This window comes from Desmodus rotundus, chromosome 13 (assembly GCF_022682495.2).
Source record: "Desmodus rotundus isolate HL8 chromosome 13, HLdesRot8A.1, whole genome shotgun sequence".
Taxonomy (NCBI): Eukaryota; Metazoa; Chordata; class Mammalia; order Chiroptera; family Phyllostomidae; genus Desmodus; species Desmodus rotundus.
Window position 1 is genome coordinate 86,461,171 of NC_071399.1, and position 288,358 is coordinate 86,749,528.

Below are 288,358 nucleotides of genomic sequence, written 5' to 3' on the forward strand. Positions count from 1 at the left end.
AATTGAGTGACTTTCTTTGCTTTGGAGTTTCTATAATATGAGGAGTTTGTTTTCTTCCTGTTGTCAATGAGCATTTGGACTATTTCCAGTTTGGGGCTATTAGAAATTATGTTTCTAGGAACACCCTTGAACACAACATCTCTTGGAGCACATGCGTATGTACGCATTTGGAGTAGAATTAATGGATCATAGGGTGTGTAGCTTGAGTCAATGTTCTCCAACTGTTTTCCAAAGTCATTTTCTTCAAATACACATTTTAATACACACAGTAGTTGCAAGGAAAATGGAGGCAGTCAGGCTCCCTCACCCTGATGTCTGGGCGACTGTGACTGAGCAGTATTCATGTAAGCTTGAGCATGGGCCCCCATGCGCAAAATCAAACTCTGTTATGTAATATTTCGTCATCCTGCTGGCTTTGTATGCATTTAGTACATAAGGCAGTTGGGACTTCCTGCGGCGTGACTTGTGGCTTGCAGCGTGTGTCTTTCCCCACCCCAGAATTAAGTCATTGCAGATATCCTGACGGCTCCGCAAATTTTATTCGTCTGTTCGAGTCCTGTGTGAATCTGCCTGGCCTTGACCACTTGCAGGACAGTAGTGCCTGAGAGTCCCCCCTGCTCCATTGGCCCCTGACTGGTATGCTCAGCCATTCTAGTGGTTGTCTAGTGGTATCTCATTGTGGTTTTAATTTGCATTTTCCTCAAGAGTAAGCACTTTTCCAGTTATTGGCCATTTGGATATTCTCTTTTGTGAAATACCTATTCAAGTCTGACTTTATTTTTCTAACCGGGCTTTCTGTGTTTTAATGAATGCTAGGAGTTCCTTGGGTTGTAAGTACTGGTTCTCAGACTTCAGTCTGCATCAGAATCACCCCTTTTGGGCTTATTAAGACACAGATCACTGGTCCCCACCCCCAGAGGTTATTATTCAGTAGGTAAAGGGTGAGAAACAAGAATCAGTACTTCTAACAAGTTCCTAGGTGATGCTAAAGCTGCTGGTCCAGGGACTATACTTTGAGATCCCAGTTCTGCAGTGTTTTAAATGGAGCAGCGACAGATGATTCTTGTTAGTCTAGGACAAAGCCACCTTTCAAAAAACAAAAACCTCAACAATTTAATAGTTGTTCAAGCATAGGGCATAAGCTAATACTCTCTCCTTGTTCCTGCAAGTGGTGCAACTGGGTTTGCTTCAATAGCAACTATGTTAACCTGCCTGAAAACAACCTATCTGCTGAGAACATTCGGTCCGCCTCCTGAATGCATCAAGGGAACCCGTCAGTCATGGAAGGTATCTCGGGAAAACTCAGTGACTTTCAACCCAGCAGGGACACGAGCCGACAATCCCGCTAAGAACAGCAGCACAGAACTCTACATGGAGATGACAACTGTCGTTTATTTCAAGGGGATTTTGGTTCATTAAAAACTCTATGATGACAGTAAAAATCAAACAGAAACATTTTTAAACTGCCTTTAACCTCTAAAAACAAACTAAACACAAATTTCCAATATGTCCACAGTTTCAACAAACCTCATGGTTACCATCGCTGTCGTCCTAGTCTCCTGAAATACTAGCTTTGACTATTCAACAGCTGACTGCTTCACTGGAGTAGACATTGACCATAATATTGCTAAACAGAAAATGTTCTGCAGCTCCCGCCCTCAAGGTATTTTGGTAGTTAGCTCTGTCTGTGTGTGTGTGTGTGTGTGTGTGTTTTAAGGCTTGATTCTATAAAACATTTGTTTCTGTTGAAGAGTCCAAAAACCTGCTCTGTGAAGGCATAGAGGTTAACATACGCAACTTGAGGGTGGCTATACCTTATTCTGAGAGGTTATGAGAGTCCACTTCAAACCATGCCAGTCAAATCTTCAGTAACTTGACCTCTAGATACTATAGCCATCCCCACCAAGAAAAACTAAAGACCCACAGTTCAAGGAGAGCACAGAAGGCTCTGGGATGTGGTGTGACTTGTTCATTTACTAATCAGAAAGGCCTAAACAAGCTGCTGCTTGTGGTCGAAAGGAGACTACCGTAACCCGGGTAGGCTCATACCCGGGAACCTTCTGGATGCATCCCGAGAGCACATGGTGTGACTACAGTCAATTTAGAAGGAGGTTCAGCGAAGTCTGCACCACGAGGTTTACAGTCAGCCGAAGGCCAGCCGGCAGAACCCAAGTAAGAGTAGTACTACCCGTTCGGGAATCACCGTGGGCGGTTTGCCTTTTCTCATCAACATTGGCACGCTGAGTCTGAAACTGCAACGGCGACCACAAAGTCAAATTCAAAGATGGTCGGCGACCACACCTGTGTCCTTCATTATGACGTCATCTACACGCGCTTCTGTTTTGAGAAAGCTTTACTTTTCTCTTCCTTTGCTTTTGGAACATGTAATTAAATACTGCCTTTCTGTATTTTAGTGATATACATTTTTTTGGGGGGAGAATATACTCTCCCCACTACAATGCCACTCATACTGAAGCATATGTTTTGTTTTTCCTATTAGTTTTATCTGTGCTATTGGAGCCAGAGGCCTGTGGGGGGGGGTGTGTGAATAACGGGTCCTAGGTATGTTAAAGAAAGTGGTAAGACAACGTGGTGACGTCACAGTTTTCAAGGAAACAGAATCCCTGATAGAACTGGGAAGTACTATGTACTTTGGTGGGGGGGGGGGGGTATCTCTTCCAGTGTTGTCTCGCACTTCACAAAATGAGATTTGGCCCTGAGTCTCTTAAGGCACGGAACCTGGTAGGAAGCTTTTATTGGTGGCCTGCACTTCTGATTTGGATAAGAAAAAAAAAATACTATAACATATAAATATAAATATAAATAATAAGTAACTCTGACAGAGCTTGAAACCACTGGATGAAGTTGGAGGAAAAATCCGAATAAACTGACATCTTGTACACGTAAGTATTTGGTGCTAGTGTAAAAAAAAAAAAAGTTTAGTGTAGTTCAGACAGTGCAAAAACTATTGGAAAAATGTCTTCAGAATAGGCTTGACATCGTGGTAGCATCACAGGGCTGTCTCAAAAATAGTGAAGGCTGAGGGCTGTCCATTGGACGTGTTCGTAACCACAGGGCCATTCTGGGTAATATCTGGGTAATTCCTTTTGAAGTACACCTGTAATTAAAAAAAGAAAGAGACAGGCATAAAAAGAACATGCTTAAAGTTTTGAAGTCCTTCTCCCTAAGGCAATGCATTTCTATGTCCACTTCTTCCTGTAAAGCAAGCTCCTATCACTCATAGAAGCACAATTAAAAAAAAAACAAAAACAAAAAACAGGGATGCATTTATTCTATGAAGGAAGTAGCCCCATTAAAAACCCTCACTGGGGCCGGGCTTAATGCCAGACAACCTGTAGATCCACTTTCGTTCTGATCGTTCTGATTCGCAGATAGGTTTTATCACTACATTAAATGGATAAGCAGAGTCATTTTACTGCCTCAAAACCTGGAGATAAATTAAAAACAGGGTGACAAAGAGGACGGGAAATCTAGCGTCTGCACAAGGGTTTCTCATTTTCACACACAAAATGAGCACAATAGATTTGGATGTTAATATCAGGTTGTAATCCCTGTATTTTATAAACTCTGACGGACAAGTATTGAAACGCCGGCGTGTATGTATGAAATATCCCAGCGTTTAATTTGTGCGGCAGAGCAGTTACAGGGCCTATAGAAATGTGATCTGGGGACAGTGGGTGCAGTAATGAAAAGAGAAGCAAAAGCTTTAACAATGACTCAACCAAGCAACTTCTCTAAAAATGGGAGATGATACCAAATAATAGGACGGTTCTTTGCTGGGGCCTTTGAGTTCCTGCATTCTACCAATTTCTAGCTGAAGTAGGAGAGATACAGGCTTTCTGATAAATGTATAATCAGGACATAAAGGAAATGAAATGCTGTCAAGTTCCTCTGTTCCGCAATCATCAGTTTTTAGTGGCTGTATCGTATCTCGGTTCCTTGACAGATGCGCATAACAAAATGAAATAATGTCACGACTTGGGAGCTCTTATCTCAAAATGTGTTTGGGTGAAAAAGGCCTTCAAATGTAATTTTTTTTTTTCAAAGACGAATGTGAAAAGTTTTGTGTGAGTCTTTAAAGCAGAAAATGTGCCATCTATCTGAGGCTGACAAGTGTCACGAGCTGGGTCCCTTCGGCACACGGTTCCGGATCTCTTTTAGAAAACTGGGCTCCAAATATATTTGTGGGTGCTGTCAACACAGTTATCATGGAGATAGTGGCCTCCACACACAAAAACGAAAAGCGCTGAGACAGCCACCTTCCTACGAAGTGTCCCCTCCCTTTCTCTCGTTGCTTACATACTTGCTGTTCCCAAAACATCCCTGCGTGTGAAACACTATATACTGTCACTTATGGAGAAAAACAGGAAATCCTTCCATAATGCTGGGACCCTACTGGGTGGACCCTGAGGCTATTCCCATTAAAAAACACGTATTTAAAAATAAAGTCTCTGTTGGGGGCTCATTTATATCATCTCCCTCCTCCACGTTTTAAAGATAGCCATATTTTGAGTCATTGCAGTTTATGTACTCCAAAAAAAAAAAACACATTTTGAAAGGTGAAATTACAAACAGCCAGAAGGCCTTTCTCGCTCCCAGGCCACCTTGGCAGCTGCTCTTGGTGGGGGACCTACGGCAGGAAGTTGGTGGCTGCAAAGAAGAGAAAAGAGTCACTGGAGTCGACCGACTGGAGGCTCCGACTTGTTACAGAAAGTGGAAAGTGTGTGCTGGGGCGCAGGCCGACCCTGAAGGTGACGAGATGCGGCAAGGAGAGAGGGGTCACCCTCGCCAACCACTGTCCCGCCTTGAGGACATCTGAGGTAGAGTACCAGGCCGCGCTGGCCCAGCCTGGGGTCCGTCACCGCCGAACTGGGCACAGCGTGTGGACAGTAACACTGCAGAGTGTGCGCACTGCTGTCATCAACCCAGGTGACCCTGCCATCCCTAGCAGCACACCAGGGCACACGGGAGGGAAGGACATCCTGCAGCACTGTTCTTCAGTAAAAGGGGCCAGAGCTTGGCTTAAATAAATACATAAATAAATAAATAAATAAATAAATAAAAATTGCCCAAAGGACAGATGAAAAGTCATTTCATTTTCTACTGCTTGATAGTTCTCCCCAAATAAGCCAATTCCTTTCCCCACGACTCTCTTAATGTAATGTATTCAATAAAGGATATGTTATTATTAGCAGCTGTTCACTAACATGGTTTTAGCTCATGGCCCACAGTGCCCGAAACTGAACACTGAAAAGGGGCTTCCGGTGTATAAAAAATCCCTTATTTGACCTTTCCTTTTCTCATCTGTCACCAAGTTTCTTAACACCCTCTGCCTGCCAGCAGAGGTGCAGACAGCGGCTTGTTCATGGTGCGGGTTGTGCAGGGAGCTGCCATGTCTGAGCCCTCGCTTGCGGGGTCCCTATGCACCAGCCTCGCCTATGGAGGGGGCCGATCTCAGCTCTCAGGGACTCGCTGCTGATCCCAGGAAGATCGCTTCACCTCTCTCCATCCTAGCTGCCTCATCTGGGAAATGAGACAATGACTTACCGCACAGGAAGTAATTAATCGCTAAAAACTGCAAGTCAAAAAGCGGCTAAGTTAAGTGCTGGGTGTGGCTACGGTGCTGCTCGGAAAAGTGGCCCCTGAGCCCACAGAAAGCAGCAGCATCGCCTTGCTTGGATGGTGAGAACAAAGCATCTGGGAGGCCCTTTGGTGGATCTTTTGACATTGTCTCTGCAGAGCCCCAGAGTTGTAGTGGGGACACGTCTAAGGCAGCGAATCTGGCAACCCAGGAGGCAGGAGGGTAATTAAGAGATTACGGGAGGAGTGGAGCACCGACTGGTGACTCTGAGCAGTGACTGAGGCTCTTCTGCCTTTTTTCAAAAAGGGATAATGCCAACTCAGAGTGGTCTTTGAAGATTAAAGGCGACAATGATGTACAAGTTCAAGTTCAGGGCCAGTAGGACGTTAGATCAGTGAGTGTTCAGTTTCTTGCCCCTCTTTCCCTCCTTCCCTTGGGTTTGTTTCATTATAACTTCTCTAATATAGGCTGAACCTATCCAGAGTGTGTAAAGTGTAAATTGTCAATAAAGCCACCATCATGGAGTCAGAGCTTATTAAATGCAGCAGGGCAATAATGGGGGGCGTTTTTGTTAACATCATATGGAATGCGTAACTCGGGAGGTTGAATTCTGACTCAAGACTGTCAGTTCATTCTCCCTGAACTGTATGGACCAAGTTCAGTGCCAATAACTCTCAAACTAATCTTTAAAACAGGGCTGACGTTGGTGTACATGTTGGCATACATATTATTGAAGTTAAAGAGTATTGGAGAGTTAGAGAGGCCTTTTGATTTTGAGACAGTGGAAATGGATTTTCTCTCCCCATACCCTCTCAGAAACCACCCTAAACAGCTAGGATACTGTGATTTTTTTTTTTTTTTGAAACCCATCTTTGATGAAATCAGGAGTCACCTGAAATACCAAATGGCAAAATATTTGGAAGAGCAGCCGTATGCAGCGGGATCCCACAGGGCTGCGACGAGACAGAGAGAGGGGACCAATGGGAGCAGACCTTGGCAATCATGGGATAGCACAGCTCTCTAACTAACTGGCAAATTCCAAGAAAGGTGTGCCCATGAGGAATCACAGAGAACTGCCACCTCTCCCTGAAGCATACATGCTAGTAAGGCCGTAGGAGAAAAGAAACCCTAAAATGCAATGACCATCACAAATGCCCGTCTTTTCAGTTAGAGAGGAGGGCCAGCTAAATGAGTACAACATTCTCAATTTTTCTCTTGCTCATAGGCACACACACTCACATATTCTTCTTCTGAATCACAAGGAGCTTCCATGTTGAGCAGAGAGAATACTCCTTAGTCTAAAATAATGCCCTAGCCACAAGTATCCTGCAAATACATGGTCTAGGAAACACTCACTTAATTCAAAGGTCAGTAGTAGGACCTTTTATAATAATAATGCAAAAGAAGCAGTACGGGATCTGTAAAACACAGAAATAAAATGTGAGGAAAAGGAACAAGACAAGCTCATGACAGATGAATACTTACTGAACAGGTGAAAATTACAAAAAATATACGTAATATAACCAAAGAAAATACAGTAGAAGAACCAATCTGCGGACAATTGAGATCTGGCAGTACGGGAAAACTCCGCACAGCAACGGAAGATGATGAACTATGAGTTGAGAGAGGCCAAAGGTGAAGTGGAAGAGAAAAATGGGAACGCCAAAGCAGTGAAAGTTCTACTGAAGGCAGCACAAAGGAGATTAGCCACCACTGGGGGGGAAAAGAACAGAATGAAACGTGGAGGAGAGGATTGAGAAAGCAAGCAAAATAACTGGAAATTAATAAAGGATCAGGGAGAAAATAGCTTTCTAAAACAGACAAAGGACAGGTAACATACATGTGATACAGAAGGGAATCAAATAAAAAGTTCAAAGATATAATTCAAGTAAACTCCCAGAAGTAAAAGAAGACTTGACTCTAGAGACCAAAAGTGCACTGATACTCTAGGAAAGATCAAATTATGTCTAAGTTGGCCACAGACTTCTTTACATGGCTAAACAATGCCGGAAGACCTCGGAGCAAAGATGACCCGGAATTTTGTAAGCAGAGAATTTCAATGAGAAATGTAACAGACATATATTTCACGTGTATGTTCTGCCAAGGATTCCAACTCCAACGAACCCTCCTTTAAGATGGTAAAGTGCACTGATTTTCAACCTTTTACATTTACTGCCACCACAATGCCAACTATATTCCACTTTACACTAAGATTCAGTGCAAATTCACTATCTATATCTGTACTTATCTGTACTGAGGGGAGTTTCACAAAACATTTACTGTTACTATGAAAGATACATTGTTATTTTTCTCCCAGTCCATTCTTTCCTGTTTCATTTCTTAAACCACCCTGGTCACGGCTGACTAAATGGATCTGACAGCCCCACTGACGGATCACGACCCAAAGTTCAGCCAGCCAAGAGATGGAGAAATTCGTATTTAAAACAAGTAAAATAATAGAGATTCAAGTATTTTTAAAGACTTGAAGGTGAATAGAAGAAAACTAAACAACTAAAACTTGGTGGTAAAACAAAGAGAGGGAAGATATGTTGTCATTGTTTGTCAGGGGAGTCCAATAATAAGAAAGAAATAAAGTATTCCTAAAAGACATGAAAAAACATACATAAAGCAATATGCAAAAAACCCAAAATCACAGGCCACAAATTTAAAGCTTAAAAAAACCCACTAAAAACTGAACGCATAATAAGCTTGATAGAACAAAGAACATACCTGTAATCTCAATAAATGTAAATGGACTAAACTCATCTGTTTAAAAAGAGGCTAAGATTAAGTCTCAGAACTAGGCCTAACGACATGCCGTTCACAGAAGATACATCTACAGTTTGATATCTTTAATCAAAGACATTCCTGGAAAATGAAAGAAAGTGACAGCAGAAGACTCAGTTTTCATTTTAAACCAGCTTGGACTCAGGGCCAGGAGCATTAAATGAATCAAAGAAGGGCACTTTAAAATAGTAGAAAAAAATTTTTTTAAGTAGAAAATAGAATTCATAGTGAGCCCTGGCTGGTGTGGCCCAGTGGATTGATTGCTGTCCTGTGAAGCAAAGTGTCACCAGTTCAGTTCCTAGTCTAGGGCACACGCCTGGGTTGTGGGCCAGGTCCCCAGTAGAGGGTGCGTGAGAGGCAACCATGCATTAAGTAGATCTAATTAAAGCTATTAAACTCTCTTCCCTAAACAGACAGTAGTTCCTCTTTTTAAATGTCCAAGGAATATTCACAAAAATTGCTTACATATGAGGACACAAGAAGTATTAATATTATACATACTGTTTCTGAATGGAAATAGTACAGACAACATTTTTTTTGATCACAAGGCAATGAAAGTCAACACTAATGAGGAAAACAGAAAATAAACATAAAAGCCCTTATTCACCAGAAAACTTTAAAGACCTCCTTCTCAAATAATTCTTGGGCCAAAGAAGAAATCAAAACCAAGTTGCAGAATCTCTATATAAAAACTTAACTATGACAAAAGCACTATACACCAGAACCTGTAAGATATAACTGGAACAATATTCAAAGAACAGTTTATAGCCTTGAGATATTTATATAAGTAAACAAGAAAAGCAAAAAATAAAAGCAAATGCATTCAAGAAGTAAATGACAATAAAATAAACCACAGAAGGAAAGAATGGATAAAGATACCCAGAATTAATAAACCATAAAATAGAATACAAAATCAAGTAAATTTGAGAGCTCCTTCAGGGAAAAAACATAAAACTCTTAAGAGTTAATTAGAAGGAAAAAATGGGGAGTAGGGAAGGAGAAAGCATAAACACCATATTTTGCCATGTGTGGTATGTACTTTTTTGCCCAAATTTTTAAAAATTACTTTATTGTTGTTGAATTAGTTGTCTGTATTTTCTCCCCACCACTCCCCCACACCCCAACCAATCCTCCCTCCCTCCCTTGCTTCCACCCTCCCCCTTGGTTTTGTCCATGTGTCCTTTATAGTAGTTCCTGAAAATCCTTTCCCCCAACTGTCCCCTCCCCCCTCCCCTCTGGCTATTGTTAGATTGCTCTTAATTTCAATGTCTCTGACTATATTTTATTTGCTTTTTTCTTATGTTAATTATGTTACCAGTTAAAGGTGAGATCATATGGTACTGGTCCCTCATCACCTGGCTTATGTCACTTAGCATAATGCTCTCCAGTTCTACCCATGCTGTTGCAAAGGGTATAAGCTCCTTCTTTCTCTCTGATGCACAGAATTCCATTGTGTAAATGTACCATAGTTTTTTGATCCACTCATTTACTGATGGGCACTTAGGTTGCTTCCAGTACTTGGCTATTGTAAAGTGTGCTGCTATGAACATTGGGGTGCATAGGCTCTTTTGGATTGGTGTTTCAGGGTTCTTAGGGTATAATCCCAGTAGCAGAATTGCTGGGTCAAAGGGAAGTTCCATTTTTAGTTTTCTGAGGAAATTCCATACTGTTTTCCACAGTGGCTGCACCAGTCTGCATTCCCACCAACAGTGCACTAGGGTTCCCTTTTCTCCATGTCCTCTACAACACTTGTTTGTTGATTTGTTTATGATGGCCATTCTGACTGGTGTGAGGTGGTATCTCATTGTGGTTTTAATTTGCATCTCTCCGATGGCTACTGATGCTGAGCATCTTTTCATATGTCTCTGGGTCCTCTATATGTCTTCCTTGGAGAAGTGTCTGTTCAAGTCTTTTGCCCATTTTTTAATTGGGTTGTTTGTCTTCCTGGAGTGGAGTTGTATGAGTTCTGTATAAATTTTGGAGATCAAACCCTTGTCCAAGGTATCATTGGCAAATATGTTTTCCCCTATAGTTGGTTCTCTTTTCATTTCAATGCTGTTTTCTTTAGCCATGCAGAAGCCTTTTAATTTGATGAGGTCCCATTTGTTTATTCTTTCCTTTATGTCCTTTGATTTAGGGGACATATCAGTGAAGATGTTGCCATGTGGAATGTCTGAGATTTTCCTGCCGATGTTTTCCTCTAGGACTTTCATGGTGTCACAACTTATATTTAAGTCTTTCATCCACCTTGAATTTATTTTTGTGTATGGTGTAAGTAGGTGGTCAAATTTCATTTTTTTGCATGTAGCTGTCCAGCTCTCCCAACGCCATTTGTTGAAGAGGCTATTTTTACTCCATTTTATTCTTCTTCCCCCTTTGTCAAATATTGACCATAGAGACTTGGGTTTATTTCTGGGCTCTCTGTTCTGTTCCATTGGTCTATGTGTCTGTTTTTATGCCAGTACCAGGCTGTTTTGATTACAGTGGCCTTGTAATACATTTTGATATTAGGTATTGTGATCCCTCCTGCTTTATTCTTCTTTCTCAAAATTGCTGCAGCTATTCGGGGTTGTTTATGGTTCCATATAAATTTCTGAAATGTCTGTTCTATATCTGTGAAATATGTCGTTGGTACTTTAATAGGAATTGCATTGAATCTATAAATCGCTTTGGATAGTATGGCCATTTTGATGATAATTCTTCCAATCCATGAGCGTGGTACATGCTTCCATTTGTGTCTTCCTTAATTTCTTTCTTCAGTGTTGTGTAGTTTTCTGAGTACAGGTCTTTAGCCTCCTTGGTTAGGTTTATTCCTAGGTACTTTATTTTTCTTATTGCCATATGAAATGGGATTTTTTTCCTGATTTCTACTTCTGATATTTTATTGTTGGTGTACAAAAATGCCTTTGATTTCTGAGTATTGACTTTGTATCCGGCTGTTTTGCCAAATTCATTTATTAGGTCAAGTAGTTTTTTGGTAGAGTCTATAGGATTTTCTATGTACACTATCATGTCATCTGCAAACAATGACAGTTTTACTTCCTCCTTTCTAATTTGGATGCCTTTCATTTCCTTTTCTTGTCTGATTGCTGTGGCTAGGACTTCCAATACTATGTTGAAGAGGAGTGGTGAAAGAGTGCTTCCTTGTCTTTTCCTTATCTTAGTGGGAAAGCTCTAAATTTTTGCCCATTGAGTATGATGTTGGCTGTAGGTCTCTCATATGCGGCCTTTATTATGTTGAGGGATGTTCCCTCTATTCCCACTTTGCTAAGTGTTTTTTATCATAAATGGGTGCTGTACCTTATCAAATAAATGCTTTTTCCAAATCTGTTGATATGATCATGTGATTTTTGTCTTTTTTATGTGGTGCATTAATTTTATTGACTTGCAAATATTGTACCATCCTTGCATCCCTGGGATGAATCCCACTTGATCATGGTATATGATCTTTTTAACATACTGCTGGATGCGGTTTGCCAATATTTTGTTGAGGATTTTTGCATCTATGTTCATCAGCGATATTGGCCTGAAGTTTTCTTTCTTTGTTATGTTTTTATTTGGTGTTGGGATTAGGATGATGCTGGCTTCATAAAAAGATTTTGGGAGTCTTCCATCTTCTTGAATTTTTTGGAATAATCTGCAAAGGATGAGGGTTAGCTCTCACTTAAATGCTTTGTAAAATTCTCCTGTGAAACCATCTGGTCCAGGGCTTTTGTGTGTTAGAAGATTTTGATTAATGTTTCAATTTCATCAGCTGTTATTGGTCTGTTCAGGCTTTCTGCTTCTTCTTCATTCAGTTTTGGAAGATTATATTTTTCTAGAAATTTGTCCATTTCATCTGTGTTTCAAATTTCTTGGCATATAGTTCTTTGTAGTAATTCCTTACAGTCCTTTGTATTTCTGTGGTATCAGTTGTAATCTCTCCTCTTTCATTTCTGATTGTGTTTATTTGGGTCTGTTCTCTTTTTTTCCTGATGAGACTTCTTGATGAGGCTTGTTGTGCCCAAATTTTTTGAGGGAAGAATAAGGATGTGCATTATACATGGCTAGTACCTGAAATACTTTGTATGTGTTCTTATGTTTTGTGATTATTGATTACACAAAAGTTCTTATACCATAATATGTTCAAAAATAAATGCTAATTCCTTTATAATACAAAAAACAAGTATGTAAATGTAAATAAATGCACACAAAATTGAGTTAAAAATTTAAAACAGAAGATTTTTTTCCCTGAAAGTTTGGGCCAAAAACGTGGGTGTGCATTACACCTGGCAAAGTACGGTACTGAGTAGCCATGGAAATGAATGAGATAACTATATGCATGGGTATGACCTGACATCTAATATTAAATCCAAAAAAGCAGAGAATAGCACATCACGTGCACTTCAAAGCCAGAGTGTCCCCACGTGCGCGGAGAAACACCACTGGTGCTGCCGCGGCTCCGTTCTGGGCAGGTGCCATGACGACGGCAGCGGCAGGGTGACTTATTTTTAAAAACTAATTAAAAAGTAAAGATTTTGGATTGTGTAGCATTCAATGCACTATTTGTTAACAGGCTAGTCATTATACACAAATGTCAACCATTTAGAGTCTGTAAAGCTACTTAGAAGAACTTTGGATTCTTCTTTTGTGATTGCAGAGGGGAAAGAATTCAATGCACAGCCTTAAAAAAAATACAACTTTTCTCATCGACAGGTAGCCTTCTTTTACATTTGGGAAATGCTCCATCTTCTTGGAAGCACTCGAGTGTGCCCTCTCTTGTCCGATCCTGGTAAGAATAGTGTGAAGAAGCAGGGCTGCTGAGGGCAGAGACGCTGGGTGACTTATCAGCCCATCTGGCTACTGAGTGAGTGCCCCTTTCACTATTCCAACTGGTTTAGGTGCCTAGAATCTAGGTCCTCGGGATTTTGTAACTTTGGGGTCGCATCTGGTAATGTCACGAAGAGATAAAACAGCATCTCTGCCACACGCTGGGAACAAAGGGTCTTCAGAAACCTCAGTGCAGGTGTGCTTCCTCAGGAAAGAGAGTGAATGACAGGTCTTCATCCTCTGTTACGGGCTGAACTGTATCCCCTCAAAATGAACATGTGGATGTCCCGACCCTCCAATACCTCGAATGTAACTGTATTTGGAGAAAGGGTTCGTTAGGTTAAAACGCGGTCATGCCGGTGGGCCCTAATCTAACCTGACAGGTGTCCTTATAAGAGAAGGAGGTTAGGACACAGACACGTGGAGAGGAAAAACCATGTAAGACACGGAGAGAGCCAGCCATCAATAAGCCAGGGAGAGCAGCCTCTGGCTTCCAGACCAGTGAGGAAATAAATTTCTGTTGTTTAATCAATTTATCCCGTGGCACTTCGCTATTGTAGCCCTGGCAGACTGACATACCCTTCCACGTTATGTCTCCAAAAAGTGCTTTCTCTACAATGTCATGATCGTGAGTGATTCAGCATCCACACCATTTTCACAGGAGCACTTATATGGTCCAGAAAACGTGACTTCAAAGTAACTTTTCCCAGGTGTTCAGTTTTCTTTTCAAATGAATGAATTCTAATCTATTAGAGTGAAAAGCTTGCTGATTTAGCTAACAATCCCCTTGGATTAGTCTGGAATGATGCATTGCTAGCTGACACTTGCTCATTCAGTTGACAGCCTGGCAGTTTGTCTCCCAAGAGGACCGAGCATGTACAGAAAGAATGCCAAGAAGGTATTCAACCGGGATGAACATCTCGTAGGGGTGACCTGAGCCACCATAGGACCGAAATCCAAGAGTCATGATCCACCACCGTGGGAACTTGAGGGACACCATGAGACACAAGGAGCAGCCTTTTCAAACTGGCCATGGCACGCAGAACCTGGGGCAGCAGCCACTGCCTGCTCCTCTCCACTGGCTGGTGCTGTGATCCGATCTCCTCACCCATGAAGTGGGATAAGAGAGAACCACTGCGAGGATGAAGTGAAATCCCACGTGTGAGAACCACGTGAAAGAGATTGTCAAGAACGACACAAATGTAATTTACCATTAGTACTATTCACTTAGGTCTAAGATTACTGGACCAGGAATCACGAGATTCCTAATGCCGTGACCTGTGTGCTTTTCTGTACGTATGTTACACTTGAATGAAAATATTCACCGAAAAACAGATTTCTATTGATAATTCTGTGTTTAATACAAACCAGTGTAGCACTAGTATATATATTTACTATATATACTATATGTAGCACTAGTGTGTGTGTGTGTGTGTGTGTGTGTGTGTGTGTAGCGCCACCTTCCTTCTAAGGGGCCTTAGCTTTCTCATCTGTAAAATAAGACGCTAAACTATTATTATCTGGGCCTACCTAAAATTCTATGAACTTTCCTCATTACTTAACACCTTGGTAACATATAACAAAATTTTTAAAGGGAGACTCTGACACTTAGGTGGGGATACAACACCTCTTTGATGTAAAATGTCCGATGACAAAGAACAAAAGGGTTTGTGAGATTCCTGGCTGTTTTTTGACTAGATTATTTGGGGGATCCCAAAGGATCCATCAGGCCTGAGGACGGAAGCTTTGACTGGGAGATGATGTAGTAAATGAAGGCTCTGTGTGAATGTCAGGAATTAAAAATGGTCATCCAAGCGTAGCTTCCCTGTACCCCCACACCATGTAAGTACTCGGGAAAAGTTCAGAACATGGACCTCGTCATCCCTAAACCTAGGGTTTAACTCCAGTTCTGCCAAAGATTCAGGGAGCTACGAAACCCTGGGTGACTTCCTTCCCCTCTCGCAGTCTCAGCCTCTCAAACAGGCACAACGATAGCAGGACCTCTCCCTAGTGCGTGGCACTCACATGGTAGGGCCTCGCCCTCCTTGCTCACCGTTGTAATTGCTCAACGTGGACACTGAGTATCTCTGCTCTTCTCCATTTCCGGTTAATACTGTCAATGATTAGAGCATGCCTACCACTTCCCTGGTAGATCTTTCTGGACCTCACAAACAATAGTCCGCATTTTTGTCCCCAAAACTCTCCAATTTCCCAGATGTATCTCGATAGCATTTGCATCTCAAATGCACCAAGCACCAATTCAAAAGAAATGCAGCAGGTCTGTAAAATGGGAGTGTTCTGTGCAGTGTGAGACTCTGAACCCAAAGCATCCAAAGGTATGAAAAGTGCAACCCGAAATCTGTCTCTCAGGCACACGTGAGCATGCACACACCCTATACCCCCGCCCCACTGCGTCTGCCGATGCTCAGCAGACCTGACTTCAGCCTGGGACGTGTTGTTAAGACTGAGCCATGAAGCTGTGTCTCTGGAGCCGTATAATTGAAAAGGGCACAGAGTGCTTGTTACCGTAGCCCGCGGTGCCAGATTGAGAGGAGGCATCCCTGGAGACGGACTCTAATTACAGCTCCCCGCGGGGCACTCACCTGTTTAGCTGTTTCGGTGAGGGCAGCAGCTTCTGCCTTGCCCAGTTGTTGCACCATCTTGTAAAATAGGCTCTCTTTATTCTGCAGCAAAACATAGGGCTCATCATATTCTTTCAGTCTTCCTGAATCCAAAACCTGTTCATCAGCAGAAAGAACCCATTAGCACACAATGTTTTGCAGTAACATATTATAACTCAGACAATATTTCGGAAAGGGGCAGGAGGGGGAGAAGAGAGGACCTGTTTGGGTGGTAGGCCTGGCAGGTGTTTAAATGGTTTGATTACCCTGTTTTACTAGGCAGACAAAGGCCTAACCCGACCTTTTATTATTATAATGTTATAGGAAAGGGAGAAACTGAGGGTTTTAGACTATGATTATGGGCACTCAGCAGTCCTGTGGCATTTTTATACTCTGCCAATGGCATTTGGGGTTGTTTTCATTAGTTGGTGCATTTAGCTCTCAGACTCTGAGGTTTGAGGGCTATTCCTTCGTATATTCAGAGTTGGGAAGTTTCTTGATTTAAGAAAATCAAACTCCATTTATCTGAAAAGTAGGGCGATGTCATACAAACCAGGTGGTGGTGACCTAGCAGCAAACTAATTGCCGAGCTGGCTTGATGGAATCTGAGCAGTATTTGGAGAAAAAAACCGCTCTGGAGTCCCTTGCCACCAAGATGAAGGTGCATCTGGAAGGCGGCTCTGGTTGCAGTTTATTATTCTGAGAGTGAAAGGCTGGCCAAAGAGCTGCTACCTAAGCAGCTTCAGCATGATGGCCTGCACAGGAGAACTCTCTAGAAATCCAATTTTCTCTTTGGATAAGACTAAAGAAGCAGTTGAGAAACCAAGCTCCAAATTCCAATGATCACGGCCCACGCCACGTGCAGGGGCAGCCCCGTCCAAAAGGCCAAGGACCCAACTACCTCTTTCCACACTTGTCTTTCCCTGCTTCTCTGTCCCCCTTTGGAGCGGGCAGAACAGCTGCCGCCTTCCAGCCGTTCTATCGCTCATTGCTGTGCCCACTGGAAACTGAAAGGGAGAAGAAGGGGCTCTTCACTCTGCATTTCTACTTATTAGAGTCTTGGTTAATGGCTTCAGAGAGGGGAAAAAAAGAGTTTGAAACAAGTGGCTCCGATGAGGTGTGTAGGAAAGCGGTTCTGATGGGAAGTGGCACTTAGCTCTTCATTTAGGCCGCATTTAGAGTGAATTTATCTTAAGAGAATATGCTGAAAATCGAAGCAGGACACAGACTGTTTTTCCACATTGAGGAATTAGAGTTAATTCTGTTCCATGGTATTTTTTCTTTTAAAAAAAATGGTATTCATTTATTTACTTTTAGAGAGAAGGCAAGGGAGGGAGAGAGGGAGAGAAACATCAATTGACTGTCTCTGGTACATGCCCTGTGCCCTGACCTCGGACCAAGCCCACAGCCCAGGCACGTGCCCTGACCAGGAATCGAACCTGCGACCTTTGCTTTGTGGGATGATGCTGAACCAACTGAGCCACACCGGTCAGGGCTGTACTGTGGTATTTCATGGGAAACATTTATTAAGTCTCTTAGAAAGGGCATTTTCCTGTTACTCTTTTGTTTACTACTGGGAATCACTGCTAAGGGCAGCTCTCTCAAAAGAGTTCAGGAATAATTGAATCTGTCACATCCACATAATAATTAAAATGTCCTATAATTTGGCATGACAATTTAGATTCCCTGAATGTGTAATTTACTTAAGCATAGCATTATAGAGAATAACCACTCCTCCTGATGTGGAAGGAAAAAAATGCAGTTTTAAAATACACGTCTCTCTCATGCTAAAGGCTCAGTAAATAAGTGAACTGAATTACTTCATACAATGAAAAAACTTTACATTCTGCAAAAGCAACAAGTGAACTTAAAAAAAATCACCACTTCACACACACACCATTAGTGGAAAATGAGTTCTCTGTCTATAAAGACTTCACATAATTTTTAATGGAGGTATTACTGATATTTTCTCCTTGTCCGACTTCCTGTGTAATCAAATTTGAGTGAACAGCAAATCTTTCCATTTCCTTGCATATTGTCCAAAAACACAGGGATGCTTCTGAGACCCCCTCAGCACTGGCCACTATGCAAAACGGCAGAACCAGAGAAAAATGAATGAAAGCAGTAGGATTAACCACAAAAATGATAGGAAGATCATTTTGGTCAAAATCTTTGGAGCCTTATACATGTCAGCAATTTAATGGCCATGTGTTATATTCCATGAGAGGAGTTTTCAATTTTGCAGCGGGACACAGAACGGTGGAGATTTGTTATAGGCTTGGTGGTTAAATTTTAACTTCTCTAAGAAATGCTTTAAAAATGTAACGCAAATATGCCTCTCTAATACTCTTGTGATATGCATTAAAACAAAATACTGTATCTTAAACATGAACTGCTTTAGTATAGCCCCAAATGGAGGAGTTCACAAGATCTGCGGGGTGAAAAGCTCTGGCGTATATGCGCAACATAACAAAGAGCGTGGCTACCTTAAGACCAGTAAAATCACCCGTTGTGAAAACAGCTGCGAGTGTGAAAAGGAAAATAAAAACAGATATGGGTTGAGCGTGCACTGTGCCACATGCTTTACAGTCATCACTGTTAATTCTCAAAATAGAGCAGACAACACAAAATCTCCTTTCTCCCTCACTTCCTTCTTTCCTTCTTGTCTCCCTCCCTCCTTCCCTCTCTCCCCCCTCCCTTCCACCCATCTAGGAAGTATTAAGCGAGTCCATAATACCAGGGCACAGTTTTAGGAACGGGAGACTCAAAGATGAGCAAGACAAAAGCTCACAGCTACAGACGAAGGCTGAGGTGTTGTTAAGTTAAATCAATGGCCAAGGCTGCACGATCAGCAGTTGGCCGAGCTGGGACTCGAACCCAGGTCTGAACCTGTATACTTTCTTTTCCACGTGAGTACCCGGAGAAAGACACTGTGTATTATCAAAAGTAAAACATGTATTTATTTTTAGTATCAGAAGTACAATAAGGGAGATGAGAATTTTAACATTCAATTTTCTCAGATACCTTTCCATATGGATACTATCTTATATTAACTTTGCATAATTTAAGAAAATATGCCTATAAACAAGCATTTCCCCTATCTGCTTTCCACTACAATTTTATTATACTCCGGACTCAGATAATTTACTGTGTGCCTGGTATATACTCACAGAAAAAGAAAATGGATTTTATTAAACTATCAGGATTCATCAAGAGCAAGTACCATATGGCCAAACACATTTAAGGAAAATTTAAGTAAACTTCCATTAATTCCTGAATTTATTTGGCAAACATTTACTGCATACTTAGCTGCATTTGTGTCATTAAGCTAGCTTGCTGTGGAAGGGGCAGGATGGGTAAGTCACAGCCCCTGCCTTTAGGGAGACTATACTGAAGGAAGAGAGGAAAAAAAACCCTCAAGTGTCCATAGTGCAAGGAAAAAAGCACAGGAAGAAGGTAAGCCACAGAAGAAACGACTTCTGGCCAGAGCTGGTCTCAGAAGCCAGTTCTGAGAACGAGCTTCAGGAAGGAGAGCAGGGAACTGGGCTGTGAAGGATGGAGAGACTTGAACACACAGAAAGTGGGGTGGGTGGATGGTGGTTGTTTCAGACACAGGGAACAATGTGGGCCAAGAGGGCTGGACATGACCAACAGACGCCTTAAGGGCAGGGTTATGTGGTTTTCCTTGTTCACAGTGGCATCTCCGGGTCCTGGCATTATACGTGACGAGCAACAGGCACCCCATGCATGCTGGCTGAAAGTTACATACAAAGCAAACCAAATTTAGGGCATGACGGGGTGACTGCTCAGTGGTGTCGTTTGGCAAGAATACAGGGCAAGGTCAAGGATGGAAATAGTGTGGCTGTCTAAAGCAGCACCATATAGGAATTACAGGGCGAGGGATACAGACTTGGAGGACCACATGCCTCAGATTGATGGCCATGGGCAAGCGGGAAAGGAAAAGTGATGGAGAGACAGATGAGGGTGGAGGATGGAGAATGAGACTCCTTTATATCAAGTCATCGGGAAAGAGAAAGGAGAGAAGTCAGCGCTGTGGAGGCTAACTGCAGGAGCTAGGGGAGCTGCCCTGGGTGCGGCTGAAAAAAGGCCAGGAACAGCACTCTACCCACTTCGTCTTTGCGATTGCTGGTTTGAGCAAAGACTCGAGACCTTTCAGAACAAGCAAGCATAACGCAACTATCAATTTCCTTTTTGTACAGATAAAGAGGTATAACTTTGAATTTTTATTTTCACCTCCTTTCTGCCTATGAGAAAAGGCTCCTGAAATCTCCCACTGTTGTCTCCAGTCTTCCAGTAACCCGAGTGAAACTACAGACTAAACCACACACGCGTGTTGGTATGGTAGCCATCCCTCGGCCCCAGGATCTCTCCAGGAACACCAACCCCAAACTGCTTGCTGCTCTCTAGTAGGTTAAGGAAAAACACATTATGGTGGATGAGTCAGTGAGTTACATAAGCTGAATGAAGATGTGTTTATCGGGCCTGTGTATCTGCAAATATTCCAAGCAGCTGTCCTAGATATAGAAATTAAATGGACCCATTGCAAAACAGTTTAATCCATTTTAATTGGCAGGATGCCCTCAGTGATAGTGGGGCGGCTGCTGGGAGAGGTGGAGGGCAGTGCAGGGTGGAGGAAGCGCCTGACGATGGGAAAGAGGTGCCCGGAACAGCTTTCCACACGGGGACCCGCAATTAAGGGAGATCCCACTGGGCACCAGGCAGAGTGGGGCGGGGTAGGACCTGGGTTTCGGAGGCCTGCTTCTGGCTGCCAGAGACGAAGGGGCACAGCAATGGTTACTTGCAAGCTGAGTCCCTTAGTTGGTAAAAGAGGTGCCTGTGATTTTCTTGGTGGCAAATAGTGTGGCAAGTTTTACCTAACATCCTTTCTTAGGTCTGGACATGGAAGTCACTCTTCTCACCTGAGGAGGATGCTGATGAGGTCACAGCGACCCCCACAGCGGCTCCCCCAACGCTCCTGCTAGCACCTGCAAGCCCCACCCCGCCCTGTAAAGTAGTTTTTCTCCCAGACTGCGCTGTGTTCACGTGAGTTATTTTGCTCTCTCTGAAAACGTGAATAAAATCTCTTGGCCTTCTTGAAAGGGGCTTTCCTCCTCTGCCACATTCTTACTGTGGCCACATCGGCTTATTAAAGTGCCAGAAAGATGAAAATTAGAATTTCAGTAAAACTCTAACTAGCTCTGAGGGGGTTTTTTTGTGCTTTTCCAGGTGGGTATGTTAAACAGTTTCTAGTTTTGATTTCCACGGGGAAAACAACTAAAAAAGAGGTTTGCGTTTGGGGAGAGAGGTAAAGATTATAAAACCGTAAGATGGCCTATAAGCAGAAGAGGTGGCATCTGAGTTTCTTAGTCCCGGTTTCGGTTCTCCAGAATTCATTCCCAGAGAATTCGCTGACTCTGACAGTGAAAATGTTGACCATGGGCAGCACCTTTGGCAGCGCAGCTACAGATTTGCACGGGCTTCTTTTGCTCACACTACCAGGGAGAACCCCGGGCTGTCGTATGGAGTGTATGGGGACTGGGGGAGAAAGCTGTGCCCTTGGCTGGAAACAGGTCACAAGCGACCAGCTAACCCTAAAAGCGACAGCAAAGAGGCTCTCTTTAATGCAGACAGAGTGCTGAGTACTAGGAGAAAGAGGATTTCTCATGTGTCTGTCTTGCTCCACTGTTTTGTGGCAACTGAGCAAATGAGGGAGATTAAATTAGCTGTCATTACAACTGCATCATGTTTAATAAAGTTAAAGTTAAGAGAACATCTTTGTAAAATAGAATTCTAAGCCTAATACACTAATGACGCTTAATGAACCAAAACTGAGTAAATCCCTTTGGAGAGCCAACACATAAACAAAGCTATTAATTAGGTCACAGTTGTTTCCCAACAAGGCTTTTGTTTGATTTAGTTACAGTAAACAAAACCATATCCATCCGTCTTTGTGCCGAAGTATTCACGAGGGCAACGAAATGTAATTATGACACCTTAAGCACTTGCAGTTACACGACTTTATGATGACAACACTGTTGGTTATGCCCTTCATTAGCATCTGTCACTTCCCCAGCCACTCCCGGGCTGGCCACCCGCCCTCTGAAGCATTAGGGTTTGCAGTCGATTGACTTGTCTTTATGTCCTTAAACTTTTCAAAATAACAGAAGAGACAGATCGCTTGTTTCCTGGAAAGGAAATAAGTATTTCTAAAGAAAACAAGAAAAACAAATTGCTTCAAAAATCAGAGGTTCCAGAAAGAACATTATTCATGGTGCTTTACCCTACTGAGCGCCGATTGGTACTCAGCAGCTCTAGAATGAAGCAGAGGGTTTACACCTGGGGTGAACGTGGCAGAGGGGACAGTCCCTCAACTCTGAAGCTAGGGAATGGATGTCTCAAGTCCCCCAAGGTCTAATCCTGTTGTCCTCTACAAAGGAGTCAGCCACAGGAACCAGCTTTGAGCAAAGTGCAAATAAGTGGCCACATTGACATCTCTTGGTGGGACCTCCCCACCCCCCACACAACCCGTGACATCACTGAGGGCCTCGTGGTCAGACAGTCCTAAACTAAAGGTCTTCCCCCACTGGAGGCGGGGGTGGCAGGGGGAGCTGCATGGTGAAATGCAAGGGCCACCACAGAAACCACGATCGGTCATCATGAAGGTCACGGGCTCTAGAGAGAGCCCTTGCACGTCCTGTCTCCAAATCGACTTTTCCCTCATTCTGACCCGTTGGCCCTGCACCTAAAAACCACCACTGATTCTCTTGCTTGCCTCACCCACATTCGGTCCACCACACAGTCAGCCTGGCTCTACCTTGTCACCCACCCCAAGGCCAACCACTTCCTCCTCTCCACTGCTAGCACCTCTGTCTGAGCCACCGACAAGCGGTGCAGAGAGAGGGCCAAAGTGAGAGTGAGCAGTGCCGCTGGAGAACCGAAAGACGAACAACCATTTTTTAACTACAGAGAGGAAGGTGGGACAAGGCTGGAGAGGTAGGAAGGGGCCAGGCTATAAATTATTTTGTAAAACCACATTAAGGATTTGAACAGACACTGATCAAGACAGAAAGATGGAAGGCTCTTGAAATTCGCTGGGAGATACTGGTAAGCCCAGTATTAAACAAATGGACGTATCTTGATAACAGCAATAAAGCCAATCAGCACTCAGCAGAGTCTGACAGGTTAAGAGTCTGTGGGTCCAGTTCTGATGGATAAGTTTTAGGAGTGACCAGCAAAGAAGTCTGCCAAATTCTGCTCTTCCTTGCTGCTTCCCTAACTGACCACACATTCCACAGACGGTATTTCTACGTACCAAATAATAAAAGGAAGCTGCTACCATCAATATTGTAATACTAAAAACAAACAAACAAATCTATAGGGTACATTTAAGAGCAGAGATTTAATTTGAAGAGACCCCCCAGCTGAGCTGGAGATGAAGCCATCTTTCTGCCACCGTGTCTAAAGCCCGACAGTGACTGAAATGTCACAACATCATTCATCTCCTGTGGCAGAAGGATGCTCCAGAGCACAGTCTGAGAAATGCAGTGCTAGAGAGGAGAACAACAAAGTGACAGGTGAAAAAGCAGAAATGCAACGTTCTTTTCCAGCTGCCACTCAGGATCACAAAATGAAGGATGCTGGATGTTAAGCGATGTTTCTGGAATCTAATGGGTCTCTGGGCTGTAATGATGGAACATCACATGGCCGCTCACAGAAGTCTGCTGGGGTGGCCCATCTCCTGCTGCGATGCTCCAGTCCAGATGACCAGCTGCACTGCTTGGAGCTGGAAACACCCTTTTGGCATTGGCTGGTGTTGCTCAGTTGGTTGGGCGTTTACCCACCCGCAAAGCAAAAGGTCACTGATCTGATTCCAGTCATGGCACAGGCCTGGGGTGCATGTTCGGGCCCCAAGTTGGGGGGCATATGAGAGGCAACTGATCGATGTTTCTCTTCCTCTCTTCCTCCCTCCCTTCCCCTCTCTCTAAAAATAAATAAATAAATATCTTTTTTAAAAAAGACAACATCCTTTTGGTTGGCAATCCCCGCTCTTGGGGTGTACACTGCCAGACCTCACTCCTCCACACGTCCAACTCTGGAGAGCGACAGGCGAAAGGGACCACTTCGACACTGACAGTCTGGTATCTTCTTAATGTCCCTACTGATGATCCCATCTGACACAGCAGGTTGGGAGGCAGTATTCCAGAAACCACCCAGGAAGTCAAGAGAGACAGCTCCATCACCATTGGACACGAGGAAGTTTGGATGCTAATGCTCACTTATTACTGATCATTGAACCGGGTCTGTATGGAGCATAAGGACCACTGACTAACTTCATCTGTTGCCTCTCCTGTACCATGTGTGCCTTCCTTACCAATTTACTTCTTCATTACTAACCAGAGCATCACTGGACACTGGTATCTATGACAACAGATAGACAAAAATCTGTGCGTTGCCACAGGCTGGGGTTAGCCTGAAAATAGCTTACATTCTTTGGGCTTGTTTGCAGCCAAAGGTTTTTCCTTTGAGGGATGATTTTCTTTTCATTTTATAAAGCCACATTCTGAGATCTACTGAACGTGAGTAAGTAACAGGGAAAAAAGAAAGAGAAAGAGAGGAGGAAAAAAAAGGGAGAGAGGGACAGAGAAAAGAAACGGAGGAATGAAGGAAATACAAATAAGGAAAGAAAAGACTGAATTACTAAGGAAGTAAGAGCCAATCACACCAGGAAGAAGACAGTAAACGTATCCAGAGACGGAAGCTCGGAGCCTGCCACGGTGCACTGCTGGGCTCTACCTTGGAAGGGACTGGCTGGCTGTTTGTCTACACTCTCTCAGCCCCAGATCTACCCTCATACTGGGACTGGGTCTCTGCAAATTGCATTTTAGTCGGCCCTTTGCTAGGTTCTGCCAGTAGGGGCATAAGACGAGGACCAAAGGTGGGACAGACAACACACGGTCCACCTAGTTTCTGCCTCTCAGGCCAGCATCCCCACAGGAGCAGGACCCGGCCCCAGCCTTCACCTTCTATCGGCATATTGAGAACTGGCCACCAGTGCTCCTTCCTGCACAGATGAGACCAGCAGCCGTGACCCTGGCCCTTTGGGGGCCCTCCTCCCAGCTCCTTGGTCTGGAGATCCATCCTTGGGCATAGCAGCTGCTTTCTAGAATTATCACCCTGGTATTTGCTTTCCCGCTTCCAGCCCTCCAATCCTATAGCTCAAATTGACTATATTAAATCCTTTCTGTTGAAATACATTGCTTTTCTGACTAGGCCCTTTCTTCCCAAAGACTCCTCTTTGAAGACACAATTTGTGAACATCCCAAGAGCTGAGAAATTCTGCGGCCAAACGCAATGACCCCCGGCAGCCCAAATGAAAGGCTAAATGTTTGATTAAGGGAATCCAAACTGCTGAAACAATGGTGACACAGCAGAAATGACTATGTTTTGTTACTATGTAACATGAAGCTGTATCTTGGATTTGGAATATTTTCACGGTTGGCCATCTTAAACAAAAATGACAATAGGAATAAGCTTTAAGTATGAAATTATGGAATCAGTGGATATATTATTTCATAGCACATTCTGAATGTGTAGTTAAGTATGTGAGTTATTGTCAAGAATGGGAGGAAAAATTAACAGAAAATTAACTTATCGTAGATCTCGATCCAGCTTAACAAGAAAGGCTAGGTTGAGAAAGTGAACAGGAACAGAAACAACCGGAGTTCCACAGGTGAAGGTCTTACCATAATCTTGTCACTGTCGATAATGGTGTTCAACCTGTGTGCAATGGTGAGCACGGTGCACTGGGCAAATTTCTCACGGATTTTTTTTTGTATTAACTCATCAGTTCTAGAATCAAAGAAGTTGAAGTTAGTTCAGTAAAGACAGACTTAAGACTTAAAGAGATCATATGATATTTGTATAATGGTTTTAAAAATCAATACCTTAAGCAAGAGCTTGTTCTTTAAAATCTAAGTAGAAAGTCTATTTAGAAATTTACTATTTTTCATTAAAAAATGAAAGATATTCTTCTCCTCAAATTGCTTAAAACTAGGGGGAGCTGAATTTAAGAATCTAGCATTCTTAGGGTGCTTAATACTGTCATCAACACCGTAGGACACGTTTTGGTTTCTTCCTCTGCTTGCCAGAATTAATGTCATCACGGGGTATCCTCGGGGCAAAGAGAGTGCTTAGGAAAACGTCTCGCCGTCATGAGATGTGTCTCATTTTACCACATTTGAAATCCAGGTTCCGGGTTACAGGGAACTCGGCGCTGTACCTTAGATCCACATTTGCTGTCGCTTCGTCAATGATCAATATCCGATTCCTCCTGAGAATAGCTCTGGCAAGGCACACCAGCTGTCTCTGTCCCACACTGAAGTTCGATCCGGATTCTGCTAGCTCTGTATCCATTTTACCGGGGAGCTCTTCGATGGTTTCTTTAAGCTGCACCTGCAGATACAGAACGAAGAACGTTGTTTTCCGAAGTGAACTACTACTGAAGTAGACATCAGAGCCTTGAAATCCTTGGAGCTTCCTCTGCACCTTGCGACGATAGCCACGTGACAGGGACAGTTACTTCCAATTCGTGTTCCCTGAGAAAGATGGTTGAGTCAACCCAGGACAGAAATCTTCTGACTTGAGAGCACAAACCTAATGGGAGCCAAGATTCGTCCTGGCTGCCACGATTCGGCACTGGCTGTTCCCGCCCTGTCAATGTCATCGAGGCGTACACAGTATGCTAAATAAAATTCTTCCTAAGGGAGAGGATGGAAACATTTTTAAATGTTACTTTTTAAGTTTTCATCAACATTTAACTTCAGGAATTTATAGAGACAAAAACGTAGACCAGCCATTGCCTGGGGAGGGTTAACTGCACACAGACACAGGGAACATGGTGGCATGGGTGGGAAAAATGCTCTAAAATGGGATGGCTGTGAAGGTTATAAATTATAGATTTATCAGAATCCTGGGTCACGCGTACAAGGCAGGAATGTTCTGATGCGGGAATCATTCGTCAATCAATAAAAAATGGTTCAATCCCCTCCGTGCCCCCACCCCTGACACGACACCCACCAGGATTCCTTCCCAGGGTTTCGTTAAGGAAGTGTCTCAAGAAATGAAGGCGTTTCTCCCAATGCAGTCTGAGCAACGAGTTAAAAGGATCTTATGGTTGAGTCGAGTTTCCCAAAATACATTTTGCATAGGAGTTAGTACACTGAAGGAAAAATAACTGTTTTAAATCATGGCAGGAAGTATGCCTCTCTAAAGATACAATCTTGCTCTTTGGGGAGATTTCCAAGTTTAAAGAATAAAAATTCATACTTTGGCAAACTGCGTTTCATATATTAGTAAAAATGGGAGTCTGTTTTGGTGGCGGTTCTTTCCCAAATTTAATCTCATATTACAGACCAGTCGAGAGCACTTACTCCAACTTCATAAATGTTTTGCAGTGAATGAAATACAGGGCACAGCGTAACATCTTATTTCCCCCAGACTATGGGGATAGATGGTGTTTATATTAATCCAGCTTCAAAAAACTGTGATTATAAATTAAAAAAAAAACCCTTAACCACTGAAGATAACCTGAAACTATACCGGGTGGTACTGCTCAGTTCAATGCAAGCACCAAACCCAGGCTATTCTTCAGAGTTAATGAAGAAAAGTAAACAGTCTTCGCACTAAGAGATTAACAGGCTGATGAGCGAAGGCCAATCGGCAGGGGCACAGAATGATGATGTCAAATAACCAACACCAAGGGTAAGTGGGCAACGTTTTCACAGCATCCTAAATCCTGAAGCCCTTCTGGGAGTGTGGTCTGGAGTTGCGTTCAGGATGGAAGTCCAGTGTCAGCAAACGGAAACCCTGAGCTAGGATTAAACATGGTACTGGTACTGGGCGTTAGCATGAAGGGTATACAAAATCTAAACTGTTGGATGTGAATTGTGGTGCAATGGCTTTTACTGAAAATTGTAAAACGAAGATGTCAACTTCGTCAACCCTCCTCCATTATAAGGAAGAGTACTTACCGAGTATTCTTTTCACGACACATATTCATAGATCCACACCCCAGGTGAAAGGACTGATCAAAAGCACGACAGTGGCAAGGCCTCTGTGAGCTTTTCCTGCTGGGCTGACTTTGACAGCACTTATATATGCAAACTGGTCTTTCGTAAGGGATACTGCGGTTATGAAGAAATAATGTCACCCTTGCCTGACGCTGATCGCATCTCATCACTAGCCTGGTTCTGGACCATCTTTCAGGCCCTCCATATCTGCCTGTTGAGGAGGAAGGCCTCTTAAGGGAAGAACAATAGCCATGTGACCCAGCAAGCACCTTTCTGAGACTCTACTTTCATTTAACACCAGTGTGAAGGCTCTCTGTTAGTGTTATCCCACATCTGGGGAACCAGCAGAAGAGAACTGAGTAACATAGTAACTGGGGAATTCAAGAACATTAGATAACAGTGTAATATTACTAAGTGAGATGACTATACATAAAACAGGATGTCCTTCTTCTGAGGAGGCATATATTTCGGGGCGGGGCGAGCATGCAAAAGTGTGAATTGCAGCATTTAATGGAAATTCCCACAACATACTTTCAAATGATTCTGCAAAATATAGATACAGAAGGGAGAAAACAAATGTAGCAAAATATTAACGAGTGAATTTAGGTGAAGGGTATTATGTGAGTTCATTAGCTTATTCCTTTGACTTTCCTGTGATCTGGAAATTTTAAAACGAGACACTGGGAGATTGAGGCCAGACAGCCTGGGCGCGAGCCTCACCTGGCTCTGCCAATTGGGCACATTCCTGAGCTTTCTCTACCTTAGCTTCCCAACCTATAAATAATACTGTAATATTGTAATAATAAAGGTGGCTACCCTCCTAACATTGTTAGAGTATCAAATTAGCATGTGTAGAGTTTCCAACAGTGCTCGATCCAAAGCACGAGATCGACAGACACTGCCTATCGTCACTAATGCTGTGAGCGCGCCGCTCTCCGTGACCTGCTACATTTGTCTTCTTCCCATGTATCAGCACCGAGACGATGCGCGCGTATGTAATGTTTGAGTGTTGGGGCCTTTCGCCAACGAACTGCTTCATCGTTAGCCATTACTTATGATCTAGGTATAGAGCTGCCATTTCTTTTTAGGTGCCCTCATCAGCGCTAATTTCTAATGAACTTTCTTCAGTGTACAGATGGACATTTTTCAGTACATGTATGGAAAATGTATTTTCTGCATACCTTTTAAAATAACCAAGCTGAGATGGGCAACATCTATCAAACTATCTCCCTTCTGAATGTCCGCCTCCGCCAAGGGAGAAGGAGGAGGCAGAACAAAGAGGACTTAAAAAGAAAAAGGGCATCTTTTCCTTTTATTTGAATTTCGTAAAGAGGAAGACGTAGCGCCCTTTTATTGACTCTTAGACGACCCTCTGAGTGTGGGTTCCGTCTCCAGTTTGGCATCACTGATGATCCAGCCGACGAGGATTTTTAGATCTCCTAAAATCTGACTTCACTGCTTTCTGTGTTTTCCAGTGAAAGACTTGGTGCGTTTTCTAACAATCAGGACACCAACTCTCTCGTTGAAAAACACAGAGCTGGGGTCACACTCAGAGGTCTCACTGGGACCACATGGTCAATTCCAGAAGCAAGACACAGAAACTGCTGGCTTCAGACTGTGAAATAAATTCACGTTTACTTCTATTCACAGGAAGTTCCAAATGTAGCTTCAGTAAAGGCAGGTCTTCCTATCATCCACCACTTCCACCATCTCATCATTTTTAGAATTCTGAGAGGCTGCTACATTTTGTTGTAAATTTGGCTCCTGCAGAGGAAGTAAGTCACAGCCAAGCTCTCAGAGAGTTTTTGACAGGATTTGCCTGCCAATGAACATTTCTTCACTGTCTATGGAACAATGTGTTTCTAGAGTGATTCTACCGTCTGAGAGTCTGTGAAGACAGATCGCAAGCTCTGAAATAAAGAGAAAAATAATTTACCAGTCATTCCTGTTTTTTTTTTAAGGTGTGTTACAATTTCACCACTAAATGTGCCCCAAGAGTGCGAGAGCGGTGACCACCCTGTCTTTCTACGTGATGGGTGACTGGTCCCCCACCTCTTCTCTTCTAGAGTTCCACTGTAGAAAGACTCGCCACCTTCAGTGGAGTCACAGGTCCCCTGCTGCTCCAGCAGGAGAAGGCGAAGGGGTTGGCCCGACTTAAGAAAGGAAAATCCCCACAGGTGCTGGAGAGCAGGGTGGATGTGGGAAGACTGAGTGCCGACTTGCCTTCAGAAACCAGAATTACTGGCAGGAAGTTGTCGGGCATCCAAATAGGCCTGCTCGCAGTCAAAGCCCATCTCTAATGAAAGACTTCGGAGCCATCCCTGGGAGCAGGACATGAAACGGGAAACACGCAGGTTCAGAACCACCACCGTGCGAGCAACCAATGGCTGGGTCTTGTGTGTTTTTGTTGCGTTTTGCTTTTTTAAAGAAATGAGCCCCACTTCTCTGAAATGAAGAGAATGTTAATGAACACTGAGTACGTGTTTATTGAGTGCTTACTTTTTGAAAGCAAAGACTGAGCTAGGTCCTCTGAGGGAGGAGAAGTCTGTCTATGGTTCAGAAGCCTAGATGTGGCTTCTGCCTTCCAGGAGCTTGGAATCAATTAGTAGGAGAACTAGGGCGAATGCACAAAATAATTAGTATTAAAGGATACAACACAATGAGCCCTGTGAAAATAGGACTAAGTGGGTTTTTCAGTGTTTTAATAATCTTGCTTTGGGTTTTATTAAATGCCAGTCGGCATCACCAACTTCCCATAAAACTTCAAAGGAAGCTTTCACTTATACGTGATACATAAGTAGCAGAATTACAAAAAAGTGAAGTGAGTTTAAATATGTCAAATGTTTAATCAGATATAATCAAGAAAAATTTAATAAGCTGAATAAAGATGCTGATGAAAGCTGTGTACACGTATTTGAAATTACCTAATGTTGCTTTTAAAATATATTTTAATACAAATAAAAATCCCGTGAGCAAAAAACCAAAACCAAAAAAAATTACAAACCAACAATACCGTACCAGTCAAAATCATCTTATGTAAGGGGGAGGAAACTCAAAGAAGTGGTCCACAGGAAAACACTGTGCTCATAAAAGAAAGTTCTCTAGAAACGAACGTTACTGGTATGAAAACAGAGCGAAAGCTCCCGGGTGCTGTTATCTGTACTCCCTCTGCAGCACGAAAACACGTTTGCTAATAAGTAATTATTACCACATGCTAACTGAATAATTTCCCCTTATACACACTTTTTGATAAAGCTTCCAAGTATTTTATTAGTATGGCCTCATTTATCTTTTAGTTAATAATGAAAAACTATTATCGCCTCCACTTAGCAGTTGTTCCCGAAGACCAGAGGAGTAAAACACATGGCAGTCACTAGATGACTCGAAGAAGCTGAACCCGTAACTATGACTTCCAGTTCGGCGCTCTGCGGTGCACACGATAATGTATCTAGTTGCTTTGGGTTCTAGGAAAATGGTTAAAATGAAAACATGAGCCGCTCTAGTTCTGGTTTCCGTCATCAATTAATACACACATTATATGCGTATCCATGTCATCGACGTTCTCCTAGGTGGTGAACAGAGTCAGTTAAACCGAAAAGCTCCCCCTAAATTACCGGCAGTACTACCGACGCCCGTATGCCGGCGCTAACAAGTTAATTACACTTTGTGAATTACCTCTTTTAAGGCGTTCCACAGTTCCTCATCCGTGTGCTCATTAAAGGGGTCCAGATTTTTCCTCATGGTTCCAGTGAACAGAACAGGTTCCTAAACACCGCAGACACAGGGAATGTTACTGCTGTAGCCTCTTTCCCGTTGACTCCAATGCTAACTTGCAGAACGGAATGAAAATTCAGAAGACCAAAATTCACTATAATCATGAGTTACAAGGTTGCAAATGCTTGTTTACAGAACAATCTCTCTATTACTAATAATTTTCCACTGTATAGAACGCAGTCCAAAATATCATCTGGACCACTGAGCACTAACAAAAGAAACTGCTGAAGTGTGTCATCTGAAGAAGAAAATGAAAAACGAAGGTCTGATTTTTTAAAATGCCTTTTTGGTAGTGATATTTGTTCAAACAGGAAAAAAAAAACAAGGATATAATTATTTGAGGAAGTTTACAGCAAAAGAACGATATAAATTAATAGTCAATCCCAGTGTGATGCTGGAAAAATACCAAGAGCATGACTAGTTAAAATTGGCGCCTCAAAGCAAAACTGTTAAATATTTGCACCTTTGCACTGAAGAATAAACTAGGGTGTTTTCTCCATTGGTTAAGCCATCTTCCGGGATTAGGAATCACTTCAGATGTTTGAATAGGGCAACATGTTTGAACGGGACAACCTGTTTTTCATCCAAAGAGCATGTCAATTAATGGGGCCACTGGCACCTCCATTCGCGAGGAGATCGCCTCTGAGTTGCACCAGCTAATCCCCACGTTATCTTGTCTGCGCATCAGGGTTACCAGACTCACGGAACCTCGTTATTAACTGCAAGGGCCGGAAAACCTGAAACCCAGTGTGACATGCGTCACACTGAAATTGTTTTCATTTCAATAGCTCTCCCTATTCATCTGCTTCAGGAGAAACCACAGTTAAATTACTCCTGAAATATATGCCTCCTGGATTTCCAGAGAGACTCCTGTCTCAGAGCTTAAGCAGGCCGTTTAGGTTTCCTTCCCAGAGGCTGTGGGAACACAAGTTTCGAGAACATGGGCAGCAGCAAAGAGCCCGACTGGCTGCCTTTACTGAAGGTGGTAGAACGGTGAGATGCTCAGCTGTGCGGACAAGAAGAAACTGCTCTTTTCCACCAGTGCTGGACTTGAGGGAACTGCAGGCCTCAGATACTGGCCTGGCCTTGGGGCTGGACTGGTCCTCTTCATGTCTCAAAAGCCTGAAGGACTGAGAAGGTAGACTTTTCTCTAGCTGTGAAGAAGAAATGCCACTCAGACCGCCCCCAGACCCTCTCCTTTCCCTATTGTCTCTGCTTCAAGACCAGGGAGAGGAAAACGGAGGCAGAAGACGGACGGAGCGCCAGCAAAAAACATACATCCCTAAGCAAAGTCCGAAAGTAGAAAAGACGTTACAGAGGGCATTTTATTCACACAAAGTTGATAAAGCGGTCAATAGGCCCCCAGAGCCCTGAAAACCACTGCTCATGAGTCATTGCAAAATGATTGCTGAATTGAACTAAAAAAATCCAGAGACCCAAATTTAAGGCCTCCCTTAAACTACCAAAATTTAGGGTCAAAGACTCAACCATCTAAGCAATGGTAAGAGCTCCCTGTCAGGAATAACCGTCCCTGTATTTCAGATTTAAAGGAAAAAAGAAACTTCTCTTCCTCCACGTAACTGTCAGCACTGAGATTCCAGCCACCCAGGCGATTTCCCTTCCTCTGGTTGTTCTCATGAGGTTTACAGAAACGATGTGGTTGGGCCGGGGTGGGTGGCTGGTCCCCGTCACTTCTGGCTCTTCTCTGACTCTCCTGCTTTCCCACAGCGCTCTGAACTATCAGTGGTACTCTGCTCTGGGGCCCAAACGGAGAGATTCTTTGAGGATTGGTGTATGCAGAGATAAAGGGGCTGAGACAGGGCAGGTTAAGGAATCAGCTTTGAGCCTCCCGGGCGAAGTGACAAATGGTCCCTTTGCTTACATTAAAGGCAGGACAAGACGGGTTCTTTGCCCATCTCCACTTATATGACCTGAAAATCTTTTCCTCTCACAGAGCATTCATACTTGGTAAGAGGTCTGGGGTTTCATAAAGTGTCCACCTGGCTTTTCAAGTACACTCTAGACTAGAGGAACTGCCAAAGCAAACTATTAAAAATATTGCTTGTATTTTCTACATGATTTATTGTAAGGTGATCAATGTTAAATAAAATAGCAATTTTCATCATTTGCTCCAATTCATGTCTTCTTGACCCATTTTTTTTGTTTGTTTTTTCTTTCCAAAATGTCGCATGCCCCGCCTGAGGCAGTGAAGAATTTTAAAAAGACGGACCTTTTGTCCTTCGAAAAGCGAAGACAGGACTCGAAGCACAGCAGTAGCATGTCTGGGAGCGGTGGGTTTGGTGGCCCAAGAGAACAGGCACGGGGACACACGCCGAAAGTCCAATCACCTATTTCATAATCAGGGCCACTCTCCTGCCACTCCCCCCACCTTCTTCTCTTTAGCGAACTCCTTGAAGTGGATGAATCCCTCCAAAGGCGGGGGGATTAAAGTAGGGCCTGTGCAGGAAGGGGAGCCGCTCACGCAGGCCCTGACCAAGACCCACAGACGTTTTATGCTGAGCTGGAAACAGAGACCTCAGGTGCTCTGCAGGCCTTATGGGGGTCCTGCCAATCATCAAATCACGCTGAGCATCGTAAAGAGAAAGAAATTAAGTGTAAGCATTTTCCAATGCAAAAGGGCCCCCACCCAAATCTACACTGTCGGCCTAAAAGAATATATTAGGCAATTACTCATGTTTATTTAGCAGTATGAGATGGGAGAAAATAGTAAATAAGAATATTTGTCTTTGTTAAGACATGCCACATATATATTTCCAAATGAGTAAAATTTCAATCAAAACTTGTTAAATAAAAAGAATGATCTGTTACAACATTAACTGATTAAAGCTCAATTTTTCTTTAATACCAACAGGCAATTTGTTGTTAACAAAGTCTGCTTTACTGTGCCGACGTGTTTTATGCGCAGTGTTCGTTCTGGTTCCTACTCATTCTACTTCCTTCCACTTGCCAAATAAGGAATTATTATATTATCTTCCAAAGGAAATGAAAGTGCTCACAGTAGACACCCACGGCAAGCGCAGATAAGGGTCAAATGATCATTTCTGACAGATAGACAGATATTATTATTTAAAGTTCCTACCTCCAAGCAATGACATTAATAAACTAATCTTACAAATAAGTGTTGTAAAAATGTTTGCAGGCAGAACAGTTTAGTGTAAACATTTATGGTAGGACCCACAACCTTCATGAAAACATACACTAAATTTATTAGCCAAAGTACCGTATTTTTTTTCTGAAGGTACACAATTAAACCTCATTTAATAGGAGTGAGCTGGCACAGTACAGTTAGAGAAATAAATGCTCATGTTCAATGCGGTATTTTAAATGGAGCATTCGTATAAAGCCTGTTTTTCATCTTGGTTTAAAGTGCAGTTCCTTTTTATTTTTACCCTTTGTACCATATTCAGTAGTAATTTCTTCCTTTGTTACCGACATAACACAAGTCCATATTAGGTGTGTTGCCCCAAAACGGCCACTCTGAATCAAAGCATTTAGTGCAGTAAACCGATAATCCCGCAACCCAACTGCGTGACTGAAAAGGACAGTCTTACTCGACCTTTTGTACAAATGACTGGAAGACAAGCCTTTCATTATCCTAAAAAGAAACCCTACCCACTAACCTTCAGATACTTAAAACGACCCAGGACCGAGACAAAAACACGGACAAGTGGTTACAAACGAGGCAGATAAAGCTCAGCACTTCACCTTCACCATCTCAGTCCCAAACCAGGGGACTGCCCTCTATTAAAATATAGCCTCCAGAGCGGCCCCTGCCACTGTTTCTGCCAGGCCTCGGGCTCCCTCTCCATTTCTAGTCTGAGGACCTTCATTAAAGGCAGCTCATCCCCAGGTCTCAAGAACGGTATCTTGGGTTCCTTTTTTTTTTTTTTTTTTAATCCTGTAGCCTCTGAATGAACCGATCATCACCCATATTCAGAAGAAAAGAACATTGTTCACCAACAAAGGAAAAAGAATTTAAGTCGTGTAAAGTCCTCCTTCGGCACAGAAAGGTCAGGGGCTGCGGGAGCAGCTCCATGGGCTTTAATGAGGACTTCGGTGGCAGAAACAAAGGCCCCACTGCATTAGGCTGGAATCCAATTGTATTTCTTTACTAGTAACAGCATACCCACCTCTTCTCTCTTTGAGTTTTGTTCCTGACAAGAAAAAAAAAAAAAAGAAGGGAAAGAACACCAGGTAATAAAGAAGTCTTAAAGGGACAGCGCTGGCTAACCTTTTCCAGTTGGCTGAAAACAGCCCAGGCAAGGGAAAGACCACAAGAGCAGGGTGGGCTGTTTGAAACACCTAGCTTTTGCTTTGATTTCAAAAGTTTAAGGAATATTTTTAAAAAATGAATCTGTTTAATCACATAAAGACGATAGCAGCTGATCTGTGCCAACCCTTGGGGTACAATAAAAAATATTGCAATTCTATGGAATCCCTTTTCAATTGAAAACGTTTTCTTTATGCCCATAGGATAGGGGCTCAACGTATAGAGAACCCATCCAAAGATGTTTTGAAATACGTTTTTCCAGATCCTTTCAGATAAGCAAGCTACTCCCTGAATATAATCTCTCCTTGGTGTTCTCTTTAGGGAACATTATTTTAACTATTTCGGGTTGTGGGCACAACAGCTGCTTACCCTTCAGGTACCTGTTGTTTTAAAAAATTATTTCGGGACAGTGTTTGTGTTTGAAAGCTCCCTCCAGTACTAGCCCCACTGTACACACAGCACCCTTCCCCATCGCAGTCTCTGCTGCTATCACACCTCGCCCCATCCTGACTTGCTCACGGTAGTCAAGAGTGACAGGGGTGAGCCTGGGAGAGAGACACCGCCACAGAAGCTCGCCGCTGGGCCCAGGATCACGGACCACAGCCAGCACACAGCCGGGAAAGACCATGTGGGCCCAGCTCAGCAAATCCGTAAAGAAGGAAACAGCACTGCGTTCAGTCTTTGTGCAGTCTGCTCGGAACTTCTCAGGTTCCGGAACTCAGGGTCTTGAGACGCGGCCTTACACAGCTTCCTACTCATTTGGCGGGAGGAATGTGAGTTTACTGCAGCCAGTCACAGCCACTGCCAAGAGAGAGGGCTCTTAGCTCTGGCAAGGCAAGATTCTGAGTGTCTTCTCCTAACACTAGCCCATGACACGAGTGGGTAAGCCCGTTTCCAAATTGATTTTCTTTTAGTGGGGAGTGCAACTTGGATTTTAAGGGCAAAGTAAACAATTCAGTTTTTCAAAACTACCAAACTGTCCACATGAGGGACATAGCACTAGGAGAAACAGCTTTCAATGTGGTTCTCTATTTATTCATTTTTGTTTTGGTTTAGGGGACTTCTTTGTGAGTAGGGTGGTAGGAAAAATGGGTAAAATATCTGATGAGAACACCATTCAATTCAACAAGTGCATCATTTGAAACATATATAGAGAGAGATTTGGAGTTGGACAGTCCTGAGTTCAGAATCTACTGCTTATTAGCTGTTTGAGTTGGGGTAAGCGATTCATCTCCCCAAGCTTCAGTTCCTCACTGAAAATGGGGTTAAACCTTGCAGGGACACTGTGCAAATCTGGAACATAAGTGAAGCTGGAGCCCAACCAAACAGGGGGACGGCGAGGGGCAGCCTTTATCAAACTGCATGTGAAGCCAACGGATCATGAAATCAATTTTGTGCCTCGTGATCATCACTCTGTCTTTTATATAAACGAGCACAGAATGAATATAACAGAAAAGAGAGTGCAGAGCACAGAGTAATATCATTTTGGGAAACTTTAGTTTCCACGTGTGGGCATGCGGGCACACACATGCACAAAAAACAATACCAAGCAGTTCCACTGTGGACCGCAGTCAGCAGGGGCTCCGAGTGCCCGGCGGAGCAGCAGGGGCAGGAGCTGGGAATCTGCTGACATGAAATTTGGATCCTGGCTCCATGGCTGACCTGAAAAGTGGGCTAAGGCCACTGTGCCTCAGTCTTCCAATCTTGCAGATAAGGAAAGAGGCTAAAATGCGTTCAAGGTTCCGCAGACGTTAGGAATTATTATTCATTCTGTGTGACCGGGCAGGAACTGCAAGGTGACTCACATCAATGAAACTGAGAGACACAGCCTGTCCTCGGGGAGAGGCAGGGAACACCTGGGAATGCAGGGAGAGCGGAGGAAAAATGTCAGGGGTCCCATGAGGGATTGTGGTGGACAGGTGGGGTGCGGAGTGGTGGTCAGGAAAAGGTGGGAGGGTGGCCAGAAAACAAGATAAAAACAAGTGACAGGCCTGTTGTTCCTCGTGGGGCAAACACTGGATAGATGTCTCCTCATCCTGGAATGTCTTTTCCTCCCTCTCTCCCTCTCTCTCTCCCTCATTTATTTATTTATTATTTATTTAGGCTTCTCTCTTTAAATTTATACAAATTTTTTACATATTTCTTCTTTCTTTGCTTTATTCTTTAAATGTATATAAACAATTTGGTTTATGTCATAAATAATCCATGAAAACATCACCAAGGACCACAAAAACATAAGTAGAAATTAAAGAGCCAAGTACTTCTGGGATGTTTTACTATTTTTACTTACGTAGCAATGAAAGGTCAGTGCCCCCGGTCCTTAATTACCACAGTTACTCTTTACCAAGCATCCCTAAGAGCCAGACATAGGCCCCTATCATTTTCTCATCCAGTTCACTCTTCATGACAACTCCGTCAGCGGTAATTACTAGGGCTGGTGAACCTCGGAGGCCTTGCGACTTCATCGAGGCCACGCGCTCCTAAGGAGGCAGAGATGGATGGTGTCCACGCTCGGTCTCAGTTCTAGAAGTTTCTACCCCTGGCTGCCTCCTGGGTGATATTCTGGGACCCTGCACACATTGCAGTCTCTCCTGATTCTCTCTCTTTAATCAACAAACACCGTGCCTTGGAGGCAAAGGCATATAAAGTGAAGGAAAAAAAAAAAAGGTTCTGTGTTTACAATGCTTGGCGATCATTATCTACATGGATACAAAGCTCAGCACTGTTTTGTAAGCAAGGGCTCTGGAGAACATATAGACAGCATGCTCAAAAGCAGGGTGGGAACTGATGGAACAGAACCAAAATCTGGTGATGTCAAGGTATATTTAGTCGTTGCTCAGATGTGCTTCCAAAACATTACTGGAAGAGCCCAGAGTCACCGAACGTTCCTTCTTTATTTATATAGTTCTTTTGTGTACACAAGCCTACAACTGCTTCTTATGAAGAAGCATTGAAAGGAACACAGGACAGGTTTCTAGATCCTTTCATCCAAGGATATGAAAGCACTTTCTGGACACGCCCTTTGTTCCTAAGTAAACCCCTCTGGCCCATTTCAGAGACGGGTACAACCAAAATGTAAAACGTGGGAACTCAAACTCATACCTCACCCCGTAATCACTAAGCCATGAGTCTGGGGGCCAAGGGGACTCTATCAATACAAGGATTTTATGTGCGAAGGTTTCTTTCTGTTTTTCCTGAAAGGGACATCTTTAAAACAATTTTTAAAAATTCTGCTAAAACACACATAAGATGTACTGCCTTCACCACTTGAAGTGGACAGTTTGGAAGGGTTAAGGCACCCAAGGCTGCTGTACAGCTGTCACCGCCCCCACCCCCAACCCTGGCACAGAGCCCCTCCCATCAGCACAACCGAAACCAAGTCCTTAAACAGCCCCCTTCTCCTCGAAGCCCCGGGGCTACCACAGCCCTCCTCCCTGTCTCCATGAATTGGACTACTCTACGTCTCTCAGAGAAGTGGAGTCACACAGTACTGCTCCTTGGTGACTGGCTTAGTTCACGTATCATCATAATGTCCTCGAGGCTCAGCCGTATTGCAGCACGTGTCCACATGTCCTTCCTTCTCAAAGCTGAATCATACCCCACAGCATGGATGGCCCACATCTTGTGTATCCATCCATCCATCCGTGAGCATGTGGGAGCTGCTGCATCTCTGCTATGGTGAGCAAGGTATTGGTGTACAGCTATCTCTTCGAGACCCTGCTTTCAATCCTGTGGGGTGTATACACAGAAGCAGAATTGCCGGATCATATGATCGGCCTATTTTTAATTGTTTGAGGAGCCTCCATCCGGCTTCCCACAGTGGCTGTACTACTTTACCTTTCCACCAGCCATGCACAAGGGTTCCAGTTTGTGTACATAATTTCCAACACTTGTTATTTTCTGGTTGTTGTTGTTTTTTTTTTTTCATACTAGTCAACCTCATCGGTGTGAGCTGGCATCTGACTGTCCTTCTGAAGGGGATATGTGGATTTCAAAATTACTGAGAGTAATTCTGATTATTTTAGAGGCCAGTGGCAGGGAGCAATCGCTGTACTCTGTCATGAGATACAAGTTCTCATTCTCCTTCTCTTCGGACACCACGCTCGATATGCCCCCGTATAAACAGGCATTTAAGAGCTCGTCATAGCCACATTTGCCTCATTTCTCTCTGGGTTTCTCGTCTCAAGAGGGTGTGTGTTTTTTCTCAGCTTCCCTTGATGGCCAGATGATTATAGAGCAGAAAACAAAATGAAAAACACTAAATTTAAAAACAAATGAGCAAGTCTGGAGCTGAATGTGTGTAAGTGTCAAAGCAGAGGGCAGGCAGGAAGAGGTGAGGGCTCGGGCCAGTGGGCAGAGGGCCTCTGTTGCCCTTGGCTCTGTACCTGGCGGAGAGTAATTGCTCCACAATATTTTCTAAAAAATTTTTTAATCCTCACTCGAGAATATTTTTATTGATTTTTAGAAAGAGAGAAAGAGGGAGAGAGAGAGAAACACTGATTGGTTGCCTCCCACATGCATGTGTCTCGACTAGGGATCAAACCCATGACCCAGATATGTGCCCTGACCGGGATCAAACCTGCAACCTTTTTTGGTATACAGGCCGATGCTCCAACCAACGGAACCACCTGGCCAGGGCCACATTGTCTGAATTTATGTTCAGTGGATGAACCACGGGACTGACAGGAGCTCTCCTTGTGCCTATAACCCAATCTCCAGAACACTTCTTGAAAGTCGTACTTCTATTAAGCAGCAGAATAAAAGAAAATAAAATCAGAGCCCTGGAAGAGATGGTCACTTCAGCCCTCCATCATCACAGCACGGGAAGCAGTCCACACACACTGACCTGTTTTGTCCCACAGCAGCTTGGCGTTGGTATGCTAGCTGCCTTGTATTGGAGAGAGAAAGTGAGGCGCAGAGAGATGGAATTCCTCGTCTCCTGTCCTTCCTCACTCCTCTGCACTACTTTCCCAGTCTGTGTCCCTTACTAATGGCTAGAGTTCCAAAAGTCTCCCCAAAGCACCTATGCACTCGAAAATTCTCAAGGCTGCACAGTTTCCCCTAAAAGCCTTCGTGGAGATAACCACTTGTGAAAAAGTAGCTTCATTTCCGACAGCAACATTCCATCATTAGGTCACTTAAAATCCACATTTTCCTATAGAAATCCCCCAAGTGCTATACAAACCATTATCATTTTGTTCTCAGAATTCTGTGGTTATCAACAGATAAAACTGGGTACTTGGGGAAGTTTGAGTCCAGAAATCCATAAATCTGCATGCTCTCTCCCTCTCTCTCATGCACCCCCCCCCAACAACAACAAATGACGAATAAACAAACAAATTCTGGCACCTGACGAAAATCTCTGTTAAGAATACCTGCTGTTCAACATCCGCTCTGCTGGGAGGAATGGCTCACCCCTTTAATTCACTGTTAAAAAGCAATAAAATTAAAAGCAATCAAACTCCGGTGCCCTTATAAAAAGAACACGGGAGAATGCTCTGACTTGCATACCTGAGGTATGATTGACATTTTCTTCCTTAAATCGTGGAGTCCAATTTCGGTTGTCAAGATCTTATCAATCCAAATTTTACCTTCGGGTTCTGACAACCTGAAAAGGGCTGAGATGAGGGAACTCTTTCCAGCTCCTGTTCTTCCCACAATGCCAACCTGTGAAGAGATCCAGGAGAGATTAAGAAAAAACAATGCGCCACAGACCTAGGAGAAGCCGAGGCTGTTGAAGAGGAATTAAGGACGTTCTTTACTCAGTGCAGTCCCACTGTCTCAACCTTGACGCTGTTGTTATTTTGGGCCAGATAACTGCTTGTTGTGTGTGTGTGTGGGGGGGGGGGGTTGTCTTGTGTGCTGTAGGGTGTTTGCCAGTCTCCCAGCGTTCTATCTACCAGATGCCAACAGCACCCCCAAACTGTGGCAACCCAAATTATCAGATGCTGACAAATGTCCCTGGGGGTGGGGGAGCAAACTGCCCCTGGCTGAAATTCACCCTGTCTAAAGAAAAGTTAAAAACAAGAGAATCCATCTCCTGGCAGTAAGAAGCCAAGAGTCTTGCATGTGGTCAGTGAGAAGTCAGCTTTTACAAATTAGCCTCATTCCTGCGTCTGGGTATTGTGAGCCTTGACATTTCTTGGGTAATTTTATTGATCTGTCCACAAGTCAAGTTTGTTTAATACATAAACAAGGGTTCATTTTCCCAGAGTTCGAGCTCTTAGGAGGGATTGCTGTTTGGTAAAGAGACTAAATCACTTCTGGGTGTGAAAAGTCTGGTTATGTCTTGAAAGGATATGTCTTAAAATTCTAAAATGTAAGTCTCAGTATCTTAAAAGACAGTGAGTAGCCAAAATACACACAATGAGATCAAGGACAACGTAAGTAATGTTTGCTGTTTATATGAGGCCTTTCATCTGAGCCGTTCAAAAGGCGTTTTACAAACCAATTAATAGTTATACATTTCTCCTTGGGAAAGAAACGTGTCAAGAATCAGTCTAGTTATTAAAGCTAAAGCAGAGAGAAATTAAGTGTGCTGACAATAAGATCAAAGAATCAATATAATGCACGCAAAATGCTGGTCAGGAGTGGAACAGCATTGTAAAACCCGGCCTTTAGCCGTGTGCATTTACATCTGTATGCAGAAACTGGCTTTTTTTTTTTTTTTAAACCAATGAGCTTGCCCAACTGAAAATTCCCTGGTGGGAGGTTCCCAAGAGATGAGATCTCTATTTAGGAATATGGAATCAATGAGGGAGCGTAAGACCTGCTTTCACTCATCAGTGAATTAATTCAGGAGATTTCTCAAACTTAGCGCTTCCAACACAGAAGAATTAAACTTTTCTGAGCCCCGACGACATGGTGGGAACTACATATATTTTCTCATTTGAATACCTCCAAAGATGTAAAGCTTAATCTTTAAAATCACTAATAGCATTTCAAAGCAGAATTTATCTTTTCTTACACGCAAGTGAGGCCGCAAGCAACGAGAGACACGGGTATCTGCCTGTTTGCTCTGCTCCCACACACGTTCCATTGTCCCGTCAGCCTTAACACAACACATGTTCAGAGAAGAAATTATTAACAATTTCGAAGTAGCATCAGCAGGGCGCCTTGCTTGGCACTTTCTGCATGCCTGAGAAAAGTCAGCCTACAATTCTTAAGTGGTGTCATCAGCATTTGAACCCAAGACCCCAATTCCAGCATCTAGGCCCTAAACCACTATAACCAAACCATCTCTCTTGATACTGCTTTTCTGACTGTATTAATTTTGCTTTTTCGTCTTCACCACTGCTTCCACGTCAAAATTACTGGCCAATCACATGACTAGCTGACTGGGGCCATCAGGCTGGGTGGGCATTGCTTTCATCAGACACCGGTAAGCTCCCTTCCTGTCTCCAGGGTGGCTTCCTAGGCCACGTTCAAACCTCTTCTGTAGGTCTGAGTCTCCTCATTCTCACTAAACCACAATTTTTCTATGTTGATACATCCTTTTCTTGATTAGGTATTTTGTCCAAAGACACATCAGGATTTACTCCGCCATTGACCTACTGCTGGAACGTAAGTTCTTTTTGATTTCCTCTCACACTATGACATTACAAGGGTTAGTATGCCTCCCTCACTCAGAGGAAATGAACCTGCCTCCAATTTTACTGAATAGAACACCCAAGGCATGACATCCTTCCTTCCCAAACTTATGTATGCCTCCTCATCCAAGTTCCCACTTCCTGTCCCTGGGTGGGTTCCCTGTGGAGCCAACTATGAGAAGAAAGTTCATTAGAGACTGCTCTCCGGAATAACACCTGTGTGGGGAGGCGAGTGACTTTTTTTCCTCAAAAAACCAAATTATAGAGGTTAAATGTAAGAAAAATGGCTTCAGCTAATTTTTTAAATCTTTGTAGCCATTTTGTACCTTATGGTAAGTTCTCTTGTATTTCACGGGTGGGCCATTTTCTGCTGATAGGTAGGTCGCAGTGCATTCACGCATGGCTCAGGTGCTATTCGGTGTATTGAGTTGGCCAAAAAGTCCATCTAGTTTTTTCCATAAAATAAAAGACACATTTTCCATTTTCACCAATAACTTTATTGATTTGGATATTTTGAGTATGTCGGCTATCTCCTGTGTGGTATAATGTTGATTGTTCTCAATTAATGTGTTGATTTGATCACTATCAATTGCGACTGATCTACCAGAACGTGGAGCATCATCCAACAAGAAGCCACCAGAAAGAAACTTCGCAAACCACTTTTGACCCATTTGATCAGTCACAGCACCTTCCTGTGCACTGCACACATCTTATTTGTTTTTGCATTTCAGTTGCATTTCTACCTTCCTTGAAATAATAAAGCACAGTATGCCCAAAATATTGCATATACTCTTCCCTTTCCAATATTAAAAGGGCTGCACAAAAATTCACCAATTTTGACAAGCTTGTGTTTTTTTTTTAATGCACGCTGATATGACGGCTATCACAATACAATCTAACAAAATTGGTTTCAAATGAAGTTAAAAGACAATGAAGCGCTACTAGAGCCACCTTACAGAAAAAAACCAAATGAACCTTTGGGCCAACCCAATCAATATTCCTGGTGTTCTCACATGTAAACTAACCCACAGACAGACACAGACCAGAAACCACGCCTTTGAGAACGCGTGCACGCTCCTGCCGCTGGAACTGAGGCGCGTGTTCAAACAGGAACATCTGTAGGTTTGTGGTGATTCGCCGTGAGGTGGCGGGAGCACTCCGGGCTGCTCACGACCGCAGGACCCTGAGCACGAAACTCAAGTGAGGATAGTGAGAAAGAAGAAAACCTGCCTGTATTTCTCTCTGATGTTCAGTCATCAAAACTAAGCCTGAGTGTGTCACAGGTCCTCAGTGGGTTTTGCCAAATGCCCATGGAGAATGTCACCCACATCGGTAAGTCTGCGTTCATTAACACCAAAGAGACACCTGGGAGACAGTCTTATTTTAGCTGCGAGGCAACTGCCCCTTTACGTTTTCCCAGTTGGGCCAACGCCGGTCTCTTGACAACATCTGCGAGGTGGACATTTGCCCAAGTCTGTCTTCATACGTCTAATTCAACATGACCGATATCCAAAGCCCCATTCACAACAACAGGAGGCCCTTCTCCTGATTTTCCCACTTCAATCTCCTAGCTTCTTTTCCAGGCTTGTGGGCTCACAACAGTCACCTGATTTCTAGCTTTTTCGCACACCATCCTGGCCCTGAAGATTCTACTTCTGCAGTGTTTCATGACCCCAATTCCCTCATTATAACGCCTGGTCATCACCTGTGTGCAAGGCTGCATGGCCATTAAAAGGACAACAAACGAAATAAAACCATCCCTTTTCTTAGTCATAACCACTGCAAGTAAATTGGAAAGGAAATGAATACTAGAGGTAACCACAGCACCCTGATAAAGCCATTCTTGAGATGTTGATGTATTTTCTTTCCAGACTTGTGTGCTGTGTTCTTAAAGATACTAGCTCATATATTTAAATAAGATGGGATTAATATGAATATATTATTGTATCCTGCTTTTGTTTACTATTTCATAACACTTAAATGGCTACATAATATTACAGTATGTGATCATTTATTCAGCAAATCCCCTATTTGTAGATACTTTACTGTTATGAGTAACTCTGTGTTAAATATCCTTAGGTTAAATGGTGGCAAACAACCTTATTATTTCCTTAAGATACATTCTTAGATGTGGAATTGCTGAGAAACAGGTGTGAACATTTTCAAAGGAGGCCGTTAAGTACTGCCAAACTACCCTCTAGAAATATGGTATCAATTTCTACTCCTACCCATTTCCCTGCGCATTCACAAACCTGGGTGTTATAATCTTGTTTTAATCACCATTAGGTTCATTTGGAAGAATGGAATCACTTTCCCCATTGCATCCCCTGCTAGGAGTACACAGTGGATAGTGGCTTCCTGCCTCCTTCGTCTTCCCACTGTGGGCCATGTGCCCTCGCTTCTCAGGATAAACTACCCAAGGGCACCTCTGTGCTTGTCTGTGCACCAGGAAGTCTTTTCTACACAACCATCCCAACTAACTGACCCATACTTAATCAGCTTCCTTGGGATTACTAGGTAGTGTTGAGGATTAAAAGGGAAAATGGGTGTTACACACCTGGCAGGCCATCTCCCTGTAGGCTCTGCAGGTGCCTAGTCCTTCTTTCATTGAACCAGGGTGCTGGGCCTTTGCATATTCTGGTCCCACCTCCTGGAATGGCTTTCACATGCATTCCCACCCACTGAAATTCTGACCATATGGCACAAATTCTATCTCAAAGGCCCAATTTCTTGGAAACATTCTACCTGTCCCTTAACAGATGACATCTCATCTTCCTCAAAACTTCAACAAAAACTGTGACCTCCTTCTATCTTACATCGTAGCAATTTTTTTAAATTCAAGAGTAAGGACTATTTCTTTTTCTATGATTTTAAAATTTATTTTCAGAAATAGGGGAAGGGAGGGAGAAAGACAGGGAGAAAAACATCGATGTGTGGAAAGAAACATCAAATGGTTGCCTCTCACATGCCCCCCCAACTGGTGACCTGGCCTGCAACCCAGACACATACCCTGACGGGGACCTCAAACCAGCGACCATTCTGGTTCACAGGCCAGCACTCAATCCACTGAGCCACACCAGCCAGGGCCACAGTAGGCATTTTTGTACTACCTTGTTCCTTCTGCTGGAGAGAGCGTGCTGACAGCAGGATCTGCATTAGGCCCACCGTTGTAGGATAGGTACTACCTGGGCTGTCCTGCCCAAACGAGGCATTCATTTCACCGAGGGTTGAGGAGTTTACCTCCGGCTGGAGAGATTTACGGAAAACCTGCTACCATATTGTCTAAGTACCCAGAGAAGCTGAACAGAGAAAACTCACATGGCAGATGGATCCCATCACCATAAATACGACTGCAAAGGGCCAACCCCTCCTTGTCATGGGGCAGATGGCCACTGAGGCAGTCAATGGGAGAGGTTACACCCCGTTCATGCTGACAGCTCTGGCTGTCCAAGTGTTTTCTCTGTGCTGGCCTCTGTGAGCAAGTGCTTGATAGGCCTTATCTTGTTTAAGTGGTACAACAGCCCTAGAGGTGAGGTCCTATTACTTCCATTTTGCAAGAGAGAAGATAGGGGCTTAGTAAGATTGATTAACCTGCCTGAGATAATAGAGCCTAGAAGTGGCAGGAAGCAAACCCAGGGATGTCTGCCTCTTTCCACTTGCTCATGGCCTCCTTGTCACCTGGATGGCCTGGCACCTTGTGCCCTTCTGTTTAGTTAGACGAGATAAAGTGGGGAGAGGTGCAGGCTAAAGGAAATGGCCTACCATACGGATCCTATCGCCAGACAGTGAAAGCGTGAGGTGGACGCCGGTGAGTGAAGTGTGGTGGGTAGGACAAAAGAGCAGACACCTCTGAGCAGAGGGGGTACCCAAGGGTGGGTGGGATGGCTGCCAACAGGGAGAACAGGCACTCACATCAGGGCTGGGAGAGAAACCCGCAGCTGCTGGTGTACACGGTAGCTAGGAAAAGCACCCTATGTTCCACATAGTGCCCTGTTGGAGGCAGGGAGGCTAATTTTTGACAGGGCCTCAAGTAATATTGTCCCACCTGGCTGTCTGTGCCTCGGGCCCAGGCAGGGCCCAGCCCACCACAGAATACACGGAATACTTCTGGTCTCGGCAGGAGGCTGGTGTGGGGAAGGCACGACAGCAGGATGGAAAACTGCCTGAGCCGAAGACAGACTCCCTGAAAAGATGCAAATAAATGCATCAACCTGGAATCCCACAGAGTTAGATTACAATGTAAACCCCCGATTTGCAGAATATACAAGTAGATAAATCAGTAGGGTGGTGACATAGAACTTTCTAGAGCATCATGCTCAATCCTAGGGGTTGGGGTAATCCATGAGCTTAACTTCAAACTGTCAACGGACATCTCGTAGAAATCATGGGCCATAACTTTAGTGGGGCGGGAGGGTCTTTCAAATGGGGTTTTGAACTGTAAGCTCTGGGTGGTTCTGCAATTCTGCATTTCTAAGAAGCCCCAGGGGATGCAGGGGCTGTCGGCTCTGGCGCCAAGTCTGAGCAGTAAGGAAGCAGAAGGCAGCATGGGAAGTGGGACCATCTGGGAGTGAGGGGACGGGTTTCTGAGAAAGTATTATGTAAAGAAGGAGCAAATGTAGGAAACCATATTTTTGCACATTATAGCAAGGTCTAGTACACATCTGTAAAATGTATTATCCAAGTAATAGCTCTGAGCAAGAAAAAACTAATAATAAACCAAAATCAATCTACATCTAGAGCTGGAAAATGCTTTGAAATGGCTCAGTACTCTCTAAAATGATCAAATCAACCACAAAATCATCTAAATGAAAAATGCAGTGAGTGTTTAGAATCTAACCAGGAAGGCCTAGGGTGCTATTTGCCTCATTTTGGTTATTTATTTCCCTTGCTATTTCTTCTGTGAATTAGAATCCTGCTTAGTGCTTATTAGATTGTCTTGTTTACTACAACTTCCAGGAATCTGGACAGCAGAGGAAATAAGTGAAAGAGTTTAATAAAGCACCATTCTGCTGTGTTGACACATTCCCATGTCCCCTGCAACAGCCTCTCGCGGTCAAATGCCTGACAGAAGGGGCGTCCCGGAATTACCGGGCTGGCACAGGTATGGGGGAGATGAAACCACGGCTATATCCGCTGGATACAATCTCTACATACACAAATGGGGCTAAAGGTGGTGCTGTGAGTTGTTGGCCCAAGATACCAATCACAGTCAAGTTCTTGGAGTTACTATAACTCAGTCTCCAAGTTCCATTTTCCCTCCAGCATTTGAGAATCTCAGATAATCCTATGCCTTGGGGGTTGTTTTTCAGATTGAAGAATTCAAACCTGTTGAGTTTTTGAGTCCTACGGCCGAGTTCCTCAGATAATTCATAGTGTCGGTTCCGAGGGAAATTTAAGACATGGGCAGGTTAACAGAGTTATGTCTGGCCCGTGAAACCTGACGGGCACGTCGTCTGCCAGGGAGCAAACTCCCTGACACAGCTCCGAGCGACAGGCCCCCCCACCAGCTACAGTTACCGTTTTCCCGACACAGCACCCTCACCTTCCTCCCCACCTACAATAAAACTGGGAACCAGGAGCCAGCTTGTGCCACGTGACTCGCTAACGCTGCTCCCTAGGTATCATTAGGGCATTAAGTTGAACGCTGATTCTTTCATGTCACAAGGGTATCATTCATTAAATTATGACTATCGTCCACTAAATGGGTCTGTGGTGGAGAGAGAGCTTAAAAGAGCAGTTCTTAAGGGGTTTCACACATCTAGGTAATGTGTTGTTTACACGAGCTGTCTCGAGCGTCTGTTTTGGTTGCAGGTTGCCCCACACCTGCGCATTACTCACCCGCTCAGCCAGCGGTCCCTCGGCACCCACGGTGTGCCCCGCGGAATGCCATTTCCTGGGGAACACAGATGAAGACAAGACGCTCCCTGACCTCCAGAAGCCTCAGTGGACTGTGAGTGCAGACCCCAAATGACAAAGCATGGCATAAGTGCTACCTTTCATGTTTCGATTGTGGTAAAATACACAGAACATCAAGTTTACCGACGCAAGCTTTTTCTTTTTTTTTAAAGATTTCATGTATTTATTTTTGGAGAGGGGAAGGGAGGGAGAAAGAGAGGGAGAGAAACATCACTGTGCGGTTGCCTCTCTTGCACACCCTCTACTGGGGACCTGGCCCGAAACCCAGTCACGTGCCCTAGACTGGGAATGGAACTGGCAGCCCTTTGTTTCGCAGGCTGGCACTCAATCCATGGAGCCACACCAGCGCCCAATGCAAGCAATTTTTTAAGGGTACAGTTCAGTGGTGTTAAGTATACTTACATTGTTGTCCAACCAGTCTCTAGAATTCTTTTCACCTTGCAACACCCCCCTCAAAACCGAAAAAACCCCTCTGTACCTGTTAAACACTAACTCCCCACTCACCTCTCCTCCCAGCTCCTGGCAACCACCAGTCTGCTTTCTGTCTCTATGAATCTGTTCTCCTAACCTCATATAAGCAGAATCACACGGCATTTGTTCTTTTGTGCCTGGCTTATTTCATTTAGCATAATGTCCTTAAGGTTCATCCATAGGTCAAAATTTCCTTCATTTTTCAGGCTGAATAATATTCCATCGTATGGATCTGCCAAATTTTGTTTATCCATTTAATCCTTTAATGGATACTTGGGTTGCTTCTGACTTTTGGCTACTGTGACAAATCCTTCTATGAACATGCATGTACTATAAATGATACCTTAAAAAAATATATAATGTGATGTGGTAGAGTTAAGGGTCTCACAGAAGCAGATGCATTAGAGTTGGCTCTGAAAACAAGGGGACGTTCACCAGCCTGCTCCTGGAAGGAGAGGGTTGCTGAGATCAAGGAGCCGGGAGGATTGGGTGCTTCAGGAGAACCTATGTGCTACTCGAGCTCAGGGCGTGTGCACTCATTATGAATTGAGGCTGAAGGGGTAGGTGGGAGAGAGCTTTCTCCAGCCTCATCTGTTCTGCTTTAACCACTTCTTTAAGAGCCTCAGCTGAGGGCCCCAAGTCCCACGCCTGTGGACTCAGACACTGGCAGGGCCAGGTCACACACCTCCTGCCAGTCCCCCGCATGTATCATCCCCTGTACCCTCGGGTTTCCCTTCACTAACTCTGAGGTGAGTCTCTGGGCCTTTACTGCCTCCAGTTGGGGGCTCTGGTTCCTGAGTCCTGACTGGGTCATGGGTTCCAGACTCTTCTCTGGTGCCTGAGCGCTGACCAGAGAGCCCCTGCTGGAGAGGACCTAGGGCCTTGCTGTGGTTCCAGCAGGGCTCACCCAGGCCAAGAGGTAGCGGGGGCCCATGAGATCAGCCAGATCGGTGTCTTAGAAAGAAGCAGCCTGCTGGTGGGAGGGCAGGGGAATGACAGCAAGGGATCAAGGGATGGGTCAGAGGAGGCCAGGTCTACGCAATGGGCTGAGAGACAGAGGCAGGCTGGAACCGAAGGCCACCCTGGAGAGGAAGGAGGAGAAGGATCTGAAAAATACAAAGAACTCGGAATCGAGAGGAACTAGATATTGGAGGGCCAGGGCTGACTTCCAAGACCTTAGCAATGAGTGATTAGATGTCGGATTGAATATCCTGGGTCAGGTGAAGGCCCAGCCCTGGGCCCAGGGTGCAGCAACCAGCACGAGGTAGTGCACGCCATGAGGAAAGAAATGTTGGAGTTCACATCCATGGTCAGTTTCCAGGAAAGATTTACCTACAATCGCCAATCTAATTTGCATTCGAGGAAGCCAAGAAGCAGGTGCACTGCTACATCTTTGGTTGAAATTTTGAAGAGGCAAGATGGTTTGAACAAACCTTTTCTCTCGCTTTAATGAGTGCTGTCAGGTGCTTCAGGACCAGAGGCCCGTCAAAACTGTACGTGAAGTTGACGTTGTCAAAGACAATCACTCCTTCGTGGGGCCAGGCCGGCGGCGGGCGTTTCTGGGATTCCCAAGGTGCTTCCTTCTCCAGGTGTGTGTACTCCATCACCCTCTCGACCGAAATCATCTGAAAGACATGTGGCATCACACGGGTGAGGGACGGAGGGTCTTGTTAATGAATGTTCAGAGACTGCAAAGGAACCATTCTGTTTTCAAACCTAATTGGCTAAGGATATCTCAGGTCTTAACATCCCTGAGGAGAGAAGTAGGAGTTTGATGAAGGCTTGGATGAATTCCAAACTTGTTCGTCATCTTTTGACACTTCTACTTCCCTCAACATTATATGAAAACTAACAGAACTAGAGACATGAATGCTAAGATGTCATTCATTCACTTTTCACACCTGAATAAAAAACAAAGAACATTTTGTCAAAGAAAAGAATACTTCCAGCTACCAATCCATGATTTATGCTACAGAAGTGCCACCTGTTTTATATGAATTAAACTGGATGGTCATCAAACCTCATTTTAATAGTCACTCTCTACCTAATTAGAAGAACAAAATGAAAATATTTTAGTTTTATTGTCTCTTCTTTTTTCAGAGAAGTTGCAAATGTCCACCAGAAGAGATAAACTAACATACTGACTAAGTTCTCCTACACAAGAGTGACGCCACACCTTTCACGAACAATTCCGAGAAGGAGCTTGTCCCACGAGAGAAATGGGACACCAGCAAATTCAGGGGTTCAACAAGACAAGAATAAATGCCAAAATGAGGTAGGAGATACCTATTCATTAAACAAGAAAACACCTTGAAATACTGAATTTTTCTTCTACCAGGAAAAAGGAATAGCCCATTAAGAAACAAAAATAAACAGGCTTCTAAGAAGTGGGCTTGTATCCTCTCCAGAATTTCAGGCCTCTCCCACAGAGAGACGCTTATGACATCTGAAGACAGCTTGTGATGAATGTAAAACCTGCTGACATAGCATACACTAGGCTGAGGAAAAAAAAAAGATGCATATATTTTATTTTACATTAACTTTAAACAGATGGAAGGAGGATCTAAAAAACTCTGTCCGCTACGATGTAAAAATAACAGTTCTAATATTTTACATAAGAAGTGCTTTTATGCTGTTGAGTGGCAGGGGGACTTGAAAAGGCTGAGGACATTACGATAAACGTTACCATATTCTCGACTTCGGTGCTTTGCCTGACGCACCACTGGAACATCCCCATCAGTGACAGGGCGTAGGACAGCGCGAGGCCCACCTGCCCGGCATCCAAAGCTAAACGAGGCAAAGGAAGCAGGGTGGATAAAGTCAGTCCCATTGTTAACCTGCAGTCTGGCTCCTTCTGTCACTTGACCAAGAAGACCCCTTGAAAACATTGAAATGCTTTGCATATAATAACAGTAAGGGCTATACTCTTATTATCCGTTGATTGAGATCATGATAACAAAAAAATGTTAAACCCCATAAAACACAAAACCACCCCACTCTGAATTCACAAAGTCTATTCAATGCGTTCATGAATCCCAACAGCACTGAGGTACACACGGTAGGGTGACATGGTGAGTAAGTCACGACTTAGACTTTCCTCATTAGGTTTCAGGGACCATTACATCATTTCACTTACAAGGTCCAAGGCCATAGCAGTTGGAAACCCCTAAAAATAAAGCCATGGGTACGAAGAGCCAGTGCTCACAAATCTAAACTACGGCCCTCGCTGTTTCATCATTAAATACTGTGATCATGTGGTCATGGGAAATGGAAGAGCTCGGGATAAAGAACTCACAGCATGCACGCCACCACCTGCTCACCAGGCACCCATGTGGCCACGAGGGTGATGTGCTTCCCTCCACCCAGGGCACCAGGCACCACCAACCCAGAGACCCAAGTAGTCCTAAAGCTAAAACATAAAGCCCTCAGTGGGACGAAACGCTGAACAGTAAACTTGGTTCTCACCTCACAACTACCAGCCACTCCCAGGATGTTTAGAGGGGCAGCCTGCTACATTTGCATAGGTCTCATTCCATTCAAATTGCAAGATCAAAGAAACCCATCCAGACCCAAATGATCCTCCACATGGGCCATACTGCAGAATCACACCCAGCCTGACCCCCAGCAAACGCTTCAATACAAATTCACAAGGACCCAACAGTACACGGTATTAGACAAGGTGGCAAAGGAATTTAACACTTGTAAATACACATTGTAATCACACCACAACTAGTCACTTCCATCTATACTTACTTCTTGCCAGAATCAGGGACCCAAAAGCAATGACAACGACAAAGATGGCACAGATGGCATCCAGACGCACGGCGAACCATCGGGACGTGGTCAAAAACAAGAACCAAGCCTCTGGGTGTGTGAATCACAGTGGGCACAATGAAAAAATACAAAGACCACGTTACCTTCGTCAGACAAGGGGAAACGTTTTGCTCCGTTGAGCTACGGGAAGACGTGTACGCGAAGGAGGACAGCCAAGTGGAACACCCACGGAAACTGAAGGTTCCAGAAAGCTAAGTGCGATGTCCTTAGGAATTAATACAGTGGCTGTGCGGGGAGCGGGCAGCGAAAAATTTCCACCCTCGGGTTACAAACAGAAATGCGATCATACTCTAGGACGTGGAGAAAGGGCCTCGGCAGTGCATTTCTGGCAGTGCTGGGCCTCCATGTGAAGCTGTTCCCAGCTCTCCGACAGCGGAGAGTGCAGCTCCTGGCCTGTTTCCAGCACCTTCCGCACTGGCGACAGGGCCCTGCACACAGGGTCAATTCCTTAGGAGTCTGTCTCTAAATGACCATCTCACTAAAGGGGTCTGCACGTGGCTTTCGAAGGGCCATTTTATCTTCAAAATGAGACAAAGCTTGGAAAGTGAGCCAGGGTTTTATAGACTTAGAAGAAATTCTAAAATTTCAACATAGAAAAAAGTTTCACTGATACAGATAATAACAGATGTCAAGTGGGTGGCAAATCTGATCATTAAGAAATTGATTTCCTCAGTCACTGATGCCACCCCTCATGCTCTGCAGAAAGAGTTGGCAAACTATGGCCAGTGGACCAAGAATGGCCCACCACCTGTTTTTATAAATAAAGTTTTATTGGAACACAGCCATAGCCATTTGCTGATGTACTATCTTTGCCTATGTTTGTGCTGGCAAAGTGGCAAAGTGGCAAAGTTGAGTAGATACAACAGTGCTGATATGGCCCAGAGTCTAAAATATTTACGATCTGGCTCTTCACACATACACAAATTTTGCTGACTCCTGCCCCAAAGGGACAGAAAGTCACAGGGCCTGGTGATGGAAGGACAATGCAAGCTGGTCAGGGGGAGGAAGGCAGTGGTGTGATTGGGGAAGAGGGGCGTGCAGAGGGGGGACGCGCAGGAGTCATGCCAGGGGCCAGGGCAGGTGAGGAGGTGCAGAGACAGAAAGTGGGGCTGGCCTGAGGGGGAGGCAGAGGGAAGGGCTAGCCCACAAGGCCACTTGAGAGGAAGGTCGTGCCTCAGGAAGCAGCATGTCCCCTGCTTTGAAACTATTCCCAGAGATGTACGGACCTGAATGCAAATCCTGGTGGGCATCAAACAGCTCCTGAAAGCGCTCTTCAGTTCTGTAGGCCCGGATGGTCCAGAGCCCCTGGAGAGAGGACGATAAGTGGGAAAACACCGGGCTCCGTGCTGGGGAGGCAGAGAAAGGCCAAGGACAGAGCAAGTCAGCAAGACCAACGGCAGGGAAACCAGCCGCCCCTGTACCCTGGGGTCGCACAGCCCAACAAACAGCCCTACCAGAGCGTCCCAGTGGGCTGTTGGGGGGAGAAGGGACTCTGCCTCTTATGGAGAGGACCCTCCACATCAACCCTCAACCCTCTGGTCACACCACGCTTCCCTTTACCACCCTGAAAATGAAAGCTGCTCTTTGAGCCTATCTTCAACCAGATTGCAACCATAGCTTGCTTTGGATAATTTAATTCTCCCTTTGCTAGCCCATTCATCGAGGGCCTCCTCAAATTGGGCTTCCCTTTGTATTCTTTGCTGACATCCCTCTGGATGGCAATTATTATTCACCCATTTTTGATTCGGTCGTGTTTTTTAAACTTAATTCTCTGTCACCACACCGAATTCTGGTTAGCTACCTATGTGTCTGTGGCCACCTTAGATTGGGAACTTAAGGGCCGGGATAAAGGCAGTCAATATATCCCCGAAACTGGTATGGTGGCCGGCACAGGCCAGATGCATGGTGAATAAGACAGACGGACCATCTGCTGTGTCTCTGTATGTTGGTAACTTTACCAGTACCTGCTGGTGCACGACAGTCTCTGTACGGGTCACTGCACACCTGGGTAGCACGCTCCCCTTGTGCCCACAGCACCTGCTCAGCCAAGGTGTCTTTGAATACTCTGTGTCAGCTAAGGGAGCCTGTCGATGTTTTTGTAACCACCCTGCTGGACACCTGCCCTGCATTTGGAGGTCACTATGTCATGTGGCAATGACATCACCCTTTCAGAATCTGGCTATGGTCTTGGTGGCCATTCTCTTTTGAGTCACTTCATGTTGGGTTTGCATCCTGTTGTCCCATGACCGGCCATTCGTTTCCTTGCCGTCTCCTCTGAGGACAGCTTGTGGGTGGGTGCCGGGGCCTGGCCCCTGCACTGGGGAGCCGGCGGTCTGTCTGCCGCAGGGGAGGCTGTGAGCCCGGGCCCTCTGTCTGCAGTGACTAGATTTGTGTTGTATCGACAGCAAGCACTCATGTAGCAGTTTGTGTCCCCGGCATCTCCTAGAGGAGACCTGTTAGTAAAACCTGGCTGTGCAGGGGGAGGTGAGATCACGTGTCTTACAGGAGGCTGCAGAGGCCTCATACAAGGACAGGGAAAAAGAATCGGGGAAAAAGTCTCAAACTTAATTTTCAGGGCCTGGTTCCTTAGCTGGGCATCCGAGTGTCTGTGTGCTGGGTCACTCAGTACCGACGTGCACGTGGGCACTGCACGTGTGTGGGTGCCTGGGGGTGGGGCTGGCGGTTTGTTATGCCTACTTAGTACCCATTGCTCTTCACGCAAGGAAGGAGGAGGAGTCCATGTGTGACATGTGATACCGGGGGGCTGGGCTGCAGGCTACCTGACCACCTATTCGGCCTTGGGGCTCTTTCCTGACTGGGGACCTTTGGGAAACAAAATGCTCTCCTTTCCCCATTATTCTAAAACTAGGAAGCTGACGAGAGTAAAAGACAGAACCGACCCCTCTCCTGTGTTCCTCTGAAGGGGGTTATTTTCGGCATCCATTTGTACAAACAGCCCAGGCAGAAAGAACACCTCAGTGTGACACGACACCAAATACCGGTGACGATAAAGAGCAAAGCCAAAAAAGGCAGTGCGTATCTTTTCAAAATGTTTAACCACCACAACTTCTTGGCCATTTCTCGAGTATTGTCACGACGGGGACGGACGTGGTCCTCGTCCTCACAGTGCTCACAGTCCCATGATGATTATGCCACATGCATCCTCCGTTCTGTCCTCGTGTGCTCCACTGAAAGCAGCACCTAGCAGGACACTGACCTATCTGCCTTACAGGCCATGCTGACTAACGGTGGTTTTAATATTCAGTTACTGAACGTTCACTTGGTGATACATGCTGGAATGCAGTCTGCAGAATTCCAGGAGTGCCCTGCAGCGTGGCGTGGATGGAAGCGAACCTGCTTCACCATCCCAGCCCGCAAGCCTTGGTACTCACTTGTAGATTCCAGGCGTTTGATGTCTCTCGACGTTTCTAAGAAATAGCCCCGAAGAACGAAGAAAATGATGCCAAGGGCCACCAGAGGTATGGCAACCCAAGGAATCACCGCCACCGCCACGCTCACCACACCAATCATTTGTAGAAATGTCTGAAACAGTGACAATAGAGACAGAGGTGTCCTGTGATATTGTGGATTATAATAAAGAAATATTTGGTCTGTGTCCCCATTTCTGGCACAGAGCTCCCCAAACCCTTGGCATTTCCTAAGCCCTGAGCATTATCAAGGTGTCTTTTGTTATGTTAGTGAAATAACTTTAGGAAAGCACCCAGGGATCTGAACTCGTTGCCAATGAAGCCCACCTTTGGTCACAGGATGGAAACTTGCAGTCCCTCCCCTGATATCCAGGGAGGACAGAAGGGCTTGAGGTTAAATCAACTGCCAATGGCAATGACTTCCTCCACTGTGACCCTGTGATGAACCATCGATAAAACCCACAAAATACAGTTCCTTCGCAGCCTTTTTTTTCAGAGAGCTTCCAAGGTGGGAAACCAGAATGCTTTGCCACTATGATGAGCCCCGAGTTCCACAAGGAGAGCATCTCCTTGAGCTTCATTGAGGACCTGGCCCTATGTATCTCTCTTCCTCTGGCTGTTGATTCACATCCTTAATATGCTTTTTAATAAATCGGTAACCTCATGAGTAAACAGGTCTTCTGAAGTTCTACGAGTTGTTCTAGCAAATTAATCAAACCCAAGGAGGGGGTCATGGGAACCTCTGATTGACAGCCAGGATCACAACACTTGAGTCTGAAGTGAAGGGTGGTCTTGTGGACTGAGCCCTTGACCTGCGGGATCAGATGCTCTCTCTGGGTAGATAATGTCAGAACTGAGCTGAATTCTCAGACATCCTACTGGCATCCAAGAATTGCTGGTTGGTGTCGGAAATGGGTCCAGCAACCCTTTTCATTTCCTTATCAAGAATTGTTTTCAAAAATAGATTTAATGAGTTTTTTTGCTAGGATTAGGTACCTTGTTTCCAAAGACTTGTTGCAAAAGCAGGAAATGCTTTCCCATCCAATGAAATAACAAAATCACAGGAGTGGTCCTGATGACATTTATTGAATGAATGCCCAACATGCCGATAAGAACTTTCTGAGAATTAGCTCTTTTGATACAGTCAGCAGCTCCATGTGGGCATTACTATGTTCCTTATTTAACAGATAAGAAAATTTGAGACTCCGAGGGGGCAAGACTTGAATCCCAAACGATCATGAGTCAGTAGATATTACTAGAGAAATCAGCAAGCAGACCTCACAGATGAAGAATCAGAAGACTCAGCTACAAACACAGAGATAAAGAAGTGGTTCATTGCAAATTCAGCACTCAGAAAAGGAGGTAAAAATTGAAATGTTTACCTTTGGAGCTGGGGGATCTGCTTTCTTGGTTTTCTACCTACAGTTAATATCGACTATGAGCTGAGTGTGCATCTGGCTGTGCATTAAATACTTCACACGTATTAACTCATTTAGTTCTCACACCGGCCCTGCCGAGCAGAAACATTATCTCATTTTACAGAGGGAGACACTGAGACACAGGCCCAGCAGCAGCAGCTTGATCCCGCCACAAAGTCCACGCCAGACAGCCCACGTTGTCAGCTACCACGACACATGTAAGCTTGCCTCTGATGAATGGCCAACTTTTTACTGTCCAGGAAAAAACCTTTGACTCCATGGGGCCTCCTAATTTGCCTTTAATTTTCCCTGTACAACACCCCGCCTGCTATGAAAGCGGAGTTGAGGGGTGAGGACAAGGGCTCTGAGGGTTACAGTCTGTGAGGCATGCAAATCCATGGCTATCTGCCCAAGGCACAAGGTGCTTCAGAAGCACGGGGAAGAATACTGAACCCTGGGTAGTAGGTTCTAGGAAGAAACTTATGACCAAATTTCACCGGCAGGTTTAACAAACAAAATGAATGGCATGAATAATCTGCAGGCGGCAATCGCAGCGGATGGAACTTTTGACCAAGGAGGAGCCAGGCAGCAAAAAGTAATGCAGGTTCTTTGGTGTCGTCTTGGTACCAGCAGCTGCGTCTTCTACCTGCCAGCCCAGGGCCCGGCCCAGTGTGCCACTCAGGGCAGCGGGCCCAAGGCGCCATCTCCAAGGGAAGGGCTGGCGGGGTAATCCTGACTTGAACTTGGCTTATCCTGTCACAGCTCTTCCGAATCCGTTTTCTCAAGGACCCTCACACCTGTCTTGTGAATGAGCAAAGAAAGAACTGCCATTCCCCCTTACAGATAAGAGACTGTGAAGCTGGGAGTTTAAGTGCTGGCCCCAAGTTCCCCCTGGAAGTACTAGGCATTATTATGGAGAAAGCCAGGAGCTTACTGTACTTGGAGCAGCCATGGCCTTTGCTGTCTGGGAGAGAATGGGGGAAGGAGGAAATGCCCAGGAATGAAACTGTGGCCAGGGGCTCTTGGCAATCAATCTGCATTATCTCCACGCAGACCCCTGTGCTTTTCCTGCTTCTCCCCATCTGTACTGTGGCTGCAGAACCCAGAGGCAAGAGGAATGGATTTCTGAAGGCACAAATTCCAATGATAAGTAGAGGAAAATGGGGCTGTCCCGTTATACATACAGCTCAACAACTTCTCATGGTTAGTGGATTGACTCATGCATCTCACCCTACTACACCCATTAGGAAGCCACGCTTCTTCGTTCATGCTCATGGGGAGGGGTCCTTCAGGCTAATTCAATGTCTGGTCTTAAGGGAAATCACTAGGTTTCCCATCATTATTTGTCGGGGGAAAATAGTAACTGGCTTTCTCTGGTTGTTGTATGTAAGGCCTATGTTGTTCGATCATGCACTTCGGAGATAAGGTGGACAATAAACCTCGTGCATGCTACAATTTCCGACCTCTCCATATTCTCCCATCCAATGCGAGGCCTTCCAAAGATTGACAATCTCAGGAAACTGAAGGAAACTCAAGATTGTTTGTGATGTTACTTTTCTTATTCCACGTCCTTTTTCTTCTTAGGGGAAAGCCTTGCTTGTTCTTAGTGAAGACACACCTGCTTTGCTATTGCTGAGCATTCAGGCAAAGGTAAGAAAAAAGGCCGTGGATCTCTGAATCCATAAAACCAAACCAGATGCCTGCTTACCAGATCATTCAGGATTTTCTACAGGGAAGATCAACTTCACATTTTCTATTTCGTGCATCATGACCTGGTGCTGACAGCCAGGGGACGGCAAAAGCTAGATTTTGTAGCCCCGTGAATCCCAGCAACTTCCACTGTGTCCACTCCAGGCTGGCCTCCTGGCTAAGCAAGCATCCTGACTTGATGTCAGGGTGACGAAGGTAGAGGACCCCAAGGGAGGGCTGTCTAGCAGGTACCTCGTATTCTCAGAGCCCTTGCTGTCCTTTGAGCAGCTGCTTGTGACAAACCACACTTGCATCTAAATGAATATTGAGAAGGTGTACAAAAGCAAAACAGGGAAGAGTGCTTAAGAAACACGTTAGTGGTCAAAAATGTTGAAAAATAAGACACTTTTATTGCTGGTGCCTAATGGCAAATTTCCAGATAATACTGAAGAAATCCCACAATTCGCTCAGATTGAACTGACAACCAGTGAAATGCTAGTTACCCCAGCCTCCCGAATTCTAAGGATGGATAATATTTCATGAGGCTTGCCATGTGTCCAACCTCCTAAGCATCTCGCATGCATTATGTAATCTCATCCTCACATCCAATCTTAGTGGGAGGGCTTATCTCCATTTACGACGCAGGAAACTGATGCTCAGAGAGATTTAGTAATTGCCCAAAGTCAGACAATTCAGTCATGTTTGACCCCAAGCCTGTTCTTTAACATGGGATTATTAGATTCCATATACATATATGATTCGTATTTGAAAAAAATTAAGATCTAAGTCTGTTCCTATTTTATATTATTTTCCCTTTCTTCTGCATTTTCTAGTTTTGTTGAGTTTCTTGCACAGTTGTACCTGGTCTCTCCCATGTGGTAACCAGTCCTGGACTCCCAGCTAATTAGGAAATAATAAATAGCCTGCTCAGTTCATACAGCAGAACTGACCAGTAAAAGATCCTTAAAATGCTTGCTAATAGATCACACTAACAGGTGTTGATTTAAGAAGTATTGTTTAAGTTAAAAAACACAAGCAGTTTCATAAGAAACATGAGTTCTAGGCCCAGAAAGCAAAATGACTTAAAGGTGGTGGGGAAAAAAAAAAGATCCAAATTTAATTTTAATAAATACATAAACCCAAGGACTCAAAACGAGTCTGAGTATTTTACAAGCTCAATATCTATATTTGGATGGCAGAAAAAACATTAAAACTTCCCTAGGAAGTCTCTGCCTCTAGAATAAACATTGCATTCTAGTATTACAGATTTTAACATATTCCTTTCACAAGTACAATTTTAAATACAAGGACCTGTTTGCCTGTTTGGCATTTAACTGCCAAACTGCTTACAGTCCTGTAAGAATTCCTAGGTATCTACCCACGATTTACTTTCAACTTAATTCCATGGGATTCTGTTCCTGCTAGTCTTTGTGAAGCTTGTGCCAAAGAACATGTTTTCTATAAACAGCAGTGAAAATGTATTCTTCTTATTCTATGCAAATAAATATGTCATCCATACTTTTGGCTCACTCTGTTATTATTTGAACTCTTCCTCGCCTGCATACTTATATTAGGCACAGAGTAAAATATGTATTTAATCATAAGGCCACTTAATCAGTAGACAGCACTTTTATTATTTGTTTCCAATTTTAAAACATGAAATCAGGATCATTAAGATTGCTAACATCTCAAAGGGATTTCAAAGCCTTTAAATCTGCTGTCAGTCACACTCAAAAGAATTCTGTTCCAAGTTGTGATACATCCAAATCATCCAGATGGCCTTGAACTATCATTGATTCTGGAAAAGATAGGACTTAAGTGCAGTAAACAAAGCAAGATTCACTTCTTGGCAGGAAAACATGTCAGGATTTTCCTCTGATTTATAGAGGGGGAAAAAAAATGATGCCTAGGCTTTTTGATCAGTAAGCTGTTTACTGATGTGGGTGTAGGAGAGATTCTTCTATCTATTTATTCTGGAACCATATAAGATAAAAAATAACCTTTCAATAAAACGATTATCACATAGACTGTGCCGCTGGCTAGTACAAGAGTCTTGCGGAGGCAGAAATTTTGTACAGACTATACAAAATCCTAAAAGTACTAAGAAATAAAATGTAATTCCTATCAAATAGTACTCACTACCCTTCAATTACAGGAGAAATAGAAGCAAAGGGGAAAATACGGAAGACTCTTAAATGTTACCTCCTAAACCTTGATGCCAACCTCGGGTTAGATTAAAGCTGTAGGTATAAACTCCATGTTGATGGGCACTTCGCATGCCTTAGGGCAGGGGTGTCAAATCCATTGTCACCGGGGGCCACATCAGCATCACGGTTGCCTTCAAAGGGCCGAATGTAATTTTAGGACTGTATAAATGTAGCTACTCCTTAACCAGAGGCAAGGAGCTCGGCACTGCCACCAGGTAGAAACAAGGTGCCAGGCTGGATAAAACAAGGTGGGGGGCCAGATTCGGCCGGCGGGCCTTGTGTTTGCCACCTGTACCTTAGGGAGTTCAGAGGCCAATTCTGGTTCTAAGAATTGACCACCTATTTCTTCTGACCTTATCCAACCCAGTTAACTCTATTAAATCACAACTTTACTGAGACATGGGTGTGTTTTATCTCTATGAAGAGATCTGTACAGACTCTAAGATTAAGCTTTCTAAACTTGTCCTTTTCCTTGGAATACACGCTCATCATTCCTTTCATTTGGCCCAGGATCTTTTCACTCCCACACCAGCTCTGGGACTTGTGTATCTTTCAGTGAGTTCTTGATCCCGAGTCCTCGCTAAGGCCATGGAAGAGTGAAATGGTGGAGTACGGCTTACAATTTCCTGACCAAGACAAAACATAACACTAGAGCAATGAACTGCACTCCTTCCTTCCTTTGTGATCCGCCCATCTCATGGATCGATAGCTCCTTTTCTATCCTTTCTCAGTGTTAGAGCTTATGATAAAATTCAGGGCTGGAGCCCCTCCACATGCTAGTTTTAAAGGCACCTCTTAAAATAAGGGCACATAAAGGTGGAACTCAAGGGCTGGAAAAGTGTACCCTGTGAAAACACTAACCGAAAGGAAGCTTTGGGGTGTCTGTCTACCTATACCACCATAAATACAGAAGCTTTAAGTTAGGAAGCATTCATAGAAATAAAGAAAAACATTTCATAAAAACAAAGGGTCAATTTATGTAGAAGGTATTTTAAAAAACCTAAATTTATATAAGGCTAATAACATAGTGACAAAATATATGAAGCAAAACCGTACAGAACTCAGAAGAAATAGACAAAAGGGAATTTAACGCATTTATCTCAATAACTGACGAAACAGACAGAGAATAGCACTAGATATACAAAAGCTTTGAAAACATGATTAACACCTTGACCTAATTAAAACCTATACTATACAGCAGGGAGTAACAACACGTTCTGTTCAGCTGCATGGGCTCTGCTACAAATATCAACAAACTTCAAAGGACAGATTGTGCACAATATACTCTGACCTCAGTGGATTTAACAAGATAGCAGTAACAAAACTAGGTAACTACAAAGTCACTAAACGTTTAGAAATTCAGTAGTACACTTCACGTCTAAATAACACCTGGTTCAAAGAAATTAAAATACATTTCAAAAGTGTTCTGACAGCAAAGAAAATGAATTCTACTAATATTAAAATCTGAGGGCTGCAACTAAAGTTGTGTTTAGAGGTAAATTTATAGCTCTAAAAAATTTTGGTTTTGTTTTTAAAGAAAGGCTTCATAATACATGGGAAGTCTTTGTATCCTCCTTAATTTTGCTGTTAACCTAAAACTGCTCTTTTAAAAAGTCTTATTAAGAGGCTTTAAGAGTCAAGGGTCTATCTTAAGATAGAGAAAGAACGGTATATTAAGCTAAAGTATGTAGCAGAATGGAAACCAGATAAAAGTAGACATTAATAAAACAGAAGGCTAAGTTCCAAGGAGAAAAATCAACAAACCCTAAAGCTTGCTTTTCTGAAAACATCAATGAATAAACTCCTACCGAGATTTATTGAGAAAAGAGGAGGAAAAAATTACCATTACCCTCAACTAAAAAAGAAGCAAACAAGAGACACCACATGCCTTAAAAAGAGCATGTAATAAAAATATTGGGCTAATGCGTTAAAATATTTTCATGTGAAGTCAGATTTCTTGAATGACTACATACAAACCATAGCAAAAGAAAAGGAAAACATAGGGATCATCCCCTAGCCATGTAAGAACCCAAATCCATAATTTAACATTTTCTCACAGAAAAAGACTTTAGGGACCAAGATGGCTTCACAAGTAGATTGTACATAAAAAGTGCTTAACAAATTCTTCCAGAGAGACTGACCCCAGCATTTTCATGATATAAAAACCAAAGACATCAAAAGAAAGTAAAATTACAGACCTGTCTCAGGAACACTAAAGAATAACAATAAACCGAATCTAACAATAAAAAAGGGTAGTACTTCACAGTTGAATTGGGCTAGGCAAGCCCAAAATCTACAGGGCAGGCTACTAGAAGGGGTTTGTGGGCTGCAGCTCTACGGTAGGAGCTGACACTGTTATTCACCAGCACGATTTCTTTGTCTTCAGGGAAGCCTTACCTCTAAGGGCCTTTTCAACTGACTACATCAGGCCCACCCAGATCGTTAACTGATTAGGGACTTTTATCACATCTACAAAATACCTACAGAGCAACACCCAGATTACTTTCTGATGGAGTAAATGCTGCCTGGCCATGCTGATACTGAACACTGATCCGAGAGGAGGAAACACTCCCCAAGTCTTTTCAGAAAGCCAGTGTAACTCTGATAGCAAAAGCTGACTAAATATTTCCAGGAAAGCGAATTGTGTGCCAATATCCCTCATGAAAAAGAGATACAAAAAGTCTTGACCAAATATTAGATATAACAGAGCGATACGTAAAAAAAAGATCCTACATCATGTCCCAGTCAGTGCTTTCCAGGAAAAAAGGTTAATGTAGCTTGCTAAGACGAATCGGTAACTTATCCCTATTTCTTAACTTCTGCATCTCCCACCCTCCTACCAGTATCAGTGTGGCTTGTTCTGAACATCTTTCATTACACAAGACTCCTGTTTAGCTAGTCTTCAGGCTATCTCAAGGGGGCTCTTCTATAGTTTAACTGTAATTTTCATGTAGTACTGGGGGGAGGTGAGCACAGCATTTACCTACTCTGCCATCTTGACCAAAAGTTCTTCCTTGCAATTATTTGTGGGGGGTGGGGGGGAAAGCCACCCATTGTCCTTTAGTGTTGTTTTGTAATTTGCTGACTGCATCCCATGGTGTCATTTCCTATGTTCCTCTGCCTCTTGTATTCCCTATAAACTGGTAGCTATGGGGAGCTTTTAAAAGTGCACATGCTCAGACCCCACCCTAAAAATGTATTCATTGGGACTGGTGTGGGTACGGGAAATCTCTGCTTCTCCTAAGGTCCCGGTGAGTCTGCGTCTGTTTGCCTCGTGTTTGGGAATTGCCAGCCCATCTGACTCTGCCAGTAGCCACAAGTCTGCCTCAGTGACAGCGAGTATCAGAGACAGACACTAAGTTTCCAATCTCCAGGGGTGGGCAGTCAGGGAGGGCATGTCACTGCAGGAAGAGGCATTCGCTGTCTTTTGTGGGTTAACGGAGACTCCCAGTGGGAGCTCTGGGGGATCCCCAGGGTGTGTGCCCTCCTCCTCTAACCCAGGTTAGGGAAACAACTTATGTGATCAGGGCCCTCCCTGGCCTTGAGGGTCTGTGTTTGGTGAGGGGAGCAATGGTCTTGTTGCTGTGGCTCCTGAGGACAACTGTGCTGCCCACAGGGTGGGTGACTTTAGCCTGAGGGCGCCCCCTTTCTGCTCTGAGCTGCTGAGGCTGGTGGGCCTGGGACGCAGGCCCAAAGGCGGAGCTCTTTCTCATCTGCTACCCCCTCCCCCACTCCCCAGGACCAACTGCCCCCTAACTGCCAAGACATTCCGCAGCTAACAGCCAGCACTTCAGTGCCGATACACCCAGCAGTCGGAGCAGAGCGGTCTCTCCACTCTCCTCATCAGATCCTCCACTCCCCTGCTCCACGTCCACCTGTGATTTCTCATCCTTCTTAAGCCAAGAGCCACACCCCTCACCACGGGTGACAAGGCCACGAGAGTCTGGCTCACACACAGCCACTCCCAGAACCTCTTCATTCTTTTCTCTTTCCTCCCCTCCACCCTGGCCTTCTGCGGATCCTAGAACAGGCCTCCTTCATGCCTGGGGGTCTTTGCATTTGTCACCTCGTCCTCCAGCTCCTCACCCGGGCGACCCATCACTCATGTCCCCACTGAAAACACCCCTCCTCAGAGAAGCCTGACCTGGTCACCTGAGGTCACCTAGCACCGCCACATCACCTCAGCCCCTTATCCTGTGTTACTTTTCTTTACAGCAACTATCATTATTTGAAATGTTGTCATTGACTGTTTTGTCTCATTCTTCTGCTTGTGGATACTCTGAGGGGAGGAGCTTCAATCTCCTCAGCCACCAAAATATCTCAAGCAACAAGCTCAGGTGCTCAACTAAATACTCGAGTAAGTCGATGGAGAGGTGGAGTCATGGAAGAAAACAGCATTTTCTCAGTTCTGCCTCTACACACACGCACACACCTCTCACAGGGAAGTACTCATTGGTTTCAGCCTGAGTCCTGCCCCAGTTTGCACAGGTGTCATTGCAGAAGCCACACAGAAGCTGCACCCAAAGGTCCTTCGGGGAGACAGAGGGTCTTCCAGGACCAGGTACCCGACATGGAAATGTACTTCCTAGGGAGGTTTGGGGCTTCCCATTGGACAACTGGATTTCAAGTCCAACACTGGCTTTTCCAGAAAATTATCGATAGTCAGGGACCCCAGTGAGGATAGACAGGCTGGGAATCAGAAAGCAGGTGAGCCGTGGGGACTGGGGGTTGCTCTGACACTTTCCAGGAAGCAGGACTCCCCAAGCTCGAGACCCTGGGTGGGGGGCACCCTGCGTTGGTGCACCTGCTTCTCTCTGTTTCAAGAAGCCCAGACCCTCCCAGTTTGTGTGGGTGCCGCTGGCAGTGACTCGGGGCAGGAGCCCCTCTGATAGCCTGGGGGGGGTCCCTGCTGAAGCCCCTCTGTCCCCTCTCTTAGCTCCTGGATTCTACTTGCCTCCCAGAGTGCAGGCTTATCTTTCTCCTGCCCAAGAAGGGGCTCTAGAGGACAGAGCAGAGGAACACTGGCTTTCTGCCTGGCCAGCTTCAGCCCTGGGAGGTTGAGAGTGGCCTTTCATTTCAAACCTCAGTTTCTGAGGCTCCTTGCCCACGGCTGCTTAGTATGGAGGGAGGCTCCTGGCTGAGGAAGACTGGGACAGAATGGTTCAGGCTGTAACTGCCAGTGGTGGGCAGCAGAGCTCACATTAGGAAGAAGCATCAGCTGTCTGTCTTATAGGCAGTCCAAAGTCTGTCTGAGTTTTACTCAGAGAGCTTCTGTGGGGTCCACCTCTGGCCATCGTGCTTGCGGCGCCAACTTCTGGGGCTGGACCAGTCCTGTCTTTGTCCGATTCTTTCACGGGGAAGCTTCTCCTGAGTGCTCGTCTGGGGACTGGCTTTTCTGCTTCCTCCTTTGCTAGGGCAAGCTTCTGAGGAGTCAGCCTTTTACCGTCATGCTCCATTCGCTGAATTTTGGGGCTGCGGCAGCCGAGGCCTTTGGCAGACTCTTTCACAGCTCTTTGTCTCTTGAGTGCTAGTTTGAGGACTGGCTTGTCTACTTCCACCTTTGCTGGGGCGGCCAAAGGATATCCCCACAGGTCTGGTAGCCACCCACCGGGCAGTATGTCTCCCCATGCCAGCCCGCCTGGGTTTCTCCACTCCCTCAGTAGGGGACATGGGAGTGACCAGGTGTAGGAGGGAAGGTGGGAGCCAGTACTGCTGGGAAGAAAATCAGAACTGATCACTTGTGCTGAACACTGTCCTGCCAGGACGTCCCCACTCTCGTGTCTCTCCCAGATTCTTGCCGAAGCCATCTAATCTGCTTCACACCCAAAACACAGCCTCGGCCCACGGTCCCATCTGAGAGTCCCCTAGAGAGGGGTGTGGGCCACCAAATCCATTCTGTGGGGCCTCAGACAGCAGCGGGGCCCCTGAAAGTCTCCCCCCACTTCCAGAGAAAGCAGAACCCGACAATAATTGCGGTTGGTATCCCCTCCATCTCTCCCACCACAGAGAAAAGGCTTCTTATAGACCGTCCCTCCTGGGGCTTTAAGGAAATGCCTTCCAAGTTTTGGAAAACAATCTAACATAAATTGTTTCTTAGCCTCTCCCACATTGGCACCTCCTCTCAGGTCCCAATCATACTGCTTTTTTCCAACCACACTGACCTCTAAGCCCTCTGGTACTTTTACCTAGATTAGAAAAAAGGCCAAACAGTGAGGCAGAGTGACCAGGGGGATCAGAGCTGGGTTCTGGGTACCAAGTCTAGGCTTCCACCAACCCAACTTCCTGGGATACCACTTCCTCAGCCCTCCAGTCTCAGAATCACTGCATCGCTCCCCTTGGTTCTTCTGTTCTTCCCATGGATTGAGCCACCCCCCTCCCTGGGCACTCAGCAGCTGAGTCTTGGATGTGTCCAAGGGAACCCGGCGGATGTCTACATGACATCTAGGTGACTGACTGGCTTTGAGAGAGAGGTCCATGAGCAATGCTCAACTGTTCGTCAACTTCTCCCTTTATCATTTGCCAACAAAAGGCACTTGGCTCTGGCTAAGAGGCCAATCAATACAGGGTCAGAATGAAAGTTACCGTGTAGCCCAAGGGGAGTGTTACACTAATAAAGATGAGAGCCTTTCCGGACACTTGTAGAGCCATGGCATTGTACTTGTCCCTACCAGTGAGCAGGAGCACCTTGGGTCTCTGAGGGGGCTCCAGGCATTAAGTATAGCCAGAGTAGTTCTCAGGCACGATAAACAAGCTGAAGAGGGCCGTGCGGCAGCCAGGTGAGGCTGTGCGCACACCAATGCCTCCTGCACAGGTGCCCAGCCTGGGCCTACCTGCTGTGCTGCACTCCCAGGGGACAGAGGACAAGTTACAGTGGTGTACAAGATCCCATCAATCATCTCTTGGGCAACCAAACATTTTGGTGCCTGGTAGAGAACTGTAGGGAAGGTTCCCCCTGGGACACCACGCTTCCCTAGTTAACCCTGCCATGGAAACCATGAAGTCATCACCACCCAGTGAGGTGGCATAAGGAATCGGTGACTTCAGGCTCTTGAGATTTTGTGGCAAGCAGGCTGGAGGCCCAAAGGCACCCTGCCTATGCCCTCCCCACCCATGCCCTAGTCAAGTAGCCACTCCCTCTGGAGCACAGCTGTGGCCTGGCACAGCCCTAGGGACCACAGGAAGGCAAGAGAATCCCACATTCTGAGAGTAGCGTGAGAAGCAAGATTAACCTAGGCTAGGTGTACGGCACTGCCCCTAAGACTCCAACAGCTGGAGAGGCAAAGATTTGCGTGGACTGGGGAATCTCTTTGGCGGTGGGCCTCAAGGACAAGTGAGAGTTGGGCCCATGGGGAGCAGAGGGAAGATATTGCAGTTGGGAAGAGTAAAAGCAAAGACAAGCTCTTCTCGACCTTGAACTGTCTCAAATAGAACTGAGGACCGAACAACAAGAGTTGCGGCGACCGCCCCAAGGTTACCCGGGTGGTGGAGAGGCATTCTGCTCAGTGGCGGGCCTTCCTGTTGGGGCTCTGGACTTATAGCTGATAGGAATGTAAGGACAAGCTCACCACATCTCACAGTGACGCTGGGAAAGATGTTAGTTACTCCAAGGTCAAGTGAGGTCCTAAACGACTTCACAGAGTGGGGACGATGGGCCCACTTTAATACGAAACTGAAAACACATTCATGACAGAATGACATAATACAAAATGTCAACCCAATCCACACACTCCTCTTCCCCTCCCAAAAGAAAACAAGGACAGGGGCGCCACCATAGATGGAGAAGATGTGGGCACAGCAGCAGCCCGGGTGAAAAGTGTGGGCAATACTGTGGGGGGGTGTTATTAAGAGACGATTTGGTGCAACTCTGCCCTTAGCATGATGAGGCCCATGGAAAGAAATCACGTTTGGGGCACGAAAACAGTGTGGCCCAAACCTTCCTAGCAATGACAGGTGACCTTCCTCAGGAGGGCGAGCCCTGTGGCTGACCTGTAATAAGCAAAGAGGGGACACTTGTTTGCTGGGGCTGTTGCAGAGGGAATGAACGTGTCCAGGAGGTAGATGGCCTCGGCTGCCATTTTAGACGGTGGGGAACCCTGGTTGAGAACCACCGTTCCTTCTTTCACTCCCGAACTGCTTGAGTGAGCACGGTGTGCGTTTGGACAAAGGCAGGACTAATTGGAGATGAACATCTTTGGGCGTGCTGGGCGTAAAATGTGAAGGGGAGGCTCTAGGGAAGGTCTGTCCTGGCAGGTGGGCCAGCACAAGACCACTCAGGTTCTCAGAAACCCCAGAGAGATGACTGATCAGGGAGCATCTGTCTGATCTGGTGGGGGCGCTGATACTGCCTCAGAACCTGGTGGGGCCTCTGCAGAAGGCAGAATAGCGTAGCCAAAGGATTGATCAATCCAGGAGGGCTTGAGATGCACCTGGGGATACACAAAACAATGTAAAAATCCCTGAAAGTGAAGCCTTCGGCCAACCCTCAGAAAGCACCCAGATCTGGTGTGGGGCTCTGGCATCTGCACTTTTAATGGGCATTCTGGGTCATTCCCACACAGCAGTCCATGCAGAGGGGCCCAGTTACCATCTCAAGCAAGTGGCTTTTGAGAGTCAAAGGGCTACTATTAAAAACTGCTCCAGGCGTAGATGTGAACGAGGACTATTCAAGGAAAACAGAGGGGTATAGTTACTCTCTGCACAAATCACGTTTGCCACAGCCTAGCATGGTGACGAGGAACACAACCCTGGATACACACAGGCCAGATTCTGACCTCCTTGTGAGATTGTGAGCAAGTTCCTTTATCCCACGGAGCCTCCGTCTCCTCACACAGAAAAGAGCCTGACTGTACAGTTAGTAGAATATTCCCTTCCGGCAAAAGTTGCCCTGAGCCCATTGCTGTTTTCTACAACCTTATCCTTTTCAGTGTGCAAGGATTTTAAGTTGCTTTGGGGAGCACTACATTGACTCTGAACTAGTCATTACTGTAGGCAAGGCTGACATAATGCTGCAGAGCCTGGAACCTAAGAGGCAGTGAGAGGGTGCTGCTATATGCTTATTTTGCCACTTTGGCAAAACACTGTACTCCTTTCTCCTCTTTCTGGGACACCAAGAGATGGGGAAAAGGCAGAGACTGAAAGTGCACACGCAGCAATACTTCTGTGTCGGTCCACCTTTCATTCTTGTGCCAGGACTTCCCAAAGAGATTGCATCAAGCGCGTGCAAGCGTTCCATGGGCATTGTTGGTGCAGAAAGTTTCTCTCTGCTGCTAGTCACATGTCTGTTCCCTTCTCATGGGGGCTTAAAAGATGTTTTGGGGGCCGGCAACAAAGTCTAAATGCTTACAAACTAAGGCATCAGGTGAAAGAGCCTTTGTCCTCCGTGTACTTCGGAGCATGAGTTTTCTCAGTCCAGTGGGGTATAACCTCACCTCTTAGACTGTTAGATATCACCTCACACCTATTATAAGAAACAAAAACAAAAACAAAACACAAGGAATAACAAGTAGTTGGCAAGGATGTGAAGGAAAAAGAATCCCTGCCCACTGTTGGTGGAAAGAGTGTCGAGGTTCCTCAAAAAAATAATAGAACGACGGTATGACCCAGCAATTCCACGTCCAGGTTACGTATTCAAAGAAAGCAAATCACTACCTCGAAAAGATATATGCACCTCCCTGTTCAATGTGGCATTATTAACAATAACCAAGACACGTAAGCAACCTATCTCCCCATCAGCGGGTAAATGGATAAAGAAAATGTGGTATGTGTACACAATGGAATACTATTCAGCCATAAAAAAAGAATGAAATGTTGCCATTTGTGACACCATGGGCAGACCTCAAGGGCATTATACTAAGTCAATGAGAGAAAGACAAGTACTGTATGGCCCTACTTACATGTGGAACTCTAAAACAGCACCGCGAAGAAACCGAGATCATGCATACAGAGAACAGACTGGTGGGAACATACCCCCTGAACAGACAGAAAACATACCCCTTCCCAGAGGCAGGGCGTATGGGCTGAGAGAAATGGGCAAAAGGGATCAAACTCTCATCCAGTTATAAAATAAGTAAGTCATGGGGACACAATATACTGCATGATGCCTAGAGTTAATAGTACTCTGTCGCATATCTGGAAGTTGCTAAGAGAGTAGATCTTAATAGTACTCATCACAAGTGACAGATGTTAGCTACATTGTAGTGATCATTTTGCAATGTACACAAATATTAAATCATTATGTGGTACACCTAAAACTAACATAATGTTGTATGTCAATCATACCTCAATGAAAAAAAAATTTTTTAAGAATATAAAGGGGCAAGCCACAGACGGGAAGAATATATTTACAAAGGACTAGTATTAAACACATATGTATAAATATTTTTAAATATATATACAGCCCAGCCAGGCATCTCAGTTTGTTGGATTGTCTTCCCATGCACCAAAAGGTTGTGGGTTCGATCCCCAGTCAGGACACATACCTAGACTGCGAGTTCAAGCCCTGGTTGGGGCACATACTGGAGGCAACTAATCAATGTTCCTCTCTCACACTGATGTTTCTCTCTCTCTCTCCCCCTTCCTGCCTCTCTAAAATCAATAAACATACCCTCGAATGAGGATATAGTTTCCTATACAGTGACAGTATAAAGAATTTAAGTTAAAAAAAATCAGCAACCCAATCAACACACAAGAAAAAGATGTATCATTAATCATCAAGAAAATGCAAATTAAAACCACAAAGAGACTAGTCGTACCCACGAGAAAGGCTAAAATAAAAAAAAGATACTACCAAATGTTCCAAACACACGGAGCAACCAGAACTCTCACGTATTGCTGGCAGCTGTGCAAAATGGGGCAACTATCTGGAAAGTTTTTTGTTTTTTTTTTTAAGTTAACATACACTTACCTTAGGACCCAGCAATTCCACATCTGAGTACGTGATCCAACAAGAATGGAAAACCTATGTCCACATAAACACTTGTGCAGCAGGGTTTACTGCTAAAAAGTGTTGACGTGTCAACATCCCAAATGCCCATCAACCACAGAACAGATCAATAAATGGTAGCATCTTCATACAACAGACGTCGCTGCTCAGAAGAAAGAAAAACCGCTGCGACGTTACACAACAATGGGGATGGCTCTCGAAACACACGTTGATCCACAGAAGGCGGCCACAGGAAAACATGCCGTGTTGATTCCATTTACATTTAAGTATCAAGAACAGGAAAACTCACCTATGTTGGCAGAAGTCTGGGAGAGGTGTGGAAATTGACTGCGGAGGCACGAGACAGACGTGGAAACGCTCTACCTCTTGGTTTGTGGGGTGGTCACTGGTCACTCGGATGTACACAATTATCGAAACGCATCAAACTAAAAGAAGTTTATTTTACTGTATGTAAACTATACCTCAGTGAAAATACCAATAGGTTAACAAATTAAAGACACTTTTCCTGTTCCTTAGGTCACGCTCCAGCAGTTGCTGGAAATGTGTAAAATACACAGTCGCAATGGCACAGGGTGGTTTGCTTGGGTGCACTGGGGGTAGGGAAGAGTGGGGGCTGCAGTAACCAGCCTGTGTGTGCCTCCAACAAAACATGGCTCCAGAGTCACGTCTGACACACCTCCCCTAGGGTGCTGGCCCTCGCTATGATGCCAGAGCTGTGCTATGGACTGTGAGTCTCAACGCAGATGGTAACCAGAGAACACAAAAGCAAACAACCCAGAGAAAGGCTGCAAGAACCAAATCGGTCACAAAACTCACACGCAGGAGACATCAAGAAAGCAGAGGTGATAACTAACCACGTTCCCAGCAGACTTAAGAAATGCAGCCATACATAAAACAGCTCAAGCACGAGACTTTACTCAACTGACGCCAGGTTCTTCCAGACCACCCCTTTCTGGTTCCTCTTATCAAGAAAACCCACAGTATAAATAGAATTGAACAAATGTAATTGCAAATAGCATATCGGAGACTTCAAGGTCCTCAAAGCAAGTAAATGCAGGGTGGGGCAAAACCAGATCTACGGTTTGTTTGTATGGAAGACGGCACAATAATCAATAAGTAATAATAATAATATAAGAACCAACTCCCATGTTTTGCACGCTCACAACTGTAAACCTACTTTTGCCTGCCCTCTAGTTAGCCACTTTCTTCTCCCTAGCAACAGTGGGCCATTTCCTCCTTCCTAAAGATGCACGGGGGCAAGGAGACAGAGCCCCGCGAGCGGCCACTTCTGTTTTGCAGTGGACGTCATCCAAGAATGCCGCAATGTAAAGGTCTATACTCTGCGCACCACCACCGAGCTCGATAAAAATGAGATCCTTATTATTTTTTTCCTTGTAGGTCTTAATTAGCCTCCGGTGTGGAACTACAGACATTATCATTGGCGCACACATGCTGAGACTGACAAATTGCAGCCCTGGTTGCCAGCCGGGGAGGGTCCCCGGTGGTTAACTGTCACCACGCTGATGTGGACGGTGCTGCGGTCTGAGTACGCACTGGGAAAACGCGACCAGCCCCCGTCTGTCATTAAAAAATAAAAAGGCAGAGGAATTGTAGGACGGAGGATGTCTGCATCATATCACCCTGATCTCAGAAACCTGAGGGTCAAGTGCTTGTAAATATTCCCAGTAACCCATGTCATCAATTCTCGTTTTGGAGTAACAAGGAGACCCACTTTGAACTTGGTGGTTTGCATGAATCATTATCTCCGGGACTGGCATTTTCACGGAATATTCCGTCCTTGCAAATGCTCTGACTAAAACGCTTTTGTTGATTTTTAAAAGCGTGAAAACACTGTGATTCAGTTAAAATGGATGAGTTTACTTTGAAGGAGTCAGTAAAACAGATCTTTCAAACTGAGGGCAAGGCAGCCCAGCTAACAATCTCTTTTGTCCCAGGGGGATTTGCGGGAGGGAGTGGGGGGAAGGGGTCAACACACCATAGAAATCTCAAAATGACAAAGTCATTGTTTGGTGAGAGAGGCTGGAATGCTTTCCACACACTTTCTCTGACATCTCCACACAATGAAATGCAAGGGTCAGTGGTACTGAGACAAGTAAAGGCAGTTCCACTTCTTTGCTCCTGTGAAAGCAAGTGACCCAACCTATTATACCCCAAGTCTTAGGCCTGCTTTGTTCTCAGTACCCAGATGCGGCAGCTTTTTCTTTGGCGCTCTCCCTCTGGAAAGAAATAAGCGAGGACACCTCCTTCCCATTTTCTTTTTCTCAGGCATTTTCACTTCATAAAGCCACAGTCCATGTGTTTTGTGTGTGGTGAGGAGGGAATGACACGTCCCGTGGTGGTCCCCATCACTGCCTGCATTGGTGGCTCAAGTGGCCTCAGGATTAGCCCTTTGTGCTCCGAGAAAGAATATGAAAAGTCAGTTATTTAAGCTCAGTCAAGCTGTTGATTTTTTTTGGGGGGGGGGGGATGAGGGTGTGTGGGGGAGGAAAGGTTTTGCAATTCAGTTTTCCTCAATAAACCACAGCATTTTGCTGAGGGCAGCTGTGTGCAGGTCCACATGCTCAGCGCAGTCCCCAATTTTAAATAAAAAACATTTTTTTAATGCCTAAATCCAACTTCCACATTCTACCCTTCCTTTTCACTTGTTTTGCTAGTAGGAAGACTTCTTGGAAGTGAAGATTTTAATGGCAAGGATGCTGGATAATTAAGGCTCCTTATTCAGTGTTACCTGGGACCATGCACGTTTCAGAAAGTGTATGGAAATGAGAAATATTTAGTGCTTAGTGGTCTGGTTTGAAAACAACTGATTTTGATTCAGTGAGTCTACATGGGACAATGTCCTTTAAAATCTTCCGGGATAATAAATCTAGCATCCCTGGGATGTCAACTCACACTGTGATCTTTAGGGGCCACAGAGGTCTGGTATGAGGACATCACTGGTCTCACCAGCTTGTTCCACAATTTCTCCTGAAAACAGAAAGCACCATAGAATGACTCAGGTTATCAAACATGGTCAGGCTTCCAGGAAACCTGGGGGCCCCTAGTGCTCCCCTGGCAGAGTCAGCCCAGCGAAGCCACAGTGACGCCCAACAAGGAACGAGGTGGCCTGCCGCCCAGTCCTGAGGGGCTGGTGCAGATGCTGACTGGACCCGGTAAGGGGAGAGGAGGAACTCTTCTCACACAAAGGCCTTCCCAGGTGACCACAAACAGGAGATAAATCTAAACGCACCAAGGTCCTTTCCCGAAGCAGCTACGAGCGCCGTTCAGGAGCACCACGTGTGTGCAACACCCACCAGACTACTGGCCTTGCCGGTTTTCAGTGAAGTCCACCAACAGGGAACATCTTCCAAAAAGACGGACGTGAATGCACATTCTTATTTTCCCTTAAAACGACACAGTGAGCAGCCACTTACCCACTCAAAGACCTTGGACGGGGCCCAACTGTCTGTAGGTTCAACTATAAATTCCTCAGAGAAGTTTTCAAGACCATGTAAAATGTAGACCCTGACTCACCGAGAGCCCTGCATGACCCATATGTTCCCGCCACGTGCTTTACAGTTTAAGATGCGCACAAAGCTGCTTGATCTGAGAGGGTTACCGCAACAATGCAATTGGCTCCTTGAGGTTACGTGTTTCTGTCTACACACGTGCACGCACACAACATATAACACTCTACCGACAAACTCTGTTCAAAGACGAGTATATCAGAACTACTATTCTCACTCCACAGAAGAGAATGGTATTGCCTACAATATGAAATCTTGGACTTGGGGCTTTAGATTCTTCCTTCATAGTTTTTCAGAGTGTTCAAATTTTAAACTGCTACTTGGCCATTCCTTTTAATTAAACATAAGACACCCTGGCTGGTGTAGCTCAGTGGATTGAGCACAGGCCTGTGAACCAGAGGGTCACTGGTTCAATTCCCAGTCTAAAGCACATGGCTGGGTTGCAGGCCATGTCCCCAGTAGGGGGCACGTGACAGGCAACCACACATCAATGTTTCTCTCCCTCTCTTTCTTCTTCTCTTCCCCTCTCTCTAAAAATAAGTAAATAAAATCTTTAAAAAAAAAACCCAAAGTTACATTTTTTCCATAAAAAATGATAGATTTATTATATGCAATTTGTACCTTATTTCTTCTAGCGTAGAACAATTTAACTTTTAACTTTAGCACAGTTATGCCATTTTCGATAAAAAGTGCATTTCCAATTACTAGTATTAGTACAATGTAGAATCAATCACCTATTACTCAAAGTCTTAATGGGAAGTTATGCCACCATTTTTAAACAAAACCTCAGAAAATGCCCATCTGCTTTCATCGCAGTCAGCTCCCCCTCCTTGTTCACACCGCATCCCAACAGAGCCGCACACATCATGCCCCACACAAATGCGCATCGAATTACTTGTAAACACAGTCTGCTACTTCCTGAGCATTTTGATGCTCTTGCCCAAAAGTCAGTCACAGTTCCTCTGGTACTAGGGTTTGAGACCAGGCTTATCACAAAGCCAAGGAAGAAAGTTCTTGAAAAGAGTAGTTCTGAGACTAAATTTCAGCAACGAGCAAAAATTTCCAAAAGCACTTTTGGAGAAGTGAAAGTAGGTCTGCACACAATGAATTCTACAACCAGAAAAAAGAAAAGGCTGGTACCACAACTTCAAACAGATCGTTTCTCTCAGGCACCAAGGGGTCACACCATCTGAGCATTCCTACAACTGCTGCTGCGGAAGAGGCGTAGATCCCGGACGACCGATAATTTATTCTCAGAGGTTCTGTCTGGGACCTCCCCCAAGAGAATACTCTCATTATGTGATCAAAATCCAGGGGAAAAAGCAGCTTGCTTCTCCCTAGTGTGCATAATGAGTAAAACACAGAAATGTAAAAAAAGAAGTCTCCCGTTTATCACTCACTAGCTGTGTGATCCTGGAAAAATTATGTCACTTCTCTGGGCCTCATTTCCCACATCTGTAAAGCCAGCACAGTAACTACGGACCTCCTGGGGTTGCCAGGAACATGAAATATATTATACGAATAAAGGACTTTAAAAATGAGGCTTGAGCCTTGGCTGGTGTGGCTCAGTGGGTTGAATGCCCGCCCACAATCCAAAAGGTCACTGGTTCGATTCCAGTCAGGACACATGCCTGGGTTCCAGGCCAGGTCACCAGATAGGGGTGTGTGAGAGGCAACCAACTGATGTATCTATCACACATCAATGTTTCTCTCCCCCTCCTTCTCTCTCTCTTCCCCTCTCTCTAAAACATAAATAAATAAATAAATAAATAAATAAATAAATAAATAAATAAATAAAATCTTTAGGGAAAAAATGGGGCTTGACACCCAAGGAGTCCTCACTAAAGGCTAAGCAGGGTTCCTGTTATGGAAGGGCAATTTGGGCTGTAAGACTTTACGTGCTGACTTTAGAATTCCTAGATCAGAGCAACTCCACTGTATTTTGAAAGTCAAAATATCTAAAGAGAAGAGTTGAGTAAATGCAGCTTTGAGGAAAAAAAATCCTACATCATCCTTATTTTCGTATTACCTCAGCCAGGTACAGCCAGGTGTTTGGGAGCCGCTGCCCCGAAAAGGGAGGCTCAGACGCCCACGCCTGACTGTGGAGAACCACTTCCCTGCCTGTGTCTGAACAGTCTGCAGAAAACCACTTCCTCGACTGTGTCTGAACAGTCTGCAGAGAACCACTTCCCCGCCTGTGTCTGAACAGCCTGCAGAGAACCACTTCCCCGCCTGTGTCTGAACAGTCTGCAGAGAACCACTTCCCTGCCTGTGTCTGAACAGCCTGCAGAGAGCCACTTCCCCGCCTGTGTTTGAACAGCCTGCAGAGAACCACTTCCTTGAATGTGTCTGAACAGCCTGCAGAGAACCACTTCCCCACCTGTGTCTGAACAGCCTGCAGAGAACCACTTCCCCGCCTGTGTCTGAACAGTCTGCAGAGAACCACTTCCCTGCCTGTGTCTGAACAGCCTGCAGAGAGCCACTTCCCCGCCTGTGTTTGAACAGCCTGCAGAGAACCACTTCCTTGAATGTGTCTGAACAGCCTGCAGAGAACCACTTCCCCACCTGTGTCTGAACAGTCTGCAGAGAACCACTTCCTCGACTGTGTCTGAACAGCCTGCAGAGAACCACTTCCCCGCCTGTGTCTGAACAGTCTGCAGAGAACCACTTCCTCGACTGTGTCTGAACAGTCTGCAGAGAACCACTTCCCCGTCTGTATATGAACAGTCTGCAGAGAACCATTTGCCCGTCTATGTCAGAACAGTCTGCATGGCCTCAAATGACTGAACAGCTGAGTGCTGATCTGCCTCAGTTTGCAAAGCTGTGCTGTGGGTGAGGAGGGGACACTACAGGAAATAGTCCCAGAGTCTTGCCTTCAAGAAATTATGCATATACTGCTGATGTAGGAATTTAAAAATTCTTTATAAACAATCCCATGAGAAGTATCAACTAAATATTACACATTTTTTCCTAAAACATGAACATGATGTTTTTCCTGTTTAAAAGATCACAGTGTTTGCCCATCGTATGCAGACTAGAGTCCAAACCCATTAACCTCGGTCTGGGTAGTTATGGGGTCCAGTTCTGTCTGTGTCCTGAGCCCCTTCTTCTTCCTCTCCGCTTGGCTTCTTTTGTCCCTGGGAACATGACACTTTGTTCCCCTCTCCAGCCCCTGCACCTGTTCCTACTCCTCAGCATGCTCCCCGCTGCCCACCTGCCCCCAGATCTCTTTTGCACGGCTGTTTCCTTCCTCTCTCTTAGACTCAAATGTCGCCTGTGCCCTGACCGCCATGTCTGAAGCAGTCCCCCAGTCACTGCAAACACTGGCCTCTCTGAGCGCTAGCAGCCACCAGGACTATGATAGAAACTCACCCGTTTCCTATCAGTCTCCTGCCCTGGACTGCAAACTCCCAGAGGCCAATTCCCAGCACACAGCTCCACACAGCACATCCTGGAAAGTGCCTGGCACACAGAAAGTGCTCACCAAATACTGAGGCTGGCTGACCAGCTGGAAGGGAGGCTGAAAAATGCCCAGCACACAATGAGGCCCATCGTGGTAGGGCCCCTTCTTTTCGCAGGGCACAGGGTTTATTTTACTGCAGAACAGAGTGATCCTTCGCGAACAGGGAAGAGAGACTTGCTGGTCCCTAAAGGATGGAGAATTGATCTGAGGAGGAACTAAAGGTGTGCACGCACACACAGGAGCACGCCAACAGGCAGTCTGGCAGGAGCTGTAGAGAGATGAAAGGGCTAGGAAATCGGAGTCTCACTCTCGAGGCCTGGGCTCCTTTGTGACACAGATCACCAGCAACTGACGCAAAACAAGTCTACTGAGACATGTCGTCTCAGACAGTGTCACATTGCGAGAGAAGGATGTGAGTCCCCCTGCTCCCCAGCCAGCCTCAGAGGAAATGGGAATCTGATGATCCCTTGAAGGGTCTTGCCCATCTAGGACGTATCACAGTCTCTGGTTCAGGGAAGAAAATATACTCAAGTTCCAAAATCAGCAAGGTGGCCTGGCATCTGGGAGCAAGGCACAAAGGTGTCTGCTGATCTCAGAGGATCATGTCGGGTTAGTCTGTGCCCCCCAGTATTCATAAGGCAAAGGCAGGGGAAACAAAGAACTCATGGAAGGCAGGCCTTTCTTAGGATTACAAAATGGTAAATAAGTGATCTGACATCTCATTGAAGGGAATGGGAAGGAGTAGGCTGAGGAAAAGTATATGGAATAAACACTTTAGAAGTAGAATTAAAATAACATTTAAAATGATCAAGTACCTCTTAAGGTTTATCAGATACAGCAAAGAAAAAGCAGAATCATGAAAAATGAGTTCCAACACACTTTGCACCAACTGTATGCTTTCAAACAAAACTGAACGACTCCCCCCAGAAGCGCCTCCCCCTTCTACCCCACTCTCAGCTGATGACAGGGAGAAGAGAGTGGTTCCCAAGTGCAAATGTGGCTTCCGGCAGCATCCGCTGTGACTTTTCCTCTTACCTTGGGTCAAAGGTCACTTCCTAGAAGCTTTGCCACCCTCCCTGACCTGCTCTCTGAATGCCTGTAGTACCCACCCACCCTCAGCTGGCCTTCCAGGACTTCCTCTGTGGCGCTCTAGCCTGCCAAACTCAGCCAGGGATTAACTTCTGGACAATCCCCCACCCCCATCCCCACCAGGAGGCCAGGGCTCCAGGCCTTACTGACCACTGCATCTGAGGACCTCAACTCTGGTCCTCGTTTACTGCACGGAGGGAGGAGAGAGGGCTACACCACCCACCACCACCATCATCACATGAACTACAACACCCAACAACCCAGCGACACCTCCCCAAGCCCTACATTCCACATGGGCCTGGCCTCCGAGTCAGAGCCCTTCCAAGAGCAGTCTGCCCCCATCTCAGCTCCCTCCACTCCTCTTTGGTTTTCAGCTTTTGCAATGTGGCTTCCTGCTGCCCCCAACCTGCCCCAGCAGCCCCCAGACACCTCCTAATTGCCAAATCCCATCGACAACTGGCCGCTGACCCTCTCCTTTGCTTTTAGCACACCCGTCCTCCTTCAGTTTCCTCCATACGGTTCCTCCTCTCGCTTTTGCTGTTCATTCTTTGTTTCCTCTGCTTGTCCCCCTTCCCCTGAACTCTGTTTTCTCAGTAAATATCGAGGCTTCCATGGAGTTCTGATCCTGGCCCCTAAAAATGCCTCCCTCTCTCTGGGCACTCTCATCCACCCTCAGAGATTCAACAACTACCCACTCAGTGAAGAACACATGGGTTCCACTCTCATCCCAGGCCACTGTCTTCAAACCAGACCCAAACTTCCAACCACCCACAGGGGCCTCTGCCAGGGGGTCCCCAACGCCCTCAAGATAACCAACGGCAGAGCTTCATCAGATCTGTCTCATGCTAAAGCCTTACCCATCCTCCCACACAGCCTCCTTCCTGTTATAGCTTATCTGACTTTCTGTCTGTCTCCTCCAGGACGGTGTGCCTCATGGAGGACAGAGGTGAAACTTCATTCGACTCCACACAGCCCAGCCTGACACGGCGCCCGGCACAGAGGACAATAAATCCTTGTCGGACGGACAAGAAAAGGCCTCTGTCTCTTTTATCCCCACATCCCGGCACATAATAAAAGCTGAAAAAACAGATGGTGGGAAATACAAAAAGGAAGATGCTACAGGAATGAGAAATAACCGAAAGAATTACAAGTCCACATGTCACAGATCTATAAGAGAAATAATGGCTTTCCTCTTGGGAGAAACTTCAAGATTTTCCATGATATATCTAGTTGCAAATATATTCATAAAACAACACATCTGGCCATCAAATATTAGAAACATGTTGGGCTGTATTGTTAAAATTATGAATCATGAAATTAATTTTAATCATTAATAAAATTAAATGTAAAATGCTACAAATATTACATGTATATGGCAACTCTATTAATTAAATCAATCAGTTTTAAAACAACCAAGAACTAGATTTATGCTGCTGTATATTGCACTATGGTGTTGAGACACTTAGAAAATGCCCGTTTGAATTAGCACCTGTATGTTCTTGTTTGTTTGCTTACTGAAATACACAAGTGTTGGGAGGCCCAAGTGCTAGTCAAAGGTATCTCCTATCTGAGGTCTAGATGAAGACCTTTTTACTACTTGTACCTTAATTCCTGTTTTCATAAAGATACTTAGTTTTAACGTGCGAAGAACTACGATCTAGCTCAAGTGACTTGGTTTTAAAACTACTGCTGATACTCAGGGCTGTCATGATTTTTGAAAATGCAAACAAACAAAACGTGTTTGAACAACCCTTTGATAAGCCAGCTACATACCGCCAGCCACTGGCTAACTTGTCTGATAAGCCCAGGGCAGCCCCGAGGGGACCTGCAGACTGTCGTTATTTTGTGTTGTGTAAATCATTTCTCTTCTAGGATACGTTCAAACCTTCCCTCGCTTCTGGCCTGCCCTTCCCAAATGCTTTCCCAGTCAAAAATTGGTCTTTCTGTTCTTGCCAGGGTGGTTCAGATGGTTGGAGCATCGTCCTGTACACCAAAGGGTTGGGGGTTCGATCTCCGGTCAGGGCACAGACCCAGGTTGCAGGTTTGATCCCCAGGCGGGGTGTCTCACATTGATGTTCCTCTCTGTCTCTGTCTCTCTCTTCCTCCCCGCTCTTCCTCTCTTTCTAAAATCAATAAACACATTTTAAATTCTTATTTTAAACTGGTTTTTCTACCTGCACTACTGTTCCGTACCTGTGCCAGTTCAGCCACAAAATCCCGCACGTCATCCCCACCGTTCCTGCAGCCTCCTCACCTGAATGCAGGACGACGGTGCCTGACACACGTTTGCAGAAGTAGCTGTGTCACTGCACCGTACTGGCATGGATGAGCCGTTAACTCTCCAACAAGAAGAGAAAACAAAACACAACAAAAAATAAAATGCACAAACGACCCTCCACACAAATACAAATCTTTCGTTGAAGGCCCAGGGAGAAAGCTAGGTGGTGAATAACTTTTATCTGGCAGCAAATTTGCTCGCATTTGAAAGAGAATTTTCCTGTCTCAGGCATTTGGTCAGAGGAGCACTAAAACTGTGCCCCCGGTTTCCGACTGGCTCCCACGGAGTGTACCAGCTCCAGCCATCACAGCTCAGACTGGCGGGCAGTGCTCGCTGGTCTCCCCCCTGCATTTCTCAAGCCTCAGAAGTGCCGAAGCACAGTGCAGCTCTAATCCAGTGGTCCACGGTTCTGAACTGTTACTTACAAAGCCAAAAAAAACGATCTGTCTTACAGAAAAAGGAACCAAACATGCATGCTCTGGATTAAAAAGTTCACATGAATAAATGCGACTACATTCGTTCTGCATCTATTTGATTTTAATTCTCCAGAAAAGCATGAGCCTATGCATACTTTTAGGAAGGGGGGAAAAAATTGAACACGACAGTTTAATGAGTTTGAAAATTCTGAGAAGTGGAGAGCTTAACTCCGTATTCATGACGACATCTAAGCTCTGGATTTTGGTTTGCTTCCAATTTGTTACTAAAAGTCCCGCCACACTCTTTCTGGTTTAGAATACTAGATACGCAGATTGGTAAGGGCCACTTTCTCCGCAAGAGAACCCCAAGGATAAATTCACGAGGACATTCCCACTCTCAACTCTGAAAGGGGCTAACACAAGTCTCCAGAAGGGCAGATGAGCCCGACAAAAGTCACTCCCACTTCCTACTGCCAAGCCCTGGAGAGGGAGCTGTGGTTCACACAGGTGACGCTCTTGACCCCTGCACGCTGGACCTGACTAGTACTTCAACTTCAAACATTTATTTATGAGCAGATGACGCAAAGTAGACCACGTTTCCTTTAAAATACTAACATCCCTCCCCCCGCAAAAAAAACCCCTCCAAACTAGATCAATTTCTTAAGCACAACGCTGAGGTGAGCCAAGCTGATTGTCATTTTGACCTTGCTTTGCTTTAATTCGGGAGCCTATTAAAAATGTAACAAGTAACCCTCTTCATCCGGCTCAGCTAGCAGAGCTAATAGGCTTCGAATTAATTTCCAGAAGATGGCTGTTATAACTAACAGGTTTTAAACATTTGGTTGATTGGGGAAAATGAATTGAATATAATGTATTTGATTTGGAAAATTAGTTTTCATTCTATGTGCTAAACATAATAGTGTTTATTTTAAGTTTACATGATTCCATTAAGAGTCCCAGAACACCACCAGGTCGTGTTCATCCTTAGAGTCCTAGCCGACTTAAAAAAAAAAAAAATCAATTTACATTTTGATTTTTGTCGGCCTTTATTTGAGGGCAAGTTAAATTCGTTTTTGTGGCTTTCATAAAAATCTTTGCTTGCTAATAATGCAACAGGCCCCAAAACTTCAGAATGATCCCTGTGATACCTCAGTCAAAGAAGCCTCCTCGCTCGCTCACTGAACGCAAATCCTCTGGAGAAAGGCTTCCACAGAGTAAGACGAACCAGTTTCCGCATTGTTTCTGAAGTTTCACTTGATTCCTCCTGACAACCATTTAAACAATGAATGTTGGGAAATGTCCCTCAAAGAATCAGCAACAATGGCAGGGATCAGAGCTTTTATATTTAGCTAATACTATTTTTAAAAGAAGAAAATATTTCTTCCTGAAGGGATTATGGGAAGCCTTATTAAAGACACCTGCAAACAAAACAAGTGACAACAGATCTTTATCATAACTGATAACTGAGTTACCCTTTATACAAAGCTCCTTTCTTAGAGACAATAACACGGAGATTTACCTTTGCTGTTAGATTCAAGAAATCAGCTAATTGGGACTACTGGTATTCAACAATGGTGAGATTCACCAAGATTAAGGGAGTGAATGAAAAGAAAAACAAAACAAAAACCTTGTCTCACAGGTTAAAGAAAAGCACAGTGAGCCTAGAATTTTCTCTCTTCATCTGAGAATGTTTTATACTAAAATCAGGTAGCACCTAGCCCCGTCTCTCCATCTGTCATGGAAAAATACGTGTATGACATATTTTAGCTAACTACGTGCTAAACCCAAGCCAGCCAGCTTTGGAAACTCAACCTTGGCCTAGCTTCCAGCTGCAAAGAAAAGGGACCTTTCACAGAATCTTTCAGAGTAATTAACAATCACGTCAAAATGTGACATTGTTTTAGTGGGAGATTGCTTCTTGGGGATAAATTACATAGCTAAACCCAGCAGGACACATTTATAAAAATGAGTCTGCAGGAGAGAAAAGAAAATCAGACAGCAAATTTTTGCTTGCAGTCAGAAGTACTCTGCCTGAGTCCCGGCTTCCGTCACGTCGGTCAACAGCAGACGCCCTTGCCCGTGGGCTGGGCTGTTTGCAGTCAGATGTTCATTGCTGCGTTTCCGTGTGACTGACAGGGATGCCCGTAATCATCTCAGGCCTACTCCTGACTTTCTTTTGACATAGCTAACTCTCCAAATTGAGCAATTCTGGCTCCTTTTATCACTGTGGCTCCAGAAGTGATAAAAAGGAGGGAGGAGGAACGATCAGGACCCAGCCTTCATCACTGCACACCCTTAACTGTGGCATTTCTCCTACCTGGCCTTCAAGTGAGCTCACGATGAGACTGCTCTGAACTGGCACTTGGGAAAAGTGGAAAGGTTCATGAAGTCCTAGCAACAGCAGCTGCGACTTTCGAGTACGTGCAGCCTTTGCTTAATGCATTTCATTTCCAAAATAAACACTTGGAGATGAAGAAGAAAGTCCCCCGGCCTGAATCACCGAAAAGGAGACAGAATCAAACAACAGAAAAAAGCATCGCAGATGAGCAACCACATTGACTGAGGGGATGAGAGACGAGATGACCCAACAGTATTCTTTCAAAACCTCAAGTTCACAGACAAAGCAAATGCCTCATGGAAGGTATTTCTGTGGGATTGTTGGTTTTCCTTAAAAAAGACACCTTAAGACTTAGGGCAATCTACAGGTGAAAGAAAAGCTGCCTAGAAAAACAAAAAAAGACATTTTCTGAGATGACTTTGATCCTGTACTCGAATTATTATTGGCTTCATCAGGCTTGCCTTTAAAGGCTTTGCATCTGCAGTAACTGCTCTCCATTGTCCTTGCTAACAAAGTATTATTTTCACCTTATTATTACTAATCTTTTCTTTGTGAGTAACCACACCTGGTTTTATCCACAGAAAATGGTGCAGTAAATATTTTTCCTTTGTGGTAATACAATGCATAATTTAGCTAATCTGGGCTATCTTTCCGTGAGAGGTGATTGTTTCTATATTATGAAATGTGCTCACAGTCAAGTGAACTTCGCGCCAGATACCTGGAAGGCAGATGGAGAACCACTTACCCAGCATGTAGCTGCTTTGAACTAACTTTGACAGGACTGTGTAGCCACTCCTACACACGAGGCATTACTCATGTTAACTTAGCCTCCGACTCATCGCCACACCTTTCCTGGACAAACACGGCCTTTTGTGCAGATAACACGACACTGGGCCAGGCTGCGAGGCCCACCCTGAGCCCCCAATGGGCGGCCCCCAGAAAAATGAGGAACTTCTGTTTTCCATTGGAGAACCTGACATCACTGCTGTGTTACCTGGATGAAATCTAGGTATGTCAGGGGCAGCAGGTCATCCATGTGTCCGATGTCTTTGGAGAAACGATTTAAAATTCTTCCTGCAAGAACAGGACAGGAGAAATTACTCATTTCCCCAGATAGGTCCTTTAAGAGAAACAACTCACAGGCAAAATCAAAACAATATTTTAAATGCATATGTATTTAATACATAACACATTCATATGAAATTAGCTGATGTCAGTGGTAAAGAAAAAGAGAACAGAATGGTACCTAAAGAGGAATGCAAACACCACAAACGGCAGTGGGCAGGGAGCTGAAGTTTGGTCACGATTTTTAAAAGACTGGGGGGAAAACGTCTGTGACAGCATCTGGAAGCATCAGTGGATTTGAGAAGGTTCCCTCCTTTCAGACCCACCTCACACTTCAGTGCAAGTGCTAAGTATGTAAATAAACAACTGCATTGAAAATACACAAGTTGATCCTAATTGTTACACTAATTTCGCTTCTGTTATCAGAATTGATTTTGCTATGCGGTACTTTTTAAATAATTGTGGTTATAAACTCTTTATTTCTTTTTTGTCCCCCTCCCCAGGATGGTTCATAGCACCTCAGATTTCGGGGAGATCTGGAATCCTGCCATTCTCAAGTTGCAAGTCTATTTGTGGGGGGACAGGTTGTTATTTTCAGAAGTGCACCGGGTATGACAAACACGGACTGACTCCAACATCCAAGCAGACAAGAGGAATGTAGGCAGAAAAACAGAATTATCCAATGACCAAAGATCATTTCTTATCACTGACTTTATTTCCCCCCTCAGAATCCAAGAAAACAGCATATCCTACAGGCTTCAGACTCAGAAGCGTGAACTAATTTCTAATAAATATCTAGTCTTTCAAATGATTCGATGCAAAAAAAAAAAAAAAAAATTGAAGCCAGACGCACAAACATACAGAGCCTATTTTGGTGGGGCAGTTCTTGAGAAATGTGTCTCTCTAGGCCCTAAACTTCTGTAATTGATGCTTTAAGAAACTAGATGAAGGTGAGACAGATGCAGGACGCTCCTCCTAGAGTTAGTCAGAGGTGACTTCCTCCCAAGGCCCTTCCTACCAAGCCACCCCCTGGATCACACGTGGCGAGAGGCTGGGAGCTGAGAGCTTCCACGGCCCGAGAAATGCTGCCTCTGCAATCCTCCCACAAAGCGCCCGGGCTTGGCCAGCAAGCACAGGCTGTGCCAGAGCGAGGAGCTGGAGCCACTGGAGGCTTTCACACTTGGCCAGGCCACGCCTCAACAAGCTGGGCCTCGATTCTCCTGTCTCAGGCTTCAGATACACAGACTTCAGAAACGGTCTTTTGGTGACACTTTTGGCAGCCCCAGTGACAACCGTTCTTTAGAGGGTAAGTCTGAGGATTAAACGGGCTCGTGCGTATAAAAGAACCAGCTGCCACGCCAACCAGATGCTCAAAACCAAAACCAAAGACTCAAGGAGAGAAAATCACCATTACTCAGGGGTTCTGCCGCACATTGCCTGGGGAAGTCTACCAGACGGCGTCAGCTGGTTGGCTGACCAAAATGCAGATTCCGATTCAGGAGCCTTCGGGTGGAGCTTGAGATTCTGCTTTTCTACCAGGCTCCCAGGCGACATCCTCCCGCTGGTCCCAGACCAGGGCTTATTGTCCGATCAGTAGTGCTTTTGGAGTGTGAACACTGGATGGGCCACGTCTGCCATGTTCTTACAGATTCTGTGGCCTACCTACTTTTTAACTTCTCAAAGTACCAATAGCAAAATGAGGAAAATACATCAAAAAGATGTTCAAAACATAGTTTAGATGCTTGTTATTTCTTCAATAGAAAAGCACTTTTTCAGATATGCAGGATTCAGAAGCACTGTAAGTATGGCTCAGCTTACAAAATGCTGAAAGCAATCTTCAATTAAAAAAAGAGAGAGAGAGAAAGAAAAGGGACACAGAGATGAAGAGTATGTGAAACCACCCCCTTTACCTTGGACCCCGCATGAGTGTCTTCAGGTCAGAGACAGCACGGTTGGCCACGAGTATAACACACAAGGAAAACACAACGGAGAAACGCCCTCTCCTACCAAGGCTGCCGCCATCGCTGAACTGAGTGTCAAAGACGGTCAAAAACCAAACTCGCATTCGCCAGTGAGAGGGCTATAGACGATGTGAGATTAGAAGGTTCAATGGTCACTTCCTTGCTCTAAGAAACAAGTACGAGAATGAGTGGTGTTTGCAGAATAGTTCATGTGGCTTTGCGATAGACTGTCATAATTTCAAGGTCACGGTCTCGGTAGTTAGGAAGTTTTTCTCAAAGGTCTTCCAAATGAAATCCTTATGATAAATTCCCTTCACACACATGTGGCTCCTGCTACGATATCCCCAGAGACGCAGAGTGAAGGGGGATTCGCTGTGACCAGAGGACCCAGCCCCTTTTCCGACCACCGTGCTAGACCGAGCTTTCGGTGCACACAGGGGAGCCATGCAGGGAGCTGAGCCAGTCTGGACTGCGCGCATCATTCTGCACAAACTAATTCCGCACACAGCAGCGTGAGAAGAGGAGCAGGAGCTGCAGAAGTCTTCGGGCTCAGCATTCCCACCGCCTTGCAGGTGGAGTAGGCTGTCAGCACAGGGCTGCTAAAGAAGGTCACGAAATTGAGAGCAGCAGGAATTAGGAAACCATCCCTGGAAAAGCCAGAGTCCTTGTCCTCCCCTGGCACTTAGTAGCCACAGGCCTGCAAGCAACCCATCCAACCTCCACTGGGACACAAATCCCTTATCTGTACAACAGAGGTGGTAAGATTGGCCCGAATCCCTCACAGGATAAAAGATTATGAGGATAAAAGATATGCTTATGAAGGCACCTTCTAAGATGTAGAGCAGCACACCTGTGCAAGGTGTGAGTCACATTACTGTTCCCGGACTGTAGAGCTTTCAGGGACGTGGCAGGGACAGTAATTTCCAAACTTGGTCTGGTGAAGATCTGAGATTTTACAAAGGTGCCTTGAAGAGTGAGGCAGAAGAGGGAATGGAGGCCAAGTTCGCAGGGCTCTGGAAACCCCCTCTTCTCCCTTACTGCTGGGCCCCTCCCACCACCCTGCTCCCAGGAGGAGCCCGTACAGAGAGGGCTTCCAAGCCCTCCTCACGGAGCTAACGCAGGTAAGTGCTGCCCCTAGCAGCCCAAAAGCCTTGATCAGAACAAATTGCCACATGTTCAAAAAGAGACTGCTGAAGAAAATCAGATGGAGAATGGGTTTTAGAAAGTAAAATTTCCAAATCACTCATTAGCCCTTTAAGTAACAAACTCTTGATTTTAATCATTTTGGCAGAAACCACCCCATGTGGATTACAGACTTTTGTCTTCTTAAAGAAAAGATAGAGCATAAACTCCTCCTTTTACAACAACCCAGAACTAATATTTGAGCCATAGTTTAACTGTTCTTAAACATGATGCTGTTGTCGTGTGGGGCTCCTTGAGGTTCCTCAAGGTGCACTCCTCCACCCCCAAACGCTAGGCTTTTATGTCACCACGCTTTGTGACATTTTCTGCTGCCCCATGCTGGCCTCGAACCTCCAGCTTTATTTTAGTGACGAGGACCGAGGAGACTGCAACTGCCAAGGGCCTCAGCTAGGCCTCAATCTACTCTCAGCCAAGACAGAGCGATTTTCGTGTTTACAGGCACTGTTTCTCTGACTTTGATGAGGGACTGTTTCAGCTTGCTTCCAGGTTTCCCCTGGAGTCTGGTTATATCTCAGACTACATCGCCGAGGTTTGACGGCTTTTCATGTCTATTTGTCTTGAATATACATCCAGATCACACACCCTCTGTAAACACGGACCACATTTCACATACACCTGTAACAAAATGCAAAATGCCTGAGGTGGTGGGCCCTCAAAACGGAACCTGCTAAACACCATAAACTCAGGCTTTCGGCTTCATTTTTCATGAGGGGAATGGGCGCAGAGGGACCCTGACACGGAAACACACACATCTGCAACATCAGTGTTTAGAAAGCAGCTCTTACTGGAGGAAGACTGTGAGCCCTGGAACCTATTCAGTGACCATCATCCCTCAGCTTGGAGACACAACGGGAAAGGTGAATTCTGATCACGACAGGTCCTCCCAAGACTCGAGTCTCTGATCTGCAACCACGTCTGCCAACATCCCAGGATGCCCAGGGCTCCTGAGGACCCGAAGGGCATCGGGTCAGAACGAGCCTGATCCTCATAAAAGCCACGCCTCCCAAACTTGAAACTGGATGCAAACCCCCCAGGGATCTGGTTAAAATGTACGTTCTCAAGAGCTCTGGGTAGGGCCTGGGGTTCTGTGCTTCTCACAGCTCCCTGGTGATGCCCAAGCTGCTGGTCCAGGGACAACAGTCTGAGTAACAAGGCAGAATCTGGACATTTCTGATGATGGTCCCTGAGTCTTAAGAACTCATATGATGACCTTGTCACATTTACAAATGTGTAACTACTGCCCTTTTTTTTTTTCTTCCAAGAGCTGAAGGCCACTTGTGTCCCATTTTATTCACACAAATTAAATGAGAATAAGGCATAATTAAGACAAGGGGTCCTGCCTCTTTCATTCGCTGATGCTTCCCCAGTGCCTGGACCAATGCCTGGTATAGAGAAGGCACTAGAGCATACTTTGAATGAATTAATAAAACAAGCCCTTCTGCCATACATAACAAATGGTTTGTTTTCCAATTTCAGTCCCTATTTCCAGGGCTTGATATTTCACACAGCCTCCTGTCGGCGGCTGCTTTCCGGGGAAATTCATGTTGCAACATGCAGTGTCTGGTTCATCCCACTCTCGCCACTTCCCTGGTGTTGTTGAACCGATTTATTTGGGCCCCTTCAAAGGGCATTTGAAGTTTGCAGCTGCAGACGGAGTTAGGGCACAGCGATTTACAGAAGCTGGCGCAATGGCAGGGAAGCACGAGTCTAAAAGAGGGGAAAGTGGGGCGAGGGGACCGTAGTCCCCAGGTGCTGGGTAGGTGGCAGCTGGCAGAGAAAGAAGCAAGGGGCAGGGGCGGGGCAGAGACAGATCACACGGGGATTAGGGAGCAGGCAACCAGGGCGGGTGAGAAGGACGGGAGGAAAGGCAAGGCGCTGATAGTCATGCTGTAGGTACCAGATGCTGAGGCACAGTTCTGCCTACCCATGGCCTAGGTTTATAGACTTCCTCCAAAGCCAAGAATTCCTCCTAGAACTTAAAGGCCAAAACACATAAGAGATGACATTTGATTTAATAGATAGCCTTCAACGGGGGTATGCTAATCCAGACCATTTTCTTAAGGCACTAAATTTAGTACCCAGGCCTGAGGGGGTAAGGTCACCCCCGTGCTACAGAAGAAGCCCACTCTGCCCTGCAGACAGCCCTGAAAGGACCTGTCTTCCTTGTCACAGCAAACACAGGACAGATGCACCTGCGGTTGCTAGTTTGCCTCTGGCCGCCCCACCTACCTGCTTACACAGCAGGCAGAGCCAGAATGGAGGTCCGGGCACAGGTCCCAGACATGGCTCTGGCTTGCTGCAGCGGCAGCGGCCTGATGGAGGAGTAGAGAGACCCACAGGTGGACTTACCTCAGGGACACACCTGCAGAGGGGTCCCGACGGGGGTGGTGACAGGTGGACACCTAACACTGTGCGACTTTTGCATCTCTCGGGAGTTAAGAATCAGGTTAGCAGTCAGTCAACGAGGAATGGCAGGCCCTCCTCCGGCCACGCAAAAGAACACCTGTGTAGCACGGTCAAAGTCTGGTGCCCTCCCGCCTCTTCACATAATTAAGACATATTAACAGGAGTAGTTTCGAGGTTTTATTACATAACATGGCAGATCATAGGCAAAGAGCTTCAAAAAGACTCATGTGCTCTTTCCTGGTCTAATGGGATCTTTCTCATTTCTCCCCGACCTGCAAGACACTTGGGAGGGCTGTCCAGACGAGATGACGTCTAAAATCCCAAATGCCCTCAAGACGGAGGGCGAGCTCACAGTCTGCTTTCTCTATCCAGCTTCATGCCTTCCTTCCTCTAGGTCACACATTCTGTTACGCTGCAGCTCTTCTTCCCACTCGCCAGTCAGACAAAACACCTTTACCCCTTGCCAGTGCTTGCTGTTTAGATTTTAAATCCGACCTAACTTTGTTGTTTGGTGTGTTCTGGGGCACTGTACAGTCTAATATTGGTGGCAGACTAACAGGACACCATAAGTGAATCCGGTATATACAGGGACACATGGTGACATACAGCGAAACAGAATGCCAGGAGCACACACCTAGGGAGCACTGGACATGCACAAGCCAGGTGCTGAGGACACAGCCGGCCACAGCAACAGTGGGTGTCACCAGACGGTGTGAGTTACAGGCCAGGGCAGGGTTAGCCTAAGGAGTGCTCATGGGGGAAACGACGCTTGAGACTTCGGAAGGAGGGCAGAGCACGGGCGGATGGAGAGTGGAGAGTTTGTCCGGGTGGGAGGAATGACACCTGTGAGGACTAAAGAAGTGGGAAAGGACAAAGGATGACAAATATTTGCCTAGATGACGGAAAGAGCATGACCTAAGTGTGCTAAGATCGGAGAGAACGTGGGTGCGGAACGGGAGTGGAAAGGGGCCTCCTCTGAACATTCTCTGCGGTCAGAGGGAGGTCTAATTTCTCTCCTCCATCAATGTGTCTTCAAAGCCATGGGTGTAAGGGGGACATGCCAAGGAGGGGCCCAGTGGGGAGAGGACGGAGGGACAGCCGTACGTCTGGGATAGGCTGAAGAGAGTCAGAAGAGCTCCAGAGAAGACAGAGGAGAGTTCCGGCTCAGCCTCCCTGTGCACAGGCCCACAGCATCGCCATGCCCGCAGCACACGCCCAGGAGCTGGGCGGGATTTTTGCTCACGGTGGTTTTGGTTTACTCCTGCTCGGTTTCCACAGTTACCACTACCACTACCACCACCATAACACCGAGTGTGCCAGAAACTGACATCGTCTCAGAACTCTGAGTGAGATACTGGTCCCATTTTCCAAGAGGCTTAGAGACAGTAAAAAATTAACTCAAGGACACCCAGCTGTGAAGCAGCCAAGTGGGGACCCCCACCCCATCTCAGCATTACAGAGATTCAGAAAGTTCATGTCAACATATTTAGAGCCACTTCTCTGGACACATCTGAAAGTTCTATTAAGTATCACCAAATAAGAAGAGCCAATAAAGTTACAGGCAGGGCTGGTGATCAGCTGGGAAGAATGGCAATGGTCAAACCAGCTCTGGTCGGGCCAGGCCCCTTCTGATTTGGCTGATGCCTACTCCACTGGTGGCTAAATACTCTTGTCACTTCTGGTTAGCAGAGTTCCAGGAATTCTCTCTTGGGTAACCCTAATTAAAGTACAACATTTAAAGTAACTCCACCTCAAAATTAAATTAGAGAAATTACTGTAGGTTGGATGAATGGATTAACGAGTAAACAAATGAACGAAAGGAAGAATGAATGGGGACGCATGGTCTAAGGGTTAGAAAGGTCCCAGGATTTGGGCTCCACCGCATCCTGAGCCTCAACCTGTGCCACGGCCTAGCTCCTGCTGCTGAATATAGTAAGGAATTAACCTTGAAGGAGGAGTGGATCCACTCACAGATTGCCCCAGGAGGCCACTTGCCTGCATCAGCCGTAAATGCTTTGCTACAGTGAGGGGTCGTTACTGAGCATTTCCAAAGCACTGAAAAGAAAACAGCTGGGAAGCTGGTCCAAGCTACTTCCTGCCTTTGGATTTTAAGTCCGACCTAACTTGTTGTTTGGTGTGTACGTAAGCCCACACACAAGCCCCGCGGGATGTCACACAGGAGTCTGGCTCGCGGCTCACGGATGGCCAGGAGGGTGCAGACCAGCGGACAGCAACACCTAGAAGAATCTCTAGAACGATGGCTCTGAACCGTGGGGCTGGTGGAAGCTATGGCGCACTTCCACTGGGAAATGCCCACGCGTACCGTGTGCGTATGATTTCAGGGGAGTCCCTAAAACTTGAGCCGCAGGACGTGGAGCGGCCCCAGAGGTAAGTGGCCCAGACAAGCTTAGAACCTCTGATTCTAAGACAGCAGGAAACCCCCAACGCCTTAACCTCCCCTACCACAGGAATGCACCCCGCTGCGTCCAGGAAAAACAATCGTTCCCCCAGCTGTCTTTCAAGGCTCAGTGCACAGCCTCTATTTCAAATCTCCAGAACCATGAGCACTAGCGGCTCAAAACATCGAGCAGCCTCACCTCGGGACCGTGTTCAGAGATGGTGGCGGCCAGGCCTACGCCTAACGCGTCCATCTGAGCAGAGAATTCCCACTGCCACAGAGGCGGCTGTCAGACTCAATCACCGAGTAAACCTCGACTGGAAAACCCCACGCGGCGTGCGAAATCGACTCTTCCTGCCTCCAATGCACACACGAGTCATACATAATGCTCAAAAATAGGACAGCAAAACATTTGGTGTGAGGACATGACTGAACTTGAAGACAATGGGCCCTCCCACTACCCATCCCATGCAAAGTACGTGAAGGTGTACTGGAGACAGACCAACCAACACCCAAATCTGATAGTCGGTTCTGTCTCCAGCATATCATTTTAATATCTGGGAGCCGCCAACAGACGCTACACAAAACTAGCTCGGCTGTGTTAACTGTAAATGCGTGGGCCTTTGTTTGGGGTTGGGGGAGGGGGAGACCATTCAAAAAGGAAGGGAAAAAAAATCATTTTCCCCTCCTGTGTTATTTCTTTTCAAAATTCATATAAAAGTTGTGAGAACTGGGAATATTGCCCCGAGTGTTACAATTCTACTTGTCAGTTAGGAAAAGCGTAGGAGACACGCTACCTCTGAGGCAAGCCATCATCTGTGTCTCACCTGGGATCCTGGCCTATTCAAATGCCCCGCGGTCCTCACCGGTCCAGCTTCGGCCTCCCTCACACCATGGGGCACATCAGTCATCTCATTTCTAAAACCAAAAGCTGCCCTCCCTCCTGTCCTCACTCTATGACTTGTTCTATAGCAGCTCAGACTTCTAATAACGTTTTTTTGAAATATTCATGTAAGCTGGTGTCTGAGATCTAGTTTTTTTTTTTTTTTTTTTTTTTACCTTTCCTATCCCCCTCTTTTCATTCCTGCTCCCCTACACATTTCCTAAACACAAGGGCTTCCCTCATATTTCAAGGCTTTCACCTCTCAGAGCTCTACCCCTCCCCAGTGGTCATCTTGTCCCTTCTCACACTGCTTGCTGGCAGTTATCTGAGGACAGACACCCAAAGCAGAGCCTGCAAGCCCTCTTCCCTACCCCCGCCCCACCTGCCCTTTCCTCCTCACGTCAGCGCCTTCGGCTGGAGGGCCTCTACCTCTGGACACCTGCTCTGCGTGTAAATGGGTGACCATAAGCCCAGGGAACCTATCCACTGACTTAACGTGTTTAATTGGCTAATAAATAACTCCACAAGGATTTCAACATAAAAAAAAAAAAAAAAAACCCACAAGCTTTACAGACTTATGCTGTCTGAGTCCCACAGCAATTTTCTGCATAATAAAAAATTTAAACCCAGACTCAGTGTGGGTTGTTGATACTCAGGGCCGCCCTGTGAGCTCTGAGCAGCCGGGACAGTCAGCCTGTGAGCAGCAAGGTGTAGCGGAGCCCGAACAGACTTCCTCGGTGCCAGGCGGGTTTTCCTATCAAATAACTTCATCAGAACGCAAGCTGTTCTTAGATTTCTGCAGGGGTAATTACATACCAATTCAATGCCAATTAATCACAGTCAAATACTAGTCTGTGAGGGAACAACTCTATACTGATTGGAGGCTGTTTAATGGTCAAATACTTGGCAGGATCTTAGTTAAACAATGATTCATTAAACCACACAATGGCCAGGCTGACCTCAAAGTGAAAGAATCGAAACTCTTGTTCTCCCATAAAAAGACATCGAACCTCTGTGTGATCCTGTTTCCTTGCTCACTCAGCAGACCGCTCAGCTGCGGGACTCGGAGCGTGCTCAGTGGCTCGGAGGAGCACGGGCGGGCGTGGGCCGGCCCCCCTGGGTTCTCGCCACTGCAGCCAGGCAACTCTGTCCTACCCCACCGGAAGAGTAGAGGGCTGGACAGCTGGCCCCACCTACTCCAAGTGTTTATTCACTCTGAGCAGGGAAAAGAGTGACAGCCTGAGAGCCTACCTTGCACCCCAAGGAAGGGCAAGCTCTGGCCATTTCTCTAGCAGCGGGTGGTCACCCACCATAAAAACCCTGGATCCTCGCAACTGTCTGTCCGGCAAAAAACACGTTCATCATTTTTGGTTTCCTGCGCCCAACTTATCAATCTGGTTCCTTCAAATTAAATGCCCCTTTATAACACAACTCCCCGTGAAAACCCAGGGGTGCATTTTAAGTGCTGCTGGTAACTCCCACAGGTTTTCCATCACGGTTCTCGGAAGGACTCTTGACCTTCCTGCAGACTCACCTCTTCCTGTGAAGCTCTGGATTTGCTGGGTTTTCTTTTCCTTTTTTTTTTTTTTTTTTGGCCTACACTAGCACTGTAAGCACGGCCATAGTGCCGCTAATGTTGCTATTTTTTAAATGCATTATGTTTGTACTTCACTGCTGATTCAAATCTGAATTAAAGATTGTACCATTTGGCTGAAAATGGGCTTTATGGTGTCATACTGCGGACGCTGTCGACGACTTTATTTGCCTCTCCTTAGAGAGGGGGCCCTAGCCCGGCTTTGTTAAATGCTGGGTCAGCACTCGTCTTAATCATACGTTTAAAAATAAAACCTTAAAAGTAAATGAATACAATGTACTGTTGTCTCTTAAGAACAAAATATGTACTGGGTAATTTTTTTCGAAGGGGAAGTCATGCTCCACAAAACAAACTTCCCCCCAGATTAAATTTATTATCATCGACCAAAGCTGAATATATATGACACTGTTTTCATGAACAAGAAACTTCATGAAAAACTTATTACCAAACTGTATTTCCCCTTGGCACATAAACTGGGCTGGAGGAAACAAAGGCCCACTTTTACAGGGCGTCACGCATTAAATTTGCAGGCAGGCCACCCTGGCGAAGGCACGATCCACGCTGTATTTGTTATTTCAAAAAGGAGATAAACTGTGAACCAAAACTGCAAAGTCTGAACGCAGCGGCACAAACACAAAGCACCCATAGCTGACTTGAGTTATGAGCACGAGGCCTCCCTTAGAGAGTCCCTCAGACACGAACCCACGCTCTGCTCCGCGCGGCTCCAACGCAGCACAGACGCACGACAAGGACAGCCCTGCCTGTGCCTGTCCCACGGCACACGGCGACACGTGATGCTTCGGGGGCGGGGGGGGGGGGGGTCACACTGCATCCGCACACAAACATACCATGGCAAAACAAATTTTCCTGCAAATATAAGCAGTTTTACAGTCTATCAAAGCGGTGCCAAAAAGTAGATTTATTTGCATTAAGTGCTGACAGGAGCGAAACGTTTCCCCGGTAAATAAAGTACATTGTAACCCAATCATCAAATCAATCAAGTCATTAAAACGAGACTGCATTCTTGGAGGAAATGGGGAGTTACAGGGAAATAAAGAATCTTTGGGGGCCCGGAGAATGGATCTCCAGCACGGCTAACAGCGACTGATCTGGTCCCTCTCCTCTCCCCTCTGCCTACAAAGAAACGGCTTTGGGCTGCTTATCTGCTTCACGTGTATTTAGCTATGTAAACTGCCATACGGCACTTCCAGCTTCCCCACAGGCAGCCTATAAATACAAATAAGAAAATAGGCCCCGTTTCTCTTTTTTTCCTCCTCCTCCTCCTTCTTCTAGGCCCCTAACTGACAGAATATTATCACCTTTGTAGACTCTTGCAAATCGGCCCAGTAAGCGCTGGGCAGAAATGTGCTGAGAGCATAGTACCCATTTATCTAACCTGCCAGCATGTAACAAAATTCAGGTGGGGTGCCCGCCACCTAAATTAATTTACTGCTTGAAAAAGACTTCTTCTGCCAAGCCTGTCAAAAGGAAAACAGGAAAGGAGTTAAGGAATTGTAAATAAATCTAAACACAGGCTGTGTTTGATCTAATTTTCAAGTGTAGGCCCAGAAAAGAGGAAGCGTGCCAAGGAAATGGGACAGGAGAGCCTAGTAACAAACAGACTGGCCCTCCCAGCACAGCACCCACACGCCCAGCCTTTCAGGGAAGTGGTGTCCAATGGTCCCAGAGGACCCAGCTCTTGCTGCCACTGAGGACTGGAGCCCAAGGCCACCTTCTATAATCTACTCAAGAAAATGAAGGATTCGACCCCCTGCACCCGTGAGGATGGCTACTATCAAAAACAGACAGACAAAAACAACAAGTGCTGGCGAGGATGTAAGGACACTGGAACCCTGTGCTCTGCTGGTGGGGATGTAACATGGTGTGGCCGCTGGGGAAGACAGCAGGGCGGTTCCTCAGGAAATTAAACACAGAATTACCATTTGATCCAGCGATGCCCCTTCTGGGTAGGTGCCGAAAAAAATTGAAAGCTGGGCATCCACATTCACAGGAACATCGTTCACAAGTGCCAAAAGGTAGAGCCAACCCCAAGTGCCCGCCAGTGGATTAGTGGAAAGACAAAGTGTTGCACGCACGCGCACACACACACACACACAGTGGACTCTTATGCAGTCTCAAGAAAGAAAACGCTGACACGCTGGGACACGGATGAACCTAGAGGTTCATCCTCTAGGATGAAGTTAGCCAATCACAAAAGGACAAGCGCTATATGATTCCACCTATAGAAGATGCCAGAACAGTCAAATTCGTAGAGACAGAAAGTGGCGCCAAAGGCTGCAGGGTGAACACGGGGATCTGGTGTTTAATGGGGACAGGGTTTCACTTTGGGAAGGTGAAAAATTCTGGAGATGGCGGGTGGTGACAGTCACACGACAGTCTGAAGGTGCTTAATGCCACTAACTGTACACTTAAAAATGGTCAAGACACTAAACTTCATGTGATGTATGTTTCATGACAATTTTTAACAAAGAAAAAAAGCCAAACTTTATAGCTACCCTTCCCTCAAACCCCATTCTACCTGCCGCACCCCATTTGCTCCATGGTGACACTTAGCACCCAGGTGTCAGAACCAAAGAGGATGCACCTGTTGTGGCAGCCACCTCTGTCATAATCCTGGTGTGGAAGACAAGAGACTTGTGCATTTGGGGGGACCAGGAGGTCCCGGAGTCCCACCCAGCACCCCAACAGAAGAGCTTTCTCTCCAGGAAAAACAGAGCAGAGGGAAGATGGAAAAATCTGTTGGGGGTGGAAACGAGCAAAGGGAGAGGCTGCCGGCTGACAGCAGGGACACACAAATGCCACCCGCCACAGGGTGAGGGGACACGGAGTGGAATGTTTAACATTTTTGTCCACAAAGCACTGGCTGACCTTTAGAAACTGCAACAGCAATTTACCTTTTTCTAAAGTGTTTCACACAATCAATACTCCTGACCACCCTCTTGTCCCCTCCCAACACCTTGAAAAACCTTTCAAGTTAAGATGCAAAACATCTATTAGTGGAATTCAGTCCTAACGGATGATGTGGCTAAAGCAATACAACTCAGATTCATTGACAGCCTCCCATTTTCTCTACAATTTCAAGTCCAGGACAGCCCCGTCAGAACCCTGTAAATGACCCCCAAAAGCATGAGGAAGAGCCTTTCGGAAGCGCCTGCCCTCGGTGAGCAGATAACCTAAGAATGAGAAGCTAAGAGAAAACAGCAAAATAAAGCAAAAGTGGGTATGAAAGGCCGAAGACAGGGAAGTACAGATCCTCCTTGACTTAGGGTGGGGTTGTGTTCCAATATACCTACCGTAAATGGAAAATAGTGTAAGTTGAAAATGCGTTTCATACAGCTAACCTACTGAACAGCATAGCTCAGCCTACCTACCCTAAACGTGCTCATGAGCCTACAGTCAGGAATTTTGCAGACAAGGTGGGACATCAAACACAAAACGTAAACCCCCAAAAGCCCCGGTGACACCGTACACTGTAGAGTGTCGGCAGTTTACCCTTGTGGCCGCGTAGCTGACCGGAGTGAGCTCAGAGTGCGTACCACTGGCCTGGGGGAGATCCCAATCCAAAATGCGAAGTACGGTTTCTACTGAATGCAGATCACTCTCGCACCGTCATAGAAGTGACAAATCCTAAGTCAAACCACCACTAAGTCAAGGACTGTCTGCATGCACCCTCCTCTGTACTTCCCGGGGACGTGTCTCTTGGAAGGAAAAGCAAAGGTGAATGTATCACTGGGTCTGGGGAGGTGGAGATGAGCTAGTGTGAGTTTAACCAAGGAAAATACCACAGAATATTCTAGAAAAGAATGCATAAATACACGTATTGAGGGAATTGTGATCCTGAGGCCCATTTAAGTGAGAGCTTGGTGGGAAAGAAGAGAGGAAACATACCTTCAAGTAAAGTTGGGGGTGCAGGTGCAGGTGGTGGGGGCGGCGGGGGAGGGGAGAGACAGGGACAGATGGACTGAAGACAAGGAGCAGGGCAACAACACCAAATGCCCCCTGGGGATTGCTCCCAGGATCTTGGGGCCTGTCTTTCAGAATATCTGTAACCGGTCCAGTTACGTCTGAACTTCTTTGGGGGTGGGGGGGTGTAGACACCTAAATGATGTGTCTAGAATAAGGAGACTCATTCCCAGGGGTCCTTACATGGAAGATAGCATGTGGCATCTGTTTTAATTTATACTTTCAAAGGCAACACGTAAAATCATTAGCTAATGTGTTGTTTGCCACAATAAAAAACAACATCAGCGAACTATTTTCTCCCTTACGCAGAAACTGTCTAGAAACATCTGGATACACCTTAGTGGAAGTTAGAGACTAGATCAAGAAGCTCGTGATTCGGTCACCGATTTCCTTTACCACTTAGCACCTTCCAGGAGACACCGGCAGATTTCTGAACGTTACACTATTTTAAACTGTTTCTAGTTCGCTCGCATGGCATTTAATTTAGGCCCTTAGCTAAAGAGTCAGCGTAAAGTGGGACACTGGTGTCAGAGAAGCAAAGAAATGATAGTTTCACAAATTCAGTCCAAAGTTTCTTTCCCCGAACCCTATATTTCAGGATCAGGTAAAATCCTAATAGCAGCTGTAACTCTCATGCAGAACGTCAAGTTGCTAGCGTTCTCAATGCCAAAGGCAGAAAAAGAAAATGTTCTGACGATTATATTCAATTTAGTCTTTCATTTATACAGGTAGGCATAAAAACTACAAGTACACTGGTCTGTAACTACAGAGATGGAATGGGGAATAGCAACTGGAACACGTTACTTATCGCATAGATACAAAATACAAAAATTGTATTTAAAAAAGAACACCCCACGAGTTTCCAGGGCTGAAAGAATTTCAAACATTAGGTCATGAAAGCAGCTTCTGTCTCTAGTTAAATGTCATCCTGTGTTTTAAAATAAAGCAAAATACAATGGATTTTTTAAATGATGATAAATCATGATTTTTTTTTCAGACAGTTTAATGCAAAATTCATTATGTAGGAAAATTATTCAATAAGTTTTAAATATTTAAGGGAAAGCAAGGCTGTTACTATAGAGAAAGAAGATGTTAAATCAAAAGCACACAAACAAAAGGGCTAGGTATCTCTGGTTTGGACCGAGAGCAGCATCTCTGAGGCTATGCCCATCACAAGCGGGCAGAGCAGAAAACCCAGGCCAAGTGATCTTCTTAAAGCCACTGGCTACACAGCTGGACTCCTCAGAGGAGATCCAGCCTCAAACTCAAGGCAGAAGGTTCCTCTTTAAATATGCTAACTTGGAGGAGACAAGAGAGTTCTATAGCCCTTTAAGCCAAATTGACCTAGCCTGAACACCCCTCCTTTCCAATTTCTCACCTAAGGGTGGTCAACAAGCTGGGGAGAACAGAGGGGGTGGAGAATCAAACACCTCAAAATCTAATGAGTCACGGGGTGTGCCCCAGAGCGAGCCTGCCAAACGCCCGACCTGCAAACACCGTACCAGGTTCACACTGTGTCACTACAGCGGGTGCTGCTATTGTACAAAGGTCCCCACGTTACCGTGGAAAGCACACTTCTGGACCAGTGAACCCCAGAGGCAGGCCAGGGGTGAAGGAAGGGAAAGGAAAACAGGGTAAAGGTTATTATTCTCCATATGGCTCCCTCTGCAGAGAGGCCTATATCACTTGGGATGGGCACGAAGGCAGGGGAGCAGGTCTCTTTTCCAAAGCCCTCACGTCACACACCTGCCTGCCTCGCCCACCCTCCCACCGCCTGCACCCAACTCTCAGCCAGAAGAGAAGGCCTGCAGTAAGAAGTTGAAGCAAGAAGACTTCTACGGAGCAAATACCAGCGATGCGACAAACCACACCCGTGATTCTGAAAACATGCAGGTGGGAACTTCAAGGAAGGCCAGGAGTGTCTGAGACTTCCTTACTGGGAACACAAGAGCACTCCTCGGGTGCTGGCCCCGGGCCCACTGGGCCGGGCCTCCACTGCTGAGGCCCCTTCCTCTTGCAGTGGAGGTCACAGTGGCCCTCACTCGTTCCTACACTAAGTCGTGCTGCTTTCCACTTAGGGGATAGCTATTACATCATTTTAAAAGTTACATAGAACATGGGAATCAAACTGGCTACCCTTAGGTTTGCAGGCCCACACTCAATCCACTGAGCCATACCAGCCAGGGCAAGTTACATAGAGAATGGAACCCATACTTCTAATGAGCAGTCTTCAAAAGTTCTATGTGGTAGAATGAACAATCTTGAAGGAGCGTGGAGAAATAAATAATTCCCATGTTTTCAAGGAAGAAGTAACAGGAACATCAACAGCGAACGGTGGAGATATCAGAGACCAGAGATGCCCAGGGAGCTGATGTCCTTGCCTGGCGGGGTTTCAGATGGATGCCCAGGCTCAGCACAGAGGAAGAACTCCAATTGACACAGGCTCTTCAGTGCCCATCCAGAACTTCCTTCAAAACACACCGTGGACAGTGAGAGAGCTCTTACTCGGGTCTTGTCACATAAATCATCGGTTCTTGGACCATAAACCATTTTAGGGACAGGCCTAAAGTGCTGCAAAGAGTTCACAAGACATAGGTCTTTGATCTTTGTGGCTTTGACCATGTATGTTTTTAAAATTCCTGGAATGCACCCAGGGAGGCAAACTGCTTGACAGAAAACACTATAAATATCCAAATAAATACATACATACAAACATCTGGAACCCTGATTAAGCACCAAAGTTTTATATGGTTTTTTTTCGGGGAAAGGGGGGTACCACGGAACAGCATTTTTATTTTTACAGAAAAATGTCCCACTCTTTCCTTACGATAAACGGCCTCTGACACTAATAAAATGTTCAGAAAGCGCAAGCGTGTACGTCTCCCGGCACGGGGAGCCCCTGCAGCTGCCTCCCGCAACTTAAACGTCATTCCGGAGCCAAAAGGTTGCTGCAGCTCACTTTTTAAACAATGAGGAGTTAGTTATGAAACCGTTAGCCATTGTTTATAGCTACAAAAATAAATTAATAGAAGGCAATATACTAATCTCTTTTGTAGTTTCAAGTGAAGCGTGCAAAACTACAGATACTAACTCATGTGCAACGATTTTCTGGGTTAAAGGTATAATAAAATACATTCCTTTTCTCCTCTTTGAGAGGCACTTTGAACAGTAACAAAAAGGGAGAAAACAGAATTTGCCGCAGTTCTACCCGATGAAATCAAGTTAAAACCCAAGAATCAAATGGCCATACTCCAAGTAAGCCAGCAGTCAGTTACAGAACGTGTGTTGTGTTACAATACCTGCGAGTTTAAAACAAAAACCTTCCCAAAGGTCCTATTCTACAGCACTGTGAGGTTCTTCAATGGGCCAAAGCTTTGGCCATCAAAGAGAGACGTGTGTTTAGGCATCATACCAAACACAAAGACTTTCTACCGCTGTAGGGATAAGAGTTAAAAGTCCCTCCCACACCCTGCACAATCCCACCTGGCTAGGGGGTCCCTTCCCATCACTCTTGCTCACGCTCACACCACGCCAGCCAGGCAGCCTTCCTTCCCTGCGTTCCAGGCCCTGCCTCCCCCCAAACACCTGCCCCCTGCTCCTGGATAACTCTGACTCATTCTGTGGTCAGGGCCGCCAGAGACGCTCTAACAGCGGCCTCTCCTCACACCTGCTCAGGCCACCCTGAACGCACAATGTCCCCTGGGCCTCTTCCTCCGTGATACCCACCACGCCCACACTCCTATGGGTACTGATGGGGTGTCTAGCAAAGCCACATTGGCTTGGATGACACCATGCCTGACGCACGCAATAAGGGCTCCATAGGTGTATCACAACAGACGGATGGAAGATTCGGTGAATGCTTAGAAACGGGCGTTTTCAGTATTTGGCCTGTTTAGGAAACAGACATTCTGGGAACTCCACTCTGAGAACTGAGGCCAGTGTGGAGACAGGCTGGCACCGACCACCCCACGGAGCAATGAGGGAGATTACCGAAGGTCGGTGTCAATAAAAGGTGGGGGGAAAATAACCGCTGGTCAAATTCACAACGAGGGAATGTTTCAGCTTATTCCTGTGGCAGCTGCAACCCAGAAACTTGGCCCTGAGACAAAAGGATGAGGGCATGCTGTGTGGGAGGTGGGCGAAAATACCCCCAGCTCCAGGAGCCTCCCCTGCCTGGGCACCCCCACAGCCCACACCGAAACTGTTTGAAACAGAAATCGTTTAAACTCAAAAGATGGAAGAATTCCTTTTTCTCTTCATCCTAAGTCCCTTCTGCACAGCCTCAGGATACTTAACCATCCCAGCATCGTATCCAACTGCACTTCTCCACGCAGTTCGTACCTACACAGCTGCCCGTCTCCGTCTCGGTGCAGAATATCTGAACCACATCCGTCCCGTACACACCTCCGCATCGGCAACAGCATCCCTGGGCACCAAGGCGGCCCCCACTCGGATGGGAAACTCTTCCTCAACTCCGTGCTGATCCCTGGCCTTCGGTGCTCATTCAGATACACGATCCGCTGCCCAAACGAGAACGTGTGGGCTGCCTGGCGTGTCCCCACGCCCCTCCTCTCCCAAGGCCACTCCGAACAATTCCAATTCCTCAGCTTCACCCCAGGTCTCTTCCTTCCCAAGTCTCTCCTCGCGCTGATGTCAGCCCTAAAAGGCTAATACATCAATCATCCCAAGCCCAGGGCTCTTCCCCCACCAGGCATAATGGACCCACCCACTCGGCTCTGTGTGGCCCTAAAGGAGAAAGAGCAAAGATAATCTGAGGAAATAGCAAGGTAGAGAACATGCAGAGGAAAGGGGGCCCTTGTGCCCTGCTGGTGGGACTGTCAACTGGTGCAGACTCTACAGAAGACACTATGGAGGTTCCTCAAAAAACAAGGATAGAGCGACCACGTGACCTTCTTCTGGGTATCCACCTGAAACACTTACCCATAAAGAGAATGCACCCCTACGTTCACTGTAGCATCTTTCATAGTCGCCGATACATGGAAACTACCTAAGTGTTGTCTGACAGACGACTGGCTGATGAAGGTGTGATACACGCATAAAGCGGAATACCACTCGGGCACAAAAAATGATGAACTACTGCCATTCGCAACAACATGAATGGATCTTGAGAGCGTCATGCTAAGTGAACTAAGTCAGACAAAAAAGGACAAGAACTACATGATTTCCCTCATAGGTGGCATACAAAACAGAAAGCAACAAGCAAACAAAAAACCTCACAGACACAGACACCAGTAAGGTGGTTACCAGAGGGGAAGGGAGTGGGAGGGGAGGATGAAGAGGGGGCCAATATGTGGTGACGGAAGACTAGACTTTGGGTGGTGAGACACAAAGCAATATACAGCTGATGTGTTATAAAACTGTACACCTGAAACTTATATAATGTTATTAACCAAAGTTGCACCAGTAAATTTAACTTTAAAAAGACAGCCCAATAATAAACTGTAGATGACCTGAGGCATTTGCAGGTGTGCTAAAACCTGATGTGGAACTAAACTTTTCTCCCTGCACAAGTGCACTAAACAAACAGCAAACCTTCTCAGTAACCCGGGCTACCAAAGGCTGGACCGGTCCACGGAATCACTGCCTTTCACGCTTGCTTTCAAAAGTCCAAACAGGTTCTAAGGAGAGTGGAGAAGGGCTTGAAGAAGGTTTGAAACCTATAAGGAAATCATTTAGCTGAACTGGAAGACAAGCAGAAATCCTCAATCAGAAGGATCTGCAAAGGTTTCCTGCCCATCACCACTCCTGGTAAAGCCCAGCTGACGCGTCGGCAGGAATACCCTTGGCCTGGTATTTATGGATTTCCATGGCTAATTTTTGCATGCTAGGTCTTCCCCCTTTTCCCTCCAAATGCATATTCTGGCCGACATCACCATCGCTCTCAGGGCCTGTCTGCCGGTGCCACCTACTTGAGCAAATATTCACCTCTAAGGGCTCCACTGCACAAGCCGTTCATGCACATTAGGGGGAAATCAGGCTTCTGCAGGACATCAAAGTCCTTTCAGACCATGACCTGGACTGTGTTCCTCACCAGCATTCGAAACGTGGTGGCATTAAGTAACACCCGTGTGGGCCAGTAATGAAGCGGAAGCACGACTGGACCCTGCTCCCTGGGGCGGCCACGGGCTTCAGACAGAAAGTCCTGCTGCTCATCACGGAAACGCTTCCTTACAGCCGGGGGTACCCAGCAGTCACAGTTCTGCAACTGCTCATATGTCCTTCAGAAAGGCGCGAGAGAGCTTTATAATTCACCAAGACGTTACGACTTGGGAAGCAGCAGGCCGGCTCAGGGCCACATGCCCTGAGACACCATCGGAGCTGGAGCGCTGATGGAGGGGAGAGTCCAACAGAACATTTCCCCTTCCTCAGACTAGCGCTCACTGCACCCTATCATGGGGCTGGGCTGCTTCATTCACTTCACCCCCCGCGGTGCCCCTATGGTTCTCAGACTCTCTGTCTGGGTGCACCCTTTCCCACCCAGTCGTTTTGGCCTAGCCTGTGTCCTCCAAGTCACGGAAGAAAATGGAAAGTTTCCAAAACGTCAAGGAATCTAAGACTCCTCTACGATGTAGTGTAAGAAAGAGAACACGGGATGTTCCATGAATATAAAGCTCCATATCGATCTCTCTGACTAAACTGCAGAGTACACGGCCGAGAGAAATGAATGGCATTTTGGATAAACAATCCTTAATATGTTTTAGCCAGTATTGAATAAGAACTTCAGGAGTGAGGCTGGGTCGGTGGAGGGGCTGTGGGGCGGGAGACCGCCAGGCTGTGTAACTTCACCCCCACAAAGGAGAAGCAGGTCCAACCACCCAGGGGGCCAGCCACGCCCCCGACGGCAAATGGCAGGCTTGCTCAGGAGCCCTATTTCTGTGTCTGACTTTTTAAAAACACCGCCAAAACATGAAGCACACCGGAAACAGGTTTTTCCAGGAGCAAAGGAATCTAAGTTATATACCTAAGTATATAACAAAAACCAAAAAGATGACTACAAATCCTCATAGTGTTTGTGATAAAGCAAACCAGCAAAAATAAGTGTCTTGTTATAAAACGCTGAGCTTTATAACCCTGGCCAGGTGGCTCGGTTTGTTAGAGCATCGTCCCATGGACAAAAATGTCGTGAATCTGATTCCCAGTCGGGCACGTGCCTGGGTTGAGGGTGTGGTGTGTGCAGGGGGCAGCTGATAGATGTTTTTCTCTCACATCAATGTTTCTCTCCCTCTTTCTATCTCTTTCCATCCCCCTCTCTGAGCATGGCCTTGAGTGAGGATTAAAAAATATATATATATATATACATATTAAGCCTTGTAAAGACATTACGTTTCCTAGACATTATTTTCCTGCAAATTTTCAAATATTATTTGACTTCTACGGAGCACAAACAGAAGCAAGCAGACAGCTGAAAAGTGAACCACGTACCAAAGCCTGAATAAAAACATAAAACGGAGAAATAGTGTTTTCAAGTGGGATTTCATCAAGATTAATAAACCTGTGGCTCCGGGTGCCGTTATCATAACCTCTAGGCCCATGACAAGTTGGGTTCTGAGTCCCCAGACGCCAGTAACATGGTTTATCTGAACCAGACCAACGGGGTAAGTGACCCAGTCTTCTACTGCCCCCATTCCTTTCCATCGATGCAACCGCTAGACGGGGTTCCTACAATACTGATCGGCATTTTGCTGTTTTCCCAACGGGAACCTTCCCAGAGCTCCATTCTGTCCACTCCACGTACTGAGACCTCGTTCATCTCCCACTGAAAGTCTATACAAGCCCAATTAAATATTGAACTGTGCTTCCAAAATAGCCTATATAAAGGTAGTTTTGTCTTTATGCAAATGATTAAAGACATCTTTGAATGATTAACAGTATTTCTAATTGTGCAAGATTTGAGATCTCTCTCTCTCTATCAAGTTCACACCAAGTGCTGAGTTGTTTTCACTCCCAGACAAAGACTCTGTCCCTATGATACTAGAGTCCCACTTCGTTTCAGAGCTAAGATTTTCCTGACATATGATCAGTTATAAAATTGTAAAAATTTTATTTTAAGAAGTCATGACAATGTACTGGCAAGGAAGTCTCTCTATAAGGTAGTGCCACAAGATGCCACAAGAAGAGGCAAAAGTCATCATCACATTTTCAGAAGCAGGAACCTGTCCTACGAGTGGAAGATTTTCACCTGTTCTGGGAAAATTGATAAAGTCAAGAGAGCTCAGGTATCAATAAAAGCTAGGTAACAAGAGTGAGGAAGATGAAGACCAAAGAATCTGAAATACTTCTTCCTCACTTGCTTGTAACTCAAATTAAAGTTTACATAGCAAGACACACACACATACACACTCAGATACTCACATCCCCCCATTACACACACCTTGTAACACCTGTTTTAGGTGATGCATTGTCCAGGTCACGCGAATTTTCTCAATTTTTGAAAATATTTCTGATTAATATGATGTCCACATTCATTTCATAGGAAATACCATACTAAACATAACCTTCACCTTAACAGCCACCATTACTGTGTAAAATATTATAAGACAGAGCAATGGGTAACATATCTTTAGAAAACGCCCATGCAGAATTCAGAATACGGTATCTGGTTACCTCATGCAAAATTCCCAGCACACTGACAAATGGAGATGCTTAATGCATGTTGAGTTAAAGTCTGTATGCTGATTAATGATGAGGGGCAACCTGGTTCTTTCATTTTCAATCACAGGTACCCTATCACTGTGGCCCCCACCAAAAAAAAAATCGATGGTGACAATAACAAGAGGATTGGGCAAGGAGGAGGTGAAGGGCATGAACCGGCTGTGCACGGCTCTGCAGATATAAGAGATTGCCCCAGAGTTCTTGTTGCTTTGTTGCGATTGAAGATGAAATGAGACAATGGAGATGACAGTATTCTGACTAGTTTAAACTGTCAGATAAATTTACGATGTTGCCATAAAATGACAAGACATGAGGAAATATTCCATATTTATTATACTTCAAGCTGATCTTCAGTTTGATGGGGAACGGGATTATAACTGCCAACAGATGAAAATCTCTATTATGCAACAGATCTTGGGAACATTAGAGGGTGCACGAAAACGAATAGAGTAATCCTCTGACATCTTTACAAACAACACTGCTTTTGGTTTTCTTACGCTTCTATCTATCCCATTATTTCTAAGCCAGTTCTGCAGGATGACGGCACCCGTGAACTTCAGAGCAGAAGCCGCACAGCCATTATTGAGGGTGAATCCTGACTCAGGACTAGTCAGGCGCTCCCTGCATAACTGCAACTACCTGCATACGTGGCAGGCGTTAAACCAGTCAGCACTCTGTTCCCATGTAGGTCTCTCCACCCCAAACTACCGGTATGCATCTCTTCATATACCACAATGCTGTTACACCCAGCCAATAATTTACAGCATTTAAATTGTTAGTTTATTAATGCTAATCGGGCATGATGTACAGAAGAGCTGTATTTGTTCTGTTGGGTGTAGTATTCCTTTAACTGCTTTAAAAATACAACCAATAGTTGATAAGAACTAACCCTGAATTTCATTTGCTTCCCAGGCCGCTGTTAACCACGTCGCAGCTGAGTGTCTGAACTGCATCTGATCGCAGCGCGCCGCCGGGGTTGCTGGGAGTTAACTGGAGTGAGCAAGCTACGGAATGGCTCTAAACACATCCCACAAATAAAATCTGAAGGCTCGACAATCTGAAGCTGCCTTAGGTCAACTTTAACTTTCACTTGTGAAATCTGCAATTTTTCATGCTTTTTGAAAAAGGTGAATACATAGACGTTCTACATTTGACCAGTGACAGCATTTTAGAGGAAAGAAAAAAAATAACCAAGTAAGTTCCTGCTACTCCTAGGAAGTACATCCACTTCCCTGGAATAATTCCAACACTCCATTTCAATCAAACTTACTTTATAAAACTTCCTTCATTACACAATAGACCTGTAACAAACTTCAGCCGTATCATTTTCAAACTTATATGCAAAATCGAGCCCTCATTGTGAAACGAAACTGAATTAAAACGAACTGCAGGATGAAACCAAGCTCCAGTGAAAACAAAAACAAAACAAGCAAACAAAAAACACGCTGTTTAATTTTGTTTTATGGCGTGTTAGTCTTGGTCATTCACCTATTTTTTCTTTGTGTCTGAGAAAACACACACGCCCTTCCCCACTCTGCACTATTTCATCAAAATTAGCAATTTCATTTGGATTTAAAAAAAAAACTTAGTTAAAAAATCAGTCAATGTCAGCTATTCACTAGGCACCGTTTTAAATGCTTCCCATATATTGATTCTCACACGCATACGGATGGTTAGGACCGTCACTAGACTATCAGCCCCATTGCAGGAGCAGCATGTCGAGACAGAGAGAGAGGTTAAGTAACTCAGCAGAGGTCTGTCTGCTGTAGCCGGGCTGCGATTCACCTGCAGCCAGGCTGATTCCAAAGTCTGCTGCCTTCACCACAGGGCCCCACCGGCCCCAGATGCCATGGTGGTTCACAACCACTCCTGGGAAATAAAGGACAGCCATTCTGACTGGTGGTGGAGAGAGTCAGGGATCATCACTTCGTTTGCTGGTTAATTTTCTAACTGTAAATTTCACATCTTTTTTTTTAAAAAATTCAATAACACGAATCTTATTTTGGTGTGACAGTCTAATAGAAAGAGGCCTCTCTCACCATCCCACACACTCCCCACCCGACACCGCCTCGGCGCTGCTGGAGAAAACTGCTTCAGTCTAGAGGATCCCGACCACACGCTGAGGTGACCGGCACAGCCACTCCAGAGCCACGTTCCTGGCAGAACCGGGGCTGAGTGACCTCCCTCTCAACCCCCTGCCCAACCAGAGCTTTATTTTTTTCCAATATTTTATTTATTTATTTTTAGAGTGGGGGGAAGTGAGGGAGAAAGAGAGGGAGAGAAACATCAATGTGTGGTCGCCTCTCACATGTCCCCAACTGGGGACCTGGCCCGCAGTCCAGGCATGTGCCCTGACTGGGAATTGTACTGGCAACCCTTTGGATCACAGGTCAGCATTCAGTCCACTGAGCCACACCAGCCAGGACCCAATGATGGCTTTAAAATGTCTACAACCAGAGCTCTCTCCTAGTTGACATCAAATAAAAAATGGACATGAGGATTGAGGGGTGAGAAAGGATGAGCAATATTTTTTAAAAATACCCAGTGTTTATCCAGAACTTAAAAGGTTCTCATTTTGTCACCTACCATTTCTAACCCTAATCTCATGTGGGAAATGTATCTACTTTGATATATTATAAGAAGAACCAAGAGAAGCAGACATACCTGTAGGCCACAGGTCAATTAAACCTTCCACTCCTATGGTGTCTCCTTTGGGAAAGGAGAGCAGAGAGGATGGAAAACTGGCATCCAGGGGAATTAAGGCCTCTTCACTCAGTGTTGAGAATTTCCCAATGTTAGGAGTTAACTCCGTTCACCTGGTTTAAGGCTTGACAATTTGTCCATAAACAGCAGCTTATCTGATTATGCGACAAACCACTGATGGCCCGGATTACACAGGTACTCCGTTTACTTCTCTGGCTATTTATGTCAACAACCGTTTAGTCAATCCTGAGGTCAAGAAAAACAGTTTTCTAGTGATACTGATTACTCATCGTCTTGACATGCGTGCTGACTCTCCTTTCACTCATAGGACCATGTCAAGACTAACACTTGAAAGCCGGCCTCGATCAGAAACACTTGGGTCTACAGGATGGCTTGTTGGTGGAATTCATGAAACCACGCTGATTCCTTTTGCATTTTAATGCTAAGTAAAAGGGAAAATAGAGAAACTTTATATAAGCATGAGATACAATTTTAAGATGTTAATCCCATCTTATTCTCCAAAAAGGGAAAAAGAAGAATTTTATGGTTCCTGCCAAAGAAATAAATTTTATGAGCCCAACCCATTCTGACACTAGCAGGGGGTGGGGTGGGGAAGGAGGGCAGATTCTAATAATAACTATATACAGGATAGCAACTATTTCCTTCTTAATTTATTTTTGAATATTTAACGTAATGAAAAAATTAACCCACGATTCCGACGTCTCAAAGCACCCCCGCTGATCTGGGCATGTGGAATTATATTATGCAGAGAAATAGATTTAAGAACAAATACGCACACACTGCGGTATCTGTTCAAGTTTTTGGGTAGAACAAAAAGTGGGTGCCTCAAATAAAGTGAAGGAGATCAGTCACTGACTTAAAAGGACACTTCTAGAAACTTCCACTTGAAGTTCAGAGAGAAATCACTGACTGATTATTGACTTAAAACATCCCAAAACCAGGGCCGTAGGGCTGAAAAATCAACCATGGCAGAAATACAGGTTTCTACTGAAGTTGGCGAGACCATGCCCAGTACCGAGTGCCCTCTCTACTAGCAGCCGGGCTGGAGGCGGGATTTTCCTATCCTGAGGAGCAAGACCATATTTGGAGAAGGTCTGGATGAAGATTCTGAAACACATAACAAGTCTAAAATAGACTTTCCAGGTGTTCAAGAAGTTGAAACATTTCCCTGTGTGATACAATCTATTAAAATGCAAATGCAAAAAAAAAATGAAATGAAAGAAAAATATTTCCAGAACAGAGAACTTGATTTTATGATAGCTTCCCATTTAACCACAGTATTTTAATAAACCTCCACTCAAAGTGTACTTTGAAGCTTATTGTCTTTTGTCTAGATATTAAAGAGTTTCTTAGCTAAATGAAGAGGGAGTTTCTAAAATATTAACCCTGGTTACCAAAAATGACAAGAGTACTCGACAGACCACAGCTGATTTCACGATAACGTTACTTCTGGGGATGTCGTCTCACCTACTACCAAAGCGCTTGTAACAACACACCTCTAAAAAGCCCGAAGAGAGCTGCCTGCAGATACTGAAACGACAACGATGGGAAGTCCCAGCTTCGCTCTCCTTTCCCTGACACTTGGCAGAGACAAGCTCCAGCATCCAGGCAGTCCCTGATGGCTCAGGAAAGCGAGTACAGCCCCCAGTCTGACTCTGACGGATGAGAAACCAGGTCGGGCTTGCTGTGAGCTGAGAGATTGCGATCTAAAGTAAAGAAACGCTCACTTTTGTTTCCTAAATTCCTCTCACACTGCCAGGGCTGTGATTTCACTTCGAAAACAATTCCTCTTGAAGTTCTAGAACACGTTTTGGAAATTTTAGGAAGTGAAGGCCAGCCACTTAGGTAACTGATTATGGAAAAAGAAATCTGCCATAGGGCTATGCTTGTAAGTGTGTGTGTGCTGAGTGTACATGAGCGTCAAGGGCTCTGCTCAACAGCTGTATTGCTTTTGGAATCTGTACCTTGTCCATACGGAACCAGAACATCGCGCCCTGGCTGGTGTGGCTCAGTGGATTGAGTGCTGGCCTGCAAACCAAAGGGTTGTGGGCCAGGTGCCCAGTGGGGGGCGTGTGAGAGGAAATCACACATTGCCATTTCTCTCCCTCTCTTTCTCCTTCCCTTCCTCTCTCTAAAAATAAAGAGTTAAAATCTTAAAAAAAAAAAACATTGGCATACCTTTTTCTTTCTTTTATTGTAAAGAAACAATCCATTGTCTGCATTATCAGCTCTGTAAATGTCTTGAAAACAGGGACTTTCTGCCCCAAAGCTTGAGATCATAACCAACACCTAGGAGAAAACCAATGCGTGCTCATGGGTGAAAAAGCCCCCCTTTCTACCTGTTAGAAACTGGAGGCCGATAGAAAGGCAGCGGCTGACACAGCTATTCCACAGCCCCGTGCCTACCAGAGCCAGGACACTGCAGCATCCCCCGCTACATCTCGCCTCCCTCTCTAGTAGGTCTTTAAAGTCTGCTGGTGTTTTTAAATGGATGCAGTTCTCCCATTCACTTCTTAAGGGCGTGTAGGTGATAAGGTAAAACTACAAAATACCAAATACTTAACCCACACAGGTGCCAACATCTGTCTTCAATGCACAACTGCACCCCAAGCAGGTGCGTTAGGTGTTTGATGGTTTCTCTGCCTTGACTGGCAGACAACAGGACTTGGTCCCTTGCCCACTAGTTCCATGAACCACAGCTTCCAAGAACCAGTGTATGTGGTTTTTCTCTCCAGGCCTTTATACAACAGAAACAAGGTGTCCACCGTAAATAATCTATTACAAATTCTACTCTTGAAAACAAATTATAGACAAAAATTCAATTTAATATAAAAACCAAGACAAAAAGACTAATTCTATTGCAACACTATAGAGTTCCATTGTTCTTTACGGGTGGGGCATGGAGAGATGCAAATATACTCCTGAAACCATCCCTTCCTCTTTCCAGCCTGCAAATCCTTAGTAATCAGCTACAATGTGTCCAATCCTGGGCTGGGAGGCTTTCAGAGGAACACAATAGATATGCTCAGAAAGAGCCCAAGGCTAAGAGGAGAGACAGGCAGTCAACACATAATTACCTAAATTATAATTTAACTTGTAATTGTGGCAAGTACTATAGAGATGTGATTTAAAAACACAACTAAATTTTAAACTCTATGTGAAATGAAATGTCAGGCTCAATGTTGTAAATATCTGGATTCCCCCCCCCATTTTCTTCATGGCAAAACAAGTAATAATGTTTAAAACAAAGGGGGTAGGAGGAAGTGACAACAAAAGATGAGATTCGGGTTATAAAATGAGAATAAAAGTTCACCCCATGGTCTCATAACAGAGCTTCACAATCACATCTTTCTATGACAGCCCCAGTGAACAAATGATGCGAAGAGTAAATCAAAAGCGGATGCGTGAAACAAAGTACCAAATGCAAACAACCAACAGCCGCTCATCGCGGACGGGCGCGAGCTTGAACTCTGGGCCTGAAAATGGAAAATATCGGGGTCCAGAATTCAAAAATTAAAATAAACACAACAAACGCTGTTTTAGTGAACGCGATTCGTTTCACCAATTGTCTGAGGCACCAACTCTTTTAAGTGCGCTGCTAACAGGAAGCACCCATGAAGGAGAAAACGGCAGGCTACTGTGTATCGAATAAGTATCGAATAAAAGCCAGGTCAGAGGCTGCCCATCACACAGGCACCAAGGGACATTCGCTGCCTGTACCTGTCACAGATAACTGCTTGTTGGTTTCTCTTCAGAATCTTATAATTATGTGTGTGTGTGTGTGTGTGTGTGTGTATAAAGTACATTAACAGTAAAAAACCCAATCTTTTAGGGGAAGCACTTGGCATTCTAGCAAAACTGGACAGCCTCTCAATCCAGCAAATCTGCCCCGACTCCCACTTAGTGTCGGAAGACCGTGCTTTCTACATATTGGGCTCTCAGTAATACACTTCTCAATATTTATTCATGTTGAAACTGGCCCCGAAACAATTCCAGTTTCTCCTGAAACGGCTGTACAAACGCAGTGAGTTATGCCATAAGGAGGCTGATGCATTTTCTATCACAAAAAGCTAAACTGCTGAAGTAATAAGGGTGGGGCGGGGAGGGACTTTCAAATGACAGGATTTGAATGACTATAAATTATGTATAAAACTTGCAAGTTAATTATAAAGTTATTTAATTTATAAAATAACCACACATCACAGATCCCGCATAACACCAAACTACTGAGCGTACTAACACCAGAAGCTGGAATTCACCAGGGAAGTCTTAAGTCCCGAAGACTGCCCAGCGCTAAGATCTAAGATGTCAAACCAATAAAAACCTAGGAGTTTAGGGGCATTAACATCATAGTCACAAATATTAAAGGAGAGAACTTATGAGAGAGATGTATGTACCACAACACGTTCATGAGTGGAAAATAAAAAAAACACAAGTAAAATAGCATCGTTACGTTTTCCTGAGATAGCGCATGATTACAAAACAGCCTCTGAACGAGGCTCAACCTTCCCAAATCTTATCTCTTTAACATTTTACTAGACAACCACAAACACTGTGCTTTTTCTGTTACGAAGTTGTCAGTATTTCCATGTACGGTTATTATGGAGGAAAAGCACATGAAGGAGGAGTAATCAGAACATTCTAACAGATTAAAAATGTACACCCAAATGGCGCAATATTTACTCGCCGCAGACAAGTGCTCGAATAATCACCTTCAGAGAGACTGCTGACAAAATAACAATAGTGATCAAATACATGCAATTATGTAACTATTTAAACTCGTAACAAAGGCTTTTATGATACTATTAGCAGTAAATGAGCAACTCCCATAAAATATGACTTACTATCACTCTGATAAGATTTTAAGTACATACAACCATTGTGATGTGAGACAACATTATTTTTAATATGTGACGAGCCGGCAGGATTTAATTACCACACCTACTTCAAACTATTAGCTGTTTTCATTCAAACCTGAAAAAATAATATTTATGTGGCTATTGAGAATCATTATGATTGATGTCATCTTTTGTGTCGCTCCCTTTCCAGTCACTTGCATTTGTTATTATTAACAAGGAGAAATGAAAGGGGAAATGTGTGTTTTTGTTTTGCAACAAAGCTGTTCTGATGATGACTAACTTCCTTTGAACACAAAAAGCCTGTTAAACTAACTAATGTACTTATAAATAATGTTCTTTATAACGTGCGCAAAGCAAGAAAAGGAAGGGGGAAAAAAAAGCCCAAAAAAAGCCTATAGGACTTAAGCCAGAATTAAAAGCAACAGAGGCCAGAGGAGTGCATGAAAGCTGTCGGGAGAGTTGTTATTCTTATTCTCGATTTCTTACAGCTCAGCTGCTCTCAAGGAAGAAAAGTCATAGTTTCTTTTAACCATATCCGCAAACAGATCTCACTTGAAAGGAAACACAGCGAGTGACTTGGCATGAATGGGCCTATTACCAATTTTCCAGCCTCGCTGCTGAATATTTATGCCGGTGACGAATGATGACATCGGGGAAATATTTTAACACGGAGCCTTGCCTTGTAAATCGTCTGAATGATGCTGTGTCAAAACAACCCCTCCCATAAATCAGAGGCTTTAGGACCAGTATTTCTTGTTCGAACACGCTACCTGCTCAGCAGAATCACTTGTGTGAACAGGCATAGATTAATGTGTGCGAAGCAAAGCCATCTTAGCTCTTAACTTATAGAGCTATAATTTAACAGGTCTATTACCGTCAAGGTAATTTTGACAGTGCTGAAATATTATACTTGTTAAAAATATGCACTTAGCACTCACGCCACTGGTCATTTGAACTGAATAGACAAATAGGTACCCTTACAATTATCTTTCTTCTCTACCGATGACTCTTGTTTCTGGCAAGGCGGCGAGATGTTGACAATTGATTTTATAAACAGCAGAGCAATACAGTTTTTCGGATACTACGAAAAGCTCACCGTGGTGCTTCCAGTTCACTTCTCCACAAGTTATTTATTCAGCAACTCGGAGCAGGTGCTAAGCGGTCCATTTCCAGGTTGAAGGAACAGAGCAAAAGTTCAAACCCGACTCTGCACAACCTTCAACTCCTGCACAACACTCACCCTAATGCAGGGTATTTCAGATCTGTGAGCTCACCTACAGAGCCTCATTCCCCACTCAGTCAAGCTGGCAATGTGAATGCTCAGGGCAACCCTGTCTCTCTTCAGCTCCAATGCAAACATCCCTTTTCCATATCACCTCAATGGGCGCAAGTACCTTCCGCCAGACGAATAAAAATGGCAAAAGACATTAGCATGTTTTTTTTTCTCTTTGTACAGTGTTTTAGCCCTAATTTAACTTCATCTGTAAAGAAAGAAACACTTAAATTTACCCCTTTTTTACCCTGGGTGAATAAATAAGCAAACACACTTACACACACACACCACCCACGGCAGAAGGCTCGGTCCCGGGAAAGGAGCGCATAGCTCTGGCCACAGCCCAATATCAATTCTGCATCTCCCTGAGAGAACAAACAAACACAGCGCCCCCTGACACCAGCAGCTCAGGGTCGTAAAGCCAAATCCACAAACTGAGAGCAAATAAACAAACATTTATCTGGCCTTCATGGCAATCAACACACTCGGCCAAGTGTTATGTCACCATAAGGAGGCAGGAAGAAAACCAGACAGCTGTCCACTGATCTTGTCCCTGAAACACAGGGCGAAATTCTAGAGACACTTGATAAGAATGCAGTGTCCCCGCTGACGCTGACGGCGTGGAAGGAAACTGCAGAAACCGTGGTCCTACTTCTCCCTGAGCTTGTGTTTGACTCGGGTCACACAAATGACCATATTCTACGCTTCAGGAATTAAAATATGTCTGGTTAAGATGCCACCAGCTGCCTAGTCCAGTTACTAGGTTGAGAAAGTGTCCATTAAGAAATCCAAATAACCTAGTTTGAAATACTAGCTATTCTGGGGCAACACTGTGAGTCATTTTTCATAAAAACAAAGAGTTCGATGTTTCAAACATAATAAACCACAATAATGCTTTTAAAATTTCCTATCACCCTGACCAGTGTGGCTTAGTTGCTTGGGCTTCATCCTGCAAGCGAAAGGGCAGCTGGTTCTATTCCCGGTCAGGGCACATGTCCAGATTGTGGGTTTGGTCCCCAGACAGGGCACAGACGAGAGGCAACCGGTCAGTGTTCCTCTCTTTCCCCTCTCTCTAAAAATAAATAAGTAAAATCTTTTTTTAAAAAACATAAATAAAAAATAAAATCTCATATCAACACTATACACTACAAAGATCCAAGCTATAAAAATGGTATTTCCAAGAAAGCTTTTTAAAAAATAAAAAATCAACCAGGTTTTGCTGTATCCCTGAAATAATGTAGGTCATGCTGCCCTCTTGTGCCAGACAGAAAAAATAAAATGGATTCTGTCCATGTGAGAACATGATTTACATTTAAAATGGAAATCCTCTCTTAGTTTCTTTCTTTCTTTCTTTTTATTATTGTTGTTCAATTACAGTCTGCATTTTCTCCCTCTGAGTTTCTGAACGGCTTACTGCTGACATGGGATTTGCATTACCTATGTATTAAGATCTGATAGAACTGAGCCCTGGCTGGTGTGGCTCAGTGGATTGAGCACTGGCATGCAAACTAAAGGGTCACTGGTTCGATTCCCAGTCAAAGCACATGCCTGGATTGCAGGCCAGGTCCCCAGTTGGGAGCACGCGAGAACAACCACACATTGATGTTTCTCTCCCTCTCCTTCTCCCTCCCTTCCCCTCGGTCTAAAAATAAAATAAATAAAATCTTAAAAAAAAAAAAGATATGATAGAACTGAAATGGGACCACAATTATGGATGACAATGGTCAACTAGGAACAGGCAGACACAGCAGAGGGCACGCGGCCACCGATCCCGTCCACAGGACACCATCCAACTCCAGCTGTAATCAAAATGAACAGGAGGCATTGGGGAGCTGAAAACAGTGTGGCTCTCTCACAGATACACACAATACCATTATGAAAACACATCTTAGGAGGAAAGAAAAAAAAAAAAGAGAGAGAGATAGGTGAGAGCAAGGAAGGTAAAAAAAAAAAAGAAAGAAAGAAAGAAAAGAAAACCAGCGTTGCCCCTCTAAGACCACACACTAGTTGATTCATTTTACCCACTAGCTAGTTCATCAGGTTATGAAAGATGAGTAGACCACAGGCTGTCACATTATACAGACCACACTAAGTAAACTTTACGCAACCAGGCATGGGTTCAAAACGGAGAGTAATGACGTAGTCATGTCACTTGCTGCAGTGAAACTTTCTTGCCAATCAGCTCCCTGGCATGGCTACGCGACAGGGAAACCTCGCTATCGAAAAGAAACACACTTCCCTGGTGGCCTTTGCCCTCCTCTTTAAATCCAAATGAACTTGGGACTTCAGCAGGGCAGCTGGGGTTTCCGGACCCTACTCTGAAGGCCCAGGTTCTCTGCCTAAGTGCAAAGCATCCCCCACTGATTAACAAAATGCATGAGGATCTGGGAGGAAATACTAGAAGGCAGACAATTCCCCTGGGGTGGGAGCATCGTGAATGAGAGTAGAAGACATTGCTACAACCCAGGTCGGGGTCCCTGAGAAGATTCCACAGAAGTGGGAACTGGAGATGGGTGTGGGAGGGAACTCGGCCAAGTCCCCCACAAATCCAAACTAGGCTGGGGTTCGAGCAGATCCAGTACCTGGAGGTCCTGGTGTCTGTACCCCTCACCACCTGAGTCCGGCTTGCTGGGAACTACAGAGGGTCACAATGGTTGGACTTCCGATTTTTCAACTTTAGAATGGTGCAAAAGCTGTACCTGTTCAGCAGAAGCCATACTCCGAATATGGAATTTTGACCTCTTCCCAGGCTAGCGGCGGACAGTACAATACCCTCTCCTGGTGCTGAGCACGTTTAAGGGAGGGTAGGCTGAGCGCTGATGTTTGGCAAGTTAGTTACAGTAAATGCACTCTTGACTCACACGGTTTCAGCTTCCGTGGGTTTACTGGATGCAACCCGTTAAGTCGAGAAGCATCTGTGCACACTGACCAAAGGCCTATCTGCCTTCTCAGTTTCCTAAAAACTGGGAGGTCGTCAGGATCCTGAGCTCAAAGGAAACCTACTGACTCCTGAGTCTCCCCGAGAGCACCCTCTGGGTCGCAGGGATGAGAAGAGAAAGACAGGCCTCCTGACCTCCGTGCTGCTCACAGAAAGCCCTCAGTCACTCAGGGGGACCAACACTATGCTGGGCACTCGTACGCATTTAACGGAACTTAAAAACCAAGCATGTCTACCCCTCTACTCTAGAAGGGAACTTTTTAAATATTATATAACCATTAAAGTACATAGAATCAACGATGTCAACTATGAGGCAAAACTCATTGTTTGGGCTTGTTCTTCCCATGGTAAGAATTGCAAAAATTTTAGCCAAGCGGAAATGTAAAGTCAACCATATAAAAACAGCTCTTTAATCAAAATCACCTTTGCCTTCTAGTATTTACCACTAAAAGAGTAAATAATTCATGGCCCCTCACCATTTGGGGCAAACTAGGCCTATCTTTGGAGTCCTTACTTGGGCTCCTATTTTCTTGAAGGAATCACATCCTGCCAATAGATACAGGAGGGAGAAGCAAGATAAGCGCTCCCACGCTGCTCTGAGATTAGCAACCTCACAGATTTAGACTCGTCCCAAACTCTTGAATAATAAGTAACTCAGTACAGGGAGAAGCCTACAGGTCTCAGACAGGAAGAGTCTGGTTAACCGCGGTCACGAGCATTCGGAGGCTGCGATAACGGAAATTCAGGCCCTCTGAACGCTCCGCGCTTTGCGACCATGGTTTTCAAATTAGCTGGCGAAGTGGAGCGACTTCACAGCCATAATGGGATGTAAGTCCTCCAATCGCTTTCTAACTACAGCTGTAATATGACTGTAGATTTGTCTAGGCCTCCGACATTTACAATTCCTCGAGCTTCGCATAGCATCTGGATGAAACATTTGTTGACTCAATCTACACACGATGCTTTCTGGAAGAGTCTTCTTAATGCTCACAGAGGTCTTGTAAGACCAGAAGGGCAGAGGCAATCGTCTCCATCTCACGCGTGAGAAGCTGGGGTGTGTCACTGCGAAGATGCATCAGGCTGTGTGCGAAGCAAGCGCTGCCCCAAGCACTGCAAATGTATTAACCTGTGTAATTTCCACAATGTCTCAAAGAAGTAGGTGTGCACAGCATCCTCATTTTACAGATGAGGAAACCCAGGCACAGAGAAGCTATGTAACTAGCACGTAATTATTAATGTAACTGTAACCAGCTACTACGCAGTAAGGAGCAATGGAACAGAAGCCAGCCAGCTGGCTCTCAAGTCCCTACTTTGAACCACAGTAATGTCCTGCTTGGAGATTTGCCTGCCCAGCAGTGTCTAGGGGCTCTGGGTCACATGGTAAGTCAATGGCCAGACCAAGGCTATTCCTGTGCTCCCTCCAACCCGCCTCCCTGCCTCCAAGGGTTCTATCAATTATTAGCTGCAAAAACAAAGCTGTCCTAGGCCTCACTGCAAATCCAACCAACTGAACAGAGTGGGAATGTAAGCAGACGGCCCAACTCTTCATATGAACCCAGGTCAGGCGGCTATACCTTCGGAAACAAGATAAGCCAAAGGCCTCCGGGCAGAGGCGTCCACCACATGGAAGCCACCAAGGACGCATGTACCAAGAATCTTACTACTGGAGACCCTCCTGGCAGGTCTGACCAAGCCACTAATAACTGGTAACAAAGGTCTACTTTAAAACTATACAGTTAAAAACTTTTATTGAAGAGGATGTTTCCATTTCACCCATCTTGTATTTTAATTAACTTTTCATGACCGCTTTAGGTAAACCGCAGAAAGCATGGGCCAAGAGCTCTGGTTTAGAAATGGGTGGGCAATGAGAGAAAGAAGCACTCAGCCTGTCTCATGCGGAGAGATTCCTTGTAAGAAGGTCCTTCCTGAAGGGTGGCCCAGCTTAGCCCTGTGTGATACTGCCAATGTTCAAGCAGCTAATAAACTACATTTAAATATGTTTGCATGGCATGTATGGTGTTTCGTATGCCACAGAATGGATTCCTAAATCGTTCTGCGAAGTAAACACTCATTTATTTTTCCACACACACAAATAGGAGGGAAAGCTTGCACAGCCCTCCATGCAGATTTTCTCTGATAGGAAGCTTCTGTGGGTGAGGCTTTTCATAGAAAATGAGTCAACAAGCATAGTGACTGGATTCTAAGCATCGCCTCCATTTTCAAACACTGAAAGGCAATTGACACTTACTAAATGCGTTAACAAGACGTTATGTACCAAGACACTTGGTATGGGACTTACCTATTGGATTTCTATCGAAGAACAATACCGGAGCTTTCAAAATGGACTCAAACATTTTGTTGTGTAACGTTTGTGAAGAATTAACAAGGACGTGGAATACCAACAGAGATCTCATGATGCCAAAAGTGACAGTAGCTACAGTGAAACCTGAAAGGAAGAAACGTCACTCAGCCCAGCAGTTCCGCATTTTCTCCAACAGCTCTCAAGCATGTTGGGCAGTGCAGAAAGATACAATACAACGTATCTTCTTCCACAAAGGACCTGGAGTCTATTAAGAATGTAATGCATTCACGAGATACATTTATAAAGAAGAAAATAAAATAATTTATTTTTCTCTCAAAAAAGAAAGTACATGGGAAAAATATCAGGTGTAAACTACAATTTCATGATAGTGTTTCCTAATTCTATCACAAGTTCTATTAAAAACTCAGAGGAAAGACAATTATAAAAAGTAGATGATCTTCCCTTCTCTGTATCCCAAATCTTAGTACTTAAAATATGTGCCACGTTCTAAAATTGTGGTATGTTTTGATACCAGCATATGGTATTAACAGGGAAGGGGAGAAATAATTGACCATCTCCTTATAAAAACTGCCCAAATAGCTTTAAAGAATATGAAAATACCATACTAAATTGTAAGTAGAAAATCTCTTAATTGAATTGCAAGAAAATACAAATTATATTTTAACACAATCTAAAAGAGAAACTAATCTCTCACAGTTTTACATAAATAAACCATTTTAAATGAACATGATCATTTAAAGTATGTATTTTATTAATGATATAAATGAATACCTACAGTACACATAAAAATTAAAACAGCTCTCCTAACATCTCTGGAACTCATAATGGAAACTAAAGTGGGGATAACTTCAGTAATAAATAATCCACTAATACTACCCCCCCCCTTCAGATGACACGTCACTCTTTCTTAAACTCCAAAAGCTGGTCAAATTCCTGAATTCCATCAGCAGGCATTTTCCTGAGCCCACCGTCCCCCATGAATACACGACGGAACCATTTTCCTTCTTCCTTTAGGTTGCCCATTGTCCACCAATTCAGAAGGTAACCAGCTAATGGATTCAGATTTCTTAGCAAGTGATCAACGAAATAAATGCCGAGTTTCAATGAGCGGTCTCTCACAAACACAGCTCACTCTATCTTCTAGGAAAGCCTGTATGAGTGTTTCCTGTAGGGATGGTTAACATTTCCGATGAAGCTTCCTCTGAAAGAGTATGTCCTGCTACCTACATTCTAAGCGCTCTTGTGAAAACAGACCGCCGTGTTAATATTAGTCTGGCAAGCCAGATGTTAAATTACTCGCACAGTTGGGAAGGCGATAACATTGTGATCTCAAGGTAAGAAAGAGGAGGCAGCCTAATTCCCAGACACTGGATTTCTCCCTGCTTAGCTTCCCTCTTAAGTAATTAGTGAAGCCCAAGAGATGAGCAGCAGGGGGAAGGGAGCTTTGCATACCTGCGAGGGAATAATGCTTTTCTTTGGGGCGCCTTGCTGCCAGAGGATTTCATCCAAGTTCAACAAAAGCCAGGGTTTATTCACACAGAATTGGAACAATCTGAACCAGAGGGTGGGGATCCGTTTCTAATCCCCTTGCCCATCCATATAATAATGTAAGATTTAGCCAAAGCAACCTATTAGAATAGACAATAACCACATATTTCCAGTGGCTGATTTTCTGAATGCTCAATCCTGGTTTAACTTCCAAAATCCAGTACAGAGCAAATTAAGAGTCTTCATTGAACCTCTTTCTTCTAGTCGATTTTAAAAATAATTATTCTAATTAATTCACAGAGTAAATGTGACTCAGGCTCTTAATCTGTGAAGACATTACTGAATTACTCCTGGAAGCCTAGTTACTCACACAGGCCCTTTGTCAGCTCCACAGAGTCTCCTATAATAGACCCAACGATGACACTTTACCTGAATAAATTCCTAAGTACCAGCGAAGATCGAGCTTCTCAGTTACATTTCCTTCTCCATTCACAGTGGTATTCAGGGCGCTCTGTTTATTTGCCCTATGAAACAGGGAAGGAAAAATATTAAGCTGGAGATGAAATTTAGATAAATACAAAAAACAAACAAACAAACAAACAAAAAAAAACCCACACTTATCCTTGACTTGGGAGTCGTGTTTGGTTAATGCTGGAAGATGACTCCCAGTTCACAGGGTCCTGTGTACAGACTCTACCTTTTAAAAATTCACTTTGAGGCCTGAGTGCAGCCCAGTGGGATGGGCGTCGTACTGCAAACCAAAAAGTCGCCAGTTTGATTCCTGGTCAGGGCACATGCCTGGGCTGCAGGCCAGGTCTCCGGTGAGGGGTGTGCGAGAGGCAACCGATCGACGCTTCTCTGGTGTATTGATGTGTGTGTGTGTGTGTCTCTCCCCCTTCCCCTCGCTCTATAAAAATAAGTACATAAAATCTTTCAAATGAAAGAAATTCAATTTGAACCATGCCTCTGAGTTCTCAAAATTGTCTGTGAAGCATCAGCCATGGGTAGAGACCGTGTGAGGGTCACTCTCCACCAGCAAGAACTTGCATTTTCCTTTGGGGAAACTAAGTGAGGATTCGAAGAGGAGGCTGAGCAAACCCCACCACTCCCCGACGCTGAGAAAGTGAGGCTCCGTGTTGCTTTCACAGCACTTTGCGGCCAGCCCAGAAAGAACTAACTCACCAGTGGGAAACCCACCAATCCTGAAGAATGTAGGTCGCCTGGAGCAGGGAGACAAACACACACACGAATCAAACGCAAACGTCACGCACCAGCTGAAAAACTCTCCCTCGCTAAAGCAAGTCATCCGAAGGCTCCAGAAAATGGAGACGGTCTTTCCAGCTCAGGTCAAGATTGTGCCAAGCCCAACATCCCACAGAACAACAGGTCAAGTAAGTGCATGTGACATATTTAAATCTTTACAAGACATCCTTTGTTTTGGGGGGTTTTTTTCCCCCTAGAAGTTAATATACAGGCAAACCAGTTAAGCATTGCTTATTTTGATCCCCACGAATGGCACATTTCAATGCAAACCCAAGTGGACAGCAAAAATACAGTCACGGAGTATAAATAAACACAGTATAAACATAAATGTTACTGTAAATATCAAGCTGGGGGCACAAAACAAAACAAAGGTCCCTATTCACCTGAGCCGAGACGTTCACTAGAATAAGGACGATGATGATAACCCAGTTAGCGCCGGCTGTGAAGTAGTTCCTGTAGGCCTTGAGACCAATTTTTCCTTCGGAACGGCTCTCCTCGGTGAGTGTAACCTGTACGTTCTCACCCTGGGAAGGAAACGAGGCAGAGAGAGACAAAACTTTACGTAACCCCAAAATGTCAAAAATTCAGCCATGCACTCCACTGGCAAAGCCATAGGAGAACACGCATGTCTCACACGCCGAGAGCCGTGCAAAATGGTGCGTTTCCTGCGGAGGAAGGGGTGGGGATAGCTAGCCATGCCACCTACGCACTAACCCTTGGGCCCAGCCACCCCACTTCCAGGAATCTTTAGAAGAAAGCGTCATTTGCATGAGGATGTTGTGGCGTGGCTTTGCTTAAAATAGAACATCATGATCTCCGGCATATGCACTGCACCCCTGATTCACATACGAATGTAGAAGCGTGTCCCACAATAATGGAAGCGTGTTCCACAAAATGACAGGGAGCCAGAGTAGCACTCTAGACCGTCTGTGGCACTCAATAACGGAAACATTAAAACACAGTAGGAGCTCAAACTGTTAGCCAAATATAGTCAACGGGGTAGCAATAGCAACATGGAGTTATGAGAGTTTGAATAACGAGGGAAGGCACAGGATCCGAATCAATTTGGTTCCTGAATTTTAAAGAGTGATTTCTGAGTTTCAAATGTGAGAGACTCATCTGAATACTTGAACCATCCAGGTTCCTGGATTTGCATGGTCAGGTTCGGATAGAAGCAATACCCATGTGTATGTTTAAGGGGGACCTAGTGCATTTTTGCACTTCAGTCTGGAGGACTCAGAATGCAGTAGAGGCTCACGTGAGCCAAACATGTCCTTGTTTGTGTGGCCCACGAGGGAGTCAAAGATGGGTAAGATGTGGTTCCCAGTCTTGAAGGGTAAGAAAAGAAGATGGAAACTCACTCTAAAGTTTCTACCATGTACAGGTCCTTTGTATTTGCTACTTCTGATCTATCACCAACCATCTCACCACAGGGAAAAATAGTACCACCAGTCACCTATGATGCCAGAACATTCCAACACATAAGAGAAACAGCTGATTTAATGTGGCAGGATGCCGTCTGAGGGGGTCTTCAAATGAAGCCTCTGGGTGCAAAGGGGAAGCCTGGGGCCACCAGAGCATGTGGGATTTACCTGTGATAAATTCCAGAGTGCTGATGTCAATCACTGTGAGCCACATATACGTAGGAACTTATAGCAGTGTACTCACTACTGATGTCCACAAGATTCTCCATCCCATACCCAAAGGAGAGCCCCAGTCAACCTTGCTCCCTTTGTTCTGTTTTAATTCTACAAATGCCAAGGATTAAGCCCTCGGAATCATAGGATCCACTTTGGGACAAATGACGATGTCAGGAGCGCAGCAGAATGAAGACCCATGAGGCCACCAAGAGCAGACAGAACCAGGGCATGCTGCAAGATGAGAAACTCACAGCTTGGCTCTCTGGGGAACCATCTTTCAACGAGGGTCTGGAAGACTGCTGAGACCAAACCGAAGACTCCGAGAAGGTCCGATGCCTCAGCGTGGGACTTCCTGAGATGGAAGCTTGCTCAGCCTCCTCATTTTCCTTCTTTAAAAGGGAACCAAAATCTAGCCCGGATTTCAGAAACTCAGTGTAAGTCCCCTTTTGCACCATTTTACCCTAAAATAAAAATAAACAATGGGAGAGAGACACATTTGCATTTGATAATACTAATCATGAAAAGGTCACTGGTCCTAAATTATGATTTCCAGAAGAAAATTATCCTTCGCTCTGGAATTCTGGCTGACAAATCTAGTTCAGTTCAACTTGAGACAGACTGAGCACCCTTGCTTTCTGCTAAACGCTGCGTCACGTGCTGAGTAACATACAGAAATCGGTGATCGTGTGTTGCAAATGGAGCTCACGACGTTAACGACCACAGTCCTTTAAGGAAGCCAACAGCATAGATGTTGGTAGGAGTATCAGAAGTCTTTTTAGGCAACATGGACATTAAGATGAGTCTCATGTAATGAGCTTAAATTTAAAAGAATAGCATCAATTGGGGAGGATATTCCAGTGGGGAAGGGAGGGCTAAGATTAAGATTAAGATTAACACAGGAAGGCACATGCACTTCTGCACAGGTAGATGTCACTCATCAAATCTTTGCCGGCCACTGTCACTGTATCAGGTGCCCTACCAGGACAAGAGCTGTGGGAACGAGCCCTGGACATGGAACCCATGAGGGGCATCTTCATGGTCTTCATTCTGAAACTGCCCCTGGAACTCGGGAAGTTCCCAACTACAAGTTCAACATTCCACATGGTAAAGTAATTAAACAAGGAGGCCATTAGATGGGGGTGGCTCTAATGCCTTAGCAGCCTACGCAAGGACACCAGCCCTAACCTGGACTCAATGCACTCAAACCCCAGAAAACGAAACTCGGGAACAGTCACGAGTGGCCACCCAGGCTTTCCCAAACCAGGCAACTGCTTAAGTTGCAGCCAATCCAATAATAGTTTTTAATTACGTGGGACATCTCATCCCATAGTTTCCTGTCCTTACAAAGTTGTATAAAATAATGTGCCGATGTTTTCACTATTTTCTCACCCCATGGAGCAAGACTTGGTGGATTTACTCAGTGGTAAACACAATATTAGGCAAAATCCCGGGACACAAAACAAATCAGAGCAGAGCAGCTCCGGTTAAGGCAGGTCAGGAGAAAAACGGCCCAGCCCTCCTGGCCTCCCTCTCATCCCGTCTCCCCAGGAGGCCCACGGAGAGAAACCCAATGAAGCTTCCGGGAACCATTTGATACTGCAGAATTAGACAATCCTTCGTGATATACTGTGTCTTGTTCCACTCGGGAGGCAAAATTCATACATTTCATTTAATGAAATTACTGCTTTCTACTTAGTGTCTGTGAGATGCACAAGGAAACAGCTAATGGTGTAGAGAGAGCAATTTATTCAGCAGCCAAGCCCAGGCTACTCCAAGAGGGACAAGGGGTTAGCCGACCCCTCTCTAGTATGAGAAGAGGGACCAAATGAACAGTAAGGATGAACCCAACTCATCCACGGGTGCTCACCAGGGCACAAATGTCTTGATAATATTGTTAGGGGTGATGTCCTCAAAAGAAGCAATAAGGGGACCCCCAAAACATCTAGGGACTAGCTCAACAGGTTGTTCTACTGTCCTGATTCTGTACTCACAATATTGCCACACTAGTCCCACCCCTCTGCACATGAACTTAATTGTTCTCAAGTTTGAGGAATCTGAGCTCCTTATCTCTGCAGCAGGGGTGGAGAGTCAGCACAGGGAACTGCCCTTTCACAGTCTTTCTTAGGGCAGAAATTCCAAGAGCCTGTCGGAACAGACAGGGTTAAGGATGGAGGTGCAGAGGCACAAAGGCCAACAAGCCGAGAGACACATCAACCACTAAGCCTTAAGAATTCTCATAACCTCCACCCCACCAACCATGCTAGCTGTTGTGGGTTGAATGGTGGCCCCCCAAAAGCTATGTTCAAGTCCTAGACGTGACCCCTGTGAATGTCACCTCATTTGGAAATAGGGTCTTCGTAGATGTTATCGAGCAGGGTGGGCCCTAAATCCAGTATGACTGATGTCCTTATAAAGAGAAGAGGAAGGAGACTCAGACAGAGGGACAACACCATGTGACAACAGAGGCAGAGACAGAAGTGCTGCATCCGAAAGCCACCAGAACCCCGGAAGCAGGAAGAGGCAGGGAAGGACTTTCCCCAGAGCCTCCAGCGACAGCGTGGCCCCGCCAGCACCTTGACTTTGAACTGCAGCCTCCAGAACATGTACACTAAATTTCTGTTTTAAGCCACCCCGTTTGGGTACTTTGTTGCAGCAGCTCTAAGAACTGATGCAAAACTAGCCTAAGCCCACCCTTCTGCCTTCTGAACTTCACTTAGACTTCTAATTGTCTCTGCTGGTGCCCCTCCAGTGAACCTCAAAGGGGTCTTTTAAAGCCTCACATTAGACCACACAGGCCTCTGCCCTGGACTGTCAGTGGCTTCCTAAGCACTTCCGGGCCTGCTGCCTGACCCCTGCTCTCAGCCCATCTGCTGGCTCTCTGGCTCAGCCACACTGGCCTTCCTGGGGCTCCTTCCAGGGCAGGTCCTTCCTCAGGATCCTGCCTCAGGCACCGCCCCCCCACCCCTGACACAGGCCCCACCCCCGTGTGGGAGGCAGTCCTGGTATCAGCCCCACCCTCTATCACTTTCGCCCCATCTATCCCCATAGGTATGGAAGCCCTCCAATGGCAGGGACCTGGTGTCTCACAGCTGCACACGGTCTCACACGTATCAGTGCAGAGAGATTAGCAACCAACTGCACGGGGTGCGTGGGTGTCACTGCCGGGGGTGGGGTGAGTGGGGCTCTGCTAGGCCCTCGTGCTCCATTATCAGTGGAAGACACTGTTTAGGGAAACTGCGTAGAACAATCAAATGGACACAAACATGTCTTCATAGCTCTACTTCCCAAACAGCGGACTCTGACTTAAAACATGCAGGAGAAAAACAAAAAGTCCTAAATAAGAAAGCATAGTTATCCTTAACAATTTCACTGAAACAGTTATAATTTAAAACTGAGGCAGCAGTTTTACATATTGTACTTGAGGGTATATGGCTTAGGACATAATGGTGACATCTCTACGTGTCTTTGGAATCATCCTCAAAGGCACGGGCGGCAGCTCTGAGAAAAAAAAGATAAAAACTGAGGCAGAAGGATGCAAGGACAACGACCTGGCGGGGAGGCCTGGCCGTCAACAGGCCTGCGCGCTAGCGAGCTGCAGAGACCTCTAGAGATTACTTACATCTTTCAATATCAGAATCTGACTGGCAGCTTTTAGGTACTGCAACTGGTGAGTCACTAAGACTGTGATCTTCTTGTGTAAGGCCTGACAGATACACCTGTAAAGGGAAGGGGACAGCATGCAAAAACACGTTAATGGGGTGCTCCAAAAAACGTACATTTTGAAAACATAAGGAGACAAAGACAACACAGTAGCCAAAGACCTGTAGTTTAAATACTAATACTAATACAAATATAAATCAAGGAAGCCAACGGGGTCCTCCAACTCACCAGCAGCAAAGTTGAGTCTAGCTCCACAAAGGAATTCTAAAACACAGTCCATGTAGGAGGCAGCTACTGCTAAGTGTTGTTTTTCTCCCCAGTAAAACTCAGCTTAACAATTTATATATATTTTGTGTTGAAAAACAATTGAGCAATACCAAGATTCCACAACCTGACTGAATCGAAATACGAATTATTTTATCGCTGTGTAGGAAGAGGGGCAAGAGCGAGCTGTGATATAAAATGTGTGCGTTCTTCTTAAGACAGTTTCTTGGGCGATTACTGATGATTTATGGTGTGCATGTTAAGCAAAAAAAAAAAAAAAAAAAAGGTCTTAGATTCTCAGGAGCCTTTGCCAGAGTGCATTGTTTTAGACACTTCTCCTAAACAATATTAGATAGAAAGTAAATGTCAGTGCAGCTTCGACGAGACCCTACACTGTTCCCAGTCCCATCTGGGAAGCACGTCATCTGTCGTTAGGACTGAAAACCTGCCGAATGGGAAGATGAAAGAACGGAACCCAAACAGCCCTTATCACAGTGGACTCACTCAGTGACTCAAAGGATTCTCTTAGTGGAGACCTGCCTCTGCATTCAGCCTTGAAGTTGTGTGTGTGTGTGTGTGTGTGTGTGTGTGTTTACAGTAACCTCTCAAAGTGCTCCAACATTTAAATGCAGACCCCTGGGAACTCAGCCCCTGCTGCAACCTCCGATGGTTGGCAACCCCTCCAGGTAAGAGAGTAGCTGGTCCTGGGCCCCAGGGACCGTGGGCAGGGCCCTGGGCACACCCTCTGGTTGTGCAAGTCAAACACTGAGCAAATCTTGGGAACAGAGCCACAACTCTCCCTGCTGAGGTGGGTCAGATGACGAGTTCTGGAGGCGCCTGGACTAGAGTTCAAATCCTGTCCTGCTCTACCTCTTACTAACCCAACGATGTCCGGCAAGCTACTAAACCTCTCGAATCTCAGTTTGATTGTTTCAAAATAAGGCTAACGTCAACTCATAGACACGCTCTGGGAAATAAAAACAATAACCACTTAGTAAATGCTCGCTCCATTCTCCACTCTTCCTGTAGCCTGCAGGTGCCATCTGCTTTGGAGTCAGGATAGAAGAGTCCTAAGGGGACACTTTGCAGACTGGTCACATGACCAGAAGCAGGGCCCCAGGGTGCAGATCCAGATACTATCGCTTCATCGTCTACCTCCAGAAGGATTACTTTTTCCCTTTTGACGTGTCTCCGTTTGGCTCTTATCAAGCTCACTACTAAAGCTTTTAATGGAAGTATTTCACCTTAATTCAAAATTACCTGCCACTAATCCTGGCAGGCAGGTGTTAATCAAATCTGATAGATTGCTATGTCTGAGATGGGTCAACTCAAAAGTTATAAAATGTTGTCTTCCTAACAGCCCATCATTGATTAGGTAATGTAATTATAATGGTATCGTAAATTGATGACTTTAAATGTTTCCTACATTGTGCTTTTTACTAAAAAGAGTAAAAATTTCTGCCCTTACTGGTGTGGCTCAGTGGGTTGGGTGTTGTCCTGCGAACCAAAAGGTCACTGGTTTAATTCCCAGTCAGGGCACATGCCTGGGTTGCGGGCCAGGTCCCTGGTTGGGGACGCACAAGAGGCAACAGCACATTGATGTTTCTCTCCCTCTCTTTCTCCCTCTCTTCCCCTCACTCAAAAAATAAATCAATAAAATCTAAATAAAATAAAATAAAATAAGACAGAGTTGGAGCCTTCGTTCAATCAACACCCATTTGTTGAGATGCCTGGCACTGTTCTAAGCGCTCAGGATGCAGCCACTTGTCAAGAAAACAAGCAATGCTCCGGGATCAAACAGAGGAAGACAGTAAGTAAGTACAGAAAATGCAGAAGAGCCGTGATGCAGGCTACAAAGACAAAGCACAGGGAGGGCTGGGGCTGCTCTCTTAGTTGGAGGGGACAGGAGAGCCATGAGAACATCTGGGGGAACATCGTGCAAGAAGGCACAGCAGGTGCCGTGGTTCTGGGACAGAAACAGGTTGTGCCAAGGCGCCATCATGGGTTCACAGTTTAGTGGGGGGTGGGCAGGTGTCAGAATCAAATACAGCCCCTTGAGGGATGTAGGAACACAGGAAGCTCACAACTCCCCCTGGAGGGCCAGGAGGGACAGGGAGAAAGGTGGCACTGCTGTCCTTCATCTTTGTCCTTTGCCCTGGCACACTGTTCCCTGGCTCTTGGACAGAAGGAACAATGTCTGCACAGACAGATATGAGAAAGGGCTCACCTCATTCACAACACTGCACAAAAGCCAGCGTGGTTGGAACATGTACTGCAGTTGTGCGAGGAAATGCTGGAAAGGAGAATAGGGGCAGAATGCAAAGAACCTTGCTCGCCGTTTCAAGACTTGGAGCTGCATCCTGAACACGCAGGGGGGGTCAGTGAAGGCCTGGAGCAGGGAGCGGGAACTAGGGAGGGAGCAGAGTGGGAGATCTGACTAGACCAGAATTCACGACGCAGGAGGTGGGGGCGTCTGGTGATGAGGGGCTTTCTAAAATACCACAGGGATCCGTGGCTACAAACAAACTTGATTGACACCGTTAATCTAAGGGTCCCTAACCTTCTGGATGTGATAGGATCCACTCAATGTTTACGACATCTACTAGTTTGTAGAACTCACAACCCTTAATAACCTTGGGTATATATTCATGACCACAGTAAACTGTTAATGGCAAGGAAAAGCGTAATTCATTCACTTTTAATACAAAACACTTCACATTACTAAGCTTCAACATGACTGCCATCTTTCATTGCATATTGTTCAATCCAATTTTCTGACTCATTGAGAACATTCTCCAGTTGCTGCTGAGTGATTTTCTAAATTGCATTCGTGCGCCCGGCCCAAAGTTTCCCTAAAGAACGTGGGTCTGATTAGCAAACAACAACCTTAACAAGCTTGCTTCCATCAAGTGTATACCCAACGTCATTAAACCCGAAAGGGGCGAGAGGACTTTATAAATACCTGTGTTCAAAGAACTTGGGAGAGCTTTTGTGAGGAGCACACTGATACTTAGCAATTAAAAGCCCGCCCCTTTTCTCCTAGGGACATGAATGCAGTGGCCAGCAGAAATGGTTCCCGACGTCATGGGAAACTTGTGCAGACACGCAAGTCAGGGCAACAGACATGTAGGAGTTCAAGGTAGAGTTCGGGGAGCAGGGAGGATGAGCTGCTACTATGGACACTACCAAGGATGGGGATGGGTGGAAAGTCCCTGTGTTGGCACCAGCGCCCCATCCCCAAACTCAGGACAAGCCACAAGGCGCTTCTCAGCCTACAGGAAAATCCATGGAGTCACAGGCAGGAAGGCGTGGGAGAGAGAAGTCAGCTCACACAGCTAGAGGCCATGCCAAGTGTCTGCTGGCCCTGCTGTCCACACTCTGAAAAATTTAATGCACTACGTGCTTTTTTTAAATTGTGATAAAGGTTACGTAAAATAAAATTTACCATTTTCACCATCCATCTCTAGAACTTTTCATCACTCCAGTAAATACGCGCATTTTACATCCACACTCTGGTGGAGAAATGTTGGGGGACCCACCCAGCAACCCATGCTTAGTGGATGACCTCAAATCCCAGCTCATAGCCCTGGCCAGTGTGGCTCAGTTGCTTGGGTCATCCCACAAAGCGAAAGGTCAGGGGTTCAATTCCTGGTCAGGGCACGTGCCTGGGTTATGGGCTGGGTGCCCACTGGGGGCCTGCGAGAGGCAACCAACGTTACTCTCACACATCAATGTTTCTCTGCCCTCTCTTTCTCCCTCCCGTTCCCCTCTCTCTAAAGATAAATAAATCTTAAAAAAAATTAAAATCCCATCTCCTAGCGTGCTGCCTCACACTGTCTCACCTCACACTGCTGACTCTGCTCCAATCTCTTTACTCCACTATGTAGGACCTATTGCCAATACACTTTGTCACCTCCCCCACCTCACCTACAAATTCTTATGTCAATACCTTAAGCCCCTCTACCTTAGAATTTGGTGGTGGTGATGAAGTTAAAATGAGGCCCTGAGGATTGGCCCTAATCCAATCTGACCGGTTTCCTTAAAAGAGCAAATCAGGGGACAGGGAGGTGGCGAGCGCTGGCTGTCAGGCAGTGAGCAATCACTTGAGGATGGAGTGGGAAGACAGCCATCACAGCTCTGGAGAGAGGCCTCAGGAGAAACCACACCTGGAGACACCTTGGTCTTGGACTTCCAGCCTCCAGAACAGTGAGAAAATTCATTTCTGTTGTTTAGTTCCCCTAGGCTGTGGTCCTTTGTTACGCAGCCTGCTCTGGACCAAATGTTTGTGCCTCTGAAAATTCATACATTGAAACCTGATCCCTCCAGGGATGGGGTGATTAGGTCATGTGGGAGGAGCTGTTGTGAATGGGATTTGGGATTTGTGCCCTTAGGGAGGAGATGCCACAGAGAAGTGCCTTTCCCTTTGCACCACATGAGCGCAGTTGAGAAGGGGAGCCAGGGGGCGGTTCCTCCGACACCAGATCTTCCTTGATCTTCAACTCCCCAGACCCCAGAACTGAGAGAAGTAAATTTATATCATCTATAAACCACCCAGGCTATGGCACTGTCTCCACACCCTTCCCCACCTGCAGGTCATTGGGTACCTCCCACCAAGCCCCATCCACAGGGAGCTTTCTGATCTCAGCTGAATGCCCAGAGCTGCATACTTCCACTTCCTTTTAGCATCTGTTATCCTTTATCAAAGCCCTTTAAGCCTTGAGGTGAGCCACGCATTTGTCTTGACAAACTCTAAGGAGAGAGGCTGAAAGGAGACCTAAACTTCCTGTCCTCCTTCTTTTGCCCAGTGTGGATCTGCACCCTCTCTGGCTTACTGCCCTCCTTTCATAAACTACGATGTATGCGCGACCACATGTGTGAGAGCCTTTATCTCAGGGCACACAGTAGGGCTTCTACAAGTGCAACACAGTAGGGCTTCCAGAAGTGCAACTGAAAGGGTCCATTGGCTTTACCAGGGTAAACAGCAGCAAGGTAACTGTGGGGCAGAAGTGGATGCTGTTTTAGCAAGAGAAGTTCACGACGCTTTTGAAAAGGCCAACCTAGACTGTAGAGGAAACGTCCATCAGTACACATTATGTTATTGTATACACAGAAGAGATTCAGATTGTTCTAGTTCAGTGGCTGAGGGCCTAAGCAAAAGCCAAAGAACACAAATTCCAGAAACACTAAGTGAGAGTCAGGAGTTAAGCCAGAGTCTAGAGTCCTGGGTTCAAATTCCAGTTAACCCGACATTGGTGGGTATGAAATGATCGAAGCCATACCCTGCTGCAGAACAAATCATTCTTAAACTTCCACCCAAAGAATGATAAGCAGAAACCAACAAGGTCTTTCCACGGAAGACCAATGTCGCTACTGGAAACATGGCTTCTACTGTGCCAAAAACAATGGTGGAGTAAAAGAACTGGCAACCAACTACCAGGTTACTGAGTCCCACGTGCAGATTTAAAATCTGTACATCGTCTTTCTTGTTTTGGGGTCCAGATCCATCAGCAGTGCCTTGCCTATCAACTGCAAGTAAGTGTGTGTGTGTGTGTGTGTGTGTGTGTGTGTGTGTGCGCTGGGGCGGGGGACTTGCAAAATTTGCCCTTAGTTTCTTAACTCCCTAAAGCATGTACTCCATCCACCTCCACACACTATAAGCACCTTCTGGTCCTTGTACATCTTGACCTCCTATTTGTGCAAAATTTCTCTAAAGTGGATCTTGTGTGGAGGGAAGGAAGGGGAAAGAGGGACATCAAAGCAGAGCATGCTCAATCTTCTGAGGCAAAATTCTTCGCTGCCCAGGGTTCTCGGAAAGCAGAAAGGACATAAAACATGAGCAGACTCACAGCTGGAACAAGTGCCTGCCAACTTCTGCATCCACCGCACTGAGAGGATCGTCCAGGAGGTAGATGTCTGCATCCTGATACACCGCTCTAGGAAACGGAAAGAGATATCAGGGAGAAGAACACTTCCGGTCCCTGCAGCTCATCACTGAATCACGACAGTGTTCAACAATTCAGATGGTGTTCATTCCAAGAGCCAACGTAGGAATCCAAGACTAGTGCTTTACACAGTGAGCAGGGGCTGCGTGCTCCCTGTCCCTGGAAGCAGCAGAAGAGGCATGTGCAGGATGTCAACCAAAATGTGACTTACCTGGCAAGGTTAACTCGGGCTTTCTGCCCTCCACTCAGCGTGGCTCCCCGATCTCCTATCATAGTTAGATCTCCGTCCTCCAAAAGCTCCAAATCCTATATAGAAATAGGAAAAACGAAGCCTTAAAATATATTCTCCGTCATCCTAAACTTTCAGCCTCAGCTCTTCAGGCACAAATCTGACCAACAGCCATGGATATATTTCACAGTGACTCAGTTGTAACCTTGCACCTTCCAAATAAACTCCCAGGGCATTTTGTTTGTTTCTATCCTGTAGTTTTTCACAGGGTTGATGCATTTAACCATTTTAACAGATATTTACTGAACATCGACTATATGTCAGGCGTTGTTGTGGGCGCAACGAATTCAGCACAGTGAAGAAAAGAGCCTCTGGAGTTGCAGAAGATGATGAACGCAGAGTTAGGAGATAAACTCAAGATTTCAGCCACAGGCAAGCTGAAGTAAGTACCGGTGACAACAAGCTGCCGGTGGATGTGCCGGTCTGAAGGTCTGTGCCAGAGGTACAGGTGTGCTAGCTGCTGGCACACACCTGGCTTGTAAAGACACAGGACTTATTTGATCAAGAAATGAGTGTGCCTGGCCCTGACCAGTGTGGCTCAGTGGGTTGGGTATCATCCTACAAAGTGAAAGGTTGTTGGTTTGATTCCCAGTCAGGGCACATGCGTGGGTTATGGGTTCGGTTCCCCATTGCTCTCCCTCTCATTCTCTCTCCCTCCCTGTCTCTCTAAAAATATATAAATAAAATCATTTTTTTAAAACAGAAAAAGAGAAGTGTCTCTTAACTAGCCATTGTGCTGATCTCAGCCTCAGCTCCGGAGAAGGGACAACACCCGACCCATGTCTTCACAGTGATACTTAGGGCACAAGGACAGACTGACAGACAAGATCTGTATAAGAAATAAAAGCAGGAAGAGTGGTCTGAGCAGGAAAACCCAAGGTCGTTCCAGGAACGCTGAGCGGATCAGCTGGACTAAGCAGATGCTTGTCCCATGCAAGCCAGGAAAGACTCAAGGCTAAGAAAAATGAGAAGGTTTGATTTGAGGACCTGGGAATCTATCAAGAATTATGTGTGGGTAGCATTTACAAAATAAATGGACAAATCACAGTATCTAGGAAAGAAGATGACAAGAACACCCCTAAAATGACAGGAAAACAATCAGGTTTGAATCACACTTTACTATATTAAACATTTTAAATTAGATTACCTACAATTATTGCTGAATGGATCCTAGCATAAACAAGCATCAATGTAGAACACACAGCAATACCTGTCGGCAAATGCAGACTTCATTTGCTTGTCTCTACATTGGCAAATGTGGGGGAGAAAGCAAGTGGCACATTGGGATCTCCCTAAGTCTCATTTTCCTCTCCTACAAAATGCGCTGCCGAAACAAGAATTCCTGACTCAAGGATGCTGTGAGAATCGAGAGCACGTGTATGAGCAGCCTCTACAAATGGAAAAGGGACATGAATGAATTTTTGCTACTATTTCCTGACCAAGCCAACAGTGGGGCCTCATTCACATTCTGATTCGTGGGAATCATAACAGGCAAGAGAAAGTGTCAGCACCGTGACCCATCCCTGACACCCACAGTGTCACAGAGTCCCTGTGTACTCAAAGCTGAAGGGCATCAAATGAAGGATAGCAATGGCTGCATCATAAAAACCCATTGTTATTTCATATCATTCCTTTGTTGACCTAAGAAATTAGAACCATCTCTTGCTTTTGGTTTTCAGGGGGAAAAAACAGTGAGCCATTTTAACCTAGGTTCCCAGTCTTCTGGGAACACACACACACACACACACACACACACAGAGGCAGTGTACTTGGCCCCTGTTTCGCCGTGGACTGTCCTGGAAAAGTGTTCTTCGTTTACAGGCCTTGATTTCACATCGTTTTGCTTCCCTTCTCAAAATAAAACCATGGCGTAGCACAGCAGACTCAGCCTTTTTCTAGAAAAGGCACTTAAACGCCACTCTTTCCTTGGCCACAGCGAGGAAGTAAGAAATGGGCTCTCTCAGAGTCCGGTGGGACTTTGAGTGTGTTTGTTGACTCTGAAATCTATTTATAGACAAGCCTGATGGGAAAAGCATTTCAAAGGATTTGAAGGAACACCGGAGTCAGACTAATTTCCTAACCATGGTTGTCTGATTTGGCTAGAGCAGCGACTTTCAACCAGCGTGCCACAAGAATTTGAAAAACATGCAATGTCTGACTATTTAGTCTGGGGCAATGACCTCTCTTCCCTTAGACCGTCCAATAAAAAATGACAACAGCCGACACAACAATAGTTCGCCAGTGTGAATGAGTCAAAATTATACCTATTTTTTTGATCAGATTGACAATAAGTAGTTTGGCGTGCCACAGAATTTTAGTAATTAGTTTTCATGTGCCATGAAGCTGACAATGTTTGAAAGTCACTGGATTAGAGGGAAAAGCCTGAGTTGAGCATATATTACAATTCCTCCCAATGACAGGGAGATATTCTTATGTTACCTCTAAGTTAAATTTAACCAATTATTTCATCCACAGCAGCTTTCACAGAACATCAGACACATGAACCTGAGGAAATCCAAGGAACAGCTATGGGGTTTAATGCCATAGGGTCAGAAGCACGTCCAGGGCATTTTGGCGATGGCTGAGACTCCCAGAAGAACCATCCTTGAGCAGACTTGTTGGAAGAGTCACAAGGGCCCGAGGTGAGGCCCAGGGGATGGAGCACGAACAGCAGGGTCTAACAGCAGGTGCCCTCGGAGCCTCTGTTCATAGCTCTTCCTCCGTTTGGAACTGCCCTCCCTGTCAGTAAGAGCCTGGCGGCCTCTCCAGGCCCAGCTCCTACACTGTCTTCCAGAAAACCATCCCTGAGTTTCCCTAATGAGAAAGTCATCCATCTACCTATCTATCTATCTACCTATCTATCTATCTATCTATCTCTCTCTCTCTCTCTCTCTCTCTCTCTCTCACCTCCCCAGTTCCTAAGACTTTGGATCATATTTCTCATGAAGGACCTGTCTTCTGCTTCACGATTTGTGTGCATGTACAGGGCTTCTCTCCCCATCGGTCAGCTCCTGCACGGTGAGACCTGCGTGCCAAGCTCGGCTCTGGAGGCTGTACTCTGATTCTCTCTAATCCTCACAAGGTGCTGCACAGTAAGTGCAGTCGGGCCACCGCACCCACGGGTTTGTGTCTGCAGATAAAGCCAATCCTGGATGGAGAACAGATCTTTCAAACACGCTTTAGGAATCCATGAAGGCAGAGGGCCGACTGTCCGCATTGTTCTACACCCTCTGACACGAGGGACCTGAGGATCCGGGGATTTTGGTATCCGAGGGGAGGTCGGGGAACCAATCCCTCACAGATGCTGAGGGGCAACTGTATTAGACCCACTTCACAGAGGAGAAAACTGAGGCTCTGTAGGGTTCAGACAATTAGCCAAAATCACACACCTGCTAAACAGAGAAACTGAGACTCACCCCCAGAGCTGGCTGGCCCCAGGGCCCTGGAGTTTACCACGCCTTCCACAGTGCCTAATGTGATTGAGCTGTTTCCTAAATGATGTTCTGTAACTCACCGCGATGTCACTGAATGTGTAATCGGCCTCAATCGATGTTGCTGGACATAATTATTTCCTATCTCCCTATTTGATTATAGAAATGTTTTCAGCTCAATGAACTTAAAAGTTTACTTCCCTTAGATCAAGTGTAATATATCTAGTTGTTATTAATACCATGTAATCTAAGAAATGTTACTTTTCCTCCAGGATTTGGGGGGCAACCCGAAGGAGAAATCTTGATTATACTTACATGGTGGTATGGAAGTATAGAGAGAAAAGGGCTATAATAGTAACAATGGCTACCACTTACTAAAAAGCTGGTGCATTTGCATTTCACAGGTGTTCTCTGTAGTCTTTACAATAATTCTATACCTCCCCCATTTAATAACCCAGGAAACCGAGACAGAAACCTAGAGCCACTCGCTGGGACTGTTCCTCGTACTGCATATGCCATCTCTGGATCTGTAGGCCAACGTCATTCCGGAATGCCCCCACGACCTGTGGTGGTCATATGCCCACCCACTGGCACGTGGGTTCCAAAAGGAGGCAAGCAAAGGATCTCACAACTCACTAAGTGACTCCCTGGTGTCCTATAGAATGTGTCGCCCCATGCTAACCAGAGTCACAGCCGGCATTTCGGGATGGCAGCTAAACCTCTTAGAAACCTTCTGACTCAATGTCCCTATTTTGTAGCAGAAATATCAGAGGCCCAAGCAGGTAACAGGACAGGTCCGAAGGGGCAGTGGGCAGGTGACAAAGCCGGGGTCAGAACTCCACTCTTTCCTTCTCCTCTACCCTGGGCCTCCCTTCCAACCAAAGCCCTGACTCCTGGCCCTGTATCACCCAGAGCAAGACAATGGTCCATGTTTGTATGCCCACTGAATAGAGAAGAATCACTGTGCAGCACAACCTGGCAGGGGCTCCCTTCCTCCGGAGTCCGTGCGCCACACAGACCCCCAAGGGTGGGCAAAGCTCTAGAACACAGCCGCCATAATGGTCCAGGCATCCCACACGGCGGTGGCAAAGGCGTTGGTCCTGGGGAAAATGCTGAATGACAGCCACTGTTCCCACACCTGCTTTTCTCTACAGATGCTCAAACATGGGGCTGCCCTATAACCAGAAAGGCAAGGTCCTGCAAAGAAAGAGCCAGATGCTGGCCTAGGTCTATGGAGTCTAATCTGGACACCAGGGATTTGAACTTGACTGAGGTAAAGAGAAAATGCCTGATGTCTGTTTATTCCACATCCCACATTCCACCTTCATCAACCACCCACTTCTTACAATAGTGCTTCCTTATATTCTTTCTCAATTAAGAGGCAGCAAGGCACCATGGGAAAGCAGAGAATCTAGTCGTGCAGAAACAGATCTGAACCTGAGCTGCAAATGTTTAGGTGAGTCATTTCATCTCTCTAAGCCTCAACTTTACCAACGATAAAATGAAGATGAAAACATCGAAGACACAGGCAAAACATTAAACACTCCTACACCTTTGTGCACACCCGTGAGAGAGAGAAATGATTAGCATGTGGGCTCAATAAATGGGAGCTATTATTATTACTGCTTTACATTTGTTTTCTCTCTTTTCTTATCCAGCATATATACTGTTTAATAAAGATGTAGCTCACTATGCTACCTTGATGTCATTTCTAAAAACACATTAATCTCTTATTAATGACCCAGGAAAAAAGAAATAAAGCCCATTAAAACGAGCAATTATGTTTCACCGACATCATTGTAAAATGTTACTCACCTGATACAATCTATGGTGTTCAAGCCATTGCTCAGGCAACGTCACTACCTCCTCACACAGCCGGTCAGTGGAGCCTCCAATACCACACCTTGGGACGTCTGCCCCAGCCGTTCCCAAGCAGCACAGAGGACCAGTTGGGCGTCCAGACTGCGCCCAGCTGACCCCACAGAGAGTGGGGGGCGCCACTATTCGCCGACTTTATAACCCGAAGCGAGTCACACAGTATTTATCAGCATCTTTCGTTTTCTTGTGGCTAAATTATATTCCCCTGTCAGGTAGCTTTGGTTTTCATCATTCAATCGTTAATTTTATTTAAATCTCGATGTGCAATTAAACATTTCATCCTGCCCTTTTCTGAGAAGCTCAATGTCATTTCTGAACACAGTCTCTCCCCTTGCGAACTGATGCGGTAGGAAAAAGAAATTTTAAATCATTCTGTATTTTTTTTAATAAATTACAAGTCAAAAACAAAGTGGAATGAAAGAAACCTGTAGAACAAGAGGGACGTAGGAGACAAATCGACCAAGTGCAAAGTGTGGACCCTGTGTGGAGTCAAACAGTCACCAAGATTTCTTACTGAGATAATAAAATGCAAATGCTGACTAGAATACTGATGCTATTTAGGGATTTTGGTCATTTTCAGGGGTGATGATGTGATGGTGTTTTTCAGAGGCTCTCTTATATTTCAGAGATAACTAGTGACATATTTACGGGTGAACTAGTACGAGTCTGGGATCTGCTGCAGGGACCTTGGGCTGGGGGTGAGGCGAGCAGAGGGCGGCAGAGATGAAACAAGACTGGTTACCAAATGCAGGGGCTGGTGCTGGGAAAGCGTGCATCCGGGTTCCTTACACTATTCTCTCTAGCTTTGCAAAATCTTATAACTGTCCATTTTAAAAAGGTTAAAAATCGCCCTGGCTGGTATGGCTCAGTGGATTGAGCGCTGGCCTGTGAACCAAAGGGTCGCTGGTTCGATTCCCAGTCAGGGCACATGCCTGGGTTGCAGGCCAGGTCAGGCCACCAGTAGGGGATGCGCGAGAAACAACCAAACATTAATGTTTCTCTCCCGCTCTTTCTCCTTCCCTTCCCCTCTCTCTAAACTTAAATAAGTAAAATAATATAAAATAAAAATTTTAAAAAAGGTTAAAAGTCAGTAACACTTCACAAAACACAGCAAACCCAAAGGAAAAGCATTCTGTGCACATCAGTGTCACATCGGGATCACAGCATGTGTGCAGCACGCTGTTAGCCCTGCAGACCGGCTGGACGTATTAAATAGCATTCGGACCTTTTTCATCTGGAAAATAAAGCTTTTAACAAGCCTTGGAGATTCAACCCATGTTACTGTCATTATCTGACGTTCAAGCAGATGCAACTCTCAAGTCATTACTCACCTTTTTCAAAGCACAGGCCTTTATTACGCTTTCATATCGTTCCTTTTCATATTTCTTCCCAAATAAAATATTACTCCTCACGGTTCCTGAGAACACCCAGGGCTGCTGAGAAACATAGGCGACCCTTCCCTGCACAGTGACCAGTCCCTGGCGTGGGGACAGCTCCCCCAGCACGGCGCTCAACAGCGATGACTGAAACAGATGGCAAACAAACACCCGTCACAGGCGACGCAGGGAACAAGCCGCTGCAACACGGCCCTCCCCAGCCCTGGGGTTCGAAAACCGTTACAGCCCCGCCACTTAAAGGGGAGAAAGTGCAGCCCTGGAAGGTGCAATTAAAAAAATTTAAAGTAGCATTGTTGGTCAGGGTAAACTAATGGTCGATAAGGGCTATTAATAAAATAAGAGTAGAGCCCTGGCCGGTATGGCTCAGTGGGCTGGGCATCTTCTGGCAAAGTGCAAGGTCAGGGGTTCGATTCCCAGTCAGGGCACATGCCTGGGTTGTGGGTTGACTCCCCAGTTGGGGCGTGTGTAAGAGGCAACCAATCGATGTTTCTGTCTCACATTGATGTTTCTCTCCCTCTTTTTCTCCCTTCCCTCCCCTATCTCTGGAATCAATAAAAGAAAAACAAATTTAATAAAATAAAATAGAGGATAACAAGCTCAGTCTGCCCAAAAGTTTTGCCCCAAATGACACACTCGCTACACTCAACAAAGATGAATTAAGGATGCCTGACATTCGTAACTAACAGAGTCACCTGAGTGATACATATTTTGTATGTCTGACGTTCAGCGCCTTTGTCCCAGCACCCGGCCTCCCTTTACTTGTTCCCTGAAAGCTGTGTGCACACAATACAGGGTCCGGCACAAATAACGCCCCTGTCTTTATTATAAAATCTTTTATTACAAACTCATAAGCATGTCATTCGCTAACATAACAACATCACACTCCAGCACACCACATGACATTGTAGGTGAAATGTTCACATGAAAACTATACGTTATTACACCCACATTCCTACCTACCAACCACACTCAAGCAGGCCTTACTCCTGCCGGACCCTGTACATCCAATGCACCAGAAGAGACTACTTCAAGGAACTCTGAAGTGAGTCATGTTTCCGAGGAAAAATCCATTCTAAAAGAAATAGTCCCCGTCATTTTCACAGCCTGTGTGTAGATTTCTGTGTTTTGCTGTTTCAGAACAAACAAGACCAGGTGTGCACACACGTGTCCTTCAAATCTGTCATGGCATACAGACATGACATGACCGTGTCTCCATGAGCAGAGTGCTCACCACATGGAGCTGAGATCATCTGTTTACCCATCTGTCTTCCCCACAACCTGTCGCTCCTGGAGGGCAAAGGCGTCTGGGTCCTATGCCGCCTGTATCTTTTGCTCCCAGCACCGCGACCTGTGCATGGCAGCACGGTTACTAAGCGAGCGCAGAAACGACTGGGAAAAGTCGGATGAGAAAGCGTTTAAGGCTTTCTGGAAGAGCCTTTCCAACCTCCAGACTTCCTGGAAGTCCCAAGAAGAAACACAGAATAGGCTGCATCCAGATTTATGGGGCCCTGCAACCTTCTTGCAGAATGAACACTCCAAGGAACGTGCTTTGAGAAATGCCATTCTAGATACACCCAGCTCATACTTGTGAGAGGGAGAAACATCGAGGTGAGAGAGACATAGCGAGCTTCTCCCATGCGCCGACCAGGGACCGAACCTGCAACCTGTGCCCTGACCGGGAGCCCAACCAGCGACCTTGCGGTGCATGGGACGATGTTCCAACCCACTGTGCCGCGCCGGTCAGGGCTCAACCCTGACACCTGAACATGGGATGTGGCATCGCGTGAAGCTGCCAAAAGACATGACAACTTACCTTTCCTGCTCCCACGGGTCCGACCACAGCCAGCAACTCGCCGGGTCTGACAGTGAAGGAAAGGCCTTGCAGGGTTGGGGTTTCTGATGCCTGAAAATTAAAGTTTACAAAAGAGTGTCCATTTCAATAAAGCAATGCACATTGCTTCAAAAAGTGGAGAAAATGATATAATAGTCATCGATACGATAACCCAGGTCTCTCTCCATCCTATTTTAAGATGCTGTGTCCCAGAGTCCTTCTCATGCAATCACATCTTTTCGGGGGTTTGAACCAGCTTCCACTGCCTTTGGGAAGGGCCACTTCTTTTAACTTACTTCCTCATGGACACGGCTCTAGACGCAGAGTGCAAGTAGTACAAATGACGAGGCACCTCCTCGAATGAAAACTTCTTGGCACACACTAACTTATTAATAATAACACATTTAACAGAACATTCAGCCTGGGAGGTTTTAATCCTTCATAACCGTATCCAGTGGTTTTACTCTTATTTCATCCATCTCCACAAGGTGGCGGCATAAGTACACAGCACGCCTGCACTTCGCGAAAAACCAATTTGAAATGTCCACCAACCTCTCCCTTTTCACTGGATAAAGACCAAGTGCAATCATTTCATGAGTGAGAGGCCAGCCGGCGAGACCGTCCCCCACCCATCTGCATGGCTGTCTATTGGTGCTGGTTAGAGAGTCTATGTCTTTCTCCCACACTGAAACCCAGCATGCACTTCACCTTGCCTCAGCTTCTTGCCAAACCCCTGTGTCCGTGCCCCTCCCCCACCCAGCAGCTCCGCTACCTCACCTGACACTCCCTAGGCACTCCCTAGCATGGGGCACAGTGCATTCACAGGCGATGCCAGCACAAGAGAACAGAGTGATCTGTACCACATCGCAAGCTGCAGAAAAGGCTGAGAACATGTTGCTAAGATTCTTGGAAGAAGAACAAAACAGCTCATTTTACAATGTTGTGTAACTGGGTACGAAAAGAAATTTGGTCAGGAGTGATTCAAAGTGGGTGTTAGCTACCTCAGTGCTTCATCGAACTCACTGCATTCAAGAGAGTGCATCTTTATAATGAATTTTAACTGCTTTCTACAAATGCTCAGTGATGGATTATGATGAGCAGTACAAAGCAGGGATAAATCTAGCACATTAAGGCAGGGCAGGTTACGTAAGGCAGCCTGTGCTTCCAGGTGCAAAAGTGGCAATGATGTAACTTTATATACTGGGTATTGCTTTGCTGGAGGTGGCAGACCCTGAATTAAAACTAGGTGGCCCTGACTGGTGTGGCTCAGTGGGTCGGGCATCGTCCCACAAAGCAAGGTCGCTGGTTCGATTCCTGGTTGGGGTACACTCCTGGCTTGCGGGTTCAGGCCCAGGTTGGGGCACATAAGGTGGGGGAGGGGCAACCAATCAATGGACGCTTCTCCCGTCAATGTTTCTCTCCCTCTCTTTCTCCCCCTGTCCCTTCTAAATAAATAAAATCTTAAAAAAAAAAACCCCCAAAAAACTAGGCGACCACTATAAGGTGGCATAAAACATAAGAGTCACAGGCACAAAAACAGAGTCTCCAGCAGGGGTCCCCAACCTCCAGGCTGCAGACCCATACTGGTCTGGGCCTGCTAGGAACCAGGTCGAACACCAGGAGGTGAGCTTGAATGTGATGGGCTTGAATCATCCTGAAACCATCCCCCCGCAACCCCAGTCCGTGGAAAAATTGTCTGCCACGAAACTGGTCCCTGCACCAAAATGGTTGGGGACCACTGGTCTGCAGAGTATGGACACCTGGGCCACCAACGAAGGGAGAACCAGCGTGGCAGTGGGAAGGAGTGCAGGCTGGGCACCTGTTCACTCAGGCCCTGGTTCCTGACCTTCCCTTGCTGTGATGGGAACTGCCAGCTGCTACGCACTGCCCACAAACTTTCCAGTCAGCTCCAGCTCAGCCCTCAGACAGCACCACCTAAGGCCAAGGGGCGGGATGGAGAGGGGCTGGTACCCACCAACCAGTCCATCCACCGGCTTCCAGCTGCCTTCCTGCGAGCGACAGTCACCTCTGCAGAGCCAGCACCAACAGCACGACCCTCGGCTCCTGGATTCTTCTCCCTGAGCCCCTGTGGCCCCAGTGGGGGGACCTGGTTTAGCTCTTGCCATTGCTAATCTCTGGGTCTCCTCCCCTGCCACCTATGTAGCTAATTCCCTGCATGACTCTCCCTCCCCTGCGGTGTGGGTTCTGTTTTCCTGGCTAACCTGGATGGATACAGCAGGCTGCGCACCCAGGACCACGGAGTCAGGGAGAAAAGCGATGCAGGTGTGGAGAAAAGGGGCTGCCTGCCCTGAGTGTGCAAGTAGGAGAACTTCTGGACAGTGGTCCCTGGTTTGCTTTTTTTTCTTTCTCTACTTGTGTAAATGTCACAAATAAGCCAAGTGTTGGAAATATCCGTGTCATCTTGCCGGTTCCAGCTGTCAGCTTGCCACAGAGTGAAACCCTGAGGTGGGGGCTCACTAGAGCCTCCGATGCCCACCTGCTGCCTCCTCTTTGCCCTGAGCTGCCACCAAGGCAGCCAGCACCAAGCAGACACTTCACCGAGGGGAGCATCCAGCCCACCTCCCAGCAAAGAGCCACACAGTGGCTGCATTCAGAATGTAGCGAGACGGTCTGGTAACCATCAAGGTAAAAAATGTACACGCTAACCCTGTAACTTCTAACGTACAAACTCAGATACTTTAAATTCAAAATGTGGTAATACTTTGAAAGTGCTCTTCAAAATGAAATAACAAACAACACGTCAAATGCCTGAGGCTGATTTTATGCTTAATCTGCATTCGCTGCAACCTTGTTCCTGGTTTTGAGTTTCTGTAACGTGCTTTCAGTAGATGAGCAAGTCCCATTCGATACCACGTGCAAAATCTAATTCTCTGCGAACTCTAAGCCACCAGTTGTCTTTTAGTGGTCACGACCGTGTAATGGAGGATTTGTTACCTTATCCCAAAAAGCAGTAAAATCTTGCACATGCACTATCGTTTTACCGTCTGAGGGCAGCTGAGCGCCGTGCTCTTTTATCTCATCAAGCAACAGAAAGTCCTGGAGAAACGGGAAAACACAGATTGTTTACACTGCAGGGACAAAAATCACAAACAATTGCTTTCCTGGAACTTGCAATGTAAACCTTAACGCAGGGTACGTATCGTTTTCCCAACTGCATTTACAGTGCCAGCTCACATCAGAACGTGCTACCCAGTGAATAGTTCAGCTGACTGGACAACATGCGTCTGAACTGTGAGGCCCACTTACACACAGGTTATTTTTTCTAGAAACACCGTGAAGGTATTTGTTGTCTTATCCTTACAGTTTTCTCAGTAACATTTTCTTTTCTCTATATTACTTTACTGTAAGGATACAGCATGTAATACATATAACATACAAAACGTGTGTTAAATCGACTATTTATGTTCTCGGTAAGACTTCCAGTCAACAGCAGGCTATTAGTAATTAAGTTACATATGGGGTTGGCCAAAAGTCCCTTTGTTTTTTTCAGCATGATGGTTCTAGTAGGGCTTAGTTGTCTTTAACTTCATTTGAAACAATTTCAATATTAGTATATATAATGTATATTATATGAGTTATATATATAGGGTCTGACATAAATAACACCCCTTTTTATTATAAAACCTTTTATTGCAAAATCATAAGCATGTAATTCTGTAACATAACAATATCACACTCAAGCACACCATATGGCATTTTAGATGAACTGTTCAAATTAAAACTATAAACTATTACACCCACATTAATACCCTATGAACCACACTCAAGCGGGCCTTACTTCTGCCAGACCCTGTATATCAGAGTTCATGGCCACAAGGCTATCTTTGTAACTTTCTCAATAAGTGCATTAGTTCCGTTGAAGAGGAAATAGGGCTCCCAACTTGGACACACTTAGAACCTGGGCATTCTTATTGTTTTACTTCTGTGTTACTAACAGTAATCACAGGAGTTGGTCGGAAATAATTCCATAAATATTGACTGTGCCGAGCACCATGGGACATGCTGGAAATGCCAGGACCAAGGACGGGACCAAGGCCGCTCCCAGGCGCTCAGGAGATCAAGCTGGTGCAGGAGCCCCAGCTGGCAAAAGGGGCCAGGGGCTGAGACTCCTCTCGGATGCCCCCGTGCGGCTGCTATTGATCTGCTGTGACCTTGAGCTGGGCCCTTAAGTACACACCCTGCTTTTCTCCCCACTCGGTGTCGACATATCACCACTTGTCATTACTGTCACTTAAGTCCTTGTTCTAAAAAGCAAACATGCTTGGTAAATGTCTATCGCTTAAAAAGGTATTTTATAAACTCCTTAAAAAGGTCTTTTGTAAACATCTTTTCACAAGCCCTTGGCTTTTCCCCTTAGCAAATGCCCTCTGGGCAGCAGGAACCCTGGATCTTCCGCATCTTGTTATTTTCCCTATGAGTTAGGAGCTGTTCAAAACGCCGGCGCTGAATGGAAATGTCCCGAGAACCACCGCCAGTGCAACAGAACACTATACAGGAGATCTTCCTCTCGCTCTGTGCACAGTAGACAAGAGAAAAGCTGCAACAGTGCAGAAACTGAATCAACAACTGAGGCCACCCCCACGCCCCAACCCCCCCCCAAAATCTGTGCACACGTGCAGACTGCCCACTGTCCCCAGCATCTGCTCTCATTCTTCTGGGGTAACAAAACCCCGGTTTTCAGCCGCCCCTTGGCAGTCTAAAGGAGGACCTCTCAGCCCAGCCTCCCGTGCAGCTAACTGGAGCCATGTGACTAAATTCGGACTAGTGGAAAGTGACAATGTCCCAGAACCTGTCTCTCCCCGACGGCCCAGGACGCAGCGGAGCAACAAGAAAGAGTCTGCATCCCTGAGACCACGAAGGACCATACTAGCCAGGGAGTGGATTCTGCCCCCCGCAGAGTTATGTTGAAGTCCTAACCTCGGGTACCTCAAAATGTGGCTTTATTTGGAAATAGGGTCATTGCACAAGTAATTGATTAAGGGGCGGTCATGCTGGCACGTGGTGGGCCCTGTATCCAATATGACTGGTATCCTCGTAAGAAGAGAAGAGAGAGGCAAGGACAGGCTCACAGGCAGGAAATAGCCACGTGGCGGAGACTGGAGGGATGTGCTCACGAGCCCAGGCCCACCAAGGGTCTGCAGCAGCCGCCAGGAGCTAGAAAGGGCAAGGGCTCTCCCCCCCAGACTTCACAGGGGTCGTAGCCCGGCTGACACCTTGGTCTCAGACTTGTAGCCTCCAGAACTGTCAAACAATAAACCTGCTGCCACAACCTTAGGAACCCCGTGCAGCGCCTGACAAGGATATTTCGCACGAGAGAAAAAGAAAGAGAAAAAAGCAACCTTGGGTAAGCCGCTTTAACGTGGGTATGCTAGAACCCACAGGCAAGCCTAACCCGAAGCAGCAGAGGAGGCAACGGAAATAAGCATGTGAGAACGTTTCAGAAAGACAAAACAGCAGAGGAACAAGCCAGCTGCTGCTCCGAAAACCATACACACCCTAACATGCTTGTGGATCTCTCCACAAAGCTACGCATTTGACGGCCAAGTTCTACTTCAGAAGAACAACTGGTTAAAAATGTCTGTGTAGGAAAGGGGAATGTGTGCCTGTGCCTTTCTCCCTCAAAGACCCAGCGACGGAGAGGCGTGGTCTGCTCCTTCGTTCCTGCGCTCCCCCTCCCACCCACCCAGGCTGGCGGAGAACCTACTTAAGAGTGGGCACTGCTGTTCCTGCCTGCCCAAGCCCATGGCCAGGCAAGGAGGCCGGCAGGACAGACTGGTCTGAGGCCACCTCTGAGGCTTTAAACCCGTCATAGCTTGATTTCTCTCTACACACCGCCTCTCCCACAGTCAACCAGGTATCCGCTCCAACCTGTTCTGCCACAATCCAATTCTCCCCTCTCTCCAGCTCTCCTTTCCTCCAGAGACAAGACTAATTTCAGAATCTCCCGTACCACCAATTGTGGAATACTTGAAAGAACACTTCCCGGTTCCTTCCCCGGCCAACTCCAACACCGGTGAACCCACCCCAAACAGTCACTCCCTCTGAGCTCCTTAAAACACTTCTGAGAATGGCCCCGGCTGGTGTGCTCAGTGGGTTGAACGCAGGCCTGTGAACCAGAGGGTCGCCAGTTCGATTCCCAGTCGGGGCACATGCCTGGGTTGCAGGCCAGGTCCCCAGTGGGGGGCACACGAGAGGCAACCACACACTGCTATTTCTCTCCCTCTCTTTCTCCCTCCCTTCCCCTCTCTCTAAAAATAAGTAAATAAAATCTTTTAAAAGAAGAAAAACTATGTGCAAAGGAAGGAAGTAAATCTATCAAGCATTTGCCCATAAAGAGGTCTGAGTAGAGAAAGAAGTCACAATCTTCCGCCTTGCCAAGGCGCCAGAAGCACCGGGTGGCTTTGTCTCCAGGTCTCGGGCTGATGAAAAAGCTGGAATTAAATTCCCTCTAGAGCCATGCAGTGCATACCCAGAACAGGTCACGCGGGAAAGTGTCAGACGCTGGAACTGAGCCAAAAAGATTGCCTTCCTAAGCGGCTGGGGGCAAAAACCTAAGCAGAGACAAATTTTAGCGGTTGTAGAAGCTGCTGAAGATGTTCAGTGCTTTGAAGTTAAGACAAGATCTTTTATAATCCTATTGGACTCATTCAATGCCGTCCGTCTTCCTTCCTCGGTAGAAGAAAAAAAATGCCTGAGCCTGTACCTTCCTAAGAAAGCCTTCATCTAACTGTACGTGAAAGAGGAAACTGAAAAGCACGTATGAGAAAGACGACGCTAAGCTACAAAGCCCGCATGAAGGTTTGCCACGTTTATCCTCCAGCCCCCCTGGGTTGAGACCTGCAAAGCCCAATGTTCCAAACATGCCTAACTCAAATCTGCTCCCTTGCTGTGTGTTTCCCGGCTCCTAGTCCGGCCAGACCACCCCAGGCCTCTGCTGAGAGCCAGTTTTGTCCTGTGAGTGCTGTCTCAGTCAATCCAGTATTTATTTGAGGCCCTTTATGTGTCCAATATGGGGCCAAGCACTATGCAAAAGCTACCAGACATGGTGTGCTGTCCAGGGGCTTAGAATGCCCCAGGGGAGCCAGAATCACCCCACTCGAGACGGGGCTGCACGGCACTGAGCTGGCCTTGCGTGCTGATGGAGCCTGGGCTTGGTAGGCATGCAGAAAGGCTGGGAGAGGGAGGCAGGAGATGCTCAGTGGGCTCGGCAGCATTTGCTTAAATCAAGGGCAGAAGAGAAGGCAAGCCTGGGGGCTGAACAGGGCAAACAAAGACCCAGAGGGGCGGGTGAACGTGGCACATAGCAGAAACAAGCCTTCCCGCCGGAGTGGGGGGTTGCTGGAAAATGCCCACTGTGGGCAGGTGAGCTTCAAGCTCAAGCTTAAAAATTTGACCCCATAGAAAAAGAAAGTCCCTGGAGGCCTTCGGAGGAAGGCTAAGCGATTAAACCAACACTTAAGGAAATAGTCCACATGCCAGGTGAGAAGGCGGCAATGTTACAAGGGTTGAGACACCAGGGTTCTGGGCAGAATCTTAGTTCTATCGTGTACGAGCTATGGGAGGATGGGCACGCTAATTCACCTAAGACACAACCTATTTCTTTATCTGTGCAGTGGGTACGCTAACGCTTAGCTCATTTGATCGTTGTCTAGATAAAGGAGATGCTGTGTGGAGGCTTCAGGAGTGTCTGGTTCAAGGGCAGCACACGCGGCGGCCACCTAAGGTGCAGCCACGGGGTGAACATTACGGCAGCACGATGCATACGCAACCTGGAAAAGCTGCAGCGCACACTCAATCTGTCCCATGGTCCAAGTGCACTCCTAAACGTCTTCTTTCAAACAAGGAAGCTACGTACAGGAAATTGTATTGAACTGCGTGCACCCTCCCTTACCAAAGCTGCTAGAAACTCCCATCAGGAAAAAAAATGATAAACGCGGGGTACCAGAACTGACTTTGTTTATGGGTAATGCTTTTTTTTTTTTAACAGTATAGAAACTTAATCATAAAAAAAATCTCAACTTTCATGACAAGAACCGCCTCCCCACCAGCACCACCAGCACCACAAAAATGCACGCCACGCCATCCGACTGGATGAAACACTTCCTCCTGGGCACCCGCCACTGTGGAGAAGCAGGAACAGAACCAACTAGATTTCTGGTGAAGCCCAGCCCCTCGGGTCGGTGCCAGGCCCCCACCAGCAGACAACTCACCTTCATTTTAGACCTGTTCACAAACACACGAGTTCCTGATCACCTAGTGTGTGCCGGGCCCTTAACCTGGTGATACAAATTATCTGCCCCTTGCAACTTAGGAACAGCTAGTTAGGGTAAGGCAACAGTGGGTATGGTGGAAATTTAAAAAAAAAAAAAAAAATTAAAGGAAGAGAGAGAGAGAGGCTGGGGCAGGAAGAAAAGGTGGAGCTCCAAGAGGCAGACCCAGAAATCACAAGCCAAGTGCCCGTGGAGGAAAGAGCTCATTTCTAAACAGAGAGAACTCAGTGAGGTACAGGCCTCCTTCCTGTCCAGGGAGCAGAGGCCTCCCAGCAGCTCCTCCCATCCCGGCCCAGAGAGGACCCCCATCCACCGAGGGACTGTGTGCAGCCCCTACCTCATTATTGCAGCCAGTACTGGAGACGAACTCAGTTTCCCTGTCCCGTGGTGACACATTTTAATCACCCTGCAGTTATGACCTGCACATCAAAGGCCCTAGGCTGCTATTCATAACACTGCCTATAAGCGATCGCCGCACTGGGCATTGTGTGTGATGCGCTCTGCCTAAGCAACCAGGGATAATAAGCATGCACAACCTTCTGGAATGATGGCAGGTCACTGCACTGGGACACAGTGCTGCTAAGTAAAAGGACACATGCTTTTTTTCTTGACAGCTGCCTACAGCTTTAAAAAAGTTATTTGTCACCAAACCTTGATTCTTCGGATGCTGACGACGGACTCCGACACCTTCTCGATGGCTACGGGGAAGAAGAGTGTGAGCGTCAACCGCACGGCCTCGTAGAGCGCCACCGCCATGAACACACGGCTGGCGGTGATCGCATTGCCAAGGAGCACGTAGACAGTGAGAGTCACGAAGATGATGATCTTGCTCGCAACGAAAAACGATGCCAAATTCATTCCTCTAAGGTAGGAGCTTCTCAGAACCTTGGAAATCTCCTTCCTAGAAGAGAGAAGGACGTAGGTTTTAAAGGGAAACATCGACGTCCAAGTCAGGAAACGAATTCAAGCGCCTTTTGCACGTGGCCTCATTTGAAGGCGTGGGTGTGCTTTAAGGGGAACCGCCGTTCTACAGTTCCAATGCTAGGGCTGGCTCCCCAAGGGGACCGCAAGCTCCCTAACAGCTTGCTCCTCCAACTCAATGAAGGCTAAGGTCACGCTTCAACATCTGTGGTCAGTCGGACTGGGTCTGAGCATTCTTCGTTCGTGAGCACCAGGTTGATGAGGACAGAAAGATGCGGCCTGTCCCTTCCAGGGGCACATGCACTTGTTGGAAAAGAGAATAAGGAAGTCAAAACTTGTGACATACAAGGACATTAGATGGAAGCAGCCTGCACAGGTCCCCTGGGGCCACAGAGGAGAGCCATCTAATAGGGATGAGTGGAGTGGGGCTGAGTTTGCACACACAGGGAACCTGAGAGACGGAGCCCGAGTTAGTCGGGGGTCAGAGCAGAATGAGAAGGAGAGAGCTTTCGATTTCTTAAAAATAGGAAAATAGGGTGTGATGTATACAAAAGCTTACCTCCTCAAATTGGCAATAAGGTCTGCAAATGACTTTTCCCAGGCATACATTTTTATTATTCTGATGCCGGTGATAACTTCATTCATGGTTCTGATCCTGGCGTCTGTGAAAGCTGCGGTCTTGCTCCTGAGGGGACAGAGGCGAGAGGTGAGCCATGGCCCCCACACCCCAACTGCCCTCCCCCGCAGAGGCCACAGGCAGAGGCCGGGAGCTGATGACTCCCTACAGCTCTTCCACGCTGACAACACAGGCAGGTCCTTCTCACAACACACATGGGGAAGGACATCCGTTAGGACCTCAACGAGTCATCCCAGTTCGAACAGTAATTTGGAGAACTGGCAATATCTGCTGAGGAAGATGATAGTCCGTCTGCTCGAGGTCATGGTTGGGGAAGAGAGGAAAAGCCCCTGAATCTACCAAGAACACAATTGACTGCACTGTAATATATTAGGCATGAAGGAGAAAAGACAGGACTGTTTATTCTACTGGGAAAGGAAAGAGCAAAGAAGCCTCAGAATTCTGGTAGCATTGGAACAGACCTTGAAGGATCAACATCTCTCCTGGCAAAGAGGGGAAAGGATGTTCCAAGGGGAGAAAAATACCAGGTACAGGGGCATAAAAGAAGGAACTCAACGTGCTTCCAACAGCCTATCTCCAACCATCCAACAACCTTGGATGACCCACTTCCAACCCTCTGGGATCTGCTTTAGGTCTAATTCACCACCATTAGGCTCTTCATCATCAGCCACTGGTCTATCACAGAATCTGTCAGGACTGTGGACGTTATGAAGACATAAATAAGTAAACTAACCTTGCCCTTGGGGAGCTTATAACTTAATGGAAACAGTGAATTATAAAAACAATAACACACTTTGTAACTGGCTCTTACACAAGCATAATAAAAGTATATGCAGCTAGAATTGGGCCCATAAGCTCTCTAAATGTATTACTATTTAATAATTTTTAAATACCTTTGATGCATATAAATTCCGCTTAAGTACACTGTACTTAGTGAGGTATGGTGCCTAAAAAGCTAGACAGGAGGAGCCAGCAAATGCCTTCCCCTCTCTGCTTCAAGACTAGCTTTCAGCTCAAGGCTGGAGCCCCACCCATCAAGCCTGAAGATTCCACAGCACAGGCAAAGAGGAGATGGTAGAAGACATTAGTTTCATTCTGGAACTACAGCATCAAGCAGCTCCCTAACACATATTACTATATTACACATTACCTGTGTATGTCGCTCTTACCGGAGGGAGGAGAACACCTTGCCGATGCAGCTTTGCAAAGGCAGAAGAATAATCAGAATGGCCATTCCGGCAAGACAGGATATTCCAATTTCCATCCAGAGCAGGGCCGTGACTGCGACGGCCTGCAGGGGGCCTACCCACAGAAAGTGCAAGAATATCGTTACCTGAGAAGAAAAAGACAAGGCCTTTTGAGGACTATTCAAAAGCAAAACCAGTGAAAGATGCAGGATAGAAACCATCTGCTCCAACCGGACAGAACAGATGAGAAACTAGACAGAAATGGTCCCAGTGGATTTTAAACCTGCGAAAGCAGAGAGTTACCTACCCTTCTGGGGCAACACAGGGCAGGCCCTAGGCACTTCTAGGGAGAACCTGGCTCGCAGCATGGGAAGGAAGATCTTGACTTTGTCTTCCCCCGCGATGAGCTCAGGGCTTCTCCAAACTCAGCCTTAAAATTCTGCCCTACCTCCCCTGGGCTCTCCAGCACCCGGAAAGCCTACATTTTAGTACCTAACTCTCCAGCAATTATGTGTGTGCTTATCTCCTTGATAGGCTGTGGCTCCTCCGGGCAAAAGTCTTAGTCATCCCTACAACGGAGTAGAAGCGTAGTTCACTGTGGATAAATGAATGATTGAAAGAGAAGGGGTCTAATGGCCTGCAGATCTGACCAGCAGCAATAATGCCCTGCATGGGATACATTCACAAGGTAAGTGGCAAAGCAGGGTGTGGGGTTAGGAGAGTAGGCTGTTTCCCACTAAGGACCATCCATTTGTCATTATTTACGGAAGGCTTCCTACATAGCGGGCACTGCACAGGGCACAGGGAGAAGAATAATCCCTGCCCACCAGGAGGTCATCAGCTAGAGGCAGAGAAGACCCCTCAGCCAGCCTTCCCAACACAGCGTGCTGAGAGGGCCACTCCAGGCAGACTCTTAGGACACTGAAGCCGGCTGAGCAAGAACGCTGCAGCCTGCCTCTTTACAACTGAATTATGTTGTGGGCGACCTTAGAAAAACAAAATGCTCACCTACAGGATACCAAAGCGGCACACAGAAGAAAGGCAAGTTAAATTTGAAAAAACAACTCATGTCCTCAGCAGAATCCTGGCCTGAGCCAAAGGCCAGCACCTGACATTCCAACAAGGTAAACCACGTAAGAAGGGTGGGGAATGAAAAAGGACTGCTCAGGGGCAGCTTACCTGATCAAACTTGTTCACGTCATTGGACAGCAGGTTGACGATCTGGCCCGTGGTAGTCTTGCCCATGGCCACGTTACTAAGGCGGAGTGCCTGAAGGTAAGAGAGGGAAAGAGAATTAGTCCCAATGCTGACACCAAGTGACACGTAAGGAAAGAGCTAAAAGGAGTACGTTTTCATGAGGTCTTTTGTGATGTCCAGACAGGCAGGAGGACCCGTGACAGCCAGGACCTAGGGACCCAGGCTGAGTCTTCTACTCTGCAGTGTGGTGGCAGCAAAGAAACAGCAGGAGGTAGCGCACACCTCCCACTTCATTCTTTACTACATGGGGACGTGCCCAGTATTTTTTTTAAAGTTTGTACTTCGAGGCCAACTAAAGTAAGTTTGAGCCAGATCAGATGAGAGTGGAGGAGCTGCCTAAGGAAAAAACGTAGAGGACACAGACTGTAAATCAGGAATCAGTCATTAATGCTGAGTGTGGCATCATTTCAACACTTCAGGTCCTGGTTTCCTCGTTCTGTGACTGCAAATAGCCCCTCACTCCGCCTAGATCACAGGTTTTCTTCAAGAGTAAAATGACACCCTCGCCAGTATGGCCCAGCTGGCTGGAGTGTCATCCTGTAAACTGAAAGGTTATGGGTTCAATTCCCGGTCAGGGCGCATGCCTGGGTTGTGGGTTCTCTCCCCAGTCAGGGGGCATGCCAGAGGTAGCCCATTGAAGTTTCTCTCTCATATGGATAACTCTCTCTCCCTCTCTCTTTCCCTTCATCCCCCTCTTTCTAAAAATCAATAGGCATCCCGGGCCAAAGGACAAATATTTACTGTCTACTATGTAGAGGGCCCCAGGGGGAGGAGGTATGTATGAGAACCTGGAATTCAAGTGCGACCCGGACAGTAAGCACCACAATGCAGGGAACGGGGGAAAGCTGCGACATACTGGCACAGCGGGGCTGGGGGCAGACTGGGATGATGAAGAGGAGGAGCTATGTGTAGACAGCAGAAGGTCGTGGTGTGTTGAGGGAACAGCATGCATGGAAGTCAGGGAGAAGCAGCATGTGGGGGTGCAGAGTGAGGAATGCCCACAATCTGCCTTGGGAAGCCACTCAAGAGTTTGGAAGGCAGCAAGGAACAGTGAGATTTTTTATGTGAGTGTGAGAAACTCCACTTTGGGAAGGTTAAACTGGAAATTGGCCAGGAGATTCTTACAAGAAGGGAGAGTTACTCCAGGCAAGAGGTAATAAGACAGTGCACTAGGGCTGCGTGAATGAAGGAAATGGCCAGACAGAATGGGAACATGTGAAAAGTAAAAATGCTACGCAGATATAAGGGAATCAGTCACAAAACATCAAGAAAGGAAGGAGGGAAGGAAGAAACGCTAGCCCTACAGGAAAGAAACTGAACTTATTGTGCCTTAATGACCGAAAGCTATCTTCGAAATATTCTTAAAGCCAATTTTAAAAATAAATGTGTTACTCCTTCATGCAAAAACTACATTACATATTTTAGAAGAGTAGATATTTGAGGCCTAATTTTAACAATTAAAATAAGGCAGAATGGTACACCAAGCTTTTATTCTAAATTGATCATTTTCAAAAATATCTCAAGCAACTATATCTGATGAGAACTGTCCCTTACAGAGTATCATGGCAGCTGACAATGGCACTACAGGGTGAGATGGCACAGATGACAATCTGTGCAGAAGACCAAGTCTCTCTGGGGGCACCCTCAGGGCCACCGGCGACTCAGCCGTGCCTGGGACCTGGTGTGGTGACAGACTGAAGGGCTAGTTCTGGAGCAGACGCTGACGTAAGTTGATAACAACCCTACAGCCAACCCAGAAATGAAAACTCTGTCCAAAGAAAATCAGTCATGTGCCAAGTGGGTTACAAAACCAGTGGCATGTCATTGAGATTATCGAGGACGACGTAGCTTACAAGCAAAGAGCACCCAACTTCTGCTTCCGACCGCAAAAGGGTAACAGGCGCTGGACTTGCCCTCCTTGGGAAACTGTAAAATGGGACAAAATACACAAAGAAGCAACTCTTTTCTGGCACTGAACCAAGGCAGCGCAGGACCACACGCCTGGAGAGAAGGGAAACCCAGGAGCGGAGTAGGGGCCTGGCCTGGCCTTCTGCCCTGGGGGGATTTTCTGCACAAGTAGCACTGCCCTTTCACTGAGCCGAAGAGGAGGAGGTGGCTGTTCCAAGTTGCAGAAATGTCTGGAATTTGCGGACCAGAGTAGCAGAGGGCAGGCCCCAAAAGTTTTTGTGGGGATTTTCTGAAGCTACTTCTCCAGGGCTTCGCTGTCCATGGCCAGGGCAAGACTACCTGGGCCTGGGGAGCAGCAGCAGGGTGCTGAAGGGTGACTCCAGAGGTCATGAGGTCGTGCAGTGCCAGAAGACATCGGTTCTGCCCCACCAGAATAAAGGGGTCCTCATAGGCACCTCAGCCAGTTGGTTTGGATGCCACAAAAGCCACGCCTTAGTAATAAAGATCACACTCCAGAGAAAGAGCCGTGCCCTTGGACTGAGTTCAAAGCGGAAATGTCTACCCTAGATAGAGCAGATACATAGACAGATAGGCAGGCAGGCCGATAAAAGGAACGAACTGACCAACCATTCCTAACAGGCCCACTTCTGCCAGGAACAGCCTCTCAGAATAAATAATACAGACTTCCTCATAACACCCAAAACAGTAAGACAATGATCACACATGCAAAGACAATGTGGCCCATAATCAAGAGGGAAGCTTACGAGCAATAGAAACAGACCCTGAGAGGATCCAGGAATTAGGTGCGATGCACAAAACAACTATAGTAAGTCCTCACCATGTCACCCATAGGCCCCGTGACTTTAAGAAAAACACCATATAATGAAAACAATTCTACCATTGACATAAACAACTGTTAAGTTCCTATGATATAAAGAAATGTCACTGAATGAAACAAAATTATCTGAGGGCCTGCAGTATTATAAGTATGTCCAAGGAGTTAAAGGAAAATATGGTTATAGCAAATGAACAGATGAATAATTTTAGGAAAGAGATGGACATGATCAAAAAGAACCAAATGTAAATTCTAGAACCAACAGATACAATATGAAAAATTCACTGGATAACTTTACTAGTAGAAAATTTCCACTGATCTGTTCTAATTCATTAGCCCTTTCATCTATAATTTACAATCTGAACGACAAACAGAAAAATAAAAACAAGATGGAAGAAATAAAGCCTGAGAGTTTAATAGCATAATTGTCGAGCAACGGCACACATGTGTAATTGGAGATCTGGAAGAAGACAACATAAAGGGAAGAGAAAATACTTCCAGAAATAAAGGCTGAAATGTTTCCAAGTTTGGAAATTACATATAAATTTGTATACCTAGGACTCTTAGCAACCCCCAAGAAGGATCAAAACAAGGAGACCTATGTCAAGGCACATCACGGTAAACTGCTAAAAACCAACGAGTGAGAGAAAGTCTTGGAAGCAGCCCAAGAAAGCGACACATTACATATGAAGGAACGACAATACAACTGCTAGCTGATTTATCAGAAACAACAGAGAGAAGAGCGTCTGTTGTTGTCAGTTATATAGTTGTTGCCATCAGGAGCTACCGGTTGATGGAGCGCTCGATGGAGCGCAGACCCCGGCGTATCCATTTATTTCTGTTACCATGATCATAGACACAGTTGCCATCTATTGAGTGCCTGCTACCAGGCCAGTCGCTGTTACAAAGTAAAAATCATTCCCATTGCCCAGATGAGAAATAAGGTGAAAGTATTTCATGTCTGACAGAGAACAGGCACTCAGTCTTTTTTAATGCAGTAAAGTTAACACTGTTTCTCATGAATGCAGAAAATTAAAGTTTGGTTGTAATAAAGTATATGTGTTATAGTTTTTAAGTTCACATCCAGTATAGAGAAAAATAATATGTGAATTGAATGCATCATCTTTCTGCTAATGTTTTGGTTTCACATTTCCTTAAACTGACATGTTATAATGAATACTGTTTGGTTAGATTTGTTTTCCTTTTGTGAACAAAACAGTTCCACCCTGAGAACCACAAAAGGCAAGCAAAACGAACTGGAATCAATACTGGCACTATATATGCCAGACCCAGGGTTAATACCTTCAATAATCACGAGCATCAAAATGTCGATAAAAATTATAAAAGCTTACCAACTAAAAAGAGGGGTGGGCTGCATGCAAAGAATGGGTGCAGAAAATTCATTAAGAAAGACACCAGTGGCTAATACAATTGGCAAACCTCAAATTCCTGTAAATTAAAATAAAGCATTATTTTTTCACCTAGACATTAGCAAAACTGGTAGAGATTTAAAAAAAAAAAATACAACATCTAATCTTAGCAAGAATGTGACCCAACTCACTTCACTGGAAAGCATGCAATGGAAACGTATGTGCTCTTAGAAATTAAAGATGTCTTCCAAGTGTCAGCTTCAGTCATGTTCACCGCACTGCTGTTAGTCACTATATAAAACCTGGGACTACCTCCTTATTGGTCATACTAGCCTCTCCGTGGCCACCAGGAACAAGCCCGTGAACTGTGGAGTGCAAACTCCATCAGAGCAGGGACCTGCTGATGGCTGGTCCCTCCTGTGGGTGGGCATAAAAATGCCTCTGGAGTTCTAAGGAAACTGTGTAATCGAGGCCAAACATTCACTTTGTACAATTTTTTCAAAATAATAGCAACTAATAATTGTCACTCATCTGAAAAATAAACTGTTTCTCCTGTCATAATTATTTTAATTAGTAGAAGCGAAACATAAAGCCCAAGTGTGGGCACGTAAATATCACCATCAAAGGAACAGGAAAAGGAAACAATGTTCTTTCCATAGAAGGAAGTTTTCCAGACTGGTCAGATGTGTTATCCCTTTAAGAATCCAATCTTCATTGTAATGAAAAGCCTCCAAGCCGTTCTCTAATAGTCCTCTAATAGTCCTCTAACACAGACATCACGAGCTGCAGTTCCTCATCTTCACGATGCAGGTCCCGCATCACCAGTGTGAATGTCAAGGACCTTCAGTGTGTAAACGCTCCTCCCACAGAGTGACCCAGGTGGTCACGCCTTTGGCCACCGCATATGTCAAATATCCACGTTGTCCCTTGTTCTCGGGCTATCCCTCCGAAAGCCTGTCTCACCGGTGCCCACTACTGTCTTGTCCACAGACTGGCTCACTATCATTACCCCATTTCTGCACTAGGATATTCCTTAGTAATTTTCTAAGAAAAGTCAGAATGAAGAGGCTCGGAGTAAGAACCTAAAGGATCATCAGAATGGAAAACAAGTATTTGGGTCACTTATTCTGTCGTTCTGGCGTACTTCCTGACTCCTGGCCCTACCCCCACGCTGTCTGTCAAACACTGTGGCTCCCAGGCACACTGGGCAAGGCTGCAGCAGCAGCCATGAGGAGTGTGTTTAGCTCACCTGAAGCAGAAAATTGCCTGTATTTTTCCAATACTGTTGCTCGGAGTTGCCTAGCGAGGCTGCCACACCTACTGCCAGGACTGAGTAATTGAAAGCCATTAATCTCTGTTTCTGAGGGAAGGGCCCGTGGGCTGCCCAACATCCTCTGTCCCTAAGAACATAATGGGGGACAACTCCCTAAAGTTAATCAGGTCCCTTCTATGATTCCATAGAAAAGAGGTTCAAGGAAATAAAAAACAAAGTCCATACAAAACCAGCCACCCGCCGTTCTCTCTAACCTGACAGCTCCACTGCTTTCCCCCTCCGCTCTGCCCCCATTTTCCAGAACTAGCACACATGTGCAGAAGGCTTTCTGCAAGGTTTGACAGACGTGGCATTTACCTCCTGGGGGTATTATTAGCTTCCTTTTACCTCCATTGGCCACCTTTTACCCTTAAACCACAATGGCCTACTGAAGTCGAGAGGCCAGAAAGATGCACTCAGAATTGACAGGTGAGTCTCCAAACAGGGGAGGATTATGTGGACCCCAAGAACCACCTGGCGGCGGGGCGGGGCAGGAAGGGTTATGATACTTGCTCTGAGGTCAGACTGAGGACTAGAATTTCTCAGGGACAGTTTCTCCACATTCTCAGACCTCACCACCTCCGAGAGGACCAGATCCTGAGGCTGGCTCTCTGATGCCCTGGGACCCCCAGGGCCCACGGCCCCTGCAGGATGGCATAGAGTCTGACCAGGCCTCAGTGTGGAGACCACTACAGAGCATCCCACAGTATGCTGGCGACCGTGCTACCTGGAAACCACCACTCTCCACTGTGTGTATTGGGGGGGTGGGGCTGATGTGCCCCCAGGCCCTTGAAAACATTTCAGAAAATCTAAGCGTTGTACTGAACAGAGGGGCCTTGGCTAGTGAGGGGGTAGTCATCGTGTGTTGTTGCAGGAGAATGAGCACAATTTAATCAATGAAGTCCACTGCTACCTATGCAAAGAATAGGTAAGGCAACTGGGTTAGTGTGTGCTGAGTGAGATCACATTCCCCAGGAATGAAGACCCCTCCGAGCCAGACCCTCCCACCGCCAGTTTCTTTGTTTGAAAGACAAGCCTGTCTGACTGGTTTACAAACAAGAGAGGTGGACAGAGAAATGGGCAACTCAGAACAGCTCTGGAGAAGGTGCACCGGTCGGGCAACAGGAGGAAGGAACACTGTGAGCGTGTAAGACCCCATGAGAGGGAGAGAACATAATGAAGTATGCCCCCAACAGGAGGGGGAGAAAAACAAACTTCCACCAACTTTAAAAATAAAATACATTTTGATCATGCATTTCTGTTTTCTGTTTCTAAATAAAACATTATAAAAACACAAAAAAAGTGTTTATAATCTATTGTTTCAAAACTGACATGCTTAGTCATGAAAATTTATAGGTGAGGGGCCTCATGCTGGGCTTTTATAGCTACTATACTTAGAACTATCTTGTCTATAGAGAAGTTTCTCATTATTTTGCATATAATGTGCCTCCCTTCAGACCAAGAGTCTAAGAGGGAACCGATATGCCCCCTACAAACCCACCTATTGTACATGATTTTACTGAGAATTAGCCAAAATGAGTGTATTTTACAAATGTGATTTCCCTCTCCCCTAGGGCTTCATATTTATCGAAGTCCTACACCCGAGCAGGCTGGGAATGCAGCAAACCTCAAGTAATGAGATGCATGACTTGCTGCCTTTCAAACACCAGCTTGGAAGCTCTCAGAACATGAAGATGCGTGTGCAGAAGCCAAACATGGCAGAGTGCGGGGCCGCTGTCTAAATACCGATGCGTTCACGGCCTCCCTTTTTAGAACCAACCTCACCAAAAGCGGCAATGCCTTAATATCTATCATCAGTGTGTACAAAGAAATCAGGAGAAAAGTGCACAGAACAAGGAGGAAGACTACCTCCCATCTCCCATCACATGACCTGTGACCTGTTACCCTCCTTACCAAATCCCATTTTTCCAAGCCCCACATTCTCCTACTCAATGGAGCAGAGCAAAAGCAGCTGGGCCCAACAGAGGTTAAGACACAGAGATTCTAAAGAAAGAAAGAGTGACTTTGTCCATGTGTAAGTTAGTTTATAAAGGTCGAATTCTGTTATAATGAAGTCCATGGAGTGCCTATAAAATTTTGGAGTGCCATGAATGTTGAGTAAATCTGTTGGTATGTCAAATTTTAGTTTTCCAGTTTTACTGGAATGTGAGTTCATGTTCACAAATACTGAGGTCATTGAAAGAATCTAAAGGGAGGCTTCAAGAGTACTGAGCACTGTCTTGCTACAGTTCATTGCATCCAGGTTCCAGGAAAAATAAATGAGACCGGAAGTCGAAGGGGGAAAAAAGAAAAGAAGAAAAGAAAATGTCGGCTGATGTGGCCCAGAGGGAGGAGATGAGGACTGGAAAACAAAACCAAGACCAAACCGCTTGCTCAGAGCAGGGAGCTGGAGAGGGAGAGGGCAGAACGGTCTTTGAAACCCCTTCCTCTTCCTCCACGACCAGCTACAAAGTTGTCACCACAGCTGACGGTCAGGGTGGAAGATGACTTTTTCAAAGAAGACTGAGTAAATGTCTGACCCACACCTATTCGAAAAAATTAAATTAACCTCGGGACATTGTGCTACATGAAATAAGCCCGTGACCCAAAGACAAATTCTGTATGACGGCAGTTATGTGAGGCACCTAGAAGAGGCAAACTCAGAGGCGGAAAGCGGGATGGAGGTTGCAGGGCAGGGGGACGGAAAGGGAGTTCCATGGATGGATGCAGTTTTACACAATGAACAGAGTCCCGGTCAGAGATGGTGGTGAGGGCGGCACAGTGATGCGAACGAACTCACTGTCACTAAACTGCACGCTCGAAAGTGGTCAACACGGTCAGTTCTCCATTGTGTGTATTTAACCACGATTAAAAATAAAAATGTGTCCATTGAAAAAACGAAAATGATTACCTTTGAACACCTGAAGGAAAATAACTACCAACCAAAAATTCTAAACCTAGAGAAATAGCTTCAAAAAACAAAGGAGACATAAAAACATTTTCAGACAAACAAGGAAAAAAATTTTTTTAATTAAACTAATTAGAATAAAAAAAAAATAAGTGTCAGCCATGATTTCAGCATACATCCCAGGAAAAGGAATACAGATCCTCAGGCTGTCCTTCCGGTTCCCGTCCCGGACTGCTGTCCCCTTCCCCATTCTCTAGAATGTTCCCTCAGCTGTCCTGGTGAGAAGAATCCCTGGGGAACAGGTGAAATACCCAGGTTTCCCAGCCTTGTCCTTAGAAATTTGGAGGAGTAGGTCTGGGGTGAGACCCAGACTCTGGGTCTTTAGTAAGCATGGAGATGACTCATGACAAAAGCTGTTGAGCCTCAGCCCAGAGCGCACCCTCACCCTCCTTCTGTTCGGCAAGGAGGCGACCAGGCGTGTCCCCCAGCTAATACCACCGCACCCTGTACTGTACACACCCAGCTGCCCACTCGAGGGCCACAAACATCCAGCTGATGAAACCTGGGATGAGGCTGCCGCTCTGATCAACGGCTGAGAAACTGACGGGGCCAGCCCCCACCACCACCTCTGTTATAAGCAATGATATCATTGGACAAAATTGTGCTTTTGGGCCTCAGGTAACAGGCAGTGCAAGACTGACCCCTGAGAGAAGGGACTCTCACAGCGTGACTACCACCGCAGCCCTGGTTCTCTGCCAGGAGACCACCTTCCAATTGCGGTCGTGAGCTGGGGTCCACAAAGCACGGGGACCGAGAGCGGAGGAGGCAGAGGTCGGAAGTTTGGTCACCTGAAGTGGCTGGCAGCTTGGAAGCAAGGCTATCAGACAGGTGTACAGAAAGGAGATCTAGGCAGGGGCCTGTGGTGGGGGGCGCGGAGTGAGGGGGGTGCTGCAAGGCCTTAGCCGAGGAGTGAGCTACAAAGGCCCAGGTCAAGGCCACCCGAGACTGACCAGACAGGCGGTGCCCCAGAGTAGCAGGCAGAACACAGTAACTGAAGGTTAAACTGAGATGGGACACTGGATTCTTGAGTAGCCAGAGTGCAGAAACCTTAATACGTCATTAACAAGCCTGGCGCAAAGCTGAGAAACCCTCCAAAAGACCATGTCTTAGAATTAAGGACCATTCTCTAGGGTGGTGATGCTCACTGGGGTGATTTTGCACCTCCCCCCGCACACACACACCGCGTCATTAGTCATCAATGAAGTAAAAAATCAAAACCACAATGAGATACTACTTTATACCCTCACAAATAACTGAACCTGCACCCAAAGGCTCCGGTCAGCTCCTCCCTAGCACACAAAAGCATGGACAATCACCCCTTCAGGACATGAACTTGGCACCACATGTGCAGGTCCGATGCACGCTCCTATCAGAAGCAAACCAGAAAAATGCAGGGGGGAAATACGTTTCAAAGAAAGACTTTAAAGTGTTAAACAGCATAAGAAGCATTGCTACACTAGTTCACTCTAACTCGGTCAGAAGGCTAAAAAATACCCTTAGAAGAGAAAGTCTAACCAGAGTATCACATGCTACCAGGCAGACTCTCTGTTTCCATAAATACCACACAGTTTCACTGTGACCACATTCTCAGAGTGCTAGTTCTGTGACATTTTCAGAAAGAAGACATAGCCAGACTAATAGGCAAACTATTGAATTGAACCACATGAAACTGCTGTTTTGGTAAGCCTGAGTCAGTTGAATTATCTACAATTTCATATTGTCCAGCCTAAATATAAAGCAAGAGTCTACACTGTAATCACTGTAATAAAATTAGCTTTAAACAACATCAAAACCAAGCTCTTGCTGAGAACTGGCACCATACATCATCTGGCTGAGACACAAACAAAACTTTCTACCAGTTGCCTTTCCACACTCCATGGAATTAACTCAGAAGGAGGTGAAGGAGGAGGGCTGAGGTGGAGAGGGAGGGGCTGCAGGAAGGTGACTGCTTCTGTGCTCCCGAGGGACACGGACCAGGGCAGAGACTTCTCACATTCAGGCTCCATGTACTGCAGAAGGCTGCAGACCTCACTCAGAGGAAGTCAGCAAGCCCCGCAAAGAGAAGGCAGGTCTCAAGAGAAAGGCATCAAGGAACAGGGAAGTCCTTCACCCAGAAAGATGAAGAGTATGTGAACATGTGAAATGGAGTGTCAATGGTGTGGGCACAAGGAGCATGCGTTTTCCTCCAAAACACACAGGTCTAAAATTAGAGCTATGGATGCTCCTCAGCTCACCAGGGGTTTATGTCCTAATAACCCCCCAGTTAGTTGAAAACTTTGTAAGTCAAAAATGTATTGAATATGCCTAACCCATCGAACATCACAGCTTAGTGTGGGCTCAGAACATTTATATCAGCCTACAGATGGACAATTATCTTGAGGTTCGCTTCAAAGGGGTTGCCTTCCTCTTCTCACCAGAAGCAGGGGACACAGATGGGCCTTTTGTAGACAGGATACAATGAGAAAACGCAAAACACAATCCCCAAACACCGCTGGCAACATGGGACCCTGCAGAGTGCCGGGTGCCGGGTGCCAACTGTCAGGATGGCGAGGCTGAATGGGAGCCGTGCCCACTGCCCCTGCCCTCAGTCAGGGAGAGTACCGTTCTGTGTGTCACTAGCCCAGGAAAAGGTCAAAATTCAAAATTCGATGTATGTTTTCTACTGAACTCACATGGCTTCCACACCACTGTAAAGCTGAAAAATCATTAAATCAAACCATCATTAAGTTGGGGATCATCTGTACATCACTTACATAATTAAAAATACACTTACCTAAGATGAGTAAAAATATTTCTCTAAATTGGATATTGATCTATAGAAGCCACCCCTCGAGATGCGCTGGACAGATACCAGTGGTCAGTCTCAGTACACACAACAGTCGTGTTCCATAGAGTCACTGGGAACACCGTGAGTGAATAGGAATGGCCCCGAGGGGAAATGCAGGGTTAGGTTTCCGCCAGCCTCTGGAAGCAGCGTTTTCATCAACTGATCCATACATACATAACCTTGTTTGTGTTCACAGACCGCTTATTTAATGCCTATTGTTGGTTTATAACACCAGACTCATGGCCAGAAGCACACTAGATAACTCATACCTGAACCAGACCTAGCGAGCACAGGTATTTTCTCCATAAGCCACATCAGTCTTCCTGTGCTTCGGAATACCAGACAGCACTGGAGCACTCTGCATGGGACTGTTTTAAACAGCAAAATCACCCCTCCAGAAAAGCTGAAAGATGCGGAAAACAGTCACTCGAGAGACCGTGAAAATGACATCTGTTTACAGTAGGGCGGCTGCAACGGGAAGGCGGGGCGTGATGTTGTTCAGCACCAGCTGGGAATGAACGAGAGCTGACTGTACATACGTTCCCGTACTGCAGATCAACACCAAAGGGAAACTAGGACGTCTGCAGGGAATCGGCTCAGCTTAGAAGTTGAAACAAAGGACAAACACTCTCCCACGAGCTGTCCTTTAGGTTACTCTAAAGAGAGTGAAGACAAGGCTTTGGCCAGAAGGAGAACTCTGGCCATACTGACTCAATTATGCAAGGAAATCTGCCCCGGGGAACACGTGGCAGCAAACAGTGTCCGTGAGCTCAGTGATCCACGGCTCTGGCTTTACCCAGCATTCAGAACAAGCCTGCCTGTCACCAGGGTCCACCATGGCACCCATCACCAGGGTCCACCATGATGTCCCCCACAGTTCTCCAATCTGGGCACAAAGTCAGGGAACCTAAGGGCTGATGAGGCTAGAGATCTTAAGGAAGAATCTCTGTACTGTATGCATTTTATGATGCAAAAAAAAATATCTCTGTGAAATAGGACAAGAGCATCCTGGTTACTGAGACAGTCATCCTGCCCCACCTCCTGGGCTCTCAGCTGGGGAAGTAGCCCTTTGAGATGGGAAGCTGGGCAGGTCCTCCTTGTCCTGTGTCCAGTGAAGAACAAAGACAGGAAGTAAGCCACTGCTCCCGCTGCAGACGTGACAGCAAGCCATGCTGGCAAGATAACCAGTGACGGCTGGTGACGTGTCACCATGAGCAAGTACAACATTTAAAACACTATTATGTGAGGGACTCATTTTCTTAATGCCAACCTGGTGACTTTACCAAAAAAAAAAAAAAAAAAATACAGCCTGTGTTGCACAATCCCTTTATTTAGTAAAATATTCTGAAAAATGCCCTAAAGACTGGAGGAACCCAAACAGATCACCATGAGCTGTTGCGACAGACCGCCCGCTGGAACCACTGATCCAAACAAAATGCTGTGTGTCATCAAAACTTCACTTCACTCAGTCCTCAACTGAAAAACCAAATGATCAAGTGACAATGTCAAGTGATGTAGACACTATGGAGGACAGTACGGCAGTTCCTCAAAAAATTAAACATGATCCAACAATTCCACTCCTGTGGGTGCACCCAAAACAAAGGAAGGCACGGACTTGGAAAGATATCGTGTGCTCACATTCACAGCCGCGTTATTCACAACAGCCGAACGGTGGAAACAACCCAAGTGCCCACTGCCAGGTGAATGAATACGAGAAGCACTACGAGATACAGGCCTGCAATGGACTACTCCTCAGCCTTAAAAAGGAGGTAAATGCCGATACATGCTACAGCATGGATGACCCCTGAACACATTATGCTATGTGGCCTAAGCCAGACACGAAATGACAAATACGGTATGACTCCATTTCTGCGGGGACCTAGAGTAGGCAAATGCGTAGAGGTAGGCAGTGGACTGGCCCTGCCAGTGCGGAGAGGGGCTGGGGAGCCAGTATTCAACGGGAACAGAGTTTCAGTCTGGGAAGATGGAAAAGTTCTGGAGGTGAAGCGTAGTAACGGCTGCACTCCGATGGGAAAAGTCCTCAGTGCCACCGAACGGTACACATAAAAAGAGTTAAAACAATAAATTTTACACTAGGCACATTTTACCAAAATAAAAAAAAAATCAATGCTCAAAAGCCGGAAGTAATTTTACTGAAGCTGTGCAAAGGTAAATAAATGACAAGTCATTTTGATACAGGCTACATCCCACAAAGTCATTCAATATGACCAACTACGACCATGAGCCCATCCGCCATTCCATTTCTAACACCAAGCCTGATATTCTCCCAAGGGCGTGAGACTAGGAGGCGGGGCCTGCATGGCAGCTGTGGCCCTCAGGAATCAGCCCACCTGTGACAAGGAAGTATCTTATTTCTTCACCTCAGCAGGATTCTAGACACAAGGCAGTGCACAAGGAAATCTGCCTTTCCCACGTTTCTGGAATTTCAAGTTATGCTGATGGTTTAACCCAAGCAATTCTTGACTTCATAAAGGTCAATTCTTTTAGGCTAATCAAGCCGGCAAATTAATACCCATGGGAGATGTTTGCTGTGCTAAGTCAGATCGGATCTCCCAGAGGAGGCACTCCAAAGCCATCGTGAGAAGAGGAAGAAAAACAGGTGGACAACAACACCTGGCTCAGGGCTTTGTTTGAGCTGTCACCGCACACCTGGCTTCGGTGTGTGAAGTCTTCACAGTGGGGCGCTGGTGAAACTTCCTATTTACTTTGGGGGGTTACGCATGATCTGGAAATACAAAATCTAGATAACTTACAGAGAAATCTGAGATTCTCCTAAGTGGCAGAAAGGAGGACAACAGAAGAAACAAAACTGATGATGACGACAAGGACAATGAAGACCCCTTGACGAAGCAAAGGCCCCGTGGCTTGAGCGTCCCAGCACTGTGACCATTTCCATGTCACGGAAGAGGAAAGAAAGTGAGCTCCCGTGTTGAGGGCTGCCACAGACGATGAGATGCCAGGCCCCCAGGGTCCCACAATTCCAAGGTTATCACCATTCTGCTTGAAGGGCCATGTGCAGGAGACATCTTACATTTTGCAAGAAAAGTAGTTACAACAAACAGAAACTCTAGATAAGTGGCAACTAGGTAAAAGAAGCCATACTTGTATTGTTGGGTTTTATCTTTCAATGGGAATTTCATATCTTCAATAAAAACTCTGTATAGTTAACATACACAACATGCTGTTCTGATACACATATGCATTGGGAAATGACGACTACAGCGAAGCTCACTGACATATCCATCCGCTCACAGAGTTTGCTGTTGGAGGGGGTGTAGAGAACAGGTGAGATCTACTCTCTCAGCAAACAGCAATCCTGTCACATTGGGACTTATTTGGTTTGGTTTTGTGTCATCAAAGCAAACAGTTCAGGGCAAAGAGATCGCCAGGATCACGTCCGTAAAGAGTTCTTCAGTGCCTGACACTGGCGCATCCGGGGCGACTCCTTTGTAAAGACACCCGCAACCCTCACTCCTTTTATAAAAGTCAAGATCAGGGTAAATCATGGGATAATTTCAGAGCATATCTCAACACAAAAACACTGAACACATCAAATTGGGTCTTAATCACTAAGACTGCTATCGTGCAAAATGAAGGAAAATACTGTATATAATAAGCAACATACAATAGACGAAGTCATTCTTTCTCTCCAAAATTACTAAAACAATACAAACTTTAAAGTTTTATCCCAAACATCCATTTTTCTTTAATACTAGTAAAAGCAGTCATGGCTATAGAATATAGAGAGTGAGTCTATATTTGGCTGTCTTTTATATTTTTCTTTAGTTAACAAAATTATATTGAACATAATTAAATGGTTCATTTTTTAAAATATCATCCTTCCCTTTCTCAAATATTCAATACATCTTTTGTACTAGATTTCATTTTATAGATCCAGCTTCACTGACAGTCACTTTTTAACACAACTTTGACATAAACGAAGGTTTTAATGAACAACAATAAACGTTCTATAAACATACCCATGAGATTTAGGCACAAAAACAGTGAAAATTTTTCATGCCTAAAGCAACCTGATACTTTTTTTTTAAATTAGATTCCATTACAAATTTAGTATTTTGCAACAGCTATGGCCAAATGCTATCAAAGATATCAAAGACAATTCTGAGTTGATCTCTGTAGAAAACACATTATATATTGGTGAAGTCTGCCTTAAAAAAAAAAAAAAAAGCCTGATGCAAATAGTAAGCTCCTCTAAGTAAGGTTTAAATGGGTCTATTTACAAAGTGTTTAGGTGAGGTAGAACTTCCCCCCAATGCCTCTGATGCTGCAGGTGAGGTGCACATTTCATACCGAATGACACTTACCTTCCGGTAAATCATATGGCACATGGCTACTCTTAGCCTCATGCCCGCACACTGAACGTGATAAAAGTACAGGTGATGCAGCACGGCCAAAATGAGTGTGCAGAAAGTCAGCACGGCGGCGTAGGCGTAGGCTTTTCGCAGAGCCACAGAATCGGTGGGGTCGTAGTTTTCAAAATAATTAATAATTTTCCCCAAAAATATGGGCTGGATTACTCTGATGCTCTCCTGAAAGGAAAAGAGGGGGGAGCCTTAATTAGAAACGCAAGCCATACCAGTTTTTCTTAAGGCAGCTTCACTTTTATTATTAGCATATAAAAAAGGCTCCACCCATCACTAATCCAAAAGAAAACTACATCCTTCTTTATGACAAGCAGATAGCAGTCCCAACCTTAAGCTGAAATTAGAAGTTCAAAGGCAATAAAGCTTTAGTACACTGTGCTTGGTACGCAGTAGATGCTCAATACACATTACACCGGTACTTTAGAATGCATTGGCAAGATGCCACCTGAGCCATGCCAAAGATGAATGAGGAAAAAAGTGACTAAAGAAGGATAAAGAATTTGCTTACACGTGGACAGCCCGCTTCCTCTGTCCTCGCGATGTCCCCCGGCCCAAAGGAAAGCCAAGACTGGTTCATTTACCAGAGGCTCACTTTTGCACCCTTTCTGCTTCGAGAGCCTTTACAAACTGAGATACTGGCACAAACACAGATCACAAGAGAGAACCCTCCAAGATTTCCCAAACCAAATTCAACATGCTGGTAAATCAAGAGAAGGAAGTCCAGCTTCTGTTGGAAGATTAAAAAGAAAGTTTTATTCAAGTATTAAAGAAGCCGGGCTTGGGAGGTTCCCAGGCTCTCAGTCCTGCGGGTTGTCGCTTTAATATGTCTCTAGTCTCTAGAAGCAGGATGTGCCCAAACCTCTGCCTCCTTGGAGTCAAAAATTAAACATGGTGAAAGCCAAGTTAAAAAATAATGTCATCCTCAATCTCCATCAGCCATGCATTGCAGGCGCTCGTTTTGAAAAATATTAACTATCATCTACTCCCCAAGGCAAAAATTAAAATCCTACACCAAGGAGTTGACCGTCATTGGGCTTACTTCCTATATAAGATTTAGGGGAAGTACTTTTCTTCCCCAAGACGGAAGGTGAAGAACAGCAAAACCTGCCCCTCCCTGACAAGTGGCCACTCCATCCCACACCCTATCAATACTTCCTCGCTTGTAAGGTACACTTCTCTCCAGCAAAGAAAACCGAACACTGGATGCAAAGCCAAGTCACCGAAAATACAGGCAGAGGCCCTCGACATCATTTCCGCCACAGACTTCTCAAAAGACAAGATGCCCAAAGTTTGGAAATCGTTCAAGAACTTGACTTGGAAACAGGCATTGCCTTTTAAGCAATCTCTCAACTGACAGGTTTGCCTTGAATAGCTCTTTCCTACCTGTCCAAAGTGAGGAACTCAGGCACAAAAGGGAGGGAGAGTCAAAAAAGTAAACATGAAACAAAACTGACACGCATTCTCCTCTGCACCCACTAGTAGTGCCCGATCAGGATATTGACAGGAAGAGTCCCCATCCCTGAAATGGACGTGACACTAATCCCCAACCCCACTGTCCCGCCGTGGGCACATGCACACACCTGTTCACGGGCTTCACCCTCCAAGAGCTCACAGAAGTTTTCATCTACGTTATACAGGGAAGGAACATTGTTTAGCTGAAGAATTATGAGTAAGATGATCAGATCTCAGGAACACAATAACTCACTGTTACACTTCCAGCATGCCCTCCATTCACCCCAAGAGGCACTAATAATAATTTATAGAAGATCCCTCATGCGGCAGGTCGTAAAACAGACTTTAATAAGAGTTTACTGACACAAAAAGCCAGAGGCTTACAAAGAAAAGAACGTCGAACTGTACACACGGGCAGCCCCAACCCAGGTCCAGCCAAGGGCAGCACAGACCAGCAGCACGCGAGCCTGCAACTGCCCACCACAGGCCCAGAGGTGACCCCGGCCATCCCAAGCTTTCAGAGAACTTACGACTGTTTCTGGGGGTCAGTGTTGCCTGTTACTCAACTCCCACTTGCACCTGACATGGGTACAGTTACAAGAGAATGTTAAAAATGTAGTCACCCATCAGAGAGAACACTGATAGAGGCAGCAAGCCCCACAAGATAAGGGGGGTCACTACCCCCTAGGCATCCTGACTCTTCTGCTGAGAAACGGTCTTTAACCATCTGGCCAGGCAAACAAGCTCACTAATGAGTACGCCCAGTCATGGCCCCCACCTTCCCACACATCTGTCCACTCTTGATCTCGATCCTCAACAAGTAAGAAACAGGACAACTGGGAACATAGGCGCTATAAGACTTGAAAGTAAACAAATTAAAACCTTCTGGATGACTATAGCTAATGCCATAGTATGATATATTAGCAAGTAAAGAGAATAAATCCTAAGAGTTCTCACAGCAAGGAGAAATTTTTTTTCTCTGTTTTTATTTTATCTATATGTATCTATATTTTTGCAATAATCATTCCTTAATTATTTCTTGATAAAGTTGGGGGGAAATTTTTTTTAACTTTATGGATAACAGGAAGAAGGTCAAAAGTTCCTCATGCAATCCCTTCATCTTTGAAACTAATCTCTGACCTGATTAAGATTCTTTCCACAAACCGACTGGAATGCAGTCTTTATCCCTTCATGAGAATGCTCAACTGTGAAACCATTAAGGCATTTTTAAAAGAGCCCAATATGAGCCCTGGCTGGTGTGGCTCATTGGATTCAGCACCAGCCTGTGAACCCAAAGGTTGCCCAAAGGTTCAATTCCCAGTCAGGGCACATGCCTGGGTTGCAGGCCAGGTCCTCAGGTGGGGGCATGAGAGAGGCAGCCTACTGCTGTTTACATTTTATTTCTCTCTCACTTCCTCCCTCCTTTCCCCTCTCTCTAAAAATAAATAAATAAAACCTCTAAAGTCTATTTAAAAATAAAAACAGCCTCTTCAGTTCATAGGACTTTGGAACCGAGAAAACATTTCACAGAATTACACAACAATTACATTTTTAAAAAGCAGTTCCTAAAATGTCAGAGTAAAATGAAGCAAATGTACCTGAATATACACCCATCCAGTTGTTGGCATACCACACAAAAATGGTATGATTATGTTGAAACCCTATGGTATGGTTACAATGGAATGATTACAAGTAGTTTTAAATAAAATAATCTGAAAACACATTCTTAATGGGATATACAAGGCAATATGAGCTGCAAGAAAGTCTTAATTTTTTTCAGAAGTCACATCATGGGTGACTGTGTTGACAGTGTAAGATAAAGAAGTGAATGACTAGGTTTTCACTGAGAACTGGGACTAGGCACCAGAGAAAGAAGAATAGATGGTGGGAGAACAGAGATACAGATGTGAGAGAGAAAGGCGTCAGATCATGAGATCAAGTGAAACCACTAGTGTCCTCAATACGGTTTGCACTGTAAATACCCAAAACGCACTCATGCTTATGTTTACCTTTTCAAAGTGTATTCTAGCTGGGTCCAATCAAAGCAGAGAAACAATAACCAACCTGGCAGCCACGAGCACCTCTAGTCCCTGGACTGTAGTCTCCCCACACCATTTCCCACTGAAAGGAGCCAGGGCTACTGGGAGGAACGGCTGATTCCAGAGTAAGGCAAAATCTATACGAGAAGAGCCAGAAACATCTTGTCACTCCGGAGAGCAAGGAAACTCGCGAAGACTATTAGAGTATATGCGGGAGACTTAGGACTCCCACTGGCTGGAGATGACCAACATTTGGCCTTAGAGAAATAACTGGAATGGTCTGAAGCACCTGAGAAATGCTGAAATCCATGAGCTCATACTGATACTCATTAAAAAAAAAAAAAGCATTAACCCAGAGGAGATTGCTGGAGAACCAACTCATTATTTTGAAAACTAGTTAAACAATTCAGAACATTCCCTGCCCTTCCTACATGTGCTGTACCTCAGAGTAACCAAAGTGCTGATAACAGCCGCTTCTCTTCATGGAAAGAGTTCTGCTAATAAGTGAAGAAGGGAAGAATTAGAATATCACTGCTTTGCAACTCCCTAATGAACTAATGGATCTTAAGCAATGATCACAAATAACTGCTAACATCACACACACACAAAAATACAACCAGATGTTATGCACCTCTTCGGTGCCTGGTAAGGGAGGCAACACAACCTACCTAAGAAGTAATCCTGCCAAAGAGAAGGGGGGGAAACCAGGTCAGATCAAGCTTCTAGATCTAACCACCAACTTAAGTGCCAGAGGGCATGTGGTTGGAGTGGTGGAAAAGGGGGTCAATGATATAAATCCAGACTGTGGGAATTTCTACAAGACAGACAACCTGGTTCCTTCAACTCGGCTACACAGATGATGGACAGATATATAAACACACACAAACATCCATATATACATACATACACAGACAGATACACAGCAGAGAGGGAAAGAGGGAGAAGAGATGGCAGGAAAATAGAAAAGGAACCAATATAACCCATATCAATTAAATGCACCTTATTTAGATATGCCTTCAAATGACAAGGAGAAAAGAAAAAAAGACAAAGAAATGTGAATACTGCGTGGATATTAATGATATTAAAGCATCAAGACTGGCCCTGAGTTGATAGCACTGAAGCTGGCTTAGGGTTACATATGGGCTACAGCACCCTGCGGGGGAGGAAGGAATCTTCCCTCCACCCTTCTGAGCTCTTGGATGAGACCCCCCTATAATTAAAGACAGGATCACAAGAGAAAAGCAAACAGGAGCTTATTAATATGCATACCTCCTTTATACATGGGAGATGCCCAGAAAAACTGAGTAATGCCAAGCTACCACCTCAAATAGCATCTTCAGCTAAAGAAAGGAGGAGGAATGAGGGGGCAGTTATGAGGGGTTAACAGGAACAGCAAGGTGAACACGGGTGCAGTTGGGTTTGTTGTGCAGATTTAAGCCTCTAAAGCCTTCTCCACTGATGAGATTCTCCAGTGCTTTACAGCCAGAGCCGGACAGAAAGGGAGCCGTGACAGAACAGCGATTTCCTTTATAAACATAAATGTCCCTTACAGAAGAGTCCCTCCCGCTGTTTCCAGAGCTTCTCCCAAGTCTGCTCTTTCTCAAAAAGTATCGGCTCCAACAGTGTTTTTGCCAAAGGGGCATATCCCAGGGTGGCCTCTTCTGCTACCTGTCCATCCTATTCTATTTTTGTATTTTTGAAATGTTCTTAAAAGCATAAAAGAAAAAAAACACTGCCTGACGCAGCTGACAGAGGAGCACACAGATGCTGTCAGAAAAAACCCATCCTTTCGTGGCTGCCTGGCCCCGGGGTGGGGCGGTGGCAGGAGAGAAAGCATGAGGATGGAATGCAAGGGCGCTGGCTCAGGAATCAGAACGTTTTGCTTCAGAAACCAGATGGGCCACTTGTAAGTCACAGAACCCTAAGCCTGTCCCCTGCCCTCCGTGTCCTTACCTGTGGAAATACCTGCCTTGTCTATCTGGGAGGAATCCTGAGGCAACCACGTGAGCTAAGAGAGCAAAATGTGCTCAGAAAGTGGCGGGGGGCTGGTTTCACGAAGGGCTCGGTGAGCACGTGGGCCTGCACAGGGGACCGTGGCACCATGAGAAACCCTGATAGGAGTCCTTCCCGGAGGCCACCATTTCTATTCTAGGCAGTAATTGGAAGTTTCACTGCTAAGCAGATTTTTTATTTTAACCATTAGGAATGCAATCCTTTAGAAAGGAGTCCCTTCTTCCCTGACTTGTAAAGGAAAAACAGGTTGAGGAGCATCACTCTTGCTGATGATTGGGGACCATCACTATAGACGCCCGCTATGCGGATGCCCTGCCCCTGGGACCAGCAGTGTGCGCACAGTAGGTGTGGCTCTGCGGGTGTCCGTGAGCCCTTCCTGTCAGTAGGTCACTTCCTCCTTCTCTCCTTAGTGTTGTAGCCCCCAAAGCCCCCCCACCCCTGTGGTTGCTCCTGGCCCACGGTTCCTTCAGCGGCCACTGCTTGGCCTCCTGGGATAAGCAGTGGTGAGGGACACTTGGAAGAAACAGCTGGGAAAGCCACACAAAGGCCCAGAGAGCTCTCGAGAATCAGCTCTAAGTCAAGGCACTAACCCTCCTCAGAGAGCTCTGTTCACCTGTTTCCTCTGCCCAGACTCGGAGTTCCAACACAAAGGCTGACGCAAACGTCAGACGCCCTACAGCCCCAGCCTGGGCCAAAGGCAGTCAGCAACGGGGGGCCTCAGACAAAGGCAAGTCACTGGGCAGGGCCAGCAGATGCCTGGGCTCATGTCTAAGGGTCACTGGAATCATCCACTCCTCCCCTCCCAGGGGAGGGGACTGGAGAACCCACAGCAGCTCTTCAAGGCCACCCCACGGACATACCAGCGGGCGGAGACCTCCTCTCTCAAAGAAATGGCCCCAGGAATGGGGAGGTGGCTTCTGCCCTCCTTTGGCCCTAGAAAAGGTCTCCTCCTCTCTACCCTGAGGGCTCTGGGCAGGCAGGTTGGCTCCTCCCCAGTGCAGTCCCCACAGAGGTGCACACAGAGACCAGGCATGCCAGGAACTCACTGGCTGTTTCCTGCTGTTTAGCATCACCCTGGAAGAACACTAAGTTCACCGTTAGCCAATACCTGCAGCTCCAAGAAGCACAATCATTCTGCATTTCTCACAGGACATTCTCGCAATTTTCACTGCTTTGAAACCCCAACCTGAAAAGCCTTGCCCGGAACTGGCGTCACCCAGCCCCTTCCCACAGGCGCTGCCACAGCACGTGGGGAAAGCCCTGTCCACGCTGTGGGTGGTAGTAGCACACTGCTCGAAAACCGTGGATAATCCACCTGCCATGAGCTTTCTAGAAAACCCCAGGTTGAGTTTAGATCTTCCACTATCTAAAACACAAAGACCAGCAAGCAGCACAGATACAAGGCCACAAAATGGGAAACTGCTTCCAGAAATCAACCATTAAACTAACATTCATTCATCTCAGTAACTAGTTTTCATCACTGAAAACCCAAAACAGCACTTGAAACTTCCTAGTTTCACCCTAAGAAGTAATTTCTCTGTAACTTCTCCAAAACACCAGAGTGTCAACAGGCAAGTCTAAGAAAACAAGAATATTTGCTGCGTTGGATTTCAGGCTTCTTTTGGCTGCCAATGAAAAAAAAAAAGTTCAAGGTTTACTTCTAGTTCATCTCTAATGATGCTTAGTGATCCCTGAACATCACTGCATCAGAAGTAAGTGTTCTGCCAGTTACCTGAAACACACACAGTCAGAATGAACATCATTTGCTCGTTACCACGCTCATCTAGGGACTCTAGGCAACTGTCTACTTTTAAACCATAACCTCCAAGATACTGGCCTGAACACAGCGTGAACAAGCGAGCACCCTCCTAGGAGAAAGCCCAGCGCCACTTCACGTCTGATTTACCTGCTGCCGGCACTGCCTGGTTCCACCCAGCTGTCACCATTAGCACCCCAGGCCTAGTGCATCCCCCGCAACGAGGAAGTGTGTTCAGACACCGGAACAGACCTGCCCCCCACACAAGTGACTGAGCCGGGGTTCTCATCCTTGCTGAGCACGTGTGCATCCACTCCCAGACTCCCCGGGATGCCAGCTCTCAGCAAGAAGCCAGGTCTTCTTGCTCAGGGACAACACAGCGAACTCAAACTGAGTCCCATCTGGAGACCATGACCTCTTGGTGGTCCATCTCAGGGAGCTGACCTGGAACGGAGCCCTGAGAGTGTGAATGGATGTCTGCGAACTTCCCTCTCCTGGGGCAGCCACAGCTGCACCCACGTGGAGGTGGCAGTGAGAGGAAGGTGGCTTCTGGGAGGCCTCTGGTCCATCTGAACACACCATGACACTGCTGCGAGTGTCCACACCCGGGCCACCTCCAGCACCCAGGGGACATGGCCACCTGGACTCAACCCCCACTTACAATCCGCTATCTGACTTCCCGCTTCAACGAGTGTTGAGCATCTTCCTTATGACAGGCAGGCCAAGTCCGAGATGCATACATTTGCCCAAGCCTCTGAAGGCACTGAACGAGCTCTCAGGCACAGACACGGTCAGGCTCTGTCTTTGAGGCCTTGTGTTACCCTGGGCACAACACGGAACTAAGTGGCTGGCACTGTGTGTCCTCCTTTCTAAAATGGGCTTATAAAAAGCCTCTCCACCTCGTTCGAGCGGGCCGAAGGAATAAATGTCATATGAGGTGTCAAGTGCTCAGAGCAGTTTCTGACGCACATTTTTCAAGTACTTCTGTTATTACTACACTAATAATACTGCTGCTGCCACTGCCACCGAGTAAGCCCCTGCTGGAACCGTGGCAGGTACTACCATCCCCCCCGCAGTGTGAACCGCTGCTGCTGCTGCTATTGTTACACTGAGCAATACCGGTACGCTCTTGTGAGGATGGGCTCCCATGGTGGCCAGGCACTCTACCCCTCAGGCTTCTGCCATTACTACCCATCCTGCTAAAAGAGAAGCCAGGCCAGCTCTCTACCAGCTGCACTCAGCCCCCCAATCCCAGATGCCCGGGGTCTCCCAACAGTGAAGTCTTACTGTTCACACCTGCTGTGAAGTCACACCACAGCAGGGCCGATCCTCTCTCAGGAGGGACCCTGGCTGCTGCGGCTCTGCCACTGTGACTACTTCTCCCACATTCTGCCCAGTAAAGACCAGAAGTTCATGGTGAGCTGGGAACTAGTCACTGTGTAGGGCTGAGAGACCCCACCCCAAGGAGCCAACAGCCCACAACAGCGAGGAAATCCAAAAGCTCAGTTCAAACCGAGTGACATGGGGCACCCTTTTGTGTCTCCCTGTCCTGGCAGCAATGGGACAGGAGAGCATGGCAGGGCAGCGGAGGGACACTGCTCCAGGATACAATCCCCATGAACCCCGAGGCCACGCACCCCACCCACCCACCACCAGACACAGTGCAGGCCGCAGGCGCATGCCCGAGGCTGCGAGCATTCCTGCAAGCAGAGTTCCTGAGGGCTGTGCTGTGAGGTCTGCAGTGACATTTAGTCAGGAAATGCTGCATGCATGGGCCACAACACCACCAGCTTACTACCCTGCTCATTTCAAACTGACACACCTGTGCACGGTCAAAGCCAGGCTGGACAGCGTCAGGGCTCCTGCACCCTCTAATACCCCCAGATGTGGTCACTGGTTTGAACCTCCATCACGCCCTTCACAGGGCCCCAGCAGCATCCCGGTGGCGGAGCCCTCTCAAAGCACGCACTCTGCCCCACGGACCTGTCTCCACCCTCTGGCGCACGGGCCAACCCGCCTTTGTCATCAGCAAGAACATCAACCTCCCAGGGCCATGCAAGCACCTGTGAGCTGACAGATTCTCTGCTTTTCTCCCATTGTGTCGGGCAGAGTTCCCCCACCTAGCGACCCACTGGCCACAGTGCCCTTCACCACAACGAGCCCGTAAAACCGGAGCTACACCTCCCACATCCAAATCATCTGGCCCTCCCATCTCACTCCTGTGACAGCTCACCACCCTTTTGCAGCTACAGCAACTGTTTCATAGCAACTGCAACATCTCTCTCCACTAATCTCATGCCCATGCAGGGACACCGATGTCCCTCGGGTAGTACTAAGGTGCCACGGAGCATGAGCCAGGCGGGCAGATTTTCAGTATGCCTACCCAGAAGAGGCAGGCTTGCTTTCTGGCACTGAGCCCCCAGGCAGAGCAATGTCTTCCTGGAGGATCTTCACGGAGGAGGCCCTTCGTGGGAACAGAGGCCACTGAGCACATGGCTTTCTGCCTTTGGTCCTCCACTGCATGTCCCCCTGCAATGGCTCCCAAGACCCCGCCTTCCAACCAGCAATCCAGCCCAACCACCAGGAAGAAGGAACTAAAATGGGGGGCACACATTCTCCAGAATTCATGGCGAAGCCATAGCTCCACCAAAGAGTGGCCTTCAGCTCCCAGTGCTGGACCCGCTGCAAAGGCGGCAGCCCGAGGCGCATGCACTCCTGGGAGCTCCAACTGGCTCCAGCTCCAATGCAGGGCCTCCTGGGGCTGTTTCCCTGGAAGGGGAGAGGTGACAACACCTGCCTGGAAGAACATTTATCAGATTTGGCTGGGTCAAGTCAACAATTACTTGTTGGGCACCTGTGAGCATCTTCTGTTATTCTGGGCACTGGTCCAGATTTACTGCCTCCAAACCACAGGGCACACGTTCCTTGGGGTTGTAGGAGCTGCCCTTGGCCAAGGATCACTCGGCATTTAAACCATTTACAGAGCACCAACAGTGTCCTGACATGGTATAAAATGTCTTTGCAATGATGCGCTTTCACAACACTCTATTTTAATTAGTTAAAAGGCAGTAATCCCCCTGAGGTCCAGTCACTTAAGTACTTGCCCAGTCTAATGATGACCACGACCGCTGAGCGACATCATGTTTCCCGGACATGTTTCATCCTCAGGCCTGACCTTGCCTCTCCCCTCGAGAGTCCCACCCATCTACATACCGGCCACATACACGAAAAAGCAATCCATTTTAGGTTAAAGTTTTTACCTCGATTAACGTAAAAATCCCCAAAACTAAATAGGACTTCCAGTAACACTTGATGATCGCTTTTGTTAAAGAAGGCTTCTGTGAGTCCTTCTCGGCTCTCAAAACTTCTTTATCCCAGTACCTGCCGATGAGAAACAAAGCATGATGAGGACCAGCACGCCCAGACACAAGGCAAACCGGGGCAGGGAGCAGAGGGGAAGGGACGTGTCCACCACAAGGCACTTCCGTGGCTGTCCCAACAATGCTGGCTGCCTGGCCGCCAGGCTCCTTCAAGATGTGCGGTACAGCTCAAGAAGGCAGGCGGGAGGACAGACAACTTCCTTCAGTGAAACCTCCTCCTGGGTTGGTTCTAGGCTCCCAGGGCCCTTGCTGAGAGCCCCTCTACCGCTTCCACAGACACACAGGAAATAGGTTTCACCACCCCCTTCCCAGTGCAGGCTCAGCCCAGGGACAGCCTGAGGGGAGCAGAGCGTTCCACGTCGGAGGAAGCAGGCTCCAGCCCTTCCAAAGGCAGGCAACACCCCCTCCAAACCACTGGCCACACACTTAAGAGGTTCTCCTTCCTGACCTCCTCCTTCCTGCCTGCTACCTACCTTTGTAACTCTTCTCCAAGGTGCTTTGAGCGATCCTCTGGAAGCACTGAATACATATCATCTTCTTCCAATCTCCGCTTGTGACCGATTTGAAACAAGGGGTTTAGCCACCTGTTGAAAATGAAGGGGAAAGGAATGACATCCATCCCAAAATACACATACGTCTGATCAGAATCCTACATTCATGAATTTTGGTTTTTTATGAGTCTACATCTTAAATATACAGACATGGGGGAGGGTCGGAATCACATATTTGAGATATGTGCACACACACCCACACAGCCCCTAGCCCTGTCTACCCAGAGAGCCCAGAAACAACGGCATACCCCCCAACATCAAAGAATACTTGGAGCCCAGATCATGTGGTTTTTTTTAAGATTTTATTTATTTATTTTTAGAAAGAGGGGAAGAGAGGGAGAAAGAGAGGGACAGAAGCATCAGTGTGTGGTTGCCTCCTGTGTGCCCCTCACTGGGGGACCTAGTCCACAACCCAGCACGTGCCCTGACTGGGAATCGAAACAGTGACCCTTTGCTTCACAGTCTGGCGCTCAATCCACTGAGCCACACCAGCCAGGGCCCAGATCGCAGTTTTTTAACACCTTTCCTTCCATAAAGGACCCAGGGCTCTGTGAAGAAATGACTGACTCCTTGGCTAGGACAGTGTCGTGCAAGCACCTGACAATCACTAGCATTTTTTAACTATAATATAAGTGCCTGACATTAAGCTTTTGGTTGCTGAGGCATCCACTTCAAAGACATCCAACTCAAACACATGGCCAGCTACAGGACTAGATAAAAAGCCAGGCCACCCACCCAGGAAGGTCCCTTTTTCTCTCCCAGAAAACTCTGCTTGACCTAGATAACTAGCCATTTGGTCGACCACGTGCTTTTCCCTTCCTGCACTTTGATTCCCACTCCTATGGTTTAAATTAATCAGCACAGAATGAACCCATGGAACCCTAGGCACACCACCCTCGACTCCAAGAAAGGTAGAACCCCAGGATCTTGCTTGTGCGCTCTCGCTCTTTCTTGCTCTTGTTCACCAGCTCTCCTCCCCACCCCCTGCCACCCCGGGACCTTGCAGTGTGGCCGCAGACATGCCCTGTACCATCCAGGACCTGTCTTTCTTTTTTCAAAGCTCCCTGGTGATCACTGTTGAGGTGTGGCTGGAAGCTTAAGAACCACAAGGGCTGGTCCAGCCGCACCACTGGCTCCTAGGGGAGAATGTCCATGAGGACTCCCCTCCAGCAGAGGCCCAGGTGAGCGGTGCCCCAAGCAGCCCTGGCAACAGCATCACTGCCCAGGGATGAGACCAACACAAAACAGGCGGAGAAAGTACAAGGCGGGCCTGAAACATCTTATGCCACAAAATAAGGAAGAGCTCAAAGAATCATGAGGATGTGTCCCAAGGACAGGGGAACCAGGCTGAAGGGCTCTCACAAAACAAAATACAAAATCCGGGGTACATTGAAGATCAAAGTAGATAAATGGCAAGGAATCATAACCCATTAAATAACAAGAGTCCATGCACGAATCCTTACTTCTGCGTAAAGGGGGGGAAGGGAAAGCTCTCGCTCTCTCAAGTGCAAGGAAACATACGGAAGGAACAATGGAGTTAGAAATTATCCGTGGTGGTCAAAATCAGTGAGTGCAAGTCTGATGTGGAAGAAAATATTCACACAATCTCAAATCATATCGCTGCCGATTACTTCTTAATTATGAAAAGACAGTAACTTTATAGAGGACCCACAAGAAAAACCCTGTTCATATAAATAGACATTATCCATTATGCATTATTTAAATGATAATTATTAACATGCAGAAGTAGCCTGAGGATTAACATTTAATTTTACTGCTCTTGCCAGGGTAAGGAAATTTCCGAAGCCAGACATAACCCATGAAAGCAGAGGTCACATCTCTCTATCTCATTTACTGCTTCCTCCCCAGCACAGTACGAGGTGTGGAGGAGGTGCTCGAGGTATTTGCTGGACAAAGGAACATCCGTGCGTCATGCAGGAAGCAGAAAGGGCAACTGAGCTCCAGGCTGTGCAGCTCTGGCCACCTGGCACCTCGAAGAAGCCCAGGATCGGAAGGCTGGATTCTAGTACCCGTGATGGTACTGAGGATCCCAGAGTCCCCAGGACCCCAACCACCCACGCACCCCCACTTCATTTCTACGAGGTCCAGACTGTGCACCTCTATGACATCCTGCCAGTCATTTAACGTCTCTAGGTCTCGAACTCCTCCCAAAGCAAAAGTATGAATCTGTGAGCTTTACCCCCAGGTTGGGCCATTCATTCCACAGTTGTTCCCTGCAGAACAGGCTTGGGCAGTTGGTGCTGGAATTTACCCGATGACAGCCAACCCTGAAAGGCCCTCTTTAAAACTCTGCTTGCCCAGGAAAAGATGCCCAAGGTCACTAATCATTAAGGAAGTGAAGATCAAAACCACAATGAGATTACTCCCTCACACGTGCCCCACATGCTGTGGCCCACAGGGACATTGTCCATGAAGCCCCTGGGTTAGGCCACCCTCCTCTCCTTGCTCTTAGCAGGGGCCAGCCTGGCCCCTGGTGACATGCCTTCCCAGCAGCCTAGGGATGGCCCACCATTTCCCCCAGCTCCATTTTCCAGCACCATGCCACTCCTGGCTGTAAATAACCCTGGCACCTCCAAAGGCCATGCAGCCGGCTACTCACTGCTGCATCTAGAAAATTCTCTGTCACTGCCTATCATTCTTTGGTAACCCAGGTCCTGGATCAGGCTTCCCTTTCTCCCCAACTCCCAGCATCACGACTGACTTCCACACCCACACAAAGGGCACCCCAAACCCCAGCTGCTCACTTTCTTGTTCCCATCTCTTCTGGGACCTTCCTTCCTCTTTATTCTGCTGTACATACTAAGGATGGGCTCTCAGACCCTCAAGATGCCCAATGACTGTGACCCAGCATCTGCCATCCTCGCATTTACTTGGCCAGTCTGGCCCTTGCAGGCCACTGAGGTAGACCTCACACTAGCCCTGGGGGACACATGTCCGTCCTCTGCCATCAATACCATCTCAATGCCCCCAAATCTGGACTCCTGTGGCTAAGTGCCTCCTCTTCACCTCCTTGTTGCTAACAGGATTTAAGGTCCCCACTGAAACTACTCTTCCCCTTCTCCATAAATGTCCACCCTGTGGAGCCCACGGCTCAAACCAGAAACCCGGCAGTCACCTGGGGTACCTCCCTTCCCCTCACCCCCCAAACTGCCCCCTCCAAAATGCAGCATGCCCACATCCACTTCCCTGTATCTCTGCCTTCCCCACCAAGGCCCAAGACTCCATCGGTTCTTGGTGCGGCCACCTGCTTCCACTCCTTGGTTTCCCTCCGACCTTTATACAGAAGAGCCAAAATGATTTCTTAAAATTACGAGACCATGCTGTCACCCTGCAGCAGAATACCACCGAGACTCCTGATGGGGTGTCATGCGTGACCAGGTCCCTCCTAACTCACCAACCCATGTCCTGCCCCTCCTCCCAACTCCGTGTCTCAGCCACACTGGCCTGCTGTGGCCCCAAGCTCCTGTCCCCTCTTCCCTTTGCTAGGAACAAGTACTCCGCCCTGTCTCCTCCCACAACTGCATCGGTTCTGCTCCGGGTCCCAATCCAACTGTCACAGTCCGGACCATCTCGTCTAAAAGCACCGAACAGACCCTGAGACCCTGATTTTACACCTTACTTCCCTCTTGGACTTTCTTTCCCTTTTTACTACAACCTATTTTGTGACAGAAAAAACAATCCCCCTCTTCATTTTGTCCATCTCCCCTCCAGAATGAGAGTTCCATGAAGACAGGACCAGTCTCTCTGTGCTGTTTGCTGGCCTGGCACATGGCACTGGCCAATGACCCGCCTACAGCACTCTAAACACAGCTGGACAAAAAATGAATGACTCTCTCCTGGTCGAGAACACTCAGGCTCACAGCCCTCTCTACCTCCTGCGGGCGACAGAAATATGCGGGTCAGTTAAGGTCAGTAAATCATTCAACAAATGCCCTAGCCCTCCTCAAATAAGTCATTTATTATTTTAAAAGAACAATGTATTTTAAAGCACTTCTAGCTGTGGGGAAATGTTACCATATTTTGCCATGTACAATATGCACTTTTTTGCCCAAATGTGAGGGAAAAATAATGATGCTCATTATACATGGGTATAATGATTACATACCATGGGTATAATAATTCCGTGTATAATGCGCACAAAAACATGGGGGCATGTTACACATGGGAGTGCATTATACACAGCAAAATACGGTCTGCGGTTGAGTCGCCCTAGAGATGTTGCTAGCCCTGGTCCCTGGAGGCCCCATCAGGACAGGGCACTCTGGGTCAGAGCATCGGAGGGAATCCAAGAACAGGGGCCCAGTGAGGGGCAAAGAAGAGGCACACACACAGGTCCCACCCTGCCTCACTAGAACCGCCTTCCCCTGAGGCAGGATTTCTCTAGCTCAGCACAATAGGCTGCGGGCATCTTTGTCGCGGGGGCTGTGCTGTGCAATGCAGGGTGGTTCGCAACATCCCCGAACTCCATCCTCAAGATGCCAGCACCATCTCCCAACCCCAAGCTGTGACAACCTAAAATGTCCCCAGACATTGCCTGGGTGGCAAAATCTCCTGGATCAGAACCACCACCTTGATCTTTTCATCTTGCTGGAAAAGCCACAGGACCTTACTTCAAATGTTGGCCCCAGAGAGGAGCCACAGGGCCCTGGCAGCGGTCCCTTAGGCACCAAAGCAAGGATCATGGTACAGACCCATTACTATGTTCTACGGTACAGTGGCCCTCCAGGAGCTCACAACCCAGTGGGCAAGGGATCCCTGCAAAGAGTCACAACATGTGGCAGGCGGGGTTGTGAGCTATGCTCAGGATCTGCTTCTTGGCTTTCTTGAGGTCTCTGTAGGGATAAGGGATCAATACCCCAGCTCACCAATGACCCATCTACTATATGGCAAAGGTTCTCCAAGTATGGTCCTCGGACCAGCCACATCAGCATCCCCTACCTTGTTAGCAATGCAAATCCTCAGGCCCCACCCAGCCCTGCTCATCAGAACCAACAACCTGCTTCTACCCAGTCACCCAGGTGATGCTGCTGCAGGCGCAGTGTGAGGACCTGCTGCGCGCAGAGTGTGCTTTTCAGGCCTCATCTGGTACTGATACCAACAGCTCCAACCCTGGCTAAACATCAAAATCCCAACCTCAGCTCAGAGAGTCTTAAAGACCAACAGGGACCTGGAGCCCCATCCCAAAGGACTGGGTCAGAGCAAGGCAAGACGGAAACCCAGCTGGTGGCCCTTTGGACTCCCGCCCCAGCCGCAGCCGGTTCTGGGCATCGGCTAGGTCTGGTCCATCTGTACTCCGAAGAGAGGAAATCCTGTGCAGCTGCCTGGGCGTGGTGGTGGCAGGGGGCGGGGCAGTGGTTTCTAGGAAAAGCAGAAGCTCGAGCAAAGTACAGGGGAATCGCTGAGCATTCACTGACGGGACCAGGGAGGAAGAGAGGGAAGCTTTCAACCAAAACAGAACCAACAGGCAAAGACATGTCACCTGGGGACAGCAAGCCCAGAACTGCACAGGGTTTGACATGGTAATGGGGTAACCAAAAGGTCTTGTACTCTAAACTCAGGAATGTGGACTTTATCCTGAAGTTGTAAAGGAGAAATAGTGCAAGTTTTTAAGCCACATTGTATATGGTGGACTATGGAAGGCAAGGAAACCAGTCAAAAACTGAATTAGAAAGAAACCTGTAAGGAAGTGTGCCCAGGACAGTCAGCCGCGGTCCTTCATACGAGTAAGCTAGATCCGATTCCTTCTCCCGGACTTGCTGCCTGTTAGTCACAGAAACCTCACCTCCCTGTGTTGGTCTTCAGTCTGGAGTTCTACCGCTCTACCATGAAGAGAAGCCAAGTGAACCAGAAATCAGAGTTTAAAATTCAACATCCTATTACTAATTTACTCTAGGGAGTCAGAACAAGAAAAAAAAAAAAACACTGCAAATCAAAATACCCTTTAAGAAAATATTTTTGTATCCTATTTAATATAAATTGAAAAAGCAACCCTATATCAAATCCATTTTAAAACTCTTAAAATTAGTATAACAGGAATATATATTAAAAACTCTCTATTTTATATGCTAAATATATGGAAAATTACATTCATGAGCAAATTTGCTTACCAGAAAAATGCCCATTCAATTCATTCCCATTAAAATAAGATACTAGAAATGGATGGCTCATTGACATACTAGTCATGATGGAAACGGCTGTCAAAGAGGAAAAACAGCTAAGATGAAGTCATAGAATTTGTATACAGATAAGTTTTTAAAAAATTAGAAAGTCCAACTCAGAATTACTAAGGGCAACAACCTAGTACATCAGATGAATAATAAACAGAAAAAAATTAACTGCATTCCTATATCCTACTGGGGCGGGTAGGGGGTGGGGCGGGGCGGGTGGCTTCGTTTGACAAATGACAGGCACGCCTCAGAGATCCTGTGAGTTCGGTCCCAGACCACGTCGCTAAAGCAAGCCCTGCGATACAGGGAGTCGAATGTAGACTTCTTTCTGGCGGAGGGTCTCGCCTTCAATTTGTGAAAAAAACACAGTATCTGTGAAGCACAACAAAGCAAAATAGAACAAAACACAGTATTTGTGTACTTAAGATACTAACGTCCAAGAGTCAGAAAGTGTATTTTTCAATTTAGTAATTAATTTTAGAATGGACAAAGCTGGCAGACATCATGTTAGCCAATTGGTAAAAGTTCCCATCAGCAGGAATGAGACAAGTGGACATCGTGGCGTGGGATGCGCTGAACACTTACTTCTTGGTATTCCCGCTGTGAGGAAACATCAGGCAAACCCAAACTGAAGGACATTCTGCAGAGTAGTGACCTACACAGTCTTCAAAAATATCGAGGACATGAGAGACTGCAAAGTCGTCCCATACGGAAGGACACCAAAGAGATACGACAACTGAATACAATGTGTGAGCCTGGGCCTAACACGGGCAATACGGGGAAACTGGTTTCACAGTCTGAGACTCAAACAGCAGAAATGTGTCAATGTTGATTTCTGAATTTAATGAGTATACAGGGATATGCCACAAAGTGTCCTTATTTTTAGGAAATGCACTGAAATGTTAAGGGGTAATGGAGCAACACGTCTATAGCCAACCTTCAAATACTTCAGATAGAAGAGAAATAACGCATATGCAGATGAAGAGAGACAGCAGCAGACATGATAGAATCTAACGTTAGGGAACCCGGGCGGAGTCCTGTGCACCACTCACGATGCTTCTGTCCGGTTGAAATCACATCAAAGTCAAGTCAAGTCACTACCAGATTTTAAAGCATTTCATATGCAACACTCAAAACTCTACTCATGAAAAAAATAATGGACATTCATACGAAGCATAAAAATAAAATATTACAAAAGTAAAATGCAAAAATAAAGACAAGGAGAGAATCTTAAAACAAGAGAAAAGTAACTGCTTACATACAAAGGACCTCTGACAAGGCTGTGAGCAGATTGCAGCAGCAGCTTCGCAGATCAGAAGGAAGTAGTGTGATCTGTTCAGAGCGCTGAAAGAAAAATCTGCCAACCGAGACCACTCTACCCAGTAGCTGGCCTTCAGAGCTGGAGTTTCCCAGACAAACAAAAGCTAAAGGAGATCATCACCATTTCACCATCCTTACAAGAACTGTTGAAGGGAGTTCTTAAAGGTGACATAAAAGATGCTAATTAGTAATAGGAAAACATATAAAAGCATATATTTACACTGAAAATGTAAATATATTTAAGTTCAGAATAACATTATAATGCTGGTGGGTAAACCACTTATAACTCTAGTATGAAGAGTAAAAGACTGAAGTGTTAAAAATAACCATAACTACAGTGATTTGTGAGTATATACAGTGTAAAATGAGTTAATAGTGACATCAAAACATAAAATGTGAGGGAGTATAAAATGAACAGTTCTTGTTGTTATCAGCTTAAAATAGACTGTTGTACACACAAGATGTTTTAGGTAAACTTCATAGTAACCACAAAGTAAAAGCCTATGACAGATACACAAAAGATAAAGAAATCCAAGTATACCGCTACAGAAAGGCATCAAATCACAAAGGAAGTGAGCAAAAGAGGAAGAAAGGAACAAAAGAATTACAAACAACCAGGAAACAATGAAAAATGGCAACATTAACTACAAATAATTGAATGTAAACAGGCTACAGTCTCTCCAATCAAAAGAGAATAGTTGAGTGGATAAAAAAGCAAGGCCCGGTCTATACACTGCCTACAAGAGACCCAAACTTTAAGGACACACACAGACTGCAAATGAAAGGATAAAAAAAGCTATTCTATGCAAATGGAAACAACCAAATAAACAAAAAAAACAGGGGTAGCCACACTTACATCAGACAAAATAAACTTTAAGCCAAAGACTGTAACAAGAGACAAAGAAGATCACTGAATAACGATAAAAGGACCGCTTTATCAAGAGAATACAGCATTTGTGAATATTTACACTCACCACATAGGAGCACCTAGGTGACTTCTTTGTGCAAGTATCAGAGAGCACTTACACAGAGCTAGATGTTACCTCCTGCTACACACCTAGGCTCTCAGGTACAGCCTATCGCTCCCGGGCTACAAACCTGCACAGCATGGTCCTGCACTGAATACTGTGGGCAACTGTAACATAACGGTAAGTATTTGTGCACCTAAACATAGGACAGGTATGGTAAAAATGTGGCACAGAAGACAAAACGTGGTAAAAACATGGCATAAAAGATAAAAACGGTGCACCTGTCCAGAGCACTTACCATGAACGGAGCTTGCAGGACTGAAGTTGCTCTGGGTGGGGAGTGAGGGAGTGGTGAGTGGATGTGGGGGGGCCTAGGACATTACTTTTCACTACCGTAGACTTTATAAACACTACACACTTATGCTACCCTAAATGCATTAAAAAAGTTTTCTTTAATAATAAATTAACCTTAGCTCACTGAAACTTTATCAACTTCAATATTTTTAACTTTCTGACCCTTTTGTAATAACACAGCTTAAAACACAGCACGTTGTATAGTTGTACAAGTTTTTCTTTTTATTCTTATTCTAGAAAACTCTTTTTCTATTTAAAAATTATTTTAAACTTTTTTGTTAACAACTAAACGACAAACACGTTAGCCTGGGCCTACACAGGGCCAGGCTATCGATATCACTGCCTTCTGCCTCCCCGTCCTGTCCCCCTGGCAGGGCTTCAGGGGCGAGAGCACGTGTGGGGCGGTCATCGCCTGTGACAGCAAGGCCTTCTTCTGGAATCCCTCTAGGAGGACCTGCCTGGGGCTCTTCTTGGGGAGGCGTTGCTCTTTTCAGATCTACACCCATGCTGGTTGCTGGCTTTCCTTTCTTCTTCACAGAGCAGCTTGTAAGCAGACACGGCACCGTGAACATGCCTCTCGATTAACAAAACCTTTCCAAGTGTTTGAGGAGCTTGTTGAACTCTGCAAAAACTGCTATGAAAGCCTTCACTGCAGATTTTCTTGGGAGTTCTTCCTTTGCTCCTTCTGAAGTTTCCTTTCCTCCTGCCTCCTCTTCAGCTCTCCGTCCCAGTTTCAGTTCCAACAACTCTTGAGTCAATTCCTCAGGAGTCACCTCTAGAAGCTCCTGAATGTCACCCTCACCACACCCAGCTTAAGGCTATTGGCTGTGTCAACCACACCCTTGTTGGTTTTTGCAACCTCCTCATCCTTGGCAAGTCCTTTGACGTCAAGGACAAACCTCTTAAAGGTCTTCTTCCAGATGCCATTTACACACTCCTTGGTGGCATCACCCAAAGCCCACGCAAGGTTCTTCACAGTCACGGGTGCTGTCAACCTTCCAGAACTGCGCTGGTGTCTTCTCAGTGTCCTCTGCAGTTGCAGCAATGGCCTGGACAAATGTCCTTCTCAGGTAGTAGGTCTTCAGGCCATTATAACTCCTTGACCCCTTGTTTGGATCAAAGAGGTGGTGTTTGGAGGGAGAAACACCACTCTGATGCTGGGGTGCACATCCCCAACAAAAGGAGGATGTCCAGGAGCATTATCAACAAGCAAAACCTTGAAAGGTATGTTATTCTGGCACAGTGAATCGGGAGGGCATCTTGGAAGGGGAGCTGGGTCCTCGATGGCTTCTCACTGCTCCCGTAGGACACCAGCAGGGTGTGCTTACTGTAGCCCGCGATGCAGTGAGCAAGGCTGTTCCCCTGGCCTTGCAAGCCGTGAAGCCCAGCACTGATTTGGCTTCCTTGTAGATGAAAGTCCTTCCGAGCACTGTTTCCAGAACACAGAGGTTTCATCCACACCATTTGCTCTGACAAGTCATTTTCATCCACAGTCAGCTTATCCCGAGTTTCCCCAAGTTCTTCAGCTGCCCCGCAGACTCACCGCTCTCTCATATTCCGTAATGAGCACAAACTCTTGAATTGTTTAAACCTCACGGAGCCGTCAGTCAATTCCACATCATACTTGGGTCCCGTCCTTTCTCTCAATGTGGCAAACAGACTCTCTGCTTTGGCCATGACCTTCACGGTGCAGAGAGGGGTGCTCTCCTGAGTCTGGTCTTCAACGCAGGCCATTAGCAGTTCCTCCAGGTCTGATCCAGGCACTTCCAGAATTTCAGTTAGTCTCACCGCCACCAGTGCAGCAGATGCTTTACTAGCTCCTATCCCTTTGTCCTTTTTCTTCAAGATCAAGGCAACGGTGGAATGGGACCTGCCTGCCTGGCAAGCAGTAGCTACCACCAATTTCCTACCTCTGTAGTCCTTTATCACGTTTAATTTCGTCTCCAGTGCAATCACTCGATGGGACCTCTTTCTGGCAACCTTAGAGGGTATGCTTTACACTGGGGGGGCGCAATGAAGAAAACACGAGATTAAGTCAAGTACAAGAGAAATCGATGCGATCGAGAGCCGCCATGAACACGAGACGGGGGAGGCTGCTGCCGGTGTAGCCCGGCACACTGTGGTACATACAGCACATGCTCTTTTTAACCAGAAAGAGTACCCTCTGGAAGAATGGTGGAAAGCAGAGTACAGTAAGTGCATAAGCCAGGAACACGGTCTGTTATGGCCACTATAAAGTAGTACGCACTGTACAGAATTGTATGTGACTGGCAGCACGGTGGGCTCGTTACACCAGCATCACCGCGAACACGTGAGTGATTCCCTGCACTATGACAGGGTGGCATCATGAGGCAATGAGAATTTCTGAGCTGCATTATAACCTTAAGAAAACACCGTCCTACGGGCAGGCCTCCCTCAACCAAAATGTTCTTAGGTGGCACTTAACTGGATGCAGAACGTTCCATCCAACAGCAGGAGATGCACATTCCTCTGACGCACCCAGGGGACACCCTCTGGGGTACATTTTTTTGTTGGGCCACAAAATAATTCTTCATACAGTTCATCTTCAAATCATGCCTAGCATCTTTTCTAATCACTCTGGTTTGAAACTAGAATCGATGACAAAAAAGAAAATTCACAAATATGTGGAGGTTAAACTTCATGCTCCTGAACAACCAATGGTTCAAAAAAGGAATTTTTAAAAAATCAAAAAATATATTGAGACAAAAATGGAAACGTAATTACCAAAACCAATGTGATACAGCGAAAGCCGTTTTAAGATGGAAGTTCATAGTGATAAACACCTACATTAAAAGATATCAAATAAGGAATCTAACTTTGCATCTCAAGGAACTACAAATTAGAAAGAGGACAAGCCAAGCCCCAAGTTAATAAGAGGATGGAAATAACAAAGACCAGAGCAGAAATAAATGAAACACAAACTAAAAAGACAATAGAAAAGATCAATAAAACTAAGATCTTATGTTTTGAAAACACAAACAAAAGAGACAAATCTTTACTTGGATTGACCAAGAAAAACCTCAAGTAAAATTAAAGGACTCAAACAAAATTATAAATTAAAAAGAAAACATTACAACCATCACCACACAAATATAAAGAATCATAAAAGATCACCATGCCACAAACGGGACAAACCAGAATAAATGGACACATTCCTAGCAGTACAGAACCTACCAGGACGGAATCACGAAGAAACAGAAAATCTAAAGAGATCAATTACTAGTAAAAATATTCAACCAGAAATCAAAAAGCTGCCAACAAACAAGTCTAGAACTAAATGGCTCCACTGACAAATTCTACCGAACATTCCAAGAACTACTACCAATCCTTCTCAAACTCTTCCAAAAAGCAGAAGAGTAGGAAACACCTCCAAAATCCTATGAGTGTGCAACACACACCAGATTATCGACATTACTGATTTTACACGCACAGCCACTGCGGAAAACAGTATGTAAGCTCCTCAGAAAAGTGAAAAGGACGGCCAATACTGGGCATATGAAGGCAATGAAATCATCACCTCCTATCTGCATTCACATGCTTACCGCAGCGTAATTCATAATAACCAAGGTCAGGGAACCATGTATGTGCACACCAGCAAATAAATGGATAAAGAAAATGTGAGATATATGTACACACACATACACACATGGACACACTCACCATAGGACATTATTCAACCTTTAAAAAGAAGGGAATCTTGTCATTTGGAACGTTGATGAACCTGAAGGCATTATGTTATGTGAAATAAGCCAGACAAATACTGCCTGGTATCAGTTATGTGTCAAAGTTTTTTAAAGGAAAAAAAAAGGTCATACTCATAGAAAGAGCACAAAAGCAGTTGTGAGGGCTTGGGGGGGTTGGGGGAGAAGTTTGGTAAAAGGGTAAACACTTTCAACTATACAATAAATACAGATTTAATGTATCACAGGATTACAGGGTGCCTACCGTGGGTAATACTGTATTTCATACTTGAAATCTGCTGAGACTAAAACTTAAATGTTCTCACGCTAACAAAAGAAAGGGGGTAAATGTGTGAAGTGACGAATGTGCTAATAACTCCTTGGGGGAATTCCTTTTGCTAAGTATACATATACAAATCATCACACTGTATAGTCTAATTAATCTTACAACTTTGTCCACTGTACCTCAGTACAGCTGGGGGTAAAAAACACTCTGGCTGGTAAGTCCTAGGAATTTCCCCAGTGAGCTTGGGCCCTGACGGTTTATGCTGCCAGGGTGACTCACAGGGGCCCCTGGAGAGTTTATGTTCACAGGTGACTCAGGCTGGGGCTGGCATCCCCCCCCCCCCCGAAAGACCAATCATGTGCTATCAACCCCCCTCTGTGGAGGGGGGATGGAGATCGGGATCAACCACATGGCCAATGAATCAATCGGTGACACCTCCCTAAGGAAACCCCAATAGAAACGCTGAACACCAGCGCCTGGGGGAGCTGTCCTGGTGGGCAGTACTCTGCCCTGCCACACACTGACGTGTCAGGAGTGTGACATGTCCCGACTCCAGGAGGACATGACAAAGAAGCTTCCTCTCCCTGGGAGACTCCCTGTGATGGCTTCGGATTTGTGTGTGTTTGCTAAAATTAAACGGCAATCGTGTTCTGTGTGTTGTTCTAGAGAAGTATGAAACCTGAACCCACCGAATCTGTAGCCTTCTGGAGTGAGGGTGGCCTGGGGACCCCGAAGCTGCAACTGGTGTCCAGAGGAGAGGACCTGCATGGGAGACGGTGCCTGCAAGGCTCACAGCAAGGCAGTAGGGGCCGAAGTCAGTCATGGGGCAGAACTGCAGCACTCACTGTCAGGGAGTCACCTCCTTAGCTGCTGCTGGCCTTGACCTCCACTCACCTATGCTCCCCTGCTGCTTACCGCTTTCCCCCACAGTCCCCCTCCACCTCCCCCACCACCGTCCTCACCTCTGGTTAGCATAAAGCTAGTCCGAGACCTGGAGCCCACCAGGCCAGCACTGTCCCTAGGAACACTTTCGCCAGCACCAAAGGAAAAGGCAAGGGATGGCTTGAAAGCTCCCTCCTCTCACCTGGTGGCCACACACTCCGACTGGAGGCTGGAGGTCTCACGTTTTAATCTGCAATAAGATCACCTGAGCAGTTCCTTAAAAATCAATCTAGACCCTACCATTGGGGTTTTGATTCCACAGATTTAAGGGGGAGACTAAGAATCTGCATTTTAGACAAGCACTGCTTGTGAACTTGGCCGGGAACCACAAGCAGAATTAGGGTTGTAGAAAAGACATGAAGGTGGGTGGTAAAGGATTAGTTGGTCAAAGTTAGAGCTAGAAGTTAGTTAGAGAGGTTAGAGCTAGAACACACCTTGGAAAATCTGGAACAGCTCATATCCAGGACAGGAAGTAAATAGGGGCGGCCGTTGTTCATTATCTTTATGTATGATACGTACAGTTGCATATACTTGTCATTTTCCATCATAAAGGAGAATGGAGGGGAGGAGGAAGACCGGGGCAAAATCCACACCTATGTAGGTCTCAGATGTTCGGTATCTGATACGCATGCGGGTATTTTCTCTAATAGTGACAGTCACTCAACTACTAATATTTGTGTTATCCGTTATTAGAAATAAAATTAACAGTAACTTTTTCTCTAATCAGCAATGACTATACTTTTTTTAATCTTTTAATTTTATAGTGATTAAGATAAACACATCGGCCCCGACCAGTGTGGCTCAGTGGGCTGTGCGTCATCCCACAAAGCAAAAGGTCACTGGTTTGATTCCCAGTCAGGGCACATGCCTAGGCTGCGAGTTCAGTGCCTGACTGGGCATGTGGGAGAGGCAGCTGATGGCTGTTTCTCACAGCGATGTTTCTCTCCTTCTCTTTCTCCCTCCCTCCCCCTCTCTCTAAAAATAAATAAATGAAAATATTTTTTGAAAAGAAAGAAAGGAAAAAAACATGGAAAAGGAGTAGGGAAAGGAAAGATAGATATAATACTGACTGATGAACCATACCCACAGCTTAGCCCACTTAATCCAATCCTTGGTCCATTGGGGAGTCTGGTCCTTCCTTCTCCCTTATTCCTCGCACGTGGTGTGACTCCATCACCTAACCCCCCTGCAGTCAGGTGAGACCACACTGAACTAAAGGGGCAGAGATGTGCGCCACTCTCATGGAAGGCTCAGGCCTTAGGACCATGGGTAGGCCTCCCCCACACTCTCCTCTTCTCAACCTGAGAACCTGGAAGAGGTAGCAACCCACTGAGCAGACCACAACAGGAGTCTGGGGTAGGTCCCTGACCCCAACTCACCTGGAGATCTTGTTCAAACATAAATTCTGAGTCACTAAGTTTGGGGCGGGGCCTGAGATGGCACTGTTCCCATGCATGAGGTGACAGCCATGTGCCTGGTCTGCAGACCACACTGGGGGTTGCAAGTGTCTAGGCAGAACCACCTACCAACGAGGTTCTCGATTCTGATGCTCAAAGTTGGTGGTCACGTGACGAGCAGTGGCAGACACAGCAAAAAAGACCCAAGCCTAAATCGCCAGCTGGCCTTTCTCAGTTGACCCATAACAAAGTTTAACTTAGACCTATGATTAACTCCAGTTTGAAAGTGCAGCTACCAGTGAATGCTGAGACAGCTGCAGAAAGATTACTTAAGAGTGTGCAACGTGATACGAGCTGGCAGTGTTCTATCAGAAACGGTATCTGCCACCCTGAGTCAGAGACGGCGCTGTAAACAGCGTATCCCCAAAGGCGGTCGCTGCCACGGTGCAGAAACGGTGACCACTGGCCTAGGAGTAGCGGACAAGAAGGTCACACCTGGGCCTTGGGTTCACACAGGTCACCACCGCCATGCTGTTCTTCCGTGTGGAAGCTGTTTACTCTCCAAGACCACAGGTATGATGAACAGATGATCAGTCTCTAAAACCTCAGCAGAGATTGGTATCACCTCAGCCCTCACGACCCCGGCAGTCCGGTGTTAACAAAACCTGTACACAAACAGCACCACGTTAGCCCCAAATTTGCAGGAAGCAGACCAGACCTTGGCAGGAACCCCCAAGGACGCTTGAGACACTGTGCTTTGCAGGGGAACTTTCTCGGGTTAAGGTTTAAGTTTACTTAATTCTACGTTCCTTTTCTATTTACATAACAGGCTTGAGGCCTAACAGAAACAGAGCTCACAGTGTTCTGCTCACTAAGATCACACGAAACGGGACTCCCTCGGCTTCGATCCCCTCCGAGTCAAATGCCTGGGAAACAGCCTGACCACCCAAGAACTCCGACTGCAAGACCCTGCCCGTGAACTCTAAGAAAAAGCCCCTCGAATGTGGATCTATGAGAAATCTAAATTGTTGAATGTAGTCACGGAGGTGCAGGATGATAAATCTCAAATCCCTAAGATGAAAAACCTTCTCAAAGGCATAGAAAAAAGCACTTTCCAGCCCAGCCTCTGCTGGAATGACCACAAATTTCAGAGTCACGCATGAAATCTACATCAGTCCCCTCGACTTTCTGTGGATTATAAGCTCCACGAGGACACAGGTTGTTTCTGCTTATTTTGTTTCCCTAGAGGGCCTAGTTTAATGAAAATGTATCTGCTGGGCAAACCTAAATACTTGCTACTTGACACAAAAATAATACATCAAGCCCTGGCTGGGTGGGTCAGTTGGCTGGAATGTCATCCCCTGAAACAGAAAATTGCAGGTTCGATCCCCAGTCGGGGCAAGTGCGGGAGGCAACAAATCGATGTCTCTCTCTCATTCATTCTCATTCTCTCTCTCTCTCTCTCACCCCCCCCCCGCTTCCTCTCTAAAATCAATAAACATATCCTTAGTGAGGATTAAAAATAATGATAATAATATCAAATATGCAACTACACTTATTTTCATCCTCAAAACAAGTATTTAGTCATAAAAATTCAAGAAGATGAATCTATTGCAATCAATGTATTCTCCTCATTGAAAAAAGAATTTACTCACAACATGTTCCTACTCATTTGGAATCTCCTCGAAACTTCCAAGCCTGTATCTCCAGTCTCCAAACAGGCACTGTGCTACAATTCTTGCATGTTTTCTTTCCCTGATGCCCCTTCCAGCTTCGACAATCTAGGTTCTCCGGCGAGGCAGGAGAGAATTTCAGCGCACAAATCCATCCCACCTGGTCTCTTTGTCACTCTGCCAACTTGACTCAGGTGTGACGTCCTGAATAACATCCTCCATTACTGCTTCCTCCTCTTCCTGGTCCCTTTCCTTAGTGTCATGGCTCTCTGTGTCTCCCTACTATAGTCAAGAGGTGCCTTCAACCCCCTGGAAGGGTAGGTCATTGAACACACAGCAAGTTACAACTAAAGGCAACTTGCCCGCTGAGGTAGCACGGGTTCACTCCCTTGTGGCCCACGGAGAATTGGGGATCCAAAGTTTGGTTTAGCACCACAGAACCTCTTGCTTTCTCCGATGCCTCTTGCAAATGGCTCCAGGTTTCTCTCAACAAGCCTGTATCAGCTGTTCCTATTTCTGCCCAAGCTCCTCTCTCCTCTGGCCTGGCCATCAGATTTCTCTCTGTGTCATACAACAAGGGGGTCCCCTAGAGGGTCTCCCATTGGCAATATAACTTTTAAAATTTAAGGCCCCACGGGAGCGTTCCGACAGAGACTTCAGCCCCTGGCCGAGGCTGCCCTCCACGCCAATAGTATTTTTTGGCAAATAATGGTGTGAGGTTTTCGGTGTAAGGTTTGGAGGCAAAGGACAGCTGGTGGCACGGCTATGGTTTTACTTCAAGTAAATGACCATTAAATCTGTTGAGCCTAGTTTTTCACTTAATTTTAATGATGTCACCACTGCCCTACATTCCTCTTTGTTTTAAGATTCTATTTATTTTTAGAGAGGGGGGGGAGGGAGAGAAGCATTGATGTGAAGGAGAAACATCGCTCAGTCGCCTCTCACACGCACCCAACTTGGGTCCACCCCAGGCATGTGCCCTGACTGGGAATCGAACTGGTGACCTTTTGCTTTGTGGGACAACAGCCAACCCCCTGAACCATGCCACTTGGGGCACCATCCTACATTCTTAGAAAAAAAGGCAAAGGGGCCACATTAACAAGCACTGACTTGAGTCCATATTTCTGGTAAATATCCATGAGCTACTAACTGAGATTGCTTAAGCTCCAGGAACAAAGCACACCAAGGCTCCGAAGCCCTGAGGCAGACGTGAAGGTGTAACAGGAACACCCCCAGCACCCCGCTGGCTTCGAAAGCAGGAAACCACTCCTCCACAACAAACTGGTCCTTCTTTAGGGACTATCCCTTCCTTCCTTCCTTCGCCTAGGCAACTGGCTAGGGCTCTCAGCAGCCACTCCAAACCTGGAATGTGGAAGCTGTCAGCTACATTCTGATGAGCAAAAACCATTTGTACCTAAGAATATAAGAACAGAGTACCCAACTCATACACAATACTGAGAACAGTGGTCTAACATGATTAACACCAATTTAAGATGGAATAACCTTTCTGCTGTTATCCAAAATTAAGGAGGAAACACTCATTCTAAGCCAGACAGTCTTCTCGTCAGGCAATGCTATGTCCATGGGACAGATTTTAGGAAAATTCCAGCTGAACCATTTCATTCTTTGAAGCATTAGGTCAATTATGAATGAAACGGCCCTCAGCTTCAACAGCTGCATGTTCAGAAAGAACAAAAACATTCTTTGAAAAGCCTCTCTCTGTACATAGTCCCTTAAAGGGCTTGTCTGGTCGGAAGTAAAGCAAGTGAAGGAAAACTCCGTAGTGAACCGTAGGACCCGCTAAAACAGCTTTCTTAATAATCTTGGTATATTCTCCATTTGCTTTAAAAAATATTCCCTCTAACCACAAAAGCATGCAGGAGTGGAAAAAAAACCAAACAATGGAAAACAACACAAACGTTTTGTCAGACAGCGAAGAGAATGCTACAAAGAGGCCTTCAAACCTCAGCATGTTCATTAACACCTTATTGATTCAAAAAAAAAAAAAAAACCAGATCTCAACAACAGAAATTATAATATTCACTAATTTGAACCAACTCGTAAGCACTGGCCCACCATGTAATGGGCACTCTTCTAGGCCCAGATAGGGGGGTCTCTTTAATGGAGCTCACATTCAGGAAGGGAAGAGAGAAGACCAGCAAACTACAAAGACAGGTTCAAACCAATGATATTAACCATAAAAAAAAAAAAAAAAAAAACCACATAGGAGACCTGGCTGAGAGTGCACGAGGCTACTCTATACGGGGCGATGGGGCAGAGCTCACAGAGGAGGTCCGGACGGCCCAAGACTCAAAAACCAAGAGCGGAGTCTATGCGCTGCAGACACAGACATCAGTGAGCGCAGGAGCCGCAAGGCTAACGCACTTACAGAGCAACCCTGCAGTGGGAAGGGTTTCCCTCCAGACCCGCAGAGATCTCCAGGTCCTCGAGGAAAACCACAGGCATGGCTACCATCTTCCATCCACCCCACCGGGTTCACAACGTGTTCGACAGACGAATAAAAAATCGGCTCAGGTTGGAACTGGACGGAGATCACACACTGTTCCCCAGCAGACTCAGAGCTGGCTCCTTCAGCTTCTGCCTGGCTCAGCAGACCCCCTTCTCCCAGCCTGCCCCAAAAGCACCGCATCTGCTGACCGCCTCAGCTAGCTAACACGGTGAGGGTCTGGGTCATCTCAGGCCCTTCCAGCCTCTGCACCCAGAGCGTCCCTGGTTCCTGGGAAGGTCCGCATGGCCCCCCCAACCTTGGCTTTCTGTGCAACTCACTCTCCCTGCCTCACGCCTCCCAAGCCCAGTGCTCATTCACAACTCCCTTTGCTGGCTAGACTCCCACTGGTCTTCGGGAGACCCCTTTAGGTAGGGTTCCTCCAGCCACATGAACTGGACCACAAATGAGCCAGCTAGCAGGAAGAGTGGACTGGGGACTGCGGGGGGACTGGGGGCCGCAGGGCCCAGTTGCCCTGTGGCTACCACGCTGGAAGGACACCCTCACCTCACTGGGGCCCGCGTTCTGCACACGCCCGGCACGTTTGGTCCTTCAACACACCAGGTGCTACATCGGTGTTCATGTTCACTCTTCCTTCCTTAAAATTCTTGCCAGGAATTCAATCTAAGTACGTGAGAAGGAGGAAACCACAGAAGGGCTTTGAACTGGACCTCTGTGTAGCCCAGGGCTAGTTCACTTCTACAGGCCCAGGGCCCCATTTTCCACCCGTCACCAACTTCTTAAAGCGAAACTTTTTCCACAAGGATGAGCCTGCGGTGACAGGGAATCAGAATGGCGCACCCGACACAATGCTGCCTTTTCCACGGCCTGAGACATCAGTGGTAGCTACTGTTTGCTCCCTTTGTTCTGTGCTCTGTAGAAACACCAGTTCCCAGAAATCAAAGGCAATTAGCTGCCCTTTTCTAAGTCCCTGAGTGGGCTCTGTAGGATTCCTTCCTGTTGCACCTCATCCTTCCTGGAAGGGTTTCTTAGAAAATGTGCCTCCGTTACAGGAAAGAAAGCCCTCCCAAGGAGCTAGTAGATAAGGCAGCAGCCTTGTGGAATTTCCCTTCCAAAAACTTCAATTTACCTTCTGAGTGGCCCTTAGCAGAGATGACCAAAATCCACTTGAAGGAGGGAGCAGGGAGAGAGGAGGAGAGGGATCCTAACTTGGCTTATTCAGAGGAACAAATTTTCTCTTTAAAATTTTTATCTTAAGGAAAAATCTGAACTACAGTATATTCTAAAGGGGGGGGTAAAAAGACTTCGAGTTTGCCTGAGAAAACAATAAAGCCATCTTTTTTTTTTGGCTATTAATACAGGATGCACTGTATTAATAAGGACTTCCATGGGGTTTTCCCCAAAGCAAAATAATTTGGTAAATTTGCATGTAGACTGTAAAAAAAAAAAAAAAAAAGTTCAGGGCATGAGTGTGAGTTGCCTCAGAGCCTGAAAGAACGGAGCAGCCTACACCAAACAGCCTTATGCCAGAGACGCACCCAGCTGGTGCTGGGCAACCAACAGCAACCATGAGTGATCTATTTTCAGTTGCAATGATTACACGTGGACCAGCCAGCCTGCCTGTCTAGGGAGACCGCTCTCCTCCTGCGCAAAGCACTCTAAAGGGTTTATGGGGGTTGGCTCCACATCTAAAGAGTTTTAGGGGGGTCTCCCTAAATTTAATTCAAAAAAATATGAGGAGGCAGGTCTGCCCTGACTGAGCAAGTCATCTAAAGAGTAAGGCTGTGGGGTCGGAGTCCTTGGCAAGTTCGGTATAAGGGGACCAACTACAACGCAAAGCAGCTCTGCTCAATGACCACCAGTGGCAGCAACTCCAGCAAAGACGTCTGTGGGGCAGGTGGGTGTTGCAGCCGCTCGGGCTACCAAAATCAGGTGCCACAGACGGGGTACTTCACCAACGGATTCGTTCTCATAGCTCTATAGGCTGGAAGTGTGAGGTCAAGGTGTCAGGGCAGCCATGCGTGGAAGGAGGGGAGGTGCCAGCAGAAGCTGACTTGAGCGGCTTCAGCCACACGGCTCTGCTGCACGACTGCTTTTCCAGGTGACAATTTTCAACGTGCTTCTACCGATAGTGACCCAGTTCTTGGTATAAATCGCATTTCTCTTGGTTGCCTCCTTCTTTTTTTTTTTTTTTTTTAAACAGATCATAGTTTCTGTGGGAGTTACTAACAGGTCACTTCTCCATTCATCAGAGGTAGGTTTAGACCCTGTGGTGCTTTCACAGGACCTCCCTGCTTGATTATAAGTGGGAGAGGAAAGTGGATAGAACTTTATTAGTTCATCAGACATAAAGTATGATTTTTGGAACACACTGTGAGTAGGTTTAACTTTCCCAACTTGCAGAAGAGGATCCCAAGGCCCAGAGTGGTTAACTGTCTTGCCCGAGGTCACACCTAACAAGTGCAAAGTCGAGGACTAGTACCTGGATCTTCTGGCTCCAGTCTGATGCTCTCTCCGTAATACCCAGCTTGCCCCTGTCTAAGGGAGAGGTGTCACCAATTCCAAATTAGAAAAGGGGTTACTGAACGGGTCCAAGGATGAGTATCTCCAAGATCCCTGCAAGCCCCTTCCTCCCCACTCACTTGCTGAGGCCCCACAGGGCAGAATAAGCCCCGCAGGACCAGCGGCTCTCCTGCTTTGAGAGGAACCTGAAAAGACTAAAGTAACAACTTAAAATCACTGGATACGTCTACTAAGAGTGAAATGTGCAACCAGGCGCTGAGAGATCGAGATGTGAAAGACACTGGTTTCTGCCCTCACAGAGCTAACAATTTAGTTTTCGAAAAAGTCACATGAATGAAGACTTAACACTTAATCACTTTTAAAAAAAAAGACATAATGCAAGAGTGAATTTTGCAGTAATCCCCGCTGTATCCATTCACTGAGGGCTGAATACGCAGCAGTCAGTTACGGGAACTACACCGCCTATGAAGAGCACATCATCTGTTTTACGGGTGACCGCCCTGTGCAGCCCAATGAACACTCGGAATTCATACAAATGCCACACTCAGATTCCGTGACACTGAGACCCCTCCAGCCCCGGCATAATGTTTTAGACCATTGATAAATCTCCCTTTTACTAATTTAAAATAAGACAGACATCCATCATACTACCAAAGATGGGGGAAAGGGGGAAGGAGGAGAAGGAGGGAGAGAGAGAACGGTGCTCACTGCCTACCTGGTAACGGTGAAAGAGGACTCCAACAAGCAATATTAAAAGAAGAACCCAATTGGGGTGAAGATATCATCTGTCACATCCTGACCAATAAAACACACTAAGAAAATAAGTCAGCAAATAAGAGCAGTTTATGGGGTGAACAATTTTATATTCACGAGCTTTTGATTGACAAGTGAGATTTCCACTCATTGCCCCCATAAACTCGTGAATGTAGGCCTCCTTGTGTGACCTGGGTAAGGACATAAAACACAGTGACCGGGAGGCTGCAGTTCACGTTCTGGGATTTGTCAGACCTGACTCAGTTCAGAGCCCCATTGTGTCCTACCTGGGTAATATGAGGACCACCCCAGCTTCCACAAAAGGGCACCCTAAGCATCCAAGGACCGAGAATCTTTAAGATCCCTGCACACAACAAGCCCCATTCCTTCCCGATCGCGTGTTGGGTCCCAATGGGGATGAGTAAGCCCCGCTGTGCTCATGCTTTGAGAGGGACCGGAAAAGGGGTGGGGATGAAGGGAGTTCGAAACCCTGGCCAGAAAAATGGAAATGTGCACAGAAACGTTTGACCTCTATTCAGTGGTTCTTAGTCTTCATTATCCACCTCGTTGGAAACATTGTAAAAATACTGATGCCTGCAGTCCACCCCCAGAGATGATTCAAATCGGTCTACAGGGGGACCAGGCACTTGAATTTTATGGCTGCCGCGGTAAGATTCAATCATAGTGATGGTGGAGAACCGCTGTGTGTTAACTAATTAGAACTTCGACAAAACAGAGCTAGCAAGCTTCACAGAAATCATACACATCAATCGTTGAAAGAGGCAATTGGTGCGACTATTTAGGAAAGACAGCCCCAAGAGCCAGCTTGTGTTTGTTAGGAGGAAATCACGCCAAACTAACCTCAACTCTTTTCTTTGTGGAGTCTCCGAATGACTGCCCAGCGGATACAATACCGCTGGACTCCCGAGACAGATGGCACGTCACCTATAGCCAACTGTAGCTAAGTTCCTCCACTGCCCACGGTGTCCTCGGCACATTGGCCACACCTGGATGATAGACCATTCCAGGACCCGTCCTTTCTCATGGTCAGACTACAAGAGCTTTCAAATACCTTTCAAAAGGCAACCACGAGATGCTAAACTTTGACATCAACAAAATGAACTTAAATAGGAATAAAACAGTAGTTCCGGGACACACCCACTGACTGTGAGGTCAACTGATTGTGTGTGCCCAATATTTCTCAACTGTTGGCATTGCTGCTGATGCCCAAATTTTATCTCCAGCCCAGACTTCTTCCCTGTGCCCCTGAATCAACCAGTTACTGACTCAACCTGTCTCCTTGAAAGTGTAGCAGGCATATCAAACTTAACATGGTCAAAACCAACTCCTGGTCTTCCCTAACCTGTATCTCCTACAGCTTCAGGATCTCATCTAATGGTGACTCCATCCTTTCAGGTGCTCAGGTCAAACCCTTCCTCTCGAGTCCCACAGTCTGTCTAGCACCGAAGACCCTCAGCTCCACCGTCAAATAAGCTCTTCCCTGAATCCAACTACTCACAACTGGCCCTCCTACCATCCTGGTCAAATCCACAATCATCTCTTGGCTGAACTGCTGTGAAATCTCCTGCCAGTCTCCCCACATCTACCCTCCACACAGCAACCAGAATGATCTTACTAAATCCTTGGAAGTCCATGTCCCGTCTCCTCTCCAAACTTTCCAGTGGTCCCCCCTCATTCCAAGTAAAGCCCAAGTCCTCAATGGCCAGCAGAGCCCTCAAGAACTCTTCTCTTGCACTGGCCACTGCCCCACCTTCTCTGTGAAATGCGCCCTGGCGCCCCTGCCTAAAACCATCATCTCCCTTCGCCATCCACACACTCCTCACCCCTTTCCCTGTCTTATTTTTGCTCCTTGGCCCTCGTAACTAACATACGACACTTCACTTATTCATCCTGGGCAGTGTTTGTTCTCTCGCTAGAGTTTAAGTCCCACGAAACAGGGAACTGTTATCTACTGTGCTCACTGCTGTATCCCAAACGTCTGGAACGGGGGCGGGCAAGCATGTTCTGTGAAGAGCTAGAGCACAAATATTTCAGGCTTCGCAGGTCCTAGTGTCTCGTTGCAACTACTCAGCCCCGCTGTTGTAGCCCATAGACATCTCTGAGTGAGCGAGCGAGGCTGCATCCCAATAAAATTTCGTTTACAAGAACAGACCGTTGGCTGCATTTGGCTGGTGGGTCGCAGTGTGCCAGCTCCGGGTCTAGAACATTACCTGGAAGGCGGCAAGCACTCAGAACGATTTGTTAATCTGTCAAAGCAGTAGTGAAAACACCACCTCTGGCCAGGTCAAACCTGAAATACACGTGACATTAGAATAAAAACAGAACCAACTGAAGAGCATTCAGTTCAACCAGACGGAAGGGGGTCTGAAAACCTGCCAAGTAAAGGCAGCCTGGGACTGGAGACAGTTTTCTGAAAGACAAAACATTTCATGGGTGCATGACAGCTATCTGACTGCCAGAAGCCCATCAGTGCGAAGTCGGGGCGTGATGTATGGTGACAAAAAGTTTAAAAAGGACATACAGATGGGTAGAAGATACTCAGACAGAAAACTGTGACTCACTCTGGCTGGTGTGGCTCAGTGGCTTGAGCGTGGGCCTGCAAACCAAAGGGTCGCCAGTTCAATTCCCAGTCAGGGAACATGCCTGGGTTGCAGGCCAGGTCCCCGGTAGGGGGCACGTGAGAGGCAACCACACATTGATGTTTCTCTCCCTCTCTCTTTCCCTTCCCCTATCTCTAAAAATAAATAAATAAAATCTTTAAAAAATAATAATAATAAACCATAGAAAATAAACTTATAAAATGTGTTACATCATTTATTTCACTGTAGGGACTTAGCAGTAAAATTTTATACACCTTTGGGGTGTTCTGCATCTTGCTTGGGTCGGATTTATTGTATAAAATTGCCAAAGCTCATCAAATTAAACCTCAAGAAAATGGAAGAGGCTGAAGCCAGAGAAAGAGCCCTGGAAAGCTCCCCCAGCCTCCATCTACATTTGCATTTCCAACTGTTAATGAAGAACAACAGCCCTGACCAGTATGGCTCAATTGGTTGGGCTTCATCCCTCAAATCAAAAGGTCGCTGGTTCGATTCCCGGACAGTGCTTGGGTTGCGGGTTCAGTCCCTGGTTGGGGCGCGTTCAAGAGGCAACTGATCAATGTACCTCTTTCACATCGATGTTTCTCTCCCTCTCTTTCTCCCTCCCTTTCCCTCTCTCTAAAAAATAAATAAATAAAAATCCTCTTTTAAAAAATAAAAAGCAAAACGAGGATAGTTGCATAAGAGGTATTCTGAAAATGATGCAAAAAATCCTCGTTTAAAATTAAGCATTTCCATGCAATCACGATCACCACCTAGAGTGCCAAACACAGCCACCCTCTCTAAGCGCCCCTAGCACTCGGCCCTCTGCATTTTCCCCTCGTGGCAGCAGCTCTCTCTGAGCCAGTCTCCAGAGGGCGTGTCTTGACACCACAGCAGTTTCCACAACAGCATCGCCTTTCTGAGCCTATCAGGGGAGGCAGGGCTGAGACCCTGCCTGCTGGGCCAAAGGCACCTGGCCCCAGCCCTCCTGGACCCCCATCTCTGAGTCAGGTCCTTCGCTGCTGACCCCCAACCTGCTGAACTCTGGGGTGAGGGTGGGCAGAAGACTACAGAGCAGGGAGCAGAACACACACACACACACACACACACACACACACACACACACTGCCCAGCAGGAGAGACATCATGGGGGAGAGCCTTGGGGGATATGGGCAATCTAGTGCCCAGCTGGACACAATTCACAAGCTTTGCCACTTATTTCCAATAATGGGGAAGAGGAAGAATCATTCAATAAACTATGATGGGAAAACGGCCTCTCTTGAAAAACATGGGGCCTATCTTAGATCAAAAAGCAAGAGAAATTCCAGCTGCCTTTATTGTTAGAAATGCAACAAGAAGGCTAAAAGAAAATACTTATGGAGGTTTAGATGGTGCTGGGATTTTTAAAAAGATACACTATGAAAGCAACAAGGGAAACCAAAAAGAAAAACTCAGTGGACTTAGTGATATATAAATTTTAAAACCTCTGAACCAAATGAAGAGACAAATGAAAATCTGGAAAAAATATTATTAAAAAAGATTATAAGCCCTATTAAAACTTATTTCAAAAAAGTAAGTGCCTCATAGGGGAAAAAATCCATTAAGAGGCAATTGAAAGAAATATAAATGGTCAACAGACATAAAAAAGTTCCATCACTATAACTCAAATAAATTCATACTAAAACTCATTATTTTTAACTTTTCTACTTAGAAAAAATTTTAATTCGGGTACTCAAAGTTGACAAGGAACTAAGCACATAAACCTCTATTAAGAGGGCTAATTGGTCATATCCTGCTGGAAAACCACTGGGGCTCTCACCAGTCCCTCTCCTTCTAAGAATACAGAAAAAGGAAAGATGGCAAAAATATAGAGACATGAATATACCTTATATCATAATACACAGAAACAAACCGTGTCCAACAGAAGTGAAAGGCTGTGTAAACAGCAATCATTAAACAGCATGTTCTGAAGATTATTTAACGCCATAAAGAAAACATCAACCACAGGAAATCAAGGGATCAGGATCGAAATTAGTTTTATTAAAAAAAAAAATGTGTGTGTACGCACAGGTGCCCATAAAGAGGCCTAGGGGAAAGACTAAGACACCACCACGGCATCAGCAGGCGTACTTGACTGATAGAAATAAACCATCCTTACTCCTTTCTTCTTTTTTATAGTTTTAAATTTCTTACAGAAACAGGAAAAGAACACCTATTCTTTTCAAAAATCCTCAACAGTCACCAAGAGCCAATAATGTCCAACTCTGTTAGGCCCCCAAGTTCAAAATGTGCTGTGAAAACACCAAAACCCTAGTGAGCTAGTTACTGGCATCTTCAAGATGAGTCGCCACCAGTCCACGAGTTCAGAAAGCAGATGAATTTCGAGAGGTTGAAGACTCGGTCACTCTTTACAAGTCCGGCCTTGTCTCCTGGCTGGGCTCACTTCAGCTTTCTGGCCAGCGGGCCAGAGAGGCACACGAGAAAATAAACGAACTGTCTCCGACTTTAAAACTCCTCAAACTGCAGAAGGTAAATAAATACAGGGTGGCAATTGTGGCCAACTATTGAGCTCACAAAGACATGTCCCTGTGCTAAAACTCAAATACTGGAAGGGCAATGGGAGCAGTGGCTTCCAGCTGCCGGCCAGTCTCAACTTCACACCAGAACTACCTGCAGCATGGGTTTGAACTCCTCCACCACCACCCCACCCGGTCTCTAACTGTACAGATCTGATGTGGGATGGGTGGTGGAGAACCTGCATTTCTAACAAGCTCCCTGATGAGGTGGATGGTGAGGGGTGGGGGCCATACTTTGAGAACAGTCGTCCTAAAGTATGGTAACAGATGTTTCCCGTGGACGATCTCCAACAGCAAGAACTTTTTAAGAAACCGCAGCCTACAGGAACAAAGGTGAGTTTACAATAGCCTTCTCCACGCATTTAAGAACGAGTGTCCCAATAGAAGCAGCTCAGTACCAGACTGCCTGGTCCGGGATCCTGCCCCATCACTCACTAGCTGCGGGATCCCAGGCAACTTACTCAACCTCTCTCTGTGTCAGTGCCTTCAGGAGTAAAACAGAGACACCTGCTCCTTCGTCTGCAGCGGGGAAACCAGAAAGGGACGCCTACTCAAGTCATTATTGGGCAGTCCTCACCTTCCCATTGCCATGTACAAACATCTCCAAAATCCACAGATAGGATGTGCTTCCAGCGTTCCCTGCCATGCCTGAAGTTACGGACATGTTTGCCTACTTCATTATAATTCACAGTCACCACAGTTACATTCCTTGTTCTTCGCACCTTTCATTAAGGGCCACCAAATAGCCGAGAGCTGTTCTCACAAGTAATGAACACACCACAATCAAGTGCAGAAGCACTCATCCCCTTGGAATCCCTTAGGTTGTCCCATTTAAAAAAAAAAAAAAAGTTGGGGGGAGGGTGGGTAACATCAGAATTATGTGGGAAAGATGAAAACAGTGTTAGGGTCAAGAAACAAAAGATCGAGCAATCAACCCAGTGTAATTAAATCCAAAGGTTCAGGCCCACCTGAGTGGAAGCTCCAGCCCCAGATGGCGAACTTAGCTGCTTCACCTCTGTGGGCCGTTTTCCACCCGTGTTTCCTCCCAGTTCAGGGACCGTTAGGTGGTTTTAGGACCTTAGGACCCCTGGACAGGACCCTCCAAGTCAAGATCCGGGATCACTTCCCTAAAGGCCAGAGATCCCTCCAAGACCTATCCCCAGGGGTCGTCAAAGGTGGGAGTAAACATTCACAATAGGATAGGGGCTGGCCAAAGACTCACGCCAGTCAAGGCTATGGGTGTGTCCCAGGCAAAGGCAAATCGTGTTCAAGTGTCCCCATTCATTCCATAAATAATAAGAGAGTTTTTCACCCACATGAAATTGGCCACAACTAGCTACTGGGACCACAGTGAGAAACACAGGAACGAAGCGTCAGAGGGAGCACGAGAGACAGAGACGGGGTCGCGGAGACCCACGCAGCCCCGCGGAGCTGCACCTCGGCTGCCACATAAGGAATATAGAAAAAGATGGGGACACTATTGGCTCCTGGGCACCAGTTAGGCTTTGGCTGAAATTACATAAAGGAAGCTGTTCAGAAGCTGCTTGCTTAAAAGAAAAGGGTGCGGCTTTTGTTCAGAACTGAGAATCCCTGAGCGGTTAGAGGGAGTCCGACTAAAGGTGGCGAGCGGGAGGTCCAGTCCGTTCTCCCACTGGGCAACCTCCGTTCTCCCCCTCTCCCCAGGTCCTGGAGGCTGGCGGGGCCGCGAGCAGCAAGACAGGGAGCCGCCGCGCCCCCACCGCAAGGTCCCACCGGCGCTGCGCACCACGCGGTTGGGGACCACGCGGCCGGTGTGGGACGGCCCCCAGCGCAGCAAGAAGCGCGGGCGGCAAGCGCTCCCGCTCCCGGACCTTGGGTCCCCCACCCCCAAAGAGGGCGGCAGGGACGGGCACGCGCCGACCCGCGGAGGGGTGTCACAGCCCGGGCCGGGGCGCTCACCAGAAGAACACGCGCGAGCAGAGGTTCGCGCTCTGCAGCGGGTTGACCTTCTTCACCTCCTCGTAAACCGGCAACATCTTGCCAGCCAGGCGGCCGAGAGCCGGGCTGGCGCTGCTCGGGCGGCGGTGCGGTTCCAGCGGCTCGCGGGGGCGCAGACGCGGATGCTGGAGCTCCGGCGGTCGAGCCGGTCCGCTCGACTGCAGCCGGGGAACCACCCGCTTCCGGGAGCCGAGCGCCGGCGGCCCGCCTGGTCCCCGCCTCCACCTCCCCGCCACACGGCCTCGGGGACGCCCGCTGCGCGCCGCCGCTGCCCGTGCTGCTGCCGCCGCTGCCCCGAGCTGGGAATCGGGAGACGCCAGGCGCCGGGGTCCGCGGGAGGAGCGGAAGGCTGGGCTGCCGCTGCCGCGAGCCACGCGCAGGTGCGAGGCGAGGCCGCGGGCACCGCTGGATGGAGGCGAGTAGGCGGACCACGGGGTCCACGGGACCCACGGGACTCACGGGACTCACGGGGCCCGGTGCTGAGGCCCCCAGGTGCTCGCACCTGGCCGCAAACTTGACCTGAGCCCGAGCTCCGAGCCAAGGCACCAACCCAGCGGTGGAGAGGGGAGGTGCAGGCTTTGTTCGCTGTGCTTAGAAACGCCCCCCTGGCCTGCGGCTTTCAGAAGACCGGGAGAAAGCGGCCAGACGCCCCAGCCAGCGCCTTCTGGGCTCTCTGCCCTCCTCGGGATCAAAGAAGGAGGTGGTGGGCCACCCTCCAACCCGAGGACGAGCATTTGACCTCCACAGCAACAGGTTTTAGCACAGATTACCTAAAGCAAGCTAACAGAGGTTTAGAAGAACTCAAGAATTTGGAAGATGGAAAGCATACTCTCTTGGGAGTGGGAAGGGGGACAGGCTTCTGGCATCTGACATGTTGCTGCCCTCCTAGTGTGGGGGGAAAGAGAGACTGCCTTATGATTTCGCTCATCATGCTCTCAGAACCTAGCTGAGTAACAGTGGCACATGGAACGTATGTTTCAGAACACCCCTTATGTGCATTTCTGGGGACCTTAACTCAGTTTTAACTCTAAGAAAGTATTATCCCTTCTTACTGTTAAAAGTATAGAAGGCCTGAGTCAAGAAGGTATTATCGCTATTTTACAGATGAGAAAGATGAAGCTCAATGACAAAACTTTCTAAGGTCTTAGAGTCAGTAAATGACGAAACCTGAGCGAGACTCAACTCATAGGCCAGCACAGCCTGTCCCAGTAGTGGATGGTCAGTGTGCGTGAAAAGTGCCTAGACCACACGACCAAGACACGGAGTCAGAGCAGCTCTACCATATCAACAAACACAGGCAGTCTGCCAAAATGAGACAAACATGGCCCAAATGAAAAACAGGTCAACACTCCAGAAAAAGAGCTAAATGAAGTGGAGATAAGCAATCTATCAGATGCTGAGTTCCAAACACTGGTTATAAGGATGCCCAAGGAACTTAGTGAGAACCTCAGCAGCATAAAAAAGACCCAGTCAGAAACAAAGGATACATAATTGAAATAAAGAACAATTTACAGGGAAACAGCAGTAGAATGGATGAAGCTAAGAATCAAATCAATGATTTGGATAAGGAAGCAAAAAACACCACGCAGAACAACAAGAAGAAAAAAGAGTATAGAAAAAACGAGGACAGTATAAACAACCTTTGGGAAAACTTTAAGAGGTCCAACATTCACCTCACAGGGGTGCCAGAAGGAGAAGAGAAAGAGCAAGAAATTGGAAATCTGAAAAAATAGTGAAAGAAAACTTCCCTAATTTAGTGAAGGAAATAGATGTGTAAGTCCAGGAAGCACAGGAAGTCCCAATTATGATAGATGCAAAAAGGCCCACTCCGAGACACATCATTATTAAAAGGCCAAAGGTTAAAGATAAAGAGAAACTCTTAAAAACAAGAGAAAAGAAGTTAGATACTAGAAGGTTGCCGGATGGGAGGGAGGAGGGGGAGAATGGGAAAAGGGATGAGGGGATTACAAAGTACAAATAGTTAGTTAGAGAATAGCCATGGGGATGTAAAGTACAGTATAGGAAATGGAGTAGCCAAAGAATTTGACCCATGGACATGGACAATGGTAGGGGGATTGCCTGAGGGAGTGTGGGGGGGTGCTGTGTGGAGGGGGCAAAAGGGGAAAAATCAGGACAACTCTAATAGCATAATCAATAAAATGTAATTAAAAAATAAAGGGAAATGAAGAGAGAAGTTCCTGGAATGCGCTGGCTGGACGATTGTAGACCTGAAGGAACAAAATCCTAGATCGGCACTCGTCCGCCTTCAGTTACTCGGTGTCCTCAGCACTCTCTCTCCCCTTGAACCATAAAAAAGAAAGAGCAAAGGATACAAGTTCGTGGTGCTTACAACAAGATTACTTTATTATTCTGATAATTACTCATGTCCCTTGGCTAAAATGGTGTTAATCATGGCGTTAGGTTTTTGTTACGCAAGATAAGTAAGTTCTACAGAACTGGTTTAGAGCAATGTAGCTATAGTTCACGACATTGTGAACTTGAAATTTGCCAAGAGAGTAAGTCTGGAGTGTATTCAAGATGAAAAAAAGGAAAATGGCTATGATGTTAAGTCGTGGAGCTATTGGCTGGCTTGGTTGTCAATGTTTCGTAACGCGTATATACAGTGAGTCATGAGGTTGTACACTTTAAACATATGCAATTTTCAATTGTCCGTTATACCTCAATAACGCTGCAGGGGGGGAAATGGCTTTAAAAGCAGGCCCGACTGTATTCAAACATTTATTTATAAGTCAAACATATAAGAATGGCGAATTGTTGTTAATTTTTAATTGATGAGGGATGGGGGCTTATACTATTTCCTTGGTATTTCATGTGTGGTTGAGAATTTCTGTTCCAAAAGGAAGTCGATTAGAATTGAATATTGTTGGCCTACTCTGTTATTCAATTACCTGTCTCTGCCTGGTAGCTCTTTCTCAGACAATGCAATCTACAAACCTGAATAATCAGCCCTCACCTGATGCACAGTTGTCTTTGAACCTGAATTTTCCAACCCCGTAAATACTCAGCTACCATTTCTACTTCAAAGATGAAGAATTTGCTTACTAAAGTTCGAAGTCTATGAGGGAATAAATATTTAGTGAATGTCGTCTAGGTGCATGTCCACCAGGCAAGGCACAGAGCGTGCGAAGCGCTGTCAGCACTTGTTTGCTGATCTTAAAAGGTTCAGTCCTAGAACTAAAAAGTCAACAACAAATGTCAGAGAGGTTGTGGAGAAATTGGAACCCTCATATACTGCCGGTGGAAATGTGAAATGAGACAGCAGCGAAGTTACCATATAACCCAGCAATTCCATTCCTAGGCACCTATGCAAGAAAAGTGAAAACACAACCATACAAAAACTCACACATGTCGTAGTAGCACTAAACATAAAAGCCAACAACTGGGGGAAGGGATGGGAACTAGGTGTCCACCAACTGATGATTGGATAACAAGATGTGGTATTGCATGCAGTGGAATGTTATTTGACATTTTATAGAAAGAAATAATACTGATGCATGCTGTAACAGAGATGAGCACTGAAAATACGCTGAGTGAATGAAGCCAGTCATTGACTCCAGGGAGAATAACTTCAGAATGTCTGGAGAGCCAGTCTTGTCGTACTTGACAATTCGTCCCCAAACCAACCTCAGGGGCACATGATACAAATTTGTGTCTTAGCCCTGGCTGGTGTGGCTCAGTGGATTGAGCGCCAGCCTGCAAACTGGAAAGTCACTGGTTCGATTCCCAGTCAGGGCACGTGCCTGGGTTTTGGGTCAGGTCCCCAGTTGGGGGTGTGCAGGAGGCAACCACACACTGATGTTTCTCTCCCTCTCCTTCTCCCTCCCTTCCCCTATCTCTAAAAGTAAAATAAATGAAATCTTTTCTTAAAAAAAGAAATTGTTCCTTTGCAAAATATAAATTACTGAATGACTACAGGATCCCTCTCGAATAGTCAAAGCATCAAGTGTTTCATCTGTAGTTGGTATAAGAGTTTATATCCCAGGTGTTAGTTCTAAATGGTTCAGCTAAGACAGTGCTGGATCTCAAGCATTTTTCTTCCAAGACAAGTAGGACAAATGGCATTCGCAATTTAAATGTACTCCAGGGGGAATCTAGGGTACACTTAGTAACTATTTCCTAAACACCTACATGTGGCAGGGGCAGCTAGGGATGCAGAAGGGAGCAAGATGAGTAGTTAGAGCAGAGTCTTGGTAGCATTGAGTTCTGGGAATCCTGAAGCCGACATTATCTCTGCTTGGATTGTGTGAACTGCTGTAGCAGGTCATGTCCTCTGGGCACCTCTCCAGGGCTAAGGCAGCTTACTGCTTATCTGTAACTCTTTGCTCAAGGGTGTTTTTCTGGCTATGGAAGCATATTGGGCCCGTATGCAAGGCAACCCCAAACCCTGGGGATGATGGCTGGGGAGTTGAAAGATAAATGCCCAGTAGCCTTGCCCATCAGTAGAAATAATTCTCCCAGTGCTACCCAGTGGGATGGAGCCCAGCTGCCTAGGCAGTAACTTGCTTGCTCGTACACCCTTTATTGCCTGCCTTCCTTTCTCTGTCTTACTCCCCCACTAGCTACTAGTGTTTTCTTGGGATCACCTCCAAAATAAACTACTTCCACCCAAATCCTTGCCTCATGGTACTAATGCAGGGGGAAACCAAACCAAGATACCTACCAGAAAGATTCTTCCAATTACAGAAAAATAGTAGCCACATAAGTAGCAATAATCATTGCTTTGCATCCATGAAAGTCTGAACTTATTCTGTAAGCCCTGGGTTGTCTAATACAGTAGCACTATCTGCAGGAGGATTTTGACAACTGGAAAGGCGTGTGGTCCAAATTGAGATATTCTGAGAGTGTAAAATTCACAATGCATTTCCAAAACAATACAAAAGAATTTTAGTGTCTCATCAATGATTTTTTTTTACATCAATTACATGTCATAATGATAGTATTTGGGACACATTGGTATAAAAATATCCTGCTGACATTAATCTCAATTTCACTTGTTCCTTTTTAGTTTTTTTTAAAAGATTTTATTTATTTAATTTTAGAGAGAGGGCAAGGGAGGGAGAAAGAGAGGGAGAGAAACATCAATCGGCTGCCTCTGTCACACCCCCAACTGGAGACCTGGCCCGCAACCCAGGTATGTGCCCTGACTGGGAATCAAACCAGCGACCTTTCACTTCACAGACTGGCACTGAATCCACTGAGCCATATCAACCAGGGCTCTTTTTTACTTTTTGACATGCCTACTACAAAATTTAAAATTACAGGTAATGGCTCACTTTATATTTCTGTGGACAACACTACTATAACCCAGTGGATAAGCTCTAACACCACTAATTTCTCTCCCACTCAAGGAAGTAAATGAATAAGGTTTGTGTTAGTATACAAAGAACTGTCCGTGTGATGGGGGAACTGGAGAGTTAAAGATTTTAGCCCTAGTTGAGAGGCTTAAGTGATTAATGCATGCGGAAGGCTGTTATTCCAGGAACTGGAATGCATGACCACCTGACTCCAGGAGGTCAAGAAGCAACTCGACCTTTGTGTCCCAGGAAGTCTGCAAGAGATGAAGATGGTATCTGAGCCAGTGTGCTCCAAGGAGGGAGTGCCCATGATGCAGATGAAGAATTGTTGATCAACAAGGAAAAGGAAAATAAGGAAGTACTGGGAAAATCACTGCTGGACTGCAGCTCTTGTCCAAACAACTTTTTTCCAAACCCCTTACCTACCCTCTCTTCCCCTTGTAAAGAGGTTGGCTTGAGAGGAGATGTTAAGGCAGGTGTTGAGGGTACGTAACCCACCATCTTCTCAGATTGGCAGCCATCCGAGTAAAGCACCCATAAAGATTCAACCCTTGTCTCTGTTTAGTGGCTCTGGTAGTGACAGGCAGCGTGAACACCGACTCTTCCAGTTTCAGATGGGCTCTGATTCATAAAGTCACCCTCACTTTTCAGGACTTTGTTATTAGTAAAGAATCACTAGTGTTACTAGCCATTTGGACCTCATTCACATTTGTGCCCCGACTGCGTCACAGGGAGTCACTGGTGTGAACAATTATGGAAAACTGCTCGCAAAGCTCATTAGGGTCAATACGTTTTATTTGGTCGTTTTTAAAGATACAATAATGTATTGGAAGCTTGAGGGTTTTTTGTTTGTTTGTTTTCAGGCTTTTAGAAAACTAGTCCATTATTGATGTGAGTTGTCCAGAAACTGCTAAAATTTGACAAAGATGTCCTCATAAAAGGCTACACCTAAAAAGACGGAATTCTTGCTTTCTGTAGACTCATAATCCAGAAAAAGAATGGGTAACAGGGAATTTATAGCAAAAAATACAATAATAAAATAAATATAAATATACAAACATATTCATCCCCACCTATCAAATTAGCAAAGATTTGTAAGAAACAATACCCTATGCTAATGAAGGCATGTTGTGTTAGGCACTGTAACACTGACATACTGATACACTGATACACTGATATACTGATATACTATCAGTAAAATGTAACAACTTGGCAATACTTATTAAGAGCCTTAAAAATGTCCTCTTCTTGAATCAATAATTTTGCTTATAGGAATTCCACTTACAATATTATGAAAGGAAAAAAGCCAGTACAAACAATAATTTATGTACAGATATATTTACTAAAGTGGTGCTTATTGTAACAGAATTTAGATACAACTGAAAGTTCAGCAATAGCGGAATGATTAAATAAGTCATTAATCATTTTAAACAAGTGCTGTTCGAACATTGCACCCTTCCAAGCACTGGTAAGCAAGGTTTATCTTCTCACATTCGGATGTTTACATCCGGATGGCAGGGGATAGACTGTATCTAAGTAAACAAATGTAGGAGATAAGTTCCAGTTTAATGAGGGCCCTGAAGAAAATGCTCAGTGAGTGAGGGAGTGCATGGTGCTGGCCAGCATGCCCTGATTTCAGTTGGATAGTCGGGAAGGCTGTTCAGAGGAGAGTCTTGAGAGGAATATGAAAAACAAGAAGAAGCCAGCTTTGTGCAAATCTGGGAAGAATAAAACCACCACCAACAACAAAATCCACGGCATTGGATAAGATAGCCTAAGGGGGAAAGAGTAGATTTCAAAAAAAAGAAGAGAGCACTCTTCTTGGATTCTCTTGGATTGGTAAGTGAGGGGCGGGCACAGGGTAAACCAGCAGCCCCAAGGTCGGGAGAAAGGCAGGCGAATACAGGAGCCCCAGCTTCCTGGACCACAGGCCACCAAGGGAACCTGTGCTGGGGAGTGAAACTTGAACTGAAATTGATGATCTGCTGGAAGCTCAGTGCAGACGGAGTCTCAGAATTAACAACTCCACAGGGGAACCCAGTCATGGCGGGGGGACCCCAATATTGTGACATTTACCTCCAGGAGCTCCATTAGGTTCCTATAGTAAATGCCAGAGAAAAAGTTCCTCAGGCTGCCTGCAGGGAGAGGGAAAAAGAAACCATCTAGAAATACTGCAGGTCCTGGCATAATGGCATTCTGTTATAATGTTGATGAGACGCTGTAGGAATGGAACTCTTGTTTGTATCAGTTAGCCTATGATAAAATTGGTTTCATCATATGACACATTTGGCTTCCAGCTGCAGAACCTATCCAAGCTGTTAAGTGGAGACTTACCAGACAGTTCTTCAACCAGGCCTGCCCTCAGGGGGAACTAGTTAAGCAAAGCCTACCCTGTGGGAGTATACCTGAGCCAAACTCACCTGGGGGAAAGAAAATTCCCAACTCCAGCTGGCTCTACCCATTCTGTCCCACCCACGGGAGTGGGAGGAGGAAGAATGAGAGATACTTAGGAAGCACACTGTTCAAAGGTGCAAGTTCACGAACAGACTGGGACATCCCCCACACCTCACCAACCATTTCTGAACGCCTCTTTGCAGCAGCTCCTTTTATACAGTACACAACGTCTGGATGTCAAGAAGAAAAAATCACAAGGCATACCAAAAGGCAAAAAAAAGAAAAACACAGTTTAAAGAGCCAGTGCAAAACACAACAGGCAGGGGGGTTGGGGTTACCAGGCCAGGAAGTTAAAACAACTATGATTCATCAACTAACGGCTCCTTTGGAAAGAGCAGAGAGCACGCAAGAACAGATGGGGAATGTAAGCAGAGAAATGGAAATCCTAAGAAAGAACCGAAATAATGCTATCCATAAAAAGCACTGTAACATAAATGAAAATGCCATTGATGGGCTCATTAGTAGCCAGGACACAGGAAGGAATCTCTGAGCTTGAGGATATAGCAACAGAATCCTCAAAAAACAGAAGATAGAGAACAAAGACGGAAAGAACAGGAGAGGACACCCAAGGGCTGGCTGTGAGACAGCTACAGAAGGTGTAACAGACGCCTAGTGGGAATACCAGAGAGAGAAGAAGGAGAGAAAGGGGTAAGAAACATTTGAAACAATAATGATAGAATTTCTCCCAATTAATGTCAAACACCAAATCCTAGACCCCGGAAGCTCGGGAAGCACAGAGAACACCAAGCAGAATAAAAGCAAAAACAAAACAAAACAAAACCTGTGCCTAGGCAAACCATGGGAAAACACCTTGCTTATAGAGAAACAAAGATAAGAATAGCATCCTGTTTTCCTCAGAAACCATGCAAGCAAGAAGAGAATGAAGTGAAAAATTTGAAGTGTTGAGAGAAAGAAACCACAGGCCTAGAATTCTGTACTCGGTGAAATGATCTTTCAGCAGTGAAGGGGAAATCAAGACTTTCTCATACAAACAAAAATTGAGGGCATGTGTTGCCAGCAGGCCTGCCTTGTGTGTGTGTGTGTGTGTGTATATATATATATATATATATATATATATATATATATATATATATATATATATATAGGCTATTCGCCTGCCTTTCTCCCGACCTTGGGGCTGCTGGTTTACCCTGTGCCCACCCCTCACTTACCAATCCAAGAGAATCCAAGAAGAGTGCTCTCTTCTTTTTTTTGAAATCTACTCTTTCCCCCTTAGGCTATCTTATCCAATGCCGTGGATTTTGTTTGTATATATATATATATAGCCTTGCAAAAAATGTAAAAGATGTTTGGTAGAGAGAAGGAAAATAATATAGGTCAGAAACTCAGCTACGTAAAGTAAGGAAGAGCACCAAAAAAGGAAGTGAAGGGACAGTTGTGCAAGAGGGACCAATAAAATGTACGGCAGCCTTTGACGAAAGTCCGTTCTTGGCAGTGCAGTGATGAAAGCAATGGAGAAATCATGCGGAATTCTAGCAGACAGAGTTATTAGACTCTGCCTGCCCCTTCGATTCCTTTTCTGGGCTTTCAGACAACCTCATGTTGCCTGGCCCCTCACCTGTGGACTCAGCATCAGCCAGCTATTGGACTTGTGCCCTGGCTCCTGGCTAAAGCCTTTTATTGACTCAACTGCAGGTTCCTTCTGGGCACCTGGCATTTGATTCTACCTGAGCTCTCGTAACTAAGGATATCTATCCTTTTTCACTGCCTGCCTTGGGTTCACCGGACTCTGCCTAGTCATGTTATTTTACTACTGACCACAGTCTGCCAGACGGAGGGACCAAGATGAGGTGGTAGTTCTGAGTAAGAAGCAAGTGGGAAATTGCAGCTGACCTTTGGCCCAAGGAAAGCATGATGGTCACCTTTTCAAATGAGCCAGTCAGTAAGGAAACATTTAATCCCTTACCATGTATCTATGCAAAGTTTGAGGTACAGCCTGCTAGTATCCAGTGAGAGATGCCCCTCTCTCTAATCTTAGACCTTTCACCAACTGGGGTGTGTGTGTACTTTCTCATTTTTCAGTAGCCAGGCTACTTAAGTCTTTTTTTTTCTTTTTATCATATATATATATAATATGTATATATATATATATGTTTATGTTTATGTTTACAGGGTCCAGCAGAAGTTAACGCCAGCTTGAGTGTGGTTGGTAGGATAATAATATGAGTGTAATAACTTATACTTTTAATTTAAACATTCCACCTCAAATGCCATATGGTGTGCTTGAGTTGATATTGTTATGTTACAGAATTACTTGCATATAATTTTGTAATAAAAGCCTTTGAAATAAAAAAGGGGGAATTATTTGTGCCAGACCCTGTGTGTGTGTGTGTGTGTGTGTATAGTGTGTGTGTTTTTTTAATAGAAAGGGAGAGGGGAAGGGAGGGAGAAAGAGAGGAAGAGAAACATCAATAGGTTGCCTGTTGTACGTACTCTGCCCCGACCAGGACCAACCCCACAGCCTAGGCATGTGCCCTGACCGGGAACTGAACCAGCAACCTTTCGTTTTGTGACACAACTCCCAACCAACTGAGCCACACCGGGCAGGGCTCAAGTCTTCACTCGTTCGTCAGAATAGCCAGGCAGGATATGTCTAGTATAGACAGGGTGGAGCAAAAGTAGGTTTATCATTGCGAGTTAGTACAAAACAGAGATTATTCTTGTGTTATTACTGATTAACTATTGTATGATTTCCCACGCGAACAACTGTAAGCCCACTTTTGCCCACCCTGTGTCTGTGTGCTCCCTGGGTCCTCGGCCTTTACTCTGCTGTCATCAAGCCTCTTTATTATTGCAAATTTAGACCTATATCTGGCAACTGAAAATCAAACATTGCCATCCACTCTGCCTACCAGTCCACTTGTCCAGTATTTATAAAACAACCACTTCTGTTCTATATTGACACGTCTTTGTAGACCCATCTGAGTGTTTTCTTACATTTTCCTGCATTGTTTAAAATGAATAACAGAAAGGTGGAGAAAATTAATATGCTAATATTAGCAAGAATGCAATTAAGGCAAAGGTGACGGGAACATGAAGTAGACCAAAAGAGGTAGCCCTTCCGTCTGGTTTGCATGCATATTGAAAGTGAACTAGTTGACTACATGTTTAATTCTGAGGGAAAAGAATTATTTTTTAATCTATGAAATGCTTATAGCAGCTTTATTCATAATTGCCCAAACTTAAAATCAGCTAAGGAGTCCACAGTAGGAGTATGCATGAATAAACTGTGGCCCACTCAGGCAGTGGAATATTATGCAGCACTGAAATTCATGAGCTACCAAGCCACGAAATGACGTGGGGGAAACTTAAAAGCATATCATTAAGTGCAAGAGGCCAATGTGAAAAGGCTACATACCGTATGGTCTTAACTACAGGACATCCCAAAAAGGCGAAACTGTGGAGATGGTAGAAAGATCAGTGGTTGCCAGAGGGTGGAGGGGAGGATGAGGGGTGAATAGGTGGGGTACAGAGGAGTTTTAGGACAATGAGAATACTCTGTATGATATCATAATGATGGACGCATCATTACATAGTTGTCCAAACCCATAGAATGCAGAACATCAAGAGTGGACCCTAATGTAAACCATGGGCTTTGGGCAACTACTATGTGTCAATGTAGGTTTTCAACTGTAAACCATGTGTCCCTCTGGCGCAGGATGTTGACATTGGGGGAGGCTATGAACGTGTTCAGGGCTGAGAGCATATGGGAAATCTCTGTTCTTTCCCCTCACATAAAGAAAAAAAAAAGAAAAGAAAAAAAACTTTGAAATACTAGTAAGATATTAGAGAAGACTATATAGTCAAAAGATGAAGTATTATAATAGAGGAAATGGAGATCTTTTTAAAAGTTACAGATTGAGATTCCATATCAATAAAGTATCCCATTGATCCCTTAGAGAATTTTACAAGCTAACACAGCATCTGATAGAGATAAAGCTTTTTTCTATTCAATCAAGAAAATAGAAGGGCAGGCTTAGCCTTCTGTCGATTCTCTAAAAATAATTTATAAAACACTACCCGCATAGATTTCACAACCTTATTCTGTGTCTTCAATTCCTATCCTCGGAGCCACACCTCTGGGCTAAGGCTTTCAGTGTAATGTGGACAAGAAAAATGAAGTACATTAGGTTTCAATATTTTTTAAAAACGTTAACTTTTTGATGTCCCTCCGTTTTTAAGCACATGCAGATCTCCACGAAAACGTTACTATTTGGCATCTTTGCCAGCATATATCATTGTGCCGTTTGGTACAACACTCTTAGAACCTTATGGCAAAATAGGTGTAGGGTTTTACGGATCTACCTACATATATTTAGTAGCAACCATTTAACTTTTTAAATCTCATGTCTGCCATTCATAGACTTTTATGTCTTATCTTTTTTCTTGTCTTACTTTTTGCTACTTTTAAAGAGGCTTGTAAAGAAAGATTTAATAGGCTTTACGTGAGGATGTGAGAATCTGGGCTAGGAATAAGAACCGTGAGTTGGTATTTGTTCTTTTGTCCTCGTAAATGCCTCTTGGTCTCCGTCGTCTTCTGTGAGACTGAAGCCGCCCAAAGACTGGCAGCTGGGGAGTGAATGTTGCCATAACGGGCTTTGCTGCACTAACGACTTTATGGTAAGTGTCCTTGAATGGAAGTAAGTTTCCCCTCCTTTTTTAATATGAAATATTTCAAGAAAAATACCTCTAAATTTTATTTCTAAAATGTACTTACATCCCCAAAAGACTATATAAAATGTTGACATTTTCCTCTACTTACTTAAGAATTTTCATTAAAGAAATGATAAATGGAAACAAACAAGAGAAGAGGAAAGAGAGAGAGAGGTGTGTGTGGAGGAAAATACAGAGTCACAGAAGTAAAGACAATGTTTCTAGGAGAAAATGCTGGAGCCTGTGTTTCTGAGAGGCTAGTAAGTTGAAGACTGGAGAGGAACGGCTGGATTTAAAACAGTGCGATTTTTGGTGAATTAAAGCAGTATTTTAAAGAGAGGGAGATAGAAACCGTACAAAAGCATGTTGAGGAAGGAGTGGTGTGTGAAGGTGTGCAGACAGTGATGATACACAGCTCTCAAGGGAAGAACAGAGAAAGAAATGACTGCAGGAGTCTAACCCTTGAGAAGACATTCACCTACACGGGAGACTGCCACCACCGACGTTTAATGCCAGGGGCAGGTTGTCAGGGCCTGCCCACAGCCCTGGGGCCTTACCGTTTCGCACTCGCCTGTCTTCCTGCAGTGCTGCCTGAGGCATCCCCATGGCCAGAGCCAGCTCTGCCCAAGTACCAATCAGGCCAGCGGGGCCAGGGCATTCACATTTCCCTCTGCCGGCTCCCCTGGCAGGAACTGGGGAACTGGTGGGTAGACACCCACAACGCACTCACTCCGCAGACAAGCTAACTGTGAGGTTTGTGTTCCACACTGCTACCTAAATTTCCCCTGGATTATGCTGCAAGTTCATACCGGGAACATGCTTAATAACATGTCCACGACAGGCTCCATTCCCCTTCCTACGTGCATTCCACCTCCTGCCTCAGGGTTCAGTTTCAGGGAACAGACTCCAACAGCAGAGAACACTCATGCAACGACGTGAAACCATTATCCCAGTTATGTATTATTTAGTTCTGTGCTGTGGGATTAGGGTGATTAAAAACCCACATGAACCTTTTTCCTCCAAGAAACTATATACAGAGAATGTAAGAACACAGCTGCCTCTGGAGAAAGTGACCAGGGGTCTAGGATGGGAGGGAAATGCACCTTTCCTTCAATAATTTCCTTGATGAACTCAGAAGGTCTAAAGTTAATAAATAATCTTTTTAATTTAGAAATGATTGCAAGCATGCTTTTTCTGTAACCATTTTGTAGTAATTATGCAAATAAGATTATTTTGATCATGCCTTGCTCAAAAATGTGTGTGTTTTTGAGGGCAGGAGCAGATTAGGTGGGGTGGGGTGGAAACACATGCCAAGAATACCAAAAAAGTAGAATAATTATTTTGTTGCAAAATAGGTCAGCTAACCAGATACCAGATCACTCCTGGTAAGTACAGTTTATCTGCCTCCCACAAGATATGACCTGTGATATTTCATTTTTATTCAGATCTTATTTGGGGCACAAAACATATTTTTAGCCATGACTACGGCCACTGGTTTCTTTTAGGCAGTATTACCTGGTGTGTAATTCATGAAGTTCTTTCAACTTCATGGGTCCTTGTGGTTTAGTTTTGTCTCTTTTAAACAATACAGGGCTTGTTCTTGCTGTTCACGCAACAGGACAATTTCTTTCTCTTATTTGGTAAAATTAATCCATTTTAACTTATTATGATAACTGATGTATTTGGACTTATTCCAACCATCTTATTTTTCACTTTTCAGACTCCTGATTGTGCTGTGACACTTACGCGGAAAAAGGAAACAAGATTATATATGTATAATCCATGTGAAAATGAATAACATTGTGAAAAAGAGACCAGAAGGAAATATTTCCAAGGCGTAACAATATAATGGCTTTCCTTAAAGAAGTGGAATTATGAGTGATTTCTTCTATTTTTTTATATTTTCTGAATTTTCCATGACGAGCAGAAATTATTTTTAGAGGAAAAATGTGGTCCACCAATGAAAGTAAGTTTTGCCGCAACAATAAAGCTGAGAACGAGGTTGGACGGCACCAGCGCCAACGGCTGCCCTGCCCTTCGCCCTGCCCGGAGAGCACTGCGGGCTTCTAGGGTGCACGCGCCCACTCACCAACCCCTGGACTGAGCTTCCTGTCATGTCCACAACGGGCAGTGGCCTTACCTGGCCCTGGCTCCTCGAGGCGTGGGAGGAAAGGGCAGGGTCAAGTGCCGGAGTGTGCCCACCGCAAAACACTCAGGCCCTTATCCTGCCTGTTGAGTCTCCTAGGATATCAGCAGGATGCGGCCTCCAGGCTTTTCCTCTCCTAGTTTCCCCACTTGAAAACTGCAGCCCTTTGTCTGGATAGGACAGTGATGGATTATGGACACAACCACTTTAAAACTTTATCTGAGCTGGATGAAAATGTCCTGCAGCCACTTAAAACGTCGTTTGTGGAGGTGACGATTGTGCGCTCTTGTTCCTATCCTAAGTGCAATTCGGCATGCAATGTATTTCAAAGTCTGAATTTCATTGTGAAGTACTCTTTGTTTTTCGTAAAAACCTGGCGTTGTTTGGGATGCCTTCTGACGCTGGTCTGTCTTTGGTTAATGGGAGTTGTTAACCCAAAGCTAGAAAGCCAAAAGGAGAGGCAACAAGGGCTTCCTTGGAATCAAAAAGAATGGCCATTTGGGCCTTCGAGTCAGACGGGAGTCCAAATGGTGTCCTGATTAAAGGGTGAAGGCTGGGGTCTTCATGGGCAAAGGAGGGGAAATCGTTACAAAGAAATTTCTATTGGTGCTAATGAGCTGCAATTCTTTCCAGCTGTACAAGGCTGGTTTCCGAGTCTACAACCCCCAAGAGAGTCTTCGAGCTCCTTATGGTCAGAATGTCTGCTTTTTTATTAGCTTTGCAAACAGTTGTTCATAAGACGATATTGGTTTGGCCCAGTCCAAAGGCTCATTTGCCAGTTCAAATCTTTGAAAAGGTCAAGGAACAAGACATGCAAGTCGGTTCTGGAATGGCTTCTCAGGCTTAGTTTTGAAATGGCTTTACTTACGTCAACTTGCCAGAGTTTTGTCTTTTCATGTGACATAATGCTACCTCAGCTTTTAAAATCTAGGTTACTCCGTATGAAATACAAAAATCGCTCACATTTTTCAAATAAATTAAACATAGGACCTAAAAACAAGCCAAAGCAAAGGGAAGCAACAGCTTTCTTGTTTTAGAATTATGCATAGCTGTGAGGTCTGTTTTAAGATCTTTTGTCAATTAAATTTTCTTCTCATCTGAAGACATGTTTTTTAATTGATTTTTTGAGATTCAGAGGAGGGGAGAGAGAAAGACAGACATCAGCTGGTTGCCTCCTGCATGCCCCCAACTAGGGATCAAACCCACACACTTTTGGGGTATGTGACAAAGTCCCAACCAACTGAGCCACCCGGCCGTGGCTTTTTTAGGGACTTACTAAGTTCAAGACAGGATCAGATACCTAATTTGTAGAGCCCACTACAAAATAAAAATATGGGGCTCATCGTTCAAAAATGATTGAGACTCCAAAATGATGACAGCATAGCGTTAAAGCAACCTCGGGGCTGTTCTGAGTGCGGGGCGCTGTCCCCACGCACAGGGGCATGCCGAAGCTGGCAGATGTTCAATGGGCCCCACCACCTTAGACCAGGTGCCAGAACGCACTTACATCTTATATCAAATATGATTTTTTCTGTTGGAACCATTTGTGGAGAGGATTACGATTGGGAAATTATATGGCTGCAGAAAACCTGTTTATTTTACAATCTACAGATAGCTGTACGAATAGTGTATGTTTGGGAATTCCTGTGCAGTGAGAAAATCAGACCTACTGCTTTCAATGACAAAACTTTTGTAAACACTAATATTGGCAATGAATGGAATTGCCGCCGGTTATATTGCATCAATTCCAATTAAATAGTTGTTACAGTTTTCTTTTGATATTTTGAGGCCGGAAATGATTTTCTGGCCACAAATATTGGCGTAGGCCTTTGAAACACTCAAGGCTGCATGTGACTGGACTAGTTGTCCCCACAGGAAAGCCAGCTAGGCCAGCCCTCCCCCGCACCCCGACACACACGCACACAGACAGTCACGGACAAAAACACACAGGAAAGCTCTGCTTGGTGTAGAGGGCGTCCGTGGCCTTGCTTCTTTCATTTCGTGTGCCTCAAGCTGGAACCGAGTGTTTTGTGTTGAGGAAAGGCTCTGGGTGAAGAAAATTTTGCTTTATTCTGTGGTATAAGGTTATAAAGGACTGAAATCTTTTTTTTAATCATTTAACATACTTCAGTGAAATGGTACGAAGCACCAGGTAGACACGTGGACAGCCTCCGTCTCCGCATGTGATCGCCTTCTCAGGGGTGGGCCCCTGGGAGCCTCACCCAGGGCTGGTTCGGGGAGTAATGCGTTGTCGCCGTTGCTGTCCTCCCTCCTAGGCAGCCTGCATGGAACCAGTTTGATAGACTAGAAAAAGTGTGGCCTTGGCGCCAAAGGGATGTGTTTCCAAATGTAAACTTGGCCCCTGGATTTGGTTTTCGTGACTAGGTTGCTCTCTCAGAGAATGTTTTCTTACCTATAACATGGAGATGTTAATATGTACCTCATAAGACCGTTACGAGGATTAAAAATTACATGTAAGTAATTAGATATGTATCTGTATAAACATATGCATTGTATCCATACATATGTACACACATGTAAGTTTTGGCCCTTAGGCACTAAATAAATAGCAGTTTCTACTATTGCTGTTATTATTTTTATTATTATTTACCACATAGATCATGAATTTATGGGAGCCTCCCTAAAAAGGAAAAAAGGACTCTGAAGAGATTTTTAAATTACTTCTATTATCCCCAGAAAAGTTGATTATTAATGTTAGAACTATCTGGACTTGGTCATGTGTCAATAAGTTTTGTCTATAAAAGGCATTTGTTGGGTATCCAAAGCCTTGCTTGACCAGAGAAGTGATGGACCTGCCTTCAAAGAGTTTATTTTCTAGCTGGGCACAAAGGTAAACACGAGAAATACAATCAGAGAGCAATGTGACCCAGGGTGTAACCGGATACCAGGCACTGCAGTGCGGGTGCCACCCGCCCTCGGGTGTTAACAAAGGAGGTGACAGCCAGGGGCTCAGACTCTCGGACTCTCGTGGAAGACCTCATAAACAAGGCTAGAGGAGTGAGCTTCCTTTGTATGAAAACACATTTTATGTAATGTTAGCAAGTTATTTAACCCAGTTCAGCCACAGTCTTCTGTCTGCAAAGCGGAGAGATGAGCCCTCCTGCATCAGATACAATGCCTTTAGCTGAAAATTACTTGAACCCAATTCATTGGCTTAAACAAAATGGAATATAATGCCTTGAAAGGCACAGTTGTTATAGGAGTGATTCAATAATATTTCTGGAGACCCAGATCCTTTCTGCTTTGAAATCCTTGGAATGTCAGCTACCCTGACAACTGGTCACAAGAAGGCCACAAAAGCTCCAGGCTTTTGACTTGTGTCTCTTTTTAAAAACAATTAGAAAGTTTCTCAGGAGTGCCCCCTGTTGAGAGACTTAGCCTCAGACCTCATTGATTAAAATTGGATCACAGGTCCCTTCCTGGGAATCGATCACTGGCAGGGGAAGAGAATTCCAGAAAAGCCTGGATTCATCTCCGGAGGTGGTTGTATCCACCGTTCCTGAGTCGAGAGACCGCATGGGGTATAAACACCGGAACAAAACTGGGACTGAGCCATCAGGGAACAAAGATAACACTCGGCAATGTTATCTCACCTGTCCACTTGGCCCTGATACCTGCCCAGGCTCTGCCAGTTGGATTTACCCACAAGATTTTGACTCTTGTGATGAAGTAAGGATGCCAAGAGGCAGTTCTGGCTGTAATCTAGTGTGGCACGGGTCACTACTACAGCCAGTGTCCAGAGGCATGACAGTGAGGGTTCTAATGACAGGGTCCAGGGTTCAGGGTCAAGGCAAAGGGCCCTGTCCCTTCCCAGCAGCAGCAGAAGGAAACTGGCACAAGGTAGGTGGAGCAGCAAGCACTGTTTCGGACATGTTTTCCTACGGACATAGCCTGCAGTCCGGGTCATTCCTCCTTCTGGACATTCTGTGAACTATTCAAATGCTCTTAATAAGTTTTCCCTGTTTATGTTAGTAGGTTCACTTCCATTTCTTGTACCTCTGAACTTGGGTATCAGTCCCCTTCTGAAAGGCTTGGTTGAATTGCCGTGCATGAGAAGACCATGCAGAATTAGATGTGCGAGTGGAGAACTTTTCATTTCAATGACACTATTTTATAGCGTAATTGTGAGGAATCCTCAGGTTGACCTTTAACTTTCTCACTTGGAGAACCGAACTCAGAAGCTGCGATTCTTCTTTCAAGGGAGTTTTGCTCTAACTCTTGCAAACGAAGGCATCGTCTTGTTCACTGAGCAAAACAACTGCTTCCTCAAGGTTTGTAATGCTTTTCTCTCTCTCTCTCTCTCTCTCTCTCTCTTCTCACCACCCTGTCTCTCCCACCCCCCTCCTCTCATTGTGGTGGCCCCAGAAGGACCTCTTTTGGAAGGAGAAAGGGGGGAAAGGTGCATAGTGGAAACAAAAGTTCCAAAATGGCCAAAGACTTCCTATTTCACAATAAAGCCAAGTTCCTGCTGGTTGCATTATCTTAAAATATGGGTTACTTGGGGCATCTCAGGATCTGCTACATCAGTGTATTTGTCAGTGTTTGGATGCTGCTGAGGAACGGGTCACAGTATAGGCAGGCTGAAGATAAGGTACTAATAACAGAGAAGGATAAAGGTGGCACTCACATGTGAGTACTATGGGCTGCAGTCTTGACTTGGCATTCTCAGGTGATCTTGACTGAACCTTGTAAGAGTACAGGTCATCACACACCCACAAAGAAATGCCCACGTGGAATGGTCACTTGGAGCTTTGGAAGACTTCGGGCACCCGAAAGCCTCAGGCACCTGGAGATAATGATGAGAGGAACTAGGATTAAAGGGCGTGTGCAACAGGAGCCATGTTGGGACTCTGCACACTCTCCCGCAGCTCCTCCTGGTCTCAGGCCCCTGTCCCTGCTGCAGGGACCCGGGCTTTCCCCAGCAGTTACTTCCAGCTGGAGCTCCGCCCCGTTAAGTCTACCGTCTCTTTCTCTGTTGGCCCGCCCTGGTGATCAAACAGTGTTTCTTCTTCTTGTCGCAGTTTTCCTTCTGCTCCAGATGACCCCTGTGGAAAACATATTTCCTAAAACTACAGACAAGACCAGCCGTTGAATAAACTGTTCAGAATTGTTGTCAGGTATGGGCACTCAGCAAAGATTCCCTTGGAACTTTGAGTGATGGACAGACGCTCTTCAACTTACAAGGAGGTTACAACCCAGTAAGTTGAAAATATCGTAAGTTGCAAGTGTATTGAACACACCTAACCTACCAACGTCATAGCTCAGCCCGACCTGCCTTCAAGGTGCTCAGAACACTTACATTAGCCTGCAGCTGGGTAATTATCTTGGGTTTCATCTTAAGAGTACTTGCCTTCCTGTTCTTCTCACCAGAAGCAGAAGACACAGATGGGCATTTTGTGGGCACGAGGGGGTGCAAAAACCCAAAACACAATATCCAAGAAACACTGGCAACAGAGTGCCCTGTGGAGTAGCGAATTTTTATCTCCCTGATGTTGTGCCGAACTGGGAGCTGTGGCTTGCTGCCGCTGCCCAGCCTCACAAGACAGTATGGTGTCACGTGTCACTAGCCCAGCAAAAGCTGAAAGTGCAAAGTATGGCTTCGACTGAAGCATACTGCTTTCACACCTTCGTGACGTTGAAAACTTGTAAGTCGAACATCACAAGGCGGGGATGGTCTGGACGTCATCTTACTCTTGGTAACAGCTGTACCTCCCTGTGGACGGTGACATAAAGTGAGAGGCGCAGCCCCTGACCTCGAGGCGTTTGTTTGGTTTGAGCCCTGCTCCCATACAGAGTAAGCCTAACACCTTTCTACCCAGAGTCCTTTTCTCTGCCACCTGAGCTCAATGTCTGGTTTACAACCTTCATCACACCCTTTCGTCCTTGAGTCACTCACTGTTGGAGTTGGTTTTCAGGACCTTCAGTGTTTGGTGTCACTCACAAGTAAAGGGGGAAAAAAGCGGCATTTTGCTTTTCCTTCCAAATGCAGATTTGAAAATTAGAAGCACCTTGCCTTGGCTAGTTTTACCCACATCTACATGATTCCAAACTAAAAGTATATATGTTTATCTTGAAAGTCTAAATCATGCAAGATTTTCAGGAGAACAATTTTTTCATGGTTCAAGCAACCCGTATCACGCAGGAAATAGATATTATCTTAACATACTGATGACGTTGTTCCAAAGAATTCAGTCTGCTGTTGTGAACAAATATGTACCTTTGTTATTTACAATACTTTCAAGTTGCATAAATCCATGCTTTGAGAGCTTGTAAAGTTCACACCAACCACCTGGGGATCTTGTTAAAATGTTGATCTTCATTCAGTAGTTCTGGGTTGGGGCCTGGGATCAGGGTTCCTTACCTTCTCCCAGTTGAAGCAACTGCTGCTGGTTCATGGGCCACACCAGGGAGAGAGCGCCTTAGCTTTAACCATTATTTCAACAGAATTTTTAAAAGAACTCTCAAAAAACTAAAAATAGTGGCTATTCACCTTGCTACTAGGATGTCTTGTCTTGTTTAGATTATGTTAAATACATATTTCTGTCTCTGCAGTTACCAGTCTCTTGCTTGACATGAACAGGGCTTATTAGCACAGGAATCTTGGAACTTCATCTGGTAAAGAAAACCTTTGTTTACTTGATCTCCAGCAATCAGGCCAGGGGCCAGCACCCATGGAGCTGATTCAGGTCTCCATGGCAATTCCAGATCTTTGCCACTTTTGTGGAGAGGTGGGATGGGAAAATCCAGGAAAAAATAAACCTACTAGGCAGCGCCTGCTTTCGCGGCATTGCTCAGCTCCCAGCCTGGTAGGATGCGGCAGCGAGGTCCACACTGTCCGTACAAGCAGCTCAGTCACGGCTGAGGTGGACAGTACAGACCCTATCTGGCACCTCGGTGGCTCCCTATTATGCGGGTGTTGCTGTATCAGAGGATTCCTCTTCCCCTTCAACAGTTTCTGATGGGATCTGCTGCCTCCTTGACCAGCTTCTGAAGTTCTGGGGGCCTGTTGTCTGACCCCATGGGTCACATGCTCATCTATATAACCTCTCTTGTCTTCTTGAGCATCAGTGGGAGTGGCCTAATGCCAGGACCTTTCATGTTACTGAGAGGAAAGATGCCCCCATGTCGTAGCACAATGTCGCTTCTGCATCCCTATAATGCTTTGTCACTGTGTCACCCTTCCTCCTATGCCATGTGGCATGGAGGAAATAGGAGACCACACCAAGTGCCAAATGGAATTCTTGCATTTTTGGTTTGAAGGTCACTGGTGCTGGGATAAAGATTGTAATTAGCAAGTGTAAGTCAGCCGAGTTTTCCTTCACGTGAGAGGGATTAGGACCCCAGCTGGAGGAGAGCAAAGGTTTGGGAATGAGAGGCAGAGAGTGGGAGATTCCTGTGACCAAGTATCACCACCCCCAAACCTCCAAGACCAGGGCGGGGGAGGGGTGGATATGATAGACCCTCCTTCAGGTATGGCTCCCGCCTTGCCTGCTTATAGAAGCAGGTAGGCTGCAGCCCTGTGCAGAAGACTCCTGAGCCATCAGCGTGTGTTATGAGGAAAGTAGAACAGCCCCGGTTTCCCACTTGGGGTCTGGAAAATCCAGAGAGGGGAGCACAGGCTTACAGGGATCTGTGAGCCTGGATGTGAGAATGGCGTGGGAAAAGGGGAAGCTTTTACCACCCACCTGGGGGGCGGTGGATGAGGGGCCAGCCACACCCTTCCTTTAAAATCCCACAGCATTGTTGATTTCAAAAACAAAATAAGTTGGAAAACACCTGCCCGGGAGAGCTGAAACACACGTTGCTGACCTTTAGGGAACAATACTAGGTACACAAACAAGAGCTCTTCTTAAACCTAGACAATCTGATCTATAATCAGGTTAGATGTGCAATCCCCATTCTTCATTCTCCACTTTTTTTTAAGAATGTGTTTATTTATTTTTAGAGAGAGGGTAAGGGAGGGAGAAAGAGAGGGAGAGAAACATTGATGTGAGAGAGATACATTGATCAGTTGCCTCTCACACACACCCCGACCAAGGAGCACGCCCACAACCCAGGCATGTGCCCTGATCGGGAATCAAACCAGCGACTTTTCGCTTGGAGGGACGAAGCCCAACCTACTGAGCCACACCAGTTAGGCCTCTTCAGCCTCCACTTTACAACCTTATAGACGCTGTTTTCATGCTGATGATGTTGCCATTGCCCATCAGCCAGGCACCCAGACCCAGGTCCTCTACGTTCTCTAATGTCTGGGCCCTTTCCTTTCCCATTTAACTAGTATCCAATCCTCTTCCTCACAGGAAGGACACCCGGCCTTACTGTTCATTCCAGAAGGAACATCAGACTCCTACCAAAAGGGTAAAGGAACAACAAAACAAAATAAGCAAAAAAAAAAAAAAAGATATCAATAACTTCCCTGTATGGAACCTTTAGACATAAGGCAGGAAATTGGTCTCTTTCTCTTCATCAGGATTGTCTCCAGGGATAACACAGGAAACGGTTATTAAAGGTGAGGGAGTCCCCATAATATCGTAGCAGGCCATGCTGTGGTGGAACGGGAAGAAATCAAACCCTTTTCTGCCCAATAATCAGGTGTGGCAACTCCTAGAGCCCTCGATGAGTGAGAAGCACTGGGTTAGTTAAGGAAATTATTTGTTTCTTAAATACGAATGTAGTCTGCTGTGTCCCTTGAAAAGTGATGTCTACCTTTAGAAACTTGTAGTTCACCTCCCAGTAGAAGCCAGGCGACTTTGATCAACCTACTTGTTCTATGAGGTCAAAGACGTAAAGAAACAGACCCCCATAAACCTCTCACTGGTGGGCTTCTTCTAAGAAACTCATTGTTCGGAGACCCATACTCACAGCAGCCCCAACAGCTACCAGCATCAGGGCAGGGTTTTTTTCAAACCCCCCTCCCCTACTAACCTGTGCCCCAAGGAGCACGCCACCATCTGGACTGACTGAGCCAGGAGACTTGCAAGACTGGCTAGGGGACCGGAGTGTGGTTCGGGTGACTCGGCCTTCATGGGAAAGAGGCTTTGCTATTAGGAGGGCTTCCTGAGGGAGGTGGGCAGAGACTCACGTGGAAGGCAGGGACTAGTGCATTCAACAAAATACCCAGGGCAAGGCGGGTGTTGTCGGCACTGGGGAGTCCCCGCAAAGAAGTCTTTTTGCAAAGGGCTTCATTCTTTTAGGATCTGGAATAGGCATCATCGAGAACTTCAGCCATTCCCCTGCTACACTTCTGAGTTTAAAATATTTGGAAACGCCCTTTGGAATTTATTGCAACTCCTGAGTTAACTCCATGGAGTTAACTCCAGGGGTTAACTACCCCTGCCCAGCATAGTGTTGCAGTTTTAGGGAGGCTGCAGGGGCAGGGTGGGGAAGTGGGAGGGGGGAGCAGTCTCCCCCTCTGCTCACTGACCTGCCTTGTGGTAAAAAATGTGAGTGGTACATACATATTATCACCTACTTGCCTGGAAGGCCTGGCCTGGGAAATGTTCCTTGAGCTAACAGTCAATTTTTTAAAATAGCTCCCAGCAATACCTGTTTCTCTAATGTTAAGTAATTTCTTAGGCTTGCTCAGGATCTGGATAGAAATGAGTGAGACAGAATTCTACCTGATGGCAGTTACTGGAATGATCTATTTCTTCCCTTTACGACATTGGATAAATAGCTTCAGTCTTATCTTGACACTATTCCTTTTTTTTTGTTATTATTATGCAAGAGCTTAATCAGCTAGGCTTCCACCACCATAGAAGTTGGAAATTAAAAATCATTTTGGAGAGGTGTGAACATACCAAAGGCCGGGAGTGGTGGGAGGGGCTACCAAGTGGAGGCTGTGCCCACCAAAGGCAAGTTTTCCCACCTGCCACAACTGTAGGGAACCCGGTTTTGCTGCAAATGCTGTGGTGTTTGCCTTTGCTGCATGTTCTGTGCCCCATACTCCAGTTTAAAAGCTGATGGACAGTTATTAAACTTTTTTAAAAGCTGAGAGAAGTAACAAATCAATATGTCAGACCCCCATGCCCGTCCATCCTCACCCCCTCTCCTTGCCCTGTGGGTAAAGCTACTCAATTATCAAATATCCTTTTAAACAACATATAACTTAGCTTAAGAACGATTTCGGCTCTGAGGTAGAACTCTGGGGAGACCTAAATGGACAGGGGAAGGTTTAAGGGCAGTTATGAGGGCACCCAGGACTAGAAGGGTTGAGACGACGGGGGTTCAGGCAGGGGGACGACTGGTGGTGGGGCTGGAGGGTGCTCATTCAGACTCTTCTCTTCCTCGTCCTTATCCCCGAGTCATGAGCTCACTCAGAAATCAGGGGGCTGGTTATGGAGACATGGCAAGCCTTCTCCTGGCTTCACCTAGCTGTCCTGGGGGCGGTGAGTGAAGAACTCGCTGTGTCTGCCGGAAAAGCGTGGTCATAATACGCCTCCTCCAAGTGAAGCTTAGCCCTCTCCCAGGTCTGCGGGGAGAGTCTCTTCTGCATTCTCGGTCTGGAAGGCATTTTGTTGCACTAACCAGCAAGTCCTCGACATGTTCCCCTGTCACCTCCAAGGAAAGTTAATTCATTTGCTCTGCTTTCCCAGGGAGCTGCCCCGAGTGGCCTTTTGTCTAACCGGAGTTCTCCAAGAGATGTCTCTCCGCCTTGGCAAACTCTTCCAGAGCCAACTTGGGCAAAGGCCAAAGTGGACTTCCATTAATTCCATCCGTTCCATGTTCTGGGTTTATTATTGAAATCAAGACCACTTTTCCATCAGAAAATGGAAGCGCTCTTATTATGAATGAAAACAGAAGAGGCTTGTTAACAACACCAGTTCTTAATTACCTGCTCTTTGTTTTGTGGTTTGGCAAGCTTTCCTGACCTGAAAGAGAAGGGGGAAAAAAAAAAAGGATGTCTTTGAAAAGACCGAAAAAAAAAAACCCCAACCAAACCCACAGTGCTCTTACTAGTTTCTTTGATAGAGTTTTATTGTTAATGCTGGCCTTCCTAGGTGTGGAATCCAGCTTTGTGGGCTTCCTCATGCTGAACTGAATAAGCTCAGCACCAGAAAGTATCGGGATGCACTAGTGACTTGAGCGAACAGAATGGGGGCTTACAACTTGTTTTCTTCCTGCTATTCAGCATTGTCTCTGCCACCGAGAAGCACGTTTTGAGCAAGCGGGCTAGAAATGTCGGGACTGCCGTGCTGGAGTCCCTCTGGCACAGCAAGACGTGCAAACGCCATGCCCAACTGCCCCGCAGGTCCTCCGACGTGGTCCAATTCCTCATTCTCACGGCTCTGAGCCTACCCATTGAGTGCCCTGGAACATCCGCTCCGTATCCAGGGAACATCCGTCCAGTCCCACCTTTTCTCCCTCGGAGTCCCCGCACCCTTCCCCAACAGGCACTCCCCCCACAATTCTCTGCAGAGGTTCTCTTTATTCCCACACACACCATTCACCATAGCCCCATGCTGGCCTCCATGCCTTCTCCAGGGCGTCCAGACCTCCCTCCTTTTCCTTGTTGCCTAGTGACCGCAGCTGTTCTGAGGGTCAAACCATCCCCCCTCCCCTACTTTCTGCTACCAAGTACCTTCCACTCACTTTCTCCTAGTCACTTAAGAGGAAACTCCTGACTCGGTGTTTCCACTCGAGTTACTGCCAACATTTACGTGTTGCCCTCTCCTTCCCTTAACTGTCTCATCTATTGGCCTGGCCAAAAAGTCCATTTCGTTTTTCCATAAAATAGAAAATATTTTTTGTTTTCCCCAATAATGGTATTGATTTGGGTGTTTTGAGTATGTCGGCCATCTCCCGCTATTGGCTTCCAGTGGGTAGAGGCCAGGGGTGCTGCTAAACATCTTCCAATGCATGAGACAGGCCCACGGCAAAGGATTATTTGGCAAAGGAAAATGTCAATGGTACCAAGAAACTTCACAAACCACTTTTGGCACGTTCAATCAGTCACAGTGCCTTCTCCATACACTGCACAAATCTTGTTATGCATTTCTATTCCGTTTTTACCTTTCTTGAAATAACAAAGTATAATATGCCAAAAATGTGTGAGCATTGTTTTCCACCATCAATGTTAAAATAGCTACATAAAAATTCACCCATTTTAGTAAGTTTTTAAATGCACGCTGATATGACAGCTGTCACAATACAATCTAATAAAATTGTTTTAAGTGAAGTTAAAGACAATTAAGCACTACCAGAGCCGTCTTAGAGAAAAAACTAAACGAACTTTTTGGCCGACCCAAAACATGGCCCTTTTCCTCCACTCCATTTATCCCAGCCACCCGATCCAGTGCCAAACCCTCGATCTTGCCCTCCCCAGAGAGTGCGCCACCTCCAAAATCTCAAATTCAGAATTTCTTCTCCTAACCTGTCTCTAATCTTTTCTGCTTATTAGCTCCAAGATGCCCGTGAGAACAACTCTCCAGCCTCACTGAGCCCCCACCCAGGATTCCATAGCCCAGAACTCTAATCACTCCCTGGCAAACACCCGCCACACTCCCTTTTTCCCTCAGCTGCATCATCTGGAAAAAACCCAACCCTAGACAGGGGTGGCCCCACCTCCTCCATGCCCTCAGCTGGCCGTCACTGAGGAAGTCGCCTGCCTGGGCCGACTCAGCGTATTCTGAGATGCTATCACAAACTTTAAATGGATTGGAAGGAGCCAGAAAGTGTCCTGTGCTCCACTCTCCACTCCCTAAAGTAACTCTCTCAGGCCTTCTCTTCTCAAGCCAGCAGGCAAACATACACACACCCCCCTCCCCAGACATGATGTCCGCAGTTCACTTTTTAAACCTTCAGTATAATTAGCGTTCTCTTGCTTGCGTGCCTGTCAGTGTAAGCTCTCACGCTAAGGACAGTCAGCAACAAGCCATCTCGTGGTCAAGGGGCCCGGCCCTGGGTATGGTAGGTGCGGGGAACCCGCCGGGGGTGTGGTTGAGAGAGGGACCCATGCAGGCGCCAAGATACACAGCCGCATGGTCTGCTGGAAGCAGGTGCAGCCTCGGGGCCTCCAAGCCCGGCCAGGGTTCATTACCCTATCCCTTGTGCTGCCTGTGTTTATAAGGCAGGCGTGGATGGTTCCGTCACCTGGAGGGATTTTATCCATTAGCTCCCTTCTTTTCTCTCTCTCCCTCCTGCTGATCAAAAGGTTTAGGAGAACCACAGAAGCCAGAGAACCAGGTCTCTGTGGCTAAATAAGGGATGCCTTAATTTCCCAGTGCCTGCCTTAAGAACTGGATGGCTTAACACAATGGACATTTATTTTCCCACAGTTCTTGAGGCTAGAGCCTGGGAACTGAGGTGTCAGCCAGGCCTTGCTGCCTCTGACGCCTGGGGGGGGGGGGGCGGGGGACAGTGGGGTGGTTCCTGCCTTACCCCTCCTAGTTTCTGGTAACCCCGGGTGTTCCTTCACTTAGAGGCGTCACTTCAGTCGCTGTCTTTATCTTCACACGGTCAATGTCTTCCTGCGTGTTTTCACCCCGTCTTCCCTCTGTGCTTGTGTGTTCACATTGTCCTCCTCTTAGAAGGACACTGGTCACACCGGATTAGGTTCCCCTGCCCCCCACTCCAGCGCGACCTCAACTCCACCGATAATATCTACATCGACCTCATTTTCAAATAAGGTCACGTTCTGAGCTAAGGGGAATTTGGACTTCAATACGTCTTTTGGGGAACACAAATTTAACCCATTATCAAGGCAAATACACAGTTGAAGTGTTTTTTCTCATCCAGCTAAAGTCATGGGGGAGACACAGGATGGATTTGCCGTTATTCCTGTCCTGGGTGGAGCTCAGCATGAATCAGAAGGATGAGACTTGATTTGGCAAAAGTCTTCAGTAGCTCTCTGGAGACCCTAACCCTCTCTCTGAGGTTCCTTCTGATGTCGACCACCGTGGCCAAACATTCCTCACAGTTACGAGGCTCAGACCCAGGGAGACAGCGAAAGATCCATTGAACAGCTAGATAAAATGGGCAATGATATTATGGAACAGTTAGGTTCTGTGACATTGGACAATGACTTAAAAACATACCCAGTGCCATCTGCGGAAGGCACCACAATGAGGTGTTACTCCGCATTATCACAGAGCTCCAGAAGGTACCATGAGGGTGAGCTTCTGCTTCTTGGTTTGTGCCAGGCAAGTCCGTGTAGATGCTCATGAGACCATCTAGGAGGCATGTAGCTGGGGCAGGCTCCACAGAGCTCCGATTCTTCCAGGATGCCACTGGCCCGTCCTCACACTGAGATCGGGGTCCCCACCCAGTCCGCATTGGCCACGGGTCCCGGTTCCGGAAAGTGCCAAATACCTCAAACCAGTGGGCACACTGCGTTCTCCTTTTCAAGGCATCATCCTTCTTTGATACCAGCTCATTAGAAGATGCTACATAACTTACGGCCGTGGAAGAAAGACTGGCATCTGAATGTTTTGATTTTAAAAATGATGTGGATGCAAAGCCTCAGCTGTGACAGACAGTCTTTTGAATGAAACTTGTAAAGAACTGATCACATCCTGAATTGTATTTTTGGAGATGTGTGAACAATATATTTTTATAGAGAAATTGCATTTTTAAAATGATCTGTATCAACATAGCATAAATCTGCAGAGTTGTCAATTACTACCCAAGCTATACAACAGAAGCCTTCTATTTCCATTACTGATAAAGGGTTATAGAACTCAAAAAACAAACAAGTCCAGGCCAGGGTGGCCAGGGGTATATTAGAGATGGCCGTACTCCAGGGGCAGCGACAACAAATATTTATATTGTCCTTCTCTTAGTCCAGAGTGGATCCTTCACTCATTAATATGTTCCATGCCAAGAAATGGGTTTTTATTGGCAAAACCATTGGCCTGTTCATTAGAGTGATGGATGTTAGAAAGGGCTACTTCTTGGGGACATTGAAGGTATTTGAGATGTGGGGACCGGTTAAAATAGCTGGAAAACACCCCCTTCACACACACACACACACACACACACACACACACACCTGTCTGCAGGAAAAGTGCCTCCAGCCTGCACCTCTTACAGATGGAGCTCACGGCTTCCTGTGTCCAGCCCCTGGCTCAGGAAGATTTCTGAGAGTCAACAGAAGTCACAGAATGTTGCCTTGGGAAAGTGAATGCTCTACAGAGTTGGAACATGCAGGTTGGAATTTCTGTGTATCCGTCAGCCCTCGCTAGCTTGTGCTTTGGTAACAAACAGCCACCAGAGCTTATGGCATGGTGGCTGTAGGCCAATGAGGCCCCGTTCTACATCCTCTTCTTTCCACACGGTGGGCTGCTTGCTGGGATATGCTGGTCTCAGGGTAGAAGGCAAGGAATGATGGGGCAACCAAGACAAGGATCTTAAAGCCTCTCCTTAGAGGGAACACACGTCATTCCCAGTCACATTTCATTGGCCAAAGCAAACCATATGGCCCAGCCTGAGGCTTCTGGGACCATCGCAAGAAACATGGGCAAAAAGAAACCTACCAAACCTACAAGATCAGGGAGCTGGGAGTGGGTTGAGCTCGCACAACTGGTTTGCATGAATGGTGGTGTGCCTTCTTTGCTGATAACCCTTTGCCTCGTGCATGTCTTACTTCAAAGTTGGGTCCATTCTAACTTCGTAGGGAGGCTGCATGTGCCTCTGTGTGTTTGGGGTGGGGGTGGGAGGCATCGGGCTGGCCCTGACCTTGTGTGATTTCTTTGACAGCTACCTTTCTCTCACACAAACTCCCTCGATTGTGTGCACCTCTTCCCCAGAGTCTCTGACAAAGGCCTAGGGCCCCACCAACACTCCCAGGCTGAATCCCATCCCCTTCAAGGCTCCTCAAAGTCTGGCTTCTATGGTTTTCCCCAATCTCTCCTCTGCATCATCAAATTCTTCCTTTTCACCGAATCACTGACACCGGCACATCAACACGCAGAAGTTTTTCTTGTCTGAAAAACAAAACATGAACCTTGAGGGCATTATGCTAGGTGAATTAAGTCAGGCAGAGAAAGACAAGTACCAAACGATCTCACTTATATGTAGAATCTTAAATAAAGAAAAGTCTTCTCCCAGGGAAGCACTTCAAAAAATCATCCACACATACTCTTTGTACTCCTTCAACTATTTTTTTTAAAAAAACAGATTTTATTTATTTATTTGCAGAGAGAGGGGAAGGGCAGGAGAAAGAGAGGGAGAGACATGCCCTGACTGGGGACCGAACCTGCAACCCAGGCAGGTGCCCTGACCAGAAATCAAATGGGCACCCTTTCGCTTTGCAAAATGAGCCCAACCGACCAAGGGACACCAGTCAGGGCCTACTCCTTCAACTTCAGTCATTCAGAGCCAGCTCACCTCAGTCTGCCTTGTACCTCCACGATGCCACAAAGCCCACACCTGAAAAGATCAGCAAGAACCACCCCGTTCTAAACCCAGGAGGCATTCCCACGTGCTGGGCTCTTCACGGGCATCCCATGCCTCAGCCTGCAGGCTCGGCCAAACCACTCTCCCGGCCTAGCTTCTTTACCACGTCCCTCTCCCGGTTCTCCCTGTCGTCTCTAGTCAGTCTCTTCAAATGGAGCCCTGGCATCTTCTCTGAGCTGTGCACATTTCTGTCCAGCTGACCGTCTGACCTGTCTGTCGGGACACAGCACAGGCATCTTAGGCTTCTTAGGTCCAGATTTGCGTCCTTGATCACCCCTCCACAACGTGGTCTCTGCCTTCCTCCTCTTATCGGTAAGCGCACTGCCACGTGACCACACGTGCGTTCCCAAAGCATCGTAATTATTACTGTCTTCTCTAGTCCAAACCCGACAGTTCCTACCACCAAGCAAATTCTTCACTTTGTCTCTCTTTCTGTGGCCACCACCCAGTCCGGGCTACAGAACCGCATCAGCCTTCTCATAAAAGGCTTAACTACCAGTGAAAGAGGGTCTTAAGAATCCCGAGAGATTTGTTTTGGCCAGAATTCGAAGAGCTTACAATAATACCACTATTTGGAATTTGTCATTTGAAGGAAGGAAGGAAGGATTAAATATAGTTGTGCTTTATCCCACAATTCCTGGTTAAGCTCCTTTAAAACATATTTGAACACACCTACACCCACAGAGACATAGACACAGCTGTGTATCACGGGTATGGTTTCCACTGAACAAACTCTTTAAGAGGGAGAATTCTGGGTGTGCAGGACTGGAAGAGACAGGAAGTCGCTCTGGGCTTTCCCAGGTGATCTGTAGGGCCCGCCCCCACCCCAGCAGGGGTCCTGGGGCAAACTAGAGAAGAGAGTTCTTGCCACCCACCTGTGCCCTGACCTCCAAGTATTTCTCAAACAAAATCCAGAGCACCCTTGGAGATGATGGTGAAGTGTGGGAGGGAAAGATTTATTTTTCTTCCCACGTAAATCCCTGTAACTTGACACCACTTTCCTACTGTGCCCACCAGACAAAAAAGTGTCCTGCACTCTAATTAGCACTGCAGTGGTTAGGACTGAGTCCAAACATATCATGAAGTATAAAAACTGGTACCTCTTTATTTTTGAAGGAAGGCAATACCTTTCCTAAACCACGGGTGGTCACTCATTCACAATGAGTGACGTCTCAGAACGTCAACCAAATTATAGCTACGATTAGTTTTGCTTATGAGTCTCTACTTCTGATTTTCATAGAGTCCACAACGCTGTTCAATTGTTAAGGGTAAACGAAAATATTTTAAGGTGAATTTTAAAATGGGAAAGGAATCTATAAGTGACCCACACTGTGAAGCCAATTTTTTCTTTGCTTTTCCGTACAGATATGAAGACAGAGAAATTAGGAAGAAAAGTGGGGTCATGCCAGGTATGACTCATGAACTTTCCTTTCGTTCTTCTTTTCCTCCCTCTTCTTCATAATAAATAAACCATTAAGCTGATAACCTGAAACAACAACCCTTGAGCAACTCCCTATTCTCTTTAGTAAGAGATTAACCAGTGTGGCAGAGGGCAGACAAACCCAGGCTTCGGGCAATTTGGGGCTGTTCCTGGGGAATGAACACCTCTTCCTGCCAATATTCTCTCTAGTGGTGTAGCTGATTGAGAGAGGGGGAGAGAGAAAGAGAGGGAGAGAGGAACAGAGAGACAGGGGTGGGGACACATTTCAGAGGCTTTAAGAACTGGCTGTGGATAAATCAGTTTGATGAATTGGGCTTTCATTTCCCTTTTATACAAAATGGAAAATAATGGAGATAACTGACTTGAAAAGTCCTGTGTATACCAAGTCTCACTGGTGTTTCCCCACTAAGAACACAAAACCATAACGCAGTTTTGAGCTTCTCCCGTGCTCTGGGCCCCCAGATGAGCACTGTGTTTTAGTGGGTGCAGGGGGCTGTGCTCGGGGATGGACAGCATCATCCTTTGATTTCCCACCCAAAGACCCACCCTGAGCAAGTCCTCTGACGTTCTCCATAAGAAAGCTCAAGCATGAAGTGCCTAAGGCCCCGGGGCTGGAAAGGTGGTAGCACTGGAACTGGAAAGCAAGCTATTCGACCCCCAAAGTCTACATTCGTAACTGCTACTCCCCATTACCTCCCGGTTCTCAGCCTTCCTGCACTTTCTTGGGTTCATCATCACGTTCCTGGCATTTCTCAGTCACGGATCTGCGGCCCACCCAAGCTTGCAGAACCGCCGGACTTTGGGGCAGCCAAGTGTTTTGCTGGTGCATGGCGCCATCTCGTGGAAAAACTAGGCAATGCTAGGGATCCACATTATATGTTTAGGCTATATGAGTGCTTTATTTGGGGTGCCAAGAGAGCTCTCTTTTGTCTTGCTTGCCTTTGTTTAAACGGAGTAACATTAAAGAAATTCATGCTTCTATTTTGTTTTTAAAAATAGTTTTTCCTGTTTCTATTTTAACTGACCCATGGCCGGAACAACAAGCCCACATGCCCATAGAAATAGAAGAGGGGAGGATCGCAGGAAGGAGAGTGGGTTGCAAGGAGCATTTCATTATTAGTGCGGTACAGATGCCTCTTTCCCAGTATTGTTTATTCAAAGACACAGAAGAACAACCACGCATGCATGAAGTATCGCGACAGCAGCACTTTTCCGAAGTATGTAGCACTTAGAGGCTAACGTCACACCCCAGTAATTTCCTATGGCAAAGGTGCTCAGGGACTACCTTGAAGCTGCATTTACTGAGCCAGACACTTTTTGTTTAGAGCGATGGAGGGAAGCAGGGAGCAGCTTTAAACCATTACTCGCTGAGCTGAAAGACATTCATCCCCGGAAGGCGCACACACAGCCCTAAATCCACGCTGACCGATAGAGGACAGACAGCAGCCCCCTCCTGAGAGTAGCTGGGGGGTGAAGGGTGGGCAGAGAAGGGGGGGACCACCAACAGGAGGAGGAGGGAGAGGAGGGTAAGGAAAAGATGATCCTACTTAGGTTAGGGACCCAGAAGAGGCAAAAATCACAACCTCAGTCACAGCCTGGACTCACGTGGGCCCTGCTACACATCTGCCAAGTTTTATACGAGAAAAATGTTCTGGGCCTCCGAGTTAGCAGTCAGAAAAGGTATAGCACCCCCTGCCCCCCGCAATGTTGTATATAGTTGTTGACGGACAACAGTTAGGACGCGTCTGAAAGAGGGAGGAGTCTCCCAGGTAGCAGGTCTTTTTTTTTTTTATCAAACAAGTTAAATGTACTGGGGTGACATTGGTTAATGAGATCCCTGTAGGTGTCAAGTGTACAAGTCTGTGATTCACCATCTGTGTATTGCCCCGTGTGCCCACCACCCAAAGTCAAATCTCCCATCACCATATATTTGACCCCCCTTGCCCTTGTGTCCCCCACCTCCCTTCCCTCTGGTAACCACCACACAGCTGTATGTGTCTATGGGTTTTTGTCTGTTTGTTTTTCTGGTTTGTTCATTTGTTGCTTTCAGTTTTATGTCCCACACGAGTGAGATCACATGGTTCTTGACTTTTCCTGTTGACGTATTTCACCTGGCATGACGTCTTCCATCCACGTTGCCACAAATGGCAGTATGTCGTCTTTTCCTATGGCTGAGTGTATTCCATTGTGTATATGCACCCCAGCGTATTTATCCAGTCCTCTGTCAAAGGGCACTTCGGTTGTCTCCATGTCCTGGCCACCGTGAATAATGCTGCAATGAACACAGGGGTGCACGTATCTTGGTGAATAAATGCTTTCAAATTTCTTGGGTAGAATCCCAGAAGCGGGGTTGCTGGATCCTATGGTAACTGCATTATTAATTTTTTTAGGAAACTCTATACTGTTTTCCATAGTGGCTGTACCAGTTTACGTCCCCACCAGCAGTGGATGAGGGTCCCTTTTTCTCCGTAACCTCCCCAACACCTGTTATGACCTGCCTTGTTGATAACAGCCATACCAACACCGTGAGGTGGTATCTCATTGTAGTTTTGATTTGCATTTCCCTAACAGCTGGTGACGCTGAGCATCTTTTCACGTATCTGTTGGCCCTTTGTATGTCTTTCTGGGGGAGTGTCTGTTCCGGTCCAGCCAGAGAGCAGTTGTGAAGCCCTTCCATGCAGCCCAGGCACCCAGTCGTAGCGACCCCCACAGGAGGCTCCTGGTAGGTGACTTGGACATGTATCCGACAAGAGGTTTGCCTGGACTGTGCTGTGTTCATTGGGCCCAGCGGTGTCTCTGAAATACCAGCCAGATAGGGCCCAATGTGAAGGTAGATACCAGTTCTACCCCACGAGGGATTTTGTTTTTCCTAGCTCCAGGCACCCAGTAGGCACTCTGCTGGCTGGACACACGAAGCATCTCCACAGCACGGAGAAGCTTGTCTTTTTGTTCCACTTTACAGAATGTGAGTCATTTTGCTAATGAAACTGACCTGTGTCATTAAACATTGGGAGGGCGGGGACTAAGGGTGTGGGGTAGCAACTGGTAGAACCTAGTGGGTGGTGCTTAGGGGTACTTGCCATGTTCCGGTTACATGATGCCCCCCGTTTGTGAAAACCTGCCAACAGCACACTGGGGCTCATTTTCTAAGAGTGTATGTACTTTAGTAAAAAAGCTAGAAAATATCCTCAAAAACTTAAATGTGGAATTACCATAGGATCAGGAATTCCACTTCTAGGTGAAGAGTTGAAAGCAGGAGCTCCCGAAGATATTCCCTGCCCCGCCCCCCCCATTCACAGATGGACGGACAGACAAGATGTGGTGCAGCCGTCCACAAAATAGCACTCAGCCTCAAGAACGGAAAGACACCCTGGCCCACGCTACAACACGGGTGAACTTCGAGCGCGCCGTGCGAGGGGTCGTGTGAAATAAGCCAGACACGGAAGGACAAACACACTATGCTTCCGCTTCCGTGAGGCCCCTGGAGTGGGGACGTCAGCCAGAAGGGAGAACAGAGGTTGCCAGGGGCTGGAGGGCGAGGCGGGGTCGCTGCCGACTGGGGGCAGAGTTTCAGTCTGAGCAGGTGCAGAAATTCTGGAGATTGTTGGTGGCGGGGGTTGCACATAATGTGAAAGTTTTGGTACATTTAAAAATTGGGGAAATGGTAAATTTTATGTCCCCACGATTTTCTCTGAAAGCTAAAAGTAAATGAACTTGTCTTAGGTCACACTGGCTAGTAAGGGTGAGGCCAGCTCACGGTCACCTGTCTCCGATGCCCCTGCCTATTCCTCGCTGCCACAATTCCCTGCTCCCTGAAGTTGACACCTGTCTTAGGCACCATTCGTGGAAGCAGAGGCTGGCATAGCTGCACCTGTCATTTCCTCCTCTTCGCCCAGCGTCCCCAAGTCTGCTGCTCACAGGCCACTGCTCAACGTGGTTTGAAAATGAGAAGAGGCTCAAATGCCAGCCCCTCTCCGTACAAAATAGAAGCATGTTTCAAAATTCAAGGCTGAGTTCTCAATGACCACAACATAATGAAGAAAAGCTAGTCCCAGCACCAAATGAGGATACAGTTATGAAACTATCATAAAAAATCCCACCTCGTATTTACTGAAATCCCTATCACATGGAAAGACGTGGAGAGAGGGAGAGGTTTTGGACGTGTGAGTCATCCAGAGATTGGCTTTGTTGCAGAAGGGGCTGTTGAGTGGTACAAAATACTGAACTAGCGTTAGCATTTGCTTTGAAAGATCTTTAATCTTCCCAAACAAGTCAGAAAGTTTCTCACGGAAAGTAAGGAAGGTTTTCTGTGAGCTGGTGGCATCCTGACACCCAATGCTCACCCTAACTCACCTGTACATTTTTCTCCACCTGTACAGGTGGTACAGACACTCCGTATGGTTCTGGAGTAATCTCTCTAGGCTTCTGTCCTACTGGGGTGAGTTGGGGAGTCAGCCTGAAGCAAGGAAGGTCCAATGAGTGATGTGTGAACCAAGGACAATAAAGAAGGGACACCTGGGCCAGATCACTGATGTCCATGAGGAAAAACAATTTGGAAACAAACTTGGAATTGGGAGGCAAATGCTAAATACAGGAGGGCGGGCCGGAGAAGTGCTTCTCGCAGTGAGGACCGCTGCACTCCTGAAAGACCGGTTCGGAGAGTTTAGGCCTGTTTTACTCATAATCCTCCCCACTGAGCTTGATGTTCTCCACATTGTTGTCGCTCAGTTAGGGGACCAAGAGGAGGCCGGTGCTGGTGTGGTGTCTGCCTCCTCTGCAGCGGAGGGTGACTCTGTTAACGCTGTGTTTTGGGGTTGAAGTCTGAAGTGACAGCTGAGCTCCAGGCTCCCGTCAAAGAGTCCCCCTTACTGTGCGTTCAGGGGCAGGTTTGGGCAACATCAAACATCAAGAGAACCACCAGCTCAGCTCCCGCTTGTCCAAACCTAAGGAAAGGTCTTGCCTGACCCTTCCCAAAACAAGAGCTCTTGGAACAACTGCTGCTAACTGTGTTGGTTTATTTATAAGTAGAAAGGCATGAGTCGTCCCATCCCGGGTGCAAGCCAAATCAAGCGATTCGATTCACTACTTGTGGTGGCAACGGAGCAACTTCAGTAGGAGAAAGAACTGGGTGAAGCCAATGTCTTTCTGGAAAATCCAGTTCACACCCATAAATCCAAACATTCTAGTTTTCACTGTGTGTGTCATATCATGCATCATATTATTTATTGAGTAAGTGACAAATAATTCAACAGCACTTTTTTTTATACCCCTGAGGTCCTGGATTGGGTTGCTTTGTTCATTTGTCCCAGCCCTGATTGAGTTAGAACTCTATTCAATTTACCGCCTAGTAATGGACTAATGAGTCCATTATATTTGCTTTGAAAGCCACTTTAACATGAGCGTGCCAAGCGAAAACACATTTGGCAGGGCCATATGCTTCATTATTTCCTGCAGTAAAACTACAATCATGGCTGCGGTTACATTAGTACAACGTCGGAGAAATAGATGTCGGACAGAGATACCTTCTGACCTCCGCTACCTCTCAGGGACAGCGAACAGGCCACAGGTATCGTTCATGCAATTTTCTCTACGGGAGACGTAGGAGCGTGGGAAACACCTCTTCACCCCTCTCGCCTGTCCCGTGTCCACAACTCTCTATTCCTCAGTCTGATTTCTTTACTCAAGAATACCTGACGTCTGTGATATCTTACCCACAGGCTTTAAGAGACTAATTTTTACCTAAGTCCAAGTGTAATCAATAGAATACTTTTTAAAGGTAATTCAAGGCCTGTACATGAAAGCACATGTCTAGAGATGTACTTCCTCTCCATTTGCATAGCATCCTCTCTTTAGATTATTGATGCCTAAAAATGCAAAAACTGTATTGCACTATGATGTGGAGAATTGAGGAATTTGCTCTAAAATGTATGTAGGAGAATAAAGGTCCACTCAGGGTCAAACCAAGGTTCATACCATTTGGAGGGCTCTCTTGGAGAAATCCAAAATTTGATGTGGAAATGAATGTTTACTTAAAATGAGAAAGGAAATCACAACACAACAGGGATTCAGGTCCTTCTCTTGCCAGGCCTCTTCCTGCAGTTTATCAGACATACTCACTTAGAAATGCTAAGCGACAGTCACCTGCCTTGCTTTCCCCACCTAGAACTCCCAGCTGTTCTCACGACCCCATAAGTGTGTGAAAATATAGGGCTTTGAAGCTCAAGCTTCTTACTCTTCATGACAAATCCACCTCTGATCCATGAATCAAAATCAACTCTTAAAAATGAGGACGGACATGTGGGCCACCAAGGAGCCCTGTGGGGAAGTTGAACTTGAGTTTCTTGCCGGTGACGATTATTGGTTTTCAGACCTGTGAACAAGGGATTATAGGCTGTAAAGGAAAGTACAGGAAGACATCTTGGTGTCCCACAGCAATGAAGGATTTCGTAAGCAGAACTTGAGAAGCACAGAAGGCTGAGGGATTGGACTGAGTTAAAATCAACTCTGTCTGTTTCACCCTAGACAAATCAACAGATGCCAGGTTGTGAGAAGATATTTGAAATGCCTGCAATGAACAGAGGGCTAATGTCCACAATATACAAAGAAGGCCTGAAAATCAATAAGGAATCCCAAATGAAAGAGGGGCAAAGTCAGAAGCGGAAAAACTAAAAGGTTAACAGGCATATAGAGAGATGCTCAAATTCAAGTTTTCATCTAAGTGCAAATTAAAGCAATGATATTACCCAACACTGACTAGTCTGACCTGATGGAGATGTGGGAGTTGGCAATGCTTGGTACTGGGGGGGAGGTAAGGGACGCGCAGGACCCCCGGGCTCTGTGCGGGGAGCATAGGCCAGCCACGCCTGTGGGGAGCATGGAGGCGGCACTCTGGTGACCTGAGTGCTGGGAATGCAGACGCTGCGACCCAGTAATTCCCTTCCTGGGTCTGCACCCACAGGAATGCTAACAGGTCCGTAAGACAGCAAACACCGGGTGTTCGCTGGGGTGTTGCTGGGGGTGGGGGCGTTCGTGAGAGAAACCCATGTCCCTCACGGGACAGCGTGGCGGATGCTCTTCATGGATGCTCAGGGGCTGCTAGAAGCAATGCGTTAGAGTCACTAGATGTGCCCTGAGCAACTCAGAGGGATCTTAAAGGTGTAGCGTCAAGAAAAAGCAATAAGGAGCAACATCATTTTTATAAATTACTAAAACCTGCATGTGGAACAAACATGCACGTTTTTTAAAAAGAAAACAAAAGAAGGCACCGTGAATACCAGAGGACAGTTGTTGGTTTATGGACGAGAGGGAAATAGAAATGGAGACTGGTGGGAAAAAAAGAATAAATTAAACAAGAGAGAGCTTCACACAACGCAAAGAGGATGTTGTACCATGACTGAAGTGTGTGATTAACTCAGCCTGCATCTAAAATCAGAAATGAAAGCAAGAACAGAACAGGGCGGGGAAGATGGAAGGAAGGAGAGAGACAGACAGACAGAGGGAGGGAAGGAGAAGAAAAGTACACAGACATCTTAGCAGGAAGGAGCGACGTGCTAAAACTCCAGGGATGCAGTGGTTGGTTCAGGGGAGGGAAATTCTGCCTGCAGACTGTTCTCAGGGTAACTTGAAGTGCGCCCCCTGCTGGTAGCTGCTGAATGGTGCCGAGGACACCAAGTCCAAATCATGCCCTGCTCCGCCCTCTTCAGGGCCATGTGCAGGCTTGTCTCCAAGAACTAACTACTTTTTGCAGACAGGTGGGTAGTATGAGGGGAAGTGATGCTAGAAACAGGAAACTTGCCGGGCCTGTGACAGGAGATTATTGTTTGATTGTGAAAAGTGGGAATTCAGCCATTTTCCTCTACACACCCCCACTGCCACAAAGGCTGAAAACTTGGAACTCTCCCCGCACCCTCCTGCCACCCCCATCGCAGTGAGGAAATCCACGGGAGCAGTGTAGTCAATGCCAAAACCCGTACGGTCTGGGCAAACGGAAAGGACTTAAGATCAGTATCCTCATTTTCCTAGGAATAATAATAACAATATCTGGAAAAGTAGTTTTAAATGGATACCCGAGCTGATAAGAAAGCAAAGGAAATCTTTTGAGGCTAAAAAAATAAGGAGAAAACACAAAGACAGAAAGGTAAGCCAGCTCTGATGCCAGCGACTGCCTGGAATGAGCTCTGGTCCTCCAGAGCTCCATTCCCAGTGGGCATGGGCAGGGGATGCTAGCCCTAGTCCCAGGCACCATTGCAGACTGGGCCAGAGAACCTTGTACAAAGTTGTCCCCACCTCAAATCCATGACTGCCATGGGCACAATTAAAAAGCACAGCTTCACCACCTCCATCATCATCACTGTCCATCGCTGTCATCTCCATCACTATCCCCCTGGGTCATGGTAAGGGAAGGTCCTGTCTAACTCTTGGATTTGAGTAGAAGGACAACAGGAAGTCACCTGAGAATTCCTAACCACAAGCTGACATCCACTCAGGTGCTGGGCCAGAATTCACACTCACTGGATGTCTAGAAAAAGCTGAGAGTTTGTTCAAATGTTTCCTAGGTTGATAGCTCCCTAAACAAGAGGCAAAAGCAAATATAAATTCTATTGGGGGGAACAAATATTCAACTCAGGCTACAAAACATTTCCACAGAGAAAGTGGCAAGGGACATGAGGGCACAATCACATTTGAACAAACCCCCATGAGTGAGAACATCAGTAGGAAAAAATAATAATAAATCCAACCTGCAAATGCTGCAGATCTGAGAATAATGATCTCAGATTCTTGCATTGTTTAGGAGGATAAGGACAATAATTACATATTAAGCTAAATATACATTAAAATTTCTACAGGAACCATGAAACAATACAAATAATTTATAACTTCCAATTTAATAGAGTCAAAAATTGGAATGTGAAAAAAATTTAACTAAAAAAATTTAACCAAAAACCAACCATATATATATATAGAAAAAATGGGAAAAGTGATATGCTAGATAAAATACATGTTAGAATGAGCCTTACCTTTAAGAATAAATCTGCCCTAACTGGTGTGGCTCTGTGGGTTGAGTGTTGTCCTTCAAACCGAAAGGTGGCCAGTTCTACTGCAGGTCAGGGCACATGCCTGAGTTTCGGGCCAGGTCTCTGGTGATTGGGGACATGCGAGAGGCAACCGATTGATGTTTATCTCCCTCTCTTTCTCCCTTCCTTTCCCCCATTAAAAAAAAAGAAAAAATAAATAATTTTTTTAAATCTACTAAAAAATGTAACAAGACCTTTATGGATTAAAGTGTATAACTTAAGTGGAAAACATTAAAAATGGTTAAAAAATGAGGAGATATACACTGTTCATGAGCAAGGCAGACAATGTTACTTGTCCGCCTTGCTCAATGGGTAAAATGAGCAAGAAGACTTCATTTTATAAAGTTGTTCACTTTCCTCAAATTGATCAATAGATACAATTCCAACAAACATACCAATAAATATGTATGTGTGTAACTTGATAAGCTTATTCTAAATATTTAAGGAACAACTAATAGCTTTAAAAACTTTCTCAGACACTCTTGAAAAAAGAAGAGCGTGGTAAGATGCATCAACAAGATTTCGAGTTGTATTTATAGAATTAGAGTAACTAATAAATTTGTATTGTCTTGGGAACAGACAAGCAGGCAGATGGAACAGAGCAGAGAACCCAAAACCAGACCCATGAAAATATTGATATCCGGTGTGACAGAAGTAACACTGCAGGTTAATAGGGAATCAAGGGACTATTTGCTAAAGATTTTTTAAAAAGGGTGTCCACATTAAAAAATAAAATGATACTGACTCATAAAACACAAAACATAATTCTGCATAATTTAGAACTTAAGCTAAAACTTTGAAATAGAGTAAAGAGTGATGTGTTTATTTTACCTGAGAGAAGATTTCTTAATCTAGATCACAAAAGCACAAATCACTTAGTACAAGCATTAACATTAATTCATACACTTCATCAAATGGCCACATGAAGACAGACCACAAACCAGGGGGCAAATATCTGCGACATGTATCATCAACAAAAGAGTACTATCCAAAATGCATGGATAACTAATTTAAATTATAAAAAGTCAGACAATGCAAAGGGTAAAATGAGCAAAGGCTACAAAAGTCTTTGTGGGCAAAAACACAATGAGCCAAGAAACACATGAAAAGATGCTCAGCCCCACTAATAATCAGAAAAATACAAATTCATCATCACAGTGGGCTACCTTTACATCCATCAGAGTGGCCAGAACAAACAAAAATTCTGCCAGCACCGCCACGCCAAGGACTGTGAAGTAGGGAAAGGAGGACCCTCCCCCAAGAGTGGGAGGTACCTGCCACAACTGCTTAGTAAAGCCGTTCAGAAGGATCCATGAACTTGAAGGTGCTTCTTCCATCCCAGCCATTCTGTTTCTCAGATGCACCTTGGAGAAACTCTTGCACGTGTGCACAAGGAGAAATTTATGGGGATGTTTGTAGCTGTTCCAGCTGCCATGGGGCGGGGGGGGGGGGGCAACATAAATGTTCATCTCCAGGAAAACGGGTGAGTTGCAGTATATTCGCTTACGAAGATGTTATATGCAGCTGTTACATACAATGAACAATAGCTATATTCCTGCACAGAGGCAAATCTTACAAACGTAATGCTGTGTGGAAAATAGAGGCTACAGAGTACCCACAGTGATTCCACTTATATAGAGTCAGAAGCACGCACAGCGACAGCAATTGGTCGAAAAAGCCTTCACTGTTACTGTATAATTTGTACTTTGTAATATCTGGTAGTCACCTGGTTAGTAAAACTTCAGGTTAACAGAAAATTAAGCATTAACTATGATTCTAGGGGGAAAAAAATCTGTGAAATGAAAACCTTTAAAATCCAACTACAAAATTTCAGTAAAATATCCCTGTAGGATATTAGAAAGATCTTCTCGAGGCTATGTTTGAAATGCCATCGGTAAATCGCACTTTGTCTTAATTCTGGTACTGCTTCAGGCCATCCGAGCATGACACACGCTGACCTGCCCACATTAGCTGGCTGTAACACCGGTCCGACCATTACTTGTGCGCCGCATGCCTAGACCACCAGAGTCCCCTGCTTGGACGGTGTCCCTGTGAAGGCGGAGTGCCATGTACCGGGCTCAGATCTCGGCTCTGGTGTTCGGTGTCGGCGGGTTCGGAGCCCTCATTGCGGCCACCGCGTCCAATGAGTGGAAAGTAACCACTCGAGCATCGTCGGTGATAACCGCCACTTGGGTGTACCAGGGTTTGTGGATGAACTGCGCGGGTAACGCTCTGGGCTCTTTCCATTGCCGGCCGCACTTCACTATCTTCAAAGTAGAAGGTAAATGTATCATAGCATTGCTTGGGGTCGAAGTTAACTCTCTAAAGACTGAGTGTTTCATTAAAGTGCCATGATTTGCCCAGGATGAATGGGGTGTGTGAATGTTGGCTGAAAGAACTAAATCATGTATTTTAATAACTTTATGGATCTTTTAAAAATACCTCATGCAAATGATAGACTCATAGGAAAGGGCAGAAGTGAACTGGCTTGTTTTATTTTTATTTATTTATTTTTATTGCTGTTCAATTACAGTTGTCTGCATTTTCTCCCCTCCCCCCACCCCACCCCAGACAAACCCACCTCCCTCCCCCTTGGTTTTGTCCATGTGTCCTTTATAGTAGTTCCTGAAAACCCCTCTCCCCACTATCCCCTCCCCACTCCCCTCTGGTTATTGTTAGATTGCTCTTAACTTCAATGTCTCTGGTTATATTTTGTTTGCTTCTTTCTTTTGTTGATGATGTTCCAGTTAAAGGTGAGATCATATGGTATTTGTCCCTCACCGCCTGGCTTATTTCACTTAGCATAATGCTCTCCAGTTCCATCCACGTTGTTGCAAAGGGTAGGAGCTCCTTCTTTCTCTTTGCTGCATAGAATTCCATTGTGTAAATATACCATAGTTTTTTGATCCACTCATTTGCTGATGGGCACTTAGGTTGCTTCCAGTACTTGGCTATTGTAAATTGTACTGCTATGAACATTGGGGTGCATAGGTTCTTTTGGATTGGTGATTCAGGGTTCTTAGGGTATAATTCCAACAGAAGAATTGCTGGGTCAAATGAACTGGCTTGTTTTAAGATAGCTTGAATTTGCCTTGTGCCTTGCATCATGGAGGAATAAATCATATGTTATCCTATGTTTCCTTGGGCCATCTGAATATGAAATACATACATACACATGTATAAACACACACATATGTATATATTTCTATACATTCAGAGTGCTAAAAGAATACAATGATAAGGACAGTGTGGAGTGAGCAAGGAATTCTGTTTTCAGAAGGGTTTCCATATTGTCACATTTAGTGATAAAATAGCAGAACAAGAAGAATTTTAAAAGTAGCTAAGTAAAGGACAATGCCTATGAACTTTTCCTTTTTATTACTTGGTTTTATTTTTAAAATATGTAGGCGAGTGTCCATGCATATTAGAAATTCTATTACAAGTGTCTGTATCGTTAAGAGGAAACTTAAAAAAAAAGCCACTTACATACTTTGGTCCACCTCCAGGGAATCAGTGATTTGCTTTAATGTTGTTATAAGAATCACTATCTGCCTCTGCTTCCTGTCTATTCGATACATTTACAAATCTGCTACAAGTTGTGGGTGTATTATGTTAAAAATCATCCCTGGAACTTTATCAAACCTAGACTTTCCACAATCAAATGGCAAAACTGTACTTTGGCCCCTGGAAAGAAAATGGAATAAAATTTTAACTAGGAAGTTACTAAAGCATAATATTTTATGGGACTTTTATGTCAAGGCTTCAGGTCACTAGTCTGCAATATGTGCCAAAGGATACAGAGAAGTTACTTAATTAAATACTTAGTTAAAGCCAGGAGATTTCTAATGACAATCAACGGAAATGTTCAAGCTTGGATACATACCAGTTCGGCTGTCAAATCACATGGACTTTCTTAAGCACCTATTTTAGGAATCAATGTTATGTCTCTCCTCTGTCTTAACTGCTCAACTGACTTTGGGACATTTCAAAATTGGTACAAGGGACACTTTTAAAAGGAGAATAAGGATGTTGTGGAGATACTGTTTTCATTCACAAAATGACAACATTCACAAAGTGACAAAAAGAACAACACTCCCTCTTTTTGTTCTTTCTCTGTGGTCCCCTCTCAGCCCCTTCCACCCTGGGCAGCGAGACAAAGATATGTCATGTGGGTGTTTTTCTTTGCTTTCTAGTGGGTTCATCTTTTAAAAGAAAATGTCTTTGCCTTATTACCCTTCATTTTATATTCCTTAACAAAACCCAGGTATCATGAAAAATAGGCATTCAACCTTAGCTCCAGAGAGGGCTAAAGAACACGGTGGATTTCTGTATGACTTCAACAGCTACCTCTGCAAATATCTTAGAAGACATGGAATTAGAAATTTTGTGGCTATGTAGTGCTCGTGGTGGTCCAAATAATCTTCCACTCTTACAATTTAAGCCCCCTAATTTTTCTTCTTGATAGTACAGATAATGCATTCAATATCTGCTGTGTGGTCTGCCCAGAGTTAAATTGAAAAACCTAGTGCAAAGCTTCGATTAGACTATGCAAAATTTAATTTGACATAATCCCTCTACTGTCTTCATCCTGAACTGAAATCTTGATAAAAGATACAGTTAGTACAGATACCCACTTGTCACATCAGGAACACTGTCTCGCATTTCCAAAGGAAATGGGGACTCACAAAGTTGGATTTCCCACTCACACGGAGCCATGGCTGACAAGGCTGGCTGCGTCGCCCTCATTCCTACCGGAATGCACACCGACGGGGCTGCTGGGACAGCTTTTTTGTGCCAAGAGGCTCCCAAAGATCACAACGTGTAGAAATTCAGAAAAGAACTCCGAGGCCAGTGAGGAGCGCGAGTGGTTATATCAGATTTTAAAATAATGCACTAACCCCAAGTTGTCAATTTGAGATGACTCTTCTTAGACTTAGGCTGCATGGAGCCTCCTCTAAGAATGAAAAACAGAAACTCTTTTTAAGCTGCTAGGGTTTCATTTTTTTCCTTTGCTGGTTACATAACTTCATTGCCAGAGTCACATTTTTTTCCCCCCAAACCTCCCTAGATATCCTACTAGAACCATGTTTTTTAGGGACTCATTTAGGTTAACAGGGGCTGCACTCTTTGAAGATACGTTATAAGCCAGCACCCCTTTGGACCAGGAGCATTTACGGTTACTGCCAAGGACACAGGCCCCTCCAACTATAGTTCTTTGAAACCAATTCCGGGAAAACACCATAGGACCCCTGTAATTAAATCCTCCCTGCAGCCCAGAAACTTCTTGGCTCCATTTCAAAAGCACTTCACTGTCTACAGATGCAATATCCACTATAGACTGTGCTAAAGAACAGCAATTCTGCCCTGACCGGTGTGGCTCAGCGGGTTGGGTGTTGTCCTGCAAAGCAAAAGTCACTGGGTAGATTCCCGGTCAGCGCACATGCCTGGGTTGTGGGCCAGGTCCCAGACTGGGGACATTCGAGAGGCAACAGATGGATGTTTGTGCATGGCTGTTCCTCTTCCTCCCTTCCTCTCTCTAAAAATAAGTAAGTGAAATCCTTTCAAAAAGACTAAAACAAAGAACAAAACTTCAACTGAGGATATTTGAAACATACTTGGCTTTATAGATTCATCAATCAGGTAGCATCACATCTGGCAAGTATCGGGAAGCCCTGAAAAGCTGTACCGTACAGAAGATTTTTATGGGCACAAACTGGGTGGGGCAGTAAAGTTATCAGCAAAAGAAAGGGGTGTCTCAGGCAATGTTACCTTTCAGGGGCGCTGGTGGAGCTGGGGGGAGGGGTTCGTCTTCTCAGGCCAACTGCCTTACTTTCTCTTGGGAGGGATGGAAGGGCCCACTGACAGGTTACCTCACTGGTACTGACCAGAGAATTTAGACGGAGCCATTAACGTCGCATTCTTAGAGAAGGCTGAAACTGCAGGTAGGTTAGGTATAAAGTCTAGGTTTGGTGTCATGGGCTTCAGCAGAAGTGACTCCATTTGGGGCCTGCCGTTTTCTCTTTAAGAGCTGCATCTCTCGTTTTGTTACTGTCGTTGTTTGTTTTTCCCCCTCTCAGGTCAGCGTTAAAAGGCATGTTTTCATAGGCGTGAAAGTAAAGCATTTCTCATGGGGGACAGAAGCAGTGAGTTCTGGTGGGGAAGGCTGGGCCCAGAAGGCATTGCTACAAGTAGAATTTAAAACAAACCTGGGGTCCCTTTGAGGAACATAGCAGCTCAGGCTCTTGTGCTCTTGACTCAGAGTGAGCTCTGGATATATATTTGAAAAATGGCTGAAAGAACAAAAATAATGAGCGAGACAAGTAGTCCATCACGAGGGCAAAGTCGTATTCCTGGGGAGTGATTTAGGATGTGGAGCAACAGAAGGGAAGATTGCTGGATTGCAGTTCAGCCAGTGGAGCCTCAAGCTCAGACTCTTTTCTTTACGAAGCCGTGAGACCTTGAGTTTGGCAGTGAAACTCTCTGTGCCTCGTTCATAAATTTCCTCTTCCATGAACTGAGGGAGCTGGACTCCAAGAGTTCCTCAAAGTATCTTTCAACCTGGAGTTCAGTCCAAGAGCATCACAATGCTTCACCACCTGGCAGGAGAAGTGCACCAGAGAATTATCGCTGCAAAAGGTTCCTCTAAGATACTGCAGTTGCTCACGAGATGAGTCCTTCTGGCTAGTTTCCTGTGTTCCTGACCGATTAGAATCTTACTGCGTCTGGGTGGAGATAAGTTTAAATGACCTTATGTGACCATATGACCCAAGGAAAGGTGGCAGGATTTCAGTGGAATGATGCCAAACGCTATTCTGGAAGCTGGCATTCAAACGATGCTGGCTGCCTTATAGGATGCACCTTCTCTCCTCACCTCCCAACTTCACCCCCTCCCCCCATTCCCTTATCAGTCACGCCACATGAGTGGGGGGTAAAAAGGAATGGCCTTTGCTAGAGAAAAAGGGGTTTTCTATGGATGCTCGACATACAGAGAATACCTAGGAGCCACCTGATGTCATAATTTTAGATTTCTTGCTAGTTTAAACGTGTGCCTTAGTTTGTGATTAAATAACAGCCATAAACAAGTCTCAAACAACAGTAATGAATAAATGAAAACTGTGGAGTCAGCGAGGGAGAATTACCTTTAGTAATTTAGTAGCTTCAAAAACAATACATTTACTACATCTCTACCTCTTCGGAAGGCGTTTCCCTTCAACCCCAGGCGAGGCTTCTGTTTGCTAAGATTCTGACTCTGCTTTCTGAGACTTAATTTATTTTTTTAACTAATTTAAAATTTTTATTGTATTTTCCCTTGTCACTTAGCTCCCTCGTGACCCCGCAATTGCCACATCTTAATTTCAATAAATAAGCGTGAAGTTCATTTTAATCTGAGACTTATTCTCTTGCTGTGTTCCAAATGCATACACAGTTACTTAAAAGTATATAGAAAAGCTCAGGTTTTCTCTTTAGCATTTATTACCCCCAAAATAAGCCTAAGGAACATCAATATGTTCTCGTCCCCACAAAAAAATGGCATAATTGTATATGTTTACTGATACACTCAGTGACACAGTAGACCCTGGACAGGAGGAGCCCAACAAGTTGTCTCTGTGCAGAGAGTACAGGTTCTGGGGGCCCAGTGAGGAGAGGGCCGTGTGCCTGTCCCTGGTGGATGTGCTCCTAGAGGACGACAATCAGTTAGCCGGCAGTTAGCCCAGGAGGACAAGCACTGTCTGCGGGTTAGGTTCCATGGGCAGGCAGGCTTCCCAGAACTAGTGCTGGATCTGTCTTGAAAGGTGGGTAGAAGTTTGCCAAGGAAACGCAAAGGGCAGGCACTTCCGGCCATGAGACTCCTCCAGCTGCACAACTTGCTTACTGGTTGACTCTGGGCAAAATGCTTAATCAACCCCCCCCCCATAAAGTGGCAATAATATTATCCACTTCAGAGGGTGGTGGTGAGGATGGAATTAACTTGCATAGAGTGTGTAGGGCGATGCCTGGCCCCCAAGCAAAGGTCTCGAAGCGAAAGGGAGCCAAGTGCATCGGGGAAGCACGAGCATGTTGAGATGACTGAAGCCAGAAACGTATGGGAGGATGTTCAAAACTGGGCTGAGGCTGTAGAGCAAGGGGAATTGCATGCGGGCCGTGAAGCCCTCTGGAAGGTAAATTTAGACTTTGGCTTGGAGCTGGGAAGCTGTGGAAACATTTGGAGCAGAGAACACCCGATGGGACTTGCCCCGTGGAAAGACCCTGCAGTATTTCACGGTAGAACCTGAATCAAGACGGGAGCAGTGGGGACAGACAGGAAGACTCTTAGACAGAGATCTGATAGGACTCATGAACATGGCGGCACATGAGGGGTGAGAGGCATCGAGGATGCTTCCTGGGATGCCCGCCTGGAGACGCGGTGGCCAGCGAGAGAGAAAACTGGGTGAAGAGCAGGTGCCAACATAAGCTCCAGTCCCCCATCCTCGTACAGTATTTCCCCACATGTGCCAAAATTTCAAGCAGATTCTAAACTTAACAGGTGCCTTTTTAAAAAATCAGTTATATAGAATGAGAAGGTACAGTTTGATTGACTTTAAATTATTTGTTTAATTGTGCTTTTTGGATGTTTGATTTAAAAAAAAAACAGGAAAATGTGGCAGCGATAAAGATTATGACCGCAATCTTAAGTGCCATTAATGGCATAAGAATAGCAGAACTAGGAGGGTAAGAGCCACCCCTCGCCCCTGCCGCACTCCCTAGTCAGATTGCATAGTGCTAGTCTTGGGGGCCACGTTTTAAGGGACATAGACCTAAACCACATTCATTGATTCTGGAAGAGGATAGATAACTAGGAGGATGAGAGATCTAGAAATAACTTCACATGGGAAATTGTTTCACCTGGGAAAAAGGAAAAGAATACAGTGGCAGGGACAGGGGAAGAGGAAAGAAGACAAGTAGAAACAGTGATATGTGTTACTAGGGACTCTGATTTAGAGGCACTGTGGATAAGACGTTTCTATTCGAGGTGCCCAACGATGAAACAGGCTGTCTCACGACAAGTGCATAGAAGTGGCCAGAGGAGGCTGACGATCCTCTGCTGAGGAGGTGGGAGAAATAATTCCTGCATTGGCTGGCAAGTCAGACTAGGTAATTGCTAAAGTCACTTCCAATTCCAGAGATCTGAGATTCTGTGAACGTGGAAGAACAAAGAGAAACATTTAAAGATTGAAACACCAGGTCTGCATATTGACTTAAATACCTTTAACAAGGGTGGACACTGTGCTGGGCACTTAGGGACACAGCAACAAAAGGACTTGTCCCTTACCCGGAGCTGTGCCCAGATGAGAAGGGGCCATGAATTAAAATAGTAAGTCTTATACTTTACATGCTATATGAATGTTATCTTATTTTAAATATATGTTAATATATGTTAAAATTCGTATAATAAATGTGTACTCCTCTATCTCTGATATTTTAAAGGGTCCTAAGCAAACCCAAGGGTGTGACCCCCGACCCTTGCTGGGGGAAGGGACGACTCTTTCTAAGCCCAGGCACCGAGCTGAAGGATGGGGCTTGGGGGATACAAGAAGATAAGTCCTGCCTTTAATTGAATTTCTTCGGGCCAGTGTTTTTGATTTTTGTGCACTAAATATACTCCATGCATAACACCCAGACCGGCCACCCTAATGGGACACTGGTTTTCACTGGAACACAAAATGCGGACTTTTAGCAAGGTGGGTGGGGGAAGTAGAAAGTTATTTTCTCCCCATCTCCCTCCAGCCAGGTGATGTCATTTATTTCTGCCAGCAAACCTGGAACCGTTCTGCCTGGGGATTTTGACCTGATCTGTAAGACTCCTGGAAACGTCCCCCCTAAACTGAGTCTCTCTGCTTTAGTGGTTGAGAACTTCCACTGGCTCTGTGCCCTGGCTCTCCGCTCTTCCCACATTACTCAGCCCCCTAATTCCTGGAGGTCAGCTGATGCCCACCCTCCTGCTTAAACCTGGACCTCAGACCTGTCCCTTTGTTGTGGCAGCTGAAGTCTGGGTTCCAGGCAGTTGGTCCATTCTATGACTGGCCTGACACCTGAGTCCAGCCCACCTGGCCGCTTAGCCCTGACCCCGTTGCCTGCTTTGACCCTAAGCTTGGCCACCCGGCTCCCTCTGCCTCTCTGGTTCTGCTCTCTCACCAGAACGTGCTCTTCTCCCACCCGGTGCTTTGGGAAGAGAGATGGGAGCCTGTCTCCAACCCATGAGACTTCGGAGGGAAAGAAGAAGAGGGTGGGAAGGGCTGAAGCAGAAACCACACCCACCGCCGAGTTGACCAACAGGAATGGGGTCGGTGGTGGCCTTGGGAGGAGATGGATGTACTCTACTGGCAGAGGGGCCAGTAGATGCTATTAGAGTATGATCTGGAATCCATTTATCTCACCTGGGAGAATAGCCACGTTATCCTAGTTACTCCCTCTATCCCAGATTCAGGTCGTTACTGGGCTGGTGTTGAGCCAGAGAGAAGATAGCGCCCTCCGGAGGAAACCGCCCATTGCAGCTGCAGCCTCAAGGCTATCCTGAAGGGCCCCTCCCTCAGCTTCTCGGGGGTACAGTACTGTAGCCTCTCCTTTGTCATGCTCTTTCTGCTTCTGCTTCCTGTGCCACTGGGGTGATGGGGGGAGCCCACCTTTGTCCAGGGTGGTGAGCCATTCAGGTTCTGCTTCAGTTCCATCTAGAATTATAAAACAGCTTCACACATGGCAGACACAGCTAGTTCTACGGCTAACTAACCTTCTGTACACACTCAAGTCACGGAGACACCTCTATACATCCCACACGCACTGACACACAACTCACATTCGCCATGCAGGCCACACAGATGCACACATACAACCACCTGTCACACAATCACACCCACCTACACGCATGCATGCACAGACACAGACTCACATTCTCCATACAGACACCACACACACACACACACACACCCCACCTATGCATCTCACACACTCTAGTCACCAGAGTCAAAGGACAGAGACCGAGATTATCACAGATGGAAACAGAGACCCGCTGAACGGAAGCAGTTGAGGGCCACTCGCTGCTCGTCAGAACCAGAGTGAGGAGTTATCCCTCGGTGGCCAGGCTCAGCTCAGCACGTGGAGCTTGCGACTCACCCCCAAATGCCCCCCACAGGCCGATGCATAGACATCACCCTCCATCACACCGTCGCCCTGTCCTACAAAGGCACGATTTAAATCACCGTGCCTCCGTCCAGGGCTTCCAGCCGCTTAAGCATTTCTTTGGATGAATCTGGCACATTGTATATATTCTATAATCATCAGTTGCCTCGTTTCCTCTTTCCCTCCCTTTGTCCCTCCCTTTCTTCCTTCCTTCCAGAGCACAGACATTGAAACCTGTGTAAATCCTATGTTTACCATTACTAGCTGTGCGGCCATGGTATAGTAACTTAACCTCTCTGTGTTTCAGTTTCCTCATCTGTAAAATGAGAATACCAATAGTACCTCCCTTATGAAAAATATTAAATCAGTTAATATATGAGTAAGCTACTCTCGTGGTTGTTTCTCCAACCCACAATTCTAGCCTTTCAAGACTGCTTTGAATCTTGATGTGGTCACCATCGTATTAGCTAAGCTCCCAGTTTGGCATCCCCTAACCCTTCAGCAGATGTACCCGGTGGTATCTGTGAAATTCTCCCTAGAGAGGTGAAGACATCCCCCACCCAGGCCCACCTGTGCTCCCAGATTCCCAAATCCAGAAGCATGCCAGCATGTACGTCTCCTCCTTGCTTTTCCCAGCACCAGACCCACCGCTGGTCTATCGCCAAATCCTGTAGTACCCACCTGCCCCACCCTCCCACTCCCCTTGCCAGGAGGTCTGCGTGGTCTGCGGCTCAGCCTCCAAGCTCTCCCCGCTGACCTAGATTGGGATCAAGTATCAGAAGGACGTTTTTCTGCCCTTTGGCTTGCTCTGATCAAGGCCACCCAGCACTGCCAGGTAAAACTTGCAAAGGCAAAGCTTCCTCCACTTTAACTCCAGGCTTTATTCAGCAGCATCTAAAGAGCATTTTTGCCATGACAGTTCCCAGCAGCCACAGGCTCATTTGGTCTGCAGAGTGACCCCCTGAGTCAGGCGTTATACCCGTGCCCATTCCATCGTTCTGAGGCAACTGGAACTTGAAGAAGTTCCATCACTTGCTCAGTTGCCTGGCTACAGGGGTAGCCATAGCAAGATTCAAATGCCGGACTGGGTGACTGCAGAACCCCAACACTTGATTACCTGCCCATCAAGGACTCCCCATAGCTAACTTCCAGCTAGAGGAATGAGTCCCAACAGTCCCGACATTCCTTCCTAGGCCCCCTGCTTCCATCGCACCGGATTAGGTGCTTAACCTTTTCTCCAGTCCACGCCTCTGCTCACACCATTTGGGGCAAACACCTTTCTTCATCATTCCAACCTCTGCTCTTCCTCCAAACTCTACCTCGAATGCCACGTGGAGCCGGTTCAACCTTCTCCCTGAAAGAAACCTTTGTCTTCATCCATGCTCCATGGCACCCGGTGCTCTTCTTAGTGTGATTTTGTCACTCTGCCTTGCGTGGTGGCCATTCGTGCACTTGTCCTTTCCCACCACTAGACTGCAAGCCCCTTGAAGACAGGGTTTGAGTGATTCCATTCTATCCCCTGCCTGAAAGAGTGAGCTGCATGAAACCCACTCCCTACAGGTGTGTGTGGGACTAGTGAATTATTTGTTGAGTTGGATAAATAGGAGCGAGAACAGGACCACAGCACATGGACACCTTTTGCAGGGTCACCATCCTTGGTGCCATTACTGAGTCCGTCCAGGTTGCCAGGCCCGTGTCGCTCTTCCCTGGCCAACAACAGAGCACGAGAGATGTGGCAAAGCATCCCAGGGAACTCGTCAGAAGAGAAGTCACCTGAGGAGGCCTTTCTTGCTCTTGGGGAATGGTGCTGGCTCTCCTCGGGAGCTGCTTTCTTGACGAAGAGCTCAGAAACCGTCTCTCGAATTATCTGTTCTAGAAGTTATCTGGTGTTTGCTCCCAAGATTACCAATGGTGATTTCTGAGATGTATGTAGCCTTTGAAATTTGAGACATTTCCTTGACCTTCTCCCTGGTTTTGTTTGCCTTCATTCTAAGATCACATCTGGTCTAATCACTCAGATGTTAGCATTACACATTCCTTTGGGCCACAGAAAAGAGCCTGCATTTAAAAAGTGCAGCTGAGAAATCAGAACATGATCAAAATGGCTCTGATTGTTCTGATTACTCAAACAAACTCATATTCTGAGGACTTTTTTCCCCTGAGTGCTTGCTCATTAAGGACTCTGAGATATGGATGTGGCTGTGTTCTTGTCCCTAAATCATCCAGCCACGTATGGCCACAGTCAGCAAAAAAACACAACCTCTCCAGCTCCTCATCTGCGGGGTTCTGAAAAGTGGCTGGACTCAGGCCATTTCTGTGAGGGTGCAAGTGTCCAAGCAAAGTGCAAGGCCAACACAAACTGCCACCCGCTGAACGCAGACTGAAGGACAAACCACAGCCCTCTCGAGATAGCCCGGGGCTGTGTGGGTTATCAGTATTACAAAACAGGTCTGAGGATGATTGCTTTGGAAACAGTTGTTCTTCCGTGTGTCTTACTTTCTTTTACTCAAAGGGTTACAGTGGGGAGTGGAAAACATTTTCTAACAATAAGGGATTTCCTTCCTGAATTTTTTCCTGTCGGGCTTTGCCCCTGTCCCCCTGTTCCCTGACCACACATACCCCACACCTCGACCGTACTTGCTCAGCTTCCTCAGAGATTTGTAATTACCTTTCATGAGGAACTTAATTGAGAGGTCTTCTTTTCCTATTTATAAGTCTTGATTCTGCCCTTAATCAACAAGCATTTTTTAAACTCTTTAACCCCTTGTATATCTCATACTCTTTATCTTCTTTATCCCCATGTGTAAAAATTATGCTCTGCACTAAACAATTAGAATGGAATGCAGGCAGAAACTTTAGGCTTTTCCAAGAGCCCTTGCCCTACGTCTGTGAGCTTCCTAGCAGTGATCTCTTTCCTCCTATTATCTTCAGGGGGAAATGCAGACTCTTCTCAACAGGGCCGCAGCTTGGCTCAAGTCCTCCCGCCAGCCCTGCTCCACCCTCAAGCTCCACCAGCCTTTCCTCTGAATAAACACACGAGGAGAGTAATAGCATGTTGTCCATGCAAATACAGCTTCTAGAAAAGGCCCCCAGGCATAGCTACCCCAACACCACAGTTGTGCATAAGCTCTTCCCACTTAGAATCCTGTGCCAGCATTTCTCATTTAAGGTCAGATGAGACCCTGGTCTCTGACATCCCTGCCCCCTCTCTGCCTCCTCTCCCCCATCCCCCCTCCCTCCCTCCCTACAAATGGACTTGACCCAAGCCTGGTAACAATTTTAATTTGCCTATGGGTAGATGTTTCCCTCAAAATACATCCAAGTCAGGCCACATATAATGTTGGGGTCACACTGGTCCGGGATTGCGCACCCCTCTCCAGCAGTTTACAGAGGGCCAGTGCTGAGACAGGGTCACCCCCTCCACACTCCCCCAACTTTTCATGGGGCTGATGGCAGAGGGAAGGGGAGTGCTGTCCTTTCTCCACTTTGGCCTCATCTGGGAGGCTCCTCAGAGATGGTGATAGATGGGTGGTATGTGTGTGTGTGTGTGTGTGTGTGTGTAAGGGTGAAAAGGAAGTGTGTGTGTGGGGATGTTTTCAGGGTCCTAGTTCCTTTCAGAACAGTGGACTTCCATGAAAATTTGTACAGTGGAATAGACATATGGGCAAAGGTGCTGCCCCGCTCCATACACGGTATGCGACTTTTAAACACAAGAAAATATTTGGGGGCCCAATTCTATTTCCCCTTCACAATAAAGTTTGAATCCCAAGCCCCGCAAGTCCAGGAAAAGAAAAATGTTCTTTTACACAGATCCCTGCTAGTTGATTTTCTTCTGCTAGTGGGACTCAGCTGTTCTCGCTACTGTCTGCTCTCTGCTGCCCAGAGCCTGGAGCCCCCGAAGTTGAACACGCCCATTTCTGGAGGCTTTGATGGTTCCTGAGCTCATCCCAGCTTCTTATACATCTTTTGTGTGGTTCCCAGAGCCTGTGTCCATTTCAATTCCCCGGAAACAGACTACAGTGACAGCCTCGGGCAGGCAGTGGCCTTGTTGTTATTAGAAACGCACCCCCCTTCTCCTCCTGGGGACCAGTGGGACAGGCAAAGCTAAGGCCTCCGAGGAAATGCGTATCTCCATTTCTCCCACCTCCACTGGTGCTCACCCCCACCCCGAAGCCTGGGACAGCTGTCCCATTTTCTAGGGAATCTGCCTTCCTTACCCCAGGCAGCTCCCTTCAGCATTGATCACTATCCACCCTGTGCTTCAAACAACCAGTGCTCCAAAAATGCGTGTGTCTAAACATAAAGATACAGATAGAGGTATGTATAGGTGTATGTACATATGTGTAAGTACATTTATAATAAATTTTACTGATTGAAGAATTCACAGCACATAATTTCCCAACAATAATAAAATGTACAGTAGCCCGTATATACTCCATCTGCTGGAGGTGGGGCTGTTGGGAGCTGGTTAATGGTCTGATTAATGGTCTCTCAACACCGTGTGGGAACACAGCGAGAACTCTGCAGCTAGAAGAGGGTCCTCCCCAGATCCCGGTCATGCCGGCACCCTGATCTCAGACCCCGAGTGTCCAGAACAGTAAGAAACAAATTTCTGTTGTTTAGAAGCCACCGAGTGTGTGGGGCTCCCTAACACAACTGAGGAAGACCCAGAGGCAGTGGGACCAACCCTCAAATGCCATGTGCGTGATAACCAGCCCTTCTGCGCGAGTGTTCATCCGCCGCACCTCCTTACCCTTTCTGTCGACGCTCCACATGGCAGCTCTGATGCCTCCATACTTTGTGTCACCGAAGAATGAAGAACTACAGGCTGGCCAACAAGGAGCCAAGATGCAGGCACGGAGGGGTTAATGGAAATTTTCTCAATGTCTGTCAGAGCTACATCAGCATTAGCCCTGCTTGACAATGTGTTTTTTGCTAAAGATAATTCCTCCCGAAGCTCCTGGAAATGCTCAGAGAAAAAAGTGGAGCTGGTATATTGTATCAGGGATTATTGCCTACAGCCCCTAATGGAAAAATATATTTTAAAAATTCTCTTCCTGTAGCCTACTGGCCAGGGGCCACGGGATTCAATCCAGCCAAAACATACATATCCTATCCAGTGGGGCAACGTGATTTTTGTTAGGCTTTTCCCCCACAGAATGTTCAATAGCTTTTTAAAGACACAAGAAAATGGTTCATGGTTATTTCTTTGTGAAGTTTTTGATTGTATTAAAACACCAACATAAATTAAATTTAAATTGTCCAGTGGAAAATTTTTTATTTAAAAAAAGTAAAATTCTAAACTTCTGGAGAACAGAAGCAGTGGCTTACTTATAATTTTCTCTATACGGCACAGTACTTACCTAGCTCAGTGCTTGCTACAAATAAGGACTCTGTAAGTTCATTTGTTGGATGAATGAATTTATTTATTCATGAATAAATTCGTTATTCATGAATGAACTTGTTTATTTGCTCATTACTTTTCTTCCTTTCCTTGCATTTTATCTGCTGTTTTCTTTATTCTTTCGACTCAGTAATACTTTTCATATTATTTTCAATAAGAGAGCTGAATAAATCCATATTGACCTGATTTGAAAAGAGAAATGGAAACAGACAGAAAATCTTTAGAAAGTTGGATCAAAAATCTCCCAGTAAGTTGCAAATTAACCCGGCGAAATGTTCCGGATGTTTTGGATGAGGGAATTCTAGTCCAGACAGGTCACAGTCTCTTACTAACCTCAGATCTGGCTGAAGGAAGATTCCTCTAATCCAAAACATCCTGCGATTTTAATTTAATTACAAAACAGCCTGTTGTGCAATCAAGTTAGACTTCAGGATGACTTAGCAGAAAGTCTCTGGTTTGATAACGAAAACAAATGCTATCTAACGCAATAAAAATAACTGCATGAGGCCCAACAGTTGGAGACAACTACAAACAAGCGGGAAGAGGCTTTGACTAAATGTGACGTTAAGAGCAATAAAATTGCGTGTCATTTGCAGTTAAACTTTAATTGCATATCCTTGAAATGTAAAAACTGCATTTGCTATCCACACACCAAGTAGATTATGGAACCATCTCTACTGTCTTTCCTGGCTTTCCAAAACGCAACTTATTTTTAGGTTCTGCCCATTCTTTCATATCAGTTATATCTGCTTGTTTTCCCCACAAATCTTGCAACCCCTTTCCAATCTCTGCTCTTCTTTACTTCTTTGTTCTAAGGAACTCCGAGAAGCAGAGGTAAAACCACTGCTCAAGGACATTTGACTACGCATCCATCCACCCATCCATCCATCCCATCTATCCATCCATCAAACAAATATTTATTAAGTGTCTTCTATGTGTAGAGCCTTTTGCTTGGTTTGTGGAGGCAGATCAAAGAAAACCAAGTTATTGTTTCTATTCTTCAAAAGAAATTTAAATTAGAAGGGAATTTGAAGCAGAAGCGGGCCTAGGGGAAAGATAGAGCTTATACACATACATGTAGGACATGTAGAGGTCCTACCGCACCGTAAATAGAATGCACGCCAAACCAATGTTCCATCACATTCCCCCACACAGCCACTCCCTGTGTCAGACTAGTGTGTGTGTGTGTGTGTGTGTGTGTGTGTGCTCATGGTCCTACAACCGCTCCTCTGTCTTCCAGTATCATCTATTGTACCTGCCGTGTGTCCACCTCTATTGTTGTCAGGTATGCATTTGCCTGTTTCTTGAGGAGGACTGTGACTTAAACCTGGAATATGAGGGCAGATCTGATTCCCAGTCCCCTTCACAACTCGGAGATCACTTGTTTCCAGCAGAAATAGGTTCTCAAGCAATGTCTGTTGAGTCAGAGTAAATCCTATAGGCTCACAAACCTGAAATATCTGCTTCCAATGAAACAACCATCCTCTACACTGCAGGGGTAGGTTTGGGTGGAAATGGAGCCAGGTGTGGAGCTCAGGAAAAACCACAACGAAGGCTCCTGGCCCTCTGTGCTCTGCACATTCTTGATGCCTGGCAGGAGAGGCTTGGTTATCTGTTTGACCTTGCACTTGGTGAATCGCATGCTTATACGGGATTTCCTACAGTGGGACTGTGTTTTCCATGCTCTAGTCTCCTACACTAGCTTCAGACACTCTGCAGCTGGAAATGACCTGGATTCCCCCCAGTTACTAGACATCATGTTTCAGTCCTCAGTTTCCCTGGGGATGCCCCTAGCCTAGCATTTGAGTGGCTTACAAATAAGGATTCCTTCCAAGCAGCTCAGATTTGTGGTTATGGTCTCTGACCATTTTTCCCTCTGAACGACCCCATGGGAAGCTCAAACTCCCAAATGGAACCAGCTGTTCAGTGGGGGTATCCACAGAGATCTCCCATCTCGCGAGCGTCTGATGGAAATGGGTTGGCATGAGTCAGCCACTGTCAGAAAAACTGCTGTGTCACAGGCACAGGGCTTCACGGGCCGCAGCAACAGGAAACGGTCATTTCTCGTGCCCAGGAGGTTTTGCCAATCTAGGTTGGGCTGAGTGGGGTGGCTCTGCTGATCTCAGGTGGGGATCTCACTCACTCGTCTGGGGATCTGATGGGGGTTGGCTGATCTCAGGTGGGACTGGCTAGAATGACTGGACTCTGCTCTGCCTGCCCACCTCTTCAAACCTGTAGGCCAAGCACAGGCATATTCTTTTCATGGCAAAAACGGAGCAGAACAAGCCTCATCACAGAGCGGCTTTGCGAGCCTCTGCACGGAGTCTATATTCTGACATCCCATTGGCCAAAGCAAGTCATTCACAGAGCTGAACTCAGAGTCACAGGGTAGGGAAATAGACTCATTCTGATGGGAGGAACTACAAAGTCAGGTGGCAAAGGGCTTCATTCTAAGAAGTGAAGAATTGGAACATCAGTGCAATAATGACTAAGTTGATTAAACCAGGTGACCTGTAAGGTTCGGCCGCTCTCCAACCTCTGTGCTAGCCATTCTCAAACTTTTCATCTCACAGCACAGGAAAATGAATTACTAACATTCTGCGACACTCCAGAAAAAATGTATATATTATATTTTTGTTGGTCTAATTTACATTTATAATTGATTTTACTAACTTTGATTAATTTACAAAAATAATAGTAATTACCTACCCTTTTAAAAAAAATTGGGTGCCTTTACTTGTATATAAGGATTATAAATAAGAATTAACCAATGAGATGCAATCTGTTATGCAATGTGACCAATAAGATGCGGGTCAATTTTTTTTTAACATAATTGGTTAAAAAATTGAAAACTGGACTTTTCAATTTTTTAAATATGTATGTATATATGCACATATGTATGCATGTATTTATTTTTCTTGTACCATTTTCCACTACCATTTAGTCCCCTCATGCCCCCCTCACCCCCATAATCACCCCCCTGTTGTCCATGTATAGATGACCTGTATATTTATGACTTGAGACAGGGCATGCACATACCAGGTGGTGGTTGTTGCGTTGGCTGTCGTCATTTTTTTTATTTGACAATCTAAGGGAGAAGAGGTCAGTGCCCCTGACTAAACAGCCAGGTACTGCATGTTTTAAAAAGTCTCCCAGCACACGGGTTGAAAGTCGTGGCTCTACAGCTGTAGGACTTGGCACTTTCCTCCTACAGAACAAAGCCTCATGAGTGAAATTTGCCCTCAGCCAGTTGGGAAATGGATCATTAGCAAGGGTCTCACCCCTACTAAATGTGGATGATGAAGTTAAAGTGTTTATCAGGGATCCAACCACGTACACACCCTTCCTTGAGTTAGCAGGAACCTGAGTTAATGCCCAGGTGGCTGCAGCGCTCATATCATGAGCCCTCTGGGGTGCATCATTTCTGTCTTCAAACTTGGCCAAACTCCCTGAGGCTCAGCCGAACTGGGCTATTTATTCATTTATTTATTTATTATTTATTTATTTTTCTTGTACTGTTTTCCATTACCATTTAGTCCCCTTATACCCCCCTCCCCCCTCACAATCATCACCCTGTTGTCCATGTCCGTGAGTACTCTTCCTTTTTGTTTGATCCCTTTACCCCCTAACCCCACCCCCCACCCCACATAGCCGTCATCCTGCTCTCTATCTGTGGACTTTTTAAATGCTTCAATTCTGAAACCACAGTAATTGGACTGTAGAGTTCTGGTGGGGTGTATGCCAAGGAAACAAAGAAAAAAACTAAATGATCCCAAAACTACTATGAAATCTCAAATGGTTTTCAGTACATTACTGAAATTATCAGCGTGGTTTTTTTCATTACTATTATGATATTTTCTGATGGTAAAATACAGTTATATTATATTATATATTACAGTTATATTATAAATAATAATATATTTAGTAGCTAAGGAAGTTAAGTATATTTTTGTTAGGAACCACGATCTCAGTGCAAGAAAAAAAAAGAGATATATATAACAAATCAAAGGGGTTAAATAGAAACTTGTATCCTAAGTTTGAATTAGAATTATTGGTAAGAATACATATGCATTTTCTGTTTAAAAATTTTCTTTCTAGCTATGTATGTTGAAAAGGACATAAGTAAGTATCCTTCTGGTGACATCACACAGGCAGTTCGTAGCAGGGGCAGAGCTGGAAAAGGGTCTGCCATTGCCCTTCGCTCCCATGGTGCCCTGCTCCCTGGCTGTCCTGTGTGAGTGCTGAAGGGGCTTGTCACATTCGCAATGGGCACAAGGGGTCCCATCTGGGAGTCCCATCCCGAGACTCGAGACGCTCAATAAGTATTTAGGAGAATTTGCTCAGTCATTTGGTAAATACTTGGTAATTGGCTCTGATTATATCCCAAGGAAGAATTTATTGTCTACTTTTTTTTTACTTGTCCAGTAAAAAAATAAATAAAATAAAGATGGAAGAGAGTGTGTATCTGGTACAATGTGAAAACTATAGACTCTGTTTCAAACATTTAAGACAATGTTCCACGATCTTTGATCGAAAGAATATCACGACATTACTTTAAAATAATGTCTACTGTCCTGATTGTAAATGTTTTCTGTGTTTGTTTATCTAATTCAATAAACCACTACCACATACAAGGCACCGAGCTGCAGGGAACTTCCCAACAATTAGAACTCTCCAAATACAGAACTGGCTGCCTTGTAAGTTGGTGAAGCAGGGAACTGAGGGCTAGTGAGTTCCTATTAGAAATCTGCAGAGGGGATTTCTGCAGAAGTCAAAGAGTGGGACTTGATCCAATGTCCTATCTAATCCTGAGAGTGGATGAGAGATTTTTATTCTATGATTTATGTGATATTCCAATGAAAGTTGCTTGTTTGGGTTAGGGAGTAGCAACCATTTATAGAGATACAACATGCATTTCCCCTCCGGTTTTCTTACAAGTTCAGTTTCTATGTGCAACCTTGCCCACAGAGATTCAGCATATCAGAGAGGATAGCCCTTCACGAAGCAAAGGGACAGGCTTTGGTAGAGTCACGGCAACTGCCTGTTGGCCACGCACTTCCCGACTGTGAAGTTCTTTTCTTCCTTCTCTCTCCAACTGTGTTCTGTTTCTGTCGTACACACTTGTCTCTTCTTCTAATACCCCCCCCTCCCAGCCCAAAAGGGGGGTTAATAACCCCCCCAAAAGGGCTGGGAGGGGGGGTTATTAGCAGCTAAAGGCTTAGTCGAAAGATAAAAAAGAAAGTAAGTAGACAAATTTGGGAGTTATCCACCTAATGCCTGTGCACTTTCAAAGTCATCCAACAAATACGGGAGCCCCATACCCTGTGTTGGGCTCCGAGACAGGTGCTGCCCTTCCAGGCTAAAGGAGGTGAGAACGGATCAGGTACGGCCAACTGGACGAGAGTGGAGACAGACAAGGGTGGGGTTTTCATCTCAAGGAGGAAGAGGAGGAGGAGCACCCTTGCTGGTCAAAGTAATATTTCACTTTCAACCTGAAGAAGGAATAAATGAGCGTTAGTTAATAAAAGAAGGGAGGGGAGTTTCTAGGCAACGGAAAGACAGGTTCAAAGGTCCAGAACAGAGGAGAGTTTGGTGACTTCAAAGAATGAAAGAGGCTAAGACGTGTTTGGAGCATAGTTTGGAGAGTGACATCGTTGAGACAGAGCAAGAGAGAAAGACAGGAACCTGGCCTGGAGTTTCTGACTCGGTGGGTCTGGGGAGGAGAGAAAAATGTGAGTCTGCGTGGGTTCGCAGGAGATGCTACTGCTGTTGCCATCGGACCAATGACCACGCTTTGAAAATTAGCGATGAACTCACCCCCCAAGGACTGCTGAAGGGCCTGCTCTGTGCCAGGCTGTTGAGCTCGGCAGGACGCAGATCCTGTCATCAAGTGGCTCGCCCACTAGTGGAGGCAACAGAACTAAAAAGGAAGCATGATAACGCAATGCACTATCACGGGGTTCTAATGGAGGGTGGAAGAGCTTTCGATGGGTGCAGAGGAGAGGAATGGCCACCCGAGTCTGGGGAAGGTGAGAACGGGCTAGCTTCTGCTTCCAGCAGGGAGCAGAGCAGGTGCAAGACCAAGGGGAAGGAGCCACGTGTTCAAGGAAGCGGGAGGTCCACAGGCAATGGCCCAGTGGCAGTACCAGCGTCTCCTTCCCAGGGCTGCCAAAACGGTGCTGCAGATGAGCAGCCTCAACAATGGAAATGTATTCTCTCATAGGTCTGCTGTCCAGAAGTCCAAGATCAAGGTGTGGGCAGGGTTAGTTCCTTCCAAGAGCTGTGAGGACAATCTGCTCCGTGCCTCTGTCCCAGTTTCTGGTGGTTTGGTGACAATCTCTGGCATTCCTTGGCTTGGAGACCCAGCCCCAGGTTCGCTGCCTTCATCTTCCCAGGGCATTCTCCCTGTGTCCACCTTTCCCCTTGTTATAAGGACAACAGTCACCCTAGTGACCTCATCTTAACTAATCACATCTGCAGTGACTCAAGGTCCCTTTCTGCTGTACTGGGGATTAGAAAGTCAACATGTGAGTTTAGGGGTGGAAGACACAGTGTAACCCATCACAGGAACAACCAAATCTGCTGGCCCAGCTCTCTTCTGAGTTACTAAAGGCTGAGAGGAGATGTGTCTCCATGGGCCCAGCGGATCCTCCAGCCACTCACCAAGGAAGAGTGTACCAGAACCTGTGCCACCATCTCCGCTACCCCTACTGAGTACTGTCACCTGTGGGTGTCTCTATCCCTCTCCTAGGCCAGGAATGTGGCCAGCAGGGTTTGAAGGAGTTTGGGTACTCTCCTCCCAGAGCATCTCATGGCCTCTGGTGAGACTGTGCCCATTTCCTGTGGGGCTGGGTGCCCAGGCTGAAGCTCTGGAGGTGGCTCTTTTCCTACCACATGCTGTCTGACTGTTTCTGTGGGTAGGGTCTCCCCTAAACCCTCCTGTGTTGGCTAGCCTCTTGTGCTCCCACAATCCCAAAGATCAAAGCCCTGTGGATTTTATTATTTTTTTATTGCTTTGCCCCCTATGAACTGGAATGTCATAACCCTTCTGTGACTTGACTTATGATTGGTGGCTGCCTCCCTGAGGGCGCTGGGTGGTCTTCTGTGCTCATACCACTTATTCCACACCACCACCATCCACCTGAGATCACCTCTGCCCACTCCTTGTGCTACTCTCCTTCTGGAGGTTGGTGGCAGTGAGATATGTGAGAGAAAGAGGTGTTTGGGGAGAGGCAAAGCAATATAGACTTGATTTGTGATGTGTTAAATATAACACATGGGTGGGTAGACAGGATGGAGTTCTGTAGGTACTTGGCTAGGCATATGGAACTCGAGGGGGAAGTCTGCATTGCGGGGTGGAGACGGGGAGCCTCTGGAATAGGTAGGACACCCCAGGGAGTGTGTGAAGGGCAAGCCTGGAACCCTGAGCAATGGAGACAAGTGAGAGAGAGAGAAGAGAAGGTGCTACTATGTCGATGAGAAGGAGCCCCAACACCATTATTTCCTTTGGTCTTCACAATGAGATCATGAAATAAATTAACCACGTGCAGTAACTGAGTCTCAGAGAGCTCATCACTTGGTTAAATTCTGACAGCTTAGAGGAGGCAGGGCCAGGTCTCAAACTGCAAGTTCAGAGTTTTTATCACCACACATGTTCATTTCTCCACGCAACAGTCATGAAGACCTTTTCTGTGGGTTCACAGAACAGGCAGCATCGTGGGGGCCCACGTGGGAGTGGGATGAGAGGCAGGGTACAGAGCATTGGAAACCCGCCACTCTTCCCATCCTAGCAGGGAAGGCAGAAAAGTAACAGGAAACAGCTAGAACCGTCACAAAGGCGCAAGTGCAGAAACAGAGGCGGCTGGCTATCCTATCGGTCCTGCTGGGTGTGATACATGCACCAGCGGAGCAGCAACACCTGGGAGGGTAGTAGAAGTGCAGAATCTCAGCCCCACCTGGACCTACTGAGTCTGAATCTGCATAGTAACGATATATCGCCAGGTGATCCTTATGCACAGTCAAATACAAAAACACCGGCGCCAACTATATGCAGACCCACAGACAGATGGAGGAGAAGAAGGTGTGATTAGTTAGGGAGGTTTCTTGGAGGAGGCAACTAGCAACGAAAGCCAGCAGCCATTTGGGAAGAAATGAGATCTTTTACCTACAAGTGGTCCTCCAATTTGGCTGCAAGGAGGGATCACCTGTGTAGTGTTTTAGACAGTGTCGCTGCCTCCCCACCCCAGCGATGCTGAGACCAGGTTTGGGCCCTGGGAGTTTACAGAGCTCCCCAGGTGATGCCAATGCGCAGCTACGTTTGAGAACCACTGGCCTTTGCCATATTTAAGACACAATGGAGTGTACCTCTACCAGGAAACAGAGTAAACAGCGATCACGTGATGCGAGTGCAGGGCCAGGGGTGTGCATTTATGTGTACAGAGGGTGGGGTGGGCCTTGGAGGGGAGGCTAGGGCTTTCCACCCCTCTTGCCTCAGGCGTGGCCTGCCTGGCTTGGCGTTTTACAGCCTTACACTTCCTCTCACACGGACTTTTGGAGTCTGCTTCCCCCTAGTGGTGCTTTTCAGTATGGCAGAGGGGTCAGTGGAGGTTTCACTGCTGCCTGCAAAAAACTGTGAAGCGGAGGGAGTCCCGAGGTCCGGTCTTGATGGGTGGGGCATCCTTGGAATCACACACAATGAGCAGCTTGGCGGCGACTTCAGGAGTTGCTCCTTCACAGAGAGTTCAAGGTCACTGGCCAAGCACTGATCTGGCTGTAACTGGAGCCTAAGTAGCTTCCTGTACCTGGGGCTTGAGGAAATGTGTCTTATCAACCGGCGGCAAGCGCTCTGATATCAGGCATCCGGAAGAGCAGGGGAATAGGTACCGCGCTTCGAAATGAACGGCAGCCATCCCGCGTTCAGCTCTGTGCTCCAAGCATGTGTTTTTACTTATCACGTCTAATCCTAATACAAGCCTAGAAGGTGTTGGAGTCCCCATCTTACAGACAAGGACACAAACCTACAAAGCTTACGTAACTTGCTCAAGGTCATACAATTCTTAAGAGGCAGATGCAGAATCTAAACCCAGGCCAGTGGGACAGCGCAGCCTGTCCCAGCTCCTCCCACGTTCCCTGCAGGACCCAGTAGGTCTAGCTGGCCCAACAATTTGCACAAGGCTTCAACATGAATCCCCGATCGAGTCCCTCCAGTGGCCCCCAGCTCCTTTGCTCCCTATTGTGGTGCGTTGTGTCCAATACTTCCTTCTCCAGTGCCGCCCCCGAGAGTCCCACATGTGGCAGGCGACACCCTTGCCCCATTCTGGTGGGAAGCTTCTCCCTGCGGTCAACTCTCAGAGATGGGTCCAGGCCAGATTGTGAGGACCGCTAATGAGAGAGGCAGGGAGCATCTTAAAATTGAGGTCAGCATCTTCCTCTGTTCTGACTTCCTCCCTGTCTCTTCTCCTGTTTAGCCTGCAAATTCCTAGGCTCCACCCTCAAAGATTTTGATTTACAGAATTGCAAACAGGGCCTGGGAATTTGCATTTTTAAGATTATATGTATTTATTTTTAGAGAAAGGGCAAGGAAGGGAGAAAGAGAGGGAGAGAAACATGGATGTGGGAGAGAAACATCGATCGGTTGCCTCTTGCACCTGCCCCATGGGGAACTGAATCTGTAACTCAAGCGTGTTGCCCTGACTGGGGATCGAACCAGTGACCTATGCCTTTGCAGAATAATGCCCAACCGACTGAGCCACACTGGTCAAGGTGGAATTTGCATTTTTAACAAACAATACATAAGAATTCTGATGCAGGTGGTCCTTGGAACACACTTTGAGAAGTGTTCAACAGACCCACCAGTAACATTTGTGAGCCACCAGTCAAAAGTATAAATTAAGGCTCACACTACATGTGTAAATGTTTAAACGTTTAAGTCAAGCTAAGAAACTATCAAATATACCTTTGTAACTCCCTGGCAGGCTAGGATTCCTGGACTCTGGAGTTGCAAGCCAAAAGATGACTCTCACAGGAAGCTGCCCTCTTCCCCCATCGCACACCACCCTACCCCACCCTGTCTTCCTGCCTTTGCCTCTGACCCTCCAAGTGCTGTGAGGAATCTGCTGCTTAAGCAAGAGGCCCCAGCCTGCAAGTCTAAGCCCAGGCCACTCGCTTCCCACCCAACAAACAACTGCATCTTGACCACAGGTAGGGCTAGGAGGTGGACCCCACAAAGGGCGCTGGCCTTAGTGCTGCAAGCATGGAATTGCAGGGTTCTAGGTACTCAAGCAGGGCCTAGAGGGGGGCTCTAGGTAGACCCCTCCCCTGTTGCTGGCTGCTTGCTCTGTGGGGCAGGTGCAACCAGAGGCCAACCCAAGTGGGGCCCTCTACCCCAATGCTTCTCCAACTGCAATGTGAGTAGGAGCCGCCAGGGTCGGAGGATCGCGAGCCGGCAGGTCTGGAGCAGAGACTGAGACCCTGCATGCCTAACGGCCAGTGCTGCAGGTCCCGCGGCCACACTTAGAACAACAAAGCTCAAAGGCAGGGCTGGCCAAGTTATTCTGCAAAAGGCCGGGGAATGAATTGTAAGCATTGACAGCCGTATGGTCTCCCCGCAATTCCTTAGCTGGGCTGGTGTCGCAGGAAAGCAGCCCTAGATGACACATCAGTGACCGAGCGTGGCTGCACTCCCATAAAACCTTAGTTACGGAACAGAAATCGCAATTTCATATAATTTCCCTGTGACACAAAATATTCTTATTTTGAATGTTTCAACCATTGTCCAAACTATTCTGAGCTTCACAGGCCACACACAAAAAGAGATAAGGGACTGAATTTGGCCTGAAAACCAAATCTTTTAAAGATAAGGATGTCCAACATCACCCCCCAAAATAATACACAATAAGGAGCAATAATTCTTTAATAGCATCCAATACCCTTTCGGCTCTTGAATTTCTGATTGGCTCATGAAGTCAGATTCACTGTCATTCTTAAATACAGAATTCCTGCCTAATCTGTCCTTGTACTCACTTCCCTGACGCCGCAGTAGCTGTGTCCTGTGCCCAATAAACGTGCTCATACTACATTTAACCAGTAGATGGCACTAACAAGCATGACCTCTGCTACCTCCGCTTGGCATGTACACAAGAGAAAACATCCTTTGTATGCGGTTCGCAATTACAAATGAATACAGGAACACACGAATTGAAAAATAGCCTGTTTTCTCTGTGCAGTAGGCATAAAACCTCAATACAGTCCAGTTCCAAGAGAAATTGTTAGTTCCAAACAATTGTCACCTTGTTTAAAATAAAGAGCATGAATAGCCCATTGCTCTGAATCAAGGTTTACCTCTTCCATGTCACCATCTCCAGTGTTAACGATTGAGGCCACTTACGTTTTTATATTCTTTGGCTTACGCAGGAAAGCAAGTGGACTCTATTCGCACAGTGGATCCGTGTGTGGAGCCTCCATCACACAGGCACTATCTGACTGCAGTGTGTGTGCCTACACCCCTTTGGTGGCCCTCCTTGCCTCGTCGGTAGTGAGTTGTAGGGACTAAACCTTGGGGGACATGCACACTGTTTCAGGCTCTGCAGTCCGACTGCCTGACTGGGAGCGCAGACCCGCCCAGGCCGGCCCTGGTCCACCACCTCTTCACTAGTTTCTCCATCTCTTCTCACCCCAGTGTCCACATCTGGTGAAAAAGGGAGACAGTCATGGTTGTTGTCAACCCTTTGGAGGGTTGTTGTAGAGGTTAAAGGAGCTGATACACAGCAAGAGCATGCAACACAGAGTGAGCCCTCAAAAAAAACAGTCGGCCATATTTGTGCAATGACAATGAATCATATAATTGGACAATGTATTTTATCGATGAACATATTGATAATTAATAACACTTGTTAAAAGACAATAATTTCTGTGTAGGTTGAATATTGGATTTTACCACCGGGTCAGGGTTACGCCTCTGTCTTAGACTGCAGGCCCCTGGAGGGCAGTGCAGCACCGAGCGAGACGGATGTCAAACCTGTGCTGGGAAATCTGAAGTTGTGCGGCTGGGTTTAAGGGAAAAGGGGCCACTGACCTCAGCGGCCAGGGGCTGTGCCAACCACCACAGACAGCACAGGAAACAGAGCGTGATTCTGTAAAGGACAAACCGGTCCCACAATGAGGGCAGCAGGCCTGCCTGGCCCCTGTGCTCCAAGCAGACACATTAGTATGCGGGGTAAATAGTATCGCCATTCACATCCTCTTTAAATGCGCATAGTCGTTAGATGTCCACATCCACCTCACCCAATAAACTTAGAACACAAACTCCCCTGGGACTTCACCGGTGCACGGGGCCCCTTTATGTAACAAGGCGAGGGCTTAGTGCCAGCCGGGAAATCCAAGGGTTTAAAACCTGTTTAGCATTTTTGCAGCCAAAGACTAAGTAGCCAAACATTTTTCTCTCAAAGGAAAGCAGGCTACTGAATGAATACTAGATGGGGAAATTCTGGGAAAAAATTCAAAGAAGAGGAGGGAAGTCTTAAGAAAATTAAAATGATATTGAACTTGAGAATATTCGAAAACCACACAAAGAGCGAAAGGGAATACAAGTTCAGTTTAAAAAGCCAATCAAGAGAAAAAACTTTACAAGCCCTTAACTTCTGGATATAATCAAAGCAAAACACAGCTTCTTTGTTAGAGATCCTTAGAGCTCTTGGAGCTATGAAGTGAGGCTTCCTGAGAAATGATCTCAAAGGTCAAAGTCATGGCCTGAGGCAAGTACTTCTTTGGAACTCACAAGCCAGCTCTCATCTCCTAGCATCGTTAGCATACCTCCCTCCACCCCAGGCCACAGTGCCGAACTCCAGATCTTTCTTTAGTTATTGCTCGAGTAGAATCAGAGTAGAAAACGTTCTGAAGAGAGTCTAAGCTTCCAGTACAAGTACATACACAATATGATTACGAGTGATCCAGTTTTTCCCTAAAAAATTAACTGTACTAAATACCATAAAATTTACCACCTTTACCAGTTTTTGTGTTTTCTCTAACTGCGGTAAAGAAGCACATAAAATTTGCCACCTTAGCCACTTTTAAGTGTACCTTAGCCACTTTTAAGTGTACAGTTCAGTAGCGATTAGTGCATTCACACTGCTGCCCAACTGATCTCCAGGGTTCTTTTCAGCTTGCAACATAGAAACTCTAGACTCGACACTATAGCTCCCTATTCGCCTTCCCCCAGCCCCTGGAAATGCCACTAACGTTCCACCTCAACACATTTGACTAACTCTACATACCTCATGTAAGTGGAATTGTACAGAAGTTGTGGTTTTGAGGCTGGCTTGTTTTACTTTGCATAATGTCCTCAAGGTTCATCCATGCTGTGACAGGTGTCCCAGTTTCTTCCTTTTTAAGGCTGAGTAATATTCCATTGCATGTAGTACATTTTGTTTATCCATTCATCTGTCAGTGGGCCAGGAGATACATTTTAAAGGGTCTGTGAGGATATGTGCTGTTATGCTTAGA

The 288,358-nt window shown here is 45.9% G+C and overlaps 3 protein-coding genes across 3 annotated transcripts in view; 1 reads left to right on the plus strand and 2 right to left on the minus strand.

Annotated features, from left to right (window-relative positions):
* Positions 1 to 1,374: 1,374 nt before the first annotated feature.
* ABCC4 (ATP binding cassette subfamily C member 4 (PEL blood group)) lies at positions 1,375 to 217,310 on the minus strand. The gene is made up of 31 exons (XM_053916440.2): positions 216,742 to 217,310; positions 186,978 to 187,088; positions 186,385 to 186,505; positions 175,805 to 176,029; positions 160,161 to 160,250; positions 158,964 to 159,127; positions 157,717 to 157,842; positions 156,888 to 157,137; positions 150,901 to 151,002; positions 147,928 to 148,017; positions 146,049 to 146,240; positions 139,331 to 139,425; positions 139,024 to 139,110; positions 132,873 to 132,969; positions 129,505 to 129,714; positions 127,997 to 128,137; positions 127,533 to 127,570; positions 126,780 to 126,874; positions 124,839 to 124,985; positions 87,573 to 87,652; positions 57,176 to 57,326; positions 55,010 to 55,129; positions 53,703 to 53,813; positions 52,636 to 52,736; positions 51,383 to 51,574; positions 41,485 to 41,640; positions 31,584 to 31,673; positions 26,120 to 26,292; positions 25,584 to 25,689; positions 15,802 to 15,936; positions 1,375 to 3,118 (listed from the first exon to the last, which is right to left on the minus strand). Exons 1-31 carry the CDS (start codon positions 216,816 to 216,818, stop codon positions 3,011 to 3,013), a joined length of 3,981 nt encoding a protein of 1,326 aa, XP_053772415.1. The 5' UTR covers positions 216,819 to 217,310; the 3' UTR covers positions 1,375 to 3,010.
* DPEP2NB (DPEP2 neighbor) lies at positions 67,727 to 69,576 on the minus strand. The gene is given in 4 exon segments (XM_053916686.1): positions 67,727 to 68,106; positions 68,109 to 68,237; positions 69,356 to 69,394; positions 69,397 to 69,576. Coding segments are annotated over 4 exon segments (573 nt in total). The 5' UTR covers positions 69,422 to 69,576.
* A 42,830-nt stretch (positions 217,311 to 260,140) lies between the features above and the next one.
* The window catches only part of CLDN10 (claudin 10), an 85,197-nt gene continuing 56,979 nt past the window's right edge, over positions 260,141 to 288,358 (plus strand). The window contains exon 1 of the mRNA XM_024568732.3: positions 260,141 to 260,581. Within this exon, the coding sequence (XP_024424500.2) occupies positions 260,368 to 260,581 (214 nt within the window). The 5' untranslated portion in view covers positions 260,141 to 260,367. The remainder of the gene's footprint in view (positions 260,582 to 288,358) is intronic.

Bases quoted from the DNA above. Each gene is read 5' to 3' on its own strand.
- ABCC4 (XM_053916440.2), bottom strand. From the start codon at position 216,818: ATGTTGCCGGTTTACGAGGAGGTGAAGAAGGTCAACCCGCTGCAGAGC. The intron at 176,030-186,384 runs GTAAAAACTTTA...TTTTCCTTTCAG, and splicing joins GGATTTTTACGTTAATCGAG to GAGAGCATCAGAGTAATCCA. The intron at 31,674-41,484 runs GTATGCAAGTCA...TGCGGTGTTTAG, and splicing joins AAATGTCAATCATACCTCAG to GAACCTGTTCTGTTCACTGG.